General features: G+C 44.0%; 14 protein-coding genes across 20 annotated transcripts; 4 read left to right on the top strand and 10 right to left on the bottom strand.

Moving 5' to 3' along the window:
- Positions 1–13647: 13647 nt before the first annotated feature.
- On the bottom strand, positions 13648–23474 carry cacng1b (calcium channel, voltage-dependent, gamma subunit 1b; the record flags this gene model as incomplete). The annotated part of the gene is made up of 4 exons (XM_079281532.1): positions 13648–13880; positions 14239–14376; positions 15504–15578; positions 23234–23474. The coding sequence occupies 4 exons, from the start codon at positions 23472–23474 to the stop codon at positions 13648–13650; spliced, it is 687 nt and encodes a 228-aa protein (XP_079137658.1).
- Positions 23475–29981: 6507 nt separating this feature from the next.
- Positions 29982–39208, bottom strand: LOC306787523 (voltage-dependent calcium channel gamma-4 subunit-like; the record flags this gene model as incomplete). The annotated part of the gene is made up of 4 exons (XM_079282686.1): positions 29982–30505; positions 30858–30998; positions 31816–31899; positions 38986–39208. The coding sequence occupies 4 exons, from the start codon at positions 39206–39208 to the stop codon at positions 29982–29984; spliced, it is 972 nt and encodes a 323-aa protein (XP_079138812.1).
- A 2277-nt stretch (positions 39209–41485) lies between these two features.
- On the top strand, positions 41486–44014 carry zbedx (zinc finger BED-type containing X). The gene is made up of 2 exons (XM_079282639.1): positions 41486–41738; positions 42054–44014. Exons 1-2 carry the CDS (start codon positions 41592–41594, stop codon positions 43773–43775), a joined length of 1869 nt encoding a protein of 622 aa, XP_079138765.1. The 5' UTR covers positions 41486–41591; the 3' UTR covers positions 43776–44014.
- Positions 44015–45042: 1028 nt separating this feature from the next.
- aimp2 (aminoacyl tRNA synthetase complex interacting multifunctional protein 2) lies at positions 45043–48382 on the bottom strand. 3 transcript variants are annotated; one of them, XR_013772526.1, is made up of 5 exons: positions 48129–48378; positions 46803–47021; positions 46201–46435; positions 45448–45889; positions 45043–45276 (listed from the first exon to the last, which is right to left on the bottom strand). XR_013772526.1 is itself a non-coding variant. In XM_079282117.1 (4 exons), exons 1-4 carry the CDS (start codon positions 48255–48257, stop codon positions 45501–45503), a joined length of 858 nt encoding a protein of 285 aa, XP_079138243.1. In that variant the 5' UTR covers positions 48258–48382; the 3' UTR covers positions 45043–45500. The 3 variants fall into 3 exon arrangements, 2 of the variants coding, with proteins under 2 accessions (XP_079138243.1, XP_079138242.1); XM_079282117.1 differs by having other exon boundaries at positions 45043–45889; positions 48243–48382; XM_079282116.1 differs by having other exon boundaries at positions 45043–45889.
- Positions 48383–53271: 4889 nt separating this feature from the next.
- pvalb8 (parvalbumin 8) lies at positions 53272–55976 on the bottom strand. Of its 3 annotated transcripts, XM_079282054.1 has the most exons (6): positions 55883–55976; positions 55446–55539; positions 55006–55073; positions 54417–54549; positions 53999–54108; positions 53272–53551 (listed from the first exon to the last, which is right to left on the bottom strand). In XM_079282054.1, the coding sequence occupies exons 3-6, from the start codon at positions 55064–55066 to the stop codon at positions 53526–53528; spliced, it is 330 nt and encodes a 109-aa protein (XP_079138180.1). In that variant the 5' UTR covers positions 55067–55073; positions 55446–55539; positions 55883–55976; the 3' UTR covers positions 53272–53525. The 3 variants fall into 3 exon arrangements, with proteins under 3 accessions (XP_079138180.1, XP_079138179.1, XP_079138181.1); XM_079282053.1 differs by lacking the exon at positions 55883–55976 and having other exon boundaries at positions 55446–55613; XM_079282055.1 differs by lacking the exons at positions 55446–55539; positions 55883–55976 and adding an exon at positions 55317–55367.
- A 2702-nt stretch (positions 55977–58678) lies between these two features.
- On the bottom strand, positions 58679–60448 carry LOC306787047 (parvalbumin beta-like). The gene is made up of 5 exons (XM_079282050.1): positions 60357–60448; positions 59732–59801; positions 59487–59619; positions 59096–59205; positions 58679–58988 (listed from the first exon to the last, which is right to left on the bottom strand). Exons 2-5 carry the CDS (start codon positions 59793–59795, stop codon positions 58963–58965), a joined length of 333 nt encoding a protein of 110 aa, XP_079138176.1. The 5' UTR covers positions 59796–59801; positions 60357–60448; the 3' UTR covers positions 58679–58962.
- Positions 60449–62010: 1562 nt separating this feature from the next.
- LOC306787048 (parvalbumin beta-1-like) lies at positions 62011–64385 on the bottom strand. Its single transcript, XM_079282051.1, has 5 exons — positions 64333–64385; positions 63422–63491; positions 63019–63151; positions 62520–62629; positions 62011–62305 (listed from the first exon to the last, which is right to left on the bottom strand). The coding sequence occupies exons 2-5, from the start codon at positions 63480–63482 to the stop codon at positions 62280–62282; spliced, it is 330 nt and encodes a 109-aa protein (XP_079138177.1). The 5' UTR covers positions 63483–63491; positions 64333–64385; the 3' UTR covers positions 62011–62279.
- Positions 64386–68096: 3711 nt separating this feature from the next.
- On the bottom strand, positions 68097–69997 carry LOC306787051 (parvalbumin beta-like; the record flags this gene model as incomplete). The annotated part of the gene is made up of 4 exons (XM_079282056.1): positions 69934–69997; positions 68764–68896; positions 68371–68480; positions 68097–68119 (listed from the first exon to the last, which is right to left on the bottom strand). The coding sequence occupies exons 1-4, from the start codon at positions 69992–69994 to the stop codon at positions 68097–68099; spliced, it is 327 nt and encodes a 108-aa protein (XP_079138182.1). The 5' UTR covers positions 69995–69997.
- A 1893-nt stretch (positions 69998–71890) lies between these two features.
- On the top strand, positions 71891–93917 carry lmtk2 (lemur tyrosine kinase 2). The gene is made up of 14 exons (XM_079281995.1): positions 71891–72304; positions 77418–77551; positions 77768–77921; positions 78099–78175; positions 78504–78622; positions 79004–79091; positions 82361–82491; positions 85181–85265; positions 86687–86808; positions 87293–87442; positions 87574–90631; positions 90723–90855; positions 90942–91190; positions 91737–93917. The coding sequence occupies exons 1-14, from the start codon at positions 72202–72204 to the stop codon at positions 91763–91765; spliced, it is 4632 nt and encodes a 1543-aa protein (XP_079138121.1). The 5' UTR covers positions 71891–72201; the 3' UTR covers positions 91766–93917.
- A 750-nt stretch (positions 93918–94667) lies between these two features.
- On the bottom strand, positions 94668–105936 carry tecpr1b (tectonin beta-propeller repeat containing 1b). Of its 3 annotated transcripts, XM_079282591.1 has the most exons (26): positions 105888–105936; positions 105589–105689; positions 104544–104776; positions 104286–104465; positions 104017–104139; positions 103794–103916; positions 103112–103286; positions 102678–102778; positions 102486–102587; positions 101298–101425; positions 100599–101188; positions 100317–100444; positions 100055–100210; positions 99814–99963; positions 99486–99643; positions 99142–99269; positions 97712–97805; positions 97498–97594; positions 97318–97397; positions 97165–97221; positions 96903–97077; positions 96529–96664; positions 96299–96391; positions 96117–96223; positions 95877–95996; positions 94668–95581 (listed from the first exon to the last, which is right to left on the bottom strand). In XM_079282591.1, exons 3-26 carry the CDS (start codon positions 104766–104768, stop codon positions 95447–95449), a joined length of 3561 nt encoding a protein of 1186 aa, XP_079138717.1. In that variant the 5' UTR covers positions 104769–104776; positions 105589–105689; positions 105888–105936; the 3' UTR covers positions 94668–95446. The 3 variants fall into 3 exon arrangements, 2 of the variants coding, with proteins under 2 accessions (XP_079138717.1, XP_079138716.1); XM_079282590.1 differs by having other exon boundaries at positions 102486–102778; XR_013772540.1 differs by lacking the exon at positions 94668–95581 and having other exon boundaries at positions 95975–95996; positions 96299–96452; positions 102486–102778.
- Positions 105937–106946: 1010 nt separating this feature from the next.
- Positions 106947–111734, top strand: LOC306786439 (membrane protein BRI3-like). Its single transcript, XM_079281213.1, has 3 exons — positions 106947–107508; positions 108379–108502; positions 110402–111734. Exons 1-3 carry the CDS (start codon positions 107358–107360, stop codon positions 110532–110534), a joined length of 408 nt encoding a protein of 135 aa, XP_079137339.1. The 5' UTR covers positions 106947–107357; the 3' UTR covers positions 110535–111734.
- A 6483-nt stretch (positions 111735–118217) lies between these two features.
- On the top strand, positions 118218–123562 carry LOC306786559 (membrane protein BRI3-like). Its single transcript, XM_079281368.1, has 3 exons — positions 118218–118735; positions 119569–119692; positions 122643–123562. The coding sequence occupies exons 1-3, from the start codon at positions 118591–118593 to the stop codon at positions 122773–122775; spliced, it is 402 nt and encodes a 133-aa protein (XP_079137494.1). The 5' UTR covers positions 118218–118590; the 3' UTR covers positions 122776–123562.
- Positions 123563–123787: 225 nt separating this feature from the next.
- baiap2l1b (BAR/IMD domain containing adaptor protein 2 like 1b) lies at positions 123788–147990 on the bottom strand. The gene is made up of 14 exons (XM_079282277.1): positions 147881–147990; positions 145844–145919; positions 145550–145636; positions 139587–139648; positions 137982–138053; positions 137336–137470; positions 133966–134118; positions 133461–133616; positions 132447–132561; positions 131530–131746; positions 129365–129424; positions 128314–128536; positions 124750–124796; positions 123788–124659 (listed from the first exon to the last, which is right to left on the bottom strand). The coding sequence occupies exons 1-14, from the start codon at positions 147929–147931 to the stop codon at positions 124587–124589; spliced, it is 1527 nt and encodes a 508-aa protein (XP_079138403.1). The 5' UTR covers positions 147932–147990; the 3' UTR covers positions 123788–124586.
- A 12327-nt stretch (positions 147991–160317) lies between these two features.
- Positions 160318–167514, bottom strand: nptx2a (neuronal pentraxin 2a; the record flags this gene model as incomplete). Its single annotated transcript, XM_079281433.1, has 5 exons — positions 160318–160545; positions 161103–161282; positions 163535–163779; positions 164593–164839; positions 167068–167514. 5 exons carry the CDS (start codon positions 167512–167514, stop codon positions 160318–160320), a joined length of 1347 nt encoding a protein of 448 aa, XP_079137559.1.
- Positions 167515–218464: the final 50950 nt, after the last annotated feature.

Below are 218464 nucleotides of genomic sequence, written 5' to 3'. Positions count from 1 at the left end.
AGCACTATTTCATTGTTATATATCTGTGATAGTTTGTTTCTTTTCTGTATTGTCATAAATTACCAGTGACCTGAAAGTTCTTCTTAACAAGAAGAAGGCAGCTTTCAGGTCTGGGGACAGGGAGGAGCTCAGGACAGTCCAGCGTGACCTGAGGGTGAAGCTCAGGGAGTGCAAGGACACCTACAGGAGGAAGCTGGAGGCCAAACTCCAGCAGAACAACGTGAAGGAGGTGTGGACAGGGATGAAGCAGATAACCGGCTTCAAGGTGGGAGGCAGACAACCAGGGGTTCCCTGGAGAGGGCCAACGAGCTAAACTGTCACTTCAATAGGTTTAGCTCTGAGCCCTCATCTGTCTCCTCCACACACCACACCTCCCAAACCTCTGTCCCCCCTGGTGAGCTGCATGGACTCAGAGCCCTGCACTTCAAAGGGCTCTGCCACCACGGACATAATGACCCCTCCCCCCCCCCCCCCCCCCCCCTCTGTGACGACTGGCCAGGTGAGAAGACAGAAGGCAAGGCTGCGGGACCTGATGGCATCAGCCCCAGGGTCCTGAAGACCTGCGCCATCCAGCTGTCTAATGTCCTTCAACACCTCTTCAACCTGAGCCTGAAGCAGGAGGAAGTCCCGGTGCTGTGGAAGACGTCGTGCCTGGTTCCTGTACCGAAGAAGACGACACCATCTGGCCTCAATGACTATCGACCTGGGTGTCTCCATCGACAGCAGACTGAACTGACAGACCAACATCAACGCTGTGTCTTCTTGAGGAAACTTCGATCCTTCAACGTGTGCAGCAAGATGCTGGAGATGTTCTACAGTCTGTTGTGGCCAGTGCACTGTACTCCTGTAGTCTGCTGGGGGAGCAGCATTGGAGCCGGAGACATCAACAGACTGAACAAACTAGTTAAGAAGGCCGACTCCATCATTGGCTGCAGACAAGACAATCTGGAAGAGGTGGTGGAGAGGACACTGAAGAAACTATTATCCATACTGGATAACCCGGACCACCCTCTCCATCACCTCCTGCAGGGACAGCGGAGCACTTTCTCCAACAGACTGATCCAGCTCCGCTGTCACAAGGACAGATACAGGAGAACATTCCTGCCCTCTGCCATTAGACTTTATAATAAAACACCTCGGGCCAGATCGTCGTCCTTCACATGACTACAACGCTACAGGCTGTTGCTTGTTGTTGGTGATCCTGGCTCTACTGTCCAGGTTGTTTAGTTTAGTTTATTAGTTGCTCATTTTATTTCATTAATTCCACTATATTCATGGTATATACTGTGCATTTCTATTTCTATTCTATTCTAGCTTATTTTTTATTAATCTATTCCTTCAATTCAATATCTGCTCTGGTATTTTATTGTACTGTCGATATTGTGCATTCCATATGTTATATTTTACTCTGTAAATTGCTGCTGCTACAAACGAATTTCCCCCTGGGGATGAATAAAGTTTACATCTATCTATATCTAAACAGCACCCCTTTATTTGACTTGTGAGAACCATTTGGTTCATATATATAGGTTCAAATGATATACAACATATCACATATAATATAATGTAGGATAGGATAATAGGATTATACATGAGACGTCTATATACAGGCTCATCATGTCTTGGTTCTGACCCGGGACTTGTAGTTTTAGAGCTGACCTTGGTTCTGAACTGGAGCTTTAATCTTTAGATTAAAAATGTGCTGTTTGAGTAAAAGTTTTCCACATAACTTGAGCCAGCTGTGTGATGGTTTAAAACAAAACGTTTCCTCTCATGTCTCTAAATATAATTTAATGCCACTTTCAAATAAGTCAACCTTTAAAACTGGTTTAGACATTATAACCAATGGCTTTATTTATGTTGAATAAAATAAAATAATTCTTTCTTGATCATGTATAAGTAATTAAGAATAACTTTGCGGATGCCTTATACTTTATACTTCTGCAAACAGAGCAGATCACTATAACATGCAGTACTCTTTTCAAACGGCAGGTGTCGCCAGAGACCGTCACTTTAGTCAGACTTGTCGCGAAGACAAGCACTTGGATGACATACAATTAAATTTAAATTTTTTGGAACATATTACAATAACCATCATTAATATATGGTAAATTGACTTAACTTAAGGTGATAGTTATTTTACTGATAAGAAACTAATGATTATTAATGCTATAATTCATTTTTATTCAATAGCAAATGTAGTTACTTGATATGTGTTATTTACTGCAGGGAGGGTCCACAGCATCTGTATGTTTGAGTATGTTTAGGACCTTTTCCCCCTAAGATTATAAACAATATGTCATATGGAGTTTGATTTTCACACCAGCAGTGGGCTGGTTTCTAAGGTTGGTTCTTTTTTTCAGGTCTACTAAATTAAGAATGAGTCAAACTGTCTCTCATTCGTTTTTCATAAATCAAGCAGCAGTGGAGTGTCAGTGTTGCGTTAAATCTACTTTTCCCCTCTTTGCTGCACAGGAAGGAAACAGAAGTTCTTACGTCTGAACTCAAGAGGGTGCAATCTACTCGCATGTGTGTCTGAAATACATTTCCCACAAGGTCAATGTCACAGAACAAGCCAGCAGAGGCACCAGCACAGATTTATTGTGTTCGTGGAGAGTGCATTAACATCTGAGCGTGCATACAACCAAAGACCATGATGTGTGATCCAAACAGCAACTCTCCCACCATTATCAAAAGCATGCACACACACACACACACACATACTGTGCACATACTGAGTGAATTTAATCCGATATGGTCACAAAACATGCATTCACTTTCTGCATGCAGTCCACACACTCACACCGTCACACACAGATTAGTTCAAGGGCCGAACAACTGCCTCAGATTGGCGGTCGATGCACTCTGTTAAAGTTACAATCTGAAATCTCTTCAACGTACTGTTCTCCAGCTGAATTCATTATATGCCCACACACAAGGCACACTCTAACACAGTGATTCTCAACTGATGGGTCGCGACCCGTTTTAAGTGGGTCGTGGGCCTTTGCCTGACAAAAAAAAAAAAAAAAAAAGTTGTAATTTTATTTTGAAGGGCATTTTTTATGCAGCGGAATTATTCCAGCATTTACGGCACTTGTTCAGCGTGCAGGAAAAACACAGACCAATGCGTTGTGAATCACATCATGTGATGAAGCTCAGCCAATCAAATATTAGTATTCTGACAAGTTTCCTGACTTGAGTGAGATGTACACACCCTGAATGAACTGAATTGAAAGCTGCAGGGCAATTCAGTGAAAATAATTTTTCTAAATTGAATTTCGTTACGTAATAAATTTTTTAATCCAGCCATTATTTTACTTGAAATGAGAAGAACATTTATTTATGTATTTCTATGTATTATTTATAATCCATCCAGTTAAATTTGAAAAATGAGAATAATATTTGTTAAAATATAATTGATGTGTACTTTCTTTATTTGACAGTTGTTTACTACACAGAGACGTTACGACGACTAGACTTCTTGAATATAGATACCCAAATTACATATATAAATTATACATATATATAATGAGGGTCGTGGGTCCCGGCTTGTCATTAAGGGGTGATGGTGGGTCCCGCAGCCAGTTGAGAACCACTGGTCTAACACACACACACACACACACACACACACACACACACACACACACACACACACACACACACACACACAAAACAGAGTCCTTTTTTTTGTCCAAATGCCACAAGACATTATGCCAAGCTTTTTGTGGTGCCATAATGACACCTGCTACAGTGAGGCAGACACACATGTCTGCTCACACGCACACACACACACACACACACACACACACACACACACACACCAGACTCTGTTTATTGCAGCCGGTATCACAGTGTAGGCGGAGAGGACGAAACTGTTGAGAGACCTGGCTTCCTCGCCTCTTGCCGCTCAACATCATTAGTTGGCCTTTACTGTCACTTTCCTAACCTCTCAGCCCATCAGTCCACTGTTACTGTGGAGAAGGGAGCTTGTTTCTCCCGTTGCCCAATAGTGGGGGTTGGGCTGGTGCCAGAACTAATCAAAACTAATCATCTTCTTATGAGGAAAGCAGCGGGATAGCTCTTCCCCCCCCCCCCCCCAGAGTTGAAACGTTTTCTTCAGGGCAGCTGTGTTGATTTAACAATGGTTGCTGTGGGAAGGAGCCGTAGAGCGCTTGTTCAGAAACAAGACAACCGAAGACAAGCGGCACGAGAACGCAGCATCCTCTGCGGGTGATTTTCCAAACTGAAGATGAGATTTTTACCAGCACGTCGCTCTCAAATGGCTCATCTTCGTTTGCCACACGTGCTCTCGCCCCTCTCGTATATCAATCATGCAGATGCAGCCTTTGAGGACGAGGATCGACGCATTGTTGTCGACACTGTTTCCATGGATACACCGAACTCCAATCCGCTTCCCGGCGTTTCCTGCTGGTCTGAAACCCAAACATGTAGGGTGCTTTAAAAAAAAAGAAGAATTTACCAATCGTATATGAGCCAGGCACCCATAATGTGCCTTTTTTTTTCATCCTGGTAATTTCAAATGTCCCTTCTCCCAATCTTGTGGGTCAGACAGCCATCGAGGTGTAACGCTCATTCCATTTAGAGGCCGAGATTGTCTCTTGCATAATGTATAATGAAATCTTATTGCCAGTGCAGAGATATTGCTGTGGGAGATGTGGCATCTTTTTTTTTTCATCTCTGGGCTCAGCTTGCATTTCTCCTCTAAGATTAAACGACAACTGCTCAATATCACAGCTATTAGGGTGTGATGTCGGAGGAGAGTGCTTTGAGACGGGTGTGCGTATATGAGTCTGTCTCCTCGTGTGTATGTGCACATATATGTGCTCGTGCACGTGACCAGAATGTGCAACATGTTTTTGTTTTGCCACAGTGGATGCGGTGCATTTCAGGGCTGCTGATTATCCCCCGGCTCACAGCCGAGCTACTGCCTCCATGTCACTATGGAGACACTGGTTGCTATACATCAGCCAATCAGTGCGGAGCGCAGGAGAAGTTAAAAAGTGAGTCTGTTTAAAGACTGTCTCCGTTGTTTGCCCCGCACGCTCAGGGAAGTTAATCTCTGTGAGTGTCAGTTTTATGTCTTTTCCTCTCCGTTGATGGGTTTCCATCCACGTTATTCTCTTGAAATATGATGCTGTATTCAACACAATGCTCTCATTATTGTGAAAAAGTTTCCACCGCCACTTGAAGCGGGGAAGTTGTTTTGTCGATGAAGAAATATTTTAGAATGACACATTCTGTTGACTGAACAATGACGGACTTGTTAGTTCAGTTAGAAGAAGTTAGAAATTCACCTGTTGGTTGGATGGAAAACGTATCTCGTCTCTATTTCTGTGCTTTTGCCTTGTGTCCAGTGAGCCAGAACACACTACGACCATGTGAACAAACTGGCATAATGAAGGTGATTTGAATATTCATGTTACTCATGTACCTTAAAACCGACTCTGTTTTTCCCCAACTGTTGATGTCATTTTGCATTGTGACTTACCAAACTCACTGTAGATAGCAATGTTGCAGACTCCCCACATCTCAGCAGGCAAATTGTTATTATATTGAAACACATGCATGGCCAAACATTGAATAATAAAGTGACCATTAAGAGGATTATGGTTGCCTTTTGAGGGATAGCGACAGTACAGAACAATGGCAGAGCAGCAGGAAGAAGCTGAAAGAAAAGCTGAAGAAAAGAGGACGAAAAATAGTTCAAATAAGTAAGGATGTGAGAGAGAAAGCGATGGGAAAGGTGAGTTGATGCACCTTCAGATGGGGGCTAATGAGTTCATCTGAGGGGCTGTGTAGACCTTGATGAAAGTTAGACACACACACACACACCTCCCCTCAGCCTTCCTCCTGCTTCTCACCTGTGGAGTGGGAACAAAGACACGCCATGAATTGATGAGTTCCTTCCTCCAGTATTACTGATGTTAACAGCTTGCCCCTAACTGTTCAGGCTTGGGCACAGACTCCTTCTTATTTACAGAATTACGGTTGCTTAAAGTTTAAACCGCTGGCGTGACCAGAACCTCTTTGTCCTTGTTGACGTTAATGCACCGAGAGAACAACAATGACTCGAAACCTAAAGTGTGCTTTGTGTCACCTCTTTCACCCTTGCTCTGCTCTTTGACTGTGAGTGGTAGACCAATACACCTCAATTGCTTTGCATTTTACCTTGTCTTGTAATTGAGTTGCAAAGACTGATTTTCTAATGGGGGAAATGTCTTTTTTAATACGCACCATCGATCGACATTTGTGCGTGTGGAGTTGAAGCGGCAGACAGAGGATGGCGACGGCGATGGAGGTGAAAGGGTTGCACCGCAGCCATCACCTCCCAGGAAACGGTTTGTTGTCGTTGATAGCCACGCTTGCTCACCTGCATCAGCCCCAAACGCAGCGGATTAATAATGTAGCAGCCTCGCTTCTCCGAGAAACACCAATGATTGGATTGAGATCTGTCTGTCGCTCTGTGTGCCTCTTCTCTTCCATTCGAACACAGTGTATACACTATACACACGCCCGCACACACACACACACACACAAAGGTGATCATACATGCATGTCACATTTGGAGACACATGTGACATTAAGAACAGAGATGTGAGGAAGTTGACACACGAGATGCACACACTGCTGCCCAGACAAAGGCAAATGTGACACGTGTCTGTTTCTTCAGCCCACTAATAACAAAGCATGACAGAGCAGAACATGTCTCCCACGACACAACCTTTCAATTTGATGTTGTTGTGGGAGTGGATGATTGTTGGACTCAGCTGACAAACGTATCAGATGTGTGTTCGTAACTGTTTGCCTGCCTGTTTCTCTGTCGGTTACAGTTTGTCTTTCTACGTGTCATTTCATGCAAATAGAGTTTGAGGTTAGGCTTCATGTCAACACATGACATTTGGCCTGACTGGAGCTCCCAGAGATATATATAAGAAGTTAAAAAAAAACAGCCGATGCAGAATGCTGCCATGCAACAGCTGTTTCAGAATAATTTCAACCCTGCGTGATAAAACTAGTCCAAATCATTTTGAATGTCTCACACAAGAGATCTAGATTCTAAAGAAACATCATACATACGTAAATGTAAGCCCTGTAGTGTCATGATCCAAGCGTGAAGGATTCAAACGTTATTTAAAGCTTTTATGTTGATATGAAACCAGCAAAACATCCTTCAGTGGAACTGCGAACCATTCGACATATGAGCAAAGAGAAGTGCAACCTGTCACAAGAAGACACTGCTTTCTTTGTAAGGGGGTTTTTGTGTTGTATTTTATACGCTTATCACATGTTTTTCAATGTAAAATCTTAACTTGAAAAGTAGCTACAGCTGATACTGTAAATGTCGTGGAGTAAAAAGTACGAAGAGTGAGCCATGCTTTAATCCCATTCACATTTTCTTCATCAGATATATCGTGCAACGAACAACTTCCGGCAACCCTGAAACACCTATACGCATGTTACGGAGGAAATGCCCTTTAGCCACGGTTGCCACAGAGCCAGAGGAGGCTGTGGGACGGCGGCAGGCGGACGAGAGGGGGTTGTGACAAGCTGAACCGGAGCATTAGGAGACTGGCAGTGTGAGCTCTGATCTGCTGAGGGCACAGAGAAAACCTCTGTGCTTGAACCTGAAGGGAGTGTAGTTTTGTAGGAGACCTGAGGTGAGTATCTCTGTGTGTGTGTGTGTGTGTGTGTGTGGCACTAAAACATGCAAAAGGATGATGCTCAATATTTTACTTAAAAACAAAATCCCACAGGCTCCAACAACTCCAACAATTCAAACCTCTTGAGGGAAACCAGCCATCATTAACGGCACTCTGCCCTCTTCTCTCTCGCTCTCTCTCTCTCTCTCTCTCTCGGTCACCATGGAGACTGCGAAGCACACATAAAAAGCAGGCAGATACTGTGTAATGAGAAAAAGTAAAATTTAGATTGAGAAAACTTTTGGCTGTACGTACGTGCTCTCCTCCCACGTTGTCCATGAGTGACTCACCGGCCAGCACGATGGAGACGAGAGTGAGAAGAATTGTCGCTCCGCAAGCGCCATTCAAAGGTTCAGTGGGCACTTCTTTCTTCTTCTCTTTTCACTCTCACCTGAAAGGCTGGCGCGAATGTAACATGTTTTCTCTTTTGGGGAAATGTAGGTTATGTGTCATTCTTATCTTTGAGACAAAATTGACAGAAGTTAGATAACCGGAGTGAAGTAAACAGTGAACTCTAAATTCAAAAAGATGAACAGAATGAGACTGGACAGTTTAGTTTTCTCTGTTGATGTGATTTTAAATGCCTGTCTGCTCAGTCACAACTTTAAGCTTTATAAGCAAACTGATGTCAGGCTCCTGTTATTGTCCACTTCTTACCTGATATTGCTTCATTTTCTTATGAAGAAAGTAAATGACAACAGGTGCAACACCAAAATTAAAGAGACTTAGACGAGAGGAAACACAGAAATGACTCTCACACTATTACTGTTTGCTCCTAAAAAACACTTTTCCAAGATAGGTTGTCGTCTCAGTGATTGCTCGCTGCCGGCTTTGTCGCGGTACTATTCATTACTTCCTGTCCCCGTTCTTCTCTCTTACATCATGGAAAAAAACCACATAATAAACAAATCTTTTACTCCACAAGGAGCGGACTGAATAACGCCTCCATGCTCATCATTGTTAACAATTGTTTCCTGTGTGTGTGTGTGTGTGTGTGTTTTGGGCAATTATTGCCTGACCCTTTCTTCCACCTCTCCTATATTGATTGTGAAAATAGACTTGAATTAATAATTCACAAAAAAAGCAGTAGGAGTTGTGAGTACTCCTGTTGCCCATGGTAGCAGGACCAGAGCATGTGTGTGTGTGTGTGTGTGTGTGTGTGTGTTTGAAATATTTCACACCAACTCAAACCCTCTGAACTCTAAATTTAGTGATAGGAAACCTTCCATTCTCTCCATTGCTGATTGTCCAGTCTTCCCTTTGAGTACTGTGAGAGGAAACTTAAGTACGATATTTGCCAGTGTGAGCATCATGATTGACACCTGTTGCTGTAGATGCACTTTCCGATGCACTTACCGGAGCTGACAATTCCCAATGATGCCGTTGTTGGTGTTCAATTGATGTGAAATCAGGCACTAAAGCTGATCATTTCCCTGCTTAATTCACCCCAAACCAGAGAGCAGACGTCCATTCATGAAATGTGCTGCTGCAAGATTTGTAAGGAATAATAACCTGCACACATATAGCTGGCTACTGTCCAAGCTCACTGACATAATGAATCACTTCTCTGTCTCCGTACTTTCCCACTCTTCATAATGCTCACTTGTTGAAATACAATCCTCCCCTCCTTTCTAAAATCACATCACTTGTCCTCCTCTTTTCTTTCCAGTAAACGGATGTGATTGTTGGAGCCTCGTCGGCTCCTCTGCCTCCAGGCCGGGGGCGAAGTATGCAGCATGAGGTTTGTACAGATGAAGCTCTCGCGCTGGGTTGGATTGCCTTATTACAGGTCTATCTCCTCTCAACAGTCACTACCGATACAAGTCATTATACGGCAGAGCGCCTGCTTGCTTGAAAGAGCACTGGAGCAGAAAGATACAGGGGGAGGAAGGGAAGGGGGAAGGGGGGGGGGGAGAAGAGGTGATAAAGCTGATAAAAAGAAGGTGGAGAGGAACTCACTGTCACTGCCTGCAGAGGAAAGCGTCAAATAGGGGAGAGGAAACGAAGAAAAGGGAGAGGAAGAGAGAATTGAAGCTGAGAAGGGGGACAACAAAGAAACAGGGTGAATAATGGAGGAATCACAGAGGATAAACTGGGAGCACGGGGAGTCTGCTGCCTGGCAATAAAGAGAGGCAGAGAGATGCAAGATGAAGCAGAATGATGAAAAAGATTAGAACACAAAGAGTGGGACAAAGAAAGCAAAGGTCAAAAAAGAAAAGTGGGGTTGAAGGGAGAGAACTGTGGATGCAAAGTGAAAAGGTGTGAGGGCGGCAGAGAGAGATACAGAAACTGAGTGACACGATGGCGAGGAAGAACAGAACCTGTCAGAGAGAGAGAGAGAGAGAGAGGCAGGTATGAGTGAGGGAAAGAGAAAGACAGTAGCAGAGTCTTCTTCTTCGTCTTCTTCTTCGTCGTCTTCTTCTTCTTCTTCTTCTTCTTCTTCTTCTTCAGTCGTATTCAAAGATCATTATGTGATGTATATTGCAATCTATTGATAAATAAATTGTTTAGGGACAATTGTCTGTGTTTAATTCACGGCTTTCCACATTAGTATGTTTCCTGTCAACCTCAACTTAAACAATTCACCAGAATTAATAAATACCTCCACTGCAAATGTCCATACATTCTACTAACTAATTTGTTCATAGCCTTAAGGACTAAGCACACGTTAACAGAAGGCAAAACTAAATGTGTGATCCATGAGCACATCTTTGCGCGTGTGCTATTGGCATAACACTAAACACATTGTTTCTCACGTTTATGGAAACAGAGATCGTGTTAGAGCAAACAATATCAAACAAAACCACGCAGGAATTCCAGGGATCAAAACCAGTGTGGGCGGCAGAGAGTAAATAGTGTATGCTCTGCCCATGCTGCTGTCATTGCTCGAAGGTAAAGGTCCCATGAATCATTGAGGGAGCGTTGTGCATCTATTACACGCGCTCCTGAAAAGCTCTGACCTGCAGTGTGTAAGGCCTCTGGAGCATTTCCAGCAGGGTTGTCTCTCAATTCTACCACACTTTCTGGTTGAGAGATTCCAAGACCGGAGTGGCTCTGTGAGTGTGTGAGCGTGTGATGGTGCGTGTGTGTGAGTGTGTGTGAGTGTGTGTGTGAGCGTGTGAGCGTGTGACGGTGTGAGTCTGTGAGTCTTTCAGTGTGTGAGTCTGTCAGTGTGTGAAGGTGTGACTCTGTGAGTGTGTGAGCGGCGACACAAGGATGGTTGAATTCTCAGTTAAGAAAACACTGAATAGATGTACATCCATTAACTCTCTCTCTCTCTCTCTCTCTCTCTCTCTCTCTCTCTCTCTCTCTCTCTCTCTCTCTCTCGCACATGTATTGTAACGACCAGGCAACTTTTGTGGTTGCGGTAAGAAAAATGAAAAAGAAGTACCTCAGAGCAAATTGAATCATTCTTTGTTGTGTTTTGCTGTGAAACAACATCATTTATGGAACTTTAATGTCGCTGCACCTGCAGCAGCTGAATGACTTCAGGGCCAGAGTGACTCAAAGTAACATGGTAGACGTAGATGGTTGTTTTGCGGTTGTTTTGTCTTTTTATGAAAAGATGATGATTTGAAAATGAAAATCATTAAAAAGCCACTAAAAAGAAAGTCTGTCGTGAATTCGTTTTTTATGTTTCTGACAGCAACAACATCTTTTTCTACAGAACAGTAACGTCTTCAAGCTTTAAGGTAACATTTTACAATATGTGCTTCAATGAAAAAGTCACCTGCATCATACTTATCCTATATATTTTAACTTTAGGCATATATATGGCACAACACAAGTTAATGCAGCATTGAAAACATCTTTATGAAAGGAACTCTCTGAGGATGTTTATGATATATTTCATGTGAAGTGTGTTTCACAACTCACAATTATGTAGCAAAGTTTCAATTTGCCATTTGCTTAGCCACGCCCCCTATTAGTTACTGTGCCTGTCAAGCTGTAAGTATTCACTTTACAATAACAACTATTGCAGATTTACAAGATTAACCTCAAAATTCAGTCATTTTTGCAACAATGGTCCAGACTTTGATTTCAGACAAAAACAGGCTTTTTAGTCATCAATGTTGCTCGCTAATTAAGCTAACCTTAGCTTCATACTGTCTTCAGCTGGCTTTTTGTCCTGTCTTTATTACTGAGCACATTCATGATAATGTGCTAAAAAACTCAAACTGAAGCCTCATCAACCAGGAAAGTCATAATGTACAAATGAAGAAACAGTATACCACAGTGTAGCTGCCGTTTAGCTGCAGAGCTTACCGACAAGCAAGATGTTCAAGTCATGCTTTATTATTCACATTCTCAACGTTCTACCTTTGTTTCACTGGTAACGCTACAAGTTGTGAGGATGAGAATGTGTTTGCAGGATGTAACGCTGGGATTGCTGGAGTGTAAACTTTCCCAAACCTGTTCACTTCCACCACAGTAACCTGTCACCCTGCACAAATGATGAAATGCCGCTGGTTTTGGAAGGAACACCGTGTTACTCGGTTACTGGTATTGGACACATGCACACTCGAGCACGGGTTGGGGTCTTGAACATCGATCTGAAATGAATGACTGATGTCAACAAGGGAGTCTCAGGCATGAAGTCTCTCTCTAGACACTGCGTGGGATTGATTGATTGAAGGTCCTTGGAGGAAAGACGAGGCTGCCGCAGTGCCTGGAGCTCGTTACAACGTCTCACTTCACTTTAACCAAAGCGTTGCAGTGCAATGGGTCCCTGTCTTTATCTCGTTTAGTGTGGCACATTTTCCTCTTTTGTATATAATTCTCCGGGTCCAATCCTGTCTGACCTGCTTGTTGTCATCGTTTTATTTTTTTCTTTGTTTTCTAGTCTAGTCTAGTGTAAAACAGCATCTGAAAATCATTTTACTTTCATGTGAGTGACAGACATAGCTGCAGTTGGACAGTTCAGATGTTGTCAAATTAGCAATAAACAATTTGACGTTATATTTCTGAACATGATCGTCAAACACTGTGGCATTCCTTGTATTGTAAAATGTGTCAACACCCTTAAATATGGCTTTTCAATTTGAACTTTTCTTGACTTTTATGGATTAACTGGTGGCAATTCATTTCATTGCAGTATCTAAATCATTAGCAAAAAACGTAAAGCGATGGAAGATAATGTATTTTACAATTTATTTTTGTTATATTTGTTGAAATGCTCCTTATATCCCCACAGCAATCACAAGACATAATTAATTCCGCCTACATGAAAAAATTGGACGGCCTACCTATACCTGCTACCTAACTGCATGCATTCAACCTGTACACTCATTCTACAAAGTCTGTTGTTTGCATTCGTGATGATCATTTTGGGGGAGCGGCTTTGGAGGGAGGCCTGCAGGGACGGGTCGTCAGTGTTGCTGACTTGACGACTTTCTCGACAGATTTTGCATCTTTTGGATCGAGTGGCGCTACTTTCATTGGAAAAGAGTTGGCAACACTTGGACTATGTTTTAAATCTGGCCTACTCTTACCACTCTTTCTTCAATGTTGTCTTTAAGCTTCAAACAGGAGCTCTTTGATGACAGTCACAGTTCAGTTACGTTTGGCGTGCGGTGTGTTCAGGTGCTTGTGGAAAGCTCCAATATCCTAAACTTAAGACACAACATTGCAATTAAAAGAGATGTTGTCACAAAACCAAACCCCCAAAACAATTAAAAACCACGCATGGACTTTATACAAAAAATGATACGGTGAGTTTAGTAAATTCTTGTTGTAAAAAAGGTGCTAATGAAAAGGTGCTAGTCATTCTAAAATGAATGGACATGGAAGGTTGGAAAAACCTTTGAATGCTTTGGGAAATGGCTTGCAGTAGAGATAAATACGTGGGATAGAATATGCGATAAAAGGGCGAAAAGATGCGAAACCACTTGCATTTCTGTCACTCTAAGCAGGGAATCCCCTGTGGCTACTCCAAGGTGTCAGGCTCCGCGTCCATGCAGGTCTCCCAGGGGTTACGTGGCATGTGCGGCATGGAGATGAGGAGCAGGGCGACTCCACTGAGGATGAGCAGGGTGAAGGAGGCGCAGGCGCAGGTGAAGGACCAGGAGTAGTAGTATTCAATCCAGATGGTCTCATCGCTGTCAATCATGCGCTTGACGGACTGGCGCATGACTTCGACAGAAATGATGATGCAAAGGCCTGCGTGCCAAAACAGAGACAGAAGTGAGTTGTTGTTAAAAGCAGATGCTTCACTCGCATTCATGGCAATATAATCAAGTGCTGTTACAGTTCCACATTTACACGGTAAGATTGACGGTTTTATTTTGACTTTGTAACAATAAATGCGATGCTAGATGGGACTTGACACCAATCAGGGTTACTCTAACAGAGCTACATCTCTGTCGACTCTTTTTAATTAGCTGCATAAGTATTCATCACAAAAGAAGAAGGTGATGACACTGACACACCTCATCTCAAGTCGAGCTGTAACAAAAGAGACAAGAGTACCAGACAGAGCCCCGGTCTGTGATTCACATTATCTGCCACACTGTCTGACCTGCGAAGGCGAAAAACATCCCAGCAGGCCGGAGCAGGTAGTCCCGTCCCTTCCCGAAGGAGAAGACGACACAGACGGTGCCCAGGATCATGAAGAACAGGCTGAAGATGGCGATGGCTGCTGCTGAGATATTGTACTCTGCAAGGAGAGATGCAGAAAAGAGGAAAGGAGCAGGAAAGAGACAGTGAAGGGAAGCAAGGAGGGAGAGAGAAGACAATGAGGAGGCAAGAGTGATGGGAAGAGAGACGGCAAAGTAGCGATACAAAATTGAGAGTGTGGGTAATGGAGCAGAAAGGAGGTTGCAGTCTGGTTTACAGAATAATGGTTTCAATGTTGCACTCGGCCGAGTTATGACACAGATAATTAGCCTTTAAATTAGCCTCACTTTAAAAACAACAGTCATTTATACGAACTGGCAATATTTCCGTTTGCATGACAGACAAAATGTTATTGTTTATTGTTGAATGTTATGCACCTTCCGCCACGACAAATTCCTTACAGGTGAAAACCTGCTTGGCAATAAACGGTTCTGATTCTGATTCTGATTCTGATAAGATGCTGCCGGCTTTTAACAAGATGATAAGAGCATCTCTCTCTTCCTCCTGTCTGTTTCCTGATGAAGATAATCTGGTCTTTTCTTCTCTCCATCACTCCAGCTGTGATATAAATACTCCTTGGAGCATCCTATTCCATCTCAGCACCCCAACTGTGGAGTATCACCAACTGAAAATCACACTTATGTCTCTCCTGTGTGAGTCTGTTTGATGTCTGTGTGTGTGTGTGTGTGTGTGTGTGTGTGTGTCAAAGTCTCTTCATGCTGGGGATCAGCACAATACCATTTGTTTAACAATACCTTCAAAAAACGATTGTTTCCAGTCATTTTTTAAAATTATTTTTCTAGAAATGGCCATCCCCACAAAGCTGCATTTATAATAATTCAGCCGGTGTTTTTGTTTTTTTACTCAGATAATGATCATATGTGAAATAAATTTGACTGAAATGACAAGATTATTGTTTTGGCTGGAGCAGACTGACTGAAATATTCAATATATATCATGGAAAGATTTGAGGACTAACACTTAGAAAAAAGTGATTGCTGACTAAATTAGTTCTGAGACTAAATCTAAGATAGCTGTTGTTTTTAAATGTTTGAAGAGGTTACTTGTGTTGTGGTTGGCTGTACACCTTTCTTACAGACAGTTGGGTCTGAAAAGAAAAGGATCTGTTGTAACTTGTCGTCTTGGCGGCAGTGAGGAGGCACCCACCTTTCTGGGTCTTGACTTCAAAAACTTCTGCTTCTTCCCCCGAGGTAAAGTGTTTGAAGTAGGAACAGTTTTTAGCTGCAGGGTGAGATGGGGAGGGAGAGAAAAGGGTAAGAGAGGGGGCTCAGGTTGTGTTCGTAGCCCTGTGTGCTTGCAATGCCAATCGACATAGCCTAAATGTTAAATCTCTCCATGGGTCCCATGAGAAAGCTATCAGACATACATTAAAGAAACACGCAGGAGCGAAAAACAGAAGAACATTGTTATTCATTTGAGCCTGGAAGTCTGTCGTTATTCATGCCAAAAGATCTTCATCGACCTTATGTTTTATAAGTTTAAAAACTGAAAGAATTGAAAACGTTGCTTTTTTTCAACCACTTATAACCTCACACATGTTATGCTGCGTTCACACCGGTCGCGTTGATTTTTTGACGCACTGCAAAAAAGCGTCCAACGCACTGCAAAAAAGCGTCCAACGCGCCGCCGGTCGTGTTCACACCGGTCGCCGCAAAATCTCGTAGCGCCGGAGAGGGGGCGTGGTTTATCGTCCTGGAAGCCTCGATCTGGCCGCCATTGTTTTCCGCCGTCAACCATGACAGGAATAAGGACAATTGCTGCTTTGTACGTGTTGTGGAAGTCCCTCAAACATCGGAATGCCAAACGCCGTCATGTCTGGTTCATAATATTGTTCAGAGGAGCTCCGTGGATTGTATCGAGCTGTATTCACTGTGTCTAGCAAGCCACCGGTCGCTGTTTACTACAGCTGTAGGAACACAAAATAAACTGATTTGGCTGTGATTCAACGGCAATAAACCGACAAAAAGGGACTCCGAAATAACTACGTAATGATGCCGATTTGTACTTGTCTTCTCCGACAAAAAGGGACTCCGAAATAACTACGTAATGATACCGATTTGTAGGTTACTGGTCTTCTCAATGGAGCTCTGATGGATCGGTGCTAGGCTATGCTAACATCGTAGCAGCTCCACCAGCACTCAATAACGTCACGTAGACGTAAATACGGCAGCGTCTATTTATTGTTTGTACCGTATGGTTTACACACACACATGCATACACATAGTTTGGTCCGGTCTCTATTGATATGAGGTATCGTAGCGCTCTGGGTGAACACAGACGGCGACAGGATTTATTTCCTGATTCAACAACGGCAGGAAGCCAGTGACGACAGGGGGAGCAACTCAACGCTGATAGGCTATCGCGCCACAGCGTCACGCGATTATGTCGCTGAAGTTGAAAAATTTCAACTCGCGCGTTGGCGATTTTGCGGCGTCCAACGCCTCCACCGCGTCCACCGCACTGCAATAACGCGTCCAACGTGCAGCGCCATCGCAACATCGCGGCGCGCCAGTCTCATCGCGTCTGTGCATAGACTTTGTATGTAATCTCGACGCGCGTCAAAAAATCAACGCGACCGGTGTGAACGCACCATTATGCTGCGTTCACACCGGTCGCGTTGATTTTTTGACGCACTGCAAAAAAGCGTCCAACGCACTGCAAAAAAGCGTCCAACGCGCCGCCGGTCGTGTTCACACCGGTCGCCGCAAAATCTCGTAGCGCCGGAGAGGGGGCGTGGTTTATCGTCCTGGAAGCCTCGATCTGGCCGCCATTGTTTTCCGCCGTCAACCATGACAGGAATAAGGACAATTGCTGCTTTGTACGTGTTGTGGAAGTCCCTCAAACGTCGGAATGCCAAACGCCGTCATGTCTGGTTCATAATATTGTTCAGAGGAGCTCCGTGGAGTGTATCGAGCTGTATTCACTGTGTCTAGCAAGCCACCGGTCGCTGTTTACTACAGCTGTAGGAACACAAAATAAACTGATTTGGCTGTGATTCAACGGCAATAAACCGACAAAAAGGGACTCCGAAATAACTACGTAATGATGCCGATTTGTACTTGTCTTCTCCGACAAAAAGGGACTCCGAAATAACTACGTAATGATACCGATTTGTAGGTTACTGGTCTTCTCAATGGAGCTCTGATGGATCGGTGCTAGGCTATGCTAACATCGTAGCAGCTCCACCAGCACTCAATAACGTCACGTAGACGTAAATACGGCAGCGTCTATTTATTGTTTGTACCGTATGGTTTACACACACACATGCATACACATAGTTTGGTCCGGTCTCTATTGATATGAGGTATCGTAGAGCTCTGGGTGAACACAGACGGTGACAGGATTTATTTCCTGATTCAACAACGGCAGGAAGCCAGTGACGACAGGGGGAGCAACTCAACGCTGATAGGCTATCGCGCCACAGCGTCACGCGATTATGTCGCTGAAGTTGAAAAATTTCAACTCGCGCGTTGGCGATTTTGCGGCGTCCAACGCGTCCACCGCGTCCACCGCACTGCAATAACGCGTCCAACGCGCCGCGGGATCGCAAAATCGAGGCGCGCCAGTCTCATCGCGTCTGTGCATAGACTTTGTATGTAATCTCGACGCGCGTCAAAAAATCAACGCGACCGGTGTGAACGCAGCATTAGACTTCAGAAAGTTATTTGGAATTAGTTTCGTGGGCCGAATTTTCATCCAGTTCTCCTCCAGTTTATGGACATTTCACCGGGGTCGATGCACGCAAACCAGGGCCTCTTTGGTTGCACTTTGCTATGCCAGAGAAGGAGATACAGAGTGTGTTATGTGCACAACTGTTGCACTTCCTCTTTGCCTCTGTTTGATCCGGTCGACACCGCCCACAAAATCCCTGCAGTGTTCTTGTGTGACCTGCTGTTATCCTAAAGTAAAGCCTCTTAAACTCAAATCCGTACATACAGCCTCATACAGAAAAAAAAACCAATCCCTGGGTGCAGTCATTGCCCGCACGTCCATCTCTCTATTTGCTGTCTCCGAGGGCAGCTGGGCTGAGCGGGACGGGTGGAGAGGAGGTAAAGGCCAAGTGAGAGTCCCGTCTTTCCTCCGCCCCACGATTCTCGCTGAGATTAAAGCCATAAAGCAGACAGGTGCTCTCTCTCTGTCCACACAGACACGGACAATGTGTGTGTCGGTGTCTGTATGTGTGTGCATATGCTAGGGGTGTGTGAGTACGTGTGTGTGTGTGTGTGTGTGTGTGTGTGTACCAGGCAACAGAGGAGCTGTTTGTTAAACAGGATGAGTAAGAATCACTAAAGAGGTAACCTAGCAACAGGCTGCTGCAGGTCTTGGCTGGCCCTATCTGCTTACAAAGGCATATCAAGAGGAGTGTGTGCATGCATGTGTGTGTGCATGCATGTGTGTGTGTGTGTGCAGGGGGATGGACTGGCTGACGGTGGGGCGAATCGGAGGCGGGGTCACAGAGCAGCTTGGATCTGCAAATATATAATTTTCATTAGTCTTCACTCATTAGCTGCCTTTACCTCTGGGACTAAACGAATCTAAGCCAGTATGTGTTTGGGTGTAGCTGTGAGATTTACTACAGTTTCTATGAAGATTAATATCTGCTCGCCGCACAAAGACAAGACACAAAGACCTTTTGGCGTTTACAAAGGAAGCTCGAAAAGCCTGAGAATAAGAGCAGAGAATCTAAATGCCGTGATAGTGTCCTGTCGATCACGAGGTAGCCACGCCCTAAAGCATAACCCCCTTCATGGTCTATTTTTTACGAACACAAACTTTGTTGCCAAGTTCCGTCCTAATGACACATTATGCTGGAGGAGAACACGTGCAACTACACTAACATTTTGTACTAAAAGTTTAAAAAAAACACAGCCCACAAAAGGTTAAAAACAAATCTGGCTTGTAACTTTGCGATGGTGGACATTCGCTGATGAGGAGAACATCTGAGTGCGTATCATTGACCTTGCAGTCGGGCTAATTGGGAGATTTAGTTCCAGTGGGGGAGAGTGATTAGAGCGAGGTACCGCCTGTCATTTTAGCTTTGCCTCTTTCCACTACCAACCTCCTCTCAGCTTCTCCTTTACCACCATCCTCTTCCACCCGTCATTAAACCTGTCCCTCTCTTACACCTCAACTTCGTCTGGTAATTCTCCTCTCAGTTCAGTTTTCTCGTGGTTGTCCTTTTACAGTCGGTTTCCAGTATTTCCATGTTTTTACCTGCAATGTTACTTCACATTTGGTCCAGAAAAATAGCCTCTATATCATTTGCAGGAGTGTTAGAGAAGATGTGTTTTTTTTTAGGCGATGCGGAATGACCGACTAATTCTGGGTCAATGTGAATGTGGTGGTATTTGAATGTCTTTTCCACTGAGGTCTGATAACTGGGACACGGCAGCAGAGGAGCGTCCTCGCAACCTTTTATTGTGAAATTTAAAACAGTAACGTTAGTCCTTCGCCATCATAGCCACCACAAACTGCATCCGAGCATCTCAGTCTGTAGTTGATGTTGTATCTGAATATGTTGTTCCCTTTATATACCTCACATTTACATAACGGGGAGTGATTCATTGAAATATTGAACCTTACGCTTGTTTTCTGACCGCCAAAATCACCGCCACACCTCCGCAGTTTTGGCTCCGCACCCAAAGCTGGAAGACTAGTGAGGAAAATGACTGGGTGTCTAGAAAGGGAACATGGTGGCTCAAGGTGACATCTGGGCTTTTGAGAGTTTGTATGTAGGGCACCGGCACTGTGTCACCGAAAGAAGCAGAGGACGTTTTATTTGAAGGTAAAAGTGCTCCGGTTGTAATCTCTTCCCAACTGCAGGACTGGAAGCTCTAAAACATCCATGATAACAAACTCCTCACCTTCTTCTCTGCACACACACGTGTAGGAACACACACACATACGTGTAGGAACACACACATGCCCATAGAAGCACAATTTAAGCTCTTAATTTGCCCCCCAAGCAGCATAATGCGATCCATGAAGGTTTTGTTTGCATCCTTTGTGGGAAACTCATTTCAAAAGTCTTTTGGGTTCACCGCTTTGCTGATGTTGTTACGCAACCCCGTCACAAAAGCAGTGTAATTGTGCCGATATGAACAATTGTTTGGACGACGAACTCCCCCTCTGTTTTGGGAAAATGCAAATGTGTGTAATTGAGTCAAATCAACGCTGCTTGCTTGGGTATACTGTTCATCGAGGGTGTTTTCTGTTATGGTGCACTCTTGATCAACTCAGCTTGTTTTTTTGAACATTGCACTTTGCTTATGTGCTAAACACTTCACCGACGACGCACATTAAATTGAGAAGCAGATAAAGTAACGCCGGTGTGGTGCTGTTAGCCACTCAATTCGACTCTAAAGTGGCCATGGTACAGTCTCTTTGACTCCAGTATCCTATAAAATGCCAGTAAGAGTAGAAGTTGAGTGTATTTTCTACCACTACTTGTTGCTAATTGAGCCAAAAATCATCTTTCTATTTGTAGGCTGAATACTGGAATATAAAATCGATGGAAATAGTCAAACTGACTCCATGTTGTAGACCTCGCCATCATGTCGCGTTAACTCTGCTGCTAGAGGTTGGCTGCCAGTCCTAATAGCGCTCTGTCAAGGAGGAAGCAAATGGCTGCAGCCAGAGAGTGGTTTCATTTCTCTGTGGTCCTCTCTGCTGTCAAACCACAGCCACCGGATTGACCAACTGGGTGCTCGTAGAAGAAACCTGCAGACGCCTTTTCTTGGCCACGATAAAACATCAAATCAACTTCGCCTGGTGAAGAACTCACGAAACTCATTTTCTAAAGCACCAATCAGCATCTCACCCAATGTCATCCTGACGTAAAGACAGCACAGAGGACGAGGATCCACACTCACAGATACATTTTCTGGCGACACTGACAGGTGTTGTACAAAATTGTTGTACAAAATCATACATTGAACTCTCAGACACTGACAGGTGGCAGCACACTGGGGGCCGAAGTTCTTTCGCTGCTGGAAGCAAGACAGGTGAGCCGCCAACAAGTTTATTCTGCCAGACGGCTCCTCTCTCCCTCGTCATTATTGTCCTTTCCAGATCGTATCGAGTACCGCAAGGGAAGCAAGTTGTGATTCTTCACAGATATTCTGACACAGTTTTACTGCTGCTGTCAGGCTGTGGGGGGGGGGGGGGGGGGGGGTTATTACTGGATCGTTTATTATATTTGAGTTGTGAGTCTGTCAGCTGCAATATACCTGGAGACTTGTCCAATAGGGGAAAAGATAGAAGGTGTTCTGGAGGCCCCCTGTGAGTCACATTTTCATAACCGGCAGCTGTCACAACTCTTGTCTGTCAGCTTCTCCGCCCTCCCTTCAACATCTTAGCACAGTATCACCTCCGCCTCCTCCTGTGGATACTATGAAAGTGCTCTCTTTTTCCCATCAATACAGGCATCCCAGCCTCTATCCACCTACACACACTCCTGTTTTCTTCCCCAGTCCCCTTCATCTCCCCCGAGTCTCCCAGGTGTACTTTAACTCGTGAGCTGGAGTGGGAAGCCACACTTCATTAGGGCTTGTGCTGATCCTGAGGCGCTGGAGCCAGAGGCTCAGTCAATGATAGAGTCAGAGGGAAATCTCTGTGTTAGGCTGCAAGGCACGCACACACACAGCCAGAGGCCAGCGCGATGCTGCTTATCCCCGGGCCGGATCTGTTCAAATAGGACTTGTGATTGAAGCTACAAGGCTATTTTTGAGAAGCAGACGTTTGAATACGAGAGAGAATGTTATTTTTTTGTTGCTTTTTTTGGAATCACTTAGAAGAAGGGAAATAACTTCCAAAATGGACTTGCTTGAAGACCAAGCAGCCTCTCCCACTTGGTGCATTTAAACATGCCAAACCAAGGTTTATCTGTGGAATCAGAAAACACTGCTTTAATTAGGCTGATTCCCTAAAAACCGCTCCGTGGACAGTCGCGATTTCCTCAAAGCCAACCTCTGATCTGCTCTGATGTGTTGAGCCAGACTGAACAAGAGATGTAGTAACTTAAATAGCATCTATACATTCTAGTATTTATAGAGCCGGAGGGTATGGTGTACAATTACATAACACAGGCAAAATGGATTGTATTTCTCATCCACCAGCCCACAGAGAAGAGACTCATGTTTTTGCCGCGTTAACTGTGAAGTACAGCAGCGATGCTCCTCCATTACGCACTTGACTTCGAGCTGTCCGCCTGCGCTTAGTTGGTCTTCTCTTCAGAGACTTTCTCTGTGGAAGATAATGATGGTTTCAGTGAGAAGCCGGTGATAGAACTGTTACACGTGGGTGGAAGATAGGCTGACCGAAATGGCTCTTATATGTACGGACACTCGACTCCAACACTTTACCGGTCCCGCTCTAAATCCACCACGGCTGTTGTGAAAATGACACGAGGGTTTAATGTCCCAAGATTTATGGAAGAATAAATTGGATCAAACACTGTACGAAAGCTAGCAGACAGACCACCATATTCAGCTGTTAAGTCCATTTGTTCTGTTGTTTTTGTCTGCTTTGACCTGCGTGCTTACACACGTACATAAAGCAGAACTAAAAGCATCGACATGTCTTCACCGGTTCCAATCCAAGATCCAACAATGTACTTTTTTTTTGTCATTCCTTGAGCTTCTAAATATGGCAGAAGAAAACTACTCACAGGGTGTGAACGTACAGGAGTAGTTCAAGCCAAGAGAGCTGTTAGTCAGCAACCACACTACAAATTCACTTTGACGACAAATATAAGTGTCGGAATAGATTATAACTTGTTTGTCACCTTGACGTGAACCTCAAGCACAACAACACACACATCTTCAAACAGCAGGTTTACATTCATTCACCAACAGTCAGAACAAAAGGCTCCTCACCTCCAGGTAAGCTGATGGGGCCGCAGCCTTTGCCCTGAGGGTCCGCCTCGACGATGAAGATGCTCTTCTTGCAGAGCCTCCACAGGCCGAAGTGGGCCGCCTCGCAGGTGGCGTTGAGCTTCTCCACCCGGGGGCTGAGCACGGCCCAGTGGTCGGTCACCACCGCCGCCAGCATCGACGCCATGCCCACCACGATCACCACAGATGTGATCTTGACCCTGGTCGCCTGCTCCTCAAACATGTTGCCGCTGTGATGTGTGCGCGAAGCTGTGGACGCGTGTGAGGGCACGTGTTTGAAATGCCGGTGTGTGTGTGTGTGTGTTTATAGATGAAGTGTGTGTGATCGTAAAGACTGTGTAGGACAGTCAAGGTTGTCTTGTTTGTCTTCAGATCCTTGACGTCGGATGTTGACTCCAGAGGTTCCCCCGTCTCGTCTGCAGCTTCACAACACTTGAGACGTCCTCTCCTCTCTCCTGCTCTCCCGTCCACAGCTCTTTCTTTCTGTTTCCCTGCCACGCGCCTTGTGGTTGGTAAAAAGGGGCCAGATAACAGTGCCCTAGTTTCTACTTCTCTCCTCGCTTCCTCTCCCTCCCAAGTTGCCTTCGGTGAGCTGAGGCCATTTCAGGCTGTTTACACCTGTTACACCTTTTACGGGTCAAGCTCAGACGCTTTCATTCAAAGTTCAGGCACGGCCTGTCGATTGTGAGCGTGCCAGTTGTGCACTTCTAACTGCAGCGTCTCCTGAAAACATCCGGCTTCAAGTTTTGACAATTCAATATTCGATCGTCCTTCCAAATACTGATGTTATCAATCGATCATTTATCTGAAATAATCTCCGGTTCTCCTTTTCTTATTCAGCTCAATCGTCTCAGTCGCTGTGTGCCAGGGGGACTCCTGGGTGGGGGGGGGGGGGGGGGGGGGGGGGGGGTCGTCCTTTATTAGTTGTCATCTGAATGAGCTGATCTACTTCCTCAGCCAATCAGCAGTTAAGGTGGGAGACAAGGGTCCCACCCGGTGCCGGCAGCTGATCTAGATTGCTGGTCTAGAAAGACAGAAAAGGGCTTCGACGCAGGACGTTCAGTTTATAACGTTTAAATGTGCTCTTCAGCAAAGCAGAGAGAGCGATCAAGTTTTTTAGAACTTTTAATATCCTTGTTTATTGATTGGCCTTCTGAATGTTCCTGAATACATATTGACTTGGATTTGTCAACACATCACTCCCAACTAGTCAAATGCAGACGCTTGGTCAATGGTCCTAAGCTTCAAACGATGACGTTCTACGTTCCCCTCTAGCGTCGGTTTTGGACGTGTCAGTTTTCCGAGTCTTTTCAAAATAATCTTCACAGCAAGTTAAGTTCAGGTTGAAGGAAAGAGCATGGCTGATATTCATTTGACTGACTCAGGTCACTATAAATGAGTCACGTGACTGACGTTCACTTTGAGTTTGGCACAAAAAACTAACAGCGGCCTCCTGAACAAAACTCCTGAGCTTGTTTGACCCGTCCACTCTCCTCCGCTCTCGTCTGTCCCGTGTGGCCCGTCTCCCTATTTATCCTACGTCAGTCGCTCTGACTGTTTAATAATGATGCAGGTGGGTGAACAGGTGAGTTAATTGAACGAAGTCATGGGGCACTGGGAAGAACGTCAAGTTGATTTGGAGCCAGCAACATTTTTTGTCTGGTCATATTGTGTGCTGGACATGAATGTTTGATACCATGTTTTCCTTTTTGTGAATTTGATTTGAACTAAATATATTATTGATCAGACACTAAAAAAATGCACAGTGCACAGTTTGAGGATGGAAAGAAACAATCAACCTTTTCCCTGTGAAATACTTGAGTAAGTGAGCATGCTTTTTATAAACCGCTGTGCCCCACTTTAGACGGGATTCTGGCCCCAGTTTTAACACACTAAACGAGAAGACGCCTAAAGCAAGAGCAAGAGGTAAAAAAGACTGTCAAGAGAATCGTGTGCGTGTGTGTGTGTGTGTGTGTGTAAGAGTGTAAAACAGAAACAGAGAGAGTCTGGATTGTTTATTCAATTTCGCGGCCAATTTTACAAAATATGTGTCTGTGTGTGTAAAAACGAGAGCGCTGGAGAGAAACACCACAGCGTGTCTGACGCCGCACACTTTTTTAGAAAGTGAATGTAATGTGAGACGAAAGTGCTTTTTGTAAACACCTTCAGTTGTTAACTGAACCGGGAAATTCATCATCAAAGAGAAATCATCTCACTTGCTATAGCTTTCATGAAAAACAACAACACAGTGTTAGTTGAGACAGACAGTTGTGTTCATTATCATGTTCCACCTGGAAGCATTTCCAGCAAAACTGCCTTTTCTCCCGGAGGAGGCTGTGAGAGCCACCGCTTGTCTCGAAGTGTCTAATAATAGTGTTTTTCTGGGTGACCCTCTGACCTGCTTCATTTGCTCACGGCCCCCCCCCCCCTCACTGCTGCGGAGTCTCCAAGCAACGGCGAGCGGCGTGGACGGCTGTCATCAACGATTCAAACGCGTCTCATACTGGAGCAGTGATGAGAAACACTGAAAACAAGACAGCGGCTTCTGGCAAGAGTGTCTGACAACATTACCAGAAATATCACCAGGCAAGCTTTTCAGTGATGTTAGAGCAGAAACATAGAGGATCACTTCTGCTGAAATCAGGACAAACACATCTAAAATCAGCTGTGATTAACTTCAAATACGGCTGCCTGCTTTACTGTCTCGTTTTTTTTTTATTCCAGGATGAGAAACAACCTTAACTGGTGGCTAATTTTACCCACAACAGAATAGATTGCACAGAGGGACCTGACTATATATTCATTTGCTAATGACAAGGCAACATTACTCAAGCTAAATTAGATTGCCCCCGAGGCCATTTCTGTGAGGGTCATGTTCAAATACCTCCCTGAAACAGAGGGATCAGTTAAACATATACACGACGCCGTCCTCGCTCATTTGACCTTTTCCGGCCAAAAAGCTGCGGCCATCGATCAACATGAAGCAGAGGTTAGGCGATGACAGTGAAGTGAGAGTTAATGAGCACAGATTGAAGGAACATTAAATTAGGTGGAGATTACAAGGAGCTGATGTAGCGGTTCAACTGCAGCATCAGATTTCACTGTCAAAAGATGATTTCCCCAGCTAGATAACACAGCAACCAACATTGAAACCTCACCAGCATAATTACACATTTCACACAGGGTAATGCCGTTTCCATTTTTCTTATATGAGTCACAGCATGCCTTGACTTTAAATAGAGTGTGCTCTGTATCCAGTTATATATGAAGAAGTGCTTTTGAGCGATGAAACCACAATATGTAGGTAATATTCAGCTGTTTCTTGCAGGTTCTTAGTTGTATTTGGCCAAATAGAAACCTACGAAAACGCATGAGTGAATGGTGAAGAAGCCTTCAGTCTGTCTTGAGAGGTAAAACCATTTTGAACAGGCAAAAGGGATGAACAGTCCTATTTCTCTGCCCACTACCATCTGCATATTTCTATATTCACACACACACACTGAGAAAACACGGGTTCAGTCTGCGAACTGATTGGATCAGCATGGGCAATAAATAAATGGCTTCATTTGGTCAGGTGCCATCTCTTTGAGCGACAGTGACGGCTTATTAACACTTTGATCTAAAAGGGGCTGCCAGCAGCAGGGCGCTAACGGATTTATTTCTTTGCCACAACAACACAGAGACTCTGAGGCTGAAGAGGCTAATAGCTCAGTCTGAGATGACGGCGATTCAAGTCCTCCGCAGCAGAACTGAAGAGGCATTCAGCACTCAGAGGTCAGCCACAGCAATCTGAATGAAACGCTGCAATCAAAGGTTTTCAATGGAAATCGATCTCCTCTGAGGTGAATGCCATCTGTATCTGTGTTCTGTTCTACGCCCTGACTGAAATATCTTAACAACTATTAGATGGATTAAAAATACATGTTCTACAGACATTCAATGTTTCCAGAGGATGAACCATTGTGACATTGTGCATGTTAATACGCTAAACTAAGATGGATTAACATGATAAGCATTAAACCCGCCAAACATCAACATGTTACAGCTCAGCGTCTGGCGTGGCTGTAGTCGCAACAATAAATCACCACGACAGCACAACACAATAACCCTGATGTAGTTTATTTGTCTATGTACAGTATGTTTTGGGTTGTAACTAAAAAAAACTGAAAGTGAGAGCGACAATCTAACTGAGATGAAATAAAAGATTGTTTTGATTGTTACAATAAAAGCAGGAAATACAGGAAATTACAAAATAAAACAAAGGCATTCTCAAATCCAATATAAAATATGAATACTTTTACAGTGGTGATGTTTTGTCTTGAAACAGCATGAAAAAGGGAATTACTTTTGGATACACTGGGACAAGTGCCGAGGTTTCTTTTCCTGGGATTCTTTTTGGTGTACAAGTCAGCTTATATTAGTAAATGTTAATCGCTAATTTCTTGAAGGAAATATTGAGAATGTACTTATTTCACAACAATAGTAAGCCATGAATCAAAAGAAGCACACAAAGTAAAGTACAGCAGTGCCTACACATGGCATGGAAAATATAGCTTTGTCTCCTACACATGTTTACTTTACTTCACCTCACAGAACAGTCAATAGATTAACCTTAAGCAGTGTGTGTTTACCTGAATATCTTCAATGACCAATGACAGAATGCATCAAGGCGTTATTATTGAGACATTGTTCAGTAAAATGCTTTGAATCCTCTGTTGCACATTCAATGCTATTTTTGTATTTTTTATTGTACTTTTATATACAACTTTACAGCTTTACATTACAAACAAACACGTTTGGATTTTCTTTTACTCGTACTATGAAAGTGTTAGACCGACACTTCGACCGGATCACACTGGTGGCTTTCTTTTACATGAGCTAAGCCGGTTACGTGAAGTGGTTTCTCCAACGGGATATCGAACACACTAAATACAATCAAACACGACTCTGTGGTTGAGTGAGCTCGCTTGCCAAACCAGAACCAACTGAATAGCCCTAAGACTGAAAAAACACACAAACACACACACACACCAGCTGGTTCTTGGAGCAAGCTCAAGCAAACACACAGCATATAAATAAATACAGTCATGGCCTTTTCTTTTCTCAAATCATTTTCAAACAGGTTTATCTTTATCACTGGTCCATTTCCCAGCACTGCCATCAAGTAAGGGGAGGACCTCAAAAGTGTCCAACCTGCAAGAACAACACAGTATTTCCTGAGAGAACTAAACACACACACACACACACACACATCGGGTTATTGGAGCCAAATCCCAGAGCAAATCGCAGACAGCTCCTTCTGCCTCTGTCTGGGTCCTCTGTTCAACATGAGGGAGGAAAGACAGCCAGATGGACTCAAAGGCAACGTGACAGACAGACAAACACTCTTCGCCTGCCTGGCTCTGATCCTTATCCATTGAACACTATGGATGCTTTCTTTTCAGAGCAAAAGGAAGTCCTGACCTGTGCCGTGTTAACAGTTCTGAGGTGCTCCGCCGACAAAACAGACTTTTTTTTTCCGACTGACAAATGTCAAGAGAAGAATAAGGAAGAGACGGCGAGGGAGACAAAACATTCCGTACTGTTTGGAGGATTAGACGGTCGACTTGTGCAAACCGCTCAAATACGAAACATTCACGACATTACAACTCAGCAAGTCAGCCATTTGTGAAGACAGTGACTCCCAAACCACACTCTTTATAAATGGAGTTTGTTGAAAAGGCCATACATTACTCTACAGGACACAAGAACAGTGTTGAGAGAGAGAGAGCGAGAGAGAGAGAGAGAGAGAGAGCGAGAGAGAGCGAGAGAGAGAGAGAGAGAGACAGAGCGAGAGAGAGCGAGAGCGAGAGAGAGAGCGCGAGAGAGAGAGAGCGAGAGCGAGAGAGCGAGCGCGAGAGAGAGAGAGAGAGAGAGAGTGAGAGAGCGCGAGAGAGAGAGAGAGAGAGACAGAGCGAGAGAGAGCGAGAGAGCGAGAGAGAGAGCGCGAGAGAGAGAGAGCGAGAGAGCGAGAGAGAGCGAGCGCGAGAGAGAGAGAGAGAGAGCGAGAGAGAGAGAGAGAGCGAGAGAGAGCGAGAGAGAGAGAGCGAGAGAGAGAGAGAGAGAGAGCGAGAGAGAGAGCGCGAGAGAGAGAGAGCGAGAGAGCGAGAGAGAGCGAGCGCGAGAGAGAGAGAGAGAGAGCGAGAGAGAGCGAGAGAGAGAGAGAGAGCGAGAGAGAGCGAGAGAGAGAGAGCGAGAGAGAGAGAGAGACCCTCTTTCAAACCTTTGATTCGAGTATAAGGCAAGACCAGACTGGTTATGAGGACACGAAATAAACTCTGGAGAAGGATCCACAAGTTATATACAAACATACAAATGGAACACTTTCAAGTTGAAGAGTACATTTCATTTAGCACCTTGTTGAATAATTTACATCTCAACATGTCCCACCCTCAATGTTTCGTGACCTTTACACAAACAAGGGTTCGATTCAGCTACAGCACAGACAATGAAACTCTATTCTGCTTCGATGATCTCTCAAAGCAGATGAATGGTTCTCAGGTTACGTTAATTGTCTCATCGTCCGTCCTGCCGAGTGTCCTCTCTTCTCCTTTCAGGTCCTTTAAAAAACAGGACAGTCTCTCCAAAAAACTGCCTCTAAGATGGCAGGCTATCACCAGCACCCGGGCTCCAACAGATCAGCCCATTGATCTCTCATCATCTCATGTTCCTCCGATTCCAGGTGAACCTCTCACACTGGCGTGGTCCTGCGATTCACCCCGTCCTTTAAATCATTGGAGAAACAGTTATGGACCTGGAGGAACTCTACAGCCGCTTCGTGTTCGGGGCTGTACGCATTCTCCGTCACAATGTCCCTCGCCAGGGCGTACATGGACAGCTGGTCCAGGGCCCCGCTAGACGACGGCCCCCCCTTCAGACCGGCCACCGGCGAGTTCTCCCGCGACGCCTCCGTCGAGTGGGAGCTGGCTTGCGATGTCCGCCGGCGGTACCGGAAGCTGGGTATCCTGGAGTACGGGGACGAGGAAGAGAGGGAACGGATGAACTCGCGCCGCGCCTTCCAGCGAACCTCCTTGTTCTTCTCAATGTAGATGTTGATGGCGAGGACAGCAACCGCTTCGGCCACGATGAAGGAGAGGGCGCCAAAGTAGAATGACCAGCCGTAGGAGTAAGTGTACTTCCTGTCGTCGTGTTTGTCACTGGGGTCCCCTGCATTGCTGGAGATGTAGACGATGATGCCAATTATGTTGCTCAGACCTGAGAAACAGAAACAACAAATGGAAACAGGGAGATGAAAATAGTGTGGACAAAAGTGAAAATGTTACGACCAATCATCGATGACTTTACCACCAACAATGATAGAGCTCCCATCACCGCCGGGACCCTTAACAACATGTCTCCTCATCACTCGTGTGTGATGAATGGAGATCCTGACCTTTATCAGTGGGGAATGACGTTGATCTGCATGATTGCGTTGCCTTTGACGGAGTACGTTATGTGATTACAGGTGCCACGTCAAGCTGCCTTTCTTCATTATGAAAGCTGCAGCTCTTCAATGATTATGCTCGTCACTGCGAGCGCGGCAGACAAGTGTAATCCTCCAGCTCACCTGCAGCTACGAAGAGAATGCCGGCGCTGAGGAGGACGTTGTTGGTCTTGCTGTAGACTCGGCCCGCCCCGACACACAGCCCACCAAGCATCAACAGGACGGTGCTGAGGATGGGGAACACGCTGGAGGCACGGACTATACCTGCAGGGACGGAGGAGGACGGACGTGACATGATTAATATCTGGGTTAAATGGGTTTAACACTGTTCATTCAACAATATTTCATAAGAGACTAAAGAGACAGTTTAATAAAAGATGAATAGGAATGAATGAATCCATCACCCAATGGATCAAATTGTGAAGAAATGTATAGACATCAAAATGCAACTATTAATAGATCGACAGGAAAATAAATTGCAGAAGTTGAGAATTTCTTTACAGTTTTTAAAAAGAAACGTCTCTTTTAAATGATTTGAATTTTCATTTTGTGGAGTCTATCATCTACCCAGCCCCACCTCCTCCTTCGGAGAACTCCTTCATCATTTAACTTGGGACAAAGCTTTGCTAATCGGCTGCAGGATGCAGCAACAGCTCTCACTGACCATCACCTCAAAGTCATTTAGAAAAATAATAATAATAATATGAAATGGTATCGTAATTTTTTTAAAGAAAATAATAATGAGCTTTTTTGTTTCAGCTCCATATCTATTGTGGGGCTAATTGATTAGCAAGAAAGGAACATTTAATTAAAGCATGGCAGTCAACTTAAAACTGTAACTGCTTTAAAACCATTTGCAAGAAAAGTCAGACATCCCAACAGACAATAGAAAATAGATATCGTGGGTTTTGGTCTGATACAGCAGCCCTGAACACGTTCAAAGCCTGTCTTACTCAACGCCTTCGCTCTGCATTTTATCAATCTCCGTATAAAAGACTGTTCTCGGAACCAAAAAAAAGATGCCCTTAAAAGTAAAGGAAGGATAAAGGCGAGACAAAGAGGACGAGCGGGGAGCACTTACGCAGCAGGTACTCAGAGCTGTCTGTGTCGTAGTCGTTGTCATCAGGGAAATGGTTGATTCTGTAACAGCTGCCCTGATTGATGCCTGCAAGACAGAAAGGAGAAAGTCTTCAAGTTAATGATGAATTCCAGTCCCCAAGGTGCTCTAACAGTCTGATGTGGTGTGTGATGTTTAGGAGGACTGTTCAGATAACAAATAGGATACAGGAGTGGATCTCCTTTTGAGGCAAGCTGAAGTTAAACCGGATTTATTTGATGCTTAGGGGTTTGACTTTTGAACTCCAGTTGGTTTTCGGTTGGTTAAAGGATGAGTGGGGACCAGAGTCAGAGCCACAGATGGGCAGGTCGTTCCTGAGCCTCAGGGGGGGGGGGGGGGGGGGGTCCGGGTTGCAAAAGCTCTGTACCTTCTGGTTATCTTTCATGTCTCACCCGTGCTGCTTCTCGAGAGAGAAGAGACACCGGGAGCAGCAGGACGTGGGAAGGGAAACAGATTACTTTAACTTAACTTTGTCTTCTGTTCAGGCAACTGTCTGCATGAATACCACAGTCAGGCAAGTGCTGTTCATACGGTTAATATGACAACTTAGACAGAGTAAAGACATTGTTTGCTCTTTGTGTTTTTGATAAGCACTGTGTTCTAAAACCACTGTACAGACTCTTCTTTACAGCTTTTGTTGAACAGAACGAACTGGATCCATGAATGTAGCACAGGAATGAAACACATCCTCTTGGATAGACTCATTCACCTCTCCACGGTTTTCCCCCTGTTCAGTTTTTAAAAGGTACACCGGTGGTCAGACGTGGATTGCTGTTTATAGCTCAATGCACAGATGTTGAAGGAGGAAAGCCGCCGTGAGGAGGGGTCTACGTGTTTCAGGGATCAGTGTTTGTTGTTACACCGGTGGTGGGATTAAGATTGCGGTGCCCAGAGGGATTTGATGGCTGGTGGCGCGTGTCCAAATCCAGCTCAGGTGAATGGATGAGTGGCGGGAGGAACAAGAAGCCAATTTGAACCGTTCGAACAAATCCTGTACGAACAAAATGCCGTGTGGTGGAAGCTCTTCGTGCCGAGGTGAGCTAGAACGGGAGAATGGAGAGGGAGAAGCATGTTGCTGTAATTGTGCAGGATTACAAACACCTTGTCGAGAGAGAGAGAGGGAGAGAGAGGGAGAGAGAGAGAGAGAGAGAGAGAGAGAGAGAGAGAGAGAGAGAGAGAGAGAGAGAGAGAGAGAGAGGGAGAGAGAGGGAGAGAGAGAGGGAGAGCGAGAGAGAGAGGGGTTGGGGGGGGTTCGGTTAATGGATATGCTCAGTGCAGTGGTGGTAATGCTGGGAGCTCTTTGGGCTGTGAATGACCTCACCACTTCAGTTATTCTGCAAACTGCACCCACAGAATGAAATGTGGGCTTAACTTGCATGTCTTAACGGCAGCATATCTATGTTTTCGTGTCCTTATCTTTGCCTTCGTCTGCGTCCCAGAGTAGGGAATAGCAAGTGACCATTCACTACGGTTGCTATGCCTTTGCTATGTAACTTTTTAAGCAACAAGACTTTGATTTCAAAATAAAAGTGGAAAAAAAGCAGGCTTCCCTCCTTAAATGACAACTGTCTCTGGCAGATTCATCAGCTGTAGCTAGCCTGCTGATTCAGCTGATGTTAACTGCATGAGCTCATCTAAAACGGCATCTCCCTGCATGCTTACTGTTTTCGCCGGCTGACTCGTATTGAAATAATTTGCACTTAACGGCTATTTATGATATCGAGCTAACAGACTGAGGTTAAAGCTGCATGTAGGAACGTCAATAAAGAAGCAGCATTGCTCTTGTATTGCCGTGTAGAGCTCATAGAATTATAAGTGGGAGAAGGAAAAATGTAAGATTTGTTTTCATTTTGATAACCCTGTTTGGCTGCATTAACTTACCATTTTCAAAGTGGATGCACTATAGTAATAAACGAGCCATATTTTATGCCTTTATAGTCAGCCAGACAAAACGCAGCAGCCTTCCATTAACTAGGTCTTCTGCTTAATAAGGGACATCAAATGAATTAGTGCCAAATCAGTCGGTGGAAATGGAGCACAAGTTTCTGTGTCTAGTGGCTGATGGGGGGGAAAAAAAAAGAAAAGCTGTGGTATTTTAAGCAGCGATGTGAGACTTTGTGCCTTGTGGAAAAAACAACACATCTTAGCTCTGGTGGGTAGATCAAGAACTGTGAAGATATTAAAAACACAGACACCTTGGCTGTTCTGTTAATTGCTGTGTAAACACCAAATCACTTTCACTGTGAACACAGAAAGCTATTCATTTTGACTGCTCCGAGTCCACACCCCAGCCAGTCTGACGCCTCTGTCTTGTCTCCTGCGCGTGTGTGTGTGTGTGTGTGTGTGTGTGTGATGGAGAATGGAAGACATAGAATACAATACTTCAACTGATTGGTAATCTGATTATCAGCAGAGGCCTCGAGGCGAGTGATTTATGAGCGACAGTTATCAGCTCAATGTACCTTTTGGAATTGTGTGTGTGTGTGTGTGTGTGTGTGTGTGTGTGTGTTCAGGCTGTAAGCTGGACGCTTCATGAAATGAAATAAAGTCTGAGTACTGACGAGCTGGGAGGGAAGGCGGAGGGAGGAAGCGGAAATGAAACAACAGAAGTGCAGGGAGCAGAGGAATGATGGGGATGAATTAAAGATAGGAGGCCACATTAAAGAGGGACTCAGTCAGAGCCGGGAATCAACGGGACCACCAGAGCGATAAAGGGGCACAAAATGCGTTTCAAGATGTTGTGCAGTAAAGGTCGGACGACATTTGTGCCATGCAAAGGCTGTGAAACTGAAAGGACAAGTCGAGACCAAGGTTTTACACACACACACACACACACACACACACACACACACACACACACACACACCCACGGTCCTCTGATTTACACCAAAAGTGCTTTTCCAGAAATTTGTGATTGTGTTGTAACAAATTGAGAATCAATCTTACACAGTCAACACATTACATGGGAAATAATGGGTTCCCTGGGCCGGACTGGAGTTAAAAAGCCCCAGGCGGAGCATTTCCTCCTCTTCAGCATGGCAACTCGTGAGCCTTTAATAAGACCATTTACATAAACAATCTCCGAGGATGCTTCTGACGCCATCATTGTGTTTTGATACCCACCAAATAAGAGACGTACATACGAACACACTGTACTGGGAGCCGCTGGCAACAGGATGATGTACGTCTTCATTATTTTTGAATTAACGCTGCTCAGCCAATAAGGGAGCTGCCTCAGCGGAATACACCGGCAGCATTGTGTGATGGAGTCCAACACTTGACTCTGGCGTCTCCGGTGCAGTGTATCAGGACAACGAGCTCCATGTGGCACACATGGGCCCCCACTTTCCAGTGTTCACACTTCAGTAGCTCTGCAAAGAGATCGACGGATAAGCCGATAAAAAGTGACTTGAATATTGTCTTTCACTTGAACTTATAGTGATACACTTTCGGTAACGCTGCACAACTTGTGCTTTGTTCTTCTGCTCAGAGTGTAAAAACTGACGAGGGAAAGCGCTCTGAGGTTTACAGCAGGTGGTATTTTTTTAAAGCTGTACACGGATGAGAGCACTGCTACTAGGGCTTGATATCAAATGCATGCACGAGTCACAAAGTCTTAGTGACACATGCATTTATTACTTTGGGACCAGGGAATGCCAGGATGGAGTAATAAAGCAAAGTGTAATGAAACAAAACCCTCCAGAATTTCAGCCCAAGTTGGACCAGACAGTGAATTAAACTGTCAGCAGGCAGCAATTTCTTCACACGCAGCTCTGCTCGTGTCACAGCCGTGGACTTTTGCTTGTGTTTCCTTCTCCTGCCATGTCCTCCGTTGGTCTCGTGTGGTTACTGTCATGCCATCTACCTGGATCTGTGTCCAGCTATCAGCTCATCACCTCTCCAGTATTTCAATCCCGGCACCGTGAGGCAAACCGGTACCCGCAGAAAGAGGACGACTTGAAAAGGGAAAGTCTACACTGGAAAACAGCGCTTAGAACAGAGGCAAACAAAGCAAAAACACAAGGAACATATGGCTCGAAATCTCACTTAACAGACAAAGGAGAGCAGATAGACTGACTACGCCATGAAGAGAGAGCGATAACGAGGGGCAGGTGAAAACAATCAGGGCGGGGCAGACGTTTACAAAGGCGGGAAACGCACGAGGGCAGATTCTGTGGAAGTTTTTTTTATGTTGAATCAACAAGAGCCTCGCTACTTCTAGACAATTAGAAGCACAGTTAAATGAAAGACTTGTGATACCTCTGGGCAGATGGAGAAGAGCCGTTTCCTTCTGCTTCCTGTCTTTATGCTAAGCTAAGTGGCAGCTGGTAGGAGCTTTATATTTAGAGCGGCATCGACCTTCTAAGAAAGCGAATTAGTGTGTTTCCCAAAATGTGAAACTTTTCCTTTTGCTGAAATCTATCAACATAGCTGCATTTGACACAAACAAACTTAATTGAAGAGAAATTAAAAGGCATCAAAAATAAAAAAAGGGGACAAGAAGGTTTGAGGGTATTGAGAGGTTTCATTAAAAAGAATAGAATGAAGGGAAAGGAGGTCAGTCTAAACCGAGATGAGACGAGAGAGTGCACCCCGAGCAGAGGAGAGGGGGACGGAGTGACGAGCTGGAAGTTGAGGCCTGCTGGCTAATTAGTGCCCCCGCTTGGCTTCTCAGCTGTAATTACAGGCTTGTGGAGGATAGTGGGAACAACAAAGTGCCCCCCCCCTCTCCACAACGCCTAAACAAAACCCTCTCAAACGCACACTTCTACTGTCTCATGCCTCACCACTCACACCAACACACCAAGCTGTTTCCTGTAAACATGTATACCTGCTAATTGGATTATTTCCTCATCCTCAGAATTGGTTTTATTTACTCGAGTCACGCATAAGGAACGCATTGTCATGCAAATCAGGCGCACTCAGTGCCGGCCTCACAGCATTTACGTGGGCAAACAAACAGAGCAGAAAAACAGCTGTTTAGAATTGCATAAATGAGGGTAGCGCTGACCTCATGGCAAAGTAGCCTCATGCAATATATTCCCGCCTGCTCCTTAAATGTCATGCGGGCCCTCGGGAGAGGAGGTGACACCTGTTGAGCAGGACGACTACCCACTACAACACGTTCATTAGAGGAGAGCGGCTGCTGTGTGTGTGTGTGTGTGTGTGTGTGTGTGTGTGTGTGTGTGTGTGTGTGTGATACAGCAACGTGCTGTTGCAGAGAGAAAGACATGTTGTCGCGATCTGTTCAGACAAACGTGGTGATGATTTCCCCATAGCTGCTACACACAGAGCCGTCCCCATCAATAACCCAGTGTGTTTGTCATTATGACTGGAGGGGTGTGTGTGTGTGTGTGTGTGGAAGGGGGGGGGGGGGTTTCTCCACTATACTTACGAGTCTCCATGACAACAGAGCCACCGTCCAGCAGTGGAGAGACTGACGTGATAGGCTGACCTTTGATTGTGCAAATTATGAATTCAAAAATAAGTCTGAACCTCATTAACATCTGCTCAGTCTCTAGTGTCATTAATCCACTGTCATTATTTACTTCAAAGCCCTGATGGGAAATCAGGCCTCACATAGTCGTTGGCTGGCATTTGAAATGTATTTTCATTTATTGGGGTCTTACTCAGAGGATATATATATATATATATATATATATATATATATATATATATATATATATATATATATATATATATATATATATATATATATATATATATATTACACTGCAATCTGTCCACATCAAAGACAGGCGCCCAGCTAAGTATGACTCTCAGTAAATTGCAAGTGTCATAACACACCGGGATGTGCTTCACATGAGTCTAAAGCGTCCATCTTCACCACAGGACAAGCAGAAACAGTTGAATCATTGATGGCTGCTCCCTGTGGGCTCTGGTGACATTAAGCCTTAAAAAAAGGGAATGAAGACGAGCTAATCCACAGAATCAACGGCAAATATTGAAAGGCATAGCAGCTCCGCTGGAGCACAATGTGCTGTGTTTCGGGTGGACACCTCCTCCTGAATGTAAATACATGTATCTGTATCTCTAAAGTGTCTGCCTGGAGATATGGCCAAATGCCTATTCTGTGGATAACTAAAGATAAAATCATGTTTTTAGAGTTGCACATGACAGGCACTTTGGCATGCACAATCTATATAAAACAAAATAGGTTTGGGGCTGTATTGTAGGCTGTAATACATCATATCAACAATGTATTTGAAGGTTTGCTACATTTCGTCGGTTTTGCTGTATTTTCAAAACATCTCTAAACCAAGATCTGTATTTATTTCGCTCGAATTTATTGGAGAAATCTGTGCGTCATGCCATGAAGACATCCAGTCGCATCGACTAACTCCTTGATAGCTGAGGCGAGAAGTCAAGGGGTGGCCGGCAGGAATTGGTCAATGGACGAGTGTCTGTCTGCCTCTGGAGTCAGTAAGACGTCACTGTCAGCGCACCTTTAAACACCAAATGTGTAAAATGGTTCAAAAGCACATTCCAAAATATGAAATCGGGGATGTTTACGATCAAGTTCTCGCACAGTTTTTTCTTTTCTATTTGCTTGGACGTGACGTGAACTCTGAGTCATCGATTTTTAAATCACAGGGCATGTTTCCATAGCAATTTCAGGGATGTTGCCAAGCAACAGCATCGGATACAACGACATGAATGAAAGTAGACGAACAGCGCGCACATTTCCTGGCAGCGACCTTCATTAATGTGAATGCGCTCAGACGCGCCGGGTTGGCAACGCATCGCAGACTGTAACAGAGTCGTATTGTGTGGGTCAATGCTCGAACAATGCGATGTGACAGTTGGCAGAGAGCTGGAGTTGAGCGTTTATCTTTGTTTATCGGCTACTTCATTGGTGTTCAAATCCACAAGTGTGCGTATCGACTCTTTCTCGATCTGACCTATAACCTCTGAGAGTTGTTCCAAATGGATGATTATTTTCTTGTCCGATTGAGACATTTGGTGCGCGTAAAGGGAGTGCGTCCTTTTGTGCGCACTGAGAAATAAAGAGAAAAGTCAAACTATTTGTATGAAAAGAACAACGAACCTTGCAGTCTATGTTAAATTGCCATGCAGAGCCACGGCGTGAGAGTCGATTTGGAGCAGGCTTACCTTCAATACAGCAGATTCTCCACAGCCCAGAGTGGGTGAGATCGCCCTTCTTGGTTTTGGGCTGTGACTGGGTCTCGTCTGTGGTGGTATTGGTGGTGTTGCAGATGTACGCCCGAGAATACAGCCAGTAGTCCGTGCCGATGGCGATGGTCATCAGGCTGAAGGCAGCAAAAGCCCCCACGGTGGCCAGCAGCGTTTGAACCCCGCGGTCACACCAACCCATGGCGCTTCATGCTCGGCCACACTCTCACCGGTCCAACATGCGCTCACCGGAGCGCGTCAGGGCGCGGATGCTTTGGTCATACTTTTAGGTTTTGGGCGCGCCCACTCTCTCCGCTCCTCGGCTGAAAGAAAAGTGGAGCGCAGAAAAAGAAGAATATTTTCTGAAACGCTCATCTGATGCTCAAAACCAACTGGTTGCAGCTGTGACTGTGAGAGAACACCAGTTGTGCCCACTCCAGAGGCTGCACGCAGGACGGCACAAGCGCAACATCGTGTAGGCTACCAATTAAGAGCACTCCAAACCTCCTCAGTCTTCTGTTTTCTTTGTCTCAACACTCTTTTCTCTGTTCCTACACAGACAGCGCCTCTGTTAAAATCCGAGAGAACCATACGTCAGTGGCTCTAAAGTGAGACCCCACCCTCTCCAAATCTAACCAATGGAGGTGCTGTTGATTAAAGAAAGAAACGAAAATCCCAGTGACATTACAATTTAAAATTGAATCGCTAATGCATTTAAAACATGTGGAAGCTTTGGGGAAATATGAATGAGCCAAACAATCTGTCTCTCAACTGAGACATTTGGAAACTCTCTACTGAATTCTGAAGATATTACCAAAACTGCCGCGTGGATGAGGATGGGGGTTGGGGAGAGAAATATGGAGACGTTTGGACACAACGGTCCTTCTCTGTGGTGCACTAAAGCCAAACAGCCAACCCTCCCTCGGAACGCAGCATTAAAAAAAGCAATTAGATGTTTGGTGCGCTCGTGTTATCACACAGCACACTGTACATCACTCAGGTTCATCTGCTTTCTGAAGACCAGGAGAGGATGCTGAAAGTAAATAGTGATAGAAAGACAAGTACGGTGTGAATGGCAATGTGTGTCCCACTAAAGCAAAATAAAATGAATAAAGTGAAGTGAATAATGTGGCATAACATTTTAAGGGGAAAGCACAGTGAAGAGAATATAATGAATGTGACTAACTTGCAAAATCTCCATGTCTCACTCAAACTCTTCTCTCCCCTGCTTCTGACTTTGCTTCTGAACATATAGCAGACAAATTGGTTTAATAAACACGCAAAAAGAAACATTCATCCCAACTGGATCTTGTTGGTGTTGCCAGTCTGGTTTCTGTGGAAATCTGACCAGGCTGGTTCATTTCACGTGAAGTAGTGCGAGCAGGGAACAAAGAGTGGTATGAGGTTAAGACCAGGTCTGGTTGTGTGTGAAGCTGTTTGTACTTCTGCTACTATTTCTCAGAGTATCTGTCTCTCTTCTTTTAATTCCTTTGGGTACGTTAGTGCCCTTTTAGTTCCCACATGAATGAATGAGCACCACAAGTAAGTATTTATCTTTAAAGATCCCTTCCAGACATATTTTAAAAAGTATGAAAATACTTGGAATAAAAGTTTGTGTTATTTTCTGCAACAATGTTCAATTAACGTGTTGAAGATTATTCTATCTGCTCCTCCCGCATTGAAAAACACAGAATCTGCAACTATGATTTGTTTCTAAATGTTTTACTAAATAGACACAAGACCTACCTCTCTGTAAAGTCCATTCTCAGTGTGTTCAAGTACACGTGTATGCTACACATCCTGGACCACGATTGGCTCACGGACCAGCTGTGACGTCACAGGATCACGCTCATCTGTCCACATGCTAAACCTTTGCCCTTCAACGGATCAAAATCAAATATACAACTGTGGTAGATAATGAAAAGTAATTGAATGCCTATTTCTTTGTTTCTAACTAAATATATTTTTCCTTGTATAGCTGTTTTTTGTTATGATTGCTGCTCAAATGGTCATTTACATTTTACTGTAGTGTCTCTATTGAATAAAACCTGACTGCATGTTTTTTAATTCAATGTCTCAATTAAAAACGTTGTGACTTCCGCTGCCCTGCAGGTGGCGCCAAACTCTCAGCAGCGCCAGAGAAAAAGGAAACGCTGGTAAAAGTACATCCAGCGAATGTGAGTAAAAGCCACAAGGAGAGGACCGTGACGCAATGGCGAGCTCGCCCCGTGTGTGTACGACGCATGCGCCTCGCTCCACCGTGGCCATTCTCTCAATTGGCTGTCGCGGACTCTCAACGCGCATGTGCGAAAACGAGGAGTGACGACATCGTTCGCTCACTGGGCCACATCTGAACAAAGGCCTGCCCCCTTTTCATGAGGATTTCTCCACCGCTATCGTTACTTTACGTGTAATCACAATTACTAAATTGGATTACGATACTTTTATCATATTTCAAGATGTCGACAACGACGGAGATAATATCCGAAATACATGTAGATCACCAAGAAGGCAGCGGCGAGATCAAGATAATATCCGAAATACATGTAGATCACCAAGAAGGCAGCGGCGAGATCAAATCGGCCATGCATAGTTGGCGTTATCGCCACCATTTCACGTACAAGGCAGATCAGGGGAAAAATATCATCGTCCAGTGTAATCTGTGTCTGCCGAGGGTTAACCTGCTCTCCACGTCGAAAACCTCCACGTCAAACCTGAAGAAGCATTTAGACGTGAGTAACACTCGTTGATCCCCCTGTAATGACATCCTGTAACTGTCAGGTTCACGTTTTAAATGAATGAATACTTTGTGATAAATAACGTTACATTGTAGCTGCGTGTTGATTACCGACTCGCGGCGCTGGAGGCTCTTTATTTTTCTCCTTCGCTGGACAAACAAAAACAAAAATAATTTCACAAGTGTCATTTTGATGTTTTTTCTTTTCACTTTGCATGTTAAGTTTATAAACTAATATAAACTGAGAACATATAAATGACACGCGTCCAACAAACTGACATGAGCCCCTTGTGGGCGTTTCGTCCTGCAGAGAACCCACTTGGGCTGCGAAGCCAGGCCCGATGTCAAGAGGGGGAGGAAGAAAGAAGAGCTCAACGGCGGGGAGAGCCGGCACTGCCAACTCAAAAGGCTGAAAGCAGAAATCATCGCCAAGTGCATGACCCAAGCGAAGATCGACGAGCTGATTTTCAACTTCATCGTGGAGGACTGCCAGTCGTTTTACGTGCTCGAGCAGCCCGGCTTCAGGAAGCTGGTTTCGGGCTTAACTGGGGGGCTGAAGTCCATGGACAGGGTGACCTTGTTTACAAAGGTGGACCAGGGTTTCTCCAGGATGCGGGAGGAGCTGATGGCCAAACTCAGCAGCATCCTGTACGTGTGCACCACAGCCGACATCTGGACGGCCAACAACAGAAGCTTCTTCGGGATGACCTGCCAATGGATCGACAGGCATTCTCTGGAGAGGAAGTCCGCCGCCCTGGGGTTCGCCCGGCTGCAGGGCCGAATCACGCACGACACCATCGCCGGGCGGATACACGACATCCACGTGGCGTACAACATTGAGAGCAAAGTTCAGACCACGGTCACGGACAACGGCAGCCCCTTCGTCAGCGTCTTCAAGGAGTTCGCCTTGGACAGCCCGGAGAGAGACGACGACATCGGCTTCTACGAGAACGTGAGCGCCGTGCTGGAGGGCGAGCCGGAGCAGGACATGCTCCTGTTCCTGCCCACCGTGCAGCGCTGCGCGTCGCACACCCTGGAGCTCATCGTCACGGAGGACTTCTGGCAGGCCGTGTCACAGGGGCCCATGTGTCAGCTGCATTACAGCACAATGGCCAAGGTGTACTCCCTATGGAGCAAATGCCACCACCTCCAGGTGGGCATGGACGCAGCGGAGGCGATCGGAAAGATGGCCCTGGTCGTGCCCGCCGTCATACGCTGGAACGTGGAGTACTGCGCCGTGCAGAAGATCGTCTCGCTCACCGAGCAGGAGCTGACGGAGCTGGGCGCCCGCCTGGAGGTCCCGCGCCTGCAGCCGGAGGAGATGGCCTTCCTCAAAGAATACGTGACCGTGTTCCACCCGCTCGCTTTTGCACTTGAACTTTTCCAAGCGGAGCAGAAGTGCTACCTGGGTCTGGTCATCCCGACCGTGCTCAGTCTGAAGAACAAGCTGAACGAGCAGAAGGATTCGGCGAACTACTTCGGCGACGTCATCGGCGCCATCGTGGTGGCCATCGACGCGCGCTTCCTGGAGCTGTTCGCCAGCACGGAGGCGAAAATTGCGACGGCGACGACGCCGCAGTTTCGCCTGTGGTGGATGGCCGCCTCCGACCGGGAGGAGATGTGCTCCCTGCTGGCCACAGAGGCCTCCCAGATAGATCCCGGCATCATGATCGAGGCCAACACCACCCGGAGCGTGTTGACCATCGAGTCGGAAGACGACTTCTTCAGCTACGGGTCTGTGAAGCCCGCCATTCAGATCCAGCAACGGGGTGTGATGGAGGAGATCCGCAAGTACGTCGAAGGGACGGGGAAGAGCCTCGAGTGCCTTCAGGACTTCCCCAGGATGAAGCAGCTCTTCCTCAAATACAACACCACGCTGCCGTCCACGGCCCCCATCCAGCGCCTCTTCAGTCAGAAAGGCAACCTGGTCACCTCGCAGAGGAACTTCCTGACCGACCACTACTTTGAACGCATTCAGCTTTTGAGATACAACAGTCACGTGTGCGCGTTGCTCACCGAGTGGACACATTAGACGGTGTGCGTCTCCTCTCGGCCTTTTCATTGATGGAGAATCAAAACCATATTGTGCTAAAAAAAACAAACCCTGAGCAATGTTTTTATTTCAGACAATTTAGCCCGTATGTGTTAATATTCTACCCGTATCTTGTTTGATAGGCACAGCATATATCTCCCGACTCCTGAATGGCTTAATGAAAATACCTTAATTGACAATCATGGACAATGACATTCGAGGACCGCATATACGAACAAAAGCATCTTTCTATCTGTGCTATTGTTGTGATAGTAGCCACAGGGTTAAACTGAAGTGATTTTTGTCTTTCAGTTCAGTTAGTTTTTTCTACAGGTGCTCAATGAGAATGCATCTCCTGTCTGTATGTTTTATATTATATATAAAGAGACAAGGAAAGAGACTTTTCTTTTTTTGTCTGCGTCTTGCTGCTGCTTGCTTTTTTTTGCAGTTTGTTCACAAAACTAATTGGATTAGAGAAGTGCATCAACAGATACGGATCACCGTTTTTTAAAAGAAGTCTGAAGGTGTATTCAGTGCCACGCGTCCACATGTCAGTTAAAAGCGCTGGTCTTGTCAGGCAGCTGCCTGACGCTGCGAGAGCACACAAACACGCTCAAACACAGACTCTGCGAGGGCCCGAGCTGACATGACAACTTCTAAAAGATGTCAAACCCAGAGAGCGTGAAACGCCCTTGGATTTGCTTTTTCTTCTTTGCATGTGTGCATCTTTATGTATGTATTCTAGTCTTTCTTTGACTTTGCCTGCCAGAGAGAGATTCAGGTTTAAAACTCTCCTGCGGTGGAACTGCCCTCACTGCTCTAAAGTCGGGATTCTATTCAACAACACACCAGCTGATAAGGGAAACAGCAGCTTCATAACCCATAATTCCCTGACTTTGTATTTGCTTTAGTGTCCTCCTCACTGTGTTAGTTTGTTGCAGTCGTCCAATGACAACACTGGAGCACTTGGTAGGGAGGACACAGATTGCCACCAGATATTTTACACTGTCCAGAGACATGGAAGCCAGGTAGATATTTCTAAAATGTGATTTTCCCTTCCTTCCACTTCTTGTACGGTGGGACAAGGTACAGCCCTGACTGGATCAGCAGGTGAAGGAAGTTACTGAATGACTACCGGTACATTATCTTCAAACTATATCTGACAATCCTGCCACCTGTAGGACACAGAGGTGCACTTCAGTAAAAGACACAAAATTTGCTATTAAATTGATCGAACATTCAAATAACACAAACCTCAGGTCCCAGCTCAAAGTTTGATCCAAAGTGGAAGTTTTAATGGTTTAAAATAAAACGGTGCAAAGTATTACCCATGAGAACACCTAGTAATACCTGTCAGCACACACATTTAGAACAGGGTCATGTTAGGCACAAAGTGGGTGGAAAGTGTACAGAGTGTGTTACTTCTGTCAGTACCTTTTGATTTAATCTGTCACCAATCCCTCGTCTTTACTGTCCGCCCATGCTTCCTCCCTCAGAATCCCTTTGTTATACAAAAACAACATGGCAGAGACAAATGTTACTTTCATACTCAACCATAATGCTTCTACAGAGTCTTCGTCAGTTCCGTGATATATTACAGTAAGGAGGGAAGCATTAGAGGGTGTTCCAGACACGGCTGGGATATTTTAATCATCTAATGCCCTTCTCTCACTTTGCTCGTGTAAGACACCCTTTCTGGTTTCTGGTCCCGTGACGGCCCCCCGGTCACTTCAGAAATAGCTTGGCAGGGCTGAAGTGGCCCAGGTTCTCACAGGACTCGATCCAGCGCTGGACGTTAGCGGGAGTAGAGGAGGCGGAGCCGCTTTGCAGCACGCAGCAATAGCAGGCGATGTCGGCCAGGGAGAACTCCGGCCCGGCCAGCCAGGGGCCGCAGCCCAGAGCGGAGTTGAGGGCCCGCAGGACGGCGGCCCGCTCCTTGGCGCTGCCCTCCGCCAGCTGGAAGAAAGCCGTGTCCACCCAGCTGTCCACCAGCGTGGCCACGGCCGGGTCACTGGGGTAGGGAGACAGCAGCTTGAAGAGGAAGCGCGCCACGTTGGCCTCTCCCTCGACGGGACACATGTTCTGGATGCTGAACTTCATCTGCAGTTTGGGAACTGTGATGTGTACAAAAGGATAACCATGTTTCCAGGTAAACAAGGGCACAAGCATTTACCCCATCCATATCAATATGTTACTGATAACATGAACGCAACACTTAGTCATTGTGTTTTAGGAATGCTGTTTCTATTTGTTTTATAATCTAACAGTCTACACACCGTGAACAAAACATTTCATATAAATTATCCAGCATTGTCCTGGAGCTCCTTGCTAGTTGTTTACCAGGGCCGCGTGGCACCAGCGTATCAACCTGGTTCATGTATGGACATACTGTCTGTTTTCGTTCACTACAAGATTTGTGAATTACCATCTTTCCATATGAGGGTGAAGCCCAGCTGGAACATCTGGCGGGCATAGCTGTCTGCGTGGCGTGGGCCGAGGCAGGACAGGAGCTGTGGCGGCACGCTGGCGGCTGAGGAGTGGACGTGGACGGTGGAGAGCACTCGATAGCGCTGACACAGCACACTGTGGAGCACCAGCAGGGTCAGAGGGGGCTGCGCCGGGTTGGCGTTTATGACGATATCTCGGAGAGCACCGAGATCCTTGTGACATAAACAAGATAACAAGGTAAATAGCCGAATCATCCGAAAATAAATGACGACATACAATATGTGTCTACTCTAACTAGGACAATCCAGCATGCACAAACTGCAATCACACCATCAAATGTGCTTCAAGACAAATTCCAATACAAACAGGCTGTGCAGGTTAGCAAGGTATTAATCACTTCTAATGACAGGTATGATGGGCGTGATCAGGACAACATCTACAGACTGCTGCCCCAGAGAAGATCAAAGTATGTCAGTTGCAAACAGAGGTTCTGCCAGTGCATGTTTCATGCAGGATATCACTTTAGTATAATACTCACGAGTTAAACTGAATTCACTAGTTTTATGCCGAGACTCTCACCTTGCCCAACAGCGTGTCCAGGTCTGTGACGCCTTTGAAGGTTGTGGAGGCGGGGCTTTGGGATGAGAGGCTGCTGCTGACTGTCAGGTCCAGATCGGCATCCGGGGTGGACACCGTCTTGGCCAGGCCCTCCACCGCTGCCTTCAGCTCGTACAGCTTCCTCATGATCTCATCCTGTCGGGCCTCCAGAGCTTTGACTGCAGGGTCCACTTCGCCATTCTGGGGACACAGAAAGAATCGCTCGTTTAGGCTGAAACCGCAAATGGGTGTAAGCATTCACTGTTTTTTATCATTTGAGCACAATCCTGCAGCAGTTTTACAACCTGGGTGTTAGCTGGTGTCCCAACGTTTCACGGACTTTGCACAGATAACAGATTCAGTATTGAGAACATATCTAACATATCCCAGGTTATTGGGTTATAAAGGCTACTGGTAATGTGTGCCACAATGTCTACTCCAGATTAAAGTCAACACTGAACAACACACTGCAGGGTTAGAGGAGGTACTCAGACACATGAGTAAAGGTATCATAATCACACTGCAAAAATACTCCATTACAAGTAAACGACCGGCACTAAAAACCTTACTTATCAATAACTATGTAATATTAGCAAAATGTACATTAAGTATCAAAAGTAAATGTACTCATGCACTTTTATATGCAGTATTATTATTGCTGATGTCATTATGTGTAAGTAGCATTTTACTGTGGTAGTTTTATACAACGTTACCATCGGTTGTGTAGTTTAATCTATAAAATTGAATCATATTTTATGTCTATTACAATGCATGTATATATTTTAATGTGTAAAGTAACCAGTCATAGCTGTCATATTAATGCAGTGGAGTAACAAGTAATAAAAACATAACGTTAGCTTTAAATGAAGTGCAGCGCGAGTATAAAATGGCATGAAATGGAAATACTCAAATAGACTAACGTTATAAAACTGTATTTAAGTAATATTACAGTAACCTGTTAAGGACCATGAGAAGACATGCCATCATGATGTGCACTAAGGATTAGTAATAACGATAGTGTAAACATACACAACAAAAATGGACTGATATACTCCATTATAAAAACATGAACATAACATATTCATCTTTAAACGCCGGAACAGTGGAGACGTGCAGTAACGTTGCATCAGCCACAACTGAGCTCATTTTCCTGACACGCTAACTTGGCTAACGTAAGCTAATGCTAACACACCGCGCGAGATGCACAGTTATCAAAACGAGTTCTGGGCAACAACGAGGGCAAAATACAACCTACTCGACAGAAAAAAAAGAATCAACCGTGTCGAAATTAAATCAATTAAGAGTTACCTGAAGCGCGTGCTCAGACGTGCTGCTGTTTCCTTGCTGCGCGTGGACATTTGGTAAGTTGTACATGCAGGTTGGTAAATCTGTCGTTATGTGGCTCCCACAGAGGGGCTTTACCTGGTACATCGACATGGCGGAGGACAGCTATTGCTCTGTCAGAGACAAACAGTTTACTACAAAATCCCGAACACAGACGTCTTCTTCTGGGGCTGTGATGTTGACAGGCAGCAGCAGCGGCCACCGACGCTCACGTTCACACAGGAAGGAGGCCGCGGTGACCTCACATCCGGTGAAAGTAAAAGTAGGAATATGAATTCGCTTGGGATTACACAGTAAATTACCTTTTCATACACTGTTTTAATATTCACACAGTTGTGTTAAAACCATCCAGATTCACAGTTACATCGCGCACCGCCACATCTCTCGCTGCGCGTGTCATCGCACGTGCACTAGAGGGCGCCACAGTATAATTTCTCACGTTCCTATTTCTGTAAAATGATTGCGGGAGGTCAGCAGTCAACAGAGGAGTCGGTCGTACTTGAGTGAACTTCTGCACTTCACCATGACTCAACGAAGGCAGACTGATTCAAAGATGATGATGCAAAGTAGGGTTTAATCTGTGGAGTCGTGAAATAGTCATAATAATTATAATCTCAGTAATATCAGTACAATGGACAATATGTCCATTAATTTTAATTTTGTAAGATTGTTTTTCTTTTGTACAACAGAAAGCATCTTGTTGTGAGGTTTTTACATCATACCTGTAAAGACATCACAGTGCATTTGAATTGTACATGTAGTATACTTCCTAGGTTAACCGTTTTATGTATTTCTTTGACGTTTTGCAAAGGATGACTGTCTTATAGTTTTTCATGCCATCCACAAAGGCCTTCCATATCTACGCTACAAATAGTTCAGCCCATAAACTCAAATAAATACGTTTTTTACCAATAAATATATATTAAAAAATACAAGTTTTCTTTTTGGTATAATGGTATAATCAATAAGTATGTGATACCGTTTTCAAATATATATATTTGTATGTGTACATGTATATGAATGTGACTTTTGTTTAAACCTTGTGTGTGAGCTTGCATGTGCACAACCGTGTATGTGTGACTATACAAGCGTCTCGTCAACGGTCTACAGTCACCTGTACTACCTTATCTTTAAGGACAGATTAGGAGGAATATAAGTAAGAGATAACGCAACATTTTTTTTCCAGATATACATTACTATAGTCTACCATGGCAGTTAATACGTAGCAGAGTTTTGTACCTTGTGACTCATGCAGCCTGTCTGCTTTTTGTTTTCTCGTGTCTCGCCTGACATCACCATCACTGTGATCTCCTGGGTTCAAATAGCCAAAGTTTGTTTTTAGATGCGACTGCTTCAGTCCTACAGCAGTCAACCTGTAACACAGATCAAAATCAATTAGCTCAGCCTAGCCTCTGTTATTCAATCACAAGGGATTGAATCAAACCTGGCAGCTCTGCCGAGGTAATGGTCGGATCTGATGGCCAGAGTAAGACCCGAGAAAGAAACTGAGACGATACGGAGGGAGCTGAAACCTGACAGTTCACAGTAGTTCTCTAAATCATGTAGGAACAAGGGACGTGGAAGTCTGTCCTGTCAGGCTGTGGGTAACATGGGTGGGTGGGGAGTGACAAAGGCCTTGCAGGTGCTGTCAGTTACAGTCTGACTGGGTCACCGACATAGATAAACAGTGTGTGAACTGATGCAATGAATACTTTACTTAGAGATGCTTACACTGCCTTAGAGGAATGTATTTAGTCATTTTGGGAAATACGCTTATTTGCTCCCCGGCAGAGAGTTGAATAAGATAACTAATTCCCTTTTTAAACTCCAAAACGTAAATCAAACGTTTGCTTTGAACACGGCTTATAAATTGGACGTGGTACACAGGTTCAGTTATTGAATCGCACTAACTTGAATATTAATATCGTGGTTAAGATGCACTATAGGGCATTAAGTTAGAAGGAACCATCATATCACTGTACATGTGGAGTACTCAGTCCATAGGTGTGCTGGGAAAGGATGACGTTGATACTCGAGGCTTGTTGTTGGTTATTTCAACAGCTTTAAAGAGATTAACGGCATGTACTCATTTGTAGGTGTAATATTAGTCGATGACGACACACTTTGACCGTAAACGACATTTTAAGACAAGTCATGTCTGAGCTTCTGATCGCACCGCGCGTGTAATGCAAGTTTATGAAGTATGAAAGTGCTTTTGTGGCATTTGTTCTTTGGTGTTTACTGACCAAACTCCACCGGGACACAAACATCTTCTCCAATCATTTGCGTTTGCCTCCATTATAGTCAAAGTATGTTTGTCCAGGACTCTCGCCATCTTATCTTATTGTGCCCTCTCATTTTGGGAAAAGTCAGCAAAGTACCCGTCTACCTCTCCACGACAGCCATTACTCAGTCGGAGGGTGAGTCAGCAACATGTGACAGCTGTTCAGGGGATTCGGCAGGGTGTGGCTTTTAGTTGCAAACTTAAGTCGATTGAATAGATGTGTATAAATATATAGATATATAAATAAAACACCAATTAGCGGATATGTAAACAATACGCTCAAGGCAGGGTGGAAATAGATTTCTAGAAATCGCCTTCCACGAAGGCCCTGTGTGTATCAGGGGGTGGCCATTGATATGTGCGTGGCCTATCATTCATTAATGAAGGGAAGCTGCACGCAGACATCATCGGCAAAGGCTTATTGGGGAACAGAGGCAATGCCGTCATCCCCTGCATTATGGATGGAGTTCCTGCACAGAGCTCACAAAGCCCATTCAGTCATCCTAACACGGCAGTTAAATCTTTCACCACGTTCCTCCCTGTTCAGACTATCAGGTAGCAACATCTCTGAGACCTCCAGGCTCCGAAAAGACTGTGGAGCGAGTCTAAATATGATCGGCGTGTGTCACGGCACACGTCCAAATGGTTCAACTTCCTTTCACCGCGTTTGCTTGAGCACTTCGGCTTGTTATCGGTTGAAGATGGGGTGCACATTAAAGTTTCACACAGACTTAATCAGTAAGGGGAGCCTGACGCTCCTTTCTTGATATGAGTTTTTGGTGACAAGCGAGGACGTCAATTATTGAAGAGACAAGCAGACGAGGCCCATGTGTCCATCCTCAAGTGCCCTTCCAGACCAATCGCATGGTACAGTATTAGCAGTCCCACAAAATGTTTCAATATAAAAGCAGTTAAGTTAAAGTGAAGTAAAAGTAAGTTAATCGTGAAGTCAAGTTGTCTGGCTTACTTCATTTCTTCCTAATCCTTTGTTTGTTACCTAATGCTGCATCCTAACATTTGAAGGTGACTACGACTATACTACTGCTACAGTTACCACTACCACTGACCTGTACTACTGAATTCAGCCCTGATGACATTTCCATTGCATTTTTTTGTAACCTTAATTCTTAGAATGCAAAACAACACCCTCATTGATCACATAGATGGTGTAGAATAGGGTTGTAGTGGAAGGAATATTCCTCATCCCCAAAATATATTCTAATGGCATGAGCCCCAGAACATGTACCTGGATTTACTCTACTGCTTAAGATTTCACTTTATTCCCATCAACAGAATAAATAGTTCAAAGGAACTCAAAGGAATTTTAACGTGCGTTACAAGGTCCAACCTGCAGTGCAATATGATGTCATGTTCTGCTGTCCCACCGCAACACATCCAGCAGTCAGTGTCGACCTGTTGGCTCACATTTCCTTCCTGTTTACCACTCGCTTCTCTTGACCCGCAGGGGTCACTGCTCCGTCGTGTGTCCTGTGGATATAGTGTTACCTACAGGCTTCCCCAACCCTTGTCCTCACATATATATATAAGGACACACAGGCAGTATGGGCATGGCTGAATAAGGAACACTATCATTATTACAGCACACACCATCTGAATCAAACAGCAGGTGTGACTACACATCCTGCACTGGTGACTACGACCTCATGCTAATATCAGGGTATGCCCTGTAGCCCTGAGTAGCAGGTGTCTGCTGTAATAGTCAGGTTCCCCCTGTAATATACAGGTAATTGAAATGACACAAAGCTGGAACCACTGCAAGAACGCGTGTTGCTCTGTATTTTGGCGCCTCTTGTGCGTGGGTAAATAGGGAAGTAGTTGTTAATTTTAATCCCATGAATCCTGTAAGTGCTGTTTAATGTCTCTCGGAGGGAGGATGCGGAGCTGTGCGATGGTCAGTCTTCTGTCTGAGAGTTTGTGTGAGTGTAATAATTCTCCTTTAACATATCCTGAGCAAGCTCTCCTGAGCTGTCAAGGCAAACCTGGCAAAGGAGTACATGTGAGGCCAGCATCCACAGATATAGCTTTCTGCAGAGTTTGCAATCTTCTTCTGTGCATCGCACACATCTACACGCTCACACTGGTGCACATATTAACATCCACCCTGATGTGGGTTCATGTGCATATTTTGGATTATGTCTGCTTGCATGCGGCGCCGTCTGTGTCTGATCTCATATTTGATTTTTGCAAATTCATTAGGATGTGTGTGTGTGTTTTTTTTTTGTTGCTCTAGCCTGAGACGCACTAAGGCTCAGCTGGGTTTATTTACATAGCTGAGGTCAGGTGTCACTCGATCCAGTCGCAGTGACACTCAGGTGGTCATCAAGGTCACCGCCTCTGCTTTTTCCCTGTGCTAGCTCTATGAATCTATAACCTCTCTCTCACACACACACACACACACACACACACACACACACACACACACACACACACACACACACACACACACACACACACACACACACACACACACCTGTACTGTATGTACACCTCAATCAGAAACCCTGTGTGTTCAGGACACGTTTCACTGGAAGATGTAAGGACTTGTGTGTTTGTTTTGTGCATGGGCACATCTGGATCAGCATGTGGATATACGGATTCCCACTTCATAAAAGTTGATGAGGCTTGTGCATATGAAACAGTTCAACACTCCCTTGATCACCATACTGTGTATTTTTCTTGCCATGCCACCGTGTGTCACCTCAAACCACATACGTATCAGTAAAAGACATTCAGAAACACACAGATGTTGAATATAAATCAGGAAAAATAGCCTCAATATTTGGATTTTATTCTTTTATTTTCTCAGTAATTTGGGAAATTTTACATTTATTTGGGAAATACAGCTTCATGATATGTTTAAAACATATGAAAAAAAATAATGATGTGAATGTGGATGACTGTGGACTGCAACAAGTCTTAAAAAAAATAATAAACAGATTCAAAAGTTTTTATCTAACCAGATGGAAAATAATCAAACTAAGTGAGCCCTTGAAGCAGTGGAGGAGGGGCGGGTTGGGGGGGGGCCTGATCGACCTGGAGCGATGGAGTCCAGTTGTTTAAGACAAGACCATGGCCTGGAACTCTGAGGAGAAAAGAAACACAAATTGATCAGATGATTATTCACCTCATCTGTCTGACACCTAACTCTAAAATATTGTGTTTTATATTTGGTAACATGACAGATATGACGCATTAGCGAGAGCATGGTGGTGCACAACTTCACTGCCACTGTGCTTTTAAGTTAACATTTCATTAACACGATAAGTCTAACAAACTAAAATGTAAAATCGCAGATAGTCAAAAGAAACATTGTTGGGGTAATTATGATTTATGATTTTAGTACTGACACATATAACTGTCTCTTTCAAGCACCCTGAAAAACCAGACTTCCCTCGAAATACAACACATTTAGTCAACCTGCATTCTATTTAAAAAGGTAAAAGGTGGAGAATTGTTTCCTAAAGCGTCGTGGTTTTCTAGTTACACACATTGCGTGTCTGGCATAATATACCAAGGTGGATCCACTCACCGTCTGCTCCAATCCGGCCGTCGCTGTCGTCATCAGCAGCACACATGAATTCCTTCGTCTCCTTATCGGACAGAACGCGTGCCCCAGGGGAAAACCTCTGGAGGAAAAACCTGGCGGACACAGAGAGACACAAGTTAGAGGCAACAGCTGGACGCACAGCAACAGCCACAAAGCCAGAAGTCAGGGGCTAACACTGAGACCCAGTCTGTACAACTTTTAGTCTCTTATCAGTCCCTTTAACATGTCAGCCCTGTAAAGTTAAAACAAACTAATGATGGACGGGCACACCGTTTACTACAACATCATGAAGAGATTATTTTCCATGAAGACGTCGAATCTCTACTCCCGTTTTAGGTTCCTTTACATCCTCGGCACAATATATAAATGTCTGTAGTTAGTGAACTGGCTGCTCGCTTACTTGAGCTCTTCCTCCTCAACAAAACCGCTGCCATCATTGTCCAGGATCCCGAAAACCGTCTTCACTTCCTGGGGGCTCTTCTTGGTGAGGCCGCACAGCTGGAAGAACTTCCTGTGGCAGAAGGAGTCCGGTGCTGGAGGAGGATATAGAGAGCAGAGTCAGCAACTTCAACATTTAGTGTTGGTTCAAACACTGTTGAATGACAATGACTGATGTGGTCTTATTAAGTGTGACATACATAGTTTGGAGAAAATATTGGTTCTGAATCTGTTTCATTTTTTAAAAAGGTTTGAGGAGCAAATGTTTAATAATCCTTCTCCTCCAGTGATAATAATACTAACAGGATCATATCTAGTCTATCTTTAGCTTGAGGCTTGTGCCCAATTGATGCTCAAGAAATCTCTTAACCTGCACCTCAGGTTATTCTGTACTTCAATTTGAATGTCAACATTTTGCAGTCTTCCAGTTGGCCATCAAATCGAGACAGCCCTATTGACTGAGCAGGCTCCAGTAGAAAGACTGTATAGAACTAAAGAAAGAACAAAGATCCAACAAAGAGAGAAATAATGATATTGGTGGAAGACGATACCTTGGCAGTCCTTGATAGCACTGTCGATGGCATCAGCGGAAAGGATAGATGCGAGCGACATTTTATTCCTGTAGGAGGAACAACCATGGTGAATTATTAACACATGTAGCCAGGTACAGAAGCAAACCCTCTGACTTGACACTGATGGAGAGTAAAATGTGTGCCGGTGCCAACACTGACATTGAGAAGTCAGTGGCCATGAAAGTCAGCATGTACGTTCATCTTTCTTCTCTGTTAAATAGCGTCTCATCCAATGAATTATACATGATGGAAATAACTTTTTGTGGAAAATAAGTACCCAATTGTTTCACCTGTCATCTAACTAGCAGCCTCTAAAGTGCTCTGAATCCACAGAAAATCCACATCTGCAAAGTCTTTTAAAATGAAAGTCAGCCACTTCCCATCGGCAGCGTCCTCTCTGAATCCACCCAGCAACTCACCGTGTTTAGGGGGTTCTCGCCCGGTTGGTGATCCAGCAGAGAGGAAAGCGATGTGGTGACTGCTGCACGTCAAGGCGGATTTATATAGGTCTGACTGCAGTGACAAAAGGGATTGATTGAGTTACCTGTCTATGGATCAAATTCTAACTGCCCGCCCCTGATCCAATTTCCCAGCTAACTAATTAACCTTTACTATTTATAACGCCCAGGGGTAGAGAGACCGGAGCATGGACATCATGTAGCACCCTTGGAAATAGCAAATTAAGTTAAAAAGCGTGTTCGTCTCCCCATCCACCACACCCGCCTCTTATCCCAGCGCCCCGCCTCCTCTCACCTCTAGAATTATACAGTACAGTAAATGCAGGGAGGCTGTAATGTAACTGCAAGCTCTCTCTCCTTTTCTCCCTCTCTTGCTGTTTCTGCCCCCCCCCCCTTACCCTTTCATGCAGATATCCTTTTACAGGCAGCAGTCCCAAAACGAGCACATCTGAGCCACATCCCGCTGCATCTATGTCCCTATCACTACAGTTGAGGTGAGTTATGAGAAATGATATGTCAGCTGAAGTTGTAATTTGTCGTGGCATATTTGGACCGTGTGTGTCTCATGTCAATGCAGGAGCGTGTTTGCAAAACAAAACTGAAATAACAAACACACAGAACTGCTCATCACTGAATGTCAGGGACGCTGGTGCTTCTCACTCTCTCAAACTGACGTGGGGACATCCTCGCTAAATTGCTTTGTCAACTGTGCTGATTAAGGGACCCAAGGTCACCCTCTGCTGTCGGTGGTGTCCCATCCCGCCTCGATGGTGTTGATGTCCCAGGTATCCACATCCACCATTTGAATAGAGGTATAGCATTCAGAGGTCACTCAGGGCTGAGCACTGGCTTCATTTCCACTGGAGTTTAAACCATTTCCCCCACTTTGTTTCTCCATTTGTCCGTCCAATTTGTCTAGTTGCAAAATGACCAATTCAGGTTGACTCTTCCGAGGGCATTCGTGGCCCCCAGCGGACAAATGCGGGGGTCATTAAGCACATTCCTGCGGGGGGTGTTCACTGCAGGCAGCAACACACAGGAAAATGTCATTTGTTTCCAGGATGTAAGAGTTGTACGTGAGCGTATGCAGCATGCAGCAGCAGTGTGGCAAGGAGAGTTTATGAGTGAACATAGACAAATGACCTAATAAATCCATGTATTTAGTTAAATAAATACAGGTCCTACCGAGATTTGAACTCGGATCGCTGGATTCAGAGTCCAGAGTGCTAACCATTACACCATAGAACCCTTAGGGAACTTGTTGTGTAAAGGTAGAAGTAACCTGATATATCCTTGAATTTTACCAAAGGCACGGGTCCAGCAGCCCCCAGGCAGCGTCCTCAAATTGGAAGTCAGCAACTTTGAGCGCTTGCTTGCGTCCGTGGCGCACACGCGACTGTTGGCAGGTCCACTCTCTTGCACGTGTCAGCTGGCGACCGTTAACTGCAGGTAAAGTCCACCTGGTGTCATGATACTCTGAAACATTATTTAAAGCTCTGCAGGCAGAAACCGAAATAAATCGGAAATCAGTCGAAATACATTTCATTTAATTCGTGTAAAGTGTTCTTATAGGTGATAAACAATTGTGTTTTGGACATGAACATACGCACAGTGTGTGCACACATTACCTTGTGTGTAATTCATTGGCAGCATCCTAGCGTCTTTCATTATTGAGTAAAAGCTTGTATCTCCGGTAGTTTGTCATTAGCCACCCCTCCTAAACCTAATCCCGTTGCCGAATCTTTAATTGGGCCCCTCAATAAGTGATGCCCGATTGGGAGGATCTAGTGAAGGTGGACTGCTGAGAAACTCAATAATATCCTCCAGAATATGTGTGAAGAAGAGACTAAAGACACCGGATTAGCCGACACGATGTTTGATGTAGCCTACTATGCTGATACCTTGCAGACTATACTGTTACTGGGAGATCATTTATTCATTTACTTGTAGACAAATATAATTATATAATTATATAATGTTCTTTAGGAGCATTAGTCTCATAATAAATATTCAAAATATGTATTCTTAAACGCACAATGGAATCCCATTTAAAATTAGATTCGAACCAATTTTCACTGCATTTTTGTAGAATCTCACTTCAATTAATTAGCATTATTTTGTTTAAAAAACTGAAATGAATTAACTACCAATAATTTCAGGAATAATTGTCCAATAAATATTCGTTGTTATTATTATTTTGTCTTACATGTATGCATGATGAGTTTCCTGAGTGCCCTACAAGCCAGGCTCTCCTTACTGGCACGCTTGTAGCGAAAAACTCAAATGTCCAAACAGCTTTCGTTTTCTATTGCCAGATAATTTACAGTAATTTATATCTTGTATCTGTCCGGTGCGTCTGTCCCAACTTCTGATGGACGCAACTCCATCTACTGGCTGCAGGATGGAGCTGCATGACTGTACGCACAAACATAAACTGTGTAAAGACTAAAGTGTGTGTGTGTGTGTGTGTGTGTGCATGTGTGACAGAGAATTAAATATTTTACATACATTTAAACATCAGTTCGTCAATTAATTAATACTGCTTTATTTTCCTTTTCCACTAAGACCAAGAAACTGGATCACATCACTCCAGTTCTGATGTCTTTGCACTGGCTTCCTGTCCAACAAAGAATTGATTTTAAAATCCTGCTGTTGGTTTATAAAGCACTGAATGGTTTAGGGCCAAAATACATCTCTGATCTGCTGCTACCTCATGAACCTGAGGTGTTTGCTGCTGCCTTTAATTGAACTATATTCAAGGATATTAATCAATTTCCTGCATTTCTGCATTTTACTACTACTGCATTTTATGTCTTACACTGCTTTTTAGTGTTTTAATGACTGTTTTTAATGTTTTAATCAATGGTCGTAATTGTTTTTGAATCCCCGTTTCTTTTGCCTTATGTTTTGATGTTTTTAATGTGGTTTTATGGGAAGCACTTTGAATTATATTGTTGTTGAAATGTGCTATACAAAGACACTTGCCTTGCCTTGCCTATCCACTAGCAGGTACAGGTGTATTTATATGCTATATGGCATGCCAAAAACAAAGCAAATTGAGTTTTGGAGCGAGAGAGAGAGAGAGAGAGAGAAACAGGCTGTGAATGAATTTGCCCTGTTGAGGTTGTATGTATAGTTGAAGAATTTCAAAGACACAAATAACACTTAGGGAATGAAAGACAAATTTGTCAAGATAAGACCGCAGAAAAGAATATTTATTCTTTCTTTTTTTCAACCTTTTGTACCTGGAAAGTGCATCATAGATTTTACAGTAAGCAAAATTCATCTTTAAGACATGAACACAGCCGAGCGACATTCACAATCATCATTTTTGGACAATGTGTTGCATAGGAGGAAACGTCTCTTAAGCAAATGTATAAAAATTATTTATATCAGATGAAAATGGGGGGGGGGGGGGGGGAGGTCGACGTGGGCGTTGTGGTTCCATCAGAGCAGGTGTTGTTGGTCAGTTGACACTTTATTGTTTCACCATGACAGCGAACTCTGTGGAGAGACAAGAAAACACACAGTTTGGCATCTATTTTCCAGCAAAAAAGTAAATAAACATCCAAAGAATGCTGTAACCACTTTGCGTGACAAAGGGTCCGTACCTTCAGCGCCAATCTTGCCGTCACCATCGGTGTCGCCGGCCTTCAGGAATATCAAGGTCTCGGCATCCGACAGTGCGCGTGCACCTGCCTTGAAGGTCTGCAGGAACAGCCTGCAAACACGTTCGGTGGTTAGTTCACGGACCCCAGCTCCTATTGGCTGACACACACTTCATGTTATATAATTGAAAGCATTAGATATAAATAGAAAGTGTATGTAGTGGCTGAAGATAGTTTGACCCTGTGGTTTCACAATCAGTACCCTGAAGAACAATTCATATACCCTCTGTCATTAACTTAATTGTTGTTTGATGCAGATGATATCAGAACAGAAGATGCATCAATGTGATTTGTGGATATCTGTTCAGGACAAAGGAAGTGTTGAGTGTCTTACTTCAGCTCCTCCTCCTCAATGAAGCCACTGTTGTCCTGGTCAACGATGCCGAAGGCCTTCTTGACCTCAGCGGCAGACTTGCTAGACAGACCGCATGCGTGGAAGAACGTCTTGTGGTTGAATGATTCGGCGGCTGAAACGAATGTGAGTTTTTACTGAAGCACAGCCACATACAGGAGCTGCACAAGAAGCCCAGTGATGCTTGAAGCAGGGAGGGCCTGCGATTGGGATTTTGCAAGAGTCACCTTTGCACCCTTCCAGGGCTTTGGCGATGTCGCCATCCTTCAGTCCTATACTTGCGAAGGCCATTTTGTTCTGCAGAAATCAAATGAAAGTGATCACTCCTAAAGTAACAAAACCATCACATATTGTTGACCATGTGGATTATGGTTAACTACATTCATTTATTTTCTATCAGAATAGGTAATCAATCACATTATCATTAAAACCACAGAGCAGCACTATTTGGACAATAGTTCAAATATAATAATAAAAACATTCTGTTATTGGTTCCAAATGGAATAGAAATAGACTCAAATGGAAATATTTTAAATTTCAAAAGGCAGATTCGTCAGTCCACTTCTTTCTGTGAGTGGTATGATGCTGCATTTCCAAATCCGGTTCGAGAGGCTGAGCTTGTTCCCTGCTGCAACTCTATAGATGCTGGGAGGTCTGACCAGTAATCCATGTCTTCATGCAGCTGACGCTCGTGCAAGAAAAGCCAAATGAAACTCCTTCTTTGGATGCTGCATTGCAGCGCAAAGTCCAAAAAATTATTTTAAAAAATCAATGTTTTCTGAAGCGGTGCAGGATGCTGCGGCTCTGTCGGCGTGGATCCCAGGTTTATTTTCCATTGCCATTTAAACTCACCTTTGTGATGTCTTTGCTTTGTAGACTACAGATGAAACAGACAGGACTCGAGTCGAATGCGGTGATCTTCCCCGGCGCTCCCGATGACCTTTTTATAGTTTCCCTCCATCGAAATCTGAGGCATAAGATAACTGACACCGCCGAGAAGGTGGGGTGGGGGGGGGGGGGGGGGGGGGGGGAGGATTCGTCATGTAGCCCCGAGAGAGCGGTCTATTTTAAGTTTCACAAATGAAGACGCTTAAAAGGTGCGTTTGAAGAAGTCTTCAATGTCCCCCTCAACGCTAAGAATAGGTGTGTGCACTGCTGAGGAGGACAAATTGGAAGTGCTGCTGTCAACACACAACAGTAGGCTATTCAAGAGGATACGGAGCATGCATTAGGGCTGCCACTTGGTTGCTGTTCCTCTTTTGGTGTTACATTGTTGATTTGGAAGACATTGGCTGTTGGATTCATGACCAGAGTAAAAGAGCCTTTCTTTCACGCTTGTGGATTATATTTACGTCTTCAAAAATGTATAGTTCCTTCTCTATGTTTGATATTGTCCACCTGATAGTTGCCTATTCACAGCCACAATGTGTCATGTTAGTATTTTCAAGTCATTTGTGTTTTGTCAGATTTATCTCATCTACTCACAACCAAATCAAGGACCTTACTGTCATAGTTATGGTGTATAAAGACAGTCAGCACTGTCACAATCAGTCCCATTTTTGGCTGGAAAGTCAACAATGTGTTTATTGTTGTTCAGATTAGTCAAGATGGACTGAATGATTTTTCTGGAAAGAACACCACCCCCCCCCCCCCCCCTTCCGGATCCCTGTTCTTTGTAAGCCCATGCAGCCTACCATTCGTGTTATTCTAAGAGCTCGATATGTTTAAAAGCACATGGAAATGTTTCTTCTTTTTTTTGTAGTCTCCAAACAAAGTCAATGACAGAAGGAGAAGGATGTTCTGTCTGGTGCATCTTGACATTTATAGCTATACACTTGTAATGCTGAGATTATATCGTTCACCTATAGGTGGCAGCACTGCCCTTCGGGGTGAGGGTGAGCCGGCATCAGGCTGCTGTTACTATCTTTTTGTTTTGACCACTGGTTGATGGTAACAAGCTCAGCGTGTCATCTGATAGGGTTGAGGGTTTACATATTGCTGATTTGCAGATCCCTGAGCGCTCAAATCTCCCCCTTGAATTAGAATTAGTTTTAAATCTGACTGATGATCTATTTGACTTTATTTCTATGCTAAAACATTTATGTAGAATATGTCCCAAATAAATGTGGCACATTCTAAACACTACAACACAAAGCTGACTGAATTGAAAAGGAACTCCTTAGATCACTAAAGATGTGCGTCAATGCACCAGATTCAAAAGTTCCTGATGATGCAACAGTGGCTGTTAATAGCATCCTGTTGCCACAGCACATCATCTAATTGACTACTCAGCAGTGGGTGGAGGAAAAGTCCCCGGAAGACACCACCTGATTACACTATGTGTGACAGCTATCCATTGCAAACCTCCCTGGATCACAGGAAGTATATGAGCAAAGAGGGCTATTCCCAACGTGTTTGCCAGCTTGAGTCCTCCCCATCTCGTTAACCGACCATCAAAACAAGTGCTGTATGAAGGGCAGCACAAAGATGACTGACCTGAAGCAGATGACTTTAGACCAAAAGAGTATTTATTCCTGGTGTTTCACTCTTCCTCAAAAGTGCAGATGGTGTTGTACAGTTTGCACAAGTCATTTTTCAGAACATTTAACACATCTAAGTAGCATTCACAGTAAAAACATGTGTTCCATGTTGAGAAATAATCCGCAGGCAAATCATAAATAAGATATAAAAAAATATTCTTTCAGCTGGTGGATAGGGAATCTTGCAAGGGGTTCGCAGTTCCATGAAAAGAAGTGGATCTTGTTCAGTGGAAAGTTATGCCTTCACCATGGTAGCAAACTCTGTGAAAGTAGAATGAAACTGCCATTAGTTAAGCTAATTGGACCCAATCCCTGACCAAGTTTGAGTCTGTGCGTGGATGTATGTTTATGCAGGTTAATTGAGAGTCCATTGCCAGTAAGTATCAGAATTAACCATGCATGTCTCTGCTGATTTCGGCTACGTTCCAAGGTATGTAGAAAGTGCACTCTGCTCAAAAACAGAAAGAAGTCCTACCATCAACTCCGATCATGCCATCACCATCACTGTCACCGGCGATGAGGAATGCCGCGGTCTCCTTATCAGTGAGTGCTCTGGCACCAGCACTGAAGTTCTTCAGGAACAGCCTGACAGGGGGGGGGGCACAACAGCAGGTGTTAGAATGAGCATCTCAGACTATACTGATTTATTGGAAATCACTGTGCAGAATGAGCATCACTTAAAGTGTTTCAGATTTTAAGGCACATGCAACAAGCCTGTCCATAGAAATGTGGATGTACAGTCATAAAACCTTCAGGCTTCATTAAACGTGGCATTTCTTTCGTTTTTTGTGTTGCAGTGAATGCGTTTGAGCCGCAGATTAAAGCCAAACTGAGACAACATGTTAAATTAAATTAAGTAAAGCTGCCCCCTTGCAAAAAAAACAAACAAGACAGTACAGCAATATTAGATCTGGTGCATATTTTGAGCTACAGAGGCATTGCTGGCTTAAGTGAGAGTTGCTTGAGTGTCTTACTTCAGCTCGTCCTCCTCAATGAAGCCACTGTTGTCCTGGTCAATGATGTAGAAAGCTTTCTTGACCTCATCGGCGGACTTGCTGGACATTCCGCATACCTTGAAGAACGTCTTGTGGTCAAAGGAGTCAGCAGCTGGAACACATGTTAACACCATTAGCACCCTGTCACGCTACATATATAGACCTCAGTGTTGACCTCAGTGGATTACTGTGGCTGGCAGTTTAGGAAACTGAGAGTTCAGTACATAGATATCAATGGATATCAGTTGGGGTTTATTTTTTGGATCAACTTTGCAGTTGTAATTCATTTATATTCATAATTTACAAATAATAATAATGAGGGTGAAGTGCGTGTGTTGACTGTATAATCTACTTTGTACTAAGTTAAGATAGTGAAGCTCACCTGCGCAGCCGGCCAGAGCGGCTTTGATATCAGCTTCATTGAGGACACTAGCGAAGGCCATTTTTTTATTCTGAGGGAGGAAAGAAGACTCAGAGTTAGTACACAAGCATCACAAATCCCATACAGTAGCCATGTGGTTGCATTGCAAATATCCTTCATTAAAGCAATAACGACTGATGTTTTGTATTTTGGGGGTTCTGCTATTCGGAAGGCCTAAGATACAGTCACTTCAGACTGGTATTCAGAGGGTTTGTGTTTTCCAATCATTATAATAGAGCCTGAAATCATGTATCAACTTCCAAGTATTAACCTCTTGCCTCACAAGGCTTTTCCTCCCCTTGCTTCACAAGAGATGGAAAATTCAGTTACACCTTGGAAAGAATCTAGAAACATAAAAATGTTTAACGCCTCGTTTGTTTTAGTGAAAATGAATTGCTTTAATTGGCAAATGCTGCCCCTGAGCATCGCCGCTTTCTTTTCCTAAGGGATAGAGCGCTGCTCTTTGGTTCCGGATGTCAGCTCAGGTCTGACTCTGTTTATCCCAACGCTGCTATGGCACTAAATAGATGATGCTCCCACTGAGAGGCCATCTCACGGCAACATGAATCACGGCTACGAATGAACTTTGCAGCCGGGGAAACGCAGTGATGTCAAACGTGTCGACAGCTTTTTTTTCATCCGGTTAAAAGAGACACGGTAAAATAGCGCAATTATCATCCACAGATATTGATCCGTCGAAACCAAATGGCCACAGTTGGGCCTCCTTTTCGCATTGATTGAGTCGTCCTGTGGTCCGTGTAGTTTCTTTCTATGTTGGTTCCATTTCTCTCTAAAGTTATAGTCCAAGAGGTTCTCCTCGTCTCAATCCCTTTCCTCCCACTCTGCCATTGCACAGCGCACATCCAACTCACCTTTGGGTTGCGTTGAGGCGAGTGAAAACCGAGGACTCGAGAGTGAGTGTGTCTCCTGCAGCAACCCATCTCTCTTATATATCCTTGAGCAACACCATTTACAGAGAGTTGAGTCTCAGTATCAGGTAACTGATGAGATGCATGGGTTTCGAAGAAAATGTGTCAAGTAATCTCGACCTATTTTAAGGTGAACAAATGAGGATGCTACCATGTGAGCTGAGGCCTATAGCTAGACGTGTGGAAACCTGAGCAGGCCTGCTCGCTGACTTGATGGCGTCACGTTGCCTCCATATCATTTAAAGCATTCAACGTGTTGATTCTGATACTGTAAATTTCATCTGAGAATATTAATGAAATGCATGCGTGACAGTGGGTATGTAGGCCACGGGTCATATTCCTGAGAAAAAAAACGTGGAGCCAATTGCCACATGAATGAGCTCAAAGGTCAATGAACAGAGGAAATGTTCTATTAAAAATAGTATTCTTGGCTACTAAAATGTTGTAAACATATGTGGAAGGACTGCCCTCAAAAGCAGCATTGGGTTTTATCTAATTATTTATGATAATAGATGTCTCGATAGACTGCTTGTCAGACTTTCTGTCTTTTGTGGAATCAGTAGAAATGTTCCCGTACAGCCCATTCACATGCATTTGCGTCAAACATAATACCGTATGACCTATTTTATCTTTACAGTATTATTTGATACTCATGCATGCGGTGTCTGTTGCAGGCTGCTCAGAAGTGGATTTACCTAATTGCTTTTTTTATTATAGTTTGTATAAATGTAGGTCCTATTATGGAGTCTATGTTTCTGCTGTCCTGTAACATTAACTACTTAAAATACAGGCCACCATATATTTCCATATGGTCCATTTGAACTCTGCAGTGGGTCGAGTTTCAAGCCAGCGGCCAAGCAGGTCTTTGGGGCCTTCGCCACCGTATCCCTGTCCTGAGCAGGCAATGCGCCAAATCAATCAGACTAATATTTGTGTGCTGTGCGCTTGCGAGCTTAAACAATGTCAACAAGTTAGGAATATGTCGTCACCTCATTTAACTCTGACGAGCTGACACGGCACAAAACTCACATGAATAACTTTGTTAATACAGATATAAACACGCCCCTTTTGTAATCTTTTTTTTTTTTTTTTTTTTTTTTTTTTCTTTTGTGTGTCTGATGGGTTTGTTTTTGTGGCCTCTATGACCTCATCAAGAAATTTAAAAGCTAGACTGTTAACCTGTAGGCTATTTAAACCAAACCACTCATCTCAGTCATCCCATAAGGTGGATATTTCTACCTGTGTCTGCAGGAATTCAAAATCCGTCCAGCAGAAGGCAGTAATAATCCCAATAATGAAAACATAGATACCGTTTTCGGAAACGCCCATGTGTCCTAGCATTTGAAGAGGGGTCCCATCAATTGCAAATACGATTTCAAAAGTGGGGAAATTGGTGAAGTGGCTGTTCAATTTCCCCACTATCACAAGTTCTAGGTTGTAAAATGATCTGCAGCAGTGAATCACAACAGGCCATGTTTGACTTGTTACAGCAGGGGAAACACAGGTGTTACTAATAACACTAACGATGCCGCTAGCATCGAACGACGCTCTGTTCAAGTGAGCCATGTGAGAGTGTGAGCCAGCATAAACAGCACGGGACCCTGAAATCAAAGCAGCTGAGGGGAATTCATACATCATTTGTGCTTTTTAAACAGTGAAAAGTCAAAATGGCTTCTGTGGAAAAGGACTACATTACATCATAATTATGCCTAATTATGTCATCGTCACCAGGGCAGATGCCAGTGTGAGTCTGATAAATAGCTGAGCCAATAGGCACTCATCATCAAACATTATCCTGTCAAACAGGAACTATTTCCTGTTTGAGTCCTGCTCATGAACTAGAGAATGGTAATCATTATTTGGTGATGCTATGTCTTTGCGCAAGATAATTTGGTGAGAAAGTCTCATGTGATTCAACATATCGTCACAGGGTGAAGGCTGTGGCTAAGTGGGTGAAGGCTGTGGGTGAAGGCTGTGGCTAAATCGCAGGGCCGTCTTTCAGTTAGAGCAGGGATTCCCAAAGTGGGGTGCGTGCACCCCTGGGGGTGCGCGAGCTGCCTCTAGGGGGTGCGCGAGAGGAAAAGTGTAATGGCGGTCTGATGGTATAATAATATTAAATATTAAAAAAAATGTAATTTTAATTTAAAAACTGTCAGGTGGGACATCTGAAGCTATCGTCGTAAAAGAGGAGAGGGACAGAGAGAGAGAGAGAAATCGGAGGCGAGGGGAACGGAGAGGTGCGTTGGGGGGAGAAGAAATCGAGCCAGAGACAGCGCAGACTGGGAAAAAAAGAGGAAATATGATGAAAAGTATGTGTGTCTGGGCTTCACTTGGATTGGCAACGCAGATTCCCCAAAGCCACAGTGCGTGGTGTGCAGCGAGGTTCTGGCTAACAGTCTGAAGCTCTTATTTACGTCGCCACCTGAACACCAAGCATGCCAGTGCAAGTCAAAAGCCCCTTACATTGTTTATATCCAAATTGGAGGAGTTACAAAACAGCCAAAAACAACTGGAGTCTCATTCATGTGTTGGTCTATAAATGACGCACTACGGGCTTCATATCTGGTTACAGAATAGCGAGAAAGGGGCTACCGCACACAATCACTGAAGACGTGAGCTTGCCAGCTGCCAGAGAGATGGTGGAATGTATGATTGGGGAGAAAGAAGCAAAACAGTTGGACATGATCCCGGTGTCCAACAACACTGTGTCGCGCCGCATCGATGCTTTGTCCGAAGACATCCTGGCTACATTAGTCGCTCATTAATTGTAAATTAAATGTGATAATCTGCCTCTGAGCCTGTGCGTGTGTCCTCACATCCGTATTGCTCTTTAAAAGTGACGCCTTGTGTCACTGAAAGTTATTGAAACTTTGTTGCAGTGTTTCAGGGCGTTTTCACACCTTCAGTTCGTTTGCTTTGTTCTGATTCAGGGATTAATATGATACAATGTTGCAGTTGCTCCTTTGTTCGGTTTGTGTTCACACTGCAACATTTAACAGCGGACTAAATCTTGTAAACAAATGCCACGCGCGAGCAAACTGTTCTCTCATTGGTCCGATTCTTATGCGGCTATAAAGGCTTAAAAGGCTCTGTTGCTTCTTTTTTTTTTTTTTTATTAAGGGGGGGGGGGGTGCGCGAACCCGGTCGGGATGTAGAAGGGGGTGCGCGGCCTAAAAAATTTGGGAACCGCTGAGTTAGAGGGTTGGCGGTTCAAACCCCGGCTCTGGCTCTGCTAGTCGCATGTCGATGTGTCCTTGCGCAAGACACTTAACCCCAAAATTGCTCCCGTAGCTGTTCCTACAGTGTAGAAATGTGATAGAATCTGAATTGTAAGTCGCTTTGGATAAAAGCGTCTGCTAAATGACTGTAATGTAATGTAAAAATCAACTTGTCGGTCACAGTCACCTTAAGTGATGCAGGGACTTTACATGAATATACGTTGATTCAAACCTCTGAATGCATGTATTAACCCATTCCAGGTACCTGATTGATTAAACACACACACACACACACTATAATATCCAGCTTTAGCCGTCTGTCCACCAAACATCTTTATTGTAACACATAAACAGGGAGAGCAGCAGGCATTGATAATATCCCAGGTTTCTGGTCTTTGCATCAATCAATCTGGAAAATCAGGATTTCCACACGAAAACCGTTCACTTAAAATTGGGAAAAACAGCCGTGGTCAAAGATGTTCATGCTCTTTATTTCAGGATATCACAGAACTCTGCGGGGGAGAAAAATAAATTCAGTCAGATATCCCTATTAAGCACAACAGTGCTCTCCACACAAGTCAATGTAAAACAATAGTATGGTTATAGCTAAACAATCAACACATAATTTGGTGTACAATTTGATCCTGTTTTTGTATGTGCTTTATAGACTGCAATTTCAGCACTAAGTAACGGACAGCTCCCCTCCACAAACGGCTCCTTTTTTTCATCTGCAGCTTTTTTCAGATGTTTTACATGAACCCACCTTCCATCCCAATCTTGCCGTCTCCATCCTTATCACCTGCAGCCATCAGAGCCTTGGTCTCAGCCACAGTCAGCTCTCTCGCCCCCGGAGAGAAATTCTGAAGGAACAGCCTGATGGGTGCGCAAAAAAGATGAGAGAAAAGTTCAGGCTTATGTCATCATTGAATGTATCTTTTCTGATGCCATTTTCTTACCCTGCAGGCCTTTCTGAGCAATTCCCCTCCCCATCACTCACTCACCAGCCCTCCCCCCTCATTTATTACTGAATTCATTCATACAGTGACCTCTGCCTGTGGGCCATCACGATGGCTACACATGCACAAACACACTCACGCGCTCATCTTGTATCCTCGGTCTAGCCTGTAAACCACACACAGACACATGCTATCCTTACTTGAGCTCCTCCTCCTCAATGTATCCGCTCTTGTCTTGGTCCAGGACCGCAAATACTTTGTTTCTATCCGCCTCGGATGAGCTGGCCAGTCCCACTTGAGCAAAGAACGACTTGAAGTCGAATGTGCCTGGAGCTGCATCGGCATAGGAGAGAGAAGAAGTGAGCAAAAAAGAGAGGCAGACAGATGTGGGAGTGAGAGGTCAATCACAGAATGACAAGAAAGCAAGAATGGTGAGGAACTGAATAGAGATGTCGCATGTACTCATTCGCTCAGATGACTTTCATTCTTCCACCGATGACATTTACCAATATACACCCTGTAGCACATCACTGTCTTACACCATTATAGGCTCTGTCATGACGCCATTGAAACACTGAAAGCACACTGAATATTGCCCATGGGCCCAATGCAAACCTACTGTAAATGTTAAAATCCCTTTTTTGTACCAAGCTGTTCAGAGAGGAAATTCTTACCCTCAAGTACATCACAACTGTTCGCTGAATAAGACTTGCAGCCACAGCATGCGAGATTATAAGATTTAAGAATATTCATCTTAAAACAAAGGACAGGAAATGGTAAAAGAAAAAGATCAATATCTTGAAGATAATTTGTCTGATATGCCCACTTTCATAAAATATTTTAGTTTTCCATCACTTCTTGAAATAAATCATAGAAATACGACCTCCATACATACATTCACAGAAAGTAGACACAGCTTGCACGTTTTTTTGCCTGAATCATTGCTAACAGGGGGGTTCTCCTGAATAAAGGGCATATAAGCACTGACATTTAGTTTTCATCTGAGGGGTTGTGCTGCGTCTGCCTTGTCATGCAAACACAATCACTATAGATTACTGATGAAGTGCTTTGGGGAAGTGAGGGCTGTATATCTTGTGTGATTTGGGTCTCTGTGTGTGAATGCTCTGCGTAAAAACACTTTGGTATCTGGGTGATGACTGCTCTCCTGCCACATGGCTGCCTGGTTACCTGCAGGCTCCCTGTCCCCGCTGTGAACAACGCGTACATGGTATCCCTAGTGGGACTGCATGGGTTTCACAATGTCTGTCTCTCTCGCTCTCTCTCTGCAATATGTGTGTGGATTTATATTCACTAACTTGTGTTAATGTGTGTGTCTCCCTGCGTGCGAGCGTGCCTGCTGTCTGACTCACCTTGACAAGCCTGGATCGCAGCCCTGATGTCCTCGTCGCTCAGTAGCCCTGCAAATGCCATGGTCCTCTGTAGCTGCCTGAGGGGTGCTAACACACACGTACGGGGGAAATGCACAGTGACAGTAAATACAACTGGTGCAGGTGTTTTCTGCTGTTATATAACCGTCTCTGTCAGATAAAAATGTGTGGATAGATGAAGCACAATCGTTCCTCTATAGTCTTCAGACACATCAGCACTGTCAAAAACTAAGGTGCTAAGTTATACCTTTTATCAGTAGGGCTGTGCTATTTTGACAGTAAGTCATAAACAACTGAACAAAAGATTTCAATCAGAGAGAGAAACATCATATGACATGATTTAAATCACATGAGAATGGCTTGATGACCCGAGCTTACAAAATAAAAGAGAAAGTAGTTGCAACTTGAAGGAGCAAACAAAAAGGTCCTTTTTTTATTCCCCATTATTTTGAAGCAGAAGGATTGAGGATGCGTCAAGGCACAAAATCACACAGAACTGCTAGTTATCATCACAGAACCATTGCCGAGCACATGCATTTGCAAAAAGCTTGATACTCACTGTGCTTAAGGTGAGGTTTGCACTCTCTGAGCCGATGATGCGCAGATCTCTGCTCCTCTTGCTCTGCTTGCCGCCAACACTCTTTTGCAGCTTCGTGATCCGGAGCGTAAGAAGCAACCTGACGTATCTGTCCTCAAACCCAGGGAGATTCCCCCCACGCCACAGAATGCCTCCTCCTCCTCCTTCATCAGTTAATCAGAGCAGATGATTTTCTCACTCATATTGTTGTGCAAACTTGCAGGCACATGTAAAAAACAATGACACTCTGATAATCACAAATATGAATGTATTTTAACCAGTGGAATTTCTTCATATAATATTCATCTTACAACTATCGACTGCTTTTACTGATATTGCTACAACTACTGCTTATACTATTGTTTCTATTAATATTAATAAGGAATAACAATATAAAATACGGAAGCACGTTTACTCAGGAAAAGCAAAATCTTTCATGAGATGAATGTGATAATTATCAATCAGCTATGTGAATTTCATTTTAGTATTAAATGTGTATGGTAATTTAAAACAATGTAACAAAGACACTGTGTGAACAGAAGAACATGATGCTGTCCTATTATAAGTCTTGGCTATAAATAACAAAAGGGAAATATTTGGGTTTGTCTTGTTAACAAACATGAAGAGTATTACAATAATTCAATTTGGTGATATATTCTTCATAAAGGTTTTATTACACCTCATAAAATAATCAATTATCATGTGCTATGGCTTGAAAGTAATTAAAATAGCATTATGTCAGGAAAACAATATAGATATCGAGGAATGGTCTTTAACTGGGATAAATAACAAGTTGAATTTTCAAGAGCATTCCTATATTTGTAGCTATTGAAACCAAAATTGAGGATTAGTTCATAATGTCTCCCGGTAAATCCTACAGCCATCAACATTCATATCAAAACACAAAAAAGAAAATTTAAAAAATCCTCAATAAATAGTTTATTGTGCTTAAACCAGCCTCGGTGCAGCAGCCAGATTACCCTGACCACCTATTAAATGCTGCTGGGCAGTTTATGGTTGGCCATACATCTAAAAATAAACATATATTGTAGACAAGTCATCTTTCCAAATCATTATTGCGTGCCTCACATGGTTGGCAAGTGACTATGTATAACGCTCTCTTCAGCTCTGATACACTGGATTTACATGCCTGATAATAAAGCTCGAAGCTGATTGGCTCCGTGTGTTTAACCCGAAGGTATTCTTCGCTGTGATTGGCTTGATTGCTTGTCAATTATTTGAGGTTTTTACGCCTCATTTCGTGATGTGACGTCGTACAGGAACATGGCGATTTGGAAGGTAGCCGCTTCTTGATAGTCAGGGCTATCGGTTCATTTCCTTTAGCTGTGTTCATTTAAATAACATAAGGGTACAAACATCAAATATGACACGTCGTGAAAGTTGATGGCTCGTTTTGTCTCCATGGACAACGGAACATGTCGTAGCGGTGTTTGCTGTCGTCAGCTGAAACTGTTAGCGTTGACATGCTAGCTGAGGCTAGTTAGCTGGTCTAACAGTAAGTAGCTAACGTCAAACAGACAGGAAATATGCTCGTTTATGTAGCCTACACTGACGTTAAACTGGCTATCAATGATTAATAACTGGTTAGCATCAAAACAGACATTTATTGTTTCGGACGACGGTTCCCACTCGCTAACATTTAAGCTAGGAGGATGAGGAGCCGCTATGGATGTGTTGTGTTGCTGGCCGGTGGGATCCTCCTGTCGGTGTGTTGGCTGTCTGAAGGTGCCCCTCTTCAATACCCTCGCACATCAGGTGAGACAGCTGACTGTAAGCTGATACACAGCTAACCGATCGTTTGTTCACTCACTACAACTCCTGTCTATCTAGCTGCTGAGCTAGCAAGTGTTTCTGTTGAGTTGTGGCTGCTAATCAGCAGCTAAAAGCTAACAACACAACAATTTGGCTGCATTTCCTGTTAACCACTGGAGACTGTTTCAATCCACCTGTACTAACTACTATTGTTTATTTGACAACACAGCTAGCAGGATGGCAATTCATTCTGTCTATATGAACTGGTGCACATTTGAATAATGCTTATAATGTTAAGTAACAGCATGTCATCGTCACGACTTTTAATTTTGACAGTTAACTTTACAGTTTTCCTCAACCAGAACTCAGAAAATACCTAACCTCGTCTAGTTTATTTCAGATTGATATTTAACTCAAACTAGTACACTAGTTAATATAGTACAGGCTATTGTAAGTGCAGGTTCAGACATGTTAATCTGTCAGTGAGGGTTGGTCCAGTGATTGGTATTTAAACCAAGTTTATGGGACAATAGACTGAATGTTGGCCTACCAGCATGGAAACACTGTTTCCTCATCACAGGTTGTGTCACGGCCACGGGTGTCAACACTTTATTGTTATTGGATGAATCAAAGTGTACTCGTGGAAGAAAAAAAGGTTTGCCATAAGTTTAATATGCCAGTGTGATAAAACATGTCGTATGTTGATTCAGAGACCAGCAGGAAATTAAATTTATAAAGCAATTTATTTGCGGTTTTGTAATTGATGTAATTGACCAACAAAAAACGAATTCATGACAATTTTGATTTATACGCAAACATTTGGTTACAACACATCAGATATTAGAACTGATTTGGTTCCCAGATTTTGAATTGGTTGCTTTTAAACATATTGTCACGGTTTTCCAGACTAAATTAGGAACTTTGATTCCCCGAGAAATGGTACAGTAAATAAAGTAGATGAATCAAACCACTAAAATGATCGCTTGTTGCGGATGCCATACATTCACTGAGAGACACGGTACTGGTTTCAGCATTTCACTCTTTTTTCAGCTTGTCAAAGCAAGATGCTCAGTCAGTCAACGTGCGTCCTCGTGAGAAATGAATGGATGCAGATGTGAATATGCTATAGTCAGGTGTTGGTAATGTGTAACCAGAACACATTCCAGTCTTATCAGCTCCAGTCAATGATTAGCAACAGCGTTGTTTGCTAATTATGTTACAGCTTGCAGGAAAGGTTATGTTGCAATTACATGCACATGTCTTTTATGCTTTTATTACAACCTGTTCTTTGCCCCACTCCCTCAATCTTTATTTTCCAGTGTGTCCTGATGTGATGCAGTTAAACATTTAGATTTAGATAACGCGTGGGTGAGATCCCACTTATAAGGACAATAACTGGAAAGTCTCTTGCAAAGCTGGTCTTCAAGTGGTGTGTGCTGTGTTTACACACATCACACATGAGTAAAGGTAGAGAGTTAAGCTTTAACAGAAGTGTCAATGTTTCAACTGTAGTAACAGCCGTGTGATGGAGGCCCGTCCGGTCTGTTAGTCAAGGTGGACGCTTTGGCAGTAACCTTCCACTTCATCAGTGATTCAGTGATAACCACCCCCGTCTGTAAGGGATGCTGCTTCTACGCAATGTGGACCAGTCTGTGAAGGGATGATTTTATGGTTTTAACAGTGGAAATATTACTATTTTATAACTGAAAATGACAGAACACAAGCTTATCCAATATGGATTCCTTCGACGGCCAGCCACTAGTGCATTTGATCAATGCGACGTAGTGCTTCTTGTCATAGCAGCCAGACAATTCCTAGTAGAACCCAAACATCCCTCATCCTGTACATACACGGAAAGTTCAGACATCCACTTGTGGGTGAAATTTGCAAAAAAAAAAATGGGTCAGCTCCTGCTTTTTGCTCCTGAAATATGCAGTGGAACTGAAATGAGACCTGGCAGCTCCCTGCCGTATTGGTCCCAAAAACAACACCAGTTGAGACATTTGGCGGGGCCTGCCAAGACATAATATGAACCCATGACTCAGATAAGGCCTAACCGAGGAGAACTGATCCCATGTAGCGCTGCCGTGACCCGGCTACTGTGTTGTTTTTCTTCTCTCTGACTGCTGCTGCAGCCTCTCCGGGTGTCGTGCACTGCCTGCAACCCCGCTGCTCGGCTGAAACAGACGGGGGAAAAAAAAAAGAAGCTGCCTGCAATTCCAGCCAATATTTCTCACAGGATTGTTGTGAAGTTAAGCTTTATTTTAAGCCAATTGGAATTCTCTCTGAATGATTGCTTCCTGCCAGTGAGTGATGCCCGCGTTGTTTGCTATAATTCTAGATGGAGGTCGTGGTTTGTGAAAAATAGGCAGCGTAACTTATTTTGGATCGGATTTAAACAGGGCTGTACATTTTCTGTTCATCATTGGTTCTCTCTTGGACTCATAATGTTGGAAAATCTCGCCAGTCTAGAATCATGAAATGTGCAGTTCACAAAAGGATGGTCTGAGACTACATGGTATGAGTTTAATAATAGCTTGATCTGATGGATGTGTGGTTTTGGAAGATATCTTTTAAGTTTTGGGGAGGAAAAGTCTTTTCAATCCTTCTTCTTCATGGCATAGTGGAAGACCCCAGTCAGGGGTTTCCCTCTCTGTTGCGTGACATGGCAACAGTACAGTCATGCATGCATGCAGTAGACATCGTTTCATGTTAGAAATGTTTACGTTGGTTTGATGTAGAGCATGTGTGGCTCTGTAACCCACCAGTTTCAACTAACAGCTGTCCAAAATAGAGATGAAGAAGGGGCCGTAGTGTCTTTGGCCTTTGTTCACCTGTTGTGACTTTGTTTCTTCTTATTGCTCCCTGCATGTATTTGCCTCTTCTTGTGTTGTTGATGTGTCGTTTGTTGTAAAACGTTGTGCAGTCTGTGGTTTGGATTCATGCACGCTCAGCAGATTTCAGTGGTTTGGGCAGCGTCAGCTAGCAGTTCTCCACCTGTGCCTTCCTCTTACAACTGTAGCTCAGAGGAATGCAGTACAACCGTCAGCAGCCCATATACAACTTAACAAGAGCCTCCTCATGTCGAAGATAAGGTACAAGATGGGGAACACGTTCATTTAACACTTGTAAGTACACCTCTCCATTTAGAGCTAAGCCTGTGTCCTGATGACGGAGCCATTTCATCTTTAATTCCTCTTCTCATCAATATTTCAACGCTCACACTGTTTCTCTATCTTCAGCATAGAGAAGAGATTTGTGGATGTGATCCTGAGGAAGCATCCATTATTTAGAAATGGGTAAAATATCAGTGTTGCGTGTATTTAAACATTTTACAACTGGCGTCACAGGACATCTGCCTTTACGTTTCCTAAAGGTGAGGTGACATGTGACGTCTTTGACCATGATCTAGATTTGTAATGTGATCCTGTTTTGAGCACAAGTTAAGAGGTTGAGCACTCCTTTTCTATTTTTGTCGGCAATAGCTCGGCGTAGTCTGGTAGACATGAAATAAATCTCAATCACGGCTGACACGTTGGATCATATCTACTGCTCCTCAGGGAGATGAAGCGATTGCTGCTCATCTCGTCTCCAAGTTCAGCAATGATTTATTTATGAGAGGGGGGGAAGGCTGCCAGATTATTTCATTTTGATTCTGCCTGAGACCTTTGGTGCTGAGGTTTGGCCGATGTTCCCACTCTGTCACCTTTTAATAATGGCATGGTCACTGGTCAACTCCTCTATGAATATAAATACAGATTAATGATGACACGCTTACCGTGGGATAAGCTACAGATTTGGGGATGTCAGAAAATAAGATTTCCTTCAACATTCCAGGACCGGACCATCATTTGGTGAAGATTCGCATACATCACCTACACTATAATGCAAGGATTCTTCAGATTGATCCCATCTGGAGAAGCACAGTTTATATATTTTGGGAAAAAAATATAATTTAAGTGTCGACACATTGGCCTGTATCTGGTATCTCATTAGTTCCAAAGGGCTTCCTTCTTGTATTACAGTCATACTCTCAAGTCTGCTGTTTCTCTCCTTCATGCGCTGACGTAAAACCAAACTAGAAGCAGGTTTTGTAGTCTGGATGTATTCAGCACCCGCCTTTGTCTGCCAGGAATCTGAAGGAGGCTCGGTAGGTGTTGATTCTCCCTCTAGCAGACAGGATGTACCTGACAAGCTACAACCAGTGGGAGACAGAATAAACACAGGAGGAAGAGTGGGGACACAAAATCTCACTCGTCTTTCAGCGCACACACACAATACATGTAAGCACCAAGTGGGAGGGATTGACTTGAACGTTTTCTGACAGACCAAAGTGACTCAAATGAGCAGTGACATTTTGATACGAGAAGACGAGGTGGGACATCATCAACATCTGGTATAAATTAGTTTTCGCTGTCCACTGGAGCCCACTATTGTTTCCTGTTAACGGCATATTATCCATGTTAGTCACAGGGGTTAGAATACTTTGGGCCTTTCAATAGTTAATGCGTTTCGCGTGTGAAGCAGACCAAAGATGTCGGTTTGCACTAAATTGGAAAGCCTCATGTGTGAACGTTGGTGGTCAGCATCGGTGTAGTGTGAGAGCAGCAGCTGAGCAGCACAGTGGTAGTGGGGGGGGGGGCTGACTTCAGCCCTGACTTCTGCTGGGCCAGCAGCATCTCCACCGGCACAGACTTAACACTAGCTGTCACCGCTGCTGCACCATCAGCTGCTCATCAGCCACAACTGTCTCTCCGAGGGGCTGATGAGGGGCGGAGGTTGGGTTGTCCGGCCGGAAGAGTCACAATTGTCATATTTGCAGAAATTGTACACGATTAAAAAATGCACTGTTTTGACACTTTTACACACTCGTAATTGATTTTGTCTCACACAGTGTTAGTTGATGGTGAAAGGGAGCAATGCGCTCTAGAAGTTGCATTTCATTTTTGTGGTCGAGCTTAAATGAACCTTTCTTGTGGGTGGATTTAGACATTTTTTACGCTTGGGTTTGCTTTGTGCCAACTGTCATTTTCTTCTTCATTAATTCCGAAATGAAGCACAGCTGTGAGTGTGAATAATTCAGCTGAGTTTCTGTCTTGCTTTTTCATCATTTCAGGTGGAAGCACGGGGGCCACGCTGCCCGCCTCGCTCTCCCTGTCCCTGGTGGTATCGCTGACGGCTCTTCTGGCCTTGGCGGTGTTGCTCGTGAACTGTGTGACCTGCTGCAAGGAGCGGGAGATCAACTTCAAGGTGAGAGTCCTGGCGGGCAGGTAGTCAGACGGCGGACACGGCTCCACCTGCTCCTCCACGCAGGCCAAACCTAATGAATACGCAGAGCGGGCACCCATTGTAATGGACAGTGTCTGTGAATTGATGCTCTGTTGTGAAATGAATGCCTTGCAGTTCTGTGTTGGCGTCTCATGTCGAGCCTGTTTTTGAATCCACTCTTGATTTCTGTTGATGTAGGAGTTTGAGGACCACTTTGACAATGAGATTGACTTCACTCCCCCGGCAGAGGACACACCTTCTATGCAGTCCCCCGCCGAGGTGTACACCCTCGCCGTGTCCCCTGTGGCCCTGCCGGGACCCCCGCACCTCCAGCCCCCTGCCCGTACCACAGGTCAGACACGTGCACACTCGCAGACACAGTTTTAATGGCTAGGTTTTTGGATGACATTCTTCTTTTTTTTTAAATAACTGAAATTAAGGACAACAAATGTAACTTTTCCAGAACTCCAGATGAAACTGGTTAATTAGCAGAGTCTTAATTAACATTGTGTTGTGGTTGTTTTCTCAGAGGGGTCCACAGGCTTCCAGGTAGCGCGTCACAATCTCAGTTATATCCAAGAGATTGGCAACGGTTGGTTTGGCCAGGTGAGACTGCTTTCATTAATGTACAAGTTTAGCACAGTCCCAAACGATTAAAAAAATAAAAACAGAAAACATTAAATTGTGTTTTTTGGTGTTGGTTTTTTTTTGCAATTTTTCTTGATTTTTCCATGAAACCCACTATACATTTGTATGCAGCATATATTGAAAATTAATCTTTATACAAGCACGGGAAAGCTGTCTCATTCAAATATCATCTGTTGCCTTTTTCAACATTTGCCTCTTTGTAACTTGTTGTACGTAGAGGCATAAATGCTCCATGGCTCTTTTCTCTGTGTCTTGTTCATCCTGAAGTGTCTTCATGTGCTAACAGGTCCTTCTCAGTGAGATCTACACTGATCCAGGAGGAGCCAGGGTGGTGGTGAAGGAGTTGAAAGCTAATGCAAGTGCTACGGAGCAGAATGACTTCCTGCAGCAGGGAGATCCATACAGGTAGACAGATTCTAACTCAAGGCTGTTATTGTTTATAATTAGGTGATCTCAAATCAATATATTTAACACGTGTAGGGCTGCAACAAATAGATATTTTCATCGTCAATTAATAGAAAGATTATTTTCTTAATTAATCGACAAGTAGTTTCGTCTGTAAAATGTCAGAAACTGGTGAAAAATATCAATTAGTGTTTCTCAAAGCCCAAGATGGCGTCCTCGAATGTTCTGCTTTGTGCAACACTCAAAAGAGATTCACATCCTCTTACACATTGCATCAGACCTAATCTCCTCCAATTTTACCGACAGTATTTTAAGGTGTTCTTTCAAAGCTTATTGAATTGCTGATCAGCATCAACAGGCTTTGTGTCATTTTGTCTACAGAGTGCTGCAGCACCCAAACATCCTCCAATGCCTGGGACAGTGTGTTGAGGCCATTCCCTTCCTACTTGTCTTTGAGTACTGTGAAATGGTGAGTGACCACACGCTCTTCTAAATGTTATTTAAAAGCACAAAATACACCATCAATGCCCTTTTTTTTAATATACAAAAATGTATAACTGACTGTGTATGACTCAACTCAAAATATATTCATTGAATGAAGTACATCTGCGGTGTGTAATCTTATTTTTTTCTCCATTTAACATGCAATGTTTGTGCACTAGTGTCAAGGAATTAAGAGGTTTACTGCTCACTAAGCTTAGAAGGCTTCATTAATTGACATATTTGAGAATGATCTCATGTTAAGCTCACACATTCATGGGGCAGGACCCCTTTTTTAAAAACACCATCCAACAAGCACGCGTAGCTGAGCGGCCCCTCTGTGTAGCCCCTCTGTTCATCTTAACGTATCTGATTCATCTTTTTCTCTCTGCCGATTGTGAGCCTGACTGCTGGGAACACCCTCCTCCTCCCACTCCCACCACACAGCCAGTCTAAGCCTGGGACTTCTCACATTCTCACATCCAGTAAAGCGCCGGGCTCCATTTACGCTCCTCCGGCGTCGCCTCCACCAGTTGCTGTGTTTGTGCATTTTTGGGAGACTGGTTGAGTTCGGTCTAAAGTAAACTAAGCTGTTCCTAAAGAAACCTCCGGGGGTGCCAAGCGACAAAACGCAAGAAGTCACCTAAAAATATACACCACCGGGTGTCTGTTTGATTTATTAACAGCACAAACTTTAACGACGGGAAGTACCGTAGCTTCTTGCACCATGGACTCTAAAATATTTATGTTATTAAATAACCGAGAAATTAGAAACGCTGCAGATTTGAATGCAATACAAGCTGTAATAAATACTAGTCAGTCAGAGAGAGGTTGAGGCTGTAGTTTGCCGTTTTGGATAACAATATATTGAAAGGTGTTTCTAATTCTGTGTTCTCTTGTTCGTAAAAAGAAGAGCAAAAGTATTAGAAACGCCTTAAACTGTGTGACGTAGCCTAATCCATCGGAGTGCAGCCTCGAAGCATACCTTAGCAGGGAGTCGACATTCTCTCCACTTAAATAGTCCCTGCATGTTACTTCTAGTCTGTCATAATTGCTAGTGTGTGTGTGTGTGTGTGTGTGTGTGTGTGTCATCTGTATTCATGCAGATCTGTAGTAAGGGAGCATTAAAGCTGCAGAATAGAGTTGCAACTAGTAATTGTTTTCCTTGTTCTTTAAAGTGGCAGTCACATTTTATTTGTTCGCAGGAAAAAAAAAAAGGAAATGCGTTGCTGCTGTTTAGGCCCCCCCCCCCCCCCCCCCCCCCAGCATGCTCTAGTTTGTCTTGCCAGGCGTTGCATAACTTTGTTGGGTATTGTCCGGCTGCCCAGGCCTGGCTGCTGTTCCAGCACTGTGGTCTCTCCCAGCCAGCTCCAGTGACGTTTGTGACTTATCACAGGTGTGTGTGTGCGAGTCATTCGGGAAGGTTTTGTGTTGAGACCAGGTCCCGTTTGTTGAAGGTGATGATGTGTGAGGGGAGCACAACTGAGTGATGTCTGTACTCGTTATCCCCGGCTGGATTAAGAGTTTTTAGGACTTCATCCAAGTGGGATTGTGTCTGGCACAATACGTGATTCCTTTCTTTCAATATAAACAGTTCATGTTCCATTAGACTGTCACATACCGCCGAGTGAGTGACGGCCTCTAATGCACGGATCCCCTCGTCGGGCAGACCCGTCTCTGGTTCAGGGTCTCGGTCATGAGCCAGCTGACTCCTGGCTTTCCAAAGCTGTTGATCTCTTCCATTTATTCCGGTTGTTAAAGCAACAATCCTCCCGATGTAATGGCAGTGCTCTTTATCTTATCACTGTCATGGCCTTTAGTAAGTTATACATCACTGACTACGGGCGGATTGAGTGTTATATTTCACCTTGTCAAACTGTTGGTGGTAACTCATTCTTTAAAATTCGTTTAACAAGGACTGTTGGTTACACAGAACCCATCAATGGTCCACTTGCTCTATTTCACAGCGGTGTTGGGCGGTAACGCGTTACTCAGTAACTGCACCGGCTGCGAGTGTGAGTTTCCATGCGCACCTTTCTAGCTAAAGTAATACGAGTAATGTAACTAATGACGTAGTTTTTAATTGGAAGGTAATATAGTAATGTATGTAATTATTTTTAATACAAAGTATTGAGTAGTAGTTGAGTAAAGGAGTCATTTATTGCACTTAGTGAGTAACAGTAATCATAATACAGCCCGCTTTAATCTCCTCTAGTAGCATGGAGGACTTAAATAACTTGATTCTTTTTCTTTTTTTTACATAACTTGATCATGTGATGGCTGAGCCAGACACGGATCTGTTCATTTGGAACTTAATACATTCTTGTTTATTCCCGGGTCAGACACGAGGCCTAATTTTTTTGGCCTTTCACAGTAAACGTTGTTTCATTCACGGCCTGAAACCCGGACCTGATCACCTGCTGAGCAGCCGTCACGAATACAGAGGGTATCACTTGCCATACATCGGATATAGCTCTTCTGTGACGACTGCTTCTCAGAGCTGTGTGTGTGTGTGTGTGTGTGTACGCGTCTGTGTGCACGCAGGGGTAAATGTGGTCGAAGTAAACCATGCCGCTTACGTAAGACGACTCATCTAACTTAAGCTGCAGGGAAAAGAACACTCAAACACAAACCTGCATGTGATTTTTGACAGTTTTCAACAAAAGCGCCCCACGTATTCCGTGACTCCAGTGCGTGTGCGCGCGCGCGCAGTGTGTTCTCAGTAGCTGGTTCCTCGGGGGAAAGTGTATTCGGTCTGCTCTTTGTCTTTATACACATTATAGTGGAGTACTGTAGCTTCTCAACCATTACATCGGACCGAGGGGAACTCCTTGTTCCTGATCCCCTTTATTATATTCTGACGGCACTATGATCACTCGCACTATGATCACTCGCACCGGTGAGCGTTGTTCGCTCTCCTCCACTCACGGGGGGCTCCGACACCCAAACGGACACAAGCACCGTTTATTTCTCTGACCCGAGCTGAACTCTTTTTATTCATAAGTCTCTGTGACCCCAGGATAGAGGTCCATTAAACAGCGTTACCCTTATTTGGTCCTCTCCCACATCCGCAGTGAGAAGTGCTGAGGAGACAGAAACAGGAGTCTACTGCCCCCGTGTGGCCGTCTCTGAGCAATGCATTTAACCAACACCTGCTTGTCTAATTCCTCCTGTTGCAATAATACAAATACGATTCCTCTGGATTTACTGAATGTTTGTTAGATTTTGGTAACCTAATACAGCTGTTTGTGTTTGCAGGGGGATTTGCGGGGCTACCTGTCTCAGCAGGACTGGATGTTCAGAAATGCTGAGTTGCTGCAGCTGCAGAGGATGGCCTGTGAGATCGCCGCTGGTGTCACTCACCTTCACAAACACAACTTCCTGCACAGGTAGGGGTGGGAATCGCCAGAGATCTCGCGATACGATATTATCGCGATACTTGGGATACGATATTATCGCGATACTTGGGATACGATATTATCGCGATACTTTCATGATACTGCGATATTCTGAGTATTGTGATAACATATATTGCGATTTATTACTTTTTTCAACTTCAAATTATGTCCCCAAAGGAAAACTGTGTCAACAACATGTTTTATCTGAGTTCTTTCTCTGATGTCTCCATCTTTGTTTCGACCAACTTCCTACCAATCACGCACGCAGACCCGGCACTTCTGCTGACCTCACCAGAAAACATAGCACTTATACCAGCTCCCGGGTTCAAGACTTACTAAGCTGAGCACAGTGTTTGTCACAACCGAGTATTTTGTGCTTTTCTGCCATAGTTCAGTTTATTAGATCAGTAGTTCGTTACTCTCTTACTTGTATGTATTTTTAAAAAGAAAGCATATGTGATAATGTTTAATATTTTCTGACCTTTGTCTCTATCATTTGGACTGCTTTTGTTTCATTCATTAATTAACGCCGAAAATTATTTTATCGTTTTATTGAGAGAAAGCAGACAATACATATACATAACAAGAGGATGACAAGAACAGTGGGATAAAAGCCAGCAAGCAGCCGTGTCTGTGTGTGTGTGTGTGAACGTGTGTGTGTGTGTGTGCACGTGTGCGTGTATGTCCTTGAGCCTTTTGAGATGTGGAAAGAAAATAAAGAGAGAAGCTGCACCCTAGAGACTACTGGACATTGCTGCGGTAAAGTCAGCAGACACTCAGATCTCCGTGGTCAACTCAGCAGACACTTACATGTTAGTGCACCTATATGCTGATATTCACGGTAAACTCATTTAAACGGCGCAGATCGGGAGCGAGCGAAGGACTTTGAAAGTTAGCGGAAAGATTAACGTGAGACAACATCCGGTTTTCAGAATAAGATGCCAACAAAGTATGAATTATATTCACATTAAGTATGAAACATGCTACCTGCATCTCGTGAACCCAATGGTATTGCCCTTTTGTTCATATAGCAGTACTTTTAAAATAAAAGTGCACAATACACTACTTTGTCATAACAATGCGATTGCCGGTAATCGCAAAAAATCCATGCGATTAATTGCGATTAAATATTTGAATCGTTGCCCAGCACAAATAGGAACATAACTGGATACGTAATGTCACGAGACACAAACCTCATAAATTAAGATTATTAAGACGTTGGTCAACTGTTAGTTCTCTTTAAGTGCTTTCTGTCCAACCGGTGTCAGGAGTACCAGTGTTCTCCAAAAAAGGAGTGTACAGCAGAGAGGCTGCATTTCATTTTCATTTTCACCCCCAGCGAGTGCTGGCTGGCTGTGCGTAGCCAGCCGGGCACAGAGGGGGGGTGCGTGTGGCTCGGGGTTACATATGACGCGCCGCTCATCAGCTCTATTTTGTATGCTCCGAATAAGCCCGGAGGGTTCCAATAACACAGCTCCCATGCATTGCCACAGTGTCAGCTGTCCGCAGCCAGAGGGATATGATGATTCTGCTCTTTGCGTGTAAAAGGATAGCCTCATATTGGGTGTTGTGTTTTAATCCTTGTTACAACTCAAAGGGGAGCTCAACTAGCTCCCCCCCCCCCCCCCCCCCCATGTGGACAAATTTAATCTGTAATCGTAAAAATATTTCTGTGGCACTTTTTATGAATTAAAAGGTTACACTAGCTGAATTATTAGTGCAGCCGGCACACGCTGGCAGAACTGAGTGAGAGGTGATTGATGGTGCTGCTCCACAGACACAGAACCGTCAGTGCTGTGTGGGCCGATATCCAGAGCTGAGACCTCAGCATCATGCATGGGTGAGAATGGTGCTACAAAAGAGCAAAACCTCTTGATATATTCTCATTCAGAAAGTGTGAAAGGTTTTCCTTTTAAGGCACTCGACATATATTTTCAGTACAAAGTACTGCCAATGTTTGCTTTTCTTTTTCAAGGCTCGCGTATCGGCCTTGTAGGGCGAAGAAGTTGGACCCGTTTGATTACTGTATGTCTGCTCCGAAGCCCACAGAGGAGCACCGGAGAGTTTAAAATAAATCTCCATTTAGCTTACAGAGGTTTCAGTCGGTGTGACAGTCGCTGGGCTATACACACACACACGCGCAAGACCACACGCAAGAACACTGGTGTCAGCAGTGTTTGTCGCGAAGCGAGTCAAAGGGACTCGGAACTTGTGCACAGGCAATGCCGGCGGGGCTGAAGGGGAAACCAAAGCCTGCCTCTGAAAGTGCGACTGAACTGCCATATATCTGCTTAATGTGCAGAGAGAGAGAGAGAGACCCGCACGCTCCGTACGCCCTCTCCTGGCAGCTTCACAAAACGTTTCTGTTTCCCTCTAGAAACTGTATCTTGCTGCTGTACGCACGAGTCAGGAATAGCCTCCTGTATGAGCCTGGTTGCAAGGTGAAGAGCAGAGGCAATGACAGGACAAGAATTTCATGTAGTTGCCAAAGTCTCCTGTGATCCTTGCCAGACTCTTTTGCCCTGATACTTGTGCGGTAATCTGAGCCTTTTATGGTTAAGAGGAGACGGTGGGTTCCTCGTTGATACGATTCTTTTCACACTGCTGCCTGCGCACTTCATAATCTGCGATTGTGGATTTGTGTGAGTATCTAATGTTGTCGTTCTCTCTGCTCTCGCAGTGATTTGGCTCTGAGGAACTGCTACTTGACAGGAGATCTGACAGTCAAAGTGGGAGACTACGGCATTGGACCCTACAGATACAAAGTAAGCAAAAACTTAAATTTCAGGTATTTTCAGGATAAAGATTTAGTTAATTGCTGTATGGAAATGCATATTTTATAACGGCGAGGGCTGGTGACACACGATGCTTTACATGATCCGATAGGGTTGGGCAATCGTCTGTTCATATCGTCCAGTGGCGGTTACTCCAGATTTTCGGTCGGCAGGAGGTGGGAGTAGTAGGAGGATGTGGGCGGAGTTAGCCAGTCTGACAGAGCTTTGTAATAACTTAACCTTTAAAACTCAAATTGCTGGCAGAAAGCTTGATTGCGTTTCTTTTGTGGTCACACAAACTCAGTGAAAACATCAAGGAGGAGCTCCTCAAAATCTGATGTTCTGACACATTTGCACACATTGGAGGCTTTATTGATACTCTGACACATGGAGAGGAATGATCCAAATGTAAACTTGTGTTAGGTCTCTTTGCTTGTAGCAGGTCAACACAGCCCACAATGCCTCCTGCCACCACCAGCAGCCCGATGATGCACAGTAGAAGCGTCTGGAGTGTTTGTGTAGTTGGAGAGAAACTCACGCTGGCTTATTTAATGTGTGGGGGACACTGGGCATCCATGATGGATCCAGCAGTGAAAACATTTCTGTTTGTTTTACCTTATTTATCATCTTCTTTTTCCTGATGGGTGAATTGTGAGACCACTTATCAATCCCCTTCTAATAAAAGTGGTCCAATACACATAATAGTCCAATTAATTGGAATATCTCTATACTTGGATGAATTTTTGATCTTAAAAAGTTAGCATAGGTGCTGTTGTAATCAGAAAATGTGGCCGGCTAAATGTCCTTAAAGTCTTCCACGAGGCACATGTTAATGAGAGTTCAGTAGTTCAAAGCTGTGTGTTTTTTGCCCCATAAAAGCTGTAATTTACCCAAATCAACAACATAGTTCCTCTTACAGTGGATCAGAAACTTCACTAACGTCTCCACTTAGTGCAGCTGGTGAACTGCAGTTGCCTATGTGTGAAGTCTGTTTATTTGTTGTGCAGCCAGCTCCAGATGACCTCACAGAAAATAAATCTTATTTTTTATTGCAGGCTGTGCAGGTGTTTGGTCACTCGCATGGCTCACTGAAGATGGTTGTCATGTAACCGGACATGCTGTTATGTCCCGAGGCATTTCTGTCTGCTGCATTCCTTAAATACTGCTGATCCGTCAGTTTGGCCGTCTGAATTTAATACTTGAAGATAAGGTCACCCGGCGAGTCTATTTCTGTAAAGAAAGAAGAGTGGCAGAGGGAGAGCGAATAAATGGCTCCTGTTGCAGAGTGCTACTTAATGAGCGGTGGTGTTTGCACAATTATTTACTGTGTAATCTAGATCGGTCCACTTTGTAAAAGAAGCAAACATCGTGTGTGACTGATTTGATTTTTTTTTTTTACGATGTTACTATAGGAGGATTACGTCATCACAGAGGATGATGTGTTTGCACCTCTTCGCTGGTTGGCTCCTGAGCTGGTGGGCGAGCGCCATGGAGGTGTGATTACTATGGAGCAGACCAAGCCCAGCAATGTGTGGTAGGCACCACACCGCAGCTCTTCACTGACACTCGAGGCCTTTTTTTTTTTACACCTCATAAGTATACATGACATTTAGTATATTTGGAATTAGCCGTAAAACTGCTCTGCAGTACACCTCTGGCTGATTGCTGTGAAAGACGAGCCCTTCCTGCAAAAATACAAGGGCTTGTAACTACCAAACAATCTGGATCATTTCCAGAAGACATGACACCGACTAAGCATCACCCCACACTGCTCACTCTTTTCAGCCGCTCCCGCACTTCACGACTCATTGCCCAAATGCTTTCCGGTCAAAACATGCAGAGCTACATAAGGTAGTTTTAGTCACAAGAGCCAGAATTGTTGAGATTCAAAATGTTTCCCAAGTTGCCTTTGTTTAAATTTGGCTCTTGCTATTACTTTTGCTGAATTCGAAGTGCACAAGATAACTTTTGTCCCGCGGTAAGTTCCAACAGTCATTTTGTCCTCAATTGTCCCGTAGGGCCTTGGGAGTCACATTGTGGGAGCTCTTTGAGAACGCTACCCAGCCGTACCCACATCTGTCTGACCGGGAGGTTCTCACTCATGTGATCAAGGATCAACAAGTCAAACTCTTTAAGCCACAGCTGGATCTCCCTTATTCCGACAGATGGTGAGTTTTTGGAATCGGTCTATTGGCACAAATTACATACAAATATATAGTGACTGTGGTTTACCTAAAGCAGGATTCAACATTATTTGGCCATTTAAAATGTATCTTGTCTGATCTCCTTGTTGCTGCAGGCATGAGGTCCTGCAGTTCTGCTGGCTGTCTCCAGACAAGCGGGCTACAGCAGAGGAAGTCCACCGTTTGCTTATCTACCTACGCATGCAAGGCCAGAAGGACATAGAAGAAGACTTTGACCAACGCTGGGATGCTCTCAAGCCGAACCCTTCCGCGCGGCAGACCACTGTCAGCCACTCCTCTTACCCGATCTTGGAACAGTTCGCCGACGATGCCCTGCGGCAAGAGATCGACGAAGTTCTTACGGTTACAGAAACGAGCAAAGGTCTCAGCTTTGAGTACGTTTGGGAGGCAGCCAAGCACGACCACTATGATGGCAACCATGGGCGTTCGGGCATGGACACCACATTGAACTATCACAGCATGTTCTTTCCTGTTTCCAGTGAAGACATCCAGGCCCATTTCCCTGATCCAGTTGCCAGAGCAGCGGGCACAAGAAGTGGTCACACTCCTTCAGGAATTCCTGGAATTGTACCAGTGTTTGATGCACAAAAGCCGTCGAATGGAAATGAATATTTCATACAACTAGAAGAACAAGGGGAGAGCACTGTTGGGGAAGATGGGAATAGAGGGCAAGACGTGGACTTCAGTTCAGGCCGGCAAGACTTTGTTGTTCTCCAAGATGTCCGTCTGGATGAGTCTAGTACGGATGCTGATTTTTTCCACCAAAGTATTGACTCCAAGGATTCCTATTTACCAGACAGCCATGTCTGGTCGTCTCTTGAAAATGACAGTCCGTACCACACCAACATTTTCACTGACGGGGGGTCCAAGCAAGAGGACACTCCTTCCTGGAGACGGAGTTTTATGGAGCTTCCAGAGCGCAACGGGAACCCTTTCCTTGCAGGTGCACCTTCAGCCGTCCAGGAGGTAGATTTAGATGTAAGCAATGGGGATTCTTTTTTAGGGGATTGTTCAGAAGCCCCTCCCCTGGCGGATTCTGTGGAAGCGGAAGGGCAGAACACAGATGAGAAGAGGCTTCTGAATGCTGAAAAACTAGCCGACAACTTTATGTTTCTCAAAGAACACAGCCTGATGAAAGACGGACCGAGTTTCTCGAGTCTACAGGATAATTTTCTTCTCCCCGGTCGAGCCCACGAACCAGAGGAACGGTTCAGAATGAGTTCTTGGGACAACATGGAGAATTTAGGCAGCTTATTCTCAGCGGACAATTATTTAAAACCTGCAACATGTAGCACATCCTCGAGACAGGAACTTTTAGACTCTCCGAGTTACAGCTTGGGGGAGTTATCTCCGTCTCTGATAGAAAATAAAACACTGATGCCTTTCATTACAGTGGTCACAGACGATAACACAAGCAACCAGCTGCCAGCTAGAAATAGTTCTTCCACAGAAGACCTCGGTCTGCTGCAGTCCTCTCACAGAGGTGCAGACTCTGGTTTTGATTCTACCTCGGAGAGGTTTGAAGTCATCGTCAGTCAAACTGATGGCCACACCACTGCAATCTCTGAAAGTGCCACTACAGACTCATTGTGCACAGATGCCAAAATTCTCAGCCTTGAAGAAGACCTTGGAACCTCAAAGAATAATGTTCAGCCCATAGGAAGTACAATGCCTGAAAACATGCAAGTCCAAGCATTTCCCTCAGACAACGGACACAGCGAAGACCTCACAAGTAACGATCTGTTGAGTGAGCTAATCGAGGATGCAGATCTGGAATCCACTCTATCTGACCACGAAGAGTCCTTTATGGACTCTGATGGGCGCCCTATAGTCAGATCTTCTCTGTTGGTCTCCGGCCCGTCTTTGGACCAGATCAGCCAGGACAGTTTACTGGAAGACAGCATGTCCACCACTCTACCAACTATAGACAATTCAGCCGAGACACCGGACTCTTTAGACTCTCTTGACATCCACAGGCTGGGTGAACAAGGAGACGAGCTGAATGCTCAAATAGCCCAACACAAACTCCAGCCTCCGTACAAAATATCTGACAGCGGGTATGAGACGGAGAACCTGGAGTCTCCCGAGTGGAACTCTCAGCCGAATGTTAAAGACCATTCCCCTGTCAAAAACGGCTTGAGTGTTGCCGAAGAAGAAGAAGAGGAGGAGGAGGAGGAGACTGAGGAGCTCACAGCTGCCACTAATCTGGTTCCACCAGAAATCATCATCTCTGAAGTAGAGGGAGTGCTGGATACTCACAGTGAGGATCCCGGCGAGGACCAGCAACCAGATCACGTAGCTCCTGCCGAGGAGCCGTTCATGGGCAGTAACTACAGAGACTCCGCCTATTTCTCAGACAACGAATCAGAACCCGAGAAGAAGTCTGAAGAAACGGTTGCTGCAGGTTCTGGTGAAGTCACGTGTCTGAGTAACTCTACCGAGGCGATCAGCGCGGCTGCTGGAGGTCCAGCACTGGAGGTCAACGTGGAGAGGGATGTCCATTCTTTATTTTCTCAGCAAGAATCTTCTGTCGCTGCCGAGGCACAGACCGACGAGGAAGCGCCTCGTGTTGGGGGAACATTACCGGAGGCAGATTCAGATATTGCAGTGAAATGCGAGACGGAGGCGGCAGAGTCTCCCAACAGTGAAGATGAAGATGTGAACAAGGATGTCACATCTCCTGATCAACCAGAAGATCTAGAAACCTCAACTCAACTCCTTCCACAACTTCCCTTTGTTGCCCCTTCAAAGCCGGTGCCGGAGAGCTCGGGTCATGCTAAGCTAACCAGGACCTACGCGACTGACATAAAAATAAGAGAGCCGGACATGGAGGGGCGTTTCCTGGGGAGGCGGGACGGACAGGAGGACGGCATGGATGCGGACGAGGAGGACGAGAACAGCGACGACTCGGACGACGACGTCCGCGGGTACCAGCTGCACAGCTCCAGTTCAGAGAGCGAGGATGACACGGTGCATCCGGTGCCACTCATCGTCTCGGACGACAGTCGTGCAAAGAACCTGAAGAGCTTGTTGAAAGCCACCTCGCTCAACGTCCATGCCTCGTCGTCCCCGTTTCCTGAGAGTTGCGATGCAGATCACTCCAGAAGAGCCGTGTCGTTCTTCGACGATGTCACCGTCTACCTGTTTGACCAGGTACTGTATCGTCTATGTTGTTCATTGCCAGAGCTGTTATAGGTGTAACAAATACGACATTCTAATTAACATCCAACTCATTCTGATGTAGGAGACCCCCACCAAGGAACTGGGTGACCACTCCTCAGGCTCACGCAATCAGGCTCCAGAGTTCAGCAGCCCGGTGTCCACTGCCAGCTACCTGAACCGCTTCACCAACTCCGAAAGCTCCACCGATGAAGAAGGTAATGACAAAAACCCTAAATGTGTGCAGCGCCTGCAGATTGTCTTTGCCATGACATGCCCTGACTCGTTCGTGACATCCCTGCAGGTGGTGGTTTTGAGTGGGATGATGATTTCTCGCCCGGCTTCCTGCCCAAGACGGATAAAGACGCCGTATCAAAGACGATGTCCTCATCGGCAGCATCTCGCTTTTCGTCTTCGCCGCCTGCAGCAGGGGGGCGCGTGCTGGAGCCCAGCTGGTCCGGCTCCTCAAACTACTCCCGTTTCTCCATCTCCCCTGCCAGCATCGCTAGCTTTTCCCTCACGCATCTCACCGACTCCGACATCGAACAAGGAGGCAAGTTAAGCATGCAGTCACACCAAACCTGTGTGGGCCTTTACACGGGCTGAAAAGAATAGTTGCACATTTTGGTCTTATTCACTTTCATGTTATTTTTTCTCTTCTTTTTCACAAATGTAATTAACGTGATATAAGGTGTTTATTAGTTAACTGGTAGACGTGCTGGTTGAGCTTGTTCCGGTCTCAATGCTACACTCAAATGCAAATCAGTGTATTTCCCAAAATGTCAAACTATTCCTTTAAAAATAGTTAGATTTTTATTGCAGTCTTCATCTCATCATATACTTTCCTTGGTGCAAATGTATTAAGATATTGTTGAAATTACTTTTTTTTATATATATGTATGTGTGTGTGTGTGTGTGTGTGTGTGTGTATATATATATATGTATGATTTTCAGTATTCTAGTTCTCTTCTCTTGCTACTGTGAGCATCTCTTTCATGTACCGAGCTCATTGGTCCGTACAATTACATGAAATAGTCATGTTAGAGTAATCAGTTGAGCTCATGTTTAAACTCTCGTCATCCTCTCTTGTTCACCCCAGGAAGCAGTGAAGATGGCGAAAAGGACTAGTGTGATACATTATCATCACACGATTGGAAAAATGAAGCTAAACTCGCACTTTTTAAGAACGGGGAACGGCTGAACAAGGACACATGACGCGGTTTGCCCCACAAACCCGCGGAACGCTTCTCTCAGGCAGAACTGCTCTTTTCCTACAGAGACGCCCACGAGAACCACGACTTTCAGCAGATAAGACGGGACGCGGTCCAGCGCCCGTCTCGAGCCTCATCACCTCTCCAGCTACATCAACGTGTGATTTAAATTCAGTGCAATTCCACCTGGAGGGAGGAAAAAAAAAACGAGTTTCTAAATGTTTGCTTTACAGACTTATCATGCGCATTCCAGGTGTTTGGCTGCTTCTTTTCGTTGCGTGTCCAAGTGCACTCATTTTCCAGGACTTTCACCAAAAAAAGAAAAAATACTTCTTTTTTTTTTTATGCTCTGAATTCATCACACTGGGCTGGCAAAACTCGTCACTACAGCCAAATACGAATACGCTCTTTGATTTCAGCAGACCTGGAACTGAAGATCCAAGCTTTTTCCTCTGACTTTGTTAGTTTTGCTCTTTCATGTTGTGCGATTATTTCAGTGGTTGCCTCTTTTTTTTGGAAGAATGATTTAGTTTTTTTCGTGACCTCTCGTCGGGTGTTTTTATGTCACAATCTCCTAATTGGCTAGAAGCTGTGTGGTATCCTTCTGTACAGCATTTGAATAAGAAGGGTTTAAATTGACCTGAACTAAAAAAAAAAAAAACTCATCTGCAGAGGTGACACACTGAGTGTTCCTTTCTTTATGTTTTGAAAGGAACATTTACAGTAAGTAGTTTCATATTTTTTGAGACACCCCAGTGAGAATGTTTGGTATTAGACGAGGATTGACATATTAATCCTTACAGAGACGTGAAATACAGTTGTGAGGAAAAACTAAAGACAAGTTGTTCATTTTGTAAAGCTTCATTTGATGCTCTGAAATGTGCCGGAAGTTGCTGGGGATGGGGTTTTTGACTACTGAGTCACAGTGCCTGTGATGCTGTAAAAGACGGCTTCCTGACACTACAAAGTTCAAAATCACACGTTTAGTGAGATTGTGTAAAAAAAAAAAAAAGTGGGAGATTTTTATTTTTAAATGTCAAGAATGAAGAAATGTTGGTGAGCTGTTTGTAAACAGATGTGCAATGAATTTCGTTAATCAGTTGAAATTTTGAGTTCTGGCGAACGTGGCGGCATTTCTTCAGTAAAGTGCAGGGACGTCACAACAACACGAGAACAAAACAAACACACACTGCTGCTTTCATCCGTGTCATGAACAGAGTTGTCTGCCTTTTTCTTTTTTTTCTTTCTTTCTTTGTGTCAAACTTAATTAACCTGTTCACGCGTCACTTCCCTCAATACGGACCCCTCGTCCAGTTGCATTTTGTGAGCATTTCATCTTATCATTTGCAGGCCATACGTCCTCTCTCTCTCTCTGTGGCTGTGCGTGCGTGTTTGTCCTGATCAGTTTCTGTAAAGAAGCATAATGCAAACGGTTATAGTCCAAGATATGCTTTCCCTCCAGGGTTTTCCATGTACAGCTATAAACACTTTGAAACTGTAGGATATACAGTTACTGTCGGGTTCTTCAAACACCTTCAAGATTTAGTCACAGCCGACCTGCTGAACAGCTGCACTTCCCCCGTGTTAGACGACGTCCCCGTGCAGAAGGTATCGTAGATGTGAACCTCTGTCAAAACCAGCAGCCTGTGCTTCAGTTAAACTTGAACATTTATTTAAGGAAATCTTGTTTTTATTTGACTACAGTATACATTTGCTTAATCTTGCACATTTGAGAAATGTAACTTGATGTTGAACTGTACTGATGATGTATGTAAATGTACATTATTTTTGTTTTTGTCTGTAAATGGGAAATGATGTAACATGAGTTATTGGTATGAGGTTTCATTTTGTAACTTAAAGAGTTGATCAGAGGAACATATCACACGGCATCGGCTAAAAGCAGTTAAATTAAGACACGAAAGCAGATGTGAATTCATTCTGTCCTTTAAACTTGTAGATTTAAAAAAAAAAAAGAAAAAATATTTTTACTTCATATTTATCATGCTTAGTGTAATTGAATGAAATGTTTATAATTACATTGTTTATTATGAAAATAAATGCAAATGAACTTCTAATTTGTGCTGTTTTTTTGGCATTTGTCTGCGTAGTTGCTGCACAGAGTTCGTTTATGTGTTGATCTGTCTGGTGGCCAGCAGGACAAGGAACGACTCCTGGCTACAAAAACTGGCTCTTTGGATGCGGAAGGTAATCGCACTGGTGGGAAGAAGCCAGAGCTAGTGTTGGAGGGAGGTATAGGCTCCAGCTCCCAGGATAGACGGGATAACTAAACGGTAGTTCATGCTCAAACACCAGCATTCACAGTGCCAGAAGGTCATACGAGTTAAGCCGTTTGATTTACACCGGCACAAACTTTAATTAAGCGATGTCATGAGAATCAGCACTTTACTTAGTAACTGTACGTCTTCAAATACTGTAAATATTGTGTTAAGTCCTCCAAATTTAACTTATTGGCTCGAAGCTTTCTACCACAGCCTTCTTCAGAAGAAGGGAACTCAGACGTGTCCCAGAGGTCAGTAAAGGGCTGTTTTGTATGCCGTTCAGTAGCCAGGTGATTTAATTAAGACCCCTACTGTATAACTACTACGTCCCTGCTTGAATTCTGGCCTTAGTTGCATGACATTACTAGTTTCATAGTGAAACTTTCAGCCTCGCAGTCAATTTGTTGAAATAAAAACTTCCAACTCTGGTGAACTACTGTCTGCTCTTCGTCCACAAACTGCTTCCAACTTGTTTTCCAGACCGACTGAAATGAAACACGAATCAATATTTTTAGACTTTTATTTCACATTTCAATGCCCTTGGAAGGTGACGTTCAGAGCTGCCGTGAAATTACAACAGTCGCAGTTATGTAGATGGAAATGATACTAACAGGAAGAGCTTTATTGCAGGAGGATAGAGAGCGGTGACATCTTTCAATGTAGACGGAATTTCCCAGGTTACTCTGAGAGTTAAGAACGCATTGTATGAAGATTTTGTTTTAAAAAGCCTTCAATATTTGGAAGGTTTGTCGTAGCAATATGGGCGAAAAACACTCCATTGCAAACATAATATATAAATGCATAATAAATAAATAAATAAATAAATAAATAATTGAAAGCACATGCAAAAGCATAACAGGCAAAAACAAAACAAGATTGGAGTAACAGAGACAATTTCGGCTACTGCGGGATTGTGTTTGAAGACGAGTTAGTGTCGTAACCCTTCATCAGAGTCCCACCCTCTGAGGATTTCACAGGATACCGTATATAGACTAATAAAAGCTATTGCTAGATCCCAAAAACACCCAACAGCCAAAGCCTAGTTAGATCAAACACATGCACTCACTTTTACATTTTTATCCCACAACACATCAAGATCCATTAAATGCTCTTTGTGCTCCCTTTCTCTCGTTTGGTCACCACTGTACACTGACAGGACGTCTGCCTGGGGGAACAAGCCAGGAAGTAACATTCACCCATCGATCAGGAGTGTGATTGTGCATACCCTTTACATGAAGGGATAATAAGAGCCCGTGGGAATGGTCTGAGGAGACAAATGTGAATCCAGGCACAAACAGGGCGGAGGAGGAGGGATGGCTCTACACGCCCACAGCGGTCCCGTTCACCTGTGTGGGGGGCAGCGGGCTGCGTGGGGCTCCGACAGGAGGAGGAGGATGGGGGGCGCGAGGAGCCTCTGCTGAGTTCCCCCTCACACTGATGTGCTCCCATCCTCCCTGGGAGTCAAAACACACAATAGAAATAAAAGACTTACTTGCACGTCACTTAACTTGTGCACTAACGAGGCCATAACACACTGGAAACATGTTTCAAATCATGTTCAAAAAAATAGAATAGCATTGCATTGCATTGGATTTGTTGAGAATAACAAATATATCTTTCTTTAAAAGTAAATAGCTTTTTTCAATACCCTGGAGTGCTGACAATAAATGTAATATTAAGGTCAAAAGCTTTTCTTTCTTATTATTTATATATGAATTAGAGTGGGTATACTTCATGATCCATACTCACCCCTATACCATAGTCCCAGGACTGGCCCTTGGGCTGCATGGGTCCCACCCCCAGCCTGTGGCAGACAGCTCCAGGAGTCTCAGCCGGGAAGCATGGAACTCCCTCTGCTATGATCCACACCTGCAGAGAACAAACAGCACTGAGCCAAACACTAGTTTATCAACATATAGTGTTCACACTCTGACCCCACTATATATATATATCCTGCCAACTACTGATAAAACTAAACCAGTGCCGGACCTGGTCTAGCGGTCCCACAGAAACCTTGGTGACGTTGTTGGAGATGAGCTCCCAGGCTGAGCCCTGAGGGTAGCTGGGGGTGAGGCCCTGTCTGATCCACAAGTTACCTGTATGACGATAAGAAAGAGGGTTAACTGGATTTTCGAATGAAGTAATAAATATGAAGGTTTACTGCTACTCACTGTTTTCATCCACAGCAAAGACAGAGGTCCTCCCAACAGACAGCTGTCTGAGAGTCTGCCTGGGGGGAGACGGGATGTGGTACCAGCATTCTCCTGTAGGGGGACCAGAGCGCTGCAACGTTTGCTGCCTTGTACTTAAACAATAACAATAATGCTGCAAACAGGATGGAAATGATATGTTGTAACGCAATGTGTAATGCGTTATAACAGTTTCACATCTGCAACCAGACCTGCGGGGTTTTGCGGGGAGACGGACCCTCTGTAGAACACCGCTCCGTCCTTTGCGATGGCCCACACCTGGTTTGCTCCTCCGATAGAGATGGACTTGAAGGGCTGGTCTGTGCCCACGTGCAGCCAGGAGCTGCCCTGTGGGATCAGACGGACTGGAGTTAGAGAGAAGACGTTTTTTTTGCAGGGAACAGATGAATGCAAACACTTTGAAGGAATTACAACGTTATTGTTATCAGGATATAAGAATCTAAGATCTAGGAATATAAATCAGTCAATCTAGAAATATTTCCTGCTGCACTCACTGTAAATCTCTCTTAAGATCTACAAATGAATAAATGTCTCGAGTCAGAATTAGTTTTTCAGCAAATCTCACTGCAGGATTTTGGGGGCTGACACCCAGACGACACAGGACGTCTCCCTTGTCGCTGAGGGCCCAGACGGGGACCTGCTCCATCCTGCTCTGGGCCAGGCACGGCATCAGACAGATGTCCGTCAGACGGATGGGTGGGACCTGCTGCCACGGACCTCTCAATGCGATCTTACACTTCCTGTACGCAGAATATCGGATTATTTTAATGCCAAAGGAACTGTGAGTTACAAACCACAGAAATGTCAGCGAGTGCGTGTTTGATTACCTGGTCCACCTTCTGCGCCTGACAAAGTCTTTCATGGTTTTGTGGCCATGAAACGTCCTGTAGGAGGGAGATCAGTCAGACAAACGGAACACCTCTCTTTCTTATTACAACGCTGATCTTTCGTTCACATCCGGAGGAATAATAATAACGTACGTGGGGAAGTCTGCAGCGTACTGCCAGCCTTCTTTGTCTGTCCCTCCAGGGACGCTGTAGCCCACAGCCCACTCTGACACCTGAAACACAGGGTGGGTGGGTGGGTGGGGGAGAATTAGCCGGCGATGAAACAAGAAATGAAATGCGTTTGCTGCAGGACTTTTTTTCGATCGCACCTACCCAGGACCACTGAGGGGAGGGCGGGTGTGTGTTTCCTTTGGTGCACTCCTTCAGTCCGCTCTCATTGCTCCACATCGGCCGGTCAGTAGGAAGTCCTCTGGAGCCCAAAAAAAAAACGCCAAAAAGTTTATGTTTTCAGAGTAGTCAAAGACAGTCCTGTCAACAGCTACAAAGGTTGAGATGAAGACATTTGAAACAGATGAAATGTTCCTACTTGTCTGTATATCCCGTCATAGGGTTCCACCTTTGGTTCTCATACACATGGACACTCCTCACATCAGTCTGCTGGTGCATCTGAACTCCATCTCCTGCCGTAAACACAAGCATGCACACAAAATGTAATGTCAGCAATGAATTAGTTACAGATGTGAGTGCAAACATGTCTCTACAGCTGCAACAGACGCTTCAGCAATTGCACACAAAACTACAAGCTGTAAGCAAGAAGATTGATTATTTCTTGTGTGTTAGCAAGTGAATAATGAATTGTGTAAGTGACATCAATTTGATGTCTGCAGCTGATCTTCATTAGAGATGTTTGTACCAATTATAGATTATGGAACAAGCATTTAGCATATACATATAAACATGGCTTGTATTTCAAGTGAATCTAAACTTGAGAAGTTTTACCAGCAAATATTTTCCATGTTTACTTGATACATATTTACAGTTTAAAAATTTAATTGAAATCGTCACAGATCAATTTGAATGGGCCCCTTAGGACCCATAAATGGTTTCTACAAACTGAACACTTTTTCTTTTTTCTCCCATTTTTCAAGAGTTGAAATAAAATTATTTTTCTCAGCACACAAAATCCTTTTTTTGTCAACAAATGTGCTTGAATTGGTGTTCGTGAAGACTTCTGCTTTGCCACAGTAATGCATCCACCTGACAGGTGTGGGACATTAAGCCGCCGATTAAACAGCATCACTATTACACAGGTGTGCCACTCTTTTATCACACAACACGATGCCACAAATGCAACAGTTTTGAGGGAGCGTGCCATTCGCATGCTGACTGCAGCAAACGCCAGCAGAGCTGCTGCTCATCTGCCGCCATCGCCTCATGCTGCAGCGTGATAGTGCACGGCCCCGCGTTGCAAGGATCTGCACACAACAGGCTCACAGCAGCCAACGCGACACATCGTTTGCAGGGTAAACACAGGTGTAATCAATAACGTTCATTGGCGCGTGGGCCGGCTCCCTGGTAATGTGCATGTCTGCTCACCGGAATGGCTGTGACACACTAATCACACAGTGTTGGCACCATCATTCATTTGATTAATTACACCTGTTTTACCCGGCTATGAAACGTCAAAATGAATGCTGTGAAAAATGTTTCTTCCTTGAAGCTGACCAGCCCAAGGCACACCTGTGTGATAATGATGCTGTTTAATCAGCATCTTAATGTGCCACACCTGGATCACGCTCACTAACCTGGATTCAAACTCATTTGTACACACAATGTGAGATAAATAAGCCTTTCGTCTGCATATAAAAAGTCTCAGATCTTTTATTTCAACTCATGACGAATGGGAGAAAAAACTAAAGTCTTTATATTTTTGCTCCGTGTATGAATATCAACAAGTCCACAGTTTTGTAGATGATTCCTGAATTATTTTTGTGGGAAACATATGGGTAAGGTTACCCGGGGTGGGCTGTTGCCCATTGCGCCCGCTGTAGACCCAGGCGGTGCCGTCCCACCCGACGCCCCACACCAGCCCCAGACTGTTAGACTCTACACAGCGCAGGTGACCCGGGACCTGCCGCCAGAACCTGCAGCACCACACAGCGGAAGCACCCAGCATTAGCCACATTACAGTTAGCCCACACACAGTATGGAAGAGATTTCACCATGCAGAGCAGTGTGTTAGCATGTTAGTGGTGTATGTTAACTGACATGTAGCAGAATTAAGACAACGTAAGCACAAAAAAAAGCTGATGGGGAAACTAGATCTACTGGAAAAGTCAACTATTTGGTATCAGTCTCACATGAGGTCACAGGCCAGTGCGTGTGCAGGAGCTTCCAGAGAGAAGGACGGCTCGTGGACCATGATGTCTCCCTTTGAGGTCGTGGACCACAGGGCCTGTCTGGACGGGGGTCCTGTGATCCCTCGACACTCACAGCAACAGTCAGACAACAGGCACAACTAAACCCATAGGACAGAGGAACAGGGCATGTGATCAGCAATGGGCTTCAGCTAGAACGTAAAAACACCACTAAAGTAAGAGATGAAACATTCTACCGCACACGCAACGCGCTAAGCTACGTTTTCACTCTGTGTGCTTAAAAATACGTCTTGTTCTGTGTAACTGTTACCCAGTCATTCATGTCCTTTTCAGTTTGTGCTGCCAGAACCAGGGGCCACCTCTGTTTGGTCCTTTGGGTGGTGTACACAGCAAAGGCATAGTGGCAGTCCATGAACACTGGAACCAGCGCTGTCACTTCATGTACAAACACATGAACGTACTGTGGGGGGAAAAAAGAGAGAAGAAAGTGAGGATGAAGAGAGCGAACGACTGTGAGTAGACAGGTGAGAATTTGACTGACCGCAACCGACCTTCTTCTCGTCATACTGTGTGTAGTAGACAAAGAAAATGCTGTCCTTCCCGCCGTCAGACTTGGTGGACTGCTCGAGAGCAACGCTCGCATCCACCCAGCGCTGAGGCTTCCAGTCTCTCCACCAGCGCAACGCACCTTTACGCACCCACACCGACTGGCGAAGGAAACGGGAGGATGTGACCACACGGAGAGGAGATGTGATCAATCCAAGACGGACCGGAGGAGTTTAAGAGAAGTGTCAAACACAAAGCAAGTCTTACGTGGCTTCTCTCCAGCGGCTTCTTGCTGATCTCCTCTCTGTTCTCCTGCTGCTGCTGCTGCTGCTGCTGCTGTTCGCTCCACGCTGCTGACTGGACTGGAGTCAGAGACAGGGAGCTGGTGAGAGGACCTGACAGACAAGTCAGACAGACAACCATAGAGATGACACACACAGTACATCTCTACACATGCAAAAGCCCAAACGCACAACACAGAGTACAACAGTCAGACACAGATAAACGGATAAATCCTGAAAATCACTGCATGCTGGCTCCTCCATGTACCTGTGGGACTAAGCCAGCTGATCTGTGAACCTGCGTCCACATCGCAGCCTCCACCAGAGACCCAGGTCCACACCGGTGCGTCCTCTACTCCAACACCATGAGAGGTCTCCAGAGTCCCCAGGGCGCCCGACGAGGGCCCCGCGGCCTGTGCACATCGGGCCGCTTCGGCTCCCTCCAAATCCACATTCATCCAGGGGACGTCGTGTCCCGCCGTCTCCGGGGTCGGGAGTGTCGGAGCTGGGGACGGCTCCTGGACTTCTTCCTGCCGTACCTCTGTGATGGGGAGTTGGGGAGTGGAGGTTTTGTCCCGGTCTGACACCAGGCTGTTGATGAAGCTGTCGCTTGCAGGGATAAATGGTTTGGGGGCGTCCTGTTGTAAGGCCGAGGGAGGGTCCTCTGTTTTCAGGGGAGGTGTCGGTGTGTCCGCTCCCCCTAAAGGGAGAAAAGAGGGGGCTGCCGCCTCCAGGACTGGGAAGTCTTTCGTGCCGTTCGGTGGATCAGGAGGACCTAACTCTGAGTCGGAGTCAGTGCAGCTCAGGAGGGAGCTTTTTAAGGCCTCAGCCAGCTGGTCACCAAACTCACTCTCCTTCCTATTAAACAAACGCATATGGACAGAGCAGGAGACGATAAGAGACATAAGCAGATCAGTTTCATTACAAGATTAAAGGAGATGAAACGTGATCCTGTATTCATACAGACCTGGGTGGGATAACCTCTTTACTGTTCCCCCATTGGGCAGAAACAGGAATCCAGCCGCTCCCGCTTGGTTCAGACAGCGTCACGCCCATTCTGAAATACAGGCCTCGGTCCTCACCTACCGCCCACACCTGACAGAAAAAAGAGAAGAAAACAATGTAGAACAAAGGTGAAGCTCAACAATCACACTCGCCTGGTGTGACGTGTTTTTTACTGAACCGTTAATTCAATTCATAAGAGGGAAATTCAGTAACAACAACAAAAACGAATAAAAATAAATATGGCAGAATCCTGTCAAATAAAATGGAAAACCACTTGTCTTCACTCTTCAAAGGTGCATCAGTGGCACCAGTCGGTCACAGGCAACTGTTACTTTATAAGGCCGTATACTGTAACACTGGCACCTGCCACCTCACACAAGCTATATCCATAATTATCCATATCCAACCCTGAAATATGAAATATGGGATATGATGATGACGGCTTGTCCAGCTTCTAATTAGGGAGTCTCCCATATGTCAGGCCAGTAGGAATATATTCTGGGGATATATATAAGGCTGGGCCTGAGGTGCTACTGCCGGGACATTGGCTGGGGACGGCTGGCTGGACTCGTGTTACAGGGCAAACGCCGGGCAGGACTCGCGGCCAGAGGTAGAGGTGCTGGGGGGGGAGGGGGGGAGGGAGGGAGGAACAGGGGTGAGAGACAGAAGGGGAGGAGGTGTGAGGTGTGGGGTTTGCAGTGCTAGCAAAGTCCTCAGCAGTGCGATACAGAGAGAAAGCCTCTCTGACCCTGACCCCAACCCTGATCCGGCTCGTCCTGAAACCAGATCCAAAAGCCGAGGGTGAAGTGAATCGGTCAGAGGGGAAGCAGCTCGAGTGCAGAGGAAACAGGCTACAGTCAGGTTGTCAGCAATCAAAAAGGCTGGAACGATCACGTTCAATTTAATTATTGATAATAAAATGTCACGGTCAAAAAAAAGTGTTGTTTCTGGTGTCTAATACATTTAAATGTTGTTTTCAAAAATGATTTCTTCTTAAAAAAACCATCCTACATTGTTGAAGCTACATATTTGTTGTATAAACTGTATTTTTAAAGTATACCTTAAAGAGGAAATTCAATGCATTGTGATCAGGCTTTAGGCTCGAATCCAAAAGGTGTGACGATGAAATGATCTCGGGAAATCTTCTCACCTGTTCGTTGAGTCCTACATCCACCACCATCATCTCCCCTCCGATGCTGATCCAGCCGGAGCCACAGGGGTTGTGGGAGTTCACGCCACGCCTGAACCACACCTGGAACCACACGTACAACAAGCAAACAGAGACGTTGCCATCACAATGAACAGCAGCCGTGTAGTCGGAGTGTGAGGAGTACAGATTCACCTTGTAGTCTTTGGTGACCACCCAGACCACACTAACTCCAACGGCCACATGAAGCGCTTCAATCTCCTTTCCTGGTGATTCCAGCTCTACCCACGATGTGCCTGATGGAAGAAGAAATGCCGCATGTTTACTGACACAGCATGACGGCAAGCTGTCGCCATTCCCACATGACAACAGGTGGTCTGTCCGGTGAGACTTGCACCGTAGAGATTAAAGTCAATTTCTACCTTTTCTTAAATGTTTTGCGTCCATTTTCCAAACTATTTTTTTTATGTCAAAGAGTAATCTATATGAAGAGAAACAAAGAGCATATCCCGACACAATCTCAAATTCATCGCACCAGAACGATTGTTAAAGAAAAGAAAAAAAGATGAGACATAGCGGAAAATAATTTTGGTGGGTACATGTAAATGTGAAGTACAGTGAATACTAACCAGTCGGGCTGTCCAGGCTGAGGCCAGTACGGACCAGCAGGTTCCCGTCCCACAGTAATGCCCACAGGAGGTCCCCGGGGCCAGCCGACAGCTGAGCCACCTCCTTGGGCACTTCTACTTCCTCCCATCCGGAGCCCTCTGGGACCCGAGGGTGGATACCCTCCCTGAACCACACCTGCAGGGTAAAGATATGGTGCATGGTATAGCATGGTCCACCAGGGTGTATCCGTATTGAGCAATAATAGAGCATCAAACCATATCTGATGCATACTTTTATACTATGTACAGGATTTAAATGTCTCCGGAGCGCATTTAAGTTTGCCTATGTAAATATGAAGTCATGCTGCCCTCTTGTGGCCAGAAATGATAAGTGAACAACACTAAAAAGCAGCTTGTTGCTACAACATCCGACTGACATCTAAATTTGAAGCATTGTATCTCATGTTAGCCTGTATGAATGGAGCGTTCAACAGCAGTGTAGAGGTTGTCTGGGGGGGGGGGGGGGAATACCCACTACTGTGAACAGCAGGGCATCTTCGGTGCTGCATCAACTTTTCAGGAACGTTTAGTGTTTGCTGATAAATCCCAGGGTTGCAAATTCTCAAAACCATCGTGAGGGGAGCGTGTAGTCCTTCCCTTTAGCTAGGTGTACTCTACATGCACATCGGTCCAGTAGACTGACCTCTCCTTGTTGGGACACGCCCCAGAGGTTGGGATACTTTCCAGACTGGTCACTCATCTCCCAACCACCGCAGCTGATGTCACAGAGCGGCAGCAGCGGCTTCCTGGGATAGTCCAGGGGGATCTGCAGACAGACAGTGGCTTAGTTTTGAGTCTTCAGTCGGAAACCTGTGCTCAACTTTTCCAAACTGATGTTTCTAATAACCAGAGAGTGTCCACCACACCTTTGCCCAGGTGCCTTGTGCTGTGTATCTCCTGTAGCGGATCCACCGCCTGCGACGGACACAAGAGTTCCACTTCTTGTCCGGGGAGAAGTTGGCGGGGAAGTCGACCGCATACTCCCAGCCCTGGAGAGACACACAACCAGAGCCTCACTCGAGGTGTACGTCAAGTGTGGTGACACACTTTATATCGCATGCATCAAAATTAGAAAGACAGAAAGCAAGAAAGAGCCACAGACGTACATTAAAAAGGGCACTGTGTTGTTTCTTACCCCAGTCTGGTTGGGTTCTCCACAACTCTGATCCACATACCAGTCTCCCTCCCACTCCCAGCTGCGGGAGGGCAGCTCAAAGCTGTGGAGCGGTAGAGGATTCATCCCGGTCACGTCGCTCCACGGCCAGCGGTCGGTGGGCAGCAGTGTGTCAGTGAAGCTGTCCACCGGGTTCCACCTCTGAAAAACACGCACGGAGCAACAGCGCTTGAGCATTAACCGCATTACAGCGTCTGCTTTGTAAGCGCATCAACGTACCTGGTTTTCATAAGTCTCCTCCCGGTAGCGGATGGAGGTCTCGCTGGGCATCATGTTGAGGTAAACGTGGTGGTCGCAGCCGATGCCCCAGCAGCGGCCCTTCCCCGCAGTGACACGCTTCAGCTCCAGCAGCATGTCATCTGCACGCTCCCAGCGCTGGCCAGCTGTGGAAAGGCTGTACACCCTGCCGTACACATCCACGGCCCACAGCAGCGTGATGGGCATGGTGGCCCCTGAACGGAGACAGCACTCATCTTTCCAAGCTGTCTGGTATATATTGTATGACTCTTGTGCACTTGAGCGTTATTGATATCCTGAAGAGACACAACCTTGAGTAAAGGCTACATTTACATGTATCCTTGAATAAGGACTGTTATTTCCCCAGGCTAGTAGTGTGCATAACTTAATGTTTATGTAATGAGATGTGTCATATCATCAGAATTATGTGGTTATTGTCTATTATTATATTCCAACTTTACTCTCAAAGTTTGGACTTCTGTCTTGAATTCTGACTTCAGTCTAACATTTTAACTTTGATCACAAAATATTCCCAATCTTCTATTTTTTTCTAAATTCTTACTTTTTCTCAAAATTGTGGGATTCATTTTAGATTATTTGTTTTTTAGTAACCACTAAAAGCGTGGCAATGGGCTTTTAACTTGAAATTGCTGACCGGAAGTTTGGCGTTTATTCCAGCCATTTAACTTGACACTCGATTGATACTAATCCTACAGTATTGACAGTCACTGTGATGCCTCGACTGCCACTATACTATACAATCAAACAGGCCTTTATGCGGTTTAGTTACATGAAATGTAATATTAGGTCATGTGATCTCAACCAGCCGCTTGAACTTTATTCTCTAATTAAAAAAGACGGAACCAAAAAGAGTAAACGTAGCCTATCACATTACACAGTATTATGTTTCATTAGACTGCAATTTCCTGTAATGAACTCAACCTACCTTATGCAGTGTATCTTTACACACACGCACGCATACATACATACACGCACGCACGCGCGCGCTCGCGCACTCTAACGTCACCTGGATATAGGTGTCCGATCCGCGGTTGTCAAGGGAGTATCAACACACGCGACGTGACATCAGGTGCAACAGCCGATACCTGCCATCTCCGAGGCTCCGTGCTGTGGACACATTTAAAAAAAAAAAACTCAAGTTAGTTCCCAGCAGAGGAAGTTAAAGCATGCGATGCAGCGCGAAAACACAGACAGCTGGAGTCGAATGCCGCAAAGTCAGCTATAAGCTGTTTACATCTCCAGGTCTCAGGGCTGCAGTCACAAAACCCTCTCAGAGACTTTCAAAACACGTACACCATCACTTACAGACGAGGCTCTGTCACGAGCAACACCTTTTGGAGACGACGAGTGAAGTCATTCATGCATATTCCGTCTGCGGTATTTAATTTACATTCCTGGACCAGAGGAATGCTCCGACTAACTCCCGAGACCACAACAGGAAATGGAGGAAGTGTGGCTCTGATTGGCTGAAGCTCTGCAGGGGAGTGTGGGATCTCTTCCTCCTATTGGTGGAACAAGATGAGCTCCTGGTATTCTTTCCTTTCTTTTTTTTTTTTTCCGACACCCGCTGATTGACGCGTATATTTCAATAATTTATTCAGCGTCTGATGAATTATTGAGGCTCGAGGTTGGTTTTACATGTTTGGCTACAGTTTGGAATATTTGATGTTTCCACTGATGTTTGATATTAGTGGAATGTAACAAAGTACATTTACTCAAGTACTGTAGGCCCACTTAAGTAGGGTTGTAGGAACTTTTAATGTACTTAAGTATTTACATTTCATGAAACATTTCCTGTCCGGTTAAGTAATAAAGTATTTCCAAATTTGGTGACATTTAATTGGAATTGTTCTGATAAACTGGGAGACGGAGTTCTCCTTTATGTGTTGATGAAATACTTCTTAAGATAAATAGAGTATTTGAAAAGCCTCTTGGATCAGCGTTAAAATGCTTCATCATAAAGCTGAAAACAGGTTCAGGTTCAGCACCTTGGACAGAGGCAACAGTCATCAGCCATCACCTCATATCTATTTATATGACTGACTAAATATGATGATGGGAATCAAATATTATGCAACATTAAGGGTAACCCACTCCTAATACGGATGTAGTTATGTAAGTCACAGGGTGAACACGTGTCCCCTCCACACATGGGGAGTACTCGATCTGTGACAAATTGCACTCCGCTGACTTCATTGTGTGAACCATTGGGCCCGCCATTCGGTACCGGGAGGTCACGGTGCTCTGCGGTTCACTGCATGCAGCACTGAGCCTTTTATTTCCGTGCACTGTCGCTTTAAGAAGCCTCCCGGTGCGCAGAGGCGCAGCTCATCACATGATTCTTCTCTCGTGACAATCCAGACAGAAAGGAAAAGCCTCGCTGAGTTCCAGCCGAGTTAGAAGACGCTGTGATGACATATTCCTGTCGTATTGGTGCCAAAGGACTAACTACAAGGAGGGCAATGAAGTTAACTACAACCGGAGAGAGCAAGACCGTTCCGTGTAATTGAAGGGGACATTTGCTAAAATATTTAGGGTTGTTGCGCCAAAGAGGACAAAGTTGGCGCATGGAGAGAGACGAAGTTTCATTCTTTTTGCGCAGCGTCTTTTCCCTTTTGTTTTTCTCGCCACTGCGTGTCACACCAACGTCACACGGCTTTTCGGACAACCAACGCCAAGTAACCGTAAGGTTCGGTTTCGCGTCGCTGAAGAATTAAAAAAAGTTAAGAGGGCCAGACAACGAGACAACTTGAGGACTCATCACGTCGGTTTGAGATGGTGGACAACAAGCCTATTCTTCAGGACAGACCCCCCTCCTACGCCAGCGTCCCGGGGGCGTATGAGTACGGCCCGCAGCCGCAGCCCGGCTATGGGGCCATCCCGTCTCCGGCCCCCCCGCCGCCCTACCCGTACCCCGCCGGACAAGGCAAGTAGCCCCCGTATTGCGTCGTACATGTTCCACATTTACCCCCGCACAGCACAGACGGGGAAGAGAGGGCTCACTGCTGCTCACTTCCGTCTTCGGTTCAAGTGAAGCTCAAATGTCGCTTTTATTGTGACTCGGGAGTCTGGCAGCGACACTGTTTTTGTCTCAAGGGGGCCACAATTTAAACCAATAAGTGTGACTTAAGTAACGAATACCGTGAAAGAGAAATAAGTTTCGTTTATCAGGCGCTCCAATGCTACGCATGCGCAGTAGGCCAATGGCGATGTCTTGTTTTTATACTGACTAGTTTTTGCGAAAGGAAATATGCGCCTTTTATTAAGGTAGTACAGCCTTAAATAAGAGGTCAATTAACCAAAGATAACAACTTGATAGTCGGGTTCTTTCCAATGTTAACACATACACTGGTTCGTGTTTGCATCAGAGCTGCAGTGACATGGAAGTTACTGTGTCCTAAAAAAAAGAAGTAAATTGCTTGTAACTTCCTGTTTGCTCAATGTTCTTGTAGTCTGTTGTTGCAGTTATTGTAGAAGACTGCAGGCATTTGTACAGGTAATCTGTGTTCCAGTAAGAGTTGTATGTCTCTCTCACAGGGAGGCGTCCTTATCAGACAAACGTGTTGTAAACAAGCATGGCGGTATCAAAGTTGACTGGTTAACGCAAATACAACTGCAGATGGACACAGGTGGTAAACAAAACAAAACAAAATCAATATGCCCTGAGGGTCAGTGCAATGAACTTGTGAATCCCCAACTGTCCTACCAACACAAAGCCAAACATGATATGGTTAATTGTTAATTTGTTTGTTGTTTACAGTGAACGTAGACCCAAATATGTCTTCCCTTCTCTCAGCCACAGGGTACCCAATCAGCCCATCAGCCCAAATGAACCCTGCCATAGCCCAGCAGCCCTACCCTGGCACTTACACCATCGTACAACCGTCTGTCGTGGTGGTCGGGGGCTGCCCCGCCTGCAGGTGAGAAAACATACACACACACACGCACATAGATGTGTATATCAGCTCGTGGTTAAAGACGAGCGCCCCATGTTCACCCTGACTAAGCCGGTTTCTGTCCGTGCGTCTTCTTTTGGCCCGTCTTATTTTCAATGCCCCCGTGTGACCTCAATGTTAAGCGGATGTGACTTTCTGGTGTGGAAGATGTTATTTTTACATTTGGTTTCACAGAGTCAACATCCTTTCAGTCAGATGATTTCAGCCTCCAACATGTGACTGGTCAGATCCAGGCCAAGGGGGGGTACAGGACACGGTTCACAGAAAATAAAAAAATGAGAATAAGATATCGTCCCATCCACTTGTTGTATGTGAATAATGAAATACACCGTTTATCTACTCCGGGGACTGAAGGGAGCAGGTTGGGCAGCTTTTCTGTGAAGCAGGATAGTTTATTGTTGTCACGAGGTGAAGGAATACTTCTGTTCAGTTTTACTTGAACTGAAAGTAAACGTGGTTAACATGCCACAGTTCTCTGGCACCAGTGTGCAAATACATTGTGTAAACACTCACTACATGGCACAGACTGTGGTGTGGTGCCACGGTAGGTCAAACAGGTCCTGTTTTTAGGAGCTATTCTAATCTGAATAAGGTTAAACCCATGTCATCCCTGCAGCAGAATGTGATATTATCAGTGTAATTAAGGACTATTTATCAAGATTATTCCTCTTGTGTCTACACCCCAAAAGTCAGAAATCCACATTTATATGAAAGGTCTTTCACAGCATTAGCTTCAGGCGCTTTCCAAAAGCAGCTTCTAATCTCCCTTCTCTTTAGGGTCGAGTTTGAAACATTGCATTTGTTAATTCCTTCTCGGGCCCTCCAGCAGATTTACTGGTTGCGCTGATTGGTGTAGAGCAGTCATGAGACCGTGGTTAGCACTTTGTTCACCGTGACTCTGGATTAAAGCTGCTTTGAGAGCACAAAACAAGTTGCTTCGTGTTCTGATAACTATTTGTTGTTATTGTTGTTTTTTTTATCTCACAGGAGACTCTCATCCTTTCTAGGCTGTACTTTATTTTCTCTTAAGATCTTTTGACCGTAAGCCAAAGGTTTAGCCACATCTTTTGCAGACTTTAGCCTCGGATGAGTTTAAGCAAGAGGAGTAAATAATTGGCAGATCTAACTCTGAGTTCTTTCTGGTCAGACTCGTACAGAGAGGTGTCTTCTTGATGCCTGTTCACTGTGGCGTGTCAGGACATGGTTCAGGTTGGAGATAATAAAGAAAGATTTTAGTGAACTGTGATCACAACGTGATACGGCTCAACCTCGGCCTTCTGTGACCTATTGACAATAAACTGTACATTATTATCAGCTCCATTGTTTATTCTGAGTGATGAATAATAAACGTAAAAAGGTACTCCATCTCTCCTACAGAAGAGCAAGACAGTCAGACTGAAAGAGACACAGATGACGTGTGGCCGTTTTGTGTCTCTTTTTCTGTGTCTCTTCAACAAGAGGTTGTGACCTAGTACGCCGTTCAGTTATCTATATCCATATAATAGTGTTGATGAATCTGTGCCGCCACATCGTGACATTTGTGTGGCACACTATACTCTGCTATTTTAATGAGTTTTATGATGCACTACAGCATGACTTTTTATGGCATGCTGTAGAATATTTTTATGACTTTAAAAAAAAAAAAAATGTTATGACATTTTTCATGTCTTAGTTTGTCCGTCTGTCTATCCTACGTACAGACGTCCCAACGCGATATTTCAGGAACGCACAAATCACATTTTTGGCCGTAACTCAAGAGTTTATATGCTAATTTAGACAATTTCACACGAATGTCTAACTAAAAGGATGGAGTGATGACATTGTAGACATACATTGATAAAAAACTGTGTGTGTGTGTTGCAGAGTTGGTGTCCTGGAAGATGACTTCACTTGCCTGGGGATCCTGTGTGCCATCTTCTTCTTCCCCCTGGGTCTCCTCTTCTGCTTCGCACTGCGTCAGAGAAGGTGTCCCAACTGTGGCGCCTCTTTCGGTTAGAGGGACCAAACCACAGCTCATGCACCTGCTCGTGCTCACACACACACACGCACACACACTATCCAGCATTTTTGTCTCTTATTTTGTTATCTTTTCTTAATGTTGCTGTTGCCATTATGTTGTGTACAACAAATTATCACGATGATATTACCGTGAATTATGACGTTTTATTCGAGGCACGTGTAGAAATCTATTTTCATCTGCCAGTTGTAAGTGTCAGTGCCTTCACTACATGCTGTGATCATCAGAGGTTCCATCAGTCGTGATGTATCCTGTAGATTTAGCTCGGTTATCCATGGATCTGAGCAGATTCCTTCATGTTTTTGTCAAGCCAGAAAGAACTAAAACATGTGCTTAAGGTTTTTTTTTTTTTTTTTTTGCTGCCACACTTCACACATATTTTAATGCTTAGAAACATTGTACTCAACACATAATCCACGTAGATCACTGATGTATTAGCTTTTTTTCCGGAAATGTAAACCTTCTTTTGAAATGTAAACCTTTTGAAATGTTTGTTTTTGGCTCAGTGTGTCACAGGGAAAAACACACACAAAAAAAAGACGTGTAAAGACGTGAACTGTCCGGGCTGAAACAATGGACTTGTCTCAGACTGAAAGCCTGCACCATTTTGTCTGTTTTTGTTGATACTATTTCTAGGGGCCATATTTGCACTGATGGTTTGTTTGATGACTATTCTGCTGGGTTGTGGGTTTCCAGGGCCAATGCAGACCTCAGGTACATACAATCTGAAACGCCCTCGACTTCACAACCTCAATCACTGTTCTACTTGGGACTTCTACCTACGTCAAAGCGCAGACTCCTCCTTTAACGTGCGGGGTTTCACTTCAAGGAAGCATGCCGACAGTAAAAACCTGAAGAAATCTCTCAATAATGTGTACAATCTCTGGATGTTTATCTTAGTACGGTACTCTGTGACAAGTCACCCTGCCCCATTCCTCCCAACCAGACAATCAATTGAGAATGTCCTTGTCCCTGTATCTGCAGTGTCTCTGTGTCTACGTCTTCCATCTCAGCCAGATGTTGTACAACTGTCCATGGCAGAATAAAGAGAGCTAGAACTGAGCGGGAGTGATTTTAAAGAAATTCTTGCTTTAGAAAACACACTACGCACGCTCTTATGATTGAGGTTCTTACTTTTTATATATCGATTACTGTAATTAAAAATGAATGCTGCTTACGTTTTTGACTCCTGGCTTGATTTCATTTTTTTCCATTTTCAAAGGGTGACTGATGAATATTTAAAAATTCACAAGAGCATTCAGACCCGTTGTGCATGATGGACAAAAAAGCAAATTGAAGAAATAAATCTTTATTTTTCATACAGCAAATTCTATTAAGATTGTAATGTGGGCCAATAACAAGTCTACAGACTGGTCTCTGCACATGCATGTGCAAGGGTTAAAGCAGAAATGACTGCACTGCTAATGTGAAGATGAGGCGATAGTCCACAACAGGTAACGTTGCAGTTATGTTTGTGTCATTAAGGCAAAAGTCCTGTCTAGATGGCAAAGAACACTATTCATAGCATGTTGTACAAATGTGTATATAAGAGGGACTAAAGATTTTTCGAAGGAATCTCTTTGAAGTGATTTTTCTCTCCTCGCGGCAACACACTGCATCACAGCATCGACACTAAGATGCAACGTTTGAATAAGGACCTGGAGGTGAACTGCAGAGGTCCTCTAAAGTCCGTTCTTCTACTGTCCTATGGCATTTCTAACAGTCGTTGACGATGAACAAGCAACATCAACAGCATAAATACATCGCAGTATTTTCTTTGACCGTTTTTCATTCATCCATTTCTCAAGTGCAGGGGTAAGAATGTGGTCCTTCTGACATCACCACCACAAACAGAGGGACAAAATAGAAAAAACATACATCTTAAATATGTGAGCATCTGTTTTGGAAAATAAAAACGGTCCCAAAATACTTCCAACGTGAGAGTTTGCGGCAGTGAGCGGATTCCCAGATTCAAATGGAATTTTTTATTTCGTTTTTTTGTCTCAGTGCTGGCCGAGTTCTGTCTGGTTCCAGACCAGTAGACGCTGCTGGACAGTAAAGGCAGGGCGGCGCTGCACGTCACCCGGTAGATTCTATCTGCCGAGGGAATTTACGGCGATTCTGCTGGTCGTCGTTTACATCCCTCCCACCCACAACAACAGTGACAGAAGTGCGGCCCTTTGTGAACTGTATCAGGCCATCACTGAACAACAGACAGCTCACCCAGATGGCTTCACCATCCTCGCTGGAGATTTCAACCATGCCAACCTTAAGACTGTCCTTCCCAAACTACACCAGCATGTTGATTTCCCAACAAGAGGGGAAAACATTTTCGATCTGGTCTACACTACTCGCAAAGGAGCGTACAAGGCCTCACCCCTACCCCACATAGGACTCTCTGATCACATCACCGTCCTGCTAATGCCAGCATACAGACCAAGAGTGAAAGTCACCAGACCGGTTCTGAAGCAGGTACGGGTGTGGCCAGATGGGGCCTCCTCTGCTCTCCAAGACTGGGGAATGTTTAAGCAGGCAGCCACATACAACAATCACACAGACATTGAGGAGTACACAGACACTGTTACTTCTTACATTGGTCAGTGCATTGATGATGTGACTCATATAAAAAACATCATCACTCGGGCTAACCAGAAGCCATGGCTGACAGGGGAAGTGCATCGGCTGCTGAGGGCCAGAAACAACGCCTTCAGAGCCGACCTGTCCCACGGCATCAGGAAAGCAAAACAGGAATACTCTAATAAGATAACCAGTCACTTTGAAGACAGCAGAGATACACGGAGCCTGTGGCAGGGCATTCAGACCCTTACGGACTACAAACCCGTGCCACAGATCTGCGGCAGCAACATCTCTCTGCTAAACAACCTCAACAGCTTCTTTGCACGGTTTGAAACACAAAACAGCACATGTCCACACAAGACCCCGCCCCCTCCCCACGACCAGGCTCTGTGCCTGTCTGCTGCCAGCGTGAAGAGGACACTCTCCACTATCAACACCCGCAAGGCAACAGGTCCAGACAACATCCCTGGTCGCGTGTTGAAGGACTGCGCAGAGGAGCTTAAGGATGTCTTCACGGATGTCTTTAATACTTCTCTGAGACAAGCTGTTGGTCCATCATGCTTCAAGGCCACCATCATCATACCTGTGCCAAAGAAACCCACTCCGTCCTGCTATAATGACTACCGTCCGGTGGCACTGACCCCCATAATCATGAAGTGCTTTGAACGGCTAGTCATGTCACACATCAAATCCATTCTTCCCCCCCACCCTGGACCCTTTCCAGTTTGCATACCGTGCCAAGCGGTCCACGGAGGATGCAATCTGCTCTGCTCTCCACCCAGCCCTCACCCATCTGGACTCAAAAGACTCATGTGAGAATGCTGTTCATAGACTTTAGTTCAGCATTCAACACCATAATCCCACAAAAACTCATCTTCAAACTTGACCAGCTGGGGCTCACACCTCGCTGTGTAACTGGCTGCTGGACTTCCTCAGCGAGAGGCCACAAGCAGTACGTGTCGGCAACAACACCTCGAGCAGCATCACACTGAGCACAGGGGTCCCTCAAGGCTGTGTGCTCAGTCCACTGCTCTTCACCTTGCTGACACACGACTGCACTACAACCTACAGCACCAATCACATGGTCAAGTTTGCAGACGACACAACTCTGGTTGGTCTCATCACCAACAACGATGAGACACACCATAGGAAGGAGGTCAGCCTTCTGACCACGTGGTGCAGAGACAACAACCTCCTTCTGAATAACAGCAAGACCAAGGAGATTATTGTTGACTTGCTCGCACCACCAGACTCTCAAACAGCTTCGTCCACCAGGCTGTTAGGAAGCTGAACTCTCTGAAATCTCTCCCTCCTGTATTTTAAGACTCCCCATGTCCAACTGCTGCTAAATACAGATAGATAGCTTTTTTGTTTTTTTCTCTTATTATATATATTTATTGTCCAAATGTTTTTTAATCTATTGCACTGTATTCACTTCATGTTATATGTTGGACTAGAGAGAAACGTCTTTTCAACTCCCCTGTATGCTCAGCAGGCACGTGCACAGACATTTTGGGGGGCAGGTGCTCAAGCAAAAAAAAGGGCACCCATCGCCAAAATTATACATGAAATTAAAATAATGATAAATAAATAAATAACACAGTCGGATATTTTCAACGTATATATTTATTTTTGTTAACACAACCAATACTAACTCAAATTATCAAATTGAATAAATAAATGAATAATAGGCAAAAACAAGGCCAGACAAAAACAAAGACAAAACAAAGACGGGCTGATGGCTACAATTTCGCTGGTACTTGTGACTTGGTAAAGGTTCATTCATTCAAGGCCATATTGTATAACCAAATAATATGTTAAATAATAAAAAAAATATTCTAACTTAAAACTCTGCTCTGAATAAATTAAAGGATCTTCACAGGAGCATCCTCCTTGGTGCCATCTCTTGGAAGATTTTTATTACTTCACTGTGATTTATTTCAATGTCTTGCTCAATGGCAAGCAGGAGAAGGTCGGAGAGTCTTTCTTCCCCACAGAGACTCCTGAGCCTGGTCTTTATTATCTTCAGTTTTGAAAAGGATCTTTCCACTGAAGCTGTTGTCACTGGCAGTGTTGCATAGATCCTTACCATCTTCACAAATGAAAGATGAGCTGGCCAGTGTTCTCTTCAACAATGGCAAGGATTTCTTGCAGGTTCTTCGAGGGAAAGATGGAGTGGAACACCTTTAGCTCTGTCTTCAGCTGGTCCTCATTTTCCTCATAGAAGTCACAAAGAACATGGACAGCTTCCTCTGCCTCTGGGTTTGGGGTGCTTGTCCAGTTGGCACACACTGTTAGAGAGTGGAAGGACCGTATGATTGTACCAGTTGGACTTCCAGTGATGCTCCCATGGAATCTCCTGTTGAGCTCTGCAGTCAGGGTATCAATAAATGTGTAGTACACATTCGACCTGTAGTATGACTCCACAGAGTCAATCTCATCACTCACTTGCGATGCAGTTGTGCTGTGTTGGAAACGCACTGGCACTTTCCGTTTCCTCTCCTGACCAGGCACAACAGTAGGTAAAGGAATGTTGAGAGCCTCTGCCTTCTCTGATGCACCTTGAAATATCTCGGCAAACTTCTCCTCAGACCTCAATGCTTGTATTGTGTGAATTACACCATCAATTAGGTTGTAGGCTGTGGAGTGGTCCAGGCTTTCTTCTTGCAGAGCATTTGATGCAAGAGCAGTGACTTCAAATGCTGGGGTGGTGATTTCCATGCAGATAATGAATGCGAAGTTAATCGCATTTTTGTACATTTTTGCATCCCCTAGGGCCAGGTCAGGTGGATGTCTTTCGCAGATCTCATTGAGGAGCATCATTATAGCTTCCAGATTTCTCTGAAGGGCCTTCAGTGCTTGTTCCCTGCAAGCCCAACGGGTATCTGACAGCCTCTTCAGCTCCACAATGTGTCCCTCTGGATGCAGTGATTGCTGCAATCTAACTAAAGCAGCATGGCGTTTTGAGGAGCCACTGCAAAAGGCATACAGCTTCTCCACGAGGCTGAAGAAGGTCACAAAGTGCTTATTAGATTTGGAGGCTTCAACCAGGACCAAGTTTAGGCAGTGTGCTTTGCAGTGCACATAGAGGGCCTTCTCATTGAGTGTGCGTATTCTGGCTTGAAGGCCTTTGTACATGCCACTCATGTTGGCTGCTCCATCGTAGCCCTGGCCATACATATTTTTGAGCTCCAGACCATTCCTCTGTAGAAGGGAGACTACAGTATTCTCCAACTCCTGGCCTGTTGTTGTATCAACGTTGCAAACTTCAAGAAACCTTTCCTTTATTTGCTTATGTACATATCGCACTACAAATGACACCTGTTCTTTGTGGGAAACATCAGTGGTCTCATCCACGAGAATCGAGTACATTTCAGCCTCTTGGATTTCTCTTTGGATCTCCCTCCTGACGTAGGTACCCAGTGCTGTGATCAGGTCATTTTGGCTTCTGTTTGACAGCATTGATACCTGGGGCCTTTTCTTGGTGACTTTCACTCTTTCAAGATTTTCTGTATGCACCTTCAGCACACTGTCATAGCGGGAAAAAAGATGAACGAGTTCCAGAAAGTTACCACGGTTGTGACTTGAGTTACTTTCATTATCACCTCGAAATGCTAGCCCCTGCCTTGCGAGATACACTGTCAGATCTATTAACCTGGTCAGTATCTCTCTGTTTGTTTGCCTCTCTCGCTCTCTGGCTTCCACTCCCTTTACATCTGATACTTCAAATGAAGTCTGGAGTGCCTTTTGTTTGTAATGGGTCCACCTCACCATGCTTGTCATGTGGACCTCTGTGACAGAGTGCTGCTTAATTTTTTCAAGAGCAGTATTCCATTTTCTGATCCTATTTCTCCATTCCTTTCTGCTTTTATATCTATCTTCAGGTAGAAAAAGCTGACAACTGAAACAATGCATTGAATCAGCACTTGGGGAATACTCCAGCCACACATTTCCAGAAAACCAATGCTTTTGGAATGACCGCCCCTCAGCATTTTTGGGAAAAAACATTTCTGGTTGACAGGGCCCTACACTGCAGCACATAGCAATGTAACTCTCATTGCACCTGATGTGAAATGCTTCAACATGGGACGGATCTGTAGGATATGGCATGGTGGCTATTTTTGAAATTGCATTCTCACTTTCATCAACAGCTCTTTCCTCCATATGCCCTTGCTGTGATGTAAAGGGAGCTGCGGTCACTTCACCCTCTTCTTCACTCATCTCCTCAGGCAAAACTGTTTCTGTTGCTGCCCCTGAACATAACTCAGTCCTACACTCTGTCTGTCCTTCCTCATCTGTGGTGGGCTCATCTGGACCAGGTAGGGTTTCTGATTCTCCCTCATTTGTTTTAATAGTTGATGGCCTGATCCAAGATAAAAGAGAGCTGCTACCCTGAGCTGCTTGCTGCTTTTCCCTGTCCTTCTGATTTTGTAGTCTCTCTTTTCTTGGCATTATGCTGCAATTTTTTTTAAATGACATAAATCAATGTTGTGCATAATAATCAAGACATTACATATCTCTCTAAAGCTGACAACACAGTACACACCCATGTTTTTACTGTTTTCTGACAGTTGAAGCATAAGCAGCATTACACTAATAATAGCCTATAGCCTACCACAATACCTCACCAGACTGTCATGTAGCTCAACTTAAGACCTACCTTTCTTTTTAATAATTAAAATAATTAATGTCTGCCTGCCTCTCTCCCCTCTCTCTTCATTAAACATGACAAACGTCAGTAAACAACTGGGCAAGGCTTTTAAATCATGGATTTCGTGAGGGTTTTTTGTTTGTTTGTTTTTTAGCAAACGTCGGACCAGTTGCGACGTAATGTTTTCAGCGGCGCTAATTGTTGTTAATTTATCACCAAACAACGTCGGGGTATTGCACTGTCATTACCTGTCTGTCTGATGCTCCGGGTCAGAGAAGTTGGCTTCAGCCGTTTAGCCTGACGCTCAGCACTGCACGCGCAGTAGGCAGTAAGTGAAGGAGGAGGAGGGAGGGGCGCGTGGGAGGCTTGTGGGCGCCGCGGTGCATGTCGGGGCGAAATTCTCACAAGAACTCAAATAAACGCCCCGTCAGATATCGAAACACATTTGGGGGGAATTGATGACAGAAAAAGTAATTTTTATTTTATTATATTTATAAAAAATTGGGCACCAGCAGAAAGGGCACTTTTCTCATCCAGGGCAAAAGGGCAGGTGCTTGAGCACCACTAGGGGTCTATCTGTGCACGTGCCTGATGCTCAGTACTTTGTGGAATTGACAGTAAAGCAAACTTTGAACTTTGAACTGTGATTTGTTTCTCTCGCCACTGCGTGTCACACCAACGTCACACGGCTTTTCGGACAACCAACGCCAAGTAACCGGAAGGTTCGGTTTCGCGTCGCTGAAGAATTCAAAAAAGTTAAGGGGCCAGACAACGAGACAACTTGAGGACTCATCACGTCGGTTTGAGATGGTGGACAACAAGCCTATTCTTCAGGACAGACCCCCCTCCTACGCCCCGGGGGCTTATGGGTACGGCCCGCAGCCGCAGCCCGGCTCTGGGGCCAACCCGCTTCTGGCCCCCCCGCCGCCCTACCCGTACCCCGCCGGACAAGGCAAGTAGCCCCCGTATTGCGTCGTACATGTTCCACATTTACCCCCGCACAGCACAGACGGGGAAGAGAGGGCTCACTGCTGCTCACTTCCGTCTTCGGTTCAAGTGAAGCTCAAATGTCGCTTTTATTGTGACTCGGGAGTCTGGCAGCGACACTGTTTTTGTCTCAAGGGGGCCACAATTTAAACCAATAAGTGTGACTTAAGTAACGAATACCGTGAAAGAGAAATAAGTTTCGTTTAGCAGGCGCTCCAATGCTACGCATGCGCAGTAGGCCAATAGCGATATCTGGTTTTTGTACTGACTAGTTTTTGCTAAAGGAAATATGCGCCTTTTATTAAGGCAGTACAGCCTTAAATAAGAGGTAAATTAACCAAAAATAACAACTTGATAGTCGGGTTCTTTCCAATGTTAACACATACACTGGTTCGTGTTTGCATCAGAGCTGCAGTGACACGGAAGTTACTCTGTCTTAAAAAAAAAGAAGAAGTAAATTGCTTGTAACTTCCGGTTTGCTAAATGTTCTTGTAGTCTGTTGTTGCAGTTATTGTAGAAGAGTGCAGGCATTTGTACAGGTAATCTGTGTTCCAGTAAGAGTTGTATGTCTCACTCACAGGGAGGCGTCCTTATCAGACAAACGTGTTGTAAACGAGCATGGTGGTATCAAAGTTGACTGGTTAAGGCAAATACAACTGCAGATGGACACAGGTGGTAAACAAAACAAAATCAATATGCCCCGAGGGTCAGTGTAATGAACTTGTGAATCCCCAACTGTCCTACCAACACAAAGCCAAACATGATATGGTTAATTGTTCATTTGTTTGTTGTTTACAGTGAACGTACACCCAAATAGCCCATCAGCCCAAATGAACCCTGCCATAGCCCAGCAGCCCTACCCTGGCACTTACACCATCTTCCAACCATCTGTCGTGGTGCTCAGCGGCTGCCCCACCTGCAGGTGAGAAAACATACACACACACACGCACATAGATGTGTATATCAGCTCGTGGTTAAAGACGAGCGCCCCATGTTCACCCTGACTAAGCCGGTTTCTGTCCGTGCGTCTGCTTTTGGCCCGTCTTATTTTCAATGCCCCCGTGTGACCTCAATGTTAAGCGGATGTGACTTTCTGGTGTGGAAGATGTTATTTTTACATTTGGTTTCACAGAGTCAACATCCTTTCAGTCAGATGATTTCAGCCTCCAACATGTGACTGGGCAGATCCAGGCCAAGGGGGGGGTACAGGACACGGTTCACAGAAAATAAAAAAATGAGAATAAGATATCGTCCCATCCACTTGTTGTATGTGAATAATGAAATACACCATTTATCTACTCCGGGGACTGAAGGGAGCAGGTTGGGCAGCTTTTCTGTGAAGCAGGATAGTTTATTGTTGTCACGAGGTGAAGGAATACTTCTGTTCAGTTTTACTTGAACTGAAAGTTCACGTGGTTAACATGCCACAGTTCTCTGGCACCAGTGTGCAAATACATTGTGTAAACACTCACTACATGGCACAGACTGTGGTGTGGTGCCACGGTAGGTCAAACAGGTCCTGTTTTTAGGAGCTATTCTAATCTGAATAAGGTTAAACCCACGTCATCCCTGCAGCAGAATGTGATATTATCAGTGTAATTAAGGACTATTTATCAAGATTATTCCTCTTGTGTCTTCTTGATGCCTGTTCACTGTGGCGTGTCAGGACATGGTTCAGGTTGGAGATAATAAAGAGAGATTTCAGTGAACTGTTATCACAACGTGATACGGCTCAACCTCGGCCTTCTGTGACCTATTGACAATAAACTGTACATTATTATCAGCTCCATTGTTTCTTCTGAGTGATAAATAATAAACGTAAAAGGTACTCCATCTCTCCTACAGAAGAGCAAGACAGTCAGACTGAAAGAGACACAGATGACGTGTGGCCGTTTTGTGTCTCTTTTTCTGTGTCTCTTCAACAAGAGGTTGTGACCTCGTACGCCGTTCAGTAATCCATATCCATATAATAGTGTTGATGAATCTGTGCCGCCACATCGAGACATTTGTGTGGCACACTATTGTTGGGAACGTAAAGGAGCGTGTTTGGGTTATCAGCATTTAAGAAACTGAATTCTTGACATCAATAGAATTATTAATGTATGTAACAATTATTAATGATTATTAATAACAACGGGGCACCACCCTGCGAACAGGGACCAATAACCAAACGATAAAACTAAGTCTCATAATTAGTGGTCACTCATAATGTCAATAGTCGGGTGCGACTACACATTCAGTGACAGTGAAGGGTTAAGTTCGTACACAAGACTACTACATACAGGTTCATTATACATATATATACACAAGTAATCACAGACGACTGCTCCTTAAAGTATAACAGAGTTTATTAAATCAAAATAGTAAATGATCAAATCAATTAATATTGCAACCAACAAACGTTATCACACAATTGTATATGCCTAAACTAAAGAATGAATAAAATGGATGAGGGTGTATGTCTGTGTGTGTGTATGTCTGTGTGTGTGTGTGTGTGTGGGTGTAAAGGAGAGTCTTTAAGCTAAAGCTAAAGACTACAAAGATGGCGGCGTCGAGTGACACGGGCCAAAAGGGGAGGGGCCTTAAGATACTACAACTAAACTACCACCAGATGGCGGAGTCGAGTGACTCGGACACAAAATGGCGGCGAGCCTGCTGTATGTAATCACGTGTGCCGATGCACACGTGTGTTGTGAGGCGATCGTTTGAACGGGGTTTCCCCCAGGGGCAGAGATAGGAGCTGTGTGTGTTAGGGGAGAGGCAAGAAAGAGAGCAAAGGCGGGGGTCATGAATCAACCTTCTGCGTGCGGTCCGCGTTGGAGTGAGAATGGGGATCGCCGGCCGTATCGTACACAAAGTGCCGTTGTCGGTAGAACTGCCGGCAGTTATGTACGATAGCCGAGATTCCACACTTCACTCACAGAGCTGATTTAATGAGGAGAGAATACCACACGAAGTGTAATAAAACAAATGAAAATAAATCTAAATAAATCCCAAGCAAACAGTCATAGCAGTTAATACACAATGCAACGGAGCTTCTCTGGTCCGTACCGATTGCGTAAATACCTCCGTATAATGCGACAGTGTCTTAACACAAACAGAATACGGGAATGCACCATAGAGCGGGTCTTATGATCCGCGAGGAGTTGCGCAATACCTCGATATCACGCGACCGTAACTTAAAAACACGGGAATATCAACATATAAATGAATGGCCTGAATTAAACTTAAGTTAATTTAAGCTAAGCTACGCCCAGATACCATGAACCTTACTTGTCGATGCTTCGTTGCAACGTTGAAGTGTTCGTGGGGAAGTTGTCCTTTTGAAGAAGAAAAAGGCGTCAGGCGACTGAGTCTTTCAGCGCGGCCGATGAGATTGCAGCGGTGCATTCAGGTGACTTCAGGAACCATAGGTTTTTTTGGGGGGGGGGGGAAATTCACACCCTAGTGTGAAATTCCTTCAGAGGAGGTTTGCTCTCATCAAACTACAAATCAGGATGAAACCTTTGCTTGAAAAAGGAAAGGCCTGATTCTCTTTGTCCACAGCACATGTTGAAGCCATATGCCACACTATACTCTGCTATTTTAATGAGTTTTATGACGCACTACACCATGACTTTTTATGGCATGCTGTAGAATATTTTTATAATTTTTTCATGACATTTTTCATGTCTTAGTTTGTCCGTCTGTCTATCCTACGTACAGACGTCCCAACGCGATATTTCAGGAACGCACAAATCACATTTCTGGCCGTAACTCAAGAATTGATATGCTAATTTTGACAATTTCACACTAATGTCTAACCGGATAAAAGGATGGAGTGATGACATTGTAGACATACATTGATAAAAAACTGTGTGTGTGTGTTGCAGAGTTGGTGTCCTGGAAGATGACTTCACTTGCCTGGGGGTCCTGTGTGCCATCTTCTTCTTCCCCCTGGGTCTCCTCTTCTGCTTCGCACTGCGTCGGAGAAGGTGTCCCAACTGTGGCGCCTCTTTCGGTTAGAGGGACCAAACCACAGCTCATGCACCTGCTCGTGCTCCCATGCGTGCGTTTTAATGCTTAGAAACATTGTACTCAACACATAATCCACGTAGATCACTGATGTATTCGCTTTTTTTCCGGAAATGTAAACCTTCTTTTGAAATGTTTGTTTTTGGCTCAGTGTGTCACAGGGAAAAACACACACAAAAAAAAGACGTGTAAAGAAGTGAACTGTCCCGGCTGAAACAATGGACTTGTCTCAGACTGAAAGCCTGCACCATTTTGTCTGTTTTTGTTGATACTATTTCTAGGGGCCATATTTGCACTGATGGTTTGTTTGATGACTATTCTGCTGGGTTGTGGTTTTCCAGGGCCAATGCAGACCTCAGGTACATACAATCTGAAACGCCCTCGACTTCACAACCTCAATCACTGTTCTACTTGGGACTTCTACCTACGTCAAAGCGCAGACTCCTCCTTTAACGTGCGGGGTTTCACTTCAAGGAAGCATGCCGACAGTAAAAACCTGAAGAAATCTCTCAATAATGTGTACAATCTCTGGATGTTTATCTTAGTACGGTACTCTGTGACAAGTCACCCTGCCCCATTCCTCCCAACCAGACAATCAATTGAGAATGTCCTTGTCCCTGTATCTGCAGTGTCTCTGTGTCTACGTCTTCCATCTCAGCCAGATGTTGTACAACTGTCCATGGCAGAATAAAGAGAGCTAGAACTGGGCGGGAGTGATTTTAAAGAAATTCTTGCTTTAGAAAACTCACTACGCACGCTCTTATGATTGAGGTTCTTACTTTTTATATATCGATTACTGTAATTAAAAATGAATGCTGCTTACGATTTTGACTCCTGGCTTGATTTCATTTTTTTCCATTTTCAAAGGGTGATGGATGAATATTTAAAAATTCACAAGAGCATTCAGACCCGTTGTGCATGATGGACAAAAAAGCAAATTGAAGAAATAAATCTTTATTTTTCATACAGCAAATTCTATTAAGATTGTAATGTGGGCCAATAACAAGTCTACAGACTGGTCTCTGCACATGCATGTGCAAGGGTTCAAGCAGAAATGACTGCACTGCTAATGTGAAGATGAGGCGATAGTCCACAACAGGTAACGTTGCAGTTATGTTTGTGTCATTAAGGCAAAAGTCCTGTCTAGATGGCAAAGAACACTATTCATAGCATGTTGTACAAATGTGTATATAAGAGGGACTAAAGATTTTTCGAAGGAATCTCTTTGAAGTGATTTTTCTCTCCTCGCGGCAACACTCGGCATCACAGCATCGACACTAAGATGCAACGTTTGAATAAGGACCTGGAGGTGAACTGCAGAGGTCCTCTAAAGTCCGTTCTTCTACTGTCCTATGGCATTTCTAACAGTCGTTGACGATGAACAAGCAACATCAACAGCATAAATACATCGCAGTATTTTCTTTGACCGTTTTTCATTCATCCATTTCTCAAGTGCAGGGGTAAGAATGTGGTCCTTCTGACATCACCACCACAAACGGAGGGACAAAATAGAAAAAACATACATCTTAAATATGTGAGCATCTGTTTTGGAAAATAAAAACGGTCCCAAAATACTTCCAACGTGAGAGTTTGCAGCAGTGAGCGGATTCCCAGATTCAAATGGCATTTTTTATTTTGGTTTTTTGTCTCAGTGCTGGCCGAGTTCTGTCTGGTTCCAGACCAGTAGACGCTGCTGGACAGTAAAGGCAGGGCGGTGCTGCACGTCACCCGGTAGATGACACAGGAAGGTTGGACAAGACGTTGCGGGGGAGCGGAGGGGGTCCTGCGTAACTGTGGACCGATCAGATGGCCGGTGCGGAGCGGTCGTTGGTGACTGTTGGACGTAGCCGGACTGTGGCGAATGGGTTCCCTCCCCTGTGAAAAGGCAGCAAGAGACGAGTGATGAGTGCAGGTCGGAGTGAGAGAAAAGGCAGATCATCTCGTTCATGTGCTGATGAGACTTACGCGAGGTAAGCAGGCTGAGATTTCGAGGTGCCGTTCGGCTGCACTGCCTGTGGAGGAAACACAGGCTCACTGTCACAAGGCCAACACTCACTGTAACACACAGTGTATAACCATGACACATTGGCACTATGAACACCTCAAACATCCCCCATTCTGCCACGTGTCATGTACAGTAACACACACACATATATATTTTATGCTGCTGAAGGATTGGACATGCTGGAGAAATGGATGGGCGAGAGAAAGCGTGGGAAAGGCAGCGCTGTGTCATAACACGAGACGGTGTGTGGAATCTGGACCTTCTGGAAATTCAAGTCTGTTCCAAAATTCACCACATCAAGTGTTCTTTTGACAAGCCACAGTCAGTTTCACTGAGCCTGAAGTACACGTGCCTGGCGTTTAGGGCGGGGTTCACCGCTGAAGGTGAGGATTTTGTTTTAGACAGTTCATTTCACAGAAAATCAAGTTGAATTTAAAAGGATTGACATATGTTTTTAAAGCCATTGCCCCCCTAAGGTACATCCTCAATAAGGAGCATGTGACCCTCCCCACCTGAAATCATCCTAGCTATGCTGATCTTGTACTCTTGGTTACATCTTGGGGACTATGTGTGAGAGGGACAGCTAAAGAACAAAGGTGACTGGGAAGTGGCAAATAGAAGGAGAAAATCTAAAAGAACCACTCTCTCACTCACACACACACACAATGCAACAGAGTTTGGAGTTTCTGCTTTTCTGCTGTCGCAAGAAAAGATGATCCTGTAAACACACCAGAAATGCAACCACAGTCTGAGTCCTACGTCACTCCCCATTTACTATATCGTGCACTACATTTGGTGTCCAATTTTATTTGATGTTCTGCCAGGAAATTCCCACAACTGAACAAAAATGTATGTGAACGCTGCTACAAAAATCACACAATTGTCAGAAATCTCAGTTTACTCCAAAGTATACGAGTGTCTGTGATACAGGGAGCAGTGAATGACTGGATTAGGGAGTCATTTTGGACACAGACACTGTTTTGTAAACAGTTTGTCAGCATAAGTGCTGCAGATAAACTGTCGATCTTCCCTTTTCTTCCAGTTGTCAACCTGCAGTACTGCAGAGATTCCACAAGAGGTCAGAGGAGGATCGAGTGACTGATGTCGCTGTACACAGTGTCTCAGTCTTGGCACAGTTTCCTCTCACTGCGACCGCTGTTATTCCCCACAGGACTTAAATAATGTAACATCTGTCCTCCTCTTACAGATGTTTGGATTACAAATCACGCAGCAGCAATCATGGCGGGTAAAGGATGCATCACACTTATCATGCTGACAATAATGTCCATGAAAGCCCCAAGCCGCTAACAAACCCAACAACACACAAGCACAAACATGTGCACACACCAGCACACAGCCTCAGCCTCCCACTCACACACTAAGCATAAATTAGAGTATTACAGAACTGCTGTAGCAACTTTCCTCCATCCGCAAGTCTATTCTGAGATCTGCGTGTGTTACGAGTTAAAGCACCGGGTTTGTAAAGATCGAACGGAGGACAAACTTCCCTGAAAGTGAACGTCATTTTCCCTGGAAACTGGAGGGAGGGAGGGAGAGGCGGGCATTGAAGGTGGAGAGACAAACGTGCCGATGTTGAGATAAACAGACAAACAATGACTGCGAGAAACAGAAAGGATGAAGAGAGAGCGACAAAGAGGGAAGCTGGGTGTCGGGTTCACCAAAAGTGGAATTCCACCATAATGCAGAGACACACACACACACACACACGGTAATTTCTGGCCTTACAACCGCAACTATTACTACCACTACTATACAGCATATATACTGTATATAGATTATGTTGCCAGTCAGTGTGTTTTGGTTGAAAAAACACACTGTGTGCAATAATAAGGTGCAATGATAAACACTTTTTATGAAGTATATTAACAGCTTTAGGACATGAAGCTTTGTTTAACTTGCAGTCACTTTTACCATATTGACAATACCATCCAGTGTGTCAATTCTAGTCCGTATGGTAAGTTAAGGTTGCAGTGAACTTCAGGCAATGAATGCTCATCGTCGGCATGTTAAATCTCCCAGCTGATAGGGAACTGTAAGGGGTTAGTGAGTCTCTACCGGCAGACGTGATGATCATCCACCAGACCTGACACTGGCTGAGTAAGAGATAGTTAGTGTGAGATGTGTCATGTGATGTAGTGCAGCGGTTGTGTATGCGATCGTGCAGACAGAGCAGGTGCATGTGACCCTGACCTACCACAGCACATTTACATTCATCCAGAGCCATCAAACTGCAAAAGCTTTCACAGAGCAAAGCCACAACTTTGGTTGACACTTTGCATTGGTCTGCAAATGGGACAACATTCGTAAAGTAATAACTACAGTCTGGCTGAAATGATGATATTAAATACAAATTCTGTGTCACCATTTGTGAAGATGGACAGAAAGCGTCATCATTATATTATCTGAGGGTGCTGTGTATGCACTGCTGATCCAGACTCAGTTCTCATCCCCAACAACCATGCGAGGATGAACCGCAATTTTGGAAAACAAGACAGGTTTCCTGCAGTAAAGCTTGCATTAGCCTTTCTAACACATCTCTGATATGTTGTCTTTTTGTCTCCCCAAGAAAAAAATATTTATCGAAATCTAAGGTGGGACTTTATGGTGATTTTTGGACAGTCAAAGTAGAGTAAAAAAATCCATCGTAGTTTCTATAACTACATGTCCTGTTCAGGGTCATGGGGAGCTGGAAAGGACTTAAAATGCCCAGCGTGAGAGGCAGAGTATCCCTTGGATAGAAGAAGTTACACACAACCAAAACAGTTTCTCCACACATTAACACCGATGGACAATTTAAAGTCTCCAATCCACCTGACTGGAGGTTTTTACACAAATAAGCTGCAGTTTATGCAACCTAAGCCTCACATATAATACATTTAATTCATAAATAATATAATAAACACAGAGAAAATCCCCGCTTTTGTATGCCATTCTAAATTAAAATTCAGTATTTCAAACAAGCCTCAAGCAGTGTTGTTTGTACAAGCAGACAATGAAAATACCCACAATAATGACTTGTCAGTATGTGCTTGTGCCTCACATGCATTTGTCCGGAAGATATTCACGCCATAGAAGTCGTTTCTACGGCGAACTCAAACAGTCCAAATAATAGATTTTTGTATTGTGTGTGTGTGTGTCGGCCGACACAGACGGTCTATCAGATTGTGGTCAGGTTTCCAAGGCTGACATAAAAAGCTCATCTGACACCACACACACACACACACACGCACGTACTGTCATCAGCAGGCGAGATAAGGCTGCACAGCTGAGGGTACAGTAGGTATCAGGTGAGACGAAGCCTCACATTGCCAGTTCTATCACGACACTACGGCGCGACTGTGCCAGCACAGCAGAAAGGTCTGACAGCAGACAGATGGTCAAAGTGCTCTGGGCTGATTACATGTCTGACAACAATCATTTCTTCAACGGAACATTTTCCGCTTGCTAAAAGTGTGAAAATGTCAGATGAACGGACGTGATCCAAACACAACCCACTGACTGACCGTGTGGGGATCAGACGAGGAGGAGGAGGAGGCTGCAGAGGGCGTTGGGGAGTGCTTGTGGTTGTAGTTTGTGGCGACGACGCTGGTGTTGTTCTTGATGGCGCTGCGCTGCGGCACGTCACTGTAGTCCGCCGGCGGGAGCACCATGGTCGCCTCGTCTGTCTCCGTGTCCTGATGGTGGAGGTTGACCACACTTCTACTGCGGTACGGGGCCGCAGACACACTGCGGTGGGAGCAGGAGGAAGAGGAGGAAGGGTGAGGGGACGGATTACAAACAGATATATGAAGGAAAAGAAAGGACGAAAGATGGAAGTGAAGAAGGAAGTAGGAGAAGGGGAATGTACTCCTGTTTTTCTATCTTCAAGGGCTGTATCTTGGGTTTAGGGTTACTTATTGTTTGGCTTATAGGCATGATGAAAACAATAAGGTTTGGGGCACAAACTAAATACAGTCAGTGGAGGGTCCTCAGAAGGACAAAAGGACCAGGATGCTTATGCGTGTTGTGTCCCCCAGCGCTGGTTCTACTTTAAACTTTCTGTGGCAGTTGGTTGGCAGCCTCTCTCTGGGATGAGTCTCTTTGAAGAAAAGGCTGGAGTCGACTTCACTGAACCTTCTCTCTCTCTCTCATCAGCAGCTAAATCTATTCATCAGCACAAAACATCCCGTTTCCTCATATTCTGCTGAGCTTGCGTGACATTTTAGATTCAGTTCAGTTACACAGAATTTGTACGAGCAAAACACACGCAAACATTGTTTTATGGTGTATGAATCCTTTAAAGAATACATCCCTCACTCTGCGTTGTATAATGCAACACAACAAACTCTTTCAAACTGAAAAAGCTCCATACGGTTAGACGATTGAGGAAACTAAATACGCACAACAGGAATCAAAGGTTGAGGATTGGGAGAGTCCCTCATAAGATTCGAAAGATTATCTCTCCAACAGGAGTAACTAGTGCCAACAATACAGCTGGCTGCAACATGAAACCTGCTGCTGTGTGTGTGTGTGTGTGTGTGTGTGTGTGTTAGCTGGAACCTGGAGTCTCCTTACCTGTTGTTCACGAGAGGCTCGGCGAGAGCACGGCAGTAAGATGAAGGGAACCAGCCCCTCCTGCAACACACAGACAAAGACAGAGAAGCCACGTTAGGGATGATTACATCGGAGGTATATCCTGCTGCCGGCCGGCCCGATCGGCTCTCATTGCACAGGAATCCAAAAGCCTCTAAATGATTAGCAAAGAGCTATGCTGGTCGGCCCTCAACTCAATGACTTCCTCCATCTTTTAACCAGAAGATAAAGACACATATACGCCTATTTCCCCACAGTACTGTGGGGATGCTATAGAGCTATTCTAAGTATCTGTATTACTATATGTCGGACTTCATCACAGCAAAGACATCCTCAGGAATGGATGGCTCTGATTTGTAAACGGAGATCGTCAAAGGGAACCTTTTCCAAATGCCTTTGATTTGATGGAATTGATCTGTTCCAACAGCACATCTCCGCTGTTGGTCGTGGGACTGTTTGTGTTCCATCTTTTATAAGAAGCAAAGGAAATCAATGACTTGAATGAATCAAGGGCTTGCGGTGAAGGTCTTATCTCAAAGCAGCTGAGCTGACACACGATTCGGGTTTGTTCGGATGTTGAATGAATCTTTGCGCTTGTTTAATAAATGAGTCGATATCGGAGTCAGGCTGCAGGCCACCATGAAGTTTCTGCTGGCCTCAGTGAGATAAAATCAAGCAGCCTTTTGTCCACACACAGCAAAACAACTTCATTATGGAGCTGAAAACCACACTGAGAAAAATGTGATGAAGCTAGTCAAATGATTTCACCAAATTTAGGCGCCCCAACAATTTATCACCTTGATCTGATAAACAAAGAAAACACATTTTAAGGAATTAATATGAGAGAATGAAAAGGTTTGTAAAAATAAAAATACAAGTCACAGCTTGACTCTATCAAAAGCTCAGAGCAAGGACTGTGTGTCATTGTGCGGTTATGGTACAAGATTGTTCATAATCAGTACATACATATCAGTGGATACATGTTAATATTTGCACTTCTGGCGTGGGAAAATGGGCGTTTCCTTTGTGCACCTGAGATAAAGAAAGACTCCTGCTGGAAAATACACCTCACTCAATCTCACTCATAGTAACAGCATCTTATATTTATCAAGGGAAAGGTTTCCCACTGGACAGGTTCACTGAAACAACTTGGCATTCATGAAAAGGACAACTGAAGAGTACTGGCAGCCAAGGGCGTTCACTTTCCCCAACTGACTTTTGCTGGACAAGAAAGCAAAACTCGAACAAGCCTGCTGGAACGATAAGACAGTGGGATCAAGTTAATGTCGGAAAAGTGACCACCATCCCTCAGTCCATCAACAGTGTGTGTGTGTGTGTGTGAATCAGTCTAGGTGTTGCCAGGCGAGTTTGCCGGGAAACACTATCAAAGCAGACATAAGACAAAGGGAGAAACCCGGCGAGAGACCCAAACGCATTAACGGCAAACCTCCTGCAGGAAGCGGCGCTCGTCTCGTCGGGCGCTGTGATCTGATAAACATGACACTTTTCAAGCATTTGGACAGTCGAGCTCGCCCCGCTGGCAGAGCTGAAGCAGCGTGACCAAAGTCTCACTTCCTTTCCGCCCTTGATCAGTTGTATATACCCTACATTTGCCAGGTCCTTGATGGTGATACAGATCAAACCTGATGAATGATTAAAATGAAAAACAACACTTCCAGGATGTCGGATCAAATCCCCGTTTCAAAAAAAATCAGACATCAGAGCCCCGGGGAGAGAGGGCCCGGTTGGTGCCCGTCTGTGTGGGGGAGCAGCTGGTACTCTGAACTTCTCTCTCTGTGCCTCCCTCCAGCCCGCTATCCTACATCCAGCCCTCAGGCCATACTTTACTTTGATTTCCTCAGTCAGGCAGCACTCGGTGAGCCGAGAGCTGAGCGAGTGCGTGGACATGATCGGCATAACAATCTGACGAGGGACCATCTGGCCAGCGCAGTCAGACTCGTGTCAATCCTCGAACCGGTAGGAGGAACATGAGAAATAAAACAATGGCTGATGAAGGCCATGATGAAGTGTAGGCGATTACTGTAAATCCACATATCAATGTACTGAACAGAACAGCATGCCTTTACTTATTCGGATAATCTTAGTTTTTCATCAAATATAATTCAGACACGTGTGGTTTGACTCACTTTCCATTCTTCTCCAGCTCGCCGTACATCCACCCGTCTCTCTCGTCGGGGATGAGCAGGGCGATGACGTCTCCCTCTTCGAAGCTGAGCAGCGTGCTGTTGCTGCCGGCGGTGTGGGGGAAGACGGTGCGCACGCGCGTCCTCTTCACTATGTTGTTGAGGCCAGTGGCGACGGACACGGACCTGGCCAGATTGTGCTCCTCGCTGCTCACGTGGTCTGGGGAGTGAGGGAGGAAGAAAGGTGAGGATGATGATGAGGAGGAGCAACAGTGAGAGTACAACGACTTGAGCTCAATGTTGCTTTGAGCTTCGAGATTTGCTCTTCAGCAATCAACATAGTGTATAGCCGAGGCTGATGGGAATGTCATTACTTTGGCAGGTATTTGGTCATAAATCAAAACACTGTAAAAAAAATTGAATTTGACCCGGTGATGGCGCTAATTGAAAGATCAGCGTATCAAAATGTGAACGTCTGTACCAAACTGAACGACAATCCATCCAATAGTTTTCACGACACTTCAATACGAGACAAAAACATCAACTTTGTGGAGGCACCAAAGGAAAAGTCAATGGAATGTATCCTTTTAAAACATCTGTAGCACATTTTATGACAGCCCATCCAGTGCTTGTTTAATCATTTATAATAAGCGTTTATTTGATGCAACCATTTCATCCTGAAATGCCTCTCTGTTGCGCTGAGAGAGCAACGAAACAGCAATAGACAAAAGTGATCCTCAAATCCAAATCCAAGTGAAACAGATGCTATTTCTTTCCAGGAACAAGAACAGACAGTCCATGCTGGGTGCGCTACAAAAGCACAGGCTTAAAGGTGAACAGTGTGACACATTTTAGGGGGATCTCTTGGCAGAAGTCATCACAACACAGAGGTGCCAAATTAAAAACCAATGCCATATTACCGATGCTGTTTTTGGTGGCGCTGGTTACGGTGGTGGTGTTGTTCTCATGGGCGAACATGTTAGCCAGAGGACTGGTCTGAGCCTTCAGCGGCGGAGCCGGAGGAGCGGCCATGTTCTGCCACAACAACATTAATGAAAACGTCAGCGTGTGAATACAGTGCCAAGAACAAAAAAAAAGGATTAAAGACAAACTAATAACGCCCAAATAATTATGTTCTAAACTGGCCTCAAATCAATTGAGATTCTGTGAGATGAACTGAAGCGTCAATGTAATTAAAGTTTTGTTGGCAGGAAATGATGTGAAATCCCTCCTGGTGAAGGTAAAGATGTGATCAACACATGTGCAGAAAACATCTGGCTGAGGTCACTGCTGCAAAATACAGTTGAACTAGTTACTAAAACCAAAAGTTCACTTTCTTTTTCCAACTTGCCTTTGAACGTTCAAGCTAAATAATTGAATAAATACACCAAAACATGCAGCTGTTTTCATGGTAATATTTCAGGCAGATGTACCCTCCCCATTATTGTGACTTTGAAAAAAAATCAGATTTTATGACAAAATTATGCAAAAATGCAGGAGGGGTTTCCTGGCTCACCTACTATTCCTAGCACGACGAGCACTGGAGTGAAGCCAGTACCGTTATCTATATTTGAGTGTTTAATGATCGCAGTCGCTGCCTCATCAAAAGCTAAACATCAACCGATAGCTTATTTATTCGCAAGATGATTTAAGACCCAGTAAAAGTCACAGATCAAACATACTGTAAGATATAAACAAGTCATTCCAACTGGCTATAGTCATAACATATTAAACATAATTACATTGATGTGAATATTAAGCTACATCATGCTTAATAAATGTGGTTTATCTTGATTACAAAACATACACGGTGTCCAAACTAACTCCACATTTGAAAGAACTCCGGTCTCTCTTCATCGATATGCAAACCTGAGGAATCACATCATCTAATGTGTAAGTAATCATGAGACGTTATTTGTGCCTGCCCATCATACCATACTGTGCCGCGACGGGGAGGGAGAGGGCAGAGGTGTGATGGTGACGGGCGTGCGCAGTCCTTCGATCATCGACAAGATACTGGCGGGCATGTCGGAGGCGTCGTTGCACCGGTCCTGCCAGCTGTTTAGCTTTGCCGTCAGCATGTCTCTGGCCTGTCCAGCAGGCGTGGACGCAAGAAAAGATATTAAAAGAAAACATGAGTAATCAGCCGAAAACAGTGCACACATTTTCATCACTATGGCAACATGAGAGCACTGAGAAATCGGGGGGGGGGGGTTGAGGAATAAATTGTTCAATCTCAGGTCTTGAATGTTTATCTCCGTGCAGTATAATCTGATGTACCATCTCGTCGCCGACATATTTGGATTTCCCTTTCAAAGCCGCATTGAGTCGAACATAAAGACAGCTTCACGCCTGCACTGCAACGACGCCTGTACAGCGTTCACACAAGGAAAAGCTTGACTTGAGTCTAACATGATAAGCAGCAGAAGGGACTTGTACCTTCTCGTGGAAGGAGGCATACTGGTAGGAGAACATGCAGTGTTTGTCCACCAGGAAACAGAAGCGTCTCTTCTCCTCCAGCAGAGCCTCCTTACAGCCGTCTGCGATGAACAGCTGCATGTCCATCTGACGGCTTGTCAACGTTTCCAGGCACTGAGACAACAAAAGCACACATAATACAATGTTATAGTTCTATAATAAGTCAATGTGAATCGATTGAAATCCATTCGTGTGTCTTTTGTCATCTGCTGTCTTTCAAACTGCCATCTTAATTCGATCATCATGTCTTATCTTCTCCCACCACACGGGTTGAAGCCATCGAGTCCCTTTTTCACTGCCCGTCTGTGCACAAACCCAACCAGGGCAAATAACACGAAGCAGGTTTACTGTCTGAATATCCTAATCTCTCTCGTGCAGGGGGAAAGGTATTATTAGACGACAGTTCACTGCACTGACAGATAAGGGTGCTTTGAGTGTTTAGTGAAAGGACGGAGCAACAGGAACAAAACACAGCAGTTGTAGGGAGGGAATGTGTTATCTACACCGATTATCTAAAAAAAAAAGGTCAGGAGGCGATTTTTTTTTTTTTTTTTTTTTAAACATCGTCTTTTGTCCCCGAGTCGTTGTCAAAGCTACACCTGAGATCCATGTCGTCATCCTCAATTGGCACGCCCGTAGCGGTTGTTGATACAATGGCACACACCCTCTCTATGCAGCGTTTACAACCGTCCTCTTCTGATACATCGCTGAGGGCTTTATTTACCAGGAAGCTGTGGTGGGTTTAGTGCATTTATGCCCATGAAACAGATTTAACATGGAAATGTGGCAGCCACTCAGTAGGAGAATGTTCGTAAATCTACCCAAATGAATGTGAACTGCAAAAATAAACATCATTAAAATGCTTAATTCCCATCTAATTACTCCACCAACATGTTTGTAGAACTGTCCCTCTGCGTGTGAACATCACAGAGTAAACATGCCCTCATAACTCAAACAGAAACAAACAATACCACCGAATTATTTCTATAAAAACTGAGAGGATATTAAAAAAACCACATGACCTCGGCACACCTGTGTATGCATGCAGTGGCAAAAGTGACAGGGAGTGGCGGTGATGTCATCTCTGTCTGCCTGCCTGACCGCATGTCTCTCTGATTCCAGGAAGTCCTGACGTGAACTTCTCCATTTAGAGTTGTTGATCTCTCAACAAACAAGCAGATGTCAATTTCTGAACCAACCGCACACACATACACACACACACACACACACACACACACACACACACACACACGCACACACACACACACACACACACACACACACAGTCTCTTTTGCTGCTAATCGAAAGCATACTCTTGCTCTGCTGACTTCCAGTAAGTATTTGACTGTTGTACTCTTTAAATAGTATTTGTGATCAAATCGGACTGTGTATACCAATCATCAATTGTCTGTGAAGAATGTGCCTTTCAGCCCAATATTCTTAAACATCTCGATGAAGGATTCAACCAGCAGTTACTTCTACGCTGCAATGTTTTCTAAACGGCAAAAATCACAAAAACATCGGATGTTAAATAAAGATTTTATCATAAATTCTCATGTTCTTGTCCTTGGAGGGGAAAGGTGAGCGTGCCACACTAGCTACATGACAGTGCGTTTCCAACTGACCAACTGATTACCACCACGTTCAAATACATATTCATAACATGCATTCGTTTAGCTCATTCTACCATGCAATTATTAATTTGTGTTGTTTTGTTTTGACGAGGAAAACTGCAGAATTTCATGCCAACAAAGATCGTTTGAATGGAATAGAACGAAGAGCGAGATGGAGAACGAGAACACCTTTCCAGAACTGTAGAGGTGGGCGGCATCATTTCTTCCAACAAGTGGATGAGGGGAAAAAGTGGGACGCATACGCGCGCGCACACACACACACACACACACACACACACAGTCTTACTATAGGTAGGGCGGCAACAGAGAGATAAAACAAACATTTCTTCAAAAACGTAAATCACACTCTCCATCTTGATCTTTGTTTATCTTATGTACAGAGGGTAAAACCTGTTATCAACTGTTTGATAGTTTTGTCAGCGCTCTCCCTTTCTTTAAAAAAAAAAGAAAAGTGTCTGTCTCTGATTTCAGACAGGTCGCTTCTTGGCTTTGAAGTGTTTTTGGTGTCTCCTGGTGAATCCTCGGCCTCTAAGCCCACGACACCGCGTCTGTCCGTCCGGCCCGTCCGTGTCTGCCGCCAAATCCTAATACCTGACCTTGAATCAGATAAGTGAGCACAGCAGCGAGCGAACACACTGACTCACAGCTTTTGTGTGTGTGTGTGTGTGTGGGGGGGGGGGGGGGGGGTGTGACGGTGAGGAAGAGAGGAGAGGCGAGAAGGAAAGAGGAAACGGAAGACGAAGGCGCGATAGAGATATCGTGGGAAAAAGAGCATCATTTAGCCTACAACATAAATAACAATTGTGATAAAGTGTTCATGTTCAGTTGTTTTGTCTGACCAAAAGAAAACTGTTTACTATGATATATAGCAAAGAAAAGCAGTAAATCCATCTAAGAAGCTGAAACCAGTGAACTTTAGTATTTTTTGATATTAATGCTTGAAAAATGACCCTTCCTAAATCGTAATAAGTGATTCACTGACTAATCCTTTCAGGTCTAGTTCAAAGCATGCTTACACCAAAAGTGATCGCTCTGCAATCCACGTTTACATAACTGGAGAAGGGGACGATTACATTAGCCAGGCTAGGGAGAGGTAGACCGTGTTGACAGACTACACAAACCCTTAAACACGCACACACACACACACACACACACACACACACAGGCTGCCTGACTGGAACGATTGTCGGTTGTGTAAGATCTGAGGCCGCCGTGGTCGCAGCTTTAACACGGAACTCTTCTCAGTCTACAGAGTCACTGTTGGGGTGTGTTGGCAGTGGCGCCATGCAACAACGTCAACTGACTGTAAAGACTTCACATTCCTCAGAGAATTAATTGTTGCAGGTAAAACACCTGAGGCAACACATGACAAAAGTCAGTTACTTCATTTCTAAAACGGATCACCAGTGATTCGTAGTACAAACAGAAGCGTGACAACTATTAGACGATAGGTTTGTCTTTCAATGCATCAAGGGAACGTGTTTTGTGCATGTGTGAAGCAAACAACAAACAGATCTTCTCCTGCATGACTGCACATCGTCCCCAACTACTGTTACACCGTCTTTGCGTCTCGGGTGTCGGGATTCGTGAATGAGTGTGTTTTCTGCGTAATTATGTCTGCGCACATATGAACGCGCAAAGAGCGTCCGTGTGCGACGTGTCACGTGTCCCGTCCGTGCGCGCACGCCCATCTCACCTCGCTCTCCTTGGTCTCGTACTTGTTGGCGTTCTTGCCTTGGCTCTTCCTCCTCAGCTTCTTCAGGTCAGACTGGGATCTCTCCAGGAAGTCCTGCTTCATCTTATGCTCAATCTGGTACCTCTTAAACGTGGCCTGCAGCGGAGGGAAGAGGAAATACATGCCAGTGCAGAAATCAAGAGCGAGTTTGCACTTTTCTATTATACGATTATAGAATAAGCCATTTCTGAAACACATTACGTCTCTTAGTGTTAAGTTGGTTCCATCTGCCATTTGGCGGAGATACACATTTAACATTAGACCGTAATAAAAGCAATACGTTTTGACTTTCTGATGCTGCTGGAAAATATGAGCTTGTTTTTCTTCTGTGATGTGTTGCAGTAATAACTCCCATTAGGGCATAAAGTAATTGCTATGCCTGGCAGTCATACTGACAGAAAATGATAGTACTGATTTGCTGCCCAGGATCGGAGTGTTTGAGTGTAGTTTTCCATCCACCTACCTGCTCATGATCACAACTATTGATAATCAAGTGTTACAGACATGTCAAAAACAGAACAAAACATACTTTTGTATGGCAGCGTGAGGGGGGGGGGGGGTGGACACACACGGACACTCAAACAAAACATGCACAGAAACTACTTACTGTCATGTATTTGACATCCATCTCAGTCTTTCTCTCCAGCTCGGATATTATCTCCCTGTGGAACCTCTTAAACTTCAGGTGAGGAGGAGGAGGAGGAGGAGGAGGAGGAGGGACCAAAGAGAGGAGAGGGGAAGAGCACAAACTGGTGATTTATAAACTTGATGAGAGGATGAAGTGCTGCAGTTTTTTCAGCTTTTGCAGTCAGAAAAAAGAGAAAACATGGCAAGTCTCAAAGAGAGAAATGGAGAGCGATCGTTTGAGAGCGTATCTGTGCGAGCGTGCGGGGGTTACAGCCGAGTCCAAGGTTGCGCTTATGAATGAGTCAGAAACAAAGCGTGGGAATGCCCACAGACTTCTCTCCCTTTCTCTCGAAGCGCTCTCCCGTTAGTGTGAGGGTATCAAAGTGCTTGTGTCGCCACAGCCTCGATGCAGCGGCGGCGGACCGAAGACTTGGACGACCCCATTACAGAACACACACACACACACACACAGAAGACCCCGGAGACACAACACACACCCTCATCGAAGTCTGTGAAAGGTTTTTCCTCCATCATTCTCGGACCTGAATTGATGCTGTGACTCACCAGCTGGAGTCCATTAACAAGTCATCCCACTCACTGATTCTCAGAGGAGTGCCTCGCAACGTTTCTGCCCCCAAAGTTCAGATTTAACAGGTTATTTTCAAATTTCACGATCTAAAAGGCTCCATTAGCAATGTAAATGTTCCCAACTGTTGTGGTATGAAGCTGAAACTATGTCACGATTAGTGGACGGACACAACAACAACAACAACAACCAGGTATCAGTTGAATTGTTTCAGTCATGTATCAAGTGAAAATGTCAAACATTTGTATGTTACAGCTTCTCCAATGTGACATTCTGCAGCACTCTGTCATCACAAAGCTTTTGAGTTTTTAACTTTTGTTGTGACAAAGTAAACAGCTGGAAGATGCAACCTTGGGCTCTGGGAACTTCTAATGAGCATCTGACCTTCATTTCTATCATAACACGGACTAAACTATTCATAAAGTGAATTTGTTGCAGAAAAACAACAGGTAGAATACATGTCCGCACACTTAAAATCATTCAAATCAAAGATTTGAGCTTTTGATTTGAGCTAAAAGTTGAATTAACAATGAAAAAGAATCAGTGTTTGCGGCGCTACTCTATTGTGAGCGTGCTAACAACCCAAATTAGGCTGCAACCGATTGTAGCAGCTCCAGCTGGTGCTTTCCAGGGGCATGTTGAGGCCTGTCCCCCTGTTCTCAGCAAGGTAGGAAACCAACAGGTGCTCCTACAACCCAAACCTGTTGTTTCCTCGTCCAACCTCTTTGTGTTATGCCTGTCCAAGTTGACGTCGGTGGGGAGGGAGGAGAAGCAGCGAGGAGAGAGAAAGAGCCCCTGGCTGACTGTGCGTGTACCACTGAATGGTGCTCAGTCAATTGAGGCTTTGCTTGCGGTTGTCGAGATATGCCGAGTAACCGTTTCAGAGAGTGGCTGACGAAAGTGCGTTCGGGGGAGGCCACGCAGTTACTGAGAACTTAGGTTACGCAGGACATGTTTAGGAAGAATGTGCACAAGCGCAAAAGCATATCTATCACTCACATTTTCTTCCAGCTCAAGATGAACCTTCCTGTGGACCTCTGAGATGTCCGTGAGCACTACACCTGTCACACAGAGAGAAGAGGGCAGGAGGAAGAAATATATACTGATTATACAAAGACACACACACACACACACACACGGCAGAAGATGGACAGGCTGGCAGTGATCTCATTGTTCGGTGTTGTTTGCTTTGACAGTGACAAATGTGTACTATGACAATAAACACAATGTATACACCATGTGTACGGTTTATGATTGAAAGCATCGCTGAGAAAGGATGTGAGTCATTTTCAACCTTAAAAGCCATCAAATGTCACCGGCTACAGATTATGTTACCAAAAGACTTCCATCGCTGGGATGAAAGTAAAATAAATAAATGTGGCCGGACCAGAAAAACTGGACCACCTACTGCTTTGGCTCATCAAAAAGAGCTCAGATGGCAGGCGGCCACAAAACACAACCTTCTGTTGTTGCATGTGGCTCACAAAGGCAATCAAATTAGGATTACGGAGCATTATGTGGAAAATGATAATTAGATTTCTTGACGACCTGCCCGCTGCAGTACACACCTTCAGTGATCATGAAAACACTGAAAAATATAATTGAATTCACAAATCCTAATTTGTTAATGAAAACAAACATAACTACATTACAAACTAGTTGCCTTTTCCAAAACCACTAAATAACGACACACGTGTCATTGCTTTGCAGCATTGTGAGCAGTAACTCGAAACCAGATGGCCTTCATGCAGACTTGTGTCTGTTGTTAACATATTGTCTGTGGCCTGGGTAGTGCTTCTCCCAGATTGAAAAGGCCTCTGTGTGTGTGTGTGTGTGTGTGTGTGTGTGTGTGTGTGTGTGTGTCAGAGAAATATACTATACAAGTTAATGACGAACCTGAACAAATTGGCAAAGAAAAAAGATAAGAATTTTGAATCTAAAATAAAATAATCAAACTACTTATGAGTTAAGCAACAACTAAATAGCTCCCATAAGGCCCTTTGAGTCTCACGCTTGCTGTTCAAAGTACAGTTGAGGACTGGCTCTCTACCGCGGGATCGTGGGACGTCTCGATAGAAAAGCAGGATGCAAATGTTCAGAATGGAAACTCGATACCGGATGTTTTGTCTTTTTTCCCGCACTGAGCTCTTCCCATAGGAGTTTATTTTCTGTGTGCAGTGAGCAAATGTCACGACGAAAAAAAAAGAAACATTCTTCAGGAGCCAACAAGTACAGCTGTGCTGTAGAGAGTGATGCAACCTTGAGCTGTTTGGTAAAGCCACATTTTCCACTCTACAGATACAGTGGCTTCTGATTCAGAGCACATAAACTAGCTCATTTGTATGTAAATAGAAGAGCCGGGCCATCACAGAGGCAGGTATTGGCTCAGTGAAGAAATAATACTCTGGTCATTCAATATTTCCATGTTTGTAGATGCTGTGGACCAATATGCAAGTGTGAAAAGGAGTTCACACAAACCTCACCTTTCAAAAGATGAATAAAAGGGAACAGCTGTCCTTGTGCCTTTACAGGAAGTATTTTCTTAAAAAGGTTCCACTTCCTACAGTGGAACTAACAGTTTCTGTCAACAGCGTTTCTGACGTGTTCAAATTTACAACGCAAATCCCCGAGTGCCGTTCAACAGGCTGCTGCATAGTCTGATGCAGCACTGTGTCGAGGCCATTCATCAGCATGTAAACACAGCCCTTCCCCTCTCTGTCTCTCACCGCCCCACCTTGCATGATGGTGACATGGCTCTTTCTGTCAGCGCAGCTCGAACAGCTCGACAGATAAAAGGCCAACGGATCAGCTGAACAGATCAGGAAATCTGCCCTGAGGGGGCGGGGGGGGGGGGGGGGGGATATCATAGTTATTATCACAATGACGCCTCGCCAGTCGATTACTTACATTAAGACAATCATTTTTTTCGATTTCAAGTTTTCTGAAATTCTATGTTTAAATATGTATATTAGGCATGATCTTGTTATATATTAGCTCATCTAAATCTGAACATTGGATAAAGCCAGGTTAAGAATTCTTGTTTTATTTTGTTAAAATATTAAAGTCAAAGGTCATCGCTTTTTTACCAAAACAGAATATATTTTGCCATTTTTTTTTGGGAACAAACCGTTCAATAAATCAGGCTGTGAATGATATTTGAACAAAGGAAAGAAACTGGAAAGTTTGCCGTCTGTAAGTAACACTGAAGTGGAGAATTCTGGCTCATTGTCTGAGAGAAAGGTTCACCACTTTACTCAGGACGCTGTTGTAGAAGCAAACCTGGCACTAACATGTTCAGGCTACCCAGGACTGAACGCCTGACCTCAAAATTTCATTATCTTTCAATTGGAACAATGTCATCTTAAAAATGTCACTAGGTGTGGAGTCAAATACCTGACAGACAGGTTTATTAGTTGGACCCAAACGCTGTGAGTCATCCACATATCTGAATGATGCATTCAATGCAAACGTGTAATGTCACTGACACAAAGCTACAGTAGCATTACAGGAAACAACAGTCACTTTGTTTTTCCAGCAGTTCACAGTCATTTGTTTATTGCTGTCACGGCCTGTGCAATACGTTGCCAAGCAACAGGTGTTCTCGCTCGAGCAAGGTGCGACGGCAAAAGTGTGTCATGATGTGGATTTACACCGGGAGCGATCCGCCGCCATCAGCTAACAAAAGCCAGCCGAGATAAAGCCGCACAGTCCAGACGGGCTGCCTGCAGACCTGTTTGCTCAGGCTGTAAACGGGTCCCGGCTGCACTCACTGTGTTTCGTGGAGCGGTTTTACATTCGACATCACAGGGCGGACAGCTGCTCCTCAAACACAGAGGGTAGCATCTGACAAGTCGGCAAGTTAAGTGCCTAAAGTTGAACTTTCTTCGCTCGGATGTTATGTTATGAGCAAACGTGAAAACTGCAAAGAGGTCTTTGGTTAGAAACCGACCTGCGCCTGTAATGGTCGGTTTGATGTGAAAGACAACAGAACAGCTACAGTTCATGTGCTCTTGTCCTTTAAAGCAGTGTAGGTCATGTCATTGAACACTACTTAGTGGTTTTTACCTTGCCTCTGGTGAAATCATGCGTCATCTTCTGACATGCGAGACAAAGAGGAGAGAAAATGCTACGATTCTGTGATGAACAGGGTCATGCTCCTCTGTGAGCCTCGTCATTATGAATGCATTCTGTGAACAATGACGACTTGATTTGAACAGATTAAACGTTGAAGAAATGTTATCAACTCCGTTCCTGAGCCACGAGCTCCGTGGAGCAGAGATGAAGTAGAATAAATAAAGTCAAATTCAGAAAGTGTGTGAGTGAAATGAACAGAACTGAATGTAAAAAGGACACGATCGGATGGGATTCCATTCCCTGCGGATAACAAAATGCTGCACGGTCATGGCGTCTCACAGGCTGTTAAATACTCTTCAGGGATTTTGTTTGGCCAACAGTTGTAGGGTCCTTGTCAAATATGATCTGAGGAAACCAACAACATATTTTATGTTCCAGATTCAGTGGCACTTCGGTTCACCTCAAATACAAACGTCCGGGCGCTTCAGATCTTAATTCCTGCTCCTGGTTTGACCAGAGAAGGAAACAATTGAGATGCCTGAGTGTTGAATGAATGAGCTGTTGACATTTGAACTCTGGCAGAGGAGGAGGAGGAGGAGGGAGACTAAAGGAATTAGAGGAAGAAGGTAGGAGGACGAGGTGCACCGGTCCTCCAGTGCCTCTCAAGAGTATCCGGTTTCTGGTTGGCTACCCGTCACTGGAGCTCAGGTTTCTGACGGGGCAGCTTCACTACATCCACGAGCTCCCCGGGTGAAGAGACGTTTCTATTCTTTGTGATACACCTCATGTTCCTCGAGGGAAATTCTGCTTTCTTACGATTCTTATTGTTGCCTTGAAAAACGAATTTACCGGTCGGCCATCCCGGCTGCAAGACCTGTAGCGCAGACTCCAGTTACAATGCATTAAAGGGCCGGCTCATTAGTCTGTGTTGTGTATTTAATCACCCCCTGCTCTACAGAATGCCCCATAACGACTCAGACTGATCTGCCACGAGCCCATGTGCAATACAGGGATTAGAGAGGGGCTGAGTGGGACTTCACCTAACATTAAAACTGCTTTGTAATGCTAACGCCGTGTCTACGTCATCCCTCGGACGTATCATTTCTAGTTTTCATTTTTCAAAAAAAAGGGGGAATTTATGCGTTTATTTCTTGTCTTCAAACAGGTGGTAATTGTTTTGTTTTTTAATCTCTGAGATGGACACTGATAATATCCAGCTTTTGTTTGTTGATGTCCCTCCCCTCATTTCCTCTTCACTTCCTATTACAGGAAGTATAATCCAAGAGGTTGCAAGAGGACCTAGTTTACTGTAAACTGCTCTAAAAAAAAAAAGTTTCCTGTATGCAAACATTGCTGTTTGCATACAGGAAAATCCAGCGGTGTCAAGTCTTTGTCATCTCTAAAATAGATGGCACGGTGTCATGACATGACACACCTTGGTGTTTCTGTCATGTCCTTATGTTTGTAGCGGACATTATTTCTTTCTACAATGTGAGAAGATCACAGTCTATAACTGATGAACCACCCGAAAATCAAGATTTAGATTTCTGTTGATTATCAACCACCTGTAGATATACAGCTCCCTGTTGAACATTTAACCACGGCTGAGAGTAAACGCCTCAACTTGTCTTGCAGCGTAACTCACTTCTCAACTGTCCATATTCTCTGCAGACAATTAAGTCTTTGTAGCAGATACTGTTTCCAACATGCTGAACAGATGGAGGGAAGGGAAGCTGACATGGGGAGTTATAATCACACTGTTTTTGCACAATTAAAACAACTTGTCACCATTGGAGTCTGTTGCGGGCCAACATTAAATGAATCTGACCAGCCACACTTCTTCATTAAGGAAGACATCACAAATAGTTATCCTTCAAGTCTTCAGGAAAGGTTTTTTGGGGTAGAGTATCACTTTAAGCGTGGCAGGACACCAGAGCAACACCAGGTGGCTCTTCCCATTGTGCTGCATTTAATTAGCAGTTCTGCTCCTAATCAGCAGGGGAGCTGAGTGACATACCGTGGTTACATCAAAGTGTGCCACTGGTGACAGCGAGTTAGGAGGCCAGACATCTTTGGACTACAAACGAGCGTGTGGGAACTGAAGCCTGGGGGAGTTGGTTAGAAACAAACAAATCCTACGCTACAGTGCATTCAGCTCACCGCACGCACATCGATCCCAAGCGCCACGCTGGCAATGATCAAAGATGAACTGCTGCATGTGTTCAAGCTACAGCGCCCACTGGCTTGTGTATCTCCACAGTGAGAAAACAGGTAGAATCATCCACTCGTACAGCGCTGAACGACTACGTATGTAAAAGCGATTGTCGTTTTTTTGTAGATGAAGTTGAATTCTTTGGATCTCTCGCTGTGCTGCAGATCAGATAATTGTTTCTTAATGAGACAGCAGTGAGGTCCCCATTGCAGGCTCCTCTCTGTCCGGGCTGAAGAAAAAGGACTTTCTGGAAATTTGCTGATTTCATCATTTGCAAGATGAGCTCAAGCTGGCAGCGTTGTAAAACAATGACTGGTGGTATTTACATGGTGTTTATATTACCACGCCTTATCTTGCGTTTATTACCGTTTCCCTCATTGATTTGCTTTCTTTATTTCCATTGATTGTGAGGCACTGCTATGAAAACACTAACATGTATTAAAAGGGTAGAATGAGAAACTGTTGATGTCTGATGTAGAAGAAATGATCCAGAAAATAACCTCCGTACTAAACCTACTCTGTGTGAATGCACCCCTGGAAACCAACGTTAAAACGCCTCGGGGGTCCGAAGTGAGACAAACAGCTGCTTCAGGTAAGCAGGAACTATCTGCACACTCTGTAGGTGTCCTACAGTAGCTGTAGAGAGCCAGAGGACGGGGGCAACGCGGACACTTACCTAATTCTCTGGAGACAGGAGACACTGCAGCATTCTCCCCAATCTTAGACATCGCATCAAAATACAACTTCCCCGCCAGGATCATTGCTGGGAAAACGATAAAATGACCATTAATGTTATATCGGCTCCCTAATGCATGTTGAAGACCATTAAACAACAACCTAAATATTCTCTATAAAAAGGTATACCTGGAAAAAAAAGCCTCTATTCTCCTCTCAACCTTCTAGTTACAACCATTTGTTTTTCTAAACTCTGAGTCACTGTGAATGATTGTTAACGTAGTCACATGCTCACCAGCCACTGATTTCTCATAGTTCTTGCCCAGGTTGACCAGATTCCTCAGTCCTGGGTTGAACTGGTCCATCACAGTCTGGGTGGGTGGAGACACACAGGAGAGACAGTTAGTCACGAGGTTTGAATTGTTGTTGTTTGTTTTGTAACGCTGCTGACTCAACAGGTGGATGACAGATGTTGTGACATCACATGTGAATAAGGTGATGAGTAACCAAATGCACACGGCCATGTTAAACCCTGTTGACTGTTCATTAACAGGCGCTGTGACCTATGACCTTTAGGCAAAACATTCATTCACGTGCAATGCTATACAAGCAGGGTTGATTTTAACACACAACGTCATAGAAGACAAAAACGGCGGTACGAGGAAAATGACACGGAGTTTTGACGAGAGAACGAGAAAAACAAAAGAACGAGGAAGAACAAAAGAATGACAAAGACAGGAAACGAAACAGTGGAAACATTAGATGATAAATGCCAGAGCGTGGAACTATCATCAGTAATCACGTCTTATTATCTCTGTAATTATCGAGCTGCTCTTTCATCATGACAATGTCTTAGTTTAGGTTCACACCCAAGAACAGAATCCAGGATATGATTCAACTTTTAGAAATCCACCGAAAGACACACTTGGCAAACACCGTTTCTCCCCCACTCCTGATTCAGACCTTTGTCAATAAGTGACACATCAGCCGTCCATCTCAGTATAAAACAAAGGAAACCTTTGATCAGAAATCCCGAAATATGAACACAAAAACCTTTTAGGCCACACGATTTTCCACCAACTTGCTGCACCAATCAAGTGAACACACAGCCGCTGTCGATTATAGCAGCGAGCCAGAGGCGATGGCTGCCGAGGAGCTCGCTGTATAATCTTACCACACAACTCAGTCAGCCAGCTAAATTATTAAACCCGGAGTCTTTTTCCTGCATTTCATCACACCGAGGAGCTGCGGGGGCTGTCTTGAGAGGAGGCCAGCGGGTAAAAGCTACTCAAGAAGACTAAATGGATGAATACCTGTGGCGTTTGCAGACTGGCTACACAGTGTAATCAGTTAAAGCTCATGGTGGGACTTGTGCAGGGCTGCGCTGATCTTCGTCGGTTGTTGTGGTCTTTGTCTTCAGTCGATTGGTCATTGTTCTATGCTTCTTTTCATGCCGAATGACTTATTTCCAAGACACGTCTTTGGTAATCACAAGGTGCAAAGTGGTGCTTCTCTTTGATTCTTTATGGAGAAACTCAAGATTTTACAGATCTGTCGATTAAATCAACTTATTTTGGTCGAGGACTGCCGTAGATATTTGGCTCACATCCATTAATGCATAATCTTTTTTACTTATTGGTCAGATTTCTCTATTAACTCCAATGAAACAACTACTGCTCCATAAAAAGCAACTGACAACTGAATATGTTTTGAGGGACACTTTCCAAACAGCTGAAAGCAAGTAAAAGCAATTCACATTCAAAGCATCCACTTCTCTCTAGAACATAAACTCAGCTTGATTACTGGATGGCACAGATGCCAGAGTACACTACAGAGCACTTCACATGATGCTGATCAACCGAGGAAGCACTTTAATGAGGAAATGGAACTCTCAGAGTGGATCTACTTTCTTCAAAACCAGTCTGTTAAAGCCGCACCAAGTCAGATCTGTTCATGTAAACTGGTTCAACACTGCAGTCTGTCTCTACTGACACAGCACAAAAAACAACCTTAAACGTTCAAATATGTCGTTTACAGCAACACTCATTTATTACACATAACAGATTATCATCAGATGTATATTCGGATATATTATTAGCCAAATAAAGAAGGTAAACAGAGTTGAGTTTAGGCTTCACTCAATCTTTGCCTGCTCTATCAGTGAACAGTTTAATATTCAACCAGCTGTTAAAAACCCCCTTCAGCTGGTAAACGTGACCGGAAAGTAGACCCGCAGCCGGGGGAAGGTGTTTCAGTGGTGTGGACACATGCGTGCAGGTTTTCATAGATGGAGGCTCTTTGTGTCTGGTGTTGTTTTCCCACCAGTACCCACCTTGTATGTACTTTCAGTGAGCTTGTTCACCTCATCCGCGCTCCTCGACATGTTTAATTTAGATCCTCTCGCGACACCCGATTAAGAAAATATAAAAAAAAAATACACCGACGCCACCCCCCCCCAGCCCCCCCCAAAAAAAAGAAAAATAAATCCAACAGGGAAAAGTGACCAAAACTACGGACGCATGAAACTCCTCATATCCAGCAGGAGACGCGAGACGCACACGTGCCAACAACCAATGATAACAGCTGAGAGGAAGAAGCGGAGAGAAGTCCAGAGAAGGAGAGTCAGCCGCCGCTGCTGCTGCTGCTGCTCTCTGCGTGTGAGCACCGGGAAAAGCGGAGCTGTCAAACTTGTTGTAGGTGGTTCGTTGCGAGGAGGGCGGGCAGGCCTGTGGAGGTGGGGAGGTAGAAGGGGGACAGGTGTCAAGCCCTCCCGAGTACAGGAATAAAGCACTCTTCCGGTCGGCTGCTTTCAAATTAAATCTTTTGTCGGCTCCTATGTCATCCGACCACAATCTGTCGCAACATTTTCATTGGTGGAAGAAGTATTCGAATCATTACCTGAAAGTTAAAGTAGTGATACCACACTGTAGAGATGTATTTATTGTACTCAATTACAAATAGAAATCCCTGTTTTCACAAATTCACTTCAGTAAAAGTACAAAATGATGATTGGCAAATTGGAGCTCTACTTATAATATCAAAAGTAAATTCTTCTGTTTCTGTTTTGTACACATTTATACCACCTCTCTGACTGGTTTAAAACGTAAAACTTGTTGACTCATTGACACGTGCTTTTAGCGTCACTCTTTATTATCTCCTCATTTCTATACAGCCCTGTATATCTGTGGTTGTCTGGATTCACCTCTCATGATTCCACTGAACACTGTAAGTCCTTTTTCTGACTCTGAAATTCTTGTTTTCTTTACGCTTTTATTTTGAAAGCCTCGTTAGAGTATTGCTCTGTATATTTCTGTCCAGCTTGACACTTTCTGTGGGCAGGTAGAAAAGGTGGGCAGTGAAGTGAAGACTGGAGACGGGCGCTCCCTGGAGGCAACTAATCCATGACACGAAGAAAACACGCATCACACCGTTTACCGTGCTGGACACACCCTCGTTTTGGAACTAAAGGTCGTTATTTATTTAAAAAGTTGTAACTTTTTCTACTAATTGATATCAACTATTTATTTTTGCTTTGTTTACGTGTGCTTATAGTGTTACAGACAGCAGTTTTACATCGAGCATATCGACTTTACTAAGATACAACACAACTTGCAGTGATATATAGGAAAATATAAACAACACAGCTTTGGATTTCCATTTGTTCTTTCAACAAGTATCATGCAAAACAGTGAAGTAGAAGTAATAAGTGGGAGCTCCTTCTTTGGTGTCATATCATGTCATGCTATTGAGGAGGTTTCATGATTCACCACTAGATGTCCCTCATTGTCAGCTGATTTTCTCTCCGGCTGAGAGAAGTTTCATAACCTTTGAGACCAAAAAACCACATATATGTGCATCAAACATGTATTCACACCGAGTGTGAAGTTATTCTTGTTTCAATGCTCAGTGTTTGTTATATTTTCTTTTTTTTTCGCTTTCTTTTTATATTCTATGACATGAATAAATTACCAATTCAAACTCACATAGGCCCGAAACCTTCTGCATTGTATTTGGACGCCTAACAAATCAAACAAAGCAGCGGCAAATATCACAAGTGTCAACGGCCAGAGCAAACATGCAGAGCCTTTTGCTCTGTAAATGTCATTTGATGTTACAACTGTGGGAAGCTCCCTGCAGCCAGGGGAGCCGCAAAAGGAGCTGAATGTAAAATGAGATTGTGCCCTCAGGCTCTGAACACATACCACCGATTTCGGCATTCAAAAAAGCTATACGGAAGTGCCACATAGTCTCAAAGCCACTCTGTGAGTGGTTTTCTACATCTTTCTCCCTCTTGCTGTGTCTCCAGCGTCACGAGCGTCCTGACAACCTCCCACTGAGTTACATTCAATCAATACTTGTGGCATATTACGCTAAATAAAGCAGCACAAGGGTCAATTCTGAATGGCTGTAAGGTGACATCAGGCTTTCACTAACTTATATGTGCTCAGAGACGGATGTTCTTACGTTTTTGAGCGCTGGTACTGTCTTGTGGCACTGGAAACGGTGAAATTGAAGGATAGGAAACATCACAATGTTGTGTATGTACTGTGCTCGCTGCCAGTGTTATTCGAGCTCCTCGTGACCTCTCATTCATTGTCTCTGCTTGTCCTCTCAAGGACGGCCTCCCATCCCTTGTGACGGAATATCTAAGTGCAGCAAGGCATTCAAAAGACAGCTTGCTTGTTCTATGCCAGCAAGGCCACCTCTTTTTTTTTTTACGCATGCCATATCTTTCCTGGCAGTGCTTCACAGAGCGGTGGACAATGGATACGGCTAAGAATTCGCTTTTTCCCCCTTGGAGATGTACTTGTACATGCTTTTCACAGTCCACAACCGAGCAAGTCTTATCAGCAGTATAGCTGTGATAAAGAACGGTCTGCAAATATGTTCTCTGAAGCCGCCGTTCTCTGAAGCTCTGTATTTCTTTGTTTCATTGACGTCATTCATGCTGCTCCTAAAATACTGCAAGGACGGAATAAAGATACAAAAGTCCTCGTTGTACTCATTCATTTCGACCAACACCATGGCCCGATGTGCTGTAGAAGACTATTATTGCCTGATTGAGCTGCCACGCTGGAGTTCATTACTTTCACCAAGCAGGATGATGTATCTAGCCTTAATCTACTGGGCAAAGTGAAGAACCGAAGCCAAACAACCAATTCTCATGTACACCGTTGCCTTGGTTGTAAGTAACAGCTTGACCATGGCAATAAAACCCAATACGCTCTTGCTGTGCAAGTCTGTAGTTCAATGGAACAACTGCATGGTGCATTTAGCAGAACAACAACATACCGTATATACAAGCGCTTCAGTGACACACCAGCCACAGAATATCCATTACATGAGCCGTCTTCTTCAGCGTCACAGTATTCAAGGTACAAATCATCAGTAAACACCAGGCGCTGAGCTTTGACAGGCTCATCGTGATGGGTACAGAAACTGGGATTTGAGCAGCTTTTGCGGGTTGCACTGCACCAAATCATTCCCAGGGCAATTTCCCAAGTCAAGGCAGGCATAAATCTCAGTCTAAAATAAAACTTGAAGAGATGATGATGTGCTGGTGCCTGGAGGAGGCTGGAAGAAATAAAACTCATATGTGAAAATAGAATTTAAAGGAATAGATTGAAAATAGGGTCAAATAGGGTTACTCTGATTTAAAACTTATTTTTATGGGGACCACAGACGGACAGATTCCCCCATTCCCCAATTGTAGAAGCATTTTTCTAAACTCATTCTTATTCTAAAGTGAGAACAAAGGTCTGAAAAGTGTTTCTTGTGAGGAGAAACTGCCGATTCACGAAACCGCTGAGTCATCTGCTCAGGTATTCTTCAACATTATATTGAGAAAAGGCAGGGGCCTATTTCATGTGCAGCTCTGCTACAAAGAGCGAACAGTTGCACATCACACGTCACATTTTGTGCCATTTCATTTCCCTCACATGTCCAATAATGTCCTCTTTTAAAGGTGAGATAGAGCTTTAATCATCCTCAGGGCGGAGAGCCGAGCATGTGTTGACCTTGTAAAGGGGTCAAATACATTAGGACAGTACCTCCAGTGTTGGAGGTGGAGGAAGTTTTACTGGACTTATATCTCTCCCAACACAGAATCATGCAGCAAACAGTCACCAGCACACACACACACACACACCCATAAACAGGCCCGAGCATGCACTCGGTACGCAGCAGTGTTTGCTGCTGATGATATTGTGGTCGGCAGTGTGTGAAGATTTAATAACACAGTCGATGTCAGGCGCCACATCTGACTGCCGTGTCGGGTAAATCTAAAGTCCCCCTGCCATGTATGAGCTCGCCGTGCTTCACTGACGCTACAAAACACTTACAAGCAGGAAACAGAGCAGCCGTGATCCCTGCATCAACAAAAAGTGTCCGTTTTACCCATCAAGAGGCTGGTGTTCTGCGCTCCGTTAGAGGCCGCTGCACATTTCAACAGATCTGAAGTCAAAGCGGCTTGCACGTGTGACTGTCGTCGGTAAATGTCACGGAGAAAATGCACTCATTAGTGATGAATGATATTAAAGCAACGCAGCCAGCGGAGGGGCCAGGCAGCCATGATGGATGCAGCCCTGTTCCTCACCTTCTGTTGACCTGCAGTTGTTGCATCCTTATGGGGGCTAATCAGTGTCATCTTTAAAATGCCCCACAAATGAACTTCTCCTCCAGGGAGGACAACAAGTGGAGAACCTAATGCTGCCCGGAGCCTGGTGCAGGGCATAGATTCACATTTAAAGATGCAAACAGCTGCTATTTTGAAACTCACCTCCGTGCCCGGTGGCAGCGGGTGTTTACACGAGCGTCGATCCCATCATTGTGTTAATGCAGAACTCCTTTTGGAATCCAGACACTTTTTGATCGCACCAAAGTCACATCTCAAAGCCACAACAGCTCGTAACGCCGCACTGAGACATCTCGCCAATCAATCTTGTCTGAATGAGACAAGAGCTGTCTGAATGAGACAAGAGCTGTCATTTCTTTGCCGCAGAGCTCTGCGCTCGGGGACCTTAACTGAGACAGTTTGAAGGCTCTTCGCCCACATATACATACACATGCATATGCCCTAATTGCTATCTCTGTCATCAAGATTGCCTTCCCTAAATACTCAAGGTTTGCATCTGGGTTGATTACACCTTCCTAATCCCTCTGAATCTACGCATCGCCATCTAAATCTGCCGTATGACAGACAAGAGAAGCTTTGTGCAACATGTATCTGCAAATACAGTACATGCATATGCAGTGTTTATGATACATACGGGAATATGGGACAGTTTCCACAGCAAGCCACTCTTTGACGCTTATACGTGAAACTCTTGAATTTGCATTGTTGTGGGTGTGTCATGGCCGCTATAAGGACGTCAGTCATAGGGGTGAAGTTATGTGTGTTGGTGAGGTAACCTGTGCTGCTCCGACCATCTGACCATCGTGTCTCATTTATGGTTCAGCAGCGTCAACAGAATGCAGATTCAGGGAGAGAACAATCATGCATTTTGTATACAGAGGCCAAAGGTGTGTTGGTGTGCGTGCCCGTGCATTTTTCTATAGCTGATTAAACACGGCTGTGTGTCTCACCTTTGAGTGGGTACATATTTACACAGGCTTCTAAACGCTCTTCAAAGGGCACCAGTTTGCACTTTTTGAAGGCGGTGGAAATAATGCAATGTCCTCCTGTCATTTAAGCGTCATACCATGTGGCTCTAGTTCATAAATCCCACCAGAGGATATGACAGATGTCAGGATTTGTAACACAAACTTAATTTCGGAAAACTGCTAGCTGAAAAAAACAGATGCACGCTTCGAAATTTAAAGCAGAATTCCCATCTTAGCTGCGTCAGAGCCCGTGAAACGGCTTCCAAAACAACTTTTAATGCAAACGTCTTCAGCCCATAAACCACATGTCCGTACTCATATCCTGCTGGATTACATCCGGAGCTGAGGATGAAATGAGTGAGGAAAAGGACGTCTTTCGTTGTCTAGAACAAGCCTGCTATCAATCATGCAAAAATGTACTGCTGTTAATGGGAACAGCCTTGAAACTCTTTGGCAGAATGAGTCAGTCTAAACTCATCAATCATGGCGGCTGTAACTCAGGTGAACGACAGTCTCCTGAGTGCCTGGCCGCCTCTAAATCTCCTCCAGCTGTGCATATCGATAGCGTTTCACCGCCTCCCTAACAGAATGTATTGCGCCTTGATTATTTAACGGTGTTGTCTGCTGTTCGCGACGCGTCGTCAACAAGGATTGAATTGTGTAAAATGGAGCAAGGCAGAAACGTAATCAAATGATGCAATTCTTTTCCATTGATTCAGTGTGTTGCCTCATGGACTTGCTGTCTGCGTCCTATTTTGCGAAAGCATGCCTGTGTGCAGAAAACTCTCATTAGCTGTGTATCTGTGTGTGGAACAAATACAGACTCCCAGCGTTTCTGAAAATCCCAGAGTGACAAAACATCTTCCAGAGCCGGTGCACAAATCACGGACTAATCCAATCCATCCGATCACTGACGAAGTACGCTGTGTTTAAAGCGCACGCGAAGACACGACGCATCTGCTGAAGCTTTACCCAGCATCCTCTGAGCCACGTGGCGGCTGCGGGAGGAACATATCGTGATGATGCTGACCTTGGCAACAAAGGCTGTTGATCACAGCTGCCTCGCGCTCATCGTATCGTAACCATTCCTCTCTCACCACTCTCAGACACACAGATGCTTGTTTTTCATGCTCTCTGTTTTGCTGCTGATCCAGTGTCTTCCATCAGTTGAAAAAAACTCAAACATCAAGCTAAAACTGTTTTTTTTTTTGAAAGACTAGTCACTGAAACATGCTCGGCCTTGTTCCCCCATCTGTCGTGGACCTGTAGCTTGTTATTGTGAGTAATATAATTTGTTGCTTGATCCAAAGCAGGATGCACGGGCTTACGTTCAGCCAGTGGAAACAGGAAGTTCATATTCATAAATAGCACGCAGCTCTATAAATAGAGCCTGCAAGGATTTATGTCCACAAATAAAAGGTTTTACGTCCCCAGATCCCTTTGATGAAAGTCACATGATCTACTGAAGTCAGGAGAGCGGCTCAATCACACCAGCGAGAGTGTGCTCGATATACGGGCGGGAGGGTTCATCTCTTGGGTCGGAAACATCGGCTGGTGTGACTTCGTTAGCAGCGGTGGAATGATCTAGATAATACACTTATCCACGGCACCTCTGGGGGAAGGCGAGCTGCCGACGTCCGATTAGATTCCACAAAGATAAAAGGATCATGAAGAGTCACATGTCTGGTTTAATACCGGGTGACTTTGAGAGTCTATCCCACGAATCAACATCAGACTCTAAAGTGATAACTTTCTGTCTTTAATCTCCACTCAAGAGTTCTTTAGGTGAGTTTCATTTTCGCACCTGCTCAACTTAGATCACACTTGTTCTTCATTTTTACACCATGACGATTGGGAAACAACTGATACAGTTCATATTTATTTTCTGTTGATGGCCAGAGCATTGAGGAATGTGGCAATGTGAATATAAGAGTAAATATTAACCAATGACATATATTTTGTGTATAGCTTAAAGGAGTAGTTTGGCACTTTGGGAAACAGGCGTATGTACTTTCTTTCCAAGAATTAGATGAGAAGATTGACTCGTTTGTACTGTGAATATGAAGCTAGTTGGTTAGCTTAGCTTAGCACAAAGACTGGAAACAGGGGGAAGCAGCTAGCCTGCCTCCGTCCACAGATATCAAAATCAAACAAGCAGTACCACTAAAGCTCCCAACAAGATGTAACTCGTTTGTTTAATTCATTCAAAAACCAAAGTGTCATCATTTACTGGAATCTTGTCAACCAACAGAGGTTCCAAGAAGTTACTGCGCGCAGCCAAGATACAGTTAAACCACAATGTGTCGAGATATGTTCTGTGAGTTTCCGCACCTTAGGACAAAGCCAAGCTAGCTGTTTCCCAGTGTCCAGTCTTTGTGCTAAGCTAGGCTCACCTGCCACTGGTTAGCTCCATGTTTAGTGTATAGAAAGGAAAGTGGTGTTGATCTTCTTACCTAACTCTCGGCAAGAACGAAATAAGCATTAACTGAGCACAACCTCGCAGGTTCACACATTTCCCAGCAAATAGTTCACACAAGAAAAGAACAACAGGCACAGGCCGTTTTCAAGTCATCGTCTTCATTTGTTGCAGTGGATAAAACAACAGAGCACATCCAGAGACGCACAGTGAGAGATTTGTAGCTGCAGAGCGTCTCTGCTTGTTCAAAGACAGACAGAATAGGACTGTGTTGAATTTGCAGTCCACACAGGTACTCAAGAGATTGTGGGAGAAATCTATGCTCTCATCCTTGCAGACGGAAAATTACAGCCCATCTTTCCGATTCAATATTAAAGTTGTTTTAAGCAGAAATCCTCAGATATTGTAATAAATGTAAATGATCTCAGTTGGAACAAATACATGATATCATCCTCTGAAATAGAGAACACAGTGTGGCAGTGAAGCTTTGTAATCGGATGTATCTTCTGCTATACTTGAAGATGCTGTGTATTGCCTCACAGAATAAAGATGAATGGATGTCTTCATCTAGCATCAACAGGCTCTTTGATCTTCAGAGAGGTGGCATTGCAAACTGTCATCCAGCAGATGTTTCCCTTTCTTTGCTGATTCATTTGTTCATCCCTCCCTCGTGTCATCTCTGCCAATATTGTCTTGTACAACCAAAAGAATAGGGAGAGTCCTTGTGTGTCTGATTTAAATATGGCTGCCGGACAGAATCAACGATGGGAACAGAATATAACGTTTTTGATGCATCATTTTATAAAGTCAGTGATACAGACTGAAGGGGGTTTCTGGGTCTCACTAACAGTCCGTGACATCCAAGAAAACAGCAGTTTTCAAATGCCTCGGAGAGCTTCGCCTTTTGCACGGGCTTTTCTTCCATCAGGCTTTAATTACCGAGCCAAAGTCTCCATCCTGAAACTTGTTTTTCTCACAGTTTTTAACTTCGCTCCGTCTTTGGGGCTCCATGGGGACTCCGTGTGCGAGAGAGAGAGAGAGCGAGAGGGTGCTAGGAGCAGAATGGCACTTTAATTCTTCCCCTCTCCCCACACCCATCTAATCCACCCCCTGCAGATCAGCACATGTATCCGATGGCAATCAAGTTGTGATTCGATTTTAATTATGTTATCTTGACACACTTTAACACAACCTCGGGCGATGTTGGAAAAGCCAGATTATCTCAAGGACAAGGGAGGAACGAGCGTACGGACGTGAAGGAAAGCTTTAATAAAATCGTGCCAAATAATTATTCACTGTCGCTTTATCCAGTCATGTGTAATGAAGGAACAGACAAGCTGGCAACGCCACTGAATTGGTAATTTGTTTTTAGTGATGAACTGTTATCATTACATCTGCAGCAGCTGCTGAGATAATTTCTTCACGGAAACCCTCCAGGATTTCCCAAACAAACTCCACCGTAGTGGAAGAAAAAGTCAATCGCTTGAGTAAAATCGACTCTTCCCAATTTACCAACAAAGTGTTGCTTTCAGTCACACATACGCTGACACACACACACACATACACACACACACACACACTGTTTATCCTGGTGAATCATACCACCGTCATATAGACGGATGATACACTCAAAGATGATGCTTTTCAGCTCAATTCCCCTCTCACTTAGGTTTGTGTTAGTTCCATGCAACACCTTCTGAAAGGTAATGTGTCTCATGCACAATATTCATATGATGGAGAATGGCTGTTTCTTATAGCAGGAGGCGTGATCTGTCAGCAACAATCAGTTTGTCATCAACCCCTGCACATATTTTTCGCCGGGTGTCACTGGACGACACGGACCCTCCTCTTCCTCCGACACACCCGCCTCCTCTTCTTCTGCATTGACAGCGTGACGGACAAATCAAACCGGGACTCAAACACAGAACTTTTGAGCGGCTCCACGCCTTGCACCAACTTTGTCTTTTAGCAACGAAAATAAGACATTTTTGTATAATTTGTACAACGTGTATAATTTAAATGATGTTTTCTTGCATCTTATGAGAGAAAAGATTGGATGAGGAACCTAATAGTGTTTTACAAATCAACCCACTAATTGTATCTTCAGCAATCTTTTGTTCTCCAGACTTCTGAGGACAATCTGCATGTTTTACACAAACAAATGTTTCTATCATTCATTGAAACACAAGTTGATATGTTTTCTTCAATAATTCATTTGTGCTAAAGAGAGCATCATGATGTGCAGCGAATGTTACAGCAGCAATGCGATGAAAATTAGGAGTACAGAATATGCCAAAAGAAACAACAACAATAAAATATTTCACAATTCTGGTTGTCTATTGGAGGCCTCGGGCCGCCCTGGTGCGTAACCACCAACACACAGCATCGACACAAAGTGTTGAGGGGAATGAAGAAGGCTCACAGTGTCCTACATTGTAGAAGCGCCCATAATCCACATGGGCAGATTACTTCATTTCCACCTGGACGTCTGCCAGTGCAGAGGATTTGTCCACTGCTGACAACATGACATTGCCCAGATGAGAGGACGCACCCTTGCATGTTTGTTATGGCTGGTCATACAAATGATATGGCTGTAACCAGACAAACACCCACATGTCTGTGCGACCAGACACGTAAAAGATGGTGACTTTTGTTCAAAAGTTTCCGAATTAAGAAGCATGAATCACAAATGCTGCATGACCGTGGCAAGGTTACATTCAACTCTGACCTCATCACTAATGCAGTGCAATGTTATTTTTGAAGCAAACTGTTCAGACAGCTCGTCAGCTATTCTGTCGCGTTTTTCAGTCGTTACTTTAATTGTCACACCTGGAATTTGTTCGCTCTTTTATCGGGTGCAAAAGGACATTCAACCAGACGTCAGCAAGGTGCAAAAGCTGAATGGATACTGCACATGAAGGTGACTTTAAACCATTGATATAGCAAAGACATTTGTCTTATTCTCACGTCCCTCTGCTGAGCTGCTACTGAGCTTTAAAAGCTGAAACAGAAAGTGTGAACAAGCGAAAGCACATATGGTTTTTTACAAAAAGGCCATTCGCCATATATAAACAAAGCATTTCTAAGTACTTCTGCATTTTGTTTGGTACTTTTTCTGACATATTGTGCTGCTAATGGACAAAAATCACGAGCAGAAAAAGGGAAAAAATACACTTTCAACTTGATAGCCGTCTCTTGACTTTACATTGAAACATTGTTGACAAAGACACTCAAAACATTCTGTGCTGTCCAGTATTGTTTTTTACTCGATATCAAACTGCATTTTTTTTGTTTAATGTCTCGTGTGCTACTGTCTACTCAGTGAAGAAATTCCACAAGGAAGAAAAAAAGAAACTCTGGCAGTGATAGCGATGTTTGTGCCTTTGTTGCCTCTTTTTACATTGTGTCCTCCAGCCCCAGGCTTGACACTATTTTACTGACGAACAGCATTGAAACGAATGTCCACCACAACATTAAGGACTAACAAAAATCAAGCTGCAAAAAGCATCAGTTTTATTCACTAAGCTGCACCAAAATCCATTGATTTCCTACATTATTTTTAAAAAGAAATAAATCTATCCATAAATATCCATGGAACAAAATGAGTGTTCTCGTTCAGCGAGAGCTGATTAAGAGTGATGCTCTCGTTTGACATCTGCATCTCTAGATTTGATCTTCATGGCGCACGTAGCTCCGCACTGCTCCCCACTATTCTCATTCATGAACAAAATTACCACCCAGATGAGGAATTAAGGATCGTCCTTGACGGTCAAGCCCAGTCCCTGTCCTCACTGGGCAGGGCTCCACGACTCTGTCGACACGCCGGTCCTGGGCAGCCGTCCGACTTCGCTATTGACCTGAGCAGAGCCAGCCCATCCATAAAGCTGTTTGGGATATGGCAGCTGCTCAAGGGGCAGAGAGGCATTAAGCATAGATTTACAAGAATGAAAATGTCCTCCCTCCCTCATAATCTCTGGTCTTTTTTACACAAGCCATACGCCCATGAACATACACACACACACACACACACACACACACACACACACACACACACTTACGTAATGCTGTCAGCACGCTGCATTGGCTTGTTTTGGACTCTCAACACACACTGTATATTGACAGAAAGCATGCACTGTCACTTCTAAACTGACATCCATTCGCTGCTTGGGCTCATGCATACTATTTAGACATTTTGTAACTTTTCAAAAGTAATCAACAGCGAAAGGTTGTTCTTGTCCACCTTGAACTCATGAGCGTCCACCTTATTTCCCTGTGCTTTCTGGTTTCTCTTCAAACAGGCAGTACGCTCACAGCTCGCAGCATGTGGTCATCTACAATGTAACTGAGGAATACTGTTCCACAGCACATCAAAGCCTGTTGGAGCTCACATTCACCATGAATACATTGCAGCATTGTCAGTATAAGGAATGCAACCAAAAAATAGCTGTTTTCAAAGAGGAGTCAAAGGAAAGCTGATCTACTGGAGAGAAAGCGCAGAATGACAGTCAGCCACATCATTACAGTAGACTGATGCAACAGCATATCTTCTTCAGATGAGCACACTAATTTGTCTCCTGCAATGTCTTCAGGGCTCAAATTCAATGGACACATCAACAGATACAGTCATATCAATATGTAAAAGTGTTGCACTGGTACCCTCGTCTTTGGGATTTGACTGACGCAGCAAACAGTCAGATTACTTGGCCTCTCGATCCCCCGCGGCGATGCTGAGTGTCCTTACATCAGGTCCTTTAGGAATCAAAAGCACGATCTTCACAGATCTCCAGAGCAGCTTTACTCGCACCACCAAACACTTCCACGTTAGCGTCAATCCAAGGAACCACGTTGCCCGGCATGTATGCTGAGCAGTTGGCCAGACCCACGATGTCCACGGGCCGCAGCACTCGGTCCCACATGTTGAACTGGCTCAGCTCGCCCACGAAGGCCTGCGTGGCGTCAAAACGGCCTCCGACTACGTCCTTCGCGGGGAAGCGGGAGAGGAAAGTTTGTGAGTTCACTTCTGAAGGAAATGTAATCAAACTTGAATTAAAATGCATCAATTCTGTTTGATTTCCATCAAACTGCCAAACAAACTCAGAATATTTTTCAGTGTGCTGCCACTTTTAAATATGCGTGTTGTGCGCTCTCCAATACCGTGCAACATGCAGCAATCTCACCTTGTGTGCATGACAGAAAACATCCACTCTAATGCAATGTGTCTTATTGTCTCTGTCACTGTACATTTCTTTAGTTTAAACACGGGGCTGTCGTGAAGTTAACCGCTAGAATAAGCCGCGAGCGCAGCTCCAAAGGGCGTAACGGTGCCCTTTAGAAGTAGATGAATGAGGTAATACTGAAAGGGCCATGATAGCGTGTGAAGAGCCTCCCTGCCTTCTCTCCCCTGCTCCCTGCCTGTGGCATTGAACTCCGGGGGGAGAATACACCCGGGGATCTTACTGACACAAGGAAACACACACACACACACGCATGCGAGCACACCGGTCCTTTAACAGCTAAGCTTCTTTCGTGCCCTTACCTGCTCCTGGCCCAGGATGATCACCCCTCCAGGTTTAATTGGGTGCCAGGGGGCCAGGTTGTCCCCGGTGCCCAGACGCTCGCCATCCTGGTAAGCCTCCCAAAAACCGTCTCTGGTCGTCCAAGTCACGCATATGTGGTGCCAGCGTCCGTCACTCACTGACAGAGGGAGCTCAGCCACCTGCTCAGGAGCCCCCAAGAGCAAGGAGCAGGGAGGGGGAGCACAAGGGGAGCAAGAGGAGTCAAGAGAGAGTTGAGATTAATTGCGGCATGCTAGAAACAAGGACAGCAATTAGAAGGGTTAGCGCTTCAAAGAGACAGCCCTCTGCAGACAATTCTCCAGATGAGCCGGTGCGACACAATTTAGATTACCCAGGCGACATCAAGGGATAGAACGTTTGCTAACAGCAAAACAGTGTCCTCTTATGTTCAGAGATCAAAGAAAAACAACTGCTTATTTTACCAACCAATGACATCATAGTCCTCTGAGGATACAGAACAACACATTAGCTTATGAGTGTGTAACTCATTAACCTTTTCCATACGAGCCTACGGAATTACTTCACACTCGTGTCTTGTTGCAGCTACACATGAACCTGAAAAGATGGGAAGAGTCACTGGAAATAAAATCCAAGCCACTTTTTTGACTTGTCGTAGCAGGAGACCTGACACCTAAACTGATATCTGAAAGTAATGCGAGTGTTAGTAGGTATGGCTTTGCTTCTCCTGCTGTAAAATGTCAAAATGTCTGCAGTGAAAAAGGTCCATTGTGTATTTTACTTCTGGTTCAAAGGACATTTTCTTCTTTCGCTCCAAAAGGCTGCAGATAAGGTTCTGCAGATACAATGTTTTAGGAAGGTCATGTACTTATCTACTTCCTACCAACAGTCTAAGGTTTTGTTAGAAATCAGCTCACATGCACGGTGTCGAAGAAGAACAAGTCCACCATGTACATTTTGAGTGGTATCAGCAAGATTCTGTAACAATCCACAATAAACTGAACAGAACTGCCTCAAGATTTTCTCAAATTCGGGAAAATTGTCTTCCAGATCACACGAGATTCATAAGCATCAGATTACACGTGCTCACTTGCCAAACAAACTCGTTTTTTCAATGTTGTACAAGACCAGTTGAATTCAGATTAAAACTCCTGGCAGCTGCATTTGATTGGAAAATAAAGACTCCAAAAGCACGTTTTATATGATTTGACCTTTGGAGAAGAAGAAAAAATATCGACAAAGTTCCTGAACAAAGACACTTCCATCCTGATGAAGATGCCACTTTATAACAATAAAGATTCCCTCTCTGCATAGCCACCCACAAATACAAAATGCAACGTTGCACTTTTTCATAGTCAAGGCACCTTTCTGCTTCCCTCTCAGTATGCAGCCAAATGAACGGCATAACAACATGTGCCCCTGTGGACCCTGTTATCACTGCGAACAAGTTCAACACACGGATGTGCTGCTGCACATACGGCATTGATATTCACTGGTCTTGCCTCACTCGTCTGATCTTTCGCTCTTTCCCCTCTCTCTCCTCAGCACCCTGTCGCCTCCAAAGCTCTGCAGCTTTTCTATTTCCTCCCCTCTTTCCCTCTTTTCCCTCATGCTCTCATCCCTTTATCCCACCATCTTTCTCTCGTCTGTCTGACTTGAACACATGTATAATGCATGGTGAAGGGAAAGCTGTGAGAAGACCTGCCTGTGCCAATAACAGGCAACGCAAATAACACAGAGAAAGGGAGAGGAGGGAGGGGGGGGGCTCTCTAGTGTACCAGCATTTTACAAAAAAAATCCCCCAAATCCAACATTACACTGCTGCAGAAGTAACTGTGCCAACAGAAAAACCGTATCACTACACCAGCAACAGAACAACAGTTATTTTCTTTATGAGGCTAAACGCCGTAAAATATTCATGCTCCGAACACTTTTTTTCCCTGTAATCCCGTTCCCTGAAATCCCGTTCGTTGACTGAAACCTCACAGTATGCGACTGTGTAGCAACAGAGAGCAAAGACGACAAGGCCTTCAAATGAGCACACCCGGCAGCACAAGTTCTCTCATGAATCACTGTTATTCTTGTGAGTGTGTGTGCAGAATGTCGGTCAATGACATGAAATGTTTATAAGGTGCTAAATTAATTATTATTAATTGGTCAGCGAGTGTCTCTCAGCATATCATGATTGTGCTCACATCTACATACATTAGCTAGAACAACCTGAACATATTCATGAATTCTTTGCATTTAATTAGCGTCACTGCTGATCCACTTTTACCGGCATCATTACAGCCAGCAGCGCTGCCAAGAGAGCAGGAATGATTCCGAGCTTCCCTCGGAAAATCGGGGCAGAGGGAAAGAATCAAAGTTGCTCTCCTCTCCATCAACAAATAATTAAAGACCAGTGTGCACCAGTTTTTCATTGTGGACCTACCTTATCATTAACCAGCAGCTCAATGGGGTTGTTCCCCCATTCGATGAGGACTATCTCGTTGGCCTGGCCTGGCACGCCATAAGAGAACGGGGTTCCTATGCCGGGACTGGCGCTGGACTTGAGCCACATACACACGGTGAAGGCGTACATCTCTGGGAGGCTCTTCTTGATCCGTCCATACAAGTAGTTAGTGCGAAGCGAGAGGGACACTTTGAAATCCTCGGGCGATTTGAAGGCATTATGACCTGTTGATGGACAATAATTATATATGGTTATATGGTTAAAGCAATGAAGTAAGTCGTCTTCCGACGTTGATGCTATCAACATGGTCCGCTGCCACTCATTCATAATGTTCTCCCACAAGCTCAAGCTCAACCTTCTCAGGATCACGGGGTGCTGCACTCTATCCCTGGTACTCGTTATTGTGAGCCCAGAGAAAACAACATCATGTTACAAATTCAGTGCAGGGCAATCATCAGTGGAAAAACCTCCACATTTCCAGCTGACAAAACAACACCACAAAGCCTCAAACGTCACTGTCGAATTGATTCAACACCTCTTGCATCGTCTTGACGTAAATTGAATTTAATAAGGCTCACAAAGGTAATATTTATTGTGGGGCTGTTGTGGCAACCTCCTTTCAATGTGAGCAATTTACTTTGGTTAAAACGTGTACCCTCAAACAGAACCTGACTCAATCGACTAAGTCTCGGGGGACATGGGTCCCACAGGAGATGTCCAGTGAGCGGTGACATAATCTTCTCAAATAATTTTCCTCCCGGAAAATATATTCTGTTATTCTGACGTCCATACCATCAAAGTGATACCCTGGAGTGTGGACATCTCTCCAATCGTTCTTAAACTAATTAAACATTCAGTGTTGCTTTCCAAGCCTTATTTTTCAAGACCAGGATCTGCTCGGAGAATGGCTCTGAGGTTTTTACTTGCATCATCAGGAGTTTGCATAGGGATTGACTAATTAGAGCAAAATCTGCCAGACAAAAAAAGTGTGGCATTAAATCTGGCCAACATTTCACAGCACCCATTGTATCACTTACTTTTCTCCAGCTCCGTGATCCTCTCCAGGAGGGAATTGAGGGCGCTCTCGGTGCGTTGGCGGTGGGCCGCTGTTTCGTTGTAGAGCTGGCTCTTCTCCTCCTCCAGATCGGCCACCTTCCGGAGGAGCTGGCTCTCCAGCGCCCCAAGACGCTGCCGCAGCAGCTCTCGCAGCTCTAGTGGCAGAGGAGTCAGAGCCGAGACCCCTCCAGCTGACACGTTTGTGCTGGGGAGACGCAAACTCTGCTGCTGGGAGGCCGGGTGGGAAAGATTGCATGTATGGATAGATGGATGGATCGATAGATGGATGGATGGATGGATGGATGGATAGATGGATGGATAGATGGATGGATGGATGGATGGATGGTGAGTGATAGATGATGGGTGGATGGATGGATGGACAATTGGATGGATGATGGATGATGGATGATGGATGAATGGATGGAGGGATTGATGGATTGATGGATTGATGGATGATGGATGATGGATGAATGGATGGATGGTTGATGGATGATGGATGATAGATGATGGGTGGATGGATGGATGGATAATTGGATGGATGAATGGATGATTGGATGGATGATGGATGAATGGATGGAGGGATTGATGGATGATGGATTGATGGATGATGGATGAATGGATGGATGGATGGAGGGATGGATGGATGGAGGGATGGATGATAGATGATGGGTGGATGGATGGATGGATAATTGGATGGATGAATGGATGGAGGGATGGATTGATGGATGATGGATTGATGGATGAATGGATGGATGGATAGAGGGATGGATTGATGGATGAATGGATGATGGATGAATGGATGGATGGATAGTTGGATGGTTGGAATGGGGGCAGAAGGGAATGACACATACGAACAATGACACAGACATTTAATCCAGTTAATCTTGTGCACTCAAACAAGCATTCAGTCTGTAAAGACCTAGATTTCCAGTAGAGGACTGATTGCATCTACCCTTTAGGCCTGATATCCTTTTAGCACCATTGTTTTTGATACAGCAATATCAAAATGAAGACAGTTTGTTCCTGTGGCAGACTTTGATTGGTGACCTGCCAAACACCCATGACTGGACAGGGTATTAGGTAGGCGCCACGAGTGACGTCACACCAGGCGTGATCGCAGATGTTTTTTGAAAAAAGGGGGCGAACAAAAACGGCACAATGGAGCCATTTGAATAGCTCAAATGAGTAATTCCCTGGCAATCTGGTGCAAAAGGTCCTGAATGCAATTGTTGAGAAATGCTGTTTGATTGGAGAGGTCCTGCTCAAGGGACCCATACACTATCAGCCAGTCTTACAATCATTATGTTCATAATAATACTACTAATAATAATAATAATAATAATAATAATACATTTTATTTATATAGCGCTTTAAAAGGCATGCACTCAAATACACTTTACATGTTAAAAACAGAAACAATAGAAGCATTTATAATAAGAACAAAATCGACGACATAACAGTAAGAAAACAAAACAAAAAAATGTTAAGAAGATGCAGATCAATAGATATGTGATTGAAATGCAATATAATATGTATCCTCACAGCTGCAGTATATCCTTGATTTGATCGGGGTATTAAAGTGTCCAATTAGGGAGGGAGGGAGATGGGGAAGGGGCTAGAGAGATGGATGGATCAGCAATGCAGCATACAGAAACAAACTTGAATTTAAATAATTAGAGTTGTGATTGTTTATGTTATCAGAGCTGTCAGATGATGAAAATGCACTTCACTGTTAACATGACATAAGAGATAAATCCAGGGCTTACACTGGCATTCTGCTGTATGTAAAGCACTTCACTATAGGTGACCTCAATATCAGTTGTGATCGATGAGCCTTGTGGAATGAATGCACACAGCAGGTATCCTGAGGCTGGTTGAGACAAAGCTCTGCAGGGCAACGGGAATTTATGAACGACTAAACCATTCAGCATTTGATGCAGGTGAAATCTGCGGGAATTAATTCCATCAGCTGCTATGATTAATTAGGCACATGACTGCAAATAAAACATGATGTGGAACACGCACACACACACACATGCACAGCAGTCATAATTCAAGGTTGCGTTCACAAATCCCTGCAACACATGCGTGATTACCTTTGAAACGTTTTTTTTTCATTCCTTATTGACGACTATATCTTGCGGGTTTCGCCATCAGAGTTATCTTTAATTATAAAAAATCATTGATGTGACATGCCTATTACGTGACCCTCTGATCTCACGATCCCCCTGAGAGGACTCCTGCAGCACAGAGTAGGCCTATTATCGGACGTGTGTGCGTCAGGAATATTACTTGTGAAAGGGCTAAAATATATTGCAAAGAAATATGCATGATATATGTATACTGCAGTGGGCTTTGTTGGTGGCTATTAATATAAGTAATGAATAGGTTTCGGGGGGAACCCAAGTTCTTTTCTGGCTCGTTTACGCAGGAGCAGCATTTTTGTGCCATCTTACCTCCAAGTTCTCCAGCCGACCCTTGAGACTCTGCATGGTCTTGCCCAGCTGGTCTATGGTATCGCCGGGGTCCCGGGGCAGGTCCCCCATGGTGTTCTTGCCGTATTCCTTCCGTCTGGAACCCTGACCTCGGGACCTGCCCTGCGGCGACTCGTCGGCTGCCGCCTCGCAGCGCACCAGCTTGGAGTTGAGCTCCTTGATGGTCCCCTGCTGGCTCACGATGGTCTCCTTCTGCTGCAGGATGGTCTCCCGGAGCTGGATGATCGTGTTCCGCAGCTCGTCCTCCACGGGGCTGCTGTTCTGGACACGGTTCCCCGTGGGACCGTACCCGCAGCCCGGCTCTGCGCCCGGGGGAATGGCGTTACAAACGAAGCGGCTACCTGTAGCATCCTGGCTTCGCACCGTGCCACTGACCAGGTACAAAAGTCCAACTAATAGAACCAGCATCCCGACTGGATACGCAAATTCCACTTATTAAAGGAAAACAAGGGCTCCGTAATTACCGACGGAGGGTTTGAAGTCTCCCGTAAAATAATAAACTAATTACAACTACAACACGTTAATTCAAGTGGTTGCGGGCATTTTTCTAGACTTCCAAAGAGTGATAAAAAAAATGACCGAACTTAGTTTATAGTGAAACCAACAAACAAATCAAAATCCGCAGTGAAAAATCATAAAATCATACATCCACAAACCACTCAGGTCGCTCCTGAAAAAAAAAAAAAATACACCAACAAATCTCAATTCTCACTTTCAGCAGATGGAAACTCGGAACCAGGATTTGAAAAAAAATCCACAGAGGGTTGCAGGGAAATCAGTTTCGCCTGTCTTGCCTCTCCGGTCGGTTGGATTGTCAGTGAGTGGTGCTGAAAAGACAGCGACGCTGCTCAACCAGATTATTAAAGGGAGGTGCGCACTGCCGCTTCCGCTCATCATCTGTGCGCTCCGGCTATTCAGCTCCAGGATACAGTAGCTGCGTCATCCCTGAATCCCAAGCCATTCCACGGGTCGGTCTCATTGGCTCTTTATGACCTGTTCAAATGCGCTGACGCTTTTCAGATGTCAAACAAAAACACATTGAGAGTTCAGGTTTTTCAGTGGGTTGCCTGTTTGTGTATCTCTTAAGGACTGCACAGGCTCTGTAGCTTTTATGATGTGATTGTAGCACCAGAGAACCGGGATAACAATACACAATAGTATGATACTGGGAGTATTGATTGATAACTTCACATCTGTCTGCATCCGGCATCGGGGGATTGTTGCACTCTCTATGCCCTTCAGAGTCGGCATTTGTTTTCTTCCAACAGGGAACACTTGGTCTAAAGTCAAACTTTAAGGATTAGTAAATCCAATTGAAATACACAGTTCAAATAAGGAGTCTGATGACTTGACTTTAATTAAAAACCAGCTCCCCATTGCCTTCTCTCATTCTTGTGCATAAGAAAAGGACTTTCATTCTCTACACAGCCTGCAAACAGGTTGTCTTTGCTGTTAAAATTCAAATAAAGAATATAAAGCATAAAAGAATGACTTACAAGTCGCTGCAGTAATTATTATTATTTGTTCATTGCTGATAATAAAGCCAGCAACGGTTGACTGGAAATCTTGTTCATGTTTGATTGTGGTGTGTGTGTTTGTGGTGACTAAAATACGTGTGACCTGGGACAAATAGAACTAAAAATAATCCTTGGTGTTTGCTTTAATCTGGCTGGTGGGAGTTTATCCGATAACCATTAGATAACAGTTTCACAGGAACAGCAAGTGAAATAAATTGCATGTAAAATTCACGTTGTTGTCTGTTTCAGTTTCTCAAATTGTCGGTCGCAGTCCAAGTGTGACAAATGTATCCGTCCAAAGAGGGAGGCACGGTACGTAGGAACTTCACTGTGTGACAAACATTTCCTAATATGTAAATCCAATCTCTCTCCTGACACAAATCTCACCTCGATAAACACGTCAAAGCTTCGAAGAAAACGATGATCTCAGAGCCTTTTCAGGATGGGATCCCTTCTCAAAATAACCCAAAGACAGCGAACAATATTTGGAAAGAAGATAGAATTATTCCGGTTGCCGAGTACATAGCATTTCCATGCTGGCGCGTAACGTGATTTGATGTTATCGGTTCTATATATTTAGATATCTGCAGGGAAATGCTCGTCGGTGGCAAGATGCCACCATTATCCTCTTTGACAATGATAGACACGGGAGAGAATCACAGCAGGTTTAGTGCTCCCTTCATGTTTTGTCAAACTAAGACAAGGGAGCAGGTGTCTGTCAGGTACCTGCTAAGAATTGTAGAATATGAAAAAACTTCAAAGCCAGACTTCGGCTCAGTTCAGATTATGAACAAGCTCAGCATTGCTGTCATCACGCAGACATCTTCTTTCCCAATTTTCCCAGTATTACTGCGCTGCCCATCACAGCCATCATCTCCTATCTGCTCACAGGGCCAAAGAGCCAAATGTCAGCCGGCATTAATGCACAGTCAGCGTACAATGGGTGCACGGAGCCGGGACTGGCAGGGAACGGCCGGTGAAGTCACTGCTAAGGAAGGCAGTTTCTAATATGACAGGTCCCCCGGGAAGAGGGACACACATTCACCATGGAAACCTCATATCCTCCCAGATCCCCCTCAGCACCCCCACCTCGGTGAGCGCGGTGCAGGCAGAAGTGAAGTGTTCGTACTGAAGACTGAGCAGACATGACAACTTTCACTTCAAAGTTGACGGGATCAAGTTATTTCCCTTTCATGTTGCAACTGGTGAGCGCATGGGGTGAAGTAACTTTACTTTTTTAAGCGCCTTCAGCGAGGGTTAAGATGTCAGCAGGGATTGAACTCTTATCCTAAGTTTCCCATATAAATGAACACATTTCAGAGTTACAATTTGCACTTTACTTAAGGCAATAAGAATTTTATGTCCGTACAAACAAAGGCACTGATTTACAGAGAAATAGACACACTGCTCATCGGTGTGTTTTAATGAGGGTACATCTCCTCTCCTCCTCTCAACATGATGCAATTCAACACAACAAAACCACAAACTACAGAATAACATTACCAAAATTGTATCAACATTTTTTATCAGCAACATTTTTTTTAAATATGTTTCATAAAAGGAGTTTTCATCAGACAACTGTTGTGTGGAACTGTTCAAATTAACTTTAAAGGGCCAATGTGAAGCATTTAGGCCGGGGCTCTATTAGCAGAAATGGAATTGACGATAATCACCTGCAACTACATACGGTCATTCACAACGGGCATTTAGTTGGTTGCAATCTGCACTGGCCCTTTAGAAGAGCCTGGCAAATGATGAGGTGAAAATACAACTGGTGAATATATGTGAATGTGTATATGAGAGCAGGTATTTACAATGACATAAATGAGTTCACATACCTACTTTGGCGATGAGTTCTCAGTAGTTCTCTGACATCTTCCTAACACGCTTGTTTCACTCGTCAGATCCTTTGTACGCCTTCTTACTCACCATTGTGGCATTTCACTACTTTGGAGTTCCACCTGTTGAGTTGTGATGTGGATGCTGAACACTCAGAGTCTCTGAGGGGAGCCACACTCACCCTGCATGACACAGTCCCATGGCCGTTTACTCACATCCCTGCCGGTGTTCTCACCATCCCTCCACCTCTCATCCCTCCACCTGCTGCTGGCTACCTGCTCATCCACATGAGCTGTCAGTGGACAGAACAACTCCTACACAAGGATCACCCCCCCCCCCCCTCATTTACACATGGACACATACAGAACACACATGCCTTTGAAAGCCAGCCAAGACGAGAGAAGCACATAGCTGGACTTTTCATCCAGGAAACCGCTGTTCATGTCCCGTTTGTGTCATAGCACAAGAAGTCACTCGGTAGTGACGAGAGGCTGAGACAGAACCGTGTTCTTTTAGTTAACTCTAACTAAGTGGTTTGAGTGCCTAAACCTAACTTCCTGTGTCGACGGAAGTTTATCCCTGCCACATCCGTAGAGCATCATGGTTTGAAGCTAAGCGTCAGTGTTTGACGAGTGGAGATGTGTTGACTGAGTGGTGTATACATGCAGTATGACATACTCTTCTTGCTGTAATATATCCAACACACCCGTTGCGATGAAGCGGTACTACTCTAGCAACAGCCTTCCAACAGTAGTGTTGCTTCAGGACGACTTTGTGGGGGAATAATCGTGTTTACTCCCCGCTGCCGCTATTCACCGTCTCTTTTTGTTCCTCACATCAGCTGTCAGCCTCCAACACCACTTCAAGCCAGAGGAATATCGTGAGCTGATGCTCGGGCTTTGTTCAGTCGCTGTTTGTGTGCTTGGCAATGTGCAGCCTGCTGCTTTATTGGTCTGCTGCAGATCTGTTTGTAGGCGATATCTTGGCATCTGCTGGCTGCTCATCTCTGCCCTTATGCTGCTGCTGTCTACCTACAATATGTATATTGGTGTTAATTGTGGATTCAATACTCATAGTGCCAGAGTATATTGTACATTGGCTTCTTGGAAACACATAAACACACATTTTCTACAGTCAAAGGTGCCTAGAAACTGTGCATTTACCCAAATACGTTGAGTGTAATTCTAAAGTACTTGTACTTACTTCAGCATTTCTAATTCATGCTGATTTATATACTTGTGAAGTAGCGTATCTTTTACTTCATTTAACAGCTGCAGTCATTTTGACTTTAAATGCGAATATGATATGATAAACGTATAGAATATGATACATTATCATAGCTTAAAAGGCCCTGCAGACCCACACAGGTGTTTTCAGTTCTGTGGCTGTTTGGACCGACTGAGGTTGGAGCTGTGCAAAGCTGCAAATGTTGGGATGCACGTCAATGATAAACGGACTTGAATTCGTACAGCGTCTTTCTAGTCTAAAGCGCTTTTACACCACATGTCATTCACCCCCATTCATACACTGATGGCAGGGGCTACCATACAAGGATTATAAAGTTGTAAATTGTGCAGAAACAATACTAACAGTAGAGTCCTGGAAGTCATGAAAAACAAGATACATTTGATTTATTTTGTTGCACAAGATAATAACAAATTTCTGTATTTTTTGATCCAAGACTGCTTTGTTAGCCATAGGTTTAGTTCGGTTGAACAACTTGGTTAGGGTTAGGGAAAGAATGTGGTTTTGATTCAAATATTCTGTTAAGGTTACAATAATAGCCTCCGGGTTATGGTCAGGGAACGATCGTGGTCAAAGCTGGTGAAAGAAACCAGTTGTTACTGTCTGTAAGAAACAGGAAGCAAAAAAGTCTCTTTTGTAAAAGTCCAATATTTGACTGACCCATCCAACCACCTGAACCACTTTCATCTGGTGTTTTTGTGTCTGCAGTGTCACACTACTTCCTCTTCACACGTCTGACCAATGCGTCAGTTTTTCCTTGGGAGAAAAGCATCATGTAAAGTTTCAAATTCATCACATACTGGCTGGTACTTTCCGTGCGTCATTTACAGACACACAGTTTAGAAAGAGCTTAAAGGATATTGTAGTCACCTCATAGTCTGAGTTGCGTAGCAGGGGAATGGCCACAGAGTGCTTTGTGCTGCCGGCCCACACATTGTAGATTCCACATAATAACTGGCACAGGCTCTGTATCAAATGTTGGGGAGAGTTTATTGTCACTCCCTAACGTCCTTTAAGGCAGCAGAAGTTGACTCATAGGTGTTTGTAACACAGACATGCAGCCATCTAATTATTAGACTTGGTAAATGAATTGGCAAATGTTCTCTTTCCAATTGCTTTGCTACGTGACACATTCATGTGAAATTAGATAATTATTTCTCCACATGTGCATCATTACTGGCTTTTTATGCAGCTTTCATGCTGGATGTAGGAAAAGCTGCCTTCTCTCACAAAAAAAAGGAGCTCAGATTGACTTTGTTCAATAGCCCGCCAGCTCCTTTGATGTGCAGAATGGCATTGAGCAAAGAATCATCCAGTTTCGAATTGAAAAGAACTTAATCTCTTCCTGTCTTGGTAATGCCGTCAGACTCTTCAAGTGCTCGCTTTGAAAGAAGTGGGTGGGAACATGTGAAGGAAAGGTTGTTGAAGACATGGCTCGTCTTGAGCTTTGTGATGCAGAGCCATACCAAACAAGACATTGTCATGAGATTTTGAACATTTACCTTTTTAGCGTTCAAACAGAACTCTGCTGTGATTTGTTGATTAACCTATTATCGGGTAAACTATTACCACCGCCTCAAGGTTTGCGGGCCTATTGAACAGATTCGTTGCTCTGAGCAGTGTGCTACACATTGCTCTGGAGGCTGTGAGCGTTGCATCATGTGGAAGGGGCGATAACGTCTCATTTGCAGTCTATGGCAAAAACACACCGCTCGATGACTTGTCCGTAACTGAAAACAGGGTGGCTCACAGGTTGCCATTATGCAATCCACTTGCTGCCATAGAGAATGACCGCCCACAAACGCCACATGGTATGCCATCAGCGCCTGGCCATAATGAGTCAGTGCGTGTGTGTGTGTATGAACACATGTGTATTTGTGTGCGCATGCTTTGCTGTTAAAGTAGCAACAAACAAAAACAAAAAAATCAAGGAAATCAATTAAACACTTCTAACTTGCTGCAATTGAAATGCTCAGAATGCAGTCAGTCCTCCAGTGACCCATCTCTTCATGCCTCAATGGTTGAGAGTAATATACTCAGCTCTCACAGACAGGCCCCTTAGCACAACAAGGGATATTATTAACTTTTGAGAGATTTCTTCTTTTTTTTTTTTTTAATCTCTGTCTGTATTTTAATAACAGGCCAGTGTTTGGAGGGCTATTTCGAGGGCCGCGCTGTACAAAGAGATAAGCAGGCCTCGTCTTTTCAGCGTTGTGATCAGAAAAACACGCTCCCACTTCAAATTAAGCAGCTGAAAATCAATTAACCTCAAAAGTAAGAGCAGTGCATCCCACGAGTCTTCGTGCTACATTTCTGCAAAGATGATGCAGAGTGACTCATTTGACGGTGAGTGTTTGTGCGGGGCACTTTATGTGTTTCTGGCGGGTCGTGTGCTTTATTACGCTAGCATCCCACTTGATTTGCCGTATGAAGATTATTTATCGCAGGCTGATACAAATCTACATGACGAGCAGTAAAGTCAGCTGCCTGCAGGAGCGCTTGGATTTACTCTGTGAGAGCCTCTGAGCAACACAAATAAGCATTGCACTGCAATGCTGGTTTGTTAGTCTGTCCATGTGTGAGGCATGATAACCGAGACGCCAATCGTCCGATTTTGATGGAACCTGACACCCTGCTGTGAATCATCTCTGTTTAGATTGCAGATTGAAAACAAGAAGGCATATCAGTCCTGATTTGCTCAGATGTCAACAGCAGGTGAAGGGCTTTGTTTTTAAAGAGCTTGAGTTATGATCTCAAAGTTGCAGAAGATCACCATGGAAACTGGGTGATGCTGTTGATTCTTATATCTTTCACAGATCGAGTAGTCGTGTAGTGTAACACGTTTGACACCTGAAGGAGTCATCAGACAGCAAAGGAAGCTACCGTAATATTATACACCCCTGATTATAGAATAAGACGTCAAAGTAAAACATGAAATACAGCCATTAACATATGTGTCAGTCACAGATAACACGTTTCTGAAGTCAAATTAATTTCAGTAAAACTCATTACACCGCCCGTAATAAACTACCACGACACATACCATCATTTAATAAACATCACACACGTAGGATTACAAATTTTAAAGATTATAAATTCACTTCACAAGTTCACATTTCTTCAGAAGGATATAAGGAATTTAAGGCGCAAGAAAGAATGTCTCCAGATTCAGTGTAATCCGTGAGGAAATGTAAGCAATATAAAGGCAATAACGGTGCAGCAGACATTTATTGACAATGATACAGAACTCTGTGGTCATTCCTATTTGAGATTGCCGGTGCTGTCGGCCAACTGCGGCTGTTTTTGCAGGTCCAGCTGCAGCAGGTCGTGGCTGGCCTCAGGATTCAGAAGGGAGGGCAGGCCTGGCAGCGTCCACACCCGGGGGACACAGGCGATTGAGACACGGCCTTCTGGATGTGTAAGGTTGCCAGATGTTGTCTGAAAGCAAGTGTAGAGCTGCCTGGCCCAGCAGGCACCAGCCAGTCATCAGCAGAGTCTCTGTGGTTCGCTTTGCCTGGTTGATGAATGATCTAAGTTTTGACACACACAAACACACAGCTCAGCATGCAAGTGCCACGTCATGTCCCACAGTCTGTGATCTTAGGTCACTGTTCTCACAATCCAAGTAAAAGGTCAAGATCTCGCCTCGAAATACCATTACCATTGTAACATGGTCAGATATGTCTGCAGAGTTGCACACTTCCCACAATGTCCTACAACAGCATCATTCAGCAGCTTTTGGACCATGCTGTATTGAGAGCTAAATCTATGGGGGAATTAGGTGTAGCTTCTTCTGATGTGAGAAGAATTCAGTGTCCTTGTTTTGTGTGACCTGATTGTTTTCTGTTTGCTGCAATAATTATATTCTCAGAAACATTAATGATAATGACTTCAGAAGATGTGAGCACAAGGAGTTATGTTTGTGTTGCTCTAGTTAAATAACAGAGCGCTGGTTACCTTTATCAGCTGGGTTACACAGACCGAGACAGCGAGTCTGAAAAGATAGTAGCACAGCGACACTTAACATGCATGACCAGTGTGATTATTCCCTAGGATATAAACAAAGAACTGTGGCTCCGCACATAAACAGCTCAAAAAATTGAATCTGGGCTGATGTAAATGTTGCGTTATTAAATCTGTGGTATATATAAAGAAACAAAATGATCATCGCCGTTTATCTCGAAACACTCAAAAATTCCAAATTCGTTCCAGAGCTTCATTTTGAAATACTACATCAGAATGTCCTGGTTCTCTCTGAGTGACACCTTGAGGTGGTCTGCTATTAACCTGTCGTGAAATGATTTTGTAACTATGCACCACGCACTAGGTAAAGTTGATGGGTGTAACTTGTGTTTTTGTTGGCTGAAAGTATGAACTTCCTTGAGCAAACAGTATTCAGCCTGCAGATTTTCTGCACTGTGTGTTGGCCCCGAGGGCCTCTGTGTTCTTGGCAACCTCTGTGGTTGATGTTGTGGCTCTTTTGTGGTGAATGACATCCTCAGAGACAAACCTGAGAGATACTGTAGAGATGAGTTGGGCAACAGAGTAGCTGGAGTTTGAGGGTTTATGTGGATACTGATGTATCTCTAATATAGTTGTTTGTATGAAAAACAATATATATCACAAGTCTCCTTGCAATACAATCAAACTGACTCTGAATGATTTTAGTTCCAGATAAAGAAGCTTTAATCATGCTAAACATCAGCGTGCTACGTTCTCAACTCTCCTAGGGATTCCCATATTAAATCCTGTCACACTAATTGCCTCTCATAAGCGTGATGCCCGTCTAGAAACCCTCACTTTCTCCTCTACCTTTTCATCCGTGAGCCACAGATTTTCTCTGGCTGGGAGAGGATCTGGCAACACCCAGAGTTAAGACAGCTGTGCCATGTAAAACAAATGGAGTGGAATGTATCCCAGAAATCAGGCGATAACGTGGTGACACAGATGTGCCTCTACTTGTTAATTTGTCTTGAGCAGATAGCCCACGCTGTGCAGAGACGGTTACCAATTAGTTAAATAAAATAACTGATATCAAGCACCATGTAGTGGTGGAATCGTGGTGGGGTTGATGTTTTTTTTTCTTCTATTTTTCGGTCATTGATAGCTATAATTAGACATAAGTGCCATTGTGAGTCACTGCTTTGCATGAAGGACAAATTCACAGAATCTTCACATTCACTAGCGAATCAGTTTCAATTAATTTCTAGCCGTTTTATGCGATCCACTCTATTTAGAAACGTTTGAAGCCTAATATTTCACACAAAATCTCAAAGGTTTTCAAGGCCCATGTGAGCCTTGAAAACTGTTCATGGGCAAAGTGTAATTCACTTCCTTCAGTTTGTCTGTCAAAGCTTTCACAATGGAGAATGACTGGAAAAAAAGTTATTTGCAGAAATTCTTTGATCAAGTATCCGTCCGTTTAAAGTCGGACACAAAGGGTTCGCCACATTCGCGAACACAATACAAGAATACCAATGACGAAGAGCAGCAGACCACAGTGCCTCAGGCCGGCTGACTTTGTGTCATTTTTAATTGACAACGTTAACAACAGTCCGATGTCAAAGTTGTCCATTCCGTTCAAATGCCTTAGGGGGAGATTATAGTTGTATTTTTAAACCACAAGGTAATTTTCTCTTAACTATATTCATAGTTTTCACGTCAGCATACCACACTAATACGGTGTGTTCATTTGAGAAAATGATGAAGGGGAAAGGGAAGGTCTTTAGCTGGTATTTGAAAGACAACAGTGTTGGAGCAAGTTTTAGGTGAGTAGGCAAACTCTTCCATTCTTTAGGTGCGTAAACATCTCACCGGACTGAGAAAGTGCTCCGGGCACATGGAGATCTCCACCTTGTGAACAGAGAGATCTGCTCCAGTTATAAACCGACAGCTTGTCAGAGATGTTCTGTGAAGCCAGACCAGCAAGTGCTTTGTAAGCCAAAGGGAGGATTTTGATCTATATTGTGAAAGCAACGGGTTACCAATGAAGAAGGTTTACAAATCGAATCGATCGCTTGCTTCTCCAGAGCGGCCCAGGCTGTCAGTGGTGGGTCATTTAAACTGAAGGAGTAGTTAATAGTGCACGTGACAAGTACACGGTGTTTGGGCAAGTGTATGTGAAAAATAAGCTTTTTTTGTATCCCTCCGTGGAAGATATGCACGATACATTGACAATGACATTGAATCAAAACAGTATTTGACGAGCTGTCTTATTTGTCGTCGGCAAATGAAATGCCCTCCCTGACTTTCTTTCTTATTAAGTCAGGAGACAATCCTCCAAAATATGTGGAACTTCTTTGTTTGCACTCTTGACTTTGCCTTCTGCTCTCTGCTGGCTGTGTTCTACTGTTTGTCAACTTGCTGCCGGCTAAACGGTCTCCACGTGCAGCATGTATCCATGAAAAATGCACATGCTGCTGAGTGGTCTACTCTTTAGTATGAAGTGCATTTTCATTTATCCAGAGGTATTGCTAACTTATGGAGTGTCTACTTCATCATACTCTGAAGCGAGGAATTCATGTCTGTCGGTGTTTTCTTGCCAATTTGGTCTACTTCCCACTTGGCGGGTGTAATGCTGGGAACCCAAGGGAGCGCAGTGTCACGTGACACGTTCAACATTGATAAACTTAGAAGAACAAAGCAAACAGCGCTCGGGGGCGGGGCTTCAGGGCAGCCCGCGGCTGATTGACCGCTTGTGTGTGTGGTTGTGGAGAAATCCTCAAGCACTCCACCTGTTCTGAACATCCACATTTTGAATGGGCACCGTGCCAGTGTCTAGTTAATGACTCATTGATGGAGGCTGTTGCGATGCCTCTGAAAAAAAGAAATATGCAGAATGGATTGAAATAATGAGGTCAGAGAAACCGGGGCAGTTCAACACATCAAACCATTTAAGGCTGATGTTTTTCATATCCTTACAGCAAGAAACACTGAGTATTCTCCACTTTGCTTGTTGCACAAGGTTAGATATATCATATTAAGGGACCAACAGAATCACCCAGCCTAACTGCTGGGACATTTTGTCCTTTGTTTTAAAGACGATTGTTAAAAGAAGATTTAGGCCGAGACTATTGTTATTGTTGTTTTCATGCGCCATAAAAATAGCGTGGAAACGAGAATAAAAATAAGAGGGAGCTTGTAGTTGCACCAATCCTTCCTTTTCCTCCTGATACACATTTTGATACCTCGACTCAGGATGATATTGAATACAAATCTAATATCTGTGTTCTCTTTTCCCAAATTTAAAATCTGTGCACTCCACCATGTAGAGCTGACAGGATTTTTATAAGGTAACATGAGGCCAGAAACTGAACTGCTGTGGCACAAAAACCGAGTCTGCAGCTGTGATTGAAGGAATTTAAGTGATACCGGAAACACTTGATTTTGAACAACATTAAATACGTAGACACGGTATTTGTGTATCAGTCACACTCCAATCTGCTTAGTACGGTTGATATCTGTGCAAATGAATATGGTGCAACCCTGCACTACTAATAGGGGATTGACACTTGATTATAGAAAAGCCTTAAAACAAATTGATTTGTAAACACACATTTTGTACCTTTTGACAAATTCTCAACAAGCCGTACATTTTTCAAAGCTTGTGTGATGATGTCACTGGAAATGCTCTAATGCGAAGGGTTTATAGGGCGTCTCATCACACTGGAGTTACTGTTTACATGTGAAGTAGTTCCATTACAAAATAAATGTATCTGTACATGACGCAATTAAAATAGTTGCATTACTTTTTGACATTTTCATTACATTTCAAAAGTAACCCCACCAACACTGCAACTTGACAAGTTGGCGGATGCAAACAACTGTGAGGTGGTAATTCTAGCTTGAGGTTAAAATGAACCACCAATAGTTACGCTGCTTATTTTAAACTCGAAAAAAAAATCAGTTTCTCAAGTGAGTTTGGAGAACTTGTTTGGAATGGACTGAGGAAGTATCAGTTTCCTCTCCGAGCTCTCACTTTTTCTTCAGTGTGAGTTGTTGCCATGTCCCTGACTGGGCGCATTGCTGTGGATTTTGCGGTTTCGACGCTTGAAGGGAGACCTTCTTCTGCAACCGAGCTCTTTGTGTGTGTCTGAGGAAAAATGTGGGACTTAACACTGAGTCACCGTGTTTGTGTGTGCGTGTAGGTGCTTAAATCTGGAGGCCTATTTGATGTTCTCGCTCCCATATGAGAACAGCCTGCTATCATTGTCTGCGACTGCTACTGGGAAGACGTCTGCGGCTCCTAAACCGCTGTGGGCTGACAGAAGGGGACGGCTGCGTGACAAGTCATTGATGTTGTGATGATCTTAGAAGACGCTATCTGCTCTTCCCCTCTCTTTCTCAGGCCTAGTCCACACTACTCCAGTTTTACTCCATCTTTGCTCCGTTTACACTGAGCAGCCACACGACGCCGGAGTTTTGGAGCACCCTAAACGGAGGAGCCTGAAAACTCAGCCGAGGTTGGAGGTATTTGAAAACTCCGGGGTTCTGGTTGAGTGTAGACGGTCGGACACGGATGTGCTTAGAAAAAAATTACGCCCACACCCGTGTTCGCTACTGGATTGGTTCTTGGCAATCATGACGAAAACCTCAGCTTGACAGAGAGAATTGATAGAGGGCGAAGATGATGTCCCTGTTTCTCTGCTGGGTGACCCAGCTTATCCCCCGATGCCGTATCTCATGAAGGAATACCCCAATGGCGGAGCCAACGTTACATTCATCAGCCCCCACGGCAACAGCACACAACAACACAGAGGAAGCGAGTGGTCGACGTGTGTTGACCACATTTATGGACCATAATCTAGTAAACGTTTACGTGTAAGTGTTGATTTTAAAGTTCCTGTTTACACCGTCACGCACATGCCCAGTGTACGTTAATGGTCACGTGCTGTCCGCCTTCGAAGGCTGGCGTGTGGATGCAGATCAACTTGAGAATAATGCTGAAAACTCCCGTGTGGACGGAGATCGTTTCTATTTGACAACTCTGCATCCAACAGGGAGACACGGAGTAGTGAGGACATGGCCTCACTCTGGGTGAGCGTGCAAGAAAGAATAAGTGGGTTTGAAAGCCGAGTCACGGCTGATTTTCTTTTTTGGAGGCAAACTGAGATCTATGTAATGGCTTCTGTTGTTTCGGAAAATGTGTCTTCAAACTTCATCTGCAAGCCATTGACAACATTACTACGCAGTGTGAGAGAGGGAGGAGGAGTAGATGACCACACTGATGCAAACTGCTGCAACAAACTAAAATATGAAGAGATAAAGTGACAAATTCAGCTGCTTACTCCCACTCAGTGGGATGGATACGGTACTAACACAAATGAACAGGTGTGCAAAGCCCTGAACAACAACAAAAAGTTCCAGATGGCAGGAGCTTTGAAATAGTGCAACCTTTCCCTGCAAAGTATTTCTTCACGACTAAAAGTTAAACTAGTGAAAATTGCAGTCTCTTTAGCCCATATGTACCACATTAGCATGGCATTGGACCCACCAGTATTCAGGGGAAACACAGTATGTGGAATGAAATTAACCTGAAAAGGCAGCAGCAGTAACTACGCTGGGTAATTGACTTTTGCCTGAAGCACTTTTTTTTTTAAATGAATAAGTTTGCCATGAAAGATATTAATATAAAGCTGAATGTTTTTTTGTTTGATGATAAATGCCAGCGTGCACAATACCAGGACCCTGACGTTGCCATCATTAATTGTACTATTTACCCCTGTGATTTCCCAGGGATGTCAAAATGTCCGTCCTCTGTGAAAAGGGCCGAGTTCTTTTGATAAACTTTGTCATAATCAAATCATGGGTGATTCAATTTTGTTAATTTGTAAAAATGAACAGGGATGCCAATATAATCAGAGCCAAACAAGAATATCTGGCGTCTGTTCAGTTCAGTCAGCATTGCAAGAGTAGTAACGCTGACACAAAAGCTGCTGTTGATTAAGTATCATCCTGGTTACTGTGCCAGGTCAGTGTAAAATGAAATGTAATGATCAGAGAGCGCTTTAAAACTTTAAAAACTTAAAAACTCCACATGAGTCAGGAGAGTGGATGGTTTCTCAGCCAAATCATGCGAAACCACAGTCATCAATTATTACTGAGAAAGAATCGTATTTCAAGTGAATATTGAAGATATTATCAGCTTGAACACCTGGGTCATCACCATCGATGTTATAAAAAACCTCAGCTGGCGCCATGCAGTGTAATGTGCTCACATGCAAATTCCAAATCTACACCTCCCCCCCCCCCCTTTTTGTGTATATAACAGTTGTTCAAAGCCTGCAGCTAGTCGACCCGAAGGCTCTTTATCTATCTATACTATTTCTCAAATACATATGGCAATAAAGCAAAAAAATTAAAAACCTCACTTCCTTTCAATTTCACTAATAAATGCTGTTATAACAGGAAGAGCCCAAAGCTCAAGCTTGGTTGTCTTTGTAGTTGAATACTATCAGCAGCAGCACATTATTACAAGATCGCTTCTAAGGAGCGCTTGTGTTTTAGACGTCAATGCAAAAACAAACACTTTAAAATGAGTTCCAAAGAACCCCAGCTTTGTTGCATTATTAATGGGCGCACAGAGACCAGATAGGGGTAGCGTAAAGGAAGAGAGGTGGAGGAAATGTAAGAAAAGGGAGCTTGGAAGAAAGTAAAAAAAGAATGAAAGAAAGTGACGAGAGGGACAACAAGGCAGACAACTACAAAAAAAAAAATGCTAATTTAGACAGTGGAGGAAAATCAAAATTAGAAAAAAAGATGACGCATGGATGATTAAGAATAAAAACAAGCAACAAAGACAGATAGCAGAATGAACGCATGGAAGCAAATGACACAAGAGAGAAGCACCGAGACAGCAGATTAATCTCATTTGAGCTCGTTCGACCAATTAAAGCAACTCCCAGCTCTGCCTGTGCGCAGAGATGGGCAAAGATACATCAAAATGTATTTTGATACAAAATACAAAATACCCCTCAAATAAATGTATCAAAATGAAATACAAAATACTGGTGCTAGAAAATGTAACAAAATACAATACATGTATTTTGTATTTAAAATATAGGAAATACTTTTTTCTGGATTTTCTGTTTTCTCACATAGCGGAGCATTCAGGTTTGGGCTCTATAATGTACACAAAGCTCTGGTGAACCCCACTAACAGGAAGAACAGTCACAGAATGTCAGTGTAACTCAGCACATCTGTGCTTGTTGATGGTCCTTCTTGAACATCATCTTGCTGAGACATGTTGTCCACCTGGCCAACTGTAGAATGTATGAAATAATAAAACTAAGAATACTTTCATAATATGCCTTTTAAATAAAATTAATTGGATATTTAATGTTTTTTTGAACAAATGGACATCTACTGTCATAGCCTGGCTAACTGTGAACGATATTATCTGCCAGTAATTGATATGGCATTCTGACATTCACATTGAGAAGATGCAGCATAACAGTTATGCCAGTTATCTAATCTTGCACTATTACAAGTTATGCCATAACTTGTAATTCAGTGCAAGATTAGATGGTCAGACGTCTCTTGATAAGGTTATAATGAACATACAAGCTCCCAATCTCCCTCTTCCTATAGCTAGCTACTCGACTGATAAGTTAACTTGCTAAACACTGGCTATGCACTAGCCTAGACAGCATGCTAGCGACATTAGCATGTTAGCATCGAGGGTGATATTATAACCATCACCATGTATATACAATAGGCTATGTAGCCAGACCCAGACATAAATTATACATCAAGCTAGTTGACATCTGTGACACTCAGATAAAATATTTAACTTGACAGACAATCCGTTGAACTGGAAGATCTGAAGACTGAACTCGTGAACTGATTTTTGATTCGTGGAGAAAGTATTTTGAGTATTTTAAATACAAAATTACTCCACTCTAAAGTATTTTGTTACAAACTGGGTTGTTTTCTGGCTGCGTGTGGAAAAACCCCCACAGCCACGCAAGCCAGTGATCATGTTCATAATGTGTATTAATACAAGAGATTTTGGAACAGTGTGCAATGCTAGATCTTCAATATTTTTTGCAACACATCGCAGCAGACGAGGCATATTTGCAACTTCCATAGAACCTCTACCACCTCCCATTCCTTTGTTCTCTGACCCAGTTTGCCTCGCTCTCTGTCTGTCCCACCTCCAGACTCACTTCAGGGGCTCCATCCCTCTGGCCCGTAAGCCTTTGTCCACACAGGGTGCAAACAATAACTCTTCGAGCTAATTCCTCCTTATTTCCCTCGAGTGCAGCTTTGAGTCCGATTTTTCAATAAAAAAAAATTTAGTTTCCTCAATCAAAAAGATGTCTTGAACCTTTTCAGCTTTGTTCTTTCATTCTTACACCTCTCATATTGTCATCGCCATTGTTCAACAAACTATTACTGCTGTATTTCACAACGTATCAGCCCAATGTATCTCACGTGGGTGTCTCTCAAAACTCACAATTGAACAAAACACAATGGAGATACTTGACAATGTGGCCCAAAATGTTATCACAATAAGTTTTTTAAATATTAACATAATATTAACAGCTTAACTAACAACCACAACAGTAGTGCCAGTATGTTCCGGTGGAGTCTACAACGTCTTGGCTGTGGGTCTTGTAGTTATAGGAAAATAGATCTTATAAACTTAACATCGTCACTGTGAAAGATTTAACTGTGAACATTTTGTTTTATTACAGTTGCTTGGCCGTTCTATAAAGTTTTATTTCACTGGCTACCTCTATTGCTTGCTGTATGAGTTACAAGTAAGAGCACCCCCCCCCCCCACACACACACACACACACTTTCAAAAATAAGAGAAAAGGTCTGTGTCATGATTTTTTTATCAAAACCGGGTAGAGCCTCATCTCCACCTCGCCGTGGTGCTGCAGGCTGACAGCAAGCTCCAGCTCCATTCACCCCCCCCCCCCAACCATCCAACTTCCAACCCTTCCCTGACTCGGTGTCAGATTCAAGTTCTCTCCGGAGGAAGGCTCGCAGCAGTGTGAGGAACCTGTAAGTCGGGCTTTGGAAAAAAGAAAAGATATAGAATATATGTGTTTTCGTATTGTACTCTGGGTGAGGCTATACAATTGTCTTCTAAAGTTACCAAAATAGCATCCGCTTTGTAGAACAAAGGCAGCCGGCTCCACAAGTCTCACAGAGAAGATGAAGAAGAGAGAATATGGTGCTCCTTCAGTTTTAATGGAGTTGAAGTTGAAAGGTTGCATTACCAAGTATTTTCTGAGGGATGGGGGATAATTCCAAATGCCGTAAGTCATTTTGATGGATCAAAATGTATAGGTGTGCCTGCAGGAGGCACACCTATACATTTTAAGCTTGGCTTTTAGTTGTATTATATTACAACTTGTTTTTATTTAAATGTGTTATTCATATTATAAACGTAGCATCTTTTTAACTTGATGTACACTTGGAGTTGCATGTTATGTATGACTTGTACTTTATTGATAGCTTCAGATTTGACACAATGCAAGAAGATGGTATTGTAGTTCAACAAAGGGTCAAACCAACAAACCGAAGAGGTAGACCAACTTGAACCAACAATTATGCCACAAACGGAGCCAACAGGCCATATGTACGGTATAAATGATGTAAACGTCATCTCCCCAAACACATGATTTGGTGTTCATGAAAACTGAACGTGCAGCTCAGACCATGTACACTCAGGTCTCTATGCTGGCGGTGATATTTTATGGTGGAGGTGAGAAACAAAGTGAGAGACAGAATCTAATAAATAGTTTTTTTGAACTGAAAGTTTTGCAGTGCAAAAGAGCGATCTGAAAAATGTCCAATTCGATGCGCCTTCATTACTTTTGTGTGATTAATCACTTTGTAAAATCAGTTTAAACCGATGAACCATTCTCTAATGTCTGATAATGATGATTGAGCTGTCATTACCAATGACCTCTTACAACTATATGTAATTGATAAATGATAATGCATTCGCTGTGAATAGCCACAGTTGTGCACAGTGGCCATGTGTAATGACTGGCAATTTAAATTGAGTGAAACTAAGCCACCAACCACAAGGTCCATCCAGGCAACCAATCATTTAGGTGGATCAGCAAAAAGCACTTGGATTCATACACGGCAGAAGACCATAGTAGACTGCAGAGCCTCTGCATCAGAGAGGGGGATGGTTCCTCTTTGCCATCATTTGTAAAGCACATTTATTGTTGCTGACTCACACAGTTGGTTCCAACATGAATAAATCACAAAAACAGCCCATGGAATGTCTCCAACCCTACACTAAGTACATCATAGTCACAAATGATGTCCATATAATATGATGATGATATACTGGTGGATTGTGTATGTCACAGCGATGGATTGAGATTAATTACATGGCAACCTGCAGTCACTGATTTGCTAAAAAAGATATCATGTTGAAGGATCAAAAAACTACAAGCTCAGCGACCATGTGGATAGAAAAACTATGATCTGTAGACGATTTATATTGACCCTTTTTATGCTAAATTAAGTATGCAGCGACATCAACAAGCTCTAGTTCGGTTCAGCCTAGATTCAGCAGACCATGACCTCATTTCCCTAAATAAATCTCCACTCATGTGTGTGAAACATGATGTATGAAGGAAGGAAGGACCCGGCTACGTGTCAGTCCATCCGTTTGTCTTCATATGTCTGAATACTTGCTGTTGTTCTCTCACTGTATAATTGGATGTCTGCTTCATTTTCACAAATCGGTGTTTTGTGAATTCAGCAGGAGTGTCAGGTTAGCATACGGAAGAGTGTGTGGGAGATGTCTGCGGAGGGCTGTTACGTGAAGAAAATTACTAAGTGTGTAATCATCACTGCTTAACAGTTTGATAAAACATAACCACACTGAACGCTGCCTTGGAGTTGTGTGGCATATTAATGTGCTGCTGCGGTTTATGGCGAGATGGTGCAGAATGTTTTTAAACTCAAACCGGCATGGAATCGTTGTGAAACATCTCTTCAGGATTTTTAATGAAATCTGACATTATTAAATGTAGATAATTATAGAGCAGAAGGAGAGGACACTGCGTCAGTGACTGCTTACACTCGATCTCACCCACAACTGAAAAGGTAGAGTGCAGAAAATATAATATGAATATATTATGTAAAAATATAATGTAGTGTGCTGCGGCAGAATGCAAGATTGTTGAAAGATTATTTTTCCCCAATGTGGAGAGGTTTACATGTATTAAACCAACAACTAGTGCTGTCAATATTTGAGCTCCCCTGCTGCCACTGCATTCTTCAACAGAGTGCAATTCATTTTCAATCACAAATTCCAAATCACAAATTTGCCTGAGAGGGCTTTACAATCCGTACAACATACGACATCATCTGTCCCAAGACCCTCACAACGGTACAAAGCACAAAGACTCCGGGGAAGAAGCAAAGTTAGTGATGTGCACTGACTGCGTTGGGAGCACTTGTAGAGGGCAGAGATGATGCAAACAAACAAACAGGATGCTGCTTGTGCCGTGTTCACGAACACTCCAGTTTGAGTGATAAAAACCACAAACAAATAAAATGGCAGACTTGGAATCTGAAAGAAATTGCAGAAGCCACGTTGAGTTCACTCAATTGCTTTCATGATTTAAGGAAACAGAGGAATTGTTTGGCCTCTGTTTTGGCTTTTACAGTATGTACGGCAGCTCCACCAGGGATATTCTATACATAATGCAAACATGTACGTATATATTTATATATGTGCATAAATCTGAGACAGTGCGAGATTTAATGACCTCCCTGCTACACGCTTGTGTTATAAATGGATGTGTCGTTTCACTGCAGCAACTTTATAGCCATTACTTCTAAAATATCTTGAGATGCCGCAGAGCAAAAAGCAGGACGTAAACTGGTTCTGATAAAGAGTGAAGCAACAGGTCATGAGCTGTTCTCACACAGCACGATTGTTGTGCCATGCGTAGATCCATTTAAAATGCACTTGCTATAACTGCGTGTGTTCCCATCACGCCTGGTTTGCTCCACAGCAATACGGGGAATTGTTAATTTGCGAAGGCATTTGAATCAAGTCTTTGGTCAAATGCCATGAATCTTGAAATATTTTTCAAACTAAAGTCGGTCTTCATTCCATCGCACGGCACTCTGGTCTCTCTGTGAAGTACTGACCAGGACATCACATCTCTCGCAGTGAGCATTTTTTTGGTTCAAAACACGTTTAAAAGACGTCTATGCCCGACGTTGAAAAGACGTTCAGAATTGGTTCAAAAGTGAACGTTTTTTCGCCGACTATTTGTAGACGTTGAACAGACGTTCACGCTTAGACCAGATTTAAACGTGATTTGCAATACTATAATTTTTCGTCCTCTACAAATCGCGTCTCTTTCAACCTACAACTGAACAAACCATCAACATTTTAAAACAAATTGGTGTTTTGTGACACGTTGATATTGTAACCGTAATTTAGCCGGTTCAAAAGACGGTTAAAATACGTCGTTCAGACCCCATATCAACGCTTTTTCAACCAGAAATCAAGGTTGAAATCCGGGTTAGTGCTCACTGGGCTGTGGGAAAGAAAAAGGAAGCTAAAAACTTGCTTCAAGGCCTCAGTGTCTCTTTTTCATGTGAAGGTCTGTGCGGAGGAATGCCAGGATGTTACTAATGAACACCGCCCTTACATGGCTACTTAATGAACTGATTAGCCATTCCTTTTCTGCTCTTGAAGCCAATCAAAGTAGCTGACCGAGCTTACTTGATACGTTCTTTCATTCGTCAAGCGGTTTTTTTTCCGTGTTCGGTTTACGTATGCAATTTCAATTACCCTCTTACTATCGGAGTGGGGATTGAAAAACGACTAAATGCACGACATGGAGCAATAAACAAACAAACATGGCTGCTGCAGTCTCTTGATGCTTGGCACGTGCAGGGATACTAGCTCATTAGGCCTGCAGACTGAATGATAGCTTATAGTGATCATGGTAAGCCATCGCTCGCTTTAATTCGAGAAAACTGCCACTGTGTTCTCTTCTCACACTTGAGTCTCTTCGGGGACTCTCCCACTCTCTGAATTCCTCTCGCCTGCCTCGTCTGCCTGTCGTAAGACGATGTAAGAGAAGAGGAGTACATTGTAATACATGTCTTAGTATTAAAAGAGTCACGTATTAGTGGAATGAGGATGGCGTAATAAGAATTTTATTACGATTTCTCCACCCTACTTAGAGCACTGTCAACAGCAGAATTTATTATGACAGCCGCAATTTCAGTTTTCCCCAAATGTGTATTCTCATGACAAAGTGGCACATCTGGCTGCACAAACATGCAATAAAATCAAGCAAACTTCAGTCTCTCTTTGTTTAAACAAGCCGTGATTTGACAGACAAAATAGCCGCCTCGTTCGTTTTGAAATCCCTTTATTTTCCAGCTTTTTCTTTGGTGACTGACAACATTTTGAAAGTCGCTTCTATCCAATAACACCTCCATAGCTGGAAAGCCTGTTACACTGAATAAGCACTGAATTTGGACAGAATTCAATAATCAGCCTACGTTTATTCAAAGGACAATATCCCTGACTCATTCATTTTAAGTCAGCACCGGGCTTAAAAAGTGCAGTGTTGTAATTACTAATGGGTCTATTCAAAGAAAACTCCTACGTTGACATTCACACCAGTGCTACTATCATGAGGTTAAAACCATGTACTGAAAACATCAGGCTTTAATGTTACAAAAAGTAGTTATTTCGTAGTTATACTGTAGTATTATACTGTATTGAAAAGAGGTGGGTCACATTTATGCTGACCCAGCAATGCTGTTGATGAATGGCATTTGAAAGTAAATGAGCACCATGTAAAGAGTAAAGGATAAAAGTAAATGGTAATACAATAGATGATGGTAATACATCTATTTTGTTCATTAAGCTGCCACTGTGTGAACTTGGTGAGACATTTTATGTGACTTTTCCTGGTTGAACATTACAGTTATACGTTACATTTTTTGTACTTTTTACAAATACTTTTTTCAGAAAAAAAACAGAAAATGTTTAAAAATACTTGTTTAACACATAGACTCACGCACCTGTCCAACAAGAGTTTGATCTTCAAGTGTCTCCTCTACTGAGCGCAGTCGTCCCTACAAAATGAAATCTCGATTTTTTTGAAGAAAGGGAAATTGAATGTTCAAGAATGCTCTCAGATTAAGTGCAGCACACTTTATGTAGATGCCGTACGTTTTGGCCACCAGACCCGTTTTGCAGAAACAGCAAAGAGCCCCCCCCCCCCCCCCTCCCTCCCTCCACTGATGCAATGTGAGGACACTTTACTGGCGACTTGGACGCCCTCCCCACCATGGAAAGTTTTGTATGTTGTGCGGGTCATGAAAAGCTCCCATGTGCTCGAATAAAAAGGAGGTTGTTGAAAGATTCATAGAACCCTCGTTCAACAGGCGTTTCCATGGCAACACAACGGTCTCTGGCTAAAAGAACTGAAGGCCACAATGCAATTCGCAGTTCCACAACCTCAAAGACCCTTTGATATCTGTGTACACAGAGCAACACACACACACACACACACACACACACAAGCACACAGCTCGTTTTGTCCGCGTTTCATATTGTGTCAGAAAATGTCTCCCCAAAAGGGGGACAAAAGCAAATGAGGCAATCTCGTATTGCCTTTGCAATAAACACTTGACTTTATTTCTAACATCTCGAAGGCAAACATTGTTTTCCTCATTTGAATTCAGCAAGTGAGTTTAAATGGTGTTACACAACTGAGTAGATGTAATCACTTGGATATGGGATATTTGGGCGAACGAGGGCTAATCAAGTTTTTAGTGATCGTGAATTTGTCCTTCGCACACACACACGAGAACAATTCAAATATGCTTCTCTCCTTCATCATGTGGGTGATTTGTTAGAATGTAACCAGTGGGATCATGTGGAGGCTAGCTGTTCTTTTAGGACACATTTGAGCAGCGGGTCACGTTTCGTTCATTTTTTCCTTTTTAAAAATGATCCCTTTTCATCTTTCCTCAAATTGCTCCTCGGGCCGTCCGTAGACCGAGGCGCTGAGCTGTCAGCTCTACGGTGTAAGGTTCCCTCATTTCATAAATAAAGCATCCTGCTAAATGAAAACGATTTAGTGCACAAGCAAGACAAGTAAGAGGCATTACTGCTACATCTCATAACTCCCAGCCAACATTTGGGTGATGTCTCACCGCATCTCTGCCTCACACTCAGAGTAATATCTGCAGTAATGTCCATTCCCTGTGAGACAAGGTAATTAAATACTTAATGTAGGAATAAGGTGATCTACATTATTCAAGCATGTGTTGTCGGGATGGAAATCTGACGAATACTCACTCTTCCCACATGGTGGGCCGTCATTACATGTGGGATGCTGCTCATGTTCAGGTGTCGTTCAAGGTTCGGCTGGTTCAACAATTGCGAATGAAACGGGCATGGATTACCAAACGGAAGAATAAACCAAGATAGTGTTTTTGGGAAGATAATTAATTCATTGCTACGTTTGCAGCTGCAGTGAGAATAGACATGTTGGCATTGCTAATAGGATTAACCTTACACAAGCTTGCTGCATAGCTGTGATTTATTTCTTCAGAAAGAGACATATTGTGTTGTTACTCTTCTTTTGTTGAGTTTTTCTCACACATAAACACACACATATAGGAACACACACGCAGACACACACAAAAAGACACACACACTGTGTCGGAAAACAGAAACACGCACGCAATAGGCAAACACACACATACACACAGGGGCTTGAAGCAAAACTACACAAATCACACGCAAACAAACAAACATAGGAACACAGACACATGGATTCACACACATTAAGACAAACACACACACACACACACACACACACACACACACACACACACAGATAACACATACACACACCTGGGCTCAAACAGCTCTACTTTTTCTTCTGCTAAACACAACCATCCTGATTCTCCCTGGAGAGATTAAGAGATTACAGAACGCTCTAGCTCTGTGTGTGTGTGTGTGTGTGTGTGTGTGTGTGTGTGTGTGTGTGTGTGTGTGTGTGTGTGTGTCCTTGTGACTGTGTGTAATGTTGGTGCGTGGGTGGGGAAACACGTGGCGGACCTGTCTGTAAGTAGGATCTGCTTAATTCAGTTTTCAGGTTGTTGGTGTCAATCTGTTTTTGTATCGTAATGTTTGTGAGTAAAGAGTAAAGACTCTTTTCAACCCAAGGATACTTTTTAACAGAATCGGAGACAAAACTTAATGCTGCACTGTGGTTCTAATATGCAAAAGTACGTGTGCACTTAGGCCTGTTCACATTCACTTATTGGTACTGTTTTCTTGACCTCGTTAAGGAAAGTGACACCATTATTACATGTTTGCTCCTCTGATGTTGCATATTTAAAAAAAGATTCCCAATATTCTAAAGTTACCAGCTGTAAATCAATGAATGCCCCTTTAGGGCTTCAAATGATCATCTCACTCTGATAAAGACCTATGTAGTAAGGACTGAAATCAGTTTTCAACTTTCTCATCTGTCATCGAATCCGACATCGATGTCTGCTGTAGATTTCTGATCTTGTGCAGCAGAACACATACAATCATTTATAAGGTCCCTACATTCGAACTGTGCTTGGAGTTTACAAACTTTGCACCAGTGTCCATACTGGTGACGCCTGATGACGTCAAAACGGAGGAGAAAATGTTGAACAGAACTTCGGCTTGAAGAGAAAGTATGACAAAAGCTCAAGGACACAAGAACTAACACAACTCTCTGCAAAGGTCTTTGTGAATGTGAAAAACTGAATGAACTGCCAGGACCTCGGATCGCACAGCACAGTGTGTACCAGAGAAGATATTTGGGTTGCAGTGACCTCCGCTGTTCTTTGGTGGGAATTGCAGTTCTGTTTCTTTTTGCACTGGCTAGTCGGGACAGCAACATACTGTACTGTACATCATTGCACACGTGTGTTCTGCCTCCATGTTCAGACCTGTTACGCTGTAACCGCTGCATCTTATATGCAAACAGATTACGTAATCATTAAATAACTCCAGTGAAATATCTGAGGCATTTTACGTATTTATTTTGTCTGAGAGTTCCACTCTCCGATCTGCAGCTTAAGAGTTGCCGACATAGCCAGTGCAGTATGTCCCTGTTCACCTGTTCAGGTACAAGGACCTGCATCACATGCAAATTGATGAATATGTGTAATGATTTCCACGTAACCTTTTGACTTTTGATCCCCTGACTTTTCCTCTTGCATCACTACGATGTTCACATATGTGGCTTTGAGTGAAATTCCGCAACAACTTTTATGATGGACGCATCCGTGTCATTTTTGGACGAATTGTAATCGCTTTTGTCATGGCCTGAATTTTCCTTTAGCGCCATCATCAGGTTCAAATTTCAGTTTGTCACGCATTGTGGTTTATGACCAAATGGTTTATGACCCGCAAAACTAACGGCATTCCCATCAGCCTTAGCTGTACTTTGTGTTTGGTGATATTTAGCAAATGATAACATGTTAACACGGCAACCTTACCTGTCACGAGATCACGCGAGAATTCACAGGATAATCCATCTTGTCAGGCTTCAAGTAGTGTGTTTGTGTCTGGTAAGCCAGAACACGGACCAATCAGCATCCTGTGAGGAGCTGCTGGTGGTTATGAGGCGACTGTTGGCTCAAAACAATAATTAGCGTGCAATATGCAAATGGATTTCATCATAATTGTATTTTTTAATTGAAAGAAGAGCAAATAACTGCACTGAAGGCTTTTCTCGATTGGAAAATATGTTTTTGCTCTTCTCCCAACTCCTTTTTGCAGGAGTTTGATTGACAGATGGTTCATCCAATGGCCTGCCAAGTATTTTGTTTTGAAGATGCCTGGCCTTTTCCAAACAGTTTCCAATGACTGCTTCTACACTGCTTCTGTGTAACAAACCATCTGGCGGGTCAGGTTATCGCTACCCTAAGATGGTAAACATTACACCAGCGGTGTCATTGTTACTATTATGCTGATGTTGACATGTAGCTCAAAGCACAGTACCCCCCCAACAGAGCAACTATAATGGCAATAATGATATATCATTTTTTATTTTTCCCAGTGTTGTCCTCAGACACAACTAAAGAGAGAAATTGCTTCGAAAGGTTCCGCATTTATTAAGTTTTTGGTTCTGGGAAAATGGGAAAAACAGATCTTCTTTTGGTAACGTCATAACTTATGTCATATTTTTTCCCTTTCATTCACTGAACTTCCCATGAAACTGTTATGACCGCCTCCCACTTTGTAAACCTCTGCTTTAGAGCACTGAGCTACCGCGACACTGATGATGTTGAAAGGGAATACCTAAAAGAAACAGACAGGACATGCATTCATACCTTAGAATGAATACTGTGCAAAGATAAAACAACTCGGTAAAGAAAAGAATGACTCTCGGTTGGAACGCTTTCGATTTTCATCTCACTAAATGTTGCATCAAAGAGTTGTGTTCTGTTTTATTTGTCATAAACCAAACTCTTAAGATTCAAATTGTATGTAACCCACTATAAACCTGGAAGTTAATTTAGCAGCAACACACACACACACTCACACACTCGGATTCCTCCTTTCAGCACCGAGTGAAAGACGGCGTTCTTAACTCCTTAAGTTTCTCTGTGAAAAAATGTTAATGGTATTCGGTGGGAAATGAGCTTCTGACAGCTTCACATTGCCCCTCTTCCTCACCTCCTGTCTCCTCTGTTATCTCTCCTCCATCCACCACTCCCTTCTCCCTTTTGTCCCTTCCTTTACTCCCCTCCCCATCTCCCCCTCTTTTGACTCCTGCCTTCTCCCTCCTCACCCCTCCCTCCCCTCCACTCTCTCCCCTGATGCCCATCCCATGCTGAGGGCCTCGCCAATTAAAGGCTGCCATGTTTGCTCTCCGGTGGAGCAGCCGTAAGTGGTGCAGACAATTTGTATTACAGAGGGCCTATCTCATGCATGGGTGAGCTGGGTGATGGGGCCTACCTGAGCTAATAGGCTGGACGGACACGGAGGCCATAGACCCCCAGCGCTCCACAACTGGAGGGCTTAAGTAGGTGCTAGTGAAATGCAGCATTCGGACTGGACAGAAACTACATGGTTTCACAAAATGTCAGGTAGACGCACGCACAGGCCTGTTAGGCGATCCGTGCACGTCCAAGGCAAACTGAGGGGCACACCGCCGCATTTGTTATTTTAGCTGTGTGCTTCGGTTTCTTCTTCTCTTTTCTGTTCTTTGTCTGCAACTTTATGCCATCCAGTTTACTTTAATGAGATCAAGCGTTACAGATCACATGTTCTTCCTGAAACTGAGAGGACCTGTCTCAGCTGCTTTGTGAGAGGACAAACAAAGGAGCTCTGATTGTTTGTGTGTGTGTGTGTGATTGTGTGTGTGTGATTGTGTGAACCAGTGTGAAAATGTGTCATTTTTCAGTTCTGCTAATTTACAGCAGGATTTACACTGAAGTGAAAAAAGAGATTGAAATTCATAAAATTAAAAAAAAGACTTGTTTTTATGCATTATCATCACAAATGACAGGTGGATGATGGTAGTTACAAAATGGCTCCACACATGCCAAGGGGAGGGGGGGGGGGGATTGCCCACATATTGCTCATGTATTTGTTTATTGGTGTATTTCTGTCCAATTTCAGCAGGTGGTTGCTGAGACTCCTGAAGCAGGGGTTTATGGGAAAGGTCAGCCAATCTGCATGATTTCTTCTCATCGCTGGTAATACGGGGCGTGATTGGATTCAGACAGGCGGCAAGTCAAATGATGAAGACAATCCTATTTCATGTGCCTCCTCAATGAATTATCACTCACCGAGATGTGTGTGTGTTTGTGTACAGTAGTCTGTGAAAGAATGTTTGGAATGGAAGTGTGCTTCTGTGTGTGCACTGCATCGAATGCTGAACGTGACAACTTAACGCCTGTATACTATTTCAGTGTTTTACGTGTATAATCAGTGTTTCTGCACCCCAAAACAGACTAAATGTCATCGCATGACACCTGCCGTGTGTATGAGCTGTATACAAATACTTTAATATATTATTACATCTGTCTGTCTTGAATCTATATTCAAGACAGATCTACCGTTGGTCTGAACAATTTCAATCCCAGATGAATAACGTGTGCAAATGTACAGCACTTTATATTCAGCTCAAATAGTTCAACGCAGGGCTTTCCATAATTAAATTCAATATCATGGATGAGCTAAATGCAGTCTCAATCATCATGTATCGCCTGTACCGATATAGAAACGAGACATCGGAAAAGCGAGTTCCGAATAGAAAGCACGCGGCAAAGTATTTAAAATCCATTGACTGTTGACAAGGTAAATACCCGCTGACTCCTCTCTGCATCTCTCTAAGTGAGAAAGAAGTCTTCAGATGGTGATTAAAGCAGCGGCACCGACACCTCATCCTCATTCATCCTCCTCTCTGCTGTGGCTGACGAAAGCACTCCTCGCGGATTAGCTACTAATGCAAACATCTCCGTCATCACCGCACACGATGCAGACACACAACACACGGTTACTGAGACGATGTGTCGTACGCAGCAGTAATCGTCGATTAGACCGGCGTAGACTGAACTGTGAGGCTGAAGTGGTTGATTCATATTGTATTCCTCAAACATACTTCAGAACATTAATCTACTGTTGTAACAGGTTTCCTGGCTAAATGAGATACAGTTTGATTCCCCAGATACTTCATCTTTTACCCCGGTTGCACCTGGTATAACATGCTATATCTTTACCTGCATATCCTGTCTGGATAAAACCGTATTTTAATGCCAAGTGCGAATGCATGGAAATTTGCAATTTTTTTGCATAATAACCGCCCACATAGAAAGTAAAGCAATTGCAACGTTCTTGTAAGATGTAGATTTGCTTGCTCGCTTCAGGGTCATTCGTCTGTTTGCTGCGTTTCTACAGTCAGACACCCACTGACCTTTTCAAACCAATCATTTGTGATTGTATGCTTTTCTTTCAACTCAAAGCTGCTGTACTGCTGCTGTTTTAACTTCATGCCACTTCATGCTTTTTAAGAAATCGTTATTTCATAGAGACATGTTACACCTTTTAAAAATGCAGGTTTGATATCAGCTCTTTTTTAGCCCTCCTCCTTTTGCCTGCATGGCAGGGCAAAAATAAATTGGAAACAGAGCAGTGAGAATGCTGGAGAATATGGTGTAGATATGGTCAGAATGTGTCATTATTGAATGTGGATATAAAGGGCAGGCTGTATTATAGCTGGAGGAAATGATTTTCCCTCAGTGTTTTTTTTGTGTGCTTTGTGCTAATGGGACTGTCAAGGTGAGTCCATCAACACAGGAAACATAAAAAACAGAGAGAAAATGTGCCAGCTAATTATACAATTGTGTGTGTGTGTGTGTGTGTGTGTGTGTGTAGTGTGCAGTGTGTGCATGTGAAGGACACGAGTGTGAGTTTGTGTAGATGAGGAAACTTAAGGCAAGAGATGAGATAAAAAACAAAGATAGGAATCATGAGTGACGAGTTGCACCCACACATCATAAAGGTGTCGTATACTGAGTCACACTGAGTCATACTGAGCTGTGGTGTCTATATATCATTCTGCACTGTTGAGATTGTGTATGTGAAGCCAACAACAAATACATTATTTATAATTGGCTTTAATGGCTTCCATTGCTTCACCCCGCCAGTTCTCCCTCAACATTCTACTGAAATGGAGGTGTTGTTGCAAAAAGGAGAGAACAGCTGGTGAACCTGAGCAGGAGTTGTTGCCACACACACACACACACACACACACACTCTTTCTCTCTCTCGACCGGACACTCGCCAATGTCACGTACAACCTCGCAGCTGAACTAGTTGATGTCGTGGAGCCTTAGTAGGAACATGTCTGCATGCGCCCATGACGGTGCGTGTCACACTGTTCCTCCCGAAGAGGTGACTCAGCTGCCTGTCTTATGCGAGTACACTGCAGCTGGAGATAAATGATGCATTTAATGAGTTTGTGCATCAGTTATTGCTGCAGCTGGGCAGCTTGTTAGGCGCTTCAACCACACACCCCTGCATGCAAGGCACTGGCACTAATGTAGTCGGTTCATGATCAGTTAACGAGGGTCGGCTATCTGTCAGGAAGAAAACACGTCTAAATGTGCATCTCTAGTTTCAGTGAGTAATGAAACTCTGTGTGTTTCAACAGGCATCTTATAGATGATGAAGTCCTGGAGTTGTTTTCCTTGATTGTCATTTCCATTACCTTTCTTCGTGATGGCTTTTTCATTATGATGTTGCCTCCACTCTCGTTTGTAACTGTTGCACATCACATGTTTGAATTTGCCTCCTGAGATTTAAATGCTGAATGTTCAGTCGCATTTCATCTGGCAGGACAGCAGGTGTACAGAAAGTAAACGCTTCATCCGTCAGATCAGCGCTATTAGTACATTACACGCAGTGTGTGGTGCTGAAGGAGACATCTGCCATTCAGTTGTCATTCATCTTTCTATTTTTTTTATTTTAGAGGTGAGTGTATGTTTTAAACACTAGAGGGTGCTCACAGCTCTCATCTACAGCTCATGGAGGGAGATTTATTTGTTGCTGAATATGGATCCTCGGCCACACACAGATGTCCTCTGAGGCATGGCACCGCTCTCCTCTCTCTGCTGGTACACTGCTCCCGCTGCAGAGAAGAGCACAACTGAATATGGATGGGGGCCCGGTGCTGCCGGTGGGCGCACAACTGTGGTCCGATACCACCTCGGAGAAGAGGGAGAGGCAGAGGGAGGGGGGAAAAAAAGAGAAATACTGTAAAACGACAACTGTGAAATAAACTGCAGGATTAAAACATACCAGCAACTGTCAAACTCTGATCAATAACGCGTTATTTGAGGAGTTGTGAAAGAACCAAGGTACAAAGGATGGTTTGCAGAGAAATGTGGAAATTCAGTCTTGCGGTAGAAAAATTGTCGGATAAAAAAGACTCAACCACTCAATCAATCTCTTTGTTGTCTGTCTCCAAGGCCAAGTCAAATTACAAGCATCACAATGCTTTGTGATAAAAGTGCAGCACCGTGTGTGCGATCCCGCTCTCTGTAGGTTCCAGCTTGGTTCTCGGTATTTAGCAGTTTTCTTTTTCCCCCATAAGTGATCCCTTCTATCAGCCAACACCTGCTATTTGCTTTTCCCAGGGCTGACATTTGATTAATTGACAAAATGATTTACTGGAAAATGTCATATACCACACAGACTGGGCTGAACTTATGGATTTGTGTGTGTGTGTGTGTGTGTGCATTTGCTGCATTTTTCATTAACGAATCAACACCCATCTTATCAGTGCTCCTGTTCCTCAATGTGAGATTGGTTGATACTTATCATGGTGTGAACTTGTATACAAAGCATAGCCCCCTTTGTTCCAATGTGCTATTGCAGCTGATGCCAGTGGGGGTCTTGCAAATGGCAATCCAATCTGCACACGTGTATTGAACATGTGATTACATGTAATTTGTGTATGGATCGCTGCTAATAGAACCCAGATGACCACGCGTATACCCGCACTTGCGGTACAAAAATGTGGTTAAGGGCGCAAATAGGGATGGAAATAACATGGCTCATTCGTGAAAAAAACTAAAATGGCCAGGAGCAGAAAGGACTGGACATCAGCTGTGTGAAAGAGACCACGTCCTGTCGCACATGCGTCAGAGCGGCGCTACCTGCACAGTTCCTCAACCATACAGAATTGATGTTTAGTAGAATGAGGGGTTTTCAGGCCGGTTTAAAACATTTTCCATTTGTTCTAAAAAAGGGTATACGGTCACATAAAAGGCAAATATAAACAAACGCTGCACTACTATGACTCTCTGTCCCTGTTGGCATGTTGATGTAAAGAGGTTCTAGTCTGCTGTAGACCCAATACAGGTCCTGTGAGTATTATGAATACTACAGCTGAGTGCTCAGAGGCTCAGAGCTCGTTGCTATACGAGAGCAAAGGAAGATGATCGTTTGCATCGACTTGGCTGACATGTGAGCGTGCCGGTCCAATGCCGGAGGGAAATGGAGGGGCAGTTTGACTCTTCAAAGCAAAGCAGAGAGCACTTTGTAAGTAAATTACTCTAATGATTCAGCCAGTGGAGCTGTAATTGCCAGCAGGCAGGAAGGCTTGGCTGTAGAAGGCAACGCTTCTTTGTTATAGAGAACGGTTCCACTCAGCAAGTCCTGGTGACTCAGTGAGCTGTGCTGCATACATCACGCGGTAATGATATTAGTGACTTACTTTCTTCATTCCCATCGGAAAGTTCACGTTTTTGCTCTTCTCCCACTGTGAGAAAAGTCAGAGGGCAGAGAGAGTGACAGAGCTGGTTGTCTCTTCAGGCTATTATTATATTTAAAGCTGCAAAATCGTTTGCCTCTTAGTTACATGTGACACAAAGAGAAAGAAAGAGGGGATTCCTGTCATGTAACTAAAACCAGTAGGTCTGACAAATCTTCAATTAAAATCAAGCATGTGGGCCCTGACGGGGATTTAGGAAAACCTTGTAAACTCTGAGAAACTCAAACTGTTGTTGTAAAGTATTCTCCTCGTAGATCTTCGTTTTTTTCTTCCCAATTGGCCGGTGAAATATGTTGTTATACAATAAATCAGTTCTTTGATTTTGACGCTAAAAAAAAGATGTCGCGCTTGATACCATGTAGCGTCTCTTTTTTTTAAAGAATAATTAGAAAATATAAAGGGCAGTTGTCAGGACATGAAACCAAAGATCTGTTGATATTAAGGAATCAAGACTCCATAGGCGGACACGGCATAGAGCTAGGAGCAGCCAGTGAACTTAACTGAGCACAAAGACTGGAAACAGCGAGCCTGCCTATCCTTAATCCATCCTTTGCAGATGATCACAGATTTCCTGTTATTGTCACTCATCAGGAGAGATGCTGATCTGGTCTGAGTCTCTAATGTGTTGAATTGATCGCCGTCTCTTCCCTCTCCGTTTCCCTTCGTATCTCCCCATACTCTCTCCACCACACTAACACACCCACACGAGCACACACTCCAGTCTCCCGTTTCATAAAGGATCCTCTGTGCTATAGGCTCCCTAAATTGCCTCTCAATTTTCATTTGGCCGCTCGATTAGTCTGTGCGCCCGCTCCCCCTTGTGCTCTTCCCCCAAAACCACTCGAAGTGTTGCTTCCAGCAGGCAGATCAATGGCACACTGCCTCTGGGAGGAGTGGGAGGGAGCTGACTGTGGGTGTTCTGTCTCTCACCTCTTTCTCCCTCCGCTGCTTTTCAGCACTTCTTTATTAGGCAAGAGACGAAGCTTTTCCAAAAAACTGCTTTTTTTCTCCTCTGTTCCCAAGACATGGTGCAACTTAGACTGCAAATACTAAATGTGGTGCAAAAAAAAAGTTTTTTTGTGTTTTTCTTTTTTTGCCGATCATTATTTAGCAGTCGTCAAGCAGTCCATTCAGCTTCAGTTTTAACTGCGGACATATCTGCCCGTGTTTTGTTTGTTGGGGAAGGTTACAACTGAACTGTTGAATGACATCACCTTTAAGCAGCTAATTAGATACAGGAGGTGTGACATAGTTATGCTGCCATCGTGCCACACTTCACTCCCACTTTAGATTGAGATTTAGATTACCAATACCATCATAAAGAAAGACAATTGGCTGCCACCACCACCTGCATATCATCTCCGTTTGGTACCGTCAAGAGCTGCTGTGTGTCGTGTAACATTAGTGAGTGTGAGAGTGAGAGTGGGAGAGTGGGAGAGATAATAATGAGTTGTTAGTATCGTTATAGATGTGAGCGTGGCAGTGTATGTACAAGTTAGCCTATGGTCAGTGAATAAATGCTATAACTCCCGTGGCTTGCTTACCAACTAAGGGGATTAGCCCTTAAATTCTCTGGTCTGCTCTTGAATTCCTCCGAGTTTCCATCCTTTGTCTTACATTACTTACACATCCAGCAGAAAATGAGAAGTGTGGGTATCACACTGGAGTCCCATTTGTCATGCTACAAAGTCCAGAAACCCTAAAACAATGAGCTGAAAGTGATGGAAAGCTTGAGGCTCGGGTGTTGATTCCCAGTGGGATTGGTACAAGCAACCCTCAATAGACTCAGACTCAGTGTTCATTTCTATTTTCACTTACCTGCACACCTCAGTTCCTTCCTCCTCTTCCTCCTCTACTGTATCCTTGGCAGAAGTTGGTCAAAGAGCAGCCAGAGGCGGTTGGACAAAGACCTAATCACTTCACACACCACTCTCCCCACATTTCCCCATCCTGGGGTCCAACCCACACTTTTACAAGGACACCGTGCCCGTAGCCCGGGGATACTGCTAGTTAATGTGAAGAAGTCAAGTTCAACCACACACAATATTTGACATGAAGAAAATAAGGAGTTTATTTCTGTCCTAGGAGTCCATATTCTCTCCCCCTGTAAGAGAAGGTTGTTTAGATGCCGCTGATGGTAAATGGTGCATATGATTTAAGATTGGAGCGCGCACAGTCGAAGTGACTCATTTATCACATCTGGAGGTGGATGGGGGGGGGGCATGGAAAAGGAGTGACTCGAAAGGAATACGAATCAGAGAGAGAAGTGATTTCTTGAGGTTGTTTAGACTCATCAACCTCTTTTCCCCTCACCACCTGAGCCCCACCCAAGGCTCTGTCCCAGCATAGCCAGCCATTTACACTGGGGCATAGAGGTGTGTGTGTATGTGTGTGTGAGAGAGAGAGAGAGAGAGAGCGAGAGAGAGCAGGAACCTGAGAGGCACAAAAGATTGATGAACTGCCATGAATCAGCAGACGGCGTTGTAAGGGATCGTGTGCCTGAAAGCTGTGTTCAAGCTATGTGTGTGTGTGTGTGTGTGTGTGTGTGTTCATGTGTTGGTTTGTGTCAATCCAAGGCTGCGACAGCTGTGTTTTGCGTTGCACACAATGTCTTTCGGTAAACTTAACATTATGCAATTAGTTTGGTCACGTATGTTTGTGCATGTGTCCGTGTCAGTGGGTCGATGAGGTGTGCAGGCCGTTTGGTGAAACATAATTCAAGATACAGTATTTGCAGCTTTTGTTCCTGAGCCTTGAGTTGTACATGTTCAGTCTTTTGTCTGTGGGCGCTTACTTTACACATGCCACTGTTCCACATTTCAGATTACATATATCGGTCGTGTCATACTACGTCTCTGTTTGGTGGTTGTAAATACCCATTCTCTAAAATATGGGTTACATTAACTTGTGCACAATCACATACAGTACAAAACTGTATGATTGTCTTGATATTTCACGTGTCCTTTGAAGTTTAGTAGTTCTCCTTGCTGTCAAATTAAGCAGATGTGAACTTTTCTGTGGGAGAAGTAAATGTAGACTGCTTATTAAAAGAGTCATGTTGTTTACATGAAACTAGGTTTGTTGGGAGATATCTGGTTCGGGCAGGAAATTTGAGAATTGGTTTTGATGCATCGCCGTAATCAGATTTTTGTACAGTGCAGTCATTTTTTAACTCAGCCTGGCATATTTAAGTTGATGCATTTAAGTTTCTTTTCTTCTGCCCTTTAATGCGGTCACATGTCAAGGTTTGCAGTGTGTCGCCCACAGTATCCCGACACTATTCCCTCAAATACCTCCACTGATATAGAGAATAGATAGAATCCAGCCTGCAATAATTCAGGCATTATAGATTAAATGTTGGCGATGAATGACATGCATGTCACCTAAAAATGATGTCTCCTCGTTTTTTTTTTAATCAACCATACATTTATCTACTTCCCATCAGTGGGGTGGTTACATAAATCCGAGCTAATGACTGAGAGAATTGGAGAAAAGAGCGGGAGATTGAGGAATGGTAGCACACCAACCCCTTGTCCTTGTGCAGCTTTTTAATAGTCATAAATTCATGAAGATGTTGAGCGCTCCATGATGGTGGCAGCGCTCAGCTCCAGGGCTGCCATCCATCCGTGCGACATAGATACAGCGGACAGGCCAGGTAGGCTGCAGCAGACAGTTATTGGGGAGCACGACGGGGCCGCGGTATCTCAGCGAGCATTGTGGATGGCCACTACATCAATGTGCTGCACGCGGGGGAGTGCAAAGACATGCATGTACTCGCTGAACACATGAAATTAAAGCTGTAACTTTTCATGTGAAAGGGACACGCGCACGTGTCCTGCACCACCACGAGTCTGTTTCTTCATAGCCGGACTATCGAAGCTGAATCTTCACCAGAAGGCAGTGCGTACTTTCCAAAATGTCTACTTACACATGTGATGTATTGTCTTTTGTTTGTTCATATTAGTAAAAATCTATGTCAAAGTCTCAGTGCACCTTTTGAGCTCTCTCTCTCTCTCTCACACACACACACACACACACACACCTAACAACGAAGAGGACTGATCACTCATGCAAATTACATTCAGCACAGTCACCTGAAATGAATGTCTCCACATCAAAGGAAATAAGAGTGAAAAGTGAAGAGGGTGGCAGGGTTATTTCAGACATTCACATCAAGGCAAAGCTGCAACACTTTACCAAAAACACACCATGATATCTATTGAACATAATTAAGCCAATTAAGCCAAAACACACTCAGGGAAAACACAAGCCAAAGGTTAGATAAGAGCCTGCATGAGGGGCAATGCTAAGTTAGACATAAAGCAACAATAATCACTCACTGGGAAAAAAGGTTTCTGCCAGTGATGGACTGTGCATGTGTTAACTTCGCTTTTTTTGCTTTTGATTCATCACCTCGCACATATAAACTCACCGGTACCATGACTCAATAAATACATTTAAGATGTTTGAGGGGTTTAGTCCTAATGGTCAGATGCTAATAATCAGCACGAAAACACGCCAAGAAAGGTATTGTGCTTAAAGCTACTAAGAGGAGTACTGCATTGACTTTGGCCCCCCCTGTGGACAAAATAAGTCTTTCCAACCAACCAGAGTTCCTATGGAAAACCTAATTTTACTGCAGCAGGGTCTGACGTAGTATTAAATGGTGATATTGCAACTTTTACTGAAATTAAAGATCTGAACACTTTCACCACTGGCCCCTGCACAGTGCTGAACAGGATCCGGCTGCTTAGGATGACAGATGGGCTGTGTCCCTCCATCTTTACTTCTCTTTGATCTTTGCTGTCTGTGACTGTCAGTCTGCCCCCCCCCCTCCCCTCCTCCCAGCTGCAGGCAGGCAGGGTGAGTGCCAGACGATGCAAGTGCAAGACAGTTGCAGAGACTGCCAGCCAGGATGCCCTGAAACTGGCATCTCAGAAACTCCTGAAAAGGCTCAGAGGTGGAGGTCTGCTATGCTGTACTGCAGGGGTGTCCAAACTTTTTTCAAAGAGGGCCAAATTTGATAATGTGAAAATGCCCAAGGGCCAACAGTCCCTGCTGACATTATTTTAAACAATACAAGTAGCCTATACATACATTGTTATTTTATCATTTTATTTTCAATGACAGCAAATAGCAATGTAACCAAATGTAAGCATTCATGTGTGAACACATCTCAACAACTATTCTGCCTTTCTTTCACATCTTGAAAGTCAGATAACAAAGAACAAGCCATCTAAAAGCTAATTACATAGGAACCGATCAATATTCTCACCTCAAGACAATCTTAAATATGACTTAGTGAGGGTGATGAAAAGTTGTCTAACATTTAAATTCAACACACATGAAACAGGCTCACGAAACAAATCAAGTTGTCTCTTCGTATCTGATGATAGCTCTTCAGTGTTACGAGCCAGGCAAACATTAGCAAACTCTGTCTTCATCTCGGGGCAAATGTTTTCTGCTATTTTCATAACACAGTCTTTGATAACCTCACATTCCGTAAAAGGTTTGTCATGTTTAGCAATTACCACGGCCACTCCGCAGCTTACTTTCATGATGTTTTCATGTGAAAGGGACCGCTGCTGTGTGGCCAAGTTATCTTGGAGTTGCTTCACTTTTCTAGCACGGTCGCTCTCTGATAGCTTGTTGTAGCATTAGCACGTTTGGTCTCGTAGTGTCTCTTTACATTATATTCCTTAAACAAGGCAACAGTCTCATGACAAATTAGGGAGACACAGTTGTTTCGGTTTTCGGTGAAAAAAATATTGTGATCTCCACCTCTCCTGGAAGCGGCGGCCCTCATTATCGACTTTCCTTTTTTTACTTGCCGTAGCCATGACAGTTCAAGGGTCAGAGACAATTTCAAACAGCCAGACAGTTACAGAGTGGTGCTGCCACCATGAGGTAACAATAGGAATTGCATGTTGAATTTGTATGATTTATTCATTCCGTTTTGACTGTGCTGGCGGGCCATAAATAATGCATTTTAAGACAGAAGGCGCGGGCCGTATAAAATCTGACCTCGGGCCGTGATTGGCCCGCGGGCCGGACTTTGGACATGCCTGCTGTACTGTAAACTATACAGTGGTGGCGTTGGAGATGAGAAAAAAGTATATTTCATGAATAAATAAAAATAACCAAATAAACTTGGGCAGCCTGTAATACAGTATACCTGGGCAACCCGCCCTGCCGAGGCTTTGAGCATTTGCTGTTGACTCCTACACTCAGAAGCTCTGAAGCCCAGAAGAAGGTACTTGGAACAGCCCTAGCCACGTTATCTTGATTGGGTAGTGAGCTGCTAATCGGCATTGGTGTGTCACAAAGAAAGAATGTAATCATGCAGCGCAGGAAAAAAAACAAAAACAACCTGTGACACTTCACAGCTCAATCATTTTCATCCATCGATTGTGTGTCTTTTGAATCGGAATGGAATCAGGTCGACTGCAGAGGCTCATCTCAGTGAAAATAAGCTGATCGCACACTCAGGCAAGCAGAAATCAGACAGAACATTGTGATGTGCGACAGCCCTTTGCTCTTTTCCTACACGTGGCTTCACCAACTCACTAACCATCTGAGGTTAGATGACGCATCATTGCATTAATATACACAATTGATGTGTTCTACAGTACAGGCACGGGGCTGTAGGACAGAATAGGACACGCTACAGCTGATGCGTCTGATTTGCGTATGATTCAACACATGCATTCACAAGTGTCTGTACCACTGAGAAGGCTGGCTGTGTCTTTCATTTGGGCTTGTTTGTTCGTTTATTTCCCTATCCTTCGTATTTGCCCTTTTGTTTCGGATACGGTTTCTTCTTCTTTCTTGTCAATTATTTTCTCTCTCACAATCCTCATGTACCTTTGAGAGTGTGCTCCCCGCCTCGCTTACAGGCTTCAGGCTGTTTTTAATGCATCAATTAGTCTGTTCCTTTCACTTGCACAAAGTGAAAAAGAGCAGATGGGGCGGGGGCGGTGGGAGTAGATTTTTCGGGACAAAATAAATTCATCCTTTTATCGAGAGAACAAATAAACCACTGACTGGTCGGAAAGCTAACAAGCAAAATACAAAAGGACTAATGGGCCATTTGTGAGCGGGTTACAATGAGTCACTGCCCTCATCATGTGGGACCAGATATCGACACACGCGGAGGAAAACAGAACCTTTGACCCCCGGTCTTTGCCAGGTGGAATTTATTTGATTGGCCTTTAGCTCCCAGCAGCCTCCCACCTGCCGGGGTCAATGGAGCATTGTCCTCTGACACAACATGGAGGCTCAGAGAGTTTGGGCTCTCTTACCAGAATCCCTTGTGGGCTGCTATCTAACAGAATCTTTGGTGAGGTGAGTACGCTCAAAGCCGCGACCTGCCCCTCTGACATCCCAGTGGATACCTTATGCTGTCATGAATATGGTCATGAATATTCAACACTCGCTCTGTTCTTCAGTGATGGAGTCTGGAGAGGGAACGATCCACCGGCTGTTCTTCTCCGCAGACTTTAAAGAGGGGCCATATGCTTTAAAATGTCACTCCTCAATGTGAGAATTCCTCTGACTGACCTGGTGCTTTAAGAAATTCAGTTGGTTTAAACATTTCCAAAAGCAATGGAGAAACGTTTTCGTGTTTTCATCCTGAACCTTTTTCGCGTTTTATGATGAGGTGAGTGTTAAAAGTCGTACAAAACTCTCTTAACTGGACGAACTAAATGGCTCGTTTCAGCCTGATGAAAATGCTCATGAGGAAGTGAGACTTTAACTCATTAGCAACATCCACACCCTTCTCCAACCGCAATATAAGGTTACCTGTTACGCTCCGTTTGTTCATTCACAATAAATGGTCCCAAAGACTGAAAAAAAGACTTTTACGCTGCACAGCGTCAAGTCCTGCTTTCAGTGATCAACTTGCAGTACTTAAGATAACAAGATTAGCAATGTCAGCAGTCATGTTGTACTCTAAGTAATTAGGAAATGTCAATAGTCAACAATGAGTCAACAGAGCCCTGCACTGGGACAGACATGAACAGGGAGTGGGATGGCATGAAAATATATGCTTCATTTTGCATTCAAATTGTTATAGTTGTATTTATTTTGGTTAATTTAGGTCAATTTAAACTGTAGATGACTTTTACGACAGTCTGGACCGCTCGTGAATTTTGTGCAGAAAGTTGGTGAGTTTCCACTTCCCCCTCTTATCTCTTGCAGCCTTCTTTGATCAGGAAGGGCGGTTGTGTTTCTGGAGCTCTGACTTCATTAGCTTTCTTATGTTATGGTTGCTGAGATAACCTTCAGGTGTGCAGGAGCTCACGGCATGCAATTTCTTTCTTTTTTTCTTCTTCAGGCATTGCATTATGGACTATAATAGTACACAGGAAAAAAAATTCTCTTTCCACCTGATTTACTTGAGACACTTTTCCTTAAAAAACCTGTGAAGCAACATCAACTCTAGCATGTCCTCCAATAAACCTAAACTCAAGCAATTATCATTTGAAAGGTCATCAGAAAAGAACATCTTGCCGATACATTTATTAACTATTCATTAAAATGATTTAGCATTTGCCAGATATAATTTACATATAAATCATTTCCAAATCAATCAAAGTATTTCTCATTGATTGTCATGTTCCCTTTTTCTCTTTGCATAATGGCAGTCAAGCATTTAACGCCCACTCATTCCCCAAACAGCCTTTTTTATGTCAGTAAGTATGATTCATAGCTTGGTCAGTCACCTCTTGGATCCGCTGAATGCAAAAGTATTTCCTTTAAAGGAATAGAGACGATGCAATGGCCAGATTGCCTGCCCCGCTCCTCTCTCTAAGACTTATGTCTGGTGAGCGTACATTGATTCCACTTCACCTCAAATTGACATTCAGTTTGAGTGAACACACGTATGCATTGAAATACACAATTGTGCATCATATTGAACATTTTTCTCTCTGTTTTTAAAAGCAATGGTGCTTCTGTTGTTACACCTGGACAGTTGCAACTGAACAGCTTTGCATAAGCGATCTTACAGTAATTAATGAGAATCTAAACTGAAGCCAACTGCGTATTTTGAGGATTGAGCTGGAATTTAATTCAAACAATAAAATATGCATTTCTCAATTTGGTGCTTCCTTGACCCTCTGGCTTGTGACCGGAAATCAATCTCAGCGCTCCCTCTTGAAGGAGTTCCTAGTTCATAAAATGTGTCTTGAGGAGCGAGGAAAGCTCGCCGTAGGAGTTAAAAGCGAGGATACACCGGTGTGTCCTTTGCCGAAGTAGATATACATCACATTTGACTGACGTTGCTTCAAAATGATGGCTCCGAGGCAAAGATAAATCATTTTATTAAATCTCTCGCCTCCTCCGTGGCATCTCCTGCAGGCGGGACTAAGACACGAGGAGAGGAGGCGAGGAAAGGAATCGAGGATGTACAAACTGTGAAACGTGAAAGGCCTTGAATGTTGCTGATGCTATTTGTATTACAACCTGTGCTTTACAGTGTATATCTGACCATATGGATTACATATGTGTCCCAAATTGCATTCATTCTTTTATCCCTATTTTCATTTATTTGAAATTCTATAACTTCATAAAAACTAAATGTATTTTTTTTATGGTAACAATGATAGAAAGCACATTGAGCTCAAAACAGGGCAATTTCATTTTTCAATCGTTAGAGCAGCAAATTGCACAGATAGGGGGCCAGATTGAGGTACGTGGATTTAATTTAGAGGAGAAGAGTGTACCAAGCCATCGACTTCAACGGTGCATCTTTCCTCCTTTCACAGGGTGTGTGCCTACATTAGCCCCTGTGTGCATTCATGTGTGTCCGTGCGACCATTATTTCCCCTCATCACCGTGCACCTTTGACACATGACAAGCTTGTAGTCTTTCACTTCCAAGCTCCTGCAGGCCGGGTCAGACATCAGCCAGCAGAGGTGTCGAGGCTGGTGGCTAAAGAGGAGGGGAAAAAAAACGAAGGGAAAAGAACCAAAAGAAAGCGCTCGGAGACCCGTCAGACCCCCAGCGTGTGTTGATATATTGGCCTAACCTTCACGGCCAGATTTCACACACCCCGTCTCACTACTGTGCCCTCGTTATGGTGCTTGGAGGACTGGTGTCTGGGCTGAATGTGTTCTACAGGGAAGCTTTTTGCAAAGAATGCCTTAATGCACTGTGTTGTTTTTAATTGTCAGTGATAGACTGATTTTTGGAGAGAAAATCTTAAAGCTCAAATATTTTTGAACTTGTTAAAAAACCAGTTGAATGGGCCCTCTCTCCTATCTGCTGAGAAGAATCACGGTTTATTATGTCGAACTGAACTGGTCCAGTGTTGGAAGGAAGTCTGCTTCTCTGGTAACTCTCAGGGAAACATTACAAATATTCGGCCGAACTAACACCTCTCAACGTAGCGTACAGCGAGCCAACGAGCAAACTCTAGCGAATGGAGTGCCTCTTTAGGATATAGGCTTTTGTGAATGAAACATCCCAACAACTTCATGCTGGATTGCCGTGAAATTTGGTACAGACATTCATATTCAACTTTTTATGTAGTGCCATCATCAGGTCACAAATGACAATTTGCATAATGCTTTAGTTTATGAAACAAATACTGCATCAACCTAATGTGCAGATGCACCAAACCGAGATGATGAACATGGTAAACATTATATCTGCTGAACGTCAGCATCTTAGCGTTGTCACTGGAAGCGCATTAGCATGCTCATGTTTGGTCTTTCCTACATTCCTTCAGTAGACTGGCGGCTTGTCTACAGCGTTTATTTCTGCCTTCTGCCCAATGCATGCTGGGATAGGCCCAGAGTAATTGGAATAGAGAGGAGCAGTAAATGTGAATCAATAACACACAAACACACACACACGCACACTCACACACACACACACACACACAACTACCTTTTGAACAAGATATTAATTAAGTGATTGCTATTGAGTGATTACTCCAGGAAGCGTCTCACTCTTGTGGAGGGGAATAAGTGGAAAATGTATTGCTTGGCTTTTAATTAACAAAAAGCTGATAAGGTGCTCTAGGTTGGCTGGCTGTGTGTGTGTGTGTGTGTGTAGGAGTGTGTATGAGTGTGTGTGCGTGTGGGTGCGGTCGCGGTTTATGATGTCAATGCTTAAATGTCACTTACTTGCGACCAAGCATTTATTTAGGATCTCACCTCAAAAATGTACAATCTAGAAAAAACGTATACTTTATAAGTGTAATTTAAGGTTCTCGATAAGAAATTCAGCTGCTACTCGCATCACACACCTAAATCTTTGACCACACTGTTGCATTGTGGGTAATGTAAGCACCGGGTTTTGGAAGAAGAATTTGTGGAATAAAAACATACGATACACTGAGAAAAATGATTCTTTGGCCCTTATTACCCTTTATATTCTCGAAGAAATGACTAGTTCAGTGCTTTAACTTCAAAATGTCACCTTTATGTATTGCACAGCACCAAGTAATGTTCACTAAACTATTGTGTTGACTGTACAAACTGACATAAGCAAGTCAAAATACAGCTGTAAGCAGCCATTCTGGGTTCAAAACGTTCTGAGCTCAATAGAAAGATGGAGTTCTAATGACAAATAATTAAATGAATGAATAGAAGTACATATGCCAAGAACATATTTGTTTCAGCATTACATTGAACGCAGCACATACAACACTCAAAGTCGGCCGATTTCTGCGATGCTAAACTGGTGGAGTACTCTTTCACACAGAGATTCATCTTAAACAGCAGCAAAATCCAATTTTACGATTAGATATTACGACAAGATACCTATATATGTATTCAGGATGACTTGACAAACACAAAGTCTTCACATTTCCACTACATACACTGTACCTTGATGTACATGGTGAAAAGTATTCAGCCTTTAAACTTAGGAATAGCTGTAGGTGTGTGCCCTGCTGCCTCGTCTGATTACTGTTAATGACTTTAGAAGCAACAACAAACGAACTGAGTAACTATGAAACACTAACTGCTTAACCTCGCGCCACTTACACACACAGTTTCCGCCTTCTGGAGAAATACCTGTGGGGTCTCAGCATGTGCAAATTTTGTCATAAAGTCTCACTGGTTGTGAAATTGATGGTGCGTTTTACGCGTCGTTTGTTTCCACTTTGTAGAAGACGTGAACGACATACGTTTCAATCACAAGATTGCTGCTCTTTGCATAACTGCTCCTCACAGTACAGTCCATCAACATATTTAGAAATCTATATATCGAAACGAACACTGGTTTATCCTTTTTATTTTGACATCTAAATGTCTAGAATAAATTAAATTTAAAGTGCACATCGCCCACTTCCATCTGCCCATATGGCTGTGGACTTCTAAGAGTTCGAACTTTTAAACATTTTAGATATGAACGCTGCTTACAGTGAGCAAACACATTTTCAAGGCACACTGTACTCTGCAGTTAGCACAGAGTGTTGTCAGTAAGAAGGATATACTGTTGGTAGATAATGAGGTAAATATTGCTCTTGTGATCCCGCAGCGCAGTCGTTTTTCTACAAAACATTTCTTGTTCTCTGCACTTCGTGTTTGGAGAAATTGAATGGGCACATTAAGCTGCATGTTTTTGTTTTTGTTTTGAAGCTGTAAAAAGATTATGATAACTTTAAGAACTCGGGCATATGGCGCCCAAGTTTTATACTTACCACAACTGTTCCTAAGAACAGTAAGACAAATTCACCAGGGCCAAGGACGTTGTCTGAGGATTTGTCTCGGGGGGGTAGTCGGTGAATGTGCCCGTGGGACGGAGGTCTTTATGAATTCTAGTGCCTACATCTGGACAGGGCTTGGACGGGTCCCAGATCTCTGACTGGGTGACAGGCTTGTCTGCCAGCCAACCTTGGCCAGCTGAGATGGGGGTTGTGGTGGTGGGGGGTCTGGAATGGGGATTAGGGAGGTGTCGGTCCTTCACAAGGGCAAACAGCACAGCCAAGTGTCAGAGAGTGAGCCGATCACTGCCCAATTCTCTCGCGCTCGCTTTGTCTCTCATCCTGCTTCAACATTCCTACGAAATGTATTATCAAGCAAGAGCACAAAGGCCGATCATTCAAGCTGTCAGGACGACAATGAGTGAATTCATGGTTTGTTCTGATGGGGCTTTAGTCTTCTCTCTTCAGATATTCTGTAAACATCTCTCCGAGCATTAAATGCTCATTTCCTAACGCTACTTCATAGCTGCTGGGAGTCACATCGTCACTCATGTTCAAAGTGATGATCCCATTTGCACTTTTTCAAACTTTGCAAATTGCCAAGTCATTCTCAGTGTGCTTGGAGGAGAAATCCAATGCTAAATAACGTTCCCAACACAATAGCTTTGGCGTACGGGCTCCAGCAATGTGCTCAGATAATTCAGAGAAGAAACACTGTTGTCATCAATCACATTGTTTGACTTTCTCCTCTCATCTTTCTCTCTTTTTGTCTACTGTATGTGTGGCGGCTGAGAGGACCATGCGCCTGCATGTGTTTGCGTTTCGCCATGCGTGTAATCGCTATCTGTGTTTGTTTCTTATCTCTTTTCTTATTGAGAAACACAAAGGCAGGGGCTCCCCGTAAAGTCCAATAAAAGTGATTAAAAAAGACAGGGGTGGAACAGAGGCACCTTGGAGCAGCTGCAAACCTCCCAAAAAGCTGTAATTACTTTTCCCTTCATCTTTCCCCTCTCTCACCGTCTCCCAGAGTCTGATTACTTACCTAGGAGAAAATCAAATTGACACAGCAAATTGGCAAACACTCCGAGAACTTCAGCACCGAGCCAGTCGATCCTGACTAGATAACTGGGAGAAATGTAGCTTCGCACCTTCCTAAGTCTTTGCGGGAGGGCTTAAAAGTGGATGTGGTATCTGTCTTTTCGGGCCAGTGATTACAATCGAATAGAGTCAGTAATTACCGACTGGAACACCATTGGAAAGGCTAAAGACTGAGAAAGAAACAAGGTGAGGGGTTATTTGTGTAGAATTCACCACTTGGCTTGTTAAGGCACACACAAGACTTTTTGTTACTTTTTGTCGGCCCTGTGTTTTGTTTCTTTTAATTTCTTACTTAACTTGGCACTTGCACTAAAGGCGAGGAGAGAGGATCTGGGGTTTTCTTTCAGGTGCTAACAGGCTAACAGGTTTTCTGACCTGTTTTGCAAATGAAACTGACTTTGATCTATAATTTAAAACCTGTTATCAATAAACCCTAAAATGTTCTGAAAGTTGGTTGAGCCTTATGGCAGCCCAGTTTTCACTGAGTAAAATCCGAACCAAATATCATCCATTGTTAAAACAAGCCAACATACAGCTGCAGCCGTTTCAAATTAATCTTGAATAAAGGCTAAAAGCCAGCCGATCTTTAACTCTTTGATTCATTATTATCTCTTCATAATAGATTGTTTGCTATTTTCACTCAGAGTACTGCGCAATGTCCTCTGCCCTAAAACAGATGAGGTGGCATAAGCAGTACCTTAGAATTGGATTGGAGGGCTCTTACTCCCAACATAAAGTGCTCTCCATATGATGCAGTCGATATGTGTAATACCAAAAGGGGAGGCTGTGATGGTGGATGGAACAGCAGCAATCATTGTTTGTGTAACAGTAATATTGACTTAGATCATAAAAGCTGCCCTGTATGAATGTGACAGAGTTGTATCAGTCAGCTGGTAGCCAAACAGCTGAATAATGAGCCGCTGACTAAAGCATGAAGCTGCTGATGCAACTTCCGTGCTCTGCGTGAACTCGTGCAAAGCTTTATTTCTGGATGGATGGGTCACCAAAACATCCGCGGGAGACATCTTTTTATTTCCAACTTCTTTGTTTTTAACTGGTTGGTGCAGAGGTTGTGCCTCTGCCTCCCAACATGCAAGAGCCGTGGCAGACGGACTCCTCAGGGCGGTGTGCTCGGCATTGTGACCCCACAGAGAGAGAGAGAGAGAGAGAGAGAGAGGGGGGGGGGGGGGATGTCACATGGAAAGGGAATAAGTGTGAGGGAGAGAGAACGAGTGACAGAGTGCTTGTATGTGAGAGAAAGGAGGCAAGACGGACTGGAAGTGCAAATGAGACACCGAGATGGAACATGATGAGTGGCAGAGAGAGAAAGGTGTGATGACCAGAGACTAAATCTTGAGAGACAAAGGAGCCACAAAAAAAGCGAGGGAGAGAAGAGCAAAGCACAGACGGACAGTAGTTGTGACTGCTGCGATACACAACAGCCCGAGAGGCCCCATCACGGACTAGTCCTCCAAATGTCAGCCCAGTCAGGACCACCCTAGGAAGCCAGCAAGACCCCCTTGGGATCTCCAGGAAAGCAGATAACAACTGACGTGGGAGAGCTGAGCTGCCACTTGCACAAACACGACCACGGCACTGCACTCTTGTCGTACTACATGTTCCAGTCAGGAACATGTCTGGTTATGTTATGTCGCCGTGCCCGAATTTGTTCTATCATCCCACACGGGTCACAGCCTGTTTTCAGACTCCACTGCAGCCAACGCGCGCACGAGTTTGCTTCGTAAAAGCTAATTCCCCGGGACTTGCAAGACTTTGTTCCTCCCCAGATTTAGACAGCCCTACCACACGGCGTGATAGAGGGTGATAGAAAAATGGCCTCATTCTTTCAGTCTCCTACCAATGCAGAGATGAAGGAGAAATGAAAACTGTCCAGTCGAGGGAGAGCGCTCAGAGAGCATGTGAAAGGAAGAGGGGGAGATAGTGTAGAGAGATTGAGAAGCATAGACGGAGATAGAGAAGCACAAAACAAAAGAGATAGCGGGAGAGAGTGGGAACAAAGCGGGTTGGAGACAAAGGGAGAAATTAGAGCCAAGGGGAGAGGGAGGAAGAAAAAAGAAAAGGAGGCGAGCAGGAAAGAGCAGTCTGATTAATTGAGACAGAGTCAACTGACCGCAAGTCATTAAGCTGCCACTGGGCTGAGCGCCAGTCACTATTCATTCTCCTCACCACCACTCTCTGCTCCTCCGCTTTGAGCCCTGTATCATCCCTGCGTCACCTCCCTGCTTCTTTCACACAGTCACTACCACATGGCCGTAATTCCTTCCAGACAGGATGGCTGTTCTCAAAAAGAGCTTTTGTCTTCATTAGGCAGCCACTTGGAGGGATGTCACCGGGGATGGCTGCTCTTGAGTGTGGGATGACAAATGATTATTGTTTCACTGCACCGAGACCAAAAACAACGTGTTTCACCAGTCTGAGGATATACGGTGGGAGGATGACAGAACCTAAGCTCTTTTCACACATGGAGATATGTGTGGAAGGCTTGTGTTTTTGCGGAGCTACGACACGAGAATTGTTTTGTTGAGCAACAGTGAACTGGAGAGTCCAAAATGAAGGAGGCCTATTAGTTTGTTGTCTGTGCATCACCATCCAGTTTTTTTTACCTCCTCTGTTGGAGTAGAAACTGCTCCACAAAAGTGACATGGTTGGGGACAGTTAGGAGAAAGGATTTTAGGTCGTAGACATACTGTATATGTTTTAACTACGTTGACTCGATGTCTTGTCCAACTGAGTTAGCTAGCTTGCTAATAGACCATTAGCAAGCTAGTTAGTTTAGAGAACTTCAATAACTACTGTGACTGACTTTTAAGAACACGCTCCAGGCTGGCTAACATGTTTACAGTCTGTAAATAGCTATTTATGTTTAAAAACCACGCAATCAGAACTTTTGTAATTGAGAATCACCGTACATCATTTGTACATTTTTATTGCCACCTTCACTGTAAGGTTTATCAAGACATGCCACAATGATGACGCTTATGAAAAGATTATGAATTTGCACCCTTCTTTTTTCCAGTTGAGCTGTCTAATGAAGGCATTGAGCCCAGGGGAGGGATTTAAAGATGTGACTGGGCCGGCCCAGTGTCAATTTAAAACAAAACAGTGGCCCAATCTTCTGCTTTATTGTCCGGCCAGACAATGTCCAGGTCAACACTTCTTCACATTGCTTCTCATCACATTATCGGTCAGACCCATTTAGCTAAATTAAGCAGCATCCTGCTCTCATGAAAGGCTCCCATAACAACTTTGGGTTTGAGCCTGAACACGGAATTAGTGAGACAGGATGGTGTGCAGACAGCAGCCAGTGTTGGGCGTAGCTCACACTCAATTTAGTCCATTTAGAAAGCTTTCAATCAGAAACCCCTCACACGGCTAAATAGTGCGGCACAGAGCGCGGCGGGGAGCTGTGCCACGTGGAGATGAACGGCTATTAGCGAAGTTTCAGTTTTACTTTGATTAAAGCCAAGTCCACTCTCTGGGTCAGGTCGAGTTCATGCGTCTCATCCATATATCTTTATTCCGTTCGTGGACTTCAAGTCTAATGATCACAAAAACGTCTGTAGTCCAGTTAGTGTATTTCATTTCGTTGTGATGAGTTAATTCTCAGTTCGTATGAGCTGAGAGGTTAACAAGGTGAGAGGCTGATGAAGGAGTTGTTGCAAACTTCTTATTCTCACATACTTGATGCAGATCGAGTGTTGAACTGCTCACGAGGTCAAACCTGTTTGATAGTAAACCAAACACCGGATCAGTTCGGTACAAAGAATTTTATCAGAAGGTGATGCGCTTGACTCGGCAGCCGCTACCGAGAACCCATCAATTAGTGTGAGGCGACTCCAATCCACACGGTGGAAGCTCTGCGCAAGCTTAAATTGGGCATTAGTTCATTTATGAACAAACATAATCACATGTTAATCACGTTGTCATATTGCTTATCCCTAAAGCAATACAAGCTGGATTTAGCGGCGTGACGCCGTCTGCACAGGTTGCTGAGGTAGGCTGTATTTGAAATTGCCAGAACATAATGTCATAACGACAAACAACAGTTTGCAAAAAATCTAACTGGTTTACGTTTGTACACTGGCCAGCAAAACTGGAAATCCCTTCTCCTCACTGTTGTATTTGTTCACACTGGACAAAAAGCACCTTTGTGTGTTCATTCGTCCCGGAACAGGGATCCTGCCCCTTTTTTATCCTCAAATAAAAGGTCTAATAATAGAGTACGTCCTATTTTGTACAGCTTGTAAAGCTCTAAGTACACATACTGGAGATACATTGGATTTGCCTTTAATTGTGATGCATCGATCACCACAGTGACACATCATTACTGGTCACCTCAAACTCAACATCCCCTTGATAACATCTTGTTCCTCTGTATCACCACGCAGCTCTTCCTCTTCACGGCCTCCTCTTATTGTGTGTTCAGACAGAACACAAGGCACGTCTTTAGATGTGGTGCAATTGCATGAAAGGTCAACGGAAATTAGACACGAAATTTGCATGGGGCGGCGCAAATGACGCAAAGAAGAGAGGGAATAACGGAAAAGGAACAAGGTTTATTCTGATTCACTCAGAGGCTGAGCTGCCAGACAAACACACACAGTTTGTTTGTCCGTTACTAGCTAGCTTACGGCTATTGTCTGTACAGTATGTACATGGGCCGTTTG

This window comes from Melanostigma gelatinosum, assembly GCF_949748355.1.
Source record: "Melanostigma gelatinosum genome assembly, chromosome: 13".
In the NCBI taxonomy this organism is placed as follows: Eukaryota; Metazoa; Chordata; class Actinopteri; order Perciformes; family Zoarcidae; genus Melanostigma; species Melanostigma gelatinosum.
The sequence above is the reverse complement of the archived record's forward strand: the minus strand, read 5'-3'. Positions and strand labels throughout refer to the sequence as shown.

Excerpts from the sequence above, each read along its gene's own strand:
- zbedx (XM_079282639.1), top strand. The coding sequence starts at position 41,592 with ATGCATAGTTGGCGTTATCGCCACCATTTCACGTACAAGGCAGATCAG. Across the intron at positions 41,739-42,053 it reads ACCTGAAGAAGCATTTAGAC|AGAACCCACTTGGGCTGCGA; the intron begins GTGAGTAACACT and ends TTCGTCCTGCAG.
- aimp2 (XM_079282116.1), bottom strand. The coding sequence starts at position 48,257 with ATGTCGATGTACCAGGTAAAGCCCCTCTGTGGGAGCCACATAACGACA. Across the intron at positions 46,436-46,802 it reads TGGACACGCTGTTGGGCAAG|GATCTCGGTGCTCTCCGAGA; the intron begins GTGAGAGTCTCG and ends TTATGTCACAAG. Across the intron at positions 45,890-46,200 it reads CACCCTCATATGGAAAGATG|TTCCCAAACTGCAGATGAAG; the intron begins GTAATTCACAAA and ends TACACATCACAG.
- pvalb8 (XM_079282054.1), bottom strand. The coding sequence starts at position 55,066 with ATGTCGCTCGCATCTATCCTTTCCGCTGATGCCATCGACAGTGCTATC. Across the intron at positions 54,550-55,005 it reads TGCTATCAAGGACTGCCAAG|CACCGGACTCCTTCTGCCAC; the intron begins GTATCGTCTTCC and ends ATCCTCCTCCAG. Across the intron at positions 54,109-54,416 it reads GTTGAGGAGGAAGAGCTCAA|GTTTTTCCTCCAGAGGTTTT; the intron begins GTAAGCGAGCAG and ends TGTGTCCGCCAG.
- LOC306787047 (XM_079282050.1), bottom strand. The coding sequence starts at position 59,795 with ATGGCCTTCGCAAGTATAGGACTGAAGGATGGCGACATCGCCAAAGCC. Across the intron at positions 59,206-59,486 it reads ATTGAGGAGGAGGAGCTGAA|GCTGTTCCTGCAGACCTTCA; the intron begins GTAAGACACTCA and ends ACGTGTTTGCAG. Across the intron at positions 58,989-59,095 it reads CGGCAAGATTGGCGCTGAAG|AGTTCGCTGTCATGGTGAAA; the intron begins GTACGGACCCTT and ends GTCTCTCCACAG.
- LOC306787048 (XM_079282051.1), bottom strand. The coding sequence starts at position 63,482 with ATGGCCTTCGCTAGTGTCCTCAATGAAGCTGATATCAAAGCCGCTCTG. Across the intron at positions 62,630-63,018 it reads ATTGAGGAGGACGAGCTGAA|GCTGTTCCTGAAGAACTTCA; the intron begins GTAAGACACTCA and ends CCCCCCTGTCAG. Across the intron at positions 62,306-62,519 it reads TGGCATGATCGGAGTTGATG|AGTTTGCTACCATGGTGAAG; the intron begins GTAGGACTTCTT and ends CTACTTTCACAG.
- lmtk2 (XM_079281995.1), top strand. The coding sequence starts at position 72,202 with ATGAGGAGCCGCTATGGATGTGTTGTGTTGCTGGCCGGTGGGATCCTC. Across the intron at positions 87,443-87,573 it reads CTCCCTTATTCCGACAGATG|GCATGAGGTCCTGCAGTTCT; the intron begins GTGAGTTTTTGG and ends TTGTTGCTGCAG. Across the intron at positions 91,191-91,736 it reads CTCCGACATCGAACAAGGAG|GAAGCAGTGAAGATGGCGAA; the intron begins GCAAGTTAAGCA and ends TGTTCACCCCAG.
- tecpr1b (XM_079282590.1), bottom strand. The coding sequence starts at position 104,768 with ATGCCCATCACGCTGCTGTGGGCCGTGGATGTGTACGGCAGGGTGTAC. Across the intron at positions 104,466-104,543 it reads AGGAGACTTATGAAAACCAG|AGGTGGAACCCGGTGGACAG; the intron begins GTACGTTGATGC and ends CGTGTTTTTCAG. Across the intron at positions 95,582-95,876 it reads CCTGGGACTATGGTATAGGG|GGAGGATGGGAGCACATCAG; the intron begins GTGAGTATGGAT and ends TTTGACTCCCAG.
- LOC306786439 (XM_079281213.1), top strand. The coding sequence starts at position 107,358 with ATGGTGGACAACAAGCCTATTCTTCAGGACAGACCCCCCTCCTACGCC. Across the intron at positions 107,509-108,378 it reads CCCGTACCCCGCCGGACAAG|CCACAGGGTACCCAATCAGC; the intron begins GCAAGTAGCCCC and ends CCCTTCTCTCAG. Across the intron at positions 108,503-110,401 it reads GGGGGCTGCCCCGCCTGCAG|AGTTGGTGTCCTGGAAGATG; the intron begins GTGAGAAAACAT and ends TGTGTGTTGCAG.
- LOC306786559 (XM_079281368.1), top strand. The coding sequence starts at position 118,591 with ATGGTGGACAACAAGCCTATTCTTCAGGACAGACCCCCCTCCTACGCC. Across the intron at positions 118,736-119,568 it reads CCCGTACCCCGCCGGACAAG|TGAACGTACACCCAAATAGC; the intron begins GCAAGTAGCCCC and ends TGTTGTTTACAG. Across the intron at positions 119,693-122,642 it reads AGCGGCTGCCCCACCTGCAG|AGTTGGTGTCCTGGAAGATG; the intron begins GTGAGAAAACAT and ends TGTGTGTTGCAG.
- baiap2l1b (XM_079282277.1), bottom strand. The coding sequence starts at position 147,931 with ATGTCGAGGAGCGCGGATGAGGTGAACAAGCTCACTGAAAGTACATAC. Across the intron at positions 145,637-145,843 it reads CTATGAGAAATCAGTGGCTG|CAATGATCCTGGCGGGGAAG; the intron begins GTGAGCATGTGA and ends TCGTTTTCCCAG. Across the intron at positions 129,425-131,529 it reads GAGCTGGAGAAGAATGGAAA|GAGGGGCTGGTTCCCTTCAT; the intron begins GTGAGTCAAACC and ends TGTGTGTTGCAG.